The sequence below is a fragment of the Clinocottus analis genome, unplaced genomic scaffold, assembly GCF_023055335.1.
Source record: "Clinocottus analis isolate CAN_PGR_092001 unplaced genomic scaffold, fCliAna1.0.p SCAF_14, whole genome shotgun sequence".
Taxonomy (NCBI): domain Eukaryota; kingdom Metazoa; phylum Chordata; class Actinopteri; order Perciformes; family Cottidae; genus Clinocottus; species Clinocottus analis.
Window position 1 is genome coordinate 12,649,167 of NW_027175865.1, and position 288,358 is coordinate 12,937,524.

Below are 288,358 nucleotides of genomic sequence, written 5' to 3' on the forward strand. Positions count from 1 at the left end.
ACTCCAGACTAAGCTGATATTTCTTTGTAGTTTTACCACTACGAGCAACTCCTTTTATTTTGTCAAACTATTCCGACTTTGTTTTTTGATATAACAGAAAAGACAGATTTGTAAAATGATGAAGAACTCACTTCCTCCGTGCTTGTGCACATACGTTTGCGTATCAGTGCCAAACCACATGTGTGCAGGCTCATTTAAGTATACTTGCGCCTCCCTATCTGAATCTCTCCATCCGCGGCTTGGGAACTTCTTTGCAAAGGTGCGTATATTTTCCTCTCAAGCCAATCAGAGCAGAATGAGCTTCTTAAAGAGACAGGCGCTTAAACAGAGCATTTCAAACAGAGGGTTTGTACACGTTCATTCAAGAAGACATTATGAGAAAAATAATTGGATTTTTGATCAACAAAGCATATAAACATCTTCTAGTAGACACCCAAAATTTAAGAATGAACCTGGAAATGAGACAAATATGCCCCCTTTAAGGTAGGAGATATTTTCATACTGACTATTGAGTAGCATTCAGCTAGCACACATGGAGCTGTTCAGCTAGCACACATGGTGTGCTAGCTGAACAGCTTCTGTCACCCAGCATCTTTACTTCCTCCCGTTGAGTAAATTTGAACGCTTGGAACAAGGCTTCAACTTGAATATTAAGAACAACTCTTTTTGAATTAGCTTTTTTTCCCCATGCATAGTAAAATTCATGAAAAAGTATACATCTCTTTAAGTGGATCATACCACATTCAGTGTGGACTAATCAAAATATAAAACACCTCACTCAGTGGCCTCATCTATAGCTTCCTTATCCACTGATTCAACATTAATTACCTTGATAATTACACAAATGTGCTAATAAATCAATTTGACAGTCCCACATGAAAATCCCGCTTGTTTTAGGTTGAGTGAAAATAAATCAAAAAAGGGCGGAAGAGACAAAATAAGAATAAAATAAATAAAAACAGAGGAAGAGATAAAGGGTTGTTTCTTAGTCTGCTTCCACATTTGTGCGTCTGCTCTTGATGAGCTTTGGTTGTTATTATGCCATCATGCCACAGAGCCCCTGACAGTTCCCTATCAGTTATTGTCCTATTGTCATGAGCTAAGGATAGTGGTAATTGGAGAATCACTGTTGATCCTTATCGTGGAGCTCAGATTTTCTTTTCACGCATTCATTATTCCATATAATGAGAAGGTTTCTCACATTTAAAGACTCACAAGCACATTATCAGCCTTTTCTTTCCTCATATGTATTTCTTTATTAATCTACTGCATTGTTATAAACAAAGAAGGGTTGAGGAGATTACTGCATTTTTTTTTTTTTACCAACACGTTTGCAGCTTCAGCCGGATGATGATTGAAATCACAGAGGTGTAGAATAGAGTTGGATCAGTTGACTAAACTAATTGAATTTGCGTTGATTACAATGTACCCTTATAGTCTCACAGGATCATGACAACTACGCAAATCCCAGTGATGACCGAGCACTTTGATGGTTCTTTCTAATAATTACACTGGGCTAGCCTTCCCATGGTGTGCTGACTGCAGTAAGTATGCCAGCTGCCCCCTGCTGAGAAAATCAACTGACCGAGCAAATATACAGTCCCTCTCATCAGTCAATCCCTTCATCCTTGGTCCAATGTCTTCTGGGACAGCAGAGGGTGGATTTTGCCTGATATTATCCAAGGCCCAGGCCAGCACGCCGGGGGGATTTGCGAGGGTAAACCTCTCGCTTTGATGTCTCCTCGAACATCCCGGCTTGACACAGTAAAACAAGGGATAGCAAGAAATTGAGTGGACCGATCCAAAAGAGATGGCCCTTCTGACCTTGCTATCAACACATTGCAGGGAAAGTAATTAAAAAAAAGGGGGGAAATAGGAAAACAGACTTTACAAAGATATATTTATCATATTTACTCAATTCAGCGTTACGCTCATTGCAAAAACAGGAATGGATGTAGTGCAGGCACACATACATATCCATGACATATGTACTGTCGAGGGATTATCAGTTGTAACAAGGACCAAATAAAGACATTTTTCCCTTTAAACGTCTCATCATGTACATTTGGTGGAAATGTGCATTAGTCTTGTTTAGTGTTGATGTATGTTTTGTGAATCCAGTGTTTTCTATGCGCTTGTACTCTCGGTAGACTTTTATTTCCCTTTGAGGTGAATTAGTTTTGTCGATAGGTTACTGTCTGTCTATTGAATCTTAGTTGCATTATGTTATTGAAATTTTCAGGCTGCCATCAAAAAATCTGGCCGTGGACAGCAGATGAAAATGATCTGACTAACTCTGGCTCTTACAGTTGAACTGTGGATTGATGTGCATTGTCCCTGCAAAATAAATCAATCGAAAATTAGCTTGCTGTAGGTGCGACGGCTCAAATCCTCATTTCTCACGCAGCCTCTCTCTGAGAGGTATTCACGATAGTTCATATACAGTGTGTACTATATTGATATTGGGAACTCGCATCGTCGCAAATGATCCTTGCAGTCTGGTTTTTCAGCACGGCATAATAAGCTCCTCTTATTAAAAAAAAAGAAACAAAGGGAACATGGCTGCCAAACACCTGGGAAACTGGAAGAAGCTGGCATCTCCAGGCATGGCGGCGGAGTGTGTGGCTGTCAGTGTGATGCGTCTGTGATAAAAATGACAAAGCTAATTGTTGCCTCGTATCTCAAGGCTCAATGAAACTCTTGAGACCTGAGAAAAGCTTTTCTCTCCCATTCCTTCTTCCTTAAGAATTTCAGTCATTGATATTAAAAAGGCCTGAGGGAGACATTTGGATGGCACAGAGAGAGAAAAGCAGTAAAACTGATGTTGACGTTATACCAGCTGGTATAATATGTGTGACTCAAAATCAGCACGCTAACACTTGGACTCATGAGAGCAATGACACAGTGCAAACTGATCAGAGAACTCACCGACATTCACGGGGGCAATGATGCACACGCTCATTCTCAGTGAGTCGGAGCAACACGCAACTTAAGAAGCACTTTAATTCCCTAACCCAGAAACAGAAGAGTGAATCCTCACCACAGCGCTCCATTTGATCTTACAAATGACCTTAGATGAGCATAAACCATTATACAGTGCATTTGGGCAGAATCAGATATTAATCTGATGGGGGGAGGGGGGGATAATAGAGAGCAGCTTGGGTTCATAAGAAGGCACCATCTATGATTTATCTGCCTGGAAATGAAATTCATTTTTGATCCGCATCGTCAGTCGGTGATAAAGTAGACCCGCCGTTAAGTTAATACCCCACATTGACTTGGGACACAAACAGTGAGGCCATGAACATTTTTTAAAGTCCAGTCTTGGGGACGGCGCTAACTGGCTGCTGTGAGGGAACACTCTTGCAGGTCAGGGCAACTTGACAAGGTTTGATTAATCGCCATGGGAAACCTGGTGGAGAACAGGAGTGACTAACGATCCGTGTATGGCTGTTGATTCAATCAATCAAGAAAAGGCTCTAACCATGCCAATACTTGGGTGAAACACAGTCTCTCTCTCTCTCTCTCTCTCTTTCTCTCTCTCTCACACTCTCTCTCTCACACACACACACACTCACACACACACACACACACACACACGTAAACTCATCTATTCAAGCCAGCCATTAAAAGAATTGTTTGATTTGAAGTGCTCTATCAGAACCACAGAGACGTACCACCCCAGGTTGCCCGTGTCCTTGAAAGTGGTTAAATGTCCCTGACATGCAAAAACGACCTTTGAAGTTTTGAAAAAAAATTGCTTTTGTTTCATAAGACAAAGCCAACCTCTGAATAAAAGACAAGATTAGGACATTTTTCCCGCAGTCTATTAGTACTTCTAAAAGCCGGAAGGCATTTCCAGCTGCCATTACCAACTTTACTGCAGTGGAAATGAGAACTAAGTGCAGTTCTGGAGGCGTGCTTTTATGTCTGTACTGTCACAATAAACAATACATTAAGTGAAGGAACACAGTAAAGCCCAAACAGTCTTATGGCTATATATTGAGATCAACAATGCATTCTTTAGTGAGTTGACTGCTGAGATTTGGGGCTCTCAAAAATCTATTTTTTTCCCTCCTGCTGTTTTGAAAACTTATTCATTTTCAGAAGCTCAAACATTTGCACCAACACTTCCTGGTCTCTTTACACATTTCCACACAAAAAGCAACAGACAGTTGTGTAGTTTGCTTATACATTACCTTACATTCACCCTTTACTACCGTTTTATCTTTTTTTCTCAAAAAAAACAAAGCTTATGCCTTTGTTTTGTTCCATTTACTGTGTTAACATGGACATTAATAATTTGACAATACCAAGATGAAGGCAATAAGAGATTGCTGTGTAAACACTTGAACCAGATTAGCTCATTACAATTAAAGCTGACAGTGGAGTAATAATCCTATTAAGACTTCCATTACTTATCAATATGTTGAAATATTGTGGCATGTAATGTTGTGTGCGTGCATCACATACAGGGTCAGGTCACAGAGTGAACAGGGTGCACAGCAGTGGTGAAGATATGAGCTATTTCAATATGTGCGAGGCCACCTGCAACTGTAATGTTTGGAATTCATGCTACACCGACAGAGACTTCCTGTTTACATCGTTTATTACTTTTAATTGGATCACAAATGACTTAAGTCTACCCACTACAAATGTTTTTATGGTGCAACTCAATTTGTAAATCATTGCTTTGAAACAAGCACATTGCTTGGAATGTCGAAAGGACTCACCCGTATCTAAACCTCACTTATTGATTTGTAAAAATAAATAACTACTGCAGTCCGATCCTGATGAAACTGTGTCACTGTAAACCATGTCGCCATGTCTGTTTTACGTTACTCCAAGCTTTAGTGCGATTTAATGCTGAGATTCGATTTTACTGTTTGGCTGTTTTTTTTACTTCAAATGCAGCGAGCCGTGGTCCAGATGTAAGTTTGAAGGCCACCAAATTTGTAAGCAGGTAATATTGAAAGCCGAGCAGGAGGAGTGCCATATCTTTAAATGGGGCTTTTTGTGAAGAGATGGCCGCCACTTCGGTCTGGAGGTGTTTGTTGACGCTGAGTTGGACCCAGGAGTGTCGTAAAAGTCACATAAATTCCGACACGAGTGTTTAGACTTGAGTCACATTGCAAACAAGAACCTGTATCTGATTTAACTTACGCGAGAGGCCTTACATCTGCATTGAAACGAACAGACACTATGTAGATGTGGCCGTTCCCACTGTTGTGAAAAACTGAGTCACATATGGAAAAAAACAAACATCATTTGTGTCACTTTTTCTACAGTTTGAATGTTTTTTTTTCTTGTGCCAGAGAACTGTCAAGGGCAGTCAGAGGCATAACTGTGTGACTGTGACACAATATTTCTTATTTTTCTCTTTACGCAACTTCACGCAGATTTGGAGTGATGCAGTCCATATGTGGTTGAAGTGCAAACAGCTTTAATTTAATGGATATAACAAAACGATTGCATTTACAGAGCTCCCCACCCACATTTTCATAGACTTAAAAATAATTGGACAATTGTCATACAACTGGTTTTGATAGCCAGATGTGGCCTGATCCCTCATTATTTCATGACAAATTAGGCGGATGAAAAGGTCTGGAAATGATTCAAAATGTTAAATTTGCATTCGCTAACTATGCCAGGGAACTCACAGCATGAGGACCAAAGAGGTGTCACTGCAAGGGAAGGAGGCTATTAAAAGACTTGCACACTCCACACACCTGTCAGGCAGATGGCAGAAACATTAACATTGACCAAATCAACAGTTTGGTACATCCCCCAAAAAATAAGGGATGTACTGGAAAGCTCTCCAACCCCAAAAGGACCAGAAGACCATGGAAGACGTGTTACAGTAGACGTAGCAGAATCATTTCTTTTCAGCCAAATGCTGCAAAACTGATTGGACGGCGCTTCTCAGTGCAGATAAAAAAAAGGGCAAAAGCATACTGTGAAAACAGCCAAAGAGCTTCTCAATGCAAAGGAACGGAATACTCTTCAATGGCCAAGTCAGTCACATGATCTCAACCCAAGTGAGCATGCTTTTAGTTTACTTCTGATGAAAAACCCACAAACAAGCAGCAACTAAAAGAGGCTGCAGTAAAGGCCTGGCAAAGCATTTAAAGGGAGGAAACTCAGCGTTTAGATGACTTTGAGGGGAAGACTTCAGGCAATCATTGACTGCCAAGGACTTCCCTTCAAGTATTAAAACACATCATTATGTTCACTAGTATGTTAGTTTGTCCAATTACTTCTTAACCTGACTGTAATTCCTTAACAGTTAATGCCACATTAGTCTTATATCCATTGAAATACAGCTGAAAGTCTACACTTCAACCACATCGTGACTGCTTTACTTTAAATCCATTGCGGTCGTGTAAATAGGCAACATTTGGAACATTGTGTCACAGTCCAAATCCTTATGGCCCTGACTGTATATGCTATTGCTTATCAATATTACTCCCAGAGGCTGACCGTGCATCATCAGCTAATTGAATCTGGACTTTAGGCGATAAACACATTCAGTCAATAAATACACAAATGAAAAAGTAGGTTTTATATTTTATTCCAAAACCTTCAAAATAAGTTTCAAGTTCAAGAAAGTAGAATAAGCTTAGACACAATGCAAAGCATCATATACAGACGGATAAAATACATTTTATATATTGCAGACAAGCCATGGTGGGTCTTACATATGTACAGTATGTATGTAAACTTTTATGTACAATCTTTTTTACATATACAAAAAGCCTTGTTTCTATTTTTCTTTGTATATATTTATATATATATATTTATATATATAGAGATTTTTCATATACTCCCCACTAGCATTTGTACTACAATAATGAAAAAGAAAAACATTTACATATATGTCAATCCATTTTTTCTTTTTTATATTACAAATGTATTTTCATAAAAATATATCTCTGTACAAAAAAAGGTTTTTTATTCGTTAACATATTCTCTTTTCTGAGAGACACTTTCCTTCTCTACTTGCACACAGTCTGCTCCAGTCCATGTTTGTCCATTTCTCCGCAGGTAGTAACCCTTTTGGTGTACAGCAAGACATCGACACCAAATTTTTGTCTTTTACTGTTTTGTTGTGGCGTTCAAGGGCCATGTTGATTCCGCTTCAGCGCTATGATTTGGTGAGTTTCAGTCTCAATTCGAGGTTAGTTGGGAGATCTATTGGGCTGGTATGAAATTATGTTTGGGAAAAGAAAAAAAAATGGGACCTTGAAATAACTTTGTAGCCAAAACAGAAACACAGGAATGTAAAGTCTCCGGTAATAAAAAGCAGCTCTCTGTAAATATGTTGCTATATTATACTAAATATAAATAAATTGGACATTCTGTTTTGTTTTTTTATCCCAAAGATGACACATCGCTGCACACAAACAGAGGAGCAGTTGTGGGACTACAGATATCAAACAAAGGATAAATGATACAGTCAGTGCAATGAAATACATTCAGCAGTTTTTCAGTAATAACCCTGATCCTAAATCATGAAACTACTGGTCCACTCTCCATTTATAGAATAAAATTCCTCTAAGCACCAAAAACTTTTCAAAAAACCTCTCCTTACCCTCTCCTCCATGCTCGAGTCCACTCGACACACTGTAATAGGCTGAATAGTGGAGGCAAATTGCATGGAATGGGCCTGAAAAACACAGCAGTATTTTTGGCTTAGTCGTCGCCGTCAATATGCGTTGACAATGGAAGATGGGAGATTACAAATAATAGTTGATGCACACAGCGTGGCTGATGGATTTGCTTGGTTTTCCAATGCATGTACACTGCGACCTGCACTGAAAAGTGAGACTCCTATCTGCAGAAATAAATGGGAAGCTTTTGGTCTATTTCCTGACTGTGAGCGAATTCCGTGAACTCGATGGGAACTCAAAGACCATCGCTGCGGTGTGTTTCATTACAGAGGAGACGGTGAGCAGGAGAGAACTGAGAGCTGCGTCTGGCTGATAACGAAAATGAACCTCGTGCGATCAGAGTTTCTGTCTTAAAATATGCAAAGAGAACCAGGTAGTAGCCGCCCGAGATCAAGAACTATCTCCTCAAACTCTGATAGCGCTGCTCCATCCAGAACTCACTGATCTTCACTTTCACATCACTGTACTGCACTTTCTTTAAGCACTTTCTGGACCAACCCGGATGGGTTAAAAATAGAGTATTTATAAAGATGTACCACCCAAATTCCCACTCTAAAATAAAAAGTAGGATTTTAAAAAAATGTTTTGCTCCCCATTAAAAAGTTTTCCAACTAAAAGAACTAAATGAAGCAACATCAAAAACTGACTGAAACAATTTATCTTCATTTCGTAATTTTGCCCAATTCTAATTTGGTGAACTTTTAATTCATTATCAGCCATACTTTGGTTGAAAAGGTGACTCTCAAGAACACAAACACTCACTCAAACATGAGTTTATAGAATCCAAGACCTTAATCCTTGCATACACAGTACTAACAAGCACATTGCTCTTTTTGGAAAACCGAAAAAGGAAGGAAATGTATGATCTTTTTCTGAGATGACCCTCAAAAGCTCAGTTCAAAGTACACATGTGTGTCATGGTTGTAGAGCTTGAGAGGATAACAACGACAGCAAAAACTGAAAACTTAAATTAGATATATCTGACATACAAAACATTATATTCCCTCCAATCCTAGAAAATAAATGATGATGTTTGGAACTCCTGAACACCAAAATAGAGCCACTCAAGCAGGTTCATCATATCAAGAGGGTGTACCAAGGCACTATAATGAATGTAAAGTGCTTATTGAAGACTGGAGGGGAAAAACATTGAAAAGGACTAGTTGGGCCCTCTAAAATCATTTCTGAATTTCTTAAGACACAAAAAGAAAACACTCACAGCTGTGTGAGCGTATACTTCTGTATGATGTTTATCCAAATCACCAGTGTAAATCCAGTCAAATAGAATCAGTTCATTCTAGTCAGTGGGGGCATCATGTCTTATTGCCCCAGCTAATCACATTTGTTTGTTTAAAACTCAACGCGGCTCAATAAAGTGTTGCGTATAAGTGTGCTAAACGTTGCCAGGGGGAGAATGAACGGAGGGGGAAGACCCCTTCAAAGTGGCCTTAACATAAACTAAATGGAACATAATGAAGCGACTCTGCTGAAATATTTAGTGCAATTTCAAAACAAAAACAAATGCAATGCACAATGCAACAGCCACATACAACGATGAGAACTGAGTCCCATTGCCTTCAAGATAATGACAGTGCAACTGCTCCTTTTCCCATGAAATCTCCAGGGTAATTCAATCGTTTCCTTTTCCATCAATTCTCAACCAGAGCAGGCAAGGGGCAATATTCTATCTATACTGCAGAGATAAGCGAGAGCTTTAAAAGTAATAAAATTGTAAAAGCAATTACTGACCCACAGCCAAACTAATTGAAGGAACAATACAGTGATTGGTTTCGAAAGCCTGGATTTCTGAGGGAAGTGATGTACTCGAGGTGACTTTAAAGACTTCATTTGAAAACCTGTTGGTACAGTATGGAGGTTAAATTTGAATGTTACAGCCACTTTGTTTCATTTATATATAAACCTAATAAAATTCAATGAAAGGCAAATTTCCCTCCCGGTTTCTAACACTCAAAAAAAGAAAGACCACATGGTGGAAAGCCATGGATGTTTTAGACACTATGTAATTGATGGCCTGTCCTGTCAGGGATAATGATAAAAGGAATTCAGGGTTCACAATGACGGGTTTGACAATGACGCATGGCGAAATTAAAGCAAATTGCATGTAATGGCTCAATTTGCTGCGGTGAAATTCGAGCACTATCCACCTTACTCTGCATCCACAGGATACACGGGTATGAGGATAGTTAGTGAGTGGTAAATAGCCGAGAGCAGGGCGTTTGAAATCCTGGAGGTCGCCGTCCTTCGACTCCATCGCTCATACACATATTCTACACACACTCACATTGTAAGGGTCACAAAAGCATTAATGTTTTCAATGTGTCTTATTGGGCATGTCATACACCTGCCAAAAGGTAGAGTCCCGCTGTTGTAGCTATTGACAGTTCCCTCCTGTGTCTCACTTTCAAAACAATATTTGGGGATATCACTCCCCAGTTGCTGCAGATTTGAGGAGTGTTATAGCATTAGAAGCATAGAAACTGTTTTCTTATCATATTTACCATGTCAGACTTAATGCATGTGAGTAATCAGTATGCCAGAAGCTCCCCTGCTGTCACACCTCTGAGGAAGCCGTCTGCAACATTTCCATGATGAGGGAAGACAAAACAGAGCAACGCAACTGTTTTTCCAAAAAGGACTGAGCTGTCAGAAGTTAACTTGGAGGAAAAGACCTGCATGTAATCCAGGAGGAACACATCTCTGACTCATCCATTCTTCAGGCTCAAGCGCCTTCGGTTGTACATTTTGAGGGAGTTCAAAGATGGCCACACTTTGATCTTTGTTTTCCTAAGGCCAAGTTTAGGGAGCTCATACTGCATCTTGATCTCAGAAGAAAATACAGCACTTACCACCTTCAAGTTGCAGAAACACGTGATCCAGGATTAAAACACAAAAAGTGGAGAATTTCCAAAGAAAATGTGCCACGTGTTTCTCTTTCACTTGGTTAGTGCTGTAGTTTTTGTCTGACTTTTGAAAACAATGGGGAAAAAAAATAAGAAATGTGGTCCCGAGGCGTTTATACATCCATGGAAATGTACTGTCGTAGTTGCCATACCCACTTTGACCCGGCCGATGTCTTTTCCTCCTCAAGTGGCTCAGAGCGACAGTGGCAGGAAACTTGTAACAGATGCTAACATGAAGCACATTTCAGAGTTCTGCCTCTTGTTTAACATTTTGTTTTAGATGCATTGGTTAGAGAGGTGTTTTTTTTTTCTTTCCACGCCTTCTTTTCAGTCTCTTCCAGACGTAAACATGGAATAATTTTAGAAAGTCCTGTGTTTGGTGAAATCTTTGGGGCCAAAACCTAGATTGCAGATGCCACCACAAATGTGTGAAGAAACACACACACATACACACACACCCTCTCTCACTGTCGTATTCACATAGACTCTACAACCTCACAAGTGCATTTTTTTCAGCAGCCCTCGCTACCCTTTTACCTGTACCTCTGGATACAGCTGCCTCCGCAAGCAGATTTCATTCCTGCTTTAAAAACAAAAATAATGATAGAATGGTCTTCATAGCTTTGAGATTTTTTAACTCATCCATCGCCAGAGATTTGTGGCCTCTGATCAAAGCTTTGAACAGCCACAGGAACAGGCTGTTCCTGAAAAACAGGGTTCCCAATTACTCATCACAGAAAGCAAGCAGTGTATAAAAAGAGAACCAAAAAACAAACAGATGGAAAACAGAGAGATTTGAATCGAAACTGTCCAGACTGTCTCTCTCTGACTCCTCCGGGCCAACATGTGGCTGTCCGGTGTACAGTTAACTTGCACAGAGATCTTTGTTCGCTACAGGTCAATTTCCTTACTTAAAGTTGACCATAGAATTCCCTTTGGGTTTAGGCGGAGAGCGGTGAGAAAAGTCATCACAGCTTTGCTTCCAGCTTTACTCCTGCAGGCTGTAGTTTCAGGGTGAAGCTCTTCCTCAGGATATGGAAAATGATGAAGAAACCATGTAAAGTTACACAAAGCATGTTGTTGTTGGCCTTTGTTACAGTCCTTGTTGTCTCCACATTGTTTCTCTTTTTTCTCGTCTCCTGCAAGTCAGAGCCTTTGCCGATGTTTCTTGAATGTGTTACAGCAAATAAAATAATCTTTGTCTTGCCCTCTGCTTGAGGAACTATGGATGTCCTCTGTAGGCAGGCAAGATAAGATGTGGTGCACTTCTCCTCCCCTAACTGAATCAAGGAGGAATGAATGGATGAAAGGGGTGTGCGGGAAAAGGACAAGACAAGAGAAGAATGGAGAGGAAAAGAGACAAATTAAAAGAAAATATACACAGAATACACCGAAAAGGAAAAGAATGACAGTTAAAGACATAGCAATAAAGAAATAAACGGAGACAAAGATGAGTGCAATCACAAAGAAGAGAGATAGATAAAAAAAGATTAATATCATATTTTCATCAGAGTTAAAATAAATAATTCTATTGCTTTTCAATAAAGCATAAACAAACCAAATGCAATTAATTAATATGGGTGATACAGATCAAATGCAGCAGAAAATAAAGGTGCACTTTTTCTATTCTCAGGAGATTCTAGAGGGACGTGAAGGGTTTGCAACTGTGTCCTGAGAATCTGTGTTGTTGCTCGTGATCGACTCCAGCGAGCCACAAGGTGATAACGTCCTCTATTTTTAGATGCCGGGTGCTCTACGTCCTTACTTTATCATGAACCCACATGCCGTGGCGGTGTGTTTGATTGTTACCTCTGGAGGAAGCAGTTGCTATACAGCTGTGCACACGGTGCTGACTGTGAACTCTGTCTCATTGGCCAGGATGTCGGTGGGTTGGATGTTGCGGTCGTACATCGGGTTCTCAAACGTAGCTCGTCCATTAGTGTTCTCATGGCCCACGTAACCATTGAAAGGGACTTTGGGTCTTCTCCTGAAATGAAACAAATCAATAGATGAAACAATGAGATAATGGGTGGATACAGCAAGTATAAAGGAGAGATATGTGCAACATCATGGATTAGATGTGTTAGTCGAGTTGGTGACATCTTTAAATATCTCGATTTGCCTGAACAAAACCCCAAAACACAAAATCTGAAATAATATGCTGAAAGAAATCTGCATATAATCACATTTAAGAAGCTGGCGTCATCAATGGCTTGGCATTTGTGTCAAATGAATGACTAATAATGAACGCACTATCAATATTTTGATAATCACGTTTTAGTTAATCGACCAATTGATTAATTAACTAATTATTCCAACACTAATATGGCCATACTGATTTGCATTTAGGGGGAGAATATGTGCAAATTCAGCTGGGTATTGTTCGTAGGTGGGTCACTCACTCACTCACTCACTCACTCACTCACTCACTCAGTCTGTGCAAATATGCATTAGTGGATTAAAATCATCCATATCAAGTTAATATATTCTGAAGGGTGAATGCAAATAAAAATTAAGCATGATTCCTTTCTGACAACAGCCAACTTTGCAGAGGTGAATTAAACCTCGACTTAGGATTCTTTCTTATAAATACCAGGAGAAAAAGTCATGATGTAATATTGCTTGCAGATGAGCAGTATTGTGTAATAGCTCAAAGGAATGAGCCTTACCTGTGTTTGTAGAGGTACAGAGCAAAGCCTGCAATGATCATGGCTATAAAAGGCACTAGGATGGCTGCCGCCACAGAACTGCTGTTGGATGCAAAGTTGTAGCCCGGGTTGACTTTGTTGGGATCCAAGCTCTCTGTAAAAAAAAACAGATAAGACATTAGGCCATTGTTTAAGCATCACTTCAGTAAAATACCACTTAAGCAGTCAATAATATAATTATATCCCATGAATACAAAATTTAAAAGAAACCAAAACAAGACCATTCTTATCTTCTGCCAAGAACTTGTGATAAAAATTTAAGACAAATAAACAGTAACCAGAGTACAATAAACTTAATTAAATTTTAAAGGCTGAGGAGGTCTGCCAGGAAGGATCCACTTCTACGTAAGAAACTGGGCAGATAAGTGACTTTTTATAAAAGTCTATTACTATACTTAATTTTAATTCCCCCTCTGGGACTGTCCAATTTCATTACACTCGCAATGAGTCTTAATTACTGACATCAGACGCCAAAAGCTATTAAGTCATTTTAGGTTCATTCTCCAATTTATGGAGGTGAGTGTGTCTGCAACAGCACCATTGGAGGAGTGACAGCCCACCTGTTTGCCACAGAATGCCAAAAAAAGCTCAAATAAAGGACGAGTGACAAACAAGAAGGAATTCAATTAGTGGGATCTGTGGTGTTGCAAATCAACCCCTGCTGCACACACACCTGCACACACACACACACACATGCAGAAACACACTTGCGCAAACAAACTGCACTCGCAGTGACACCACCACTGAGTTAAAACAAAACAGGAAAACCTCGACAAATTGGGTAGGATTGTTTCCAAGACGTCCAACCCACCCCCACCCGCTTTTCTCATACTCATACACACACACACACACACACACACACACACACACACACACACACACGAATGCCCTGGCACCGGCCCCAGCCCTCTGTATTAATAAAGAGCTGTTTGCTCAATCAGTGTGCTGTGGCGGGGAGAGGGGTGGGTGGGTGGGTGGGGGAGAGGGTTCTGCACCTGCTGTTCAAGCACCTTGCTCATTACAGCAGATTTTCACATCCACTTTTGCTATGTTCACACAACTTTCCCCGTGCATATGCACACTTAATCTGCGTTAGCACCAATTCCAAATTGGTCAATTCCATTTTGGATCTATTTATGTGCACACACTGCTGCTCTTGAGTCTGCTTTGCAGCCAATATGGAAGCCACTCCAATCTTGCTTTTGCTTTTTAAAAGTCTCGTAAAATATGTCAACCTTAAAAGCATGCGCACAAAGAAAAGAGCAAAAGTACCAGTATGAGCGTTATCAGCTTGTCAAATATGGAATATACAATGTAATATAATAGAATGCATACGTGAATAATTTGAATGTACAGGATTTGAGCTCACGTTTACATGTTTTTTAGTTATATCTTGCCCAGACAGAGCAGTTTTTGCCATTTCTTCCATGTATATAATCTCTACCTGAATGCAGTGTGGCCCTCAGGGACGTAGTGAGAGGCTAACGCTGTCAAGGCCACAAGAAAAATGACAGGTTTTAATTACCCAACACTGATGGCTGATGGAGGGTTTCGTACTGGGTGCACACGGGTTCATATTCAAGCTAATGAATATCAGATCACTCTGCAATCTTGTGTGTCCACCCAGGAGTGAGATTAAGCCCAACTTTTGAGATTTCATTTTTTTTAATCAAACTCAAAGCTGATGATGAAGATGGAGATGAAATTATGTTTTAACGTCCACAACTTTTTTACGATCTCGCGCCACAAGACTGCCCTTGTTGCTGATTAGCAGCTATTCTTCATTCAAACAACCACGGTTGTTTATAACTGCATTGCAACAGTGGGTGGCAGCAGTAAACCAATGTTGCTTTATAAGAAGAAGCAAATTCCCTTCCTTGTCAAGTGTCGAAAATACAACATCTTTTTAAAACGCAACAATTATAATGCACATCGCCAAGCAGTACATAGGTAGAACCGTATATATTCTGTATATGTTGTATATATAATGGATGTATCTTTCCCATGTCCCTTACTTCAGGCAGAAGAATAGCGATTGTTTGCAGTAGCAGGTGAATCAAACCATGACGATAAAAATATAATAAAATCCTACACACAACTGCTTGACTGCAGCAGCATTTCAGACTCATGGAGTCAGGGTGTAAGCATTTGCTGTATACAAACTGTAGCGAGGAGGATCATATGGATGGGATTTCGAGGTCACAAACATAAAGCAGAATTTTTGAATAGCCGCAGTCGTGTTGAAAAATGTTTCAATATCTATGACAGCATAGCTAAAGTCGCTAAAGGAACCACAGAATGACACACAGCAAAGGATGGATGAAATGTACTGTATCAAAACGGCAGGATGTGCAAGTGGCTTGATATTGCGAAAGCTACGCGAGCATCAACACACAACCTACAAACTCTTTCTGTAGCTGTGTGTCTGTGTGTATAAGTGTGGTGTGTGCCGCTGGATGTCATTTTGTAACTATTAATCATGTGTTTGAACTGAGTTTGCCTCTTTATGCTGGAGTTCACATTCATGAAAGTACATAAAATATGATTCCGACAGAGCAAATGAAATGCTGTGAAGGCATTTAAAGCTCAGCTTAAGGACACAAGTCATATTTTAGGAGAACACTTTCTGTGATAGAAATCCAGACAGGAGAAAAACACAGACATCCAGTCTTCCCCCGGGAGACAGCTTGGTCACAGTGGTTTCTATAACCAAGTGGACAGCTTACTCACCCAGTCTTTGGAGACCAAATTGGCCAAAGCCTTTTCCTCTGACAAATCCCTGGTACACAAAGGAGTTGGATGAAGAGATGTAAGACACCTAGGGAGAGAGAGGAATAGAAGACAGACACTTTATGTCTCACATCCAGGCTTTACAAAGGAAAGTCTCATCAAAGTGTCAGCAGCTGGTGCGCGCAGAAAATGAAATATCATGTCACAGGAGCTTGAGAGGCGCTCTCCTAGCTGACATTTAATATGACGTTTTCTGCTCAAGAGCACAAACATAAACACACTCAGCCATGTTACTCTGCTAGCTTGTACGCAAACACTCAAATGCTGTGAGGCTTGTGAAACATGAACATAACAAACACACACAATGGCACACTCACATGGACTGACCTGCTTTTTTAAATTATATTTGGAGTGGGTGTGCATTAGAGGTGCCTGCGGTTGGGGGATAATACTGGAGAGAGGAGTGGAGGGGGGTCTGTCGAGTCCTGATTACCAGGCAATGATTTAACTGACATTTTAATTAAAGAGAAAACTCTTGGTGGGCCCTCCATCTCCCCAGAGTGACAAGGTTATATGTGCTCGTGCATATTTCACATAGAAGGCGTGTGTGTGTGTGTGTGTGTGTGTGACTGAGAGTGACGGAACATCTTTGCAGTCACAAAGACAGGTCCTGTATTGAACCTGACCCTGGACTTGCACTTACATGTCCGTCTAGGGCCCAGTTGTCTTTTTTGAACTTGTTGACAAAGATCTCCACAGGGCCTCTGATGTGGTGGATCTGAAGCAGCAACTGAGATTCCTCCTTCTTATATGTACCTGGAAGAAAAACATGTTCACAGTTACTTTGGAGCAACTGCCAAACTGAAAGAGAGTATGTGGTATATTCTACACAAATACAGGAATTCAAAAACTGAATGGCGTCTTTCGATCAAGGCATCTACTTCCCCCATCATGTTAAGTTGACTCCTATCTGCGTCTGGCAGCTCTACTATGTAATCTACGACAGAAAGTCTAACTGCAGTCCCAAATGCAACTTTAACTTTAATAGCAATACAAGCAGTGAAGTTGCGACACACACCAGTGAACATCATGATCAGGTTAATGTATTAGTTTAGTTGAACCTAATTAAAAAAAAAACTGTGATAAATAGTGCATTTCCTATTGTGGCTTCCTCAAGTTTGCTCAGTTCATTAGCACTGTGCTAGTGACACTATCACAGAAAAAACTAATTAAGATTTGCAACAATACGTTCAATCAAGAATACATCTTTAATTTGCTAGAAGATGAAATCATGATGCAAATTCAGCAAAAAAATGTATTATAGATGAATTTTAATTAAATGCATCTAACTACTTAATGAAACAACACGTCACCCTGTGCAACAGCACGGCTAACTGGCTAGCTCTATGGCACAGAGGAAAAACACTGGCAATACTTGTTGGTAGGATCGATTTTTTCCCATTTAGACAACTATAGAGCAGCATGAGAAGTATCCTTTGACTAAATTATTTGTTAAAACGTAACATCTGAAGAATTCAGGCTTTTTTGGCACAATAATAATGCCAGATTAAGAAATGCTCGCAAATTCGCTAGATTTATTTATCCAAGACCAATGTTGAAAAAAAGAATAAATTGTGCAAATATGACAATGATCTATTCATCTGCATCAGCAACATCACTTTTACTGGAAAGTGGGCCAATTTGTAGCTGTAGAAAATTATTTTTACTCCAATGTGATGGAGATGGATAGCTCCCAGGTACAGGGAGTGAAGTGTCCAAGCCGTTACCGATGCAAATCTGAGTCGTAATGATCACAGCTGCACAGTGATTATGCATCAGGGTAAAAAATGTAATGTCTGCTGTTCTGTAACAGCAGCGATGATCTATTCCATGAAGGGACCACACCATTTTTTTCTACTCCTTCCTGGATCTTATCCGACATTGCTGTGTTTGTCTAGTGAAGTCTAGTACGTATGTGTGAGAATGCTTTGAAGGTCTTAACAGTGACTTCTGCTTTTGGTGTACCAACCAGCAAGTTTGAGTTCCACCCCGCTGTGGTCGATGAGTGTCCCGTTAACACGGTTGCTGAAGGGCTCAAAAGCAGTGATGCTGAGCATAGCCGGCTGCTTCTTCCCCAGGTACTCATACGATCCCCTCCAGAGAGAGTTCTTAGCAAAAACACCACCAGGGACTGAACGAGGAAAGAGGTGGATATAGAGGAAACAAAGAACAGTATGTTTTGTCAACAGCAAAGTCTAAGGTGCCTAGATTTATTGGATAGTGTACCAATGTGGAATCACATAACAGGTTGGGAGTTAGCAGTGGTTTGAGTGTATTTGGATACAAGTGCTTTAAAGTAAAACAAAATGTAAAAGGTCAACAATCCAGAAGTCAAATCTAAAACATTTTCAGATTCCAACTGACAAACTAATTGCATATAATGTAAATTGAAACTATTATAATTAAAAGCATCTCGAAATATAACAAGATGTCAAACCTGGTAATTTGGAGGGTGGCTCCTGCACTGTCCCCACTGGGCTCTTACCGCTTGGGCGATTATCAGCTGAAAAACACAACAAAACAGAATTCATGAAAAAAAAAATCCCAGTTCATCCTGTGAACTGGTCTGGTTTATGCCCCAGGAAGTAAAAATGGAAGACAATTTTCTCTTTAAACAGCCCTGAGGTAATTGCAGTCGGAGGATGTCACTATCAGCACTTCCTTTCCACTTCCTCGACTAATAAACCATGTGATGGACAGAGTGCGGCCTGTCTGCGGCGGGACTCGACTCGTGCCTCAAACAGCAGCCCGCTTGCCCCTGTGGGGCTTTTGTGAAGTCAGAGACGCAGTTTCACAGCTTCAAGGGAAGCACTTTAATAATGCCTTACTGCTCACACGGGGCCGTAGGACAACACCCCAGTAGTAAACATACACCCACGCAGGCAAACAGAGTGAAGAGGGCTTACATGCAACTACAAACAAAGACAGGTATACTGACGGTAGTTTATGAGCACAAACATCACCTTGGATAAATGTATGTAGACACAAACAAACAAACACACATGTGCACACACACACACTCCTGCAGCCTTGTGCTTTATAAGGTGCCAGTCTTTGGAGCTTTCCGTCCACCACCTCGCCCACATGTGCTGTTAATATCCTGACTGTGCTAAGGCTAGTTATCTTTCTTTTCCTCAGTCTTAATGGCATGGCCTTACAAAACAAAAAACATCACCCCTTTCACCAATGGTTTGGCATGGAATCCATCAATCGGCGGTCCCCCTCTTGTGCGTCTTTCTCTTTCAGCTATTAGCATCTGTCTACCCTCGATAATTGTGTGTCGATGACACCATTTTTTTTCCTATATGTATTTCGGCCATTGCTAGAGGGTGTCTTAATGGCAGTCTATTTGTCTGCTAGACCTTGTTAACACTGCCTCACCATTTATAAGAGGTACTTCTGTGAACCTAATCAATGGGATGCATTGGCCTAATCAGGTTCTGCACCCTTGTTAATGTTCCAAAGCTTGTGTGTGTCTGTCTCTGTGTATGTAAGTGTGGGTGTGGGTGTGGGATTGACTCCATGTAATTACATGGAGTCCAATTGTGTGATGGATGGGCCGTCCTACCCTGGCATGTGTCTGAGAATAAACAAGTGATAACACAGCTATTCGTCAACGTTAGCTCAATGCCCAATTTCATAACCCACTTCAGTCTCCACTGAGTCCCAAGTCAGCACAGACCCCACCGCTTTTAAAAGAGACTGATAATAGAAACTGCACATTATAAATACGAGGTGAAGTGTTTTAAGTGTTTGATACATCTGTATGGGAAAGTGGGTGGACAAGTGCACACATCTCTAGTCCCATGAGGTTTGGTGAATGTGCTGGCTTGTGCCCATGTGCAAGGTCAGATGATAAATGATGTGTTAGCATTCACTCCATTCTTGTAAGTAGTATTGTGTATGCTATATATAGATAGATATACTATTTATTAGCAGCAAAGGCAAAAGGGTGCAGATGTATGCACGTCTTAGCATATTTATTATTGAGCATTTCTCAGTCTTTCCCTTATGGATGTAATATAACCATGTTTATACCTGCACAGAGAGGTGATTTCCCTGTCCAGCTCCCATCGGACCTGCAGGTCCGATGCTCTGATCCTCCGGCCAAGTAGAAGCCCGGCTGACACGTATAGATCAGTGTGTAGCCAAGGGATGGCAGTTCAATGGCTCGAACATCAGCCTGGGCTGGCAGATCCGGCTGGCTGCAGTGGTGGGCTAGATAAAGAGAGGGAGAGAAGGATTAGAGTGACCAAAGAAGAAGAGCGAGGAAAAGGTTAAAGTTGGGTTGAGGAGATGAACAGGGAGAGGGATCAGAGGAGCAATAGATAAGGAGAGGAGAAAAAGTCTACCCATGTGGGGGTTTGGGGTCAACGAAGAACACAGGGGATATTTAACCGCACCACATTTTTTGTAGTGCATACTTTTGGTCAATGTTAAGATTTCCACTTAACATTACGCATGCTTTTATGTTGAAATGAGCAGACTTTGTACTTACCGATGCACTCAGGTTGAAAACCACTCCAAGTGAGGTTGGGCAGACAAGTGCGAGTAATGGAGCCCTGAAGTAAGTAGCCCTTTCGACAGTTGAAGAACACAGTGCTGCTGATCTATAAGAGGATACACGAGAGCATGTGGAAGTCAGGACTGGACTATGGTATACATCACAGCAAGCAGATCCAGCACACAGAAGAGGTGTTAGTTGTCAAAATCTATTGTTCAAGAGAGTGTTAGACCTAATGATTAGTATTTGTTGTTTTAAAATAACATGAATTTATCAACTTAGTTTCTACTTTATTGAAACTGTGTATAATTATTGTTTAAGCATTAAGTTGTGGAACAACACAGCAGATGGCATCTTCCTTACACATTGTGTGGAGCTGAAATAATTAATCAGTCAGTTTTGAAAGAAGTACAGCACATACATACAAAAAAAAGACAAAACAACAACTGCCAGGCTTTAATGAAAAGTGTTTTTTTTGTTCAATATGAATTAAATGTCCTGCGTGACCACGTATTCACACCTGGTAGCCATGACTGTTGTTCTGGTTTCCAAACAGAGGGGTGCCGGGGTCTCCACAGGTAGTGTGAGTGGGATCTGAAAAACACACACACAGCATTTCTGTGATAACTGCTGTCACGTTAAAGCAGGTCCCATCTGATGTATGCCACCCACAACAAATAGACATATCACCTCAGAGACTCTGTCAGGGAAATTACGTTTTTCACATATCTAAATGAAATACTGACTGTGGGAGTGAAGGCTAAACATTACTGTATCCACACACTTACAGTTCACGGACCCGAGTGAACATACGCAAAGACTCACGTACACAAATCCTTCAAAAATATTTGTAGTTATCTGAACTCACTTTCTATCTGGGCAGCCTATGACATAATTAATTACATGTTGTTTTTATTCTTTCAGAATTGATTGAACCAGAAAAAAGCGTAATTGAGATTAAAAACCTCCTTTACGGGAGGGTCAGGCCTTTTCAGCCCACACATGCTGTTCATCAGTCAAACATCTTTTTTTCTCACAAAAACAAATGCATTATAGGTATCAACAGTTTTTTTGCATTCTGTTGCTTTTAAAAGTAACAGATGGGGTCAATTATTATTTATAATGAAGAACAGAAACATATTGCGTTGAGTTTCCTGCAAAACTGTTAGAGAATGAATGCAGCATGTCATTAACAAGAGGTTTCCATCAGCTTCAAGTAGTCATTGGCAAATCTAGAAGTTAAACAAAAAGCCACAAGAGGCCAATCTTTCCAGTGAAATTATAGCAGCTAAGAGGTGTTTAAAGATATGATGTAAAGCCATGTCAGTGGTCGTGAGGTACTGTAGATGTACAACACAGGTTCTACTTCTAACTGATTACATCTCACTGAATCTTTCCTTAACCTTCCCACATGACAAGCCCCATGGTTTTTCAACAGTAGCTCAACAAAGAGGCTGATAAATGATGCATATATGTGGTGGAGTTAATGATGACTTCTGGCTATAATGAATAGATGTTTAAACTAACTGTTATTGGGTCAAATATTTGGTATGTGATTATGTTACAGCTCTTCAAATACCACAATGGACCTCAGGACTGACACAATACCTTTGACGTTATTTGCAATTTGTTCCTGACCGCTATGTGATTTCCTTGAGTGCTTCTAACTGCAGCCTCCAAATGTGTACCTTGTAACTCAAATGGTATTGCTCTTCCTTGTTTCAGGAAGTTTACAGCTCAAGATATTTTTATGGCAGTCCTGGACAATATTTCTGATGACACAGGGGTCAAGTTTATTAAATTGATTTGCAAGCACTGCTTACATACAGGTGATACATGGTGTCAGTTTCACACGTGTTTGTGCTCATGCATGGTTCACAAGCGCAGTGTTTGCTTGCAAGGAATTTATCTTGTAAATTGTAAATCTGGTTTCATGCTGCAAATTTAGTGTAACAGGGTCCACTGGTGCAGCCTTGACTGCACTGCCAGACCTACAGTTTCTACACATTATCTGTCTAAAACCATGTTCTTTCTGAAATGTTAAGGGCTGGTTTAATTAATTACACTAATAAGAATGGAAGAGCAGAATCAATCTAGCTTTTTCGCTGGGTCAAATGCTTTTTGCATGCACTCTTTTTTTGATTGCAAAAGGCAATCTGGATTACAAGGTAGAACATAATGATGAATAATGCAAGTCAGCCAAATGGAGGCCTCTCTCACATTGAAACTAACGCAATATATAAAAATAAAGATATGTCGTCCAACCACCATACTCATGTTTGAACATCATTGCTTTGATTATTACATCAATATGTTAGACTTTGCCGCAAATGGACAAACAATTATCTTACCTATGCAAGAGGGCTGTGTGCCGCTCCAGGTGCCATCATACTGACAATATCTCCTGGTGGAGCCCACCAGGATAAGCGGAGCGTAGCAGGAGAAGGAGACAGAGGAGAGATAAGTGAATCCTCGGTCCTCCCTCCTTCCCTGGGCCGGCATCCCGGGGTCTCCACAGAACACAGCTGCAAAGATGAAGATGGAGGAAGAACAGAGGGAAACGTGACTTGACCCACTAACCATGTTGGGTTTTAATTCAATATCTTCCAAGGGAGGGGGTGAAATGTTACACAAAGGACGTGCATACATACTTGGGTGATAAAACTGTCAGAAAGACATTCATGACATGTAATGTCATTTGGAATTTCCACGCTGTGCCACTTACGGAAGCACTGGGGTTTCTCTCCACTCCAGTTGCCATTGCCCTGGCACGTCAACACAGTGGGCAGGGACAGCTGGTAACCTTGGTTGCAGGAGTAGCTGATGCTCGAGCCCCACGTGAATTCTGTACCGACAACCTGTCCATTCGGGATGGTAGGTGGTGGACCGCATACGATCGCTACAAGGAGACAATAAGGCATTGCAGGAAGTCGTAGATTCTGCATTTTAGATTACGTTCGAAGTATTAATGTAATGAGTGCTCCGCTAAGAATAATATATGCAAGATTCATTAGCTCCTTCCATAATCACTCTAGACTATGCCATCTAGGAGATTTATCTCACCACATCCTCCACAACTTTACATTCTTACCTTTACAGTGAGGTTTGGTGCCATTCCAGGTTCGGTCCTTGGTGCAGATAAGAGTCGAGGCTCGGTCCGCATCCATGTTGAAACCAGGAGAGCACTGGAAACTGACTGTGTAGTTGTAAATTAAATCATTGCCCAGCCTCACCCCGTTGGCTGGCACTCCAGGGTCACCACAGTTGATTACTGCAGAAACAAGTACAGGATGAAGAAATGAGAAACAAATCGACGATGAAGACGGGCGCAGTAAAGCGCAAGGACCGGGATACGGAGAGAGTTCATTTGAGTTCAAGACAGAGAAAAAAAATCAATAAGGAGTTGATACAGTTCGGTATTTCATCATGTCTGAGCCATGTTATTGCTTTTGATTGTACTTGGTAAAGCAGTAGATCAATAGCACAAAGTTCACCTCACAAACCAAATTGTATAATATTAAAAAAGTGTCTTCACAGATATTTTAATTTATGCACAGGCACTTTTGGATTACATATTTATTCTATATATACATTTAAAAACATGAATTACTCTGCAACAATTCTTTAATCCCCATAACTCAAGAGTATGACTTCATGAGTATTATCTGTACAAACTGTTCTTGAACTTCGATTATCCCTTTTTTAGAACTTTTAGGGTGCAGAGAGACTAAATCCTGTGATGGGTTTCCCTCTCCAGCAGCTCCCTTATGCTCCAAAATGAAACACATTTTTCTTTGATTATACTTTTACATCCTATGGGAAATACAGTGTGATTGAGTAACAACAGTAAGATTTGCACCGTGTGACTGAGCAGCATCATTGCTCAGCTCCGCTGTAAATGTCTGAGATAGGAAACCCAAGGTACGGAAGAACAACTTGCACTAAGTTGCCATGGGACAAAAAGGAAGTATGAACTGGATATGACCAACATTGCAGCAACATTCCCAGTAGGGTGAGGAAAGTGAAGGTATAGTGTCTCCCCTTGAATGAGCAAGCACTTACATTTCCCACCGGGCTGGTAAGAGTGTGTCGCCTGCAGCCATGTTGTCTATCTAAGACTGTGAACCAAGTCACAATACCTACAGGGCTGTGATACAGTTAGATGATTTCTCCTCTTGCATAACAATATACTAAGATTGTCAACAACCACTGCTTTGGTACATGATACTAAAGGTGTAATTTGTATTTTTAATGAATGTGGATTTAAGCTACATTTAGGTAATTACAACTAAAATTGAGAGGAGACTACTTGTAGCCACTCTAGTCAAATAAATCCCTTTAGTATACAGTAAGAAATCAGTAGCAAACATTGAACAAGAAGTGGTCCTCTTCACATAGACTTTCCTCACTAAGGTCGTTCTACCAAACTGCCTCAACATGTACCCATTCACTCCTATGGATTACAGAGTTCTGAAATCCATCATGGGGCTGCTTAGCGTTTATCCACTTCATTCAGGAGAAGCTGGTTCTCTTTTTGACCTCTATTTGCCGGGGTGTCTTGGCTCTGTATAGCAGCTGTGTATCTTTTGTGAGACATGATGATAAAGGGCTGTCAGTCAGGCCTCTGCCATTTGAGAGGGACCGATCCTCGAAAACATTTTTGTTAAAATTGAGCCACACGACTCATTCGTTACAAAAGAAACTGTTGTCGTTACAAAAAGATTGCACATCTTCCATGGTTTCCTGTTTCATAAGCAATTTACCTGCCTGCCTGCTTCCCTACAATATATTGATATGTATTGCATTGGTCTCCTGTTCAGGTACAAGGGTACGTTACATCCTAAACAGATCCGCAGACAGACAACCATTCACGCTCAGGTGGACATAAACACCTACGGGGAATGTACAGTCATCCAAGCTGCATGTATTGAACTCCGACCAAACCCCTATCCAGCCCGGGATTGAACCTGGACCCCTCTTGCTGTGAGGCGACAGTGCAAGCCACTACTCCACGGTGCATGAATATAATTAAAGAATGGACAAAAAGATAAGCACTACAGAGGCTCTTCGTCTGTAAGGGCTGTTAATTACCAGAGCACTCGGGCATGTTGCCGGTCCAGGACCCGTTAACAGTGCAGTGTCGGCTAAGCAGGCCGGTTGAGTAGTAGCCCTCTCTGCAAGCGTAAGTAATAGATCTGGAAAACGTTAGGCCATCGTGGATCAGGATCTGGGAATTACGTGGAGTTCCTGGGTTTCCACAGGAGATCACTGAAGACAAAGAAGAAAAAGAAAGGGTTTAGAGCTGGATAAGGTATTATTCATTTACAGACAAAAGCCGGATCGACCAGAGAAGAAAGTGTAAATTAGTAATGTGTGTGTGTGGAGTGTGGCCTGGTGGAGAAAGGTCTGCGTTGAGAGGAGTATTGGCAACATTGGTTTTCTAATCAATTCCTTTTATTTTTATATTATTTCATGTGTCTGATAAGCATTCTTAGTTTCACTCGGATTTACTCCACACTCTTTTGTATTTTCCCTGTTCCTTCTGCTCTTCATCCTCCCACCCTATCGCCACCCTCATCTAATCCTGAGTCCTACTTCATAAGGAACTCTGCTATGATTGACACGTCCTTTGCTCACAAAGTCCCTTGGTGTCTGTCCGGCCGCCAGCGATGGTTCTGTTCATTACAGTCTCCAGCTTGCCCCGGGCCCTCGGAGCCCCGAGGGCTTTGCCCTCCCGTAATGACCAGATGTGGCCTGGCCCTTGTAGTCTGTGCCAAACCGAGAACAGGTGGGCAACCTCAGCTAGTGGGCGTACCACACACCAGAGAGGGAACGAGACAGAGTGAGGCAAGGGAGAGAGGTGGTGGTGGGTGGTGTGTAGGGGGTGTAAAGAGCACAAGTGAAAAACAGCCTGGCAGACAGGATGAAGCTTCTGGAAAAAAACAAACTGTTTACCAGGATCAGGGACGACAAAGGGCTGTGTGTTCGTCGAGAGAGAGAGAGAGTAAGAAAAATAACAAGTAACAAGAAATACAAAATAACTGCAAATAGAACTTTCCAACCAGAAGGTGGAAACCTGCGAGTTTATCGGTGGTTTTATTCTTTTAGTGTTGCTGGTGGATGAGTAAAACACTTGGACACTATCTGCCACCTGTTCATGCAGTTTTAAAAACAAGCACTGAAATAACAACACACAATATTAATACTTATAGAGTGGATTTTAAACCCAATATGAAAGGACAATGGAAAGAAACATGACATGCAACTAATTAGATGTTATAGCTGCAAGGATATTTTTGAAGCACAAATAAACCAGACATACTATTGAAAGAACTTGATTTGATTTAAAAGCATCTTCCTGTTTTACCCCTGCTACTTGATGCAAGATGTTCGACAGTAGAAAAAGAAGTGCACTCTATATTTTTTTCCTACAGCGTGTAATTTCTTTGTCCAGTCTCAGCAAAAATAATGGATAGTGGAGGGCCTTAAGACACAGATCGATTGGACGCACTCACTACACTTTCAGAGAATCTGCTTTTTCAGGTGTCAGCAGCAGACGGAATGCGATGTTGCCAAAGGACAAAAAATTAAAAGCCTTATAAGGTTTAATCAATAGCGAAAACATGTTTTGTTATTTCGCCCATTCGTTCTCGCTCAATCGGTTTTTGCAAACACACACAAAACATGCAATTGTGCAATGTGCCATTCATTCAATTTGCAAAGGCAGAAGCTAATTACACAAGTAGTGACTACATAATAGCTATACAATCTATAGCTTACAATGTAATGCAATTCAGTGGAGGGGCTTGTTAAAGTCAGCTAGATGTGAAAAAAAGAAAAAATGTGGCGATGATGATAAATACTCATTAGCAAAGTAACCGCATTATCTAAATATTCACAAAGGTCAAATTAAACTTCAATTGAGGAATGTGTCCATATACAATACAGGCATGCAAATGCAGTTAATGTAATCTTCTTGGAAAAGGATGACAAAGGAAAGTATGAAAAAGGGTACACAAAAGAAAAGACAGCTTGAAAGAAATTCAAGTAACTGAAATAGAATGTTGACGTCTTAAACGTCATAATGTCCACAGTGCGTTAGTTAAATTTAACTTCCGTTATCGCACAATCAAAACTCAACAGCTGGCCTATTGTATGTGTTATACATGGTCAGATATTGTGTTCATTTATTACTGCTCAGAAGAAGTCAGTCTAACCATCCGTCCATTAATCTTTCACCAGTTAGCCAGGTCTAGGTTGCGGTGGTAGCAATTTAATCAGCAGCCCACACATGACTTTCCCCAGCAATGTCCTCCAGCTGCTCTTAAGGAATCCCAAGGCGTTCCAAGGCCAGATGGGATATGTAATCCCTGCATAGTCTTCTGCTTCTGCTCTGGGGTCTCCAGTTGGACGTGGACAGAATACTCCCACAGTACATAGGGGAAGACATCCCGATCAGATTTTATGAACGACTTCAACTGGTTGCTTTTTAATGGAAAGAAGCAGCTTTTCTCCTTCAAGCTGTTCCTTGATATACAAGCCTCTCACCCTGACCCTGAAGAGTTGTAGTCTTTTGATCACTACCCAAAGCTCATGAAGCTCGTTTGCCAAAAAGTGAGAGTTGGAACCTGAATTGACTGCTAAATCGAGAGCTTCACCATGACGCTCAGCTTTCTCTTCAACACTTTTTCGTGGGTGACACACCAATCTGCGTATTGATCGTATCTTACCCTCACTTCACCAGACCCTAACATACACTTCTCTGTCTTGGGGGAGAATAAAGTGCATATCATAATCACATTTCAGATAAGCTGTTCACCCTATCCTTAAACGATTGTACTCTTTTGGTCAATACGCACAGGCTTTGAGATACAACACATGAACGTAGTATGCGGACACGGCTCCACCTTGGGTTGCGTGAGGACTGGATTGCCAGGAGCAATAATCTTAGTACCTAATAGTCCCACAGCTTGCAGCACAGGACAACACATGCAAATTAGAGGCAGAACCACCATTACCCTTCCAGTATCTGTGTGAGGGTGATGGGATGAGAAGACAAGGTTGAAATCATTATTCATCCTCGAGAAACTGATATCTGACAATTGGCCAGAGTCTCCTTCCAAGCACGTTGACGTAAAACCTTCTTAGCAGTGCAATCGTGAAGCTGGGATCCATTGCTCCTCTCTAGCAGTCCATGTTTGCCAGAGAAGAATAAATAAAACACACCTTTTAATTACTTATATGCATTACTTACCATGACACTCAGGTTGGGTGCCGAGCCAGGTCCCATTGGTCAGGCAAGTTCTCTCTGGAGAACCCTTCAGCACATAGCCGGGCTCACAGCTGAAGCGGACCACAGAGCCGACTGTAAACTCTTCTCCCAGGCGGATGCCATGCACAGGAATCCCTGGATCTCCACACAGCCCGGTTGCCTCACCTGGAAGGTTAAAAACAACAACAGCAAACGTCTGTGACAAATGTAGTGAGAGAAAAAAAAAAGCTCATATTTTCCACAACTCATGTGGATACACACACACTAGAAATGTACTTGAAATTTGTGATGTAAAAAAAAAAAAAGAGTTATAATATTATTAATAATAATTGGATTAGGACCATAACACAGACCGGAAAATACCATTCCCCGATCTCCCTAAGGAGTGCCTCTCAAATACATTACACTTCATTTAATCCATTTGGTCAAAATGCAGAAAATGTGCAATAAAATGTGATTTTTCATTTCATTGACTCGACATATATTTTGATACTTGCTTCGTAATTCCATGTCCTCCATTTAAAACATTCACAAACCATTTAGTGCTGCTGCAGGCACTCTCTCCTAATTGTACATGGCGCTGGTCAACATTGCTTCAATAGTGCATAGCTAAGAGAGTGCAGCATTTTTATTCAAAAGGTTGTGCTCATTGTCCTTTGAGAGAACACTAGTAATCCCCTGAATTTATATGGATATCATAAATTTTGACATTAAACTGTCAGCATGCTTTTTTTTGCTGTAGGCTTGTGGGTCTGTGTATGAGCTAGTTTGTGTGTTTCTGTCACTGTCTAGGTTTGTGAAGTGTTTGTCACATCTTTGTAAATGTGAGTGTATTCGTGTCCATGTACACTTGTATCGGCGGACAGGTCTGTGGCTTTTCCTCGGGTGTATTAGAGATACCAGGAGCTCTGAGGCAAATTGCCATATGGGGAGAGAGGCTGATGTCTTTATAGTGCTTTATAACCCAGCTGAGGTGCGGGCGCCCCTGTTTCTCAGTGTAATATGAGCAGATTAAAACCATTTTATAGAGGACATCTCTCTGCCCTTGAGGCCTATGGATCCGACAGGCAGTTCCATCTTTGGTCCACCTACTTTGCTCATTGCCTGCTAACAGCTTCCACCCAAATACTTCTAGTGTGTGGGGTGATATTACATCTGAATAAAGCATCACAAGCGAGGAGCTGGAAAGAGGATGAAAGGGGCTCCACCTGCACAGGCACAGTTTTGAAAGCTATCACAAAATTAGGCTATTTTTCAGTTCAATCTTTCCGACAGTCAATCTGGGTGTAGTTTTCCATACCGGAGCAGTGTGGTAGCGAGCCGCTCCACTGGCCGTCCAGCTGGCACATGCGCGTTGTGTTGCCGATGATGGTACGCTGGCCGATGCAGCTGTAGCGGATGACTGAGCCTACTGTCCGACGGTCGCCGGAGATCTGGGCGTAGGGAGGCACGCTGGGGCGGTCGCACAACACCACTGTCCAATCAGAGCAGAGAGATGATAGAAAGAGACAATGAACAAGTGGGACTACTCAGAGGGCAATGCTGAATAAGGGATAAATACAGCACATAATTGGAAAGGTTAGCAAAAACTATACAGTGTAATACATGTTGGCTGTTTGTGTTCGTTAACACTACATTTCCCAGCATCAGACCACATTACGTCAACAACATTTTCCAACCAATTGAGATATGTAGTTCAGTCAGAGTGCTTTATCACACTGAATAGGAATTAAACCTAGCAATTACTTAAAGTAAACATTTGCAAAAATGCGCTCCTGATTTTACAGTAACCTACTAATATCTTTTGGTTTTGAATGGTTAAAGTAAGATAAATTTAGGATTAGAGAAACTGACATGTAATTGATTAAAATATATATTAGTAACAATACAAATAAGACACTAATAAGTGATGCTATTTGGTCACAAAAAACACATTCAACAAAATGTCGTAAACAGGAAAACCGATTTTTGCTTTACGGATATTTGTTTTGATTAACTGAGGAGTGGATACAGTTTTACTGTCCTCGTCTCCAGTAAATCAAAAGAATTTGGAAATCATGCAGCCCCACCAACAAGCAACCACTGAGGTACTCACACAGGCATTTGGGCAGGGAGCGGTCCCAGGTACCGTCTCCCTGACAGGAGATGGAGCTGGTACCCAGCAGGTAGTAGCCCGGGTTACAGCGGTACGACACAGCGGTCTGGAAGCTGTAGCGATGCGGCCCACTGGGAAGTACCTGCCTGATGCTGTTCTCTACATGACCCGGCTCTGTGCAGTTCACAACTGGAGAGAGGGATGCAGAGAAGGGAAGAGAATAACAGAAAATTTAGAGAAGAAAAATGCATCTTCTATAAGCATTTGAGGCTCGAAGAAATTATTTTAAAAGAAATCATTACTTTATGTGAAATGTTAATGGGAAGAACGATGTGGCCATGTCTTGTTTGTGATATTATACCATCTACTTTAATAAGGTTATATAACACTCTCTCACACAGGGAGCATGCCCATTTCATCAGCGGAGTCATTTTGCTTCTACTCTCTCTGTCCATTCCTTTCCTCATCTACTACTTCCACCCATCCCGCATCTATCCATCCACCCCAATCCAAATGAAGTAGGAGGCAGACTCCGGAAATAAACATTTGCTTCATTAGAGCCAGTCTCCTGCTGGTCGCCGTGGTGCGGAGATGGTGATGGATGGGGAGCTTCACAGGAGAAGAGGCACCATGTCAGTTTAGCGCCAGATGGAGAGAGTTAGGGAAAGGGAGAATGAGGGATGAGTGAGTAGCGAAAGGCATCGAGGGGTGGGGGGGTGCTGAACAGAGTTGGAGAGGAAGAGGCCCTGATGGTGCAAAATGTATTAGAATTCATGACAGAATGTCAGGCTACGACTTCTACCAGCACCAATCCATCTTGAGAGCCTCAGAGACGAGACACAAACCAAAACCTTACAATGCCTCAACAAAGTCAGAAGACAGTGAGTATCAGTTGCCTTCTAGTCTATACTGTGAACCACAAATAAGTATGCATTATGATGCCAAAACTCTAATGGCTTCTAAAACACTATCCATGAAGCCATTATGCCCCAGTTTGCCTTGCCAGTCTTGCCCCATGAGTGTGCCGTTGCCACTGCCAAAATGAACCCATTGTATGCTAATGTCCCTAAAAGCTTGCTCATTTTTATGCTCCGAAGTTGGCCAGCACAACTAAATCACCCCCCAAATACCTATTATAATGTATTCCTTCCAGCAGAGTGCTGACCCATGGTACCATCATTTATAACTTACCACATAATAAAGTGTTTTTGAAGCAGTGGAGTTGCTTCAGCACGAGACTTTCCAAGCTTGGAATTCAGCTTTGATTAAATGTGCTCGGGCATCATAGGCTCAAAAGCGATTCAACAGTCATCCAAAGTGACTGACCCCCAGGTACATTTTTGTGTGTGGCCCAGCGGGCATGAAGAGAGGAAGCAAAAGGATGAAAGGTACAGAAGAATAAAAGTAAAAGGGGAGGATGGTCTGAGGTAAATCATCTCTGTTCTCCTCAGAAGTGGAGACCCCAGTCAACCTATCCTCCTCCTGGCCTCCTGCCAAGTCGCGGCCCTGTAAGTGGTGTGTCAGAGTTTGTTTTTGTCTGTCCTGTGACTCTAGCTTTTCATCGCTGAAAGACAAATAAACACACGAGTCATCCAAAGAAAGCAGTGTTGCTGGGACTCAAACTGGTGGTGATTAGAGCTGGGCCAGGCCAGTGGTGCGCTCCTGCTCCCTGCATAATTGATAGACCTACAGACTTGTGTAGTTCAAATTTGGACCGTGGAAATCATTACTTTGTTTGACCGACTCCGACCCCGCCCTTACCTTTTTTTATCCCGCCTTCTGTATCTATGCACTGGAATATCTCCTCAAAAAGAAAAGCCGATGGTTTGGCTTAGCTAGGGAGAGACGGATAAAGTGGATGTCGTCCCAGCATTCGCAGTTTTCCACTCAAAGGAGGAAGTACATGGCAGACAGGAGAGCGCTTCACACCAAATATCTCTGGAATGCTGCAATTAAGGTGATAAATCTGATTGACAAAATACTCCTAAGCTACTTATGTCTCCACATAAACAGTAAGGATAATGTACCATCAAAACATAAACCCACTGCACCCTTACGCACAGAGCCTCACACAAAATGCATCTCAGAGTCAGCATCTGCAGTGAAACAAGGCCAATGCTAAAATGACGTCACAAACACAGCGGACAGATTCAATGCGTACATCTGCTTATGTATGCAGCTGCCAAATGCACCTTTCTCTTTTTTTCAAAAACTGAAGGATTCCTGTGAGACTTGCAACCTCCTCATCCCTTCATGAATGTCTTAAAAACACAGTTCTCTCCTCATTTAAAACAAACTCATAACTCAAACCGTCACTGATTCTGTCACTGCCTTGTCACGTTTAGGGCCCGACCTTGCGAGCGGCCCCTTTCTGTGGCTGTCACAAAGCCCTCAGTTAGTGGGGGCTTAGAGACAGACGAGGGTGCCGAGACACATCGCTTGTCGCAAAAACATTGGCAAATTAAAAGTCCTTGCCTCGCTTCAAAGCAGACCAGGGTACTTCTTATTCTGAGCAAAAGCCAGGATGCGGGTCTCATAAGGCTGCTGTCTTTCAACACAAGCTCAAGGATCCTGTGATCGTTTTTGGTTGCCTGCATGCTTATTAACCAGGTTCTCTTCACTGATAGACAGGTGAGCCTTAGGGTGTAACTAAGGTAGCTCGCGTAAGAGGAAATAATATCAAATGTAAATATTATCCGGAACCTCCACGGACCAAATGGTTGGGACCGCGGTAATTAAATAATCCAGGCTTCTCATGGCTTTTCATTTCAATTTCCCCTAATATGGGTCGTTTAAACTCTTTCTACCTCAGGGTGTCTCCGCGCTTCATCTCCGCTCTCGCAATGATTGGGGTGATCTATGGTCACAGAACATATGACCTTGCACAATACAATAGGTAATGTAATACCTAGCTTCACAGATGGATAAAAACACAAAACCATGCCCCTACAGGCAAGTGTGTGGAAACGAGCACACTTTTTTAAACATTTTTTTAAATGTCCTCACTCATTAGGTATGAAAAAAAGAGCTAATAACAGTGGTTCATTTAGCTCTCAAATTATACACAATGCTATATATGTGTGATGTGTGACACATATCAAAATAATGTGAGGGTTGCTTTGCTCCACCTCTACAGCGCTTATCTAGCTGTGCTGTGATTATCTATTTTAACATTTAACTCGTAGTTGTATTTGAAAAAGATACAAAATCATAAAAAAATCAGGTCCATATATTTAATCTGTGCTGGTTCTTGGCATTCATCGTTCTATTTATGTATTTTAGGTTCTCAAAAAAATCATACATTGACTGATGAGCTTTGGCATCTGTTTGTGACTTACTTTTACACCTGGGGAGGGCGTTGCTCCACTGCCCATTGGCCTGGCAGGTAGACTTTACAGCCCCCTGTATAACATAGCCAGTGTTGCAGACAAAGCGCACAGCATCATTTAAGTTGAACTGGGTTCCTTGGGTCATACCGAAGGTAGGGTTACCAGGATGACCACATGTGATGGCTGTGAGAGTCCAAGGAGAAAGAAAATTATGGTTACACATTTGCAGAGCAGTCTAATGAAATCTAAAGATTTGATATCAAATGAATCACATAATATATAGGACAAAAATAAACGCGTTATACTTAAAAAAAATAATTATAATTAGGTGTCAGCTCAAAAACAAATCAAAATGTATCTTGTTTCGCAATGAGAGTTCTATCTTTTGTGAATTGCACCTTGAGACCCAGCAGAATTGCTATCGGCAGCCCCAATCTATCATTTGTGAATTTGAATAATGGTGGCTTTTTTTAAAAAGTCTTTAACTATAGACGACACCACCGCCTTATTCACAAAGAACTGTTCTCTGCTGGCACTTACGGACACAGACAGGAGTACGTCCTGACCAGCGGTGATCCTGTTCACAGATTCGCACCGACACCCCAATGAGACGAAATCCTGGGTTGCACTGGTACACAACGCTGCCTCGATAGTTATAATTCTCTCCATTGATCTGTCCATTCACGATGGGCTCCGGGGTGCCACAATGGCCAGCTGTGGATGAGTGAAGAAGAACAGAGGAAAGGTCAGACATAAGTGTTTCTCATAATACTGCAAGATTTTATGAAGTTATACTATATTTGTGGGTGCTGAGGAACTCACCGAGACACTGGACCTGTGTTCCACTCCAAAGCCCATTGGACATACACTCTCGTACTCGGGAGCCCACCAATGTATATCCTGTGTTGCAGGAGAAAATGGCAGTGGCTCCATACACAGTCAGTGTTCCAATCTTGTTGCCATTTGGTGGAGTCCCAAGGTCCCCGCAGGAGATGACTGAATAAGAAAACAACATCATGCGTTACAACCCTAGAGGGTCACAATACAATCAACAAGAATACTAATTTGTTTTGTTTGGAAAATCGTTTTGATTGGCTTTCATTCATTTGGTTTTGGTTAGAAGATTAGTGCCAGTTTAGTTATCACAGTGGAATACCGTAGATTTGGATGAAATTACTGTTCATGCTTGGCAAATTGCTTTTGAGGGACACAAGCTAACACAGGAATTTGGGAAAATTAGAGCATGGGATGTGCAGTATACACTTACTGTCGCAGACTGGCCGTGGATCTGGGTAGTTCCAGGTGCTGTTGGCCTGGCAGCGAATGACCCTTTGACCCCTGTAGTAATATCCAGGGTCACATATGATCATCATTATAGCCTCATATTGGTTTTGAGTACCATAGATCTGCCTCCATCTCCCATGCTCCACAGCAGAGTGGCCGATGTCAGGGCAGGTCAGCGCTGGAAGGTTAGAGGAGAAACAAACATCATTAAATTAAACAAACATATGCTTGGCACCGGTTACCTGTCGGGAATATTCGTGAATAACTTGGATGTGTTTGTTCTATTGATAATACTGCAAATAATTAAACTGACAGTAAGAGCAATACTCACGAACACATCTGGGTGGTGCCTCCAAAGGGCTCCACCTCCCAGATTCCTGACAGATCACTGAGGTGGTGACAGGCCCCGCAAGCCGAAATCCGGGATTACACTGGTACGTGGCCCTGGCTCCTAAAGAGAAGTCCTGCGCCCCGATACTGCCATTGACCGGAGACACTGGGATTCCACAAGATGTGACTAGAAAGGGAACGAGGGGTGTGGCGGAAAGGTACAACAAAAATAATGTTGTTGGTAAAAGAAAAGCACAGGTAGCAAAGTGTATTTTAATAACCTTCTCTGTATGCAGAGGGTCTCGATCACAATAGGCTTCCTGTACAAACACACCGCCAGAGCCGGCAATGATGTGCAGTAAACATTAGCTCGGCCTGCCATCTGCACAATAGTAAACAATCAAGTCTAGAGAGAACACATGCAATTCATGTGGAGATTACACCTGCTGCGTACTTGACCAGGCAGTGAATAGCAGCCCTGATGCTCTCTTTTCGCTTCAGCTGATACTATTATTAACGCTGGTTGGAAGCGACTCTGGAAGTAGCGCTTTTAGTTTTGATGCTTTTGTGATGGCATAGAAAAGGAAATCTGAACACAAATGGAGAGTAATCAATAAAGGCAGTTTAACAGCATCTCGTTCCAGTAAAAAACAAAATTGTATGAAGTAGTAAAAATAAAGTAACATATTGTAACTTAAAAAGAACAACGACCATTTGAAATTAAATAAGATACGTCCTCAATGTTCCCATTAGCAGTTACTAGTTTTCATTTTGTTAATTTTTGTGTGTGAGTCTCAGTGAAATGTTGGTAACTGCTTTTCTTCATTCCATCGCTTCAAAAAAATGCAAGCAGATAACTGTGACTATAACCCAGAAGACTGACATATCAAACAATTTAGCTCAGGTAAACCAAATATCATTAATCTGAAGCAAAGTTATCTTCAGAGCAAATCTGAGGAATGGTGAAATGAGCTTCCTTGAAGCATGCCTGAGGCTGAGAGTCTGTTGGTGATGGCACACTGTCAGCTGAAATCACACTTTGATCCTAAGCAAATGGATCCAGTGATGTTTTTGTTTTTTTCTCAATCAACTTAAATCGGAATGACTGAACCCACAAAATACATTTGCAACAAAAATGTGTTCTTTTAACTCAGCACACCAGTTGAAAGGCAATGGGTGTTAAAATCTTCTCTTCTTTGCACCGTTTTCAGATCCACTTCCTCACTTTTGAGAAGTGGAACTAAACGAGCTCAGTCACAATGACAAATATATTGACGAAAAGCAACTCACTTGAAGAAAATTCATTGACATTATCAATGTGAAATTACCCGGCACAGCTATTTATTTGATATCTTTCTAACCTAAATTCAACCTTCTTTTCCTTGCTCGTGACCTGCTGCTGTGACTGGGCCCTCACCTTGGCAAAGTGGCACGGGTGCATTCCACTGGTAGATCCCCTGTGCAGTCCGGGTGCATGTGGCACTGCTCTGACCAATGAGCCGGAAGCCCTGATCACAGCTGAAACGCAGGGTGCTGCCCAGTTTAGTGCCTGTCAGACTGTGCACTGAGCCATTTACCGGGTTGTTGGGAGGGCTACAGTAGGCCACTATGAAAAAAGACAAGAAATAGGTAAAGTTATAAATATGCATACCCGATAAAATTGACAGGCATAAAAATCCAATAATGGTGCAAGATGACGCAATTTTTTATTAAGGAGGAGAAGGATTAATGCCCCTTTTGATAGCACGGAACCCGGGATCTGTTTAGCATCCGTCTTCCATGCCTGATGTCGTAAAAGAGGATATATTAATATAAGCGCTACAATGCAATCTCTTAAAGGCAAATCCTGCAGACTAGAGAGAAGAGAAATTGATTAAAAGGAAACTAATGATCTGCAAAGCGAAACAGGAGTTTGTCAGCGGCACCAGAGGAGGATCATAAAAGTGATGGATACATAATAACAGGAACAAAGTATCTGTTTTTGTTTGTTGACTAAGTTGTTGGCTGCAATAATCATCTTCAGTATCATACTAAATTGTGCCAGCAACAGATCCATGAATTGCATTTTGCGGATCTCGCAATAACATGACATTACCACACACACAAACAGTGCTGAAGAATAATTAAGAACACACATTTAGGACATATTGAATATTGTGATGCAACAGAACATGGCTATGAGATTTGTGCTCATGGTGGGGAGAGATTAGAATGGAAGTGAAGCATGGGCACAAAAGAGCGTATTATCCACTACGCTTGATCACAATGACCACATTACAGCTCTATAAAAATAATGAAAATGGCCCCTCTTTCAAGTCAGCGGGCATTTTCAGCGCTGTGCAATCAGACAGAACTCCCTTACAGCATACAGACTTCGGCTTTGTCAAATGTATTCAGCATTTGGGAGATTTCTTGGGAGATGATACACAGCTGTTAACCTTTAGTATAATAAGCATTGACGTTTGAAACACTTCACCATCATCAAATGATGTGTTATCATTAATGCCCTCACAAAGGTAAGGAACACACTAGAAACACCACGTTAAAGAATGCAATGATATTTAAAACGCCAACTGAGCAAATCCCTTTTCCTTAGCAAGGCCTTCTCCTGTCAGTCACTGTGACTGGCGGCTCCCGAGCCACCCTTGAGTTCAATTCTTCACTTCTATCAGTGTCTAACTCATTTTGCCCCGCTCTCTGTGTTCCTGGCTCCTTCCCTCTCTCTGCCTATTATAGTATACAGCTTGTCTCGCTGCAATCAGCCCCGCAGCTCAGAGGAATAAGATCTACATTGGCAGGTGACTGGATTGGAATAGATAATAGAGAGAAGGAGAAAAAGGGAGTGAGGGGGTTGGTGATACAGAAAAAAGGGAGGGACATATGAGCATAAGGAGATAGCAAGGAAGATAGTGACAGAGTCAGACAGATTGTACGCCGCTTGAATCGATGGAAAATATTAACCAAATGCTGTGATGGAGGAACAGTGAGGGAAGCTATGACAGAGAGAAGTAAAAGAAAACTGAGATGGCGGGCTGCTCAAGGAGATGTCTGCAAGTAGGTGATGGAACACCGGCCCATGGAGAAAAAAGATGGATTGATGAAGGACACAGCTGAATACATGAATCTGCCTGTGCCATCTGTTTCTTCCTCCCGACCAAGGTAGTACAGAAGGCAACTCCATATTGACCGTGGCAACTTGAGGGTTCTCAGCCATCACTTAGTCCGTCTGTCATTTAGTCTGCTAAGGCAAAATCCATCATGGCAAAAAAGAGAAGAAAAAAAGAAGAAGAAAAAAGAGCAGAGAAACGACAGAACATCCGGTTGGGGAGACATAGCTCCACTGAGAGGAGAGAGACGATTAGTCAATCTGGCTGAGTGGTGTTGATACAGAACGGAGGGAGCCTTTTAAATATTTACACAGTCATAATTCCGAGCCAGATATGCAGGTGTCGTATAGCGACGGATCTTTCTTGGGCGCAGGACGGTACAAAAGAATTATAAGCAACACATAACATTTTTAAAAAAAAACAGCGTATACTAATTCCCAGGCCTGTGCCGCAGAGCAAGGAGAGCTGCAGATGCTCGCCGCCTCCGGTAGGTTGTCATGGAGATGGGTCATATTCCTAGCAATTTCAGCTGCAGTTGGCAGCCACGTTGTTAGTCTTGTTGGGATAGAAACTAAATAAAGACACCTTTGATGAGCGCGCACGCACATTAATGTCAATAAGCAACAACGCTCTTCTGATAATCAAGTCTGAATGACCTCTATATAAAAAGTCTCTAACTTGAGGTGTGATGGGTCTCGATTTGAGGTGCGATGGGTCTCGACTCACCTGAGTAGCGTATGCGGAAGCCCTTGTGGCTGGTCGTGTGATCAAAGGACCAGTGCAGATAGACTTTGTTACTGGAGCTGGTGATGCTCAGTGGGTTAGAGTAGTTACCACTGAGGGTAATCAGAAGAGGGCTCTGTCTGGATGGGCCTGGATTGAGAAAGAGAAAAAGAGAAATGGCGATTGTTAGGAGGAATTAGATGTTTTAAAGTCTCATAATTTTGTGAATTATAAGAATAGGAGAGCTAATAATTTTATATAAACCACCACTGGCTTCTGCATCTTCAAAAATAATGCTCAGTGTTCCATCACCGACACACCTGAATCCGAACGGTAATTTGAAGTGCATTTTCTTTGTAAATGTAAATTGGTAAAAATTCTCATTTGGTACTGGTGGATTTTTTGAGAAAGGTAAATTTTAGAAGATATTTAAAAAATGAAAATGTGCCAAGCCTCCACAGTGATAATGTCTGAATATTGAAATGAATATAGTTTTCCCTAATCTTGTCTTTTGAGGTACCGTACATTTTGTTCCAATCAAATCAAAAGTTGCTCAGCCTAATTATGGAAAGAAAAAAAGTATTTCCATAATTGGCATGACAACCCCAAGGTTAGCAACTGTCTGTTCCCATCCACTCGGAAGAAGATAAAAAGCACTAATCAGAAACAATAGCGTGTACGACCGCCATTTTCTCCGTGCAGCCTGGCAGAGTTGCTGTCTGTGCCTCTAATCAGATTAAAATGTAGATGTGAGATGTAGATGTTCTGACACCTTGAAAGGGAGACCGTGCTTTTCTGTTAGTAGATGAAGAGAGTTTAAGTAAGGGGCAGTAAATGAATCTGTCTGGATCATTTTAGCCTTTAATTGTGGATATTAGTGGAAATGAGTTTTTGGCCAAGGACATGGGGGTTGGAGGGACTTTTGAATCAATAGTCTACTGAACAGTAAATGTATTGGGCATCACCCAGACCAGGAATGTAACGTGATGCTCTTCTTTTAGATGAATACAAGCTCCAAATATACATAATGCTTAATCACTAAATGACATGTTACTGTACCACCATGTATGTGTTGGTGTACAAATGTTCACTTCAAAACAAAAGACTCACCATCAAATATCTCAAGCTCATCAAACTGACGCATGGTCTGGAAGTGTTCAATCGTGAAGGTGATATTGTAGCCAGGTTCTACTTTGACCACCCAGGAGCAGGACTCAAAATGGGGGAAACCATTTCCTGGTGACTGGCTCATGATGACGCCTGTGGAGGCTGTCAGTACCTCGTTCATGGGACAAGTCACTGTTGAGAGAAAGAAAAGGCAGAAAAAAAGATAATTAATTTGAATAACATGAATACTGTGTGTTTTTTTCTTCATAAATGCAACTAACTAATCAGGGTTACTCATTCTTTATAGTGAATTTAATTGATCTTGAAGCACATATTGAATTGGTTCGACCCATGTTGTTGTTGTTGGAGGGAAACTTGATGTGACTAAAAAGCACAGCTAAGCTAATTGTCATCCTAGTTCTGAAGCTTTCGCAGTAAACAAAGCTGTCCATGCTAAGTCAGTCCAAGAAAAGGCTTATATATTATGTAATATTACTGACTTGCCACGAGCATATTTCCTCCTCTTTGCTCATTGTCAGTATGTGACAGATGTGATGCTAACATAACGCTTAATGCTCACATCTGCCTGGAAGTCCTATTGCTGTGGGATGTCTGGGCAGACCTCATCCATCCACTCTTCTAATTCCCCCCTGCCATTGGTATTGTTGTGGGACATCTCAATGACATCCTTTGACATTTCCAAGTGGTTTCAGTCATTATCAGACGTTACATGATGCTCCTGTCTGTTGCATTTTTTGCTGTGATGCTGTAATCTGCCAGAGCTGTCCGCATACACAGTGTAATCTAAAAAAAAACGAACTGTGACATGACAGGAAGCCAATGCTGGAACGATGTCACAATGCAACGCGCCATAGTTCTTTTCCTTCCTATTGTTGTTGCGGCCCATCTAATGGGGCTGGGTGCGAAAGAAGAGGACTGTGAAATAACTATTTACACAACATGTAACTGGCTAAATAAGACACCATTAACCCACATGAAGTCATTATTCTTCCTTCAGAAATAACTTTTTTTTATTGTATATCACTGCTTTCTATATTGCCTACTACTAAGGGCCTACTTTGGCGTACATAATGAAAAAACTGATTTACACTGAAAGCGGTGCTGGAACTCAACCCGGCAGCTTGATAGAGTTCTACAATTAACAAAAGACCATTTAATTATTTTTTTTTTTCAAACCATACATTTTTCTTGTTAAACAGCAGCCAGAGGCTTTACTTACATTCATAGCAGAAATAACAAACACATAAAAATATGCTTTAAATGTGATTAAAAAACACTTTAAAGTGCACATGATCAGGTGTTTTTGAGTGACATATTGTGTGTGTCTCTGTGAGTGCGTGTGTGTGTGTATTTGTCTGTGTGTTTATCAACCTTGTGCAGCAGAAAATCTAGCCGTGGGTGTCAATGCCTCAGTTGTTTGCCACAATTTGAATACTTCAGCCTGTTCTGCCTCAGGGTAAGACAGCACTTGGCACTTGCATGTCCTTCATTACAGTGGTGAAATAATGAATGCACCGAATCACATTTCAGCAGCGCCTCCTTTGTGGGACAGTGTGTAAACTTGTTTTTGTGTACATGTGTCAATGCACTGCTGTGTGTGTGTGTTGTGTGTGTGTATGTGTTTTATTGGCTTCTTCAACCTCCTCTCTGAGTGTTCATAAGGGAAGAGATTATTAAATTTGTAGGAAAAACATCATGGCAGACAGCCTGGTTTAAACAGCATTTGCAAATAATCCTTAGCATTTTTTTTTTTTTCTTGGCGTGTCAACCAGGTGGGATTCATTGCCTCAGGAAATTTCAGATAATGTCAGGTAAGCCGTCACTCTCAGACAAAGCATGTTAAAATGAAGCAGGTTCTCGTCAAATATTTGACAACTTTGTTTGCCTTTCATTGTATTGTTATTTCCAAACCATACCACATGTCTTCTACAAGTAGGACGAAACAAAATATCTGCAAATGCTTATTTAAGGTCAAGAAATTGTAAGAAAGATGGGGAATGTCATGCAACAAAGGTCTCCAACTGGGATTAAATCCCTCCACCAACCAAGGCGCCCCAAGAAACCGTAGTTGTTGCTCAGTAAGATACAGGGATTATATATAAATTAAGATAAAGTAGTTGCTAATTCTAAAAAGACATTCTCCAAGTCTGTAAAACCATTTACAACATCAAGCACTTCAGTGAATGCGAGTCCAAAATCCTTGAACCCATCATTGATTGTTAAACTGATTGTGCCGGGAAGTTGCAAATAAAATCCAAGAGTGAAGTTCATGAAACAATCAATTCTCTAAGGATCAGATGTGTGTTGTCCTTGACCTTTCAGAAAGCTCCACCGTGTCTTCGGGGCTGATGGAGAGAGACAGGCAGGGGCTCTTATCTATAGCTGTCACTTATTAAAACTAATCTACTTTGAAATGAAGCACTACTCTGTTTGGCTGTAAACAAAAGGGTATTAGGGGACAAATCTGACAGCTGGAAAAAAAAGGCAGCAACACAAAAGGTGAGATCAACATCGATAGGGCTCAAAATGAAATTTCACTTTAATGAGACAAGGAATGGAATAAGCTGGTAGCAGGAACAGCACTTTGTGAGACACCCCTTCTGTCTGTGTATAATGAATTGTCTACAGAATGCAACAGCCTCCCAGTGAAAAACGCTACGGAAGGCTTCCTTCCGTGCAGGCAAGCACAGATGTGCATCTGCATCCATACATGAACATTTGTGCACTCCAGTATGAAAGTACGGACGTGCGTGAATCTGCGATGCATCAAGCTTGAAGTGCTGCGGTGCTGTCGAGATGCCTTGACTCATGTTGGTATTTAATTAGCATAAGCTCAAGAGCAATAACAAGCTGATTGAAGGGGCCGAGCCACAACATAAGCATTAGCGTGGATCAGGGCCCAACAACTCTGTGAAGTCAGGGATGACAATGAAGATGAGAAAAGAGGAGCAGCTGTAATCCATTCTGTCGGACTAAAAGAAGGGGGCTAGGGCGAAAAAAAATAATCTCGGGAAAACAAAAAGGAGTTAGACAGAGAGGCGAGGGATGCGAAGGGAACGAGTGGGATGAAGAAAGCGAGCGAGTTGGGAAACTAATGTGATGGGTGATTATACAGGTTTTAACCAGAAATCTGTCTGGGGGATAAACACAGGGATTTGGGATCATCAGAGCTCTTTGTGTTTCAATAATTAATTCAAGCAACACTGATGCGGTTGCTCTCTGTGTGTGGCGCCGGGACTCCCCGTGGTCGCAGAGAGCAGATGTAGTTAAGGGCTGAGGGTCCAACACGACCCAGTTTAATCAAATAGTCCACAAATCAACTCGTGGCTCCAATGGCAAGCGATGCCATCCAAGAAAGGCTAAACCCATTTGCCATCTTGACTGGCAATAATTCTCCGGTTTAAAAAAATGGAAAAAACAAGTGTGTGGCGACGTTTATCTGTTGGCCTGTTTGTCAGTGTTGGGAGAAAGAAAGAAGACAGATCTTGGTATTGATAGATACCAGTGGGTAAACCAACGCGTGTGAATACCTTGCACCGTGTTCGGTTTTGAACAGGCCTGAGAAAAAGATTATAACTTGTTTTTTTTAAAGGGAATAAAGGGTATATGTGTTACATAAGAACAGAAGTCTGACGCTAGTGAGTCAGGGGAAAAAAGTGTCGAGTGAGGGAGGAGGGAGTGCAGACAGAGGGAATGCAGAGGATGAGAGAGAGGAAACTGGCGCTGAGGGGCGAGCAACACTGCAGAACCGCCTGTAGGCTCCAGTGCTGCGCTCTGGTTTCACAATGACAACATCCACTGAACCCAGACACATGCCAGTGAGTATGTTTGTACAGTATATGTACGAGTGTGTGGTGTGTGCAGTCTGCGATGTGAAAGTGTATGTGTGTGTGTGTGTGTGGGGGGGGGGGCGCGGGGAGGGCTGGGCTTGTCAGAGCTAGAAGTGGTGATTTGATAGGTGCAGCTGCAGCCGCCATGTCCCCTGCATTTCAATGAGATGTGCACTTCGTCTCTTTGCTGCCCTCCAACTAAGTCTCTCCTCACTTTTTAACGCCTGTCCTACTCTCACTTACTGGCCACCCCCCTGCTCATTTAGCAGTCTCTCCTCCATCTTTGCAGACAGATGTACTTTTTTTTCTTCAGAATTCAGCTTATTCAGAGTAATCTCAACTGCTCTCTTCCTACTCTGCCCTCTTCCTTCCCCATCTAATCTTCTCCACTTCCTTCACACTGGCATCAGTCTGTTGTCTTACTTTGCTCCCTGCTCTCAACTTCGTCTCACTCAGCTCTGGACTCCTTCAGCTCCTGCTATCTGTGGCTCTCCTCTCCATCAACCAGGTCTGTCAATGCAGGCAACGTGACAGCTTGCAGGCAGACTGAGCATAGTGGAACTGTTGGTCCCCCACTATAAGTGGAGAGACACTTATATACTTAAGGTGAAAAATGAACGGGCCACACAAAACATGAACATAAGCACATAATGCACTTGCAGATGTCTGCAAGTGCATTAAAAGGTTAGCTAATAAAATGCAGAACTTCAGAGGAAAGAGAAAAAAAAGGACTCACAAAGGATTTTCCTGACTTGCTTTTTTCCTCACTTGCATTTTGATACTTTTAGTCTCCTTTATATCCGGGGTATAATTGTTCCCCGTCTTTAAAATTAGCCCACACATATCTCCTTTTCCCCTTTCATTGCCCTTGTTCTTCCACCAACTCGTCTTCCTTTTTCATCTCATGCTGAGAGCATTTGCATATTTTTCCTATTTAGCGCTCCAAATTAATTGCATTTATCAAATTCCACCTACTCTCCAATGTCTACCACATAACACACAGAGTGAGTCACAAAACACGAAAATGACAAAGCAAGACGGAGGAGAACTTATTTTGTTTGTTCTTAAAGAACGCAATTATTGTATGATATGTGGCTGAGGAAAAAAAAAACAGAGGGACCCCTCTATGCACCCAGTCTCTTGCCTGGAGGAAAAGTATTGCACACAGCATACAGTGCTATGATGATGCAGTGTGCTGGGAACACTGCACTCATTGATTCCTCTGGGAGGACAATATCTCAGCATGTAGAGACACCACAACAGCCACCCTCAGCCTCTTGGGAGCCACGTATCGTCCACAGAGATGAAACGTGCTACCATACTGAAATGCAGCTGTTGCTCCATGACTACAGGCAGAAAGAGTACCCATAGATGCAAGGAGTAAAGCAACACTTAAACTAGTCCATGAGTCTACGACTAGAGCGGAATGATCATGGCTAACACTGCTGAAGGTAAACTCACAGAGGATCCCTTTGGCAGTGCAACACAATGACTTGTCATTTAATCAATATAAAGTGTAGTTATATGTAGTAGGGGAACATAGAATACATGTGCATCATTTAACAGCTGCACCTATTGTTTCTACACTGGTGCATTGCACTGCTGGTGTGATTAGAGATCTTGCTTATATGAGTGAAGTGTCCTCTATGTTAGCTGCTGTTTGATCAGCAGCTGTTTGATCAGCTAAAACACAGATTTTGGAGATAATGCATACATCAAGACATACTGTATTGCAGCAGCATCTGGACAAACTACCTTTTAAGCCTGTTGAGCTGAAGAATGCAAAAACATAAGTAATCCACAGCAGTCAATCACGTATAAAATCGACCTATAACTAAACACAGAGGCATGTGTGAAGCCTTTCACAGTATTTGTATGTTTCATAGTATTCTGAGGAGATGATATGAACAGATAAAGCAGGAGGAGAAAAACACACAAAATGCAGCAAAGAGGGAAAGTGTTATCAAGATGTGAAAAGGGAGAACTTATAGGTCCTTTGACCTGCAGGATAAATATAGCCAGGAAAAGTGAAATATAAGTGCTGGCCTCTCCCACCACTAAGGTGCTCTCGAGAAAGGCTTTTAAAGGTGTAGTGGTCATGGGTGTATGAAGAGAAAGGCAGTGAGATCCAGGTAAATCTGGAGTGGGTTATTTGTTTGGAGGTTGAGTTCAAATTTCAACAATCAGCGTCCAGAATCAAGTTGAGTTGCTCGGTGGCTAACAGTGTGAGTGTGAATAGGGCCATGCTGAAAAAGAGAGCATACCTCTCGTTGGGTAAGTTTTCAAGCAGAAGGTATTCGCTCACCATCACATGAGGGTGGAGGCCCCTCGAACTCCAAGTGTGTCCCCAACCGACAGGTTAAGATGCTGTTCCCACTTAACTGGTAGCCTGGAAGACACCGGTAGCGCACGATATCACCTGAACAGAGAGAGATGAGGGAGGGAGAGGTACAATTAATGAGGGATCAGAGATGGCGGCAAGAATCTATATGAATAATCCAAGCCAAAATGTCTTCATACACCAACCAGGGCTCCTTAGTCAGGATACAGAAGTAATCATGATCCATTGTGTGTCTCAGTAAAAGCAAAAGTTAACAGTGGAAAAAAGTACCATAATAAATCCTCACGGGATTCTATAGATGAAACACTATGTCAGTGTTGCTGCCTTTGTGTCTCGGAATAATAATGCAGCAAGGAGGTATGCAAATAAACAGATAACGAGAATTAATCTTCATTGTCTTCTACAGGGGAGCGAGAATGAGAGCACCTTCCTCAAATCCCTCTGGCGTTCTGATTATTTTGTCATAATCATTAATTTATAATGCTGCCACAAAATCCCCTGGGTTTTCCGGTATGGGTTGAGTCTGCATTCAGTGCAATTGCCTTATGGGATATGTAGTCAGTATCAGAGTCAGTAAACCTGGGACAGTGTTAACCGTCAAAGCCAAAATGTGAACTGACAGTGGGATTAAATATGTAAAAGTCAGAATGGGATCGACATCCAAGACAAAAAAAAAGTCAGGAGTGCCTGGATAGCAGTGATTGCGGGTTGCCACAAGTGGATGAATATGCCTTTTAGTGGCAGCATTTCCACCTACCGATTTTGAACTCTTTGCTTGCCATCAGGATCTCTGCATTAGGAATGATGGGTGGAGGCAGGCAGAACTGCAGTCTGTACGCTGTAGTGAGAGTATCAACGACATGATAGGAGTCAAACACAGCAATGTCTCGTAGAAATAATGATCAGGGAAAGGAAAGCAATTTACATACCTTGATAGCTGATACGGAATAATCCTCCCTTCTCTGTGTTGCTACGGAAACGTATCAGCACTTGATTGGATGTGCTACTGGGCGGGTCATTTGGCTCTCCATCAGTGAATACTCCCAGTTTCCTGACTGTCTCTTGTGGACCATCCCTAAAAGAAAAAAAAAAGGAAAAAGGTCACAGGTCAACTCAAACTTCAACTGTAACAATTCGCTTGAGTAAAATGATGAGAATTAACGATGAGAATATTTTGTCAGCAGCCTCTGCTCAAGAGCTCACTCGGTCTCTAACCACGAAGTACCTGGAGGCTCTGTGACACATATCTGTGAGAAAATCAAACAAAGACGCATGCCAGATTATTGTCAAGCAGTTTCCAGCAGCAGCAGCGTATAACCAAGCTGCTCTCACTTCATCATACCCAAGGCAATTACTCTGGGCTGCTCAGGGTGATTATGTTGAAATAAGGTAAAAATTACAGATGAGCGTGAAATGACAGGTCTGGATTGCGCTCTTCCTGCTAACTGCCATCCGATGGGAGTGTCTCTGGAAGCTGCGGCCCGGCCTTGGCAGTCCCCTGGCGTGGGCATGGCCGATTAAGCCAGCTCCCAGATTCCTGCCACAACCATTCAGCTTAAAAACCATCTGTCTTTGGCTGTCAGACTGGGCATGGGAGATTACAAGCAGCTCTGGAAACGGCTGGCTAGGGACCGCCGCCTGACAGCCCTCTGGCCAAGCCGCCATTACGGGGCCCATTTCCTTGGCTCAGTAGTTCAGTGGATAGATACACAGCGGTGGTAACTGGAAACTGGGGAACATGATAGTCCCCATCTTGGCTCTGCATGAGCTTGTTGGGAGAGATCACCGCAGTGGGGGCCGTTTACAGAAGATCAACAACACGCTAAAAAGTGGACATTTTGGCTCACTTTTACCATGTGTACCTGCTGACAAAAACTCCCCATGCACTACAAAAATTCTACCAGCAGCCCAATCCATTACTATCGATGTCTTCCCACGCCATGTGGACTTCTCATGTGGTTGTCAAGTTGCCAGGTTGACTGGCAGTCAGATCTCCGGTCTCGCTGAGAGCTGGGACCTTTGGAGCTTGTCTCAGGGAGAAGAGATCAACTGGGACTGGCAACCATCATCTATGCAAAATCCTGTCTTTGGTCGCACATATGGCAGGCCCAGCCGTGCATTATGGAGATGATGAGAGGAAGCTTTACCCCCTTGATACTCAGTGAGGCAAAGAAACGCACACCTACTACATACCTATCTTAACACAAACATTAACACATGCAAAATGAAACACAAAACAAAACCTACTCCCTCTCTCTTTTCTCACACGTAGGTGAGAACGATATTTTACCTACTGCTTCGATTTGTCCTCCATGGCAGCTTGCATTCTTTACATGTTACTGTTTGGTATTTATCAAATATTAAATACTAAAAAAACAGATATTTCCTTATATTTAGATTGTGAATGAAAAGCAGAAATCCATAAGTATTTGTCCAGATCAGAGGTGTTTGGTTTTTCCATTGCAGGTTTGGTTCACTTTATAGTTCCTACTGTTTTTGAAAACTGGTAAAACATACGCCCAAACATAATGGACCATTATCTGACATTTTAAGTTACATTATGTATACAGTATGACATAGAATGTACTGGAAGCAGTCATTTCTTACCAGACAGTGATGAAATCATGTGGCCCATGAACCTGAAGCAGGGTGAAGTTGATTTTAATGCCGAAGCCATGAGCCACAGTGATCAGCCAGGAGCAGTCAGCTGAGCTCGGGTACTCCTCTGGGTAACCCGGAGAGAAGATGGTCCCATTGTCTGATGTGATGTTCCAACCGCAAGGCACTGAGGAAAGGAAGGGGAAGGGAGAAAGGGAGGAAGAGTATATATATCAATGGGCCAAGAATACAACAGGACACATTCATAATTTAGCCGCAATGGGTTGAAAAAGGGTTTTTTCATCCCCAGCTCCTTTTGCTTTGCTTCTCAGTGTCTCTCCCCCCCTCTCCTTTACTTTTCCTCTAGTGCCCAGGCGCTTGTCTGAGCTAAAGATTAGCCGGTAAAGCCTGTTAGCAAGTGGGGACTTGGATGGAGTGTTTTGCTCAGATAAGGCCTCAACCCTTTCCCACTGGGGTGAACAGAGAGAGTGTGGAGACGAGGCGAAGGGTTAGTGTGGACTGGGCTTTTGAGGTTGTGTGTGTATACAGTTAGTGTAAGAGAAGTGGATATGTGTGTGTAAACGTATGAGTGACAGGAAAGGTTAAAGCAGCATGTCTATGTCAGAGCTGACAACACCATAGAACCCCCCACGTTCACACATCCCTGACATCTTCAGGTAAAAAAAAAAAAAAAAACACCCTCCAGAGCCTGACAAATACAGGAACACCCACTCACACGCATACAAAATACCCTGCACCCAGCATCCAATCTGCATGCATATAAATTGTAACTATATTTCAAACATTCCTCAGGAACTCAGGAGGCTCTAACCAACTTAACGATTACGAAGCTTAACATTCTCGCTGGTGCCCTAAGAGAAACCCCATGTTCACTGTGGCAAAGCATGAAAAATCAGGAAGGAGTGGTAATCGCAGAAGTGCAGGCATCTTAAGCAACCCAGACGAGTATTTAACTTAACGGCACACCCGTCAATGGCTGTGGGCATGTGATCTCTTTCCCAATGCAGCGATTGCATGTTGTATCCTTCTGTTTCTCTCTCAGGTTATGTGTGTGTTCATGTTATATGGCCGTATGCTTTAGCCCTGTGGTTGCCCCTGTGTTGCTGCTTCACCTGCTAAATAAGCTATCAATGAGACTGATTGAATATTAAACCTGGACACAATGGAGTTGCACATATGGCTGACGCCATCAACAGGCAAGCTTCCTAAACTTTAGGTGGAAAGGCCTGGGGCGTGACTGATGCAAACAACATAAAAAGGCAAAATACGGGCCTGCGAATATCATATGTCTAGGGCTTTTATTGTGAAAGATGAAAACAGAAGGAGTGGATCTGTTCTGAGCTGCCTACTGCTGAGTGGAGTAATAAAGTTTGCGGTCTTGGATCGGACTACAGAACCTCCACGTAATAAACAGAGGCGCAACTCAACCTGCTCCGCATATGTGATGCCTTCATTCCCTAAACAAAAGCAACACCTCTTTTTTGTCGTGTAATATCATTCTGTGGGAAAGTAAGACTAAAGTATGACTAGAACAGCAGTTAAAAAACATATAGAAGCTTTAAACGAGTGTCTGTTTCCTTTGAGTGGAAACCAATCTGTGCAAATAGTGCAGTGAGTGTGAGAGTAAAGAACAGGCTGTTCTGGATCAAATAAAGATGTAACGACATGGTCTGCTGTCATGTAATAATGGCTATGTATATGTGAGCTGGGAGGAGGAAAGCTAAACAAGATCTTTACATGTTCTTTTCAATCAAAGGTAGAGATGCATGTTTTTATAAGTGTGTGCGTGCAAACCAATAACTGCAAAAAAACAAATACTGCAAGACAGTATTGAGAATGATTTGGTCAATTTGCTGACCAACTTGACTATCTTCCTGTAAATGGTTAAACTCTTTCCCAACCTACCAAACTGTTCAGACTATCGCATGAACACACACACACACACACACACACACACACACACACACACACACACACACACACACACACACAGGGGTTTGAGAGTTAACAATGTTTGTGGTCACCAGAGGCGGCGCTTTAACACTAAATATCTTGTGTCTAGTGATCATGCATGTCAGTATTCATATCAAGAAAGTCACATGTGACCTTGGATGACTTTTAATGACATGAGGAATCCTGCATACCTTTCTTATTAAGATGACGGAGAAGAACTTGGCAGGAAGACAGGACACATTTGCTGAATTAGACAAAAGGGAGGGGCCTATTGGATTAGATTACTACTCCTTAGTTCATTGGCTAGTTGTGATTGTTGGGGTAGTGCATAAAAAGCCCAAATGCTGCATTCAAATACTGATTTGGACGTTGAATGATTAAAGATTAGAGTCCGGCTAGTTAGAGCCACATTGTGTGTGCACGTGCTTCTGCACGGCGTTGTACTAATCACAAACAAATGGACAAACATAAACATGTCAAATGTTAATTAAATAATCACACAACGGTATGTATGTGCGCCTCGTCCTCCGCATCCTTTTCCACCACTCACACACACTTAAAATGTCCTCGGTCAACAATCTTTAAGCTTTCAACACCATTTGAATATTGAAAATGCTCCAGAAAAAAAAAATTGCCACGCAATGTACACGTTCGCCTGTTCCCTCTTCACTTTCATTCTGCATCTCTGTATCTCACTTGCATTTATCTCCCCGCTTGCCCATTCAAAGTTTCAGTGTCATGGCCATCACCTTCCGGTGTAATTTTCGCCTGCCTTATTGAATAATCGACAGCTGGAGCGTGAGAATGTGGGTCAAGGACGAGGCAAAAGAAAGAGCACCCATTACTTTTCTTTTCAATTCGGGCCCTCTTTTATTCATCCTTTGTTTGCCTCCATTCATCTTCACGGCACAGTATTGATTTTCATTGAAGAATAATTTGCTTCATTATTGGGGGATGATAATTCAGTTTAATTGCATTATTCATAATAGATAATCATTATCTCCATAGCCCTCTTCCCACTAATGATGCTCAATAGCTCACTACGTTCTAAACATGAAGTCAAGTTACTACTTTGCTTCTGCCGGCATTAGTGTAGTCAGACACTTGTTTGGAAGATGATATTGTTTTCCGGACGGGTTAATGTGTTAATATAATGTCATGTTTGGATATTGATAGGACAAATCTCCAGTCACCTACCTTCGCAGCGAGGGAAAGGGTGGTCCCAATTGCGTGTAGTGCCGTGCTCACATGTGAGGATGGAATGTCCCATTAGCTGATACCCAGGCAGACACTCAAAGGAAATGGACTGGCCCACATTGAAGCCAGCACCCACCACCACTCCGAAACGGAAAGGCTCCGGATCAGGGCACTCCTGTAGCTCGTAAGCTGGGGGAGAGAAATTCAACTACATCAGTCTATTTAAGTCAGAATAATCCTTTTTGAAATGGCTAGATACTTTTATTCAGACTCATTGTAAACATTAACATAGCATTAAGAGAAAAAACTGCAAAAAATACTGTTATAACAAAAGATTAAATAGCGTGCCCCGTATGCTCATTTTCTGCGACTGCCTGAAGCTTGCAATCAATTCACACCTTTACGGATATGCCTCAGTACGTTCTGCTTTCTGATCCTGTTCTGTTGCTCCTGTTGCTCAACCTCCCACTCACTTTTCTCTTCCTACTCATCCTTCTGAGACAGGAGTTTTCAGAGGGAAAGAAAATGCCAGGAGCAGGTTTGACTTGTGCTAGAGGAGTCTGATGCAGTCATCAGAAGTAGTGCGGGAAAATAATTCCTACTTTTTTTCTTCTTCTTCCTCTTGGAAAGAAAAAGCAAAGCAGGCAATGAGCCTTGAAGAACCAGGATATAAATATGACTAAATAAATTGATTTCTATGGATCACAGCTTCCCTTTGTAGGAGATAACTCATGCAAATGCTGGAAAAGGGGGGGTATTTGCAAATATAATGCTTGATTTATATGCTAATGCACACATAATTATGTAAATGCACAATGCTACCTTCCGATCGCTGGTTCGTTTGTTGAATCAAAAAACACCAACTTTGTGTTCCTGTTGCATTTGCAGACCGCGGCAATATATTCCTTGTTGCCTTACAGATACGCAGCGAAGCCTTTTATTGGTACATGCCGAGGAAACCTTTAAGTGATCAACAGTTGTGTGTAGAGACATTTATAGATCTGGGGAATTTACGGGCTCTACTGGAGGCTGATTAGTCTGACAATCGGTTCTCGGGCCGATCCAGTAATGTTATCACTTTTCATGCATACTACTCACACTGAAGTGCTATGTTACAAAACATAATTCATCTCGGACTTTCTAGTGTCGGGACATAGCTCTGATCATTATAGTTAAAGTCTCTGCAGCCCTGCCATTTCAGCGACAGCAAAGATGGTTTGAAGCGACGAAAAAGCTCCAGTGACACTGAAGTAATTACTAGTTTTAAAAAGCTGTGGAGAAGAGTGTAACTCATAATACTGGTACTGGCTCAGCTCTGCAAAAAATTAGCCTCGGTGATTATGATCATTTTTATAAATATATATTAGTCGAGACTATTTTTGTCTGAGACAATCCTGGGGCTGATACTAATTTCACGCTTCAATCTTCTACATCTGGAAGTACACTTTCTTCAACAATATTCTTGGTCTCTTACCCTGGTACTCGAATCTGAACCCCGGTTTGTTCTGTGAATGGTCACTATGGAAGTATATTGTGGTCTCATGGGAGGTGGTGAGGAGGGAGGAGGAAATATCCTGGCCGCTGAATCGACCAATCACTGCACTCGTGTCAAGGGGACCGTTGCGTATCTCGAGAAAATCATGGTTGGCCTCGGTGGAGAAGTTGAGGAACTGAAGGTTGGCTCCTGGGGGCAAAAATTAAGAAGCAATATTGAGAAAGAGGTGATCGGAAATGGAAAGAGCAACGCCATCGCGCTCCTGAAATACCACAAAGGCAGCAGAGGCTCTAGAATAGTTCACACACGTGAACCAACAACTACAAACGTTGGCATCCCACTCTCAAGCGCGACTGTGGAAAGGTTTTAGGAGCCTCTCCCGATGCTCACCATAACCAACGGGCAGGTAGATTCTCCAGGTACAGTCACTGTTGCTCGGGTAGTTGCCAGGGAAACCAGGGCTGAGAATCATGCCCTCCATCTCTTCTCTGATTCCTCCACATTGAGCTGTGGAGGGCAGACGAAGCGCTTTGTTAGTCCCACAAACACAGGTCAATACGCTTATTTGTTTGTGATACTTGAACAACTATAACTATAAAAAATGTGTTTACTTTATAAGAGAAAAAAAATGATTCTATTTCAATCAGTTAAATTAGAGCAGATGTGAAAGATGTAGTCAGTTGAAACTCAAATATGAACGCCCGTAAAGCTGATGTTAAAATTAAAGAAGAAAGAAAATATATTTTCGGAGTGTTTATAGTGCTTCAAATGAATTAGATTAGTTTTTAATGCAGGTCAATGTGCTCCAATCCTTTCTGAATGTTTAAATAATCCGACGAAAACAATGTTCAAGATTTAATTGAATTAAAAAAGGACCAACATTGTACAATTCATTAAATAGTTTAAATATATTAAGGGACTCTGGAGCTCTTTTCTTTCGACGGGAGATATTGAGGTGCCATGTTTCTGTACTGTATATTTTTGCTGCGCATCATCCTTCTCCTTTCATCTTAAAACGACTGATGGATAAATGTTTTTGTGAAGTGAGGACAAAAAAAAACGTACCGAAATAATGAGTAAAAGCAATGATTGGATCAAGAGCTTGATCCAATCATGAAAAGAGACATCCTGCCCGTAAAAGATGAAAAGAGACATCCTGACACTAAAATTAAAAAAAAAAAAGATGAAAGAATGCCGAAAGTAATTGTAAAAGAATTTGCAGACTAACGGGAAAAAGAAAACAGAGGTACTGCAAGGAAAGAAAAAACACAAACACTGCGTGTGAGGTTAAGAAATACACGGGACAAACAGCCAACATAAGTCAAAGGAGGGTGAAACCGCACGCAGGGAACCAGGATGCTATAACATGGTGGTATCCTGGAGCAGCACCAAAAGCCTGAGGTAATCACGAAACTGCTGATGCCTGTGAACACGATGGATCTTCTCTTGACTACAACCGATCTCAGTCTGAGATGGAACTAATTAGGCAATAGTAGGTTGTTGCAGTAAGTGGAACCTGTTAGTCATGGCACTCTCACAGGGAGGAAGACTTGAGGCGGAGAATAGAGAAGGAGCCTAATGCAGTTTCATTCAGTGTGTGCATCCCAGCATGCAATGCCCAAATATCAAACTAATTTTAAAAGTGCAAAAGGTCCCGTTACCTTAAACAAAAAACCCAAAGAAGAGAAATATAATCGCATCTCACATATTCCTCATTTTTCGATGGGTTAAAGGTCTATTTTATGCCTGCTATGTAAACTGCAAAATAATGTATCACCTATATGTGGTGATATGTTTTTTTTCCTCCGAACTCAGCTGTCATTCAAGGGCAACTACGGACACATGAAGCCATTACATGTTACAACAGGTTAACTTGGTGTGCTTTGCAAGGAAACATATCTTCAAGGAAAGAAATAATAATGTAGAACGATGTAGGGACAAGAAAGAAAGCAAAATAAAAGGAAAAGAGGATATTTTCACCTATGCAGAGGGGAGGTGGGTAGTTCCATCGTCTGACGGTTCCCGGCATACAGGTGATATGCGAGTTCCCCTGCAAGGAGCGGGAAAAGAACAACAAAAAAAAACATTAATTAAAATGTTCCCCTCTGTCACTCAACTGTTGCTCCAGTTATTTGAACCTGTTGCCGGTCTCTCCATGACTTCCTGTGGCGATGTAATGACTAAATCTACCTGAAGTGACAGAGAATAATAGAGGGGGAGCATCGCTGGCATATTAAGATGATCACTTACTGTTACAATGCCAAAATTAGCATTACAAAACATGTTCAGAAAGCTCTGCATCTGAGTTTCAAAGCTAACGTGTCCTAAAGATGGGGAAAAAAAAAAAATTTGATTACAACAACAATTGATGTTGTAAGAACATAATGGGCTGACTCAGCTGACCTTTACTGAAAATGTGTTGTCGTCAGAGAAAGCCTGGCACACACGGTAATGAGTCACGTGAGTCTGCATGAGTTTCAAATGCACACCAAGACAACAAGCTGGTGAAGTGTTTTGAACTGTTATAACATACATGTTTCTGCATGTCTCACTGTTTAAAGATTCATCCCGCAGTGGCTGATAAAGCCTTTAAATATATGTTTAAGCTTGAGAGATCTTAAATTTCTCTTTGGCTTATGTACCTTAGCCTGCGGCCTGAATTTAGGTCGGATGTAACAGGAATGAAACATCGACTTTCAAGTAGATACGCAGAGGAAACAACGAGGCACATCTGCATACAATAAAATGAATGATGCCTGTGTTTTGTCAGTATGACTAATTCAACCTGTACAATAAAATGTGATTCTGCAGTGGATGTTGGCCAGAATCTATTCAACATCTGGGTTATATTACCTCTTCTTGATAATGCTTGTACTGCAACTACTGGGAGCAAATCAATATTCTGTCTATTTACACGACTACAAGGGAGTAGCATGTCTTAAAACTCCTGTGAATAACAGCAATTATTATTTGATTATGTAGAAAAAAGAATAATTGGAATAATTCCTGCTAACGGGATTTTATTCAAATCAAATTATAATTCTGCTGCAATCAGACGAAACAAAACTCTTTGTCACAGTAATTGGACAAGACCTGGTGGTGTTGTGTGGTGTAAGAGGCTACATCTTAGAGGCAGCAGATGGTTGAAACCTGTCCTGAGACATATCCTGCCTCTTGCTATGTGTGGTTGAGCAACTTAAGGTGAAAACTATCATACATCATAACATCCAGGGTGGAGAGAATAAATAATAAACTTCCCTTAATCATGACATTAACAAGTTTTGCTATAACACCGAACACATTTGCTTCATTTGGTTCCAATATATGATTTAAAATATGTTAAAATGTATTATATCTAATTAAAATTATCAGAGCATACAGTTCAGTAGGTGCTGAAAATATAACTGGCTAAATGATCCACTTCATCCATTCCACCTCAGTATCTCTCTTTTTGTAATCACTGATTGAGGAAATACCTGAAGAGGTCCAACAAGGATAAGCATTTATGGGTCATACACGACACAACCATATTGGAAACAAGGAGACATTACCTGTAAAGTATATCCGGGTTCACACTGGAAAGACACCACGTTATTCATCTGAAGACGCTCCCCAACCTTGATGCTGTTCATAGGAACAACAGGCTCTGCACAACTGGTCAAAGACACCGCTGAGAAATAGATTTAAAAAAAAAAGACGAGAACAGAAAGAAAGTAAGGGAAATGTAGTAACTATACAAAAATATGAAGGACAGAATTCAAAATTACTATGGAGATGTGACTAATAACAAAATGTTGAAGGAGAACGTCTCACACCAGGGAGAAAGACACCCAGCAAGTCAAAAGATGTTCTCCTATTTGATGAAAACATTTTGGTTGAATACCAATCCACTCACTCCTCCCTTTGTGAGACTGCAATGAGTGCCACTGCACTAAAACAACTGGTAATGTCTTTTGCCTTGTTCACAGGCCATCCCTACCATAATAACACAAGACTACTTTAGAAGCAAAAGATGTCAGGCGGCAGCTTGCAGTGCAACGTTTCTCACTTGCTCGCTGCTCACTTTACAACAAAGCAGACTCTGTATAGAGGACTCGCTCCCTTTGTAGATATGAACGGTTCAGTCTAAGTTATGAAAAACACAACAATTCTTAGTTCCAGGTGATTACACACTCATAAAAACAAAGTTAGGTAACTTATTTTCAATTTTTTGCAAATGTATCCCCGAAATGCTACACATTAGTCCTTTAATACTTGTCCTAAAGGCATTGCTACTTTACATCAAGTGGCATGAAGTGTTTGTTTTTCACTTACTTTTGTATTCCAGCCGGAATCCTGCTGCAGACACACTGATATCAGAGAAGAAGTGGAGGAAGAGCTGGTTGGAGGTGCTGTTGAGAAGAGCTGGCACCGTGGTGCCTTGGGGAGAAGATTAATGGTGTAGTTTAGCAATGCTATCTCCTGCATAGGCCGACTATAACAAACTGTAAGCTACAGGCAAATGTATATATATATATATATATATATATATATATATATATATATATGTGTGTGTGTGTGTGTGTGTGTGTAGGGTGCGTGTTTGTGTGAACATGACACAAAAATGCATGCATGGATGATTGTGTAACGGTTTATTAGGATATTTACAAAAGCAGATAATAGTGTGAACTACTAATGACACAGAACAGAACAATTTGTATATTTTGAGAAGGTATGTAAAAAAAACAAAAAAAAAAACAGGAACACACATGTTTTACAGATACTGTAGGACCTAAACCCAAATAACACAAATGTGGGGGCCTGGCGTCTCGCTTTCATCTCGTTCCTTCAGGGTGCATCTAACATTTACTTTTGGTCAGCGTCCAAGCACATACAGTACTAAAGGAGAATTCCCTGTTGTGCTATCTTCTCTTTGAGGGGAGTAAGACAGATTCTGTAAACAAAGGATCCTTTCAATCCCACACAGAAAAGGACACGCTTTGTAGAAGTGTACTACGGTTTTCCAGGGGAAGCTCAACCAGTTTGGGTTTTCACTCCGTATTTAATTAAGCTATGTTACAATGCCAACTGTGCCACACAAGGCTCCCGTTTTAAGTAGCGTACGTGTTAACAGACACAATATGTGTTGTTAGAGGTTGTATTCTGCTCCGAGAAAACTAATGAGGTGATCACGTTGCTTGGACGATGATTTTGGCAGGTATAGATGAGTGCTTACAGAACATAATAAAGAATGTGCAAGAAAGCAAATGCACACATGTGAGCAAATATACAGCAATACCTGAGAAGCTGCCAAGCATGGTGTCAGTGTTGTCCCCTCCGTCAAACACTTCCAGCGAGTCCCAGTTCTGCTCTGTGACAAAGCTGATTACCTGGATCTGAGACAGGGAAGAAGAAGGAAAGTATTGGATCTAGGGAGCAGAGCAGCAACAGTAAGCTCAAGGGTGTGTGTGCGTAGGGACATCAATAATAAGGTTGAAGGGTTGAAGATTGATTAGGAGTGGAACACACCATTAACCAAAGGTGTATCTGAAAAAGATAACACTGTGAAGAAGTGAAAAACATGGCCATTTGGCTTGTAACTACTTTCCCCTTTCGAGTAGCACTTGTCTCAGCCCTGACATATGAACCTAATGTCAAGTTAATTAAAGGCTATCATCAGCATGACAAAGATATTTCTATGTACAAAACATTATCCCAAAGGTCACCGATCTTCTCCTCTGAACTCATTCCGTGTTTCAAAAGATAGTTTAGACTTTAGAGTACCATTAAAGGCACGTTTAACTTAATACAGTTTCTTGTTTCTTTATATACTGTTGGAGGTTCATACAAGGCGACAATTAAATGAATAAAGTTATGAGGACTTTACAAAAAGAAAGTTCAGATTTCTCGATAGAAAGGAAGAATATACATTATGCAATACAGTCTAGTTTATATAGTATGCCTGCTTTTATACATTTCAAACTGATCATTTTGGAAAGCTGCAGTGAAGCGGTGGGAATTGGATTTGAATTTAAGAAAACTGTATGACAGCTGCAGAGAACGCTGGATGCTATTTTTCAAAGAAAGGCAGACTGAGACATCTAAATATATGCTTCTGTATCCTCTAACAAAAGATACCACAAACTTTAGGAATAACATTCAGGATTCTCACAAAGATTGCCGAAAACATGGATGATACAACTTATTTTGCTGTTAAATAGTAACCAAAGGAAGTGGGAGGCTCACCCCATACAATTGCCTAACAAATGAAAGTAAACAAATCTTTTGTCACTTATCCATTTACAAATGTGTAGAAGGGGCTAAACTGCCATCTACTATATATTGGCTATGTCTTAAGCTAAAATCCATCAATTTTGTCCAACACCCTCTGTCCTTCCATGCTTTTACTCTCCAAGCCTCCCTTTCTGTTGCCTCTCACTCTATTACTCAGCGCTCTGCTCTGCCTCTGATGGTTATAGATCAGAGACAAGCCAATTAAAGGGGCGGTTGGGGCTCTGGTGCATCCCGGGAGACAAGGCAGATCATAGATTGATCTTTCATTAGGAGGGCCACAACAAATGTGCCGGCAAGGCACCTCGCTCCTTTAAGTTCTCTTCTGGATCGTGATCCTCCAATCTAATGTGTCTCTGCTAACTGGGAGAAGGGAAGCAACAGAGGGAAAGACAATGACGGTGTGAAAGAGACGAGGTGGATGAGGAGGATTTAGCTGTAGGGAGTATAGACACCGAGCAGAAAACCCTGTAACACGCTCACCACAGTGAGCGTGTCCGATTTTTTGGAAGTGCAGGCAGCGACCCTTTTGCAACAAGTTTGAGTGCGTCTCTGGGTGGTGCAAAGAACACAAACACTCATACGTCATCACCGAGCGACATCGATGCCACTCTGGTATATACACGTTCCGGTGTCATGCTGTTGTCCTTGAAAGTGTGTGGGCAGCCAGCTCTCTGTTCTTATCTTTGGTCTATTTCACCACCTAGCTAGTGAGATGTTAGTGTGTAGGGCAGCATGCTAAGTGTGCCTGTGGGCCATCTCGTGTATTTGACCTGCAAGGACAGCCAGCTGAGCTGGAGGAGCTAATAGCCGAGGGACTGCACTGAGGTCATTAGCCATGGAGGCTGAAGCGTAAGCCTAAAAACTTTCCTTCCGGCAGATCCACAGGGACCTTGCACAGGTTTCTGGGAAAGTTCCATCACACGTGCATCAATGAATACAAATATGCAAACTGAATTAACTCCCAAGAAAGAAAAGTAAAGTAATTGAACAGGCAATTATACACAAATTCATTTTCTAATTTTCAAACGGCGCAATCTTAAGTTTCTGGTATAGTGATCTGCCAAATTAAATTTTGAGTCTATAGACTCATGCAGCAGCCCTCCTGTACCATGATAATTGTAAATGCTACAACTTGATGGACTGTGGGTAGCTCTATTAATTAGCCCTTGGCAAGCCGTGTTGTCATGAACATGCATTCCTTCAAGCCTGGCCAAAGACTGCTTTAAAATAAAAGGTTAGTTTATACGCTGCAGATTATCCTATAATACTCATGTATGGATACCATCTGATAAGTAGGGAGATTGAAAAGCATAACTCAGAATGTATCTATTATATTGCATGCCTGTACATCAATCGTTATATCATGTTATGAAGTTGCGTTATGATTATAACGCTTTTTTAATGAGGTCGGCGTGAATATAAGTTCCATTCGTGGCATAATGTCGTATAGATTCCAAAACTGAATTCCTCTTGCACAGTTTTTGACTTGGCTATTATCCAGTCTTTCAATATTTATGTTTGACAAATGGTGCGTTAATTCCTTGGGTTCCATGTGGTTTGGAAATACGTGATTGTATTTGGGATGAGTTAGAAGGGATGGAATGTATTTAAACTCTGTGGCCAACACAGCAGAATCTGCCTCTGATTTACTCAAGATTTAACACATTGATCCGATTATTACAATTCTGTCACACGGGACAGCGTTGATGCCAGGGAGAAACTCTGTCACGCAAACCTGGATTCCTGATCCTTCAGGAACAGTGATCTTCCAGACACAGTTGAGGCTGTTGAGGTAAGGCTCGGGGAAGCCAGGAGACAAGATGGTACCAGTTCGGTGGGTCAGGTTGCCACCACACGGGACTGCAGGGGAAAAGGATGAAAAAGGAATGAGCGGGATGAAAACATAGATCCCAGTGTAACAAACGTGTACCAGTGTCCCAAAAATGGTTGCAAACTAGATGTAAAAAGATGCAGCAAGAGTAGGAACATCAGTCCCCCGAGGGTTAATGCACAGAAGCATACATTTGCACACAAAGCGTTATAAAATGTTAATGTCGCATAATCTTCCTCATCTCTTTTCCTCAAACATTGATGTGACGATCATGGAAAACAGGATGACGATCAAACAACAAGTCAGACAAACGATAAGCAAAAATAATGCCAAAATAGTTCATCACAGTTCTCACATTTTCAGCTAGTTTACGGAAAAAATGGATTCTAGGACCCATTAAAATGTAATCATTAACCACAACTAGAGAGGAGACTTAACCACCTGGACATGCAAGCACACACACAGACATACTGACGCATTATACTCGACTCGTTCAGCACATTTACACATCTGGTCACAGCATAGGAACATCTGCTACAGCTGTATGCACTGTAGTGTGTGAGTGAGAGTCTTTCTTTGTATATACCATACATATGGATATCTCCATATGTGCGTGTGTGTGTGTGTGTGTGTGTGTGTGTGTGTGTGTGTGTGTGTGTGTGTGTGAATGTGTGCATGTGTGACCCACAGCACACAGCTGCCACCTGTGTACTGCATGGTTGAATCTTGGTGTATTGCTACAGGCCATGGCTGGCAGCCTGCATCTGTAACAAGAGTTTAACGCTCAATGACAAGTCATCAAGTGGGAGGGACACAGTAGGAGGAATGGAAATGAACAGAGTTATTACAATAATTAAAGACAGAAACAAATGAATGAGGGAAGGAACGCAAGACAAACAACACACACACAGAGACTGAGAGGCGAGAGCTTGTGTGTGTCTTTGAGAACGCATGCTTACCTATACAGCTGGGTATGGAGCTGTTCCATTGTGCCAGGGCGTTGGGAACTGTCAAACATTCAATGGCACTGGGCCCCTCCAGCATGTAACCTGGACTGCACTCAAAGCGGATTACAGCACCAACGGCAAAGTTGTTACCCATACGGCGGCCATTCCGGGGCTCGGGGACTGAGCTGCACTGGGTGGCACTGGTCCGCGGCACGGCTATGGAGCAACAGAGTGAGAACACAGCTGATGACAGGCGTCGTGAAGTCGCTAGGTGTGACACATCCAAGAAATAAAATAAGCATCTGTGTTGCTGATTGTAGTCAGTCCACAATAGATTTAACCATGTGTTTTTCCAAAGACTTTTTTTTTCTGCATGCAACTTTAAGAGTCCAACACTTGATCGAGCAATTCATTTAAAAAGGATGACTTTAAAAGGTGCAATGGGTGTCACTGGCTGAATGATCAGACTGTGTCCCAAATAAATAATATGAAATATCGTGGTTGCATCTACTTACTTTGAATAAAATACCACAAAAAAAATAAAAATATTCATTAAACTTTCTCGAGAGCTGCCATTGCCTTTGGAAATGTAATTTCTGGTAAAGTGTATTATTTAAGGAAAATAACAGTTCAAGAGAGAAATGTCCCTCTTAGGGGAAGAGAGGAACATGAGAGTTTAAACAGATATTCAATACAATTTGACTGTGTTTATGCGCCAGAGCGCACACACACACACGCACACACACACACATGCACACACACGCATACGCACACACACACACACGCACACACACACACACGCACACACACATATCACAGTTGAAATGGTGGATGGAGGGGAATCCTTTCGACTCTGTTAGAGTAGATGGAATCCAAAAGAAGCAAGATAGTACAGTTCATGTGTGTGTGTGTGTGTGTGTGTGTGTGTGTGTGTGTGTGTGTGTGTGTGTGTGTGTGTGTGTGTGTGTGTGTGCACGCATGTGTACACACTTACCTTGGTAGACCAGGTGGAATCCTTTAGAGCTGGATTGGCCTTTGGAGGTGAAGCGGATCAGGATTTGGTTGGAGGTTGCTAATGGCAACGACTCGCCTATGATGAGGAGTATGCAAATGCACGGTCATTATTAAGGTCATCCTTATATTTTATAAACATTATGCTCATCTTCTATGCCTAATGGGTGGCAACCACTTCACTCTGACTTCATGTGACTGAATGGGAGTCCTTGTCCTTGGCACTGGTAGCATTTTATCACATGTACGCCTGAGCCTCCGACCGCAGTTATGGGAGTTTAGAAGGTAGTTTTCATCAAAATGTGAGCCCTGAAGAGTATGTAAGCTCACTGTTGTCTTCTTGTTTTTCCCAGCTCAGAAATATAATTCACGGTTAATTTCTCTGTCTTGTCCCAGCTGGACTATTGTGACTCACTGTTCACACATCCAATTAACAAATCATTACTGGAGAATGTGCAGCTGGTATAAAATGGTGCAGCAAGGGTTGTGCAGAAGCACCAGCTGCAGAGATCACACCTCCCTTGATGTAACTTCATTGGCTGTACATCAATACGGGATCGAATTCTCGGTTGGGTGAATCACCTGCATGGCCCTGCACAATCAAGCGCCTGCTGACATCCAGGAAGTCTAACAGCATACTGTGCAGACAGGAGGACTCCAAGGTCACCTGACAAGGGCTCAGTGGCTGTCAATCCGTCAAAATGCAAGAGCAAGGTCAGGGTTTTGGTTGTTGTAGCAGGTTTTGTAACAGTACATTTGGTCAGTTGGGTTTTGTTTTCAATGGCATATGAAAACAGAACGAGACAGACTTTTTTCATTTGTTTTCCTGATTAAAATCAGTTTTTTAACTGAAATATAATGTGTTGCGCGGTTTGCTCTACCAGATACAATATTGTGGACAATTTACTGATACATGTCAGGGTTCAAGACTTCATGTGGCTGTTTATATGTTTACAATGGAATATTTCCACATTCATATAAATCATTCAACCTGTACACGTGCCAGAAACGGCAAATCTCTGACTATAAATCTGATCCTCCTACGTCGGCACTCAAATTACAATATTATGACCACCTGCTATACTCATCAGCCCTATAGTGTAATTAAACACCCCCATGATGTCTCTACTGTGGTGGAAAAGTGTTTGTTGACTGACGTCAAACATGACACAAAGTGTGAGCATCTCTGTCACTGCCTCCGTCTTTTTTCTCTCAGTGTGCTGCTGACTGGCTCTCTGCAGTGGATCTCATTACTCTGTGTCTGCTTGCTGTCACACCGTAGTGGAAGTCAGACGCGCTTAACCCCAGAGGCAACATCTGTGTGTCTGTGTCAGTGAGTCTGTGTATGCATGTTTAGCTCCTGCTTTAGCGTGCATGAATATTTTTGTGCCTTTAAGTGCCGTGTGCTCCAATGGCACAGTTTTTCTTAGCGTGCTCTTCATCATGATTGTTCAAGTGTCACTGTAGGATCCTCAAAGCATGCTGGGTAGTTTATTAGAAGTCCTTGCTGTGCGCTTTCATGGTGACAGTGTTTCATAATGTGCTGGGCAGGTATTCATCCAGACCGGTCAAACATGTGTCAGCATATGACTTGTGAATGCTCGGCCCACTTCTCAGCTCCAAAGCACTCTGCCCTAAAAAAGATTATGTATGCCTATGAAATGTCAATCATGGCTTTGGCTGGAAGGCAGTAGCCAAAATCCAGCAGCAGTTGTTGGGATGCACTGGTTGGGATGCAGCAGTCATGGAAAACAGATGTCACAGATTAACGCTCCAGCTGCTAACCCACAACTCAAACAGGTTTAAAGTGGATTACAGGAGGACACTTTTATGAATAAGAACATCAAAAGTGCAAAAGTGGTCAAAGTTAAATGTCGTAATATAACTCACTAGTCACACTTAAAATGATGGCCAAGAGAGTAGAAGTACTTTTGAAAAAAAAAAATACAAAAATTAGCATTTAGATAAATAAAAATGATTTATTGATTTAGTCCTTTTGTCATTTCTGCCGACACGCCGTCTCCTTTTCTTTTCTCATTCCCACCTTTTCTTATTTTCTTGTTCAATTCACCATTTCCTCATTGTGCTCTGTCTGTCACCACTGCCTCCGAAAATTCATAATCAATGCCTTTACGATTCAAAATCAGGGATTTGCCTCACCACGCGAGCTAGTAATGAAACTGTACTGTTGGACTACTGAGACTAAAATAATGTAATATGCTATTCAGGGTCAGGATAATCACAGGAAATGTCTTTTATGTTTTGACAACTGTGATTTACAATGCGTGACAATAATATCCTGTCAGGCACTAAAATTACCATTACCGGCAGTCTGCTTATTGCACATAACAACAGCTTGTATATTAAACCGTATGGGTGAATTTCTTGCTTTATAAGCTTGCGTATGTGCACGTTAATCCATTTGTGAGCTTCAATGCATCTGTATGGTGGATGCAGGTACACACTTCTGCCTAATTCGTGCTAGTTATGCCTGCATGCACTGCAGTTCTTCAGCTGCACCGCCTGTGTGAGCTTAACTCTTTTTCCCTTGCCAAAGTGTGTCAGCCCTGCTCTGCCACGCCTGGTTACAGAGCTCTGTGAACCTGCCGCCAGGAGTCCTCATTTAATATAGCGACCTGTTTATTGAGCTGTGAACTGGATTTTCTGAGGGTACTCTGGACACAAACCAAAGTAACCATGTTGCTTTTGTCAAGCCACGGGGCTAGGGCAGGCAGAGATGGAGCGCTGCCCGAAACTCACGCACTTTTACACTCCACCCCTCTTGAAAGGTTGAAGCTTCCCTATTCAAGCTGTTCCTGTTGGAGCCCAATATGGTTGTGGCATTTATTTTACACAATTTCATAACACTGCTACAACAGAAATCCTTCATTCTCCTTCACCTCACCGTTATACCTTTTGCTAACTGCTTTATTTAAATATTGTTAATAGGGGTTGCATCCTTACCATATATAGTCATACAGGCACTTGTTGAAACCTAGATTGTAGTTTTAAGAAAACGACGTGGTTGCCTTAATACTTTGATTTAGGTCATAGTTTTGTTAAGGTTTGAAATTCCATCGCCAGTGTTGAGGTCACAATATTGTTTTTGAATGGAGAGAAGTTAACAGATGTTTCTATATAATTGCTGTTTATAGAAAACACAGTTTGCTCATTAAAAGTGAAGTTTCAGCTGTGACTAATCATGAAAAATGTTTGTTAAATTAAATTGTATGCTTTTTAAATAAAAAATAATAATATTTTGGTGATGGTATTATTGAAGTTATGATTTGTAACGTTACAGCTAAATCTGTTGCATGCAAGCTAAAAAGTTAAGCCACTATTTTGAACTTATTACCGATGCTTTATGGTTGTAATTTCAAGTATGATAGTCGCGGTTATGCTAATGCATTTTTAAGAAGGAGTCTTCGTTTCAAGTCTTAACGCTAAACATTTAATTTCCCCCTATCTCATTTCCCTTGCTTAAAACCGGTTCACAGGTGTTCCTGTGTGTGTGCGTGTGTGTGTGTGTGTGTGTGTGCGCGACCGCTCTTGTTTGGCCACACACTTACCTGCGCACATATCCTGAGAGTTAACATGTGTTTGTTTATGTTATCCCTGTGACTCTGAAGTTGTTGTTGTTACTGTTAAATCTTTTTTTACAGCTCACTGGAGCCCACCTGCAGCCACGGCAGCTCTGCCTGTGTCAGCAATTTGTCCCCGAGTTTAACTGGATCCTTATGAAAGGGATATGGCCTAGACAATATTATATTTAGTCCCCTGTCATGTAAAAAATAATGGCCAGGGGATCAAACAGTCCAATCTCATTTGCTGATTTGGTAAATACTGGTGCTGAATATAAAACAAAACTTTAACAATTGTGTGGGATTCATGTCTGGCCAACCAACATTTGAAAGTAAATAGCTTCTATTAACCACCCCCCTTAAGTTTAATATCGGATGAATATCCCCCAAAGTAGCTACGCAGAGTATTTTTGTTGAAGTACCTGTGTGCGCTCCAGAAAGGGAGCTGAGCACACGGGAGTGCTGCGTCGGCCCATCAAAAACCTCCACGATGTCATTCAGTGCCGTCTGGAAGAAGGCAAATTGACTGAAGACCACTAGAAAAGAGAGATAGGGACAGAAAATTGACATCGGAGCAAATTGAAATGAGCTAAAACGTGTTCTTCATCACAAGCTCACTAGAAACTCTAAAACCCATTTGAAATAACACAGAGAAAACAGGAACATGTATTCTGTCGTATCCTCATTCAAAAGGATATTATCAACAGCAATTTCAAACCAAATGTCTTCCTTAACGCGAGATGGATAATGCTGTCAGTTATGACAACACAGCCAAAAAATGAAATTACACGACTCAATCAACAGTCGTGTCTGGGCTTGATTGCTTGTCAGTGGATGAAAGGCTTTGGCAATGACAGCCAAACTGCAGTACAATGTGCGGCTAAAGCTCCACGATGGTGCTTTCATCCTTTCTACCGCGATTACGTTCACGTCTAATCTTTGTCTAGTTTGCTTATATATAGCACGTTGAAGAGAAGGATAAAGAGGATGCGGAAGAGGGCAGAGGGGACAGAGTACTTGTGCTCTCTATTAGGTTTGATAGCAGCTACTCTTGAACATGACTCAGCGTCTGTTTCCTCCTACTCGGCTTCAATGGTTTCCTTTATCCGTACATCCTCTTTATCTCCAATGATAATAGATGGCAGTGGTTTCAGTGACAGCCACCCTATCCTTTGCATTGGGGAAAATAGCCTATCATTAGGGCAGGTGCATCAGCCTAATGAGAAGCGGCAAGAATGGAGGCGAGAATAATTGTGGCTCTGCACGACAAAGTACGCTGCCTTGGGCCTCCCTGTCATTTTCCAGGAAAATGCAATTGTGGACTCTCATAATTTAACTTTCCTCGCACGCTTTGAATCCATTGAGTGAAATATGTTGCCGACAGGGTCAAAGAAGAACGGGTGCCCAGCCATTTTGGAGCAGTGCCAAACCTCTGAGCGGGCGTCATGACCTCGACATTGAAAAGACCGGGGTTAAGTACCCAAACCACATGCCGGCCTCTGCTGTTTGGTGCAATTTAACAATGATAAGACTTGAGCTTCCCTTGAGATGGACACAATGCTGATAACTTCAGGAGAGAGAAAAGGAAGCAGGAGATAAAAAAAAAGTGAAGGACAGACAGAAAGTCAAAGCCGCGAGACTTCGTGGGCAACTAAGTGAAACATGTTTGCTTCTGTATTTGCATGTTTAAGCTGTGTCATACTTCTGCATTGTTTTGCTTTCGGAATAATTTGCTGCTCCCACAGTATCAGATTACATATTGGAAGCAAGCTGTGACCTTTAAGATGGAAATGCCAAAACGTAGTGAAACTCCGGGAACTCTGGATCTTCCAGACACCAATTATTTGTTGGTGTGGGTATGTGTGTGTGCGCGCGTGTGTGTGTGTGTGTATGTGTGAGACAGACATATTGTATGCCTGGTGTGTAAGATAGTGATTAAATTGCTCTACCAAAGTAATGTGAAAATATGTGTATGGAAATAAGACAAAATTGATATTGGAACTATCAATCACTGTGTGATTCTACTGTGTGTAGGAAAATGTGGGGAAAAAATAAATTGCATTCAGTAGAAACCTCACACTGAAGCACTTTAATTGCAATATAAGAAGACAATGTGTGTGGGAGCTTTTACAAGTTCTTCACAAACGTGCTGCCTCCCACACCTCTGCCACTAAGAATATTTAGGTATGAGGACAAAAAAAAAAGCAAAAAGTTTTCCCCTTAACTTTGCAAAGTGAAATAAAGTGGAAGTCAGTCAGGCACCTGAGCATAGTTTGAGTCTGATATGGACATTTCGTGCATTACAGTGTAACTGCACCATAAATGAACACACATAATTATCCCCCGTGCACACACTCATAGACACACGCAAAAATGCACGACAGTATTTTGAAATACAGACGTGCAGTGCTCCTTCTCGGCTTACCGTACTCGTTGGGCACCACCACGGTGTACATACAGCTTCGTGAACTGCTGTAGTTGCCAGGGAAACGAGGAGACAAGACCACTCCTTCTGAGCCCGCGTACTGTCCGCCGCACGGAGCTGGAGGAAGACACAGAGATGTGACGTAAAGAGACAGGGCAGACAGAGAAGGACGGTCTAAAGCCAATAGTGCGAGATTCCATTCCTCCGCTACCTCCTGCTCTCCCATCCCCTCTGTTCTATTACTCCTAAATTACTTTTCTTGTCTGATTGGGTTTTGGGTGGAAGATGTCCCTGGTGTTTGCCAGAGTGAAATTGCAATGTTTTCCAAGTGTCCCTCTGGGTTAGCCCAGGTGAGATCAGGCCCGAATCTCCTCTCCTGCTCATAGCCCCTAAAAATGCTCTGTGTGTGGGCTAATCTTTGTGCGAGTGCACATTGCACATGTGTCATTGTGCTTTTTATCTGGAAATAAGCGTGTGGTGTGTACATGTATCCACCTTGACATGCAACCGAGGCGTCACACTGCGAGAGCCAGATACGCTGGTGCCGGGGATCTTTTACCAGCTTTCCGGGTGGGAGGGTGTGGGGGGGGGGGGGGGTGATATGCACACAGCATTTGTCACTCGCGTCGTGGCAATGTCAGAGAACAGCCAGGATGACGCAGGTTTTGCCGCGTGTGCGAGAGGCAGATATGCAAAATACGGCGCTCTCTTCAAACTGGCGATTAAATTACAGCTAAACCCTCACATCTATTAACGTTAGCAAAACCCACACAGCTCTACACATATACCTGTAGGACATAGCTCTGTGCAAAATCCACATGATCATGCGCGCATGTTTACATGTGATGAATCTATAAGTGGCTTGTGTTCCTAACAGCTGTCTCCAGATGTCGGTGTTTACCAATGCAGATGGGTTTGGGTTTGTTCCAGCTCGGCTTGCCATCTCCCCCCATGATGCACGTGAGGGTTGGGTCTCCCTCTAGTGTGTAGCCGCTGTCGCAGCGGTAGGTGACAGTAGAGCCCAGCTTGAGGTCGGCGCCCACGCGAGTCCCATTGCGCACCAGACCCGGCTCAAAGCAAGACTCCCTGGGGTTCTCTGTGGAGAGAGGTAACACGGTGGAAAATCAGTGACAGAAAGGAAAGTGTATTTGATAAAATATTTTTTTTTTTTTGCATCAAGCTGCAGCGGTGATACGAGAATAGAAATTGTTTTCTGCCTAAGGTTCCTGATATTTTCACATTCCTCACTTCCTTCCTTTCTTTTGTCGCTTTCTGTGCTCATTCCCATTTTCCTGCAAGCCTGTGCTTTCCTCTTTCAGTAAATAGATCTCACTGACTGCCACTTTTCTCTCTAGCCCTTGACGGTGCCCTTTCATCTGTGGCTGCTGGAGGTATGTATGGCTGGGGAGACAGACAGGCAGCTGATTGAGAGTGGCACGCTCTGGCCCAAGGTCTGCTGACTGCACACAACCGCCTCTCACACAACGCTTCGCTGTGCAGTCAACTAGAGAAGACAATGCACATACGCAAGCTTTCTCTTGCGAACACACACACACACACACACACTCAGCCTCGACACACTCACACACTGTATCTAACCGTATATCAATCACCACTCCTGAGGTCGTAAGAAAGATGTCTCGCTCAATCTACCATCACATTGTTCTTAGGTTGAAAATGTGCATGTGAGAGGAGGCCTGTCAATTTGCCACACATCACAACCTTACAGCTAAAATAGACGTAGAAGAAAATGCCCAAAGCAATTCAGTTCAATCTTAAACACAGTTCACTCTTGTCTCACAGCAAACCTCAATATTTAATGACTTAACACGCATATACAAAAGGAAAGGGGAGTCAAATGTTTTCTTTTATCAGGACAATTTCAACGCTACAATTCTGTGCCTCAATATCTGCCAACTGAAATAAAACTTTAAGTAGGAAACACTGTTCGTATTTGTGAAGGCCAAAAGGGACACCAACAGAGAAGGCTATTTTCTTCTTTCTTATGCCAATAGTATTTACAAAAGTTATTTCATTATCTATCTCAGAATTAATTATATGTGTCAATGACAACTAATTTAAATAGTTGAATCTGATTGGACAAGTCTTGAGTAACTAGCTCATCAAATGCTTTGTATTTTGTTTGCTCATTGACCTCCCTCTGTTTAAGCTTTATTCATCTATATCAATGACTATTCTGAAGCTGTTCTTTCAGAGTAATGGTCCGTGCTGTTTGTTATGTTTCTGTGTGTGTGTGTGTGTGTGTGTGTGTGTGTGTTTGTGTGAGTAGAGGCCTAATGCTGTCCAAAGTACTGAAACAGAGTGACATATTCGGTCTCAACTTGATTGCTTTTCGTGGTTGTGAACAGAACTTCTGGCCCTAATTTAATTTTTTACCTTTTATAGCAATCCACAGTCAGAGGGGAAACATCAGGGAAGCAAAGGGAGAGTCAAGAGAGAGAGAGAGAGAGAGAGAGAGAGAGAGAGAGAGAGAGAGAGAGAGAGAGAGAGAGAGAGAGACGTATGCTGTTTCTATGTGCTTCCCTTCGCTGATTTCAGGGAATACGTCTGGAATTCCAAATCAATTGAGCGCTCACGTTGTAATGTAAAGCTCTGATTATTACATGCATATTTAACTGATGGTCTCTTATGTCAAAGCAAATTTGGAGGTTTATTCACGCAAAATTACACATCTTAAAATTCCTAACGACAGTGGTACTAATAGTTACATGTTATACCAAGATAGGCGATACATCATGATTTGTTGGGTGACACCAGACACTTCAACGTAAGATGTATGTGGACCTCATATGGCACGAATGATCCTTTGTTTCATCACCATATTTTCCTGCCACTCATATCAGCCTCTTTAAATCAGATCATTGAGAGGGCTATTATTCGGGGTCACTGATAGAACTAGTGATGTGTTAGTTATGTGTATCTTCCCTTCGACTTATTTTCTATTTGTCTTTTTTGTCCATCTTTACTGATGATGACCAACATGTGGTAGATGATTTTTATATTGTTTTTTTTTCTTGTTCCACCATCTGCCAGTATAGTGGGGTTTAATTTGCAACCTCCTCCTGTTGTAAGCCATCAAACTAATTTCCTTTGTGCTATAAAACAAGCATATTGCATGCAAAATCAATCTTCTCTGTACAGTAATTACAACAAAGTCTTTGACGAAGTAAAGTTCCTATGATTTATTGATGATAAAATGTACAAATAGCACCTTGGCTAAATGCCTAGTTTCTAAGATGAAAGCTGGGGACCTGCTGACCAGACAGGAGGCTGGCCTTCATGGCTGAACCTGATGCTGGGGCCAGGCATGTGGTCTGTCGGCGGTCTGTCTCCGAGGGCACCTGTTCGAGAAAGGTTGAGCCCTTTCATAGTCTGATGTAGACCTGAAGCTTCCCTTGCCGCTTACTCCATTAAACCAGCACACCTGGCAAGAGGCAGCGGAGGCGTGATGGATGTAGCAGGCGTTAGGTGTGGTGAGAAGGCCGGTCACCGCAATGAAAATGCCCGATTTAACAAGCTTTACCCCGAGACATTTGTAGGTGTGAGAGGAAATGTGCAAGTGGCATCATCTGTTTTGGAAAATACTCAAAGGGGTTTCGGTGATGTGATGTGAAGTGAAAATGAGCCCAGGAGTTTGTGAAAAGATTGGATAAGACAGATGCGAGTGTCAGTGTACTTGTATGTGTGTATCTCTCCATGTCCGTGTCTATGCGTGATACCCAAATGTGGCTCAGGCACGGCAGATTTCTTTCTCTAGAGAGCCTAATCGGACATGGCCGGAAACACGGAAACAGAAAGATATAACGATTGCTTGGTAAAGAGGCTGACAGCACCTCAGGCAGATTTTGTAATGTGATTTTCAGTGGCGGCCTCACTAAATACTGGCTGGGCCAACTCGTCAACCTGCTTGCTTCCTCACCAACCAGATCCAAACCCACAGCCAAACATGCTCTGTGCCATGTTGTTTGTCTGAAACTGAGGAGGTAATTTATGTATTATTTGGTTATGGTTCATTAGTGTGGAGAATTGGAAGTGGGGAGAGGGAGTTTTTCTGAGCCACACACTGAGTCCATCTGCCCCAACAGATTGGCCGTACAATATCACACACTCTATCACACACTGCAGAAAATATTGCTGGGAGTGAGTTAAGGAGTAGACCCTGGAACACTGTCTTAACAAAACACTGTGCTTCTCTCCATGTATGTGCACTTCTCGAATGAATCACGGCACTGCATGAACAGGTAGCGGTCCGAAATGAGTCAAATTGCTTATATAGATCAAATCCCACCACAACACGAGCCAAGAGACGAAGGGCTCAGGGTCGATCTGGAATTGGTTAAACGCCTGATACCCTAAACAGCTCTAATTGAGGCTGGGAGATTTAGGGAGATTTAACACTGTTCACTCAAGCAAAACCCTTAACGAAGATGCCCAGTCTAATTTAGATCTTCTTGAGCATCCGTATATTTGTAAAGGCTTTGACATGAAGGCACTGAAGCGATATCCTGTGAGGTTGAAACGCGAGAGCAGAAAACACAGATGTATTGAGTTATCCTTAAACCAACTGGCAGTCCGTCAAGTATGCACGCAATCATTCTCCAACATAAAACAGTACAGAGTACCCTGTGTAAAGCCAAAGAATTTGGGTCCGCCAAACAACATGCTAAGCATTGACACAAGACAACAAAATGTTGCTTGCTTCAATGCATGAGGAGTGTTTTGTGCGGCTGATCGAAAAGTGCAGAGTAAGACAAAGAATTAGAACAATTTAAAGCATACATGCTGCTGGCTTTTCATTTTCATAATGTGTTACTCAGCTACTTGAGGAGGTACGGATCAATAAGAAGCAGACTATAGCCCAAATGGGAGGGCGGTGATCAGGACGCTGCAGCATATCCCATTCTTTAGCTGAAGCAATTTTAACACCACTAATCTCACCTGCTTTGGAATAGACACAAGAGAAAGTATAAAAAAAAAGGAACAATATGCAAGGTCGATAAGCAGCAGAGGGTAAATCCATTTTCACTCTGCCAAGGGGAGAATTTTCGAACATGAATTGTTTGGGGATAAAGCTTCACATGCTCTTTAAAAATTCACTGTTTTGTCCAGAATCTTAAGACGCTGGAAATAAAAAACTGAGGATAAAAAACTCCAAAACAAAGATACACAAAATGTGAGTTTACACTTGTTTAATAGTTTTGTCCAATTAGCCTAATACTTAAGTCTTTCAACCTCCTTTAACCAAAAAGGTGCCCACCTGTGTATTGAAGAACAAATCCATTGCTGCTGAGGGAAGCATCGCTGCGGAAAGCCAAGAAGAGTGTGTTGGCGCTGCTCTCAATGCGATCTGGAACATCTGTGCCATAAAAACTACCCAGCAAGGGGCTGAGGGAGTCCGGTCCATCGTAGATATGCAAGAAGTCATAGCTGGGCTCCAAGCTGAACCTGGTTAAAGAAGTGTAAATAAAACCTATATAAATATACATTGCATGAGCTAGTAAGGTAAAAAAAAAAAATACACTGCACTGGCATCAATTTAAATAAGACATTTCAAGTCAATTCAAGTAATAGGATAGAATACCACTGAACATACATCCACACACATCATGTTTAGTATTGTGAATTGTTCTGAAAAATATGGAAGACATGCTGTAATCAGAGTGCTACTGAAGCTTACTGGTTGAAGCTAAGAGCGATGACGTAGTCCAATGTCACGGAAACTGTCCAGTCACACTCCCTTCCATGCGGGTAAGGTTCAGGATAGTCAGGAGACAGAATCAGCCCACTCGGACCGGTCAGGTTCCCCCCACACGGTGCTACGCAATGAGAGAAATGTAGAGGTTAATGCAGCACGAGATATAACTCACCAACTAAAATAAATATAACACCAACTTTCAGCGAGTGTATATTCATCCACAGTCTGTCATCACAGTAAAATTATCAAAAGGTATATTAGGAATTTGTTATTGTTATTTTGTTCAAACTCGTAGGTAGCACCAACTCTTGCAATAAGCTCATTGTTCAGGCAACTGAATGCACTGCTACTTTAAAAAAAAGAAAACTTTAACAGCATCAAAAACAGAAGAATTAGTGGTAAAAAAAACTACACAAACAAAAGATGACATAAAGTTTCCAACAGTTTTAATTTACACCAACTTTCAAAGTAACAAATACTTTGGTGAACGTCATGGTTTCCTGTTGCATGAGGCAGACGGCTTCCCCGTAAGAAGTAGTAGCCACAAAGGCTTAATTGAGACGTAACGATTGCCTATTGACACAGTTTACCATAATCTCACCTCTGACCCCTCAGCAATGAAATGATCAAACTAATTAAGCTATGTGTTAGTTAAACATGGCAGCTAATTACAAGGTCTGAATCGCTATTGTTCATTCACATTGTTTTGTAGAGCACCAAGTGTGATCATGTATTAAAAATAAAGAGTGGCGGTCTGACTGAGAGGTCCGTGTTGCTATTGAGGGACGGGATAATCAGATCTCTCTGTCTGCTGCGGTGACATTGACTTCTAGAAACGGCGAGGGAACACAGCTATCGGGTTTGCCACTTAAGATTCACTTTAGGAGTCTGTTAAGTAATCATGTTTGGAATCTGTATTGTCTACCTGTTTCAGACCAGCAAGAGAGGTGATGCGATAGACTCAACAAGGAATGAGACATTTTTGCTGATGCCAGAGAGCAAGGAGTTACAGCAGTCAATCTACTAGTTCTGAAGGTGTAGTCCATGCAGCAGGATGAACAGACGCTGCTTCTTTACCAGTGCACGTAGGCGGGTCTGGCTGCCAGAAGAAGCGACCGTTGATTTCCGTGCAGGTGATCCGGTTGGCCCCCTGCAGAATGTAGCCAGGATCACACTGGAACACCACATGGTCTCCGGGCTCCCTGCTGTCGCCGCCGCGGGTCCCATTAGTAGGCAGGCCTGGGTCATTGCAGGAGGTTGCAGTGGAGACTGAAGGAGCAAGAGGAGATGTAATCACGAACATGAAAATGAACCTCAGTCACATGATAAAAAAGGAGCTAATTATTTTCTTACAACCCAGCCATTCAACCAATGTTCATCCCACATTCATTGTACCACCCTCCCTCTTTTCTACTCACTAGAGAACTGCAGAGCAAAGCCCTGCTTGCTCGTGAAGAAGTCTGTGGTGAATTGCAGGCTGACAGTGTTAAAGGTGCTGTGGGCGTCGAGAGGCACCATCGAGCCACTGAGCTCCCTCAGCAGGACCCCTCCTTCCTGGGGCCCATCCCAGATCCGAAGCACATCGTGGACCTCCTCCGTGTGGTAAACAAGGAAATGCAGACTGTAAAAGACAAAAACAAGATACTTTAGAGGCCGTGCCATTTAATATTTGAAACTCCCTCTGATGTATTAAGGCTTTAAACTCCAAACATCCCTTTATAGTTCAGAGCCAGACCAAAAGCTGTTTATTTTTTTCCAGAGAAATATTTAAGTATGTACGCTTTGACAATCGCCAGCTTATGTTTATATTTTATTTTTGTTTAAACAGACCCAAATTAGCAGCGTTTTAATGGACGGTAATTGAAACAGAAGTCCATTTCTTGCAGTTTCCATTAACAGCTTTATTCAAGAGAAAAATCACCATTCATTGGGCAACAATCAAGATTCTGTCTATTATTTGTATTATAAAGAGTCATGTCATTATAAAAAAAAAGCAGAAAGGTAATTTCACGTAAACAAGGATGAATCAGAGCCACGGAGGAGCACATACATGGATTTCATCTAGGTACTGAGAATGTATTTAACCAATGCACACATGGTATTAATGTCATTAAAGGAGAAACATATTAATAATGTAAAGGCAACAGGCAGGTAAAGGTCAAGAATAAAGGAGGGAAACAAATAGCATTTAAAAGTGAATCACAGACGTCAGATCCAGAGAATTCAATAGATGTTCTTCAATGTCAGTCAAGCAGAAACGTCTGCCACGGCATTTAATAGTTTGAGTCTAGACATGAGAAAGATGATGCTGTCAAAATATCTTCCCTTCACTTAGGCACAGACAGCTGTCAGCCAGCTGGTGGTCCACGGGATGTGAAATGCACAGTAGTTGTGTACTTGTGTTTGTGTGCACCAGCCTCAATGCAGTGGATTTTTAATGATATATTGCTTGGAGCCTTGCATGTGTAGGGGTTTTGGACAGGCTCAGCAAGACTATAAAGGTTGAAAATGATATTTTAGAAACCAACGAGAGATTGGTAATAATGTTGATATGGGCCACTCAATATAAATAACTTATTTAAAAGACCAACAGTATTCTGAACAGCAAATTATAAGTCTCAAATGCTTGGAAGAAATCTTATAAATGTTTCTCAGCTCATTCAATTCATACTTTGTTTTTTTTCGCCTGTGAAACACATTGCTGTCTTACATACCTTTAAAATGAGAGAAAACAGTGTAATGTCCTGAGATGAAGGTGTACTCAAAATAAAGGAAAACAATGCGTTGAACTGAACTTGACTCACTTGATTTACACACAAAGCGTTTATCAAAACAACACAGTTTTTTCTTTTCTTTTCTAGATTCATGACAGGAAAAGAAAACATCTTCTCTTAATGTTGCTTCAAATGTTTTGCTTTGACGAGGTGTGACACACTGTATGCATGTTACTGAGATACTTCAATGTGCTGGGTGAACATGAGCTCCAACTAACATCCTGGTACTTGAAACGTTTTAATGTATGATATTTGTGACGTCAAAATGTATTTGAACGATTCAACGTATCATAAGAAATCTATTATGAAAATGATTTCATTATGAAAACTCAATGAAAAACATGTTGCCCAAAAGCAAATCATGACTCTCCGTTATGTTCCAATAATTTCTGTTTTAATATAAAGCAAACACTTAACAAAATGCTTACACAGCACTTAAGTTTTTCTTTTCGTAAAGAGAGCAGTCTGCAGAGCTATGTTTATTCTATTACTTTGTCCACACGCTTGATCTTATCTGATTATAAATATATCCTTTCCAGTAGTCATTTTCTCAAAAATATGATTTCAAGTTTAACATATTGAATGGTCACCTCTGTCCCAGTAAAGCAACAGGAAACCATGGTGCTGTTTGAGCTGTTAGTATCATCATCCCTTTACATACACAGAGCCTTGAGCTACAGATTATGCAGAGGAGAAACAGCAACCCACTGATATGTCAGGTTCAGCAACAAGTTTCCACCGTTTCTGCATAATTGGTGTCAGACTCCGATCTCCATACTGTCTGATGTGCGAACAGCAGCCAGAGGCTACTCAACAATGTGCTGTGTGTGTGGATACTGTACATAACCCACTTGACAAGTCCTGTTGTAATGCCTGTGAAAAAAAAGTGCACATAAAACAAACAGATGCAGGCAGGTGCACCAGTATCTATTCACGCAAATTTACACTGACGGGTATATTTGAAGGGTATGGTGCATTACACAGTCTTACATAAGTATCCCCGCCTGGTAAACTAATGCAGTGAGAGAGACATGCATGTATACACTCTACACATTAACCTCATTATCTCTAAAGCGGCGCATCACATGTTTCAAACTTTCATCCTCAAAGAAATGGCATGAATGCTAATCCTACTCTTTGTACCCCTTCTTCCCCTGCTTACAGTTCTCTGGCTAATATTCACTGACGCATAAGTAATACTCTGTGAGATATGCTAATCATTCAGAGCTGTGAATGAAACATTGCAAATAAATATATAAATACGTGTATGCTGCAGAGGAGCTAGAAGAGAGAGTAAGCTGAAGCTGTTTACTTCTCCTCAAGCTCTGGGCTTCACAGAAAACAGATGTTGATTTGGTACCAAAATGAAATTACAAGGCACACATCTCTGTTTTTCTCTTGTGGCACCGAGAATGAAACCCCTAAGTGTTTAGTCTATTAAGAGTTAGACAAGACACTCATTTATTTTACTTAGGGTGGCAGCAGCTTAAAGATCAGAGACATGGGCATCAACAACTCAGTGGTTTTGAATTAAACATTTTTAAAAGATATATTGACCCTGAAATGCACCAAATTTGGGCACAATTTCTCACAAAACTTGAATACCTGTACTGATATCTGAAGCATTATATGACAAACATTAATAAGTTGAAGTGCTAGTTAGAGAGTTGGAAATCTCCCACTACCATCCTGGCTAGTCCTCCTACTTCTAGCGACCAAAGCTTACGCTTAAAAGGCATCCATCACTGTTACATAAGCGTCTCAGGCTATTAGATGCTTGCTATGCAAAACACTTTTATGAAACCCTGAGGTACTACCATCCTTTTACCTATGCTCCACCTCCTGTCCCTCGACAGGAGATGCTGGAGTTTTCAGCATGATTAAAACAAAAGAGCATGTTTTCTAATAAATGTACAGGTATGTGCCTTCCTGCATAGACTAATAATGTGAATACAATACATGTGCACAAGATGTGTGCACATGTATGCTTATGAAGACAGACTTGAGAACGAGTAACAGATGTTTTCTGGGTGATTTGCATGAGCAGTGTCGGAATCCAGTGGTGGTCACGTGTTGGAGTCATGCTGGTGTGCTGACTGCTCTCTTGTGCTAATGCAACCTTCAGGACTGTCAGCCACCGAGTGGCATCATGTTCTACTTCCAGATTTATGTGTTAAAAGGAAGATGGAAAGGTGGGTGGGGAAGGAAGACGTACGTCGAAAGAAAGCAGAAGGTGAGGGAGGGAACAAAAACCGACCAACGTTAATCATTGCCTGGCTGCTGGAAGAAGAGGATGATGGCAGGAGGATAAGAGGTTGATGGAGAGCAGAGGAAGCTCTGAAGGATGGAGGGATTTCTGCTGAGCGGTCGGATGGAAAGGATGGACGTCGGCTGCATGTTAGGATAATTGGTTCCTTTTATACAAGATCTAAATAGCCTATCTCTCCTTGTCACTATCTGAGAGTGAAGGCTGGGGGGCGGGATAAGGAGATAGTGAAAAAGAGAAGATGGAGAGAGGATAAGAGTGATGCAGGACGGTCGCAAGAAAACAACTTCCTTTGTGGCCATTTTTCTTGCTTTGTGATGCAGACCCTGCCGCCACAGCCGGAGAGTCTGTGCACAGGTTTACACTTGTTCAATGCAAACAAAACGCTTCACAGCTAGCCATCCAAAGTTGTTTACTGCAGAAGAACTAGGAAGAGAAGTGTTAGTTTTCAGTGGGGAAGGTCCATCTCAAGACAAGTCCTCCACTTTCCACACATGCTTGGGAGGTGAGGTGGAGTGTTGGGTGTGGGCAGGCTACATTAGGGAGGAATATAAAACTACAGGTTGAGAGAAGCGGAATTACTGTCTCACCAAGGAACAGGAAATGTGTGTGCGGGTAATGTTTTGTGGAATCAAAGAAAGCCATGTTTTGAAGTTTACGGCTAAGGGCTCTCCTTTACACTTGTCCCCTTCTTAACGAGATAAAGTAGCTCAATCAAGTGTCAGAGGAATTGCCGTGAGGAGATGAGATAGGAAAGAGAGGGATGGCAAAGATTTCTCAGGCCTCTTTTGATTCTACCTAAACCATTTTGTATTCATATGAGAGAAACAGAGAGAGAAATAGAGTGCTCAGACGCTCACATACGAATACAAAGTAGTCTAGCTGCAATCACGAGTCCTGTAGGGCCTTCAGAGTATGTGTATGTGTGCGCGAAGATAATAAATAAGTCAGTATGTAGAGTGTGTGAGTGTGTGTGTGTGTGTGTGTGTGTGTGTGTGTGTGTGTAGTACAGTCTGAAGGAATGAGGAAGGGAGATTTAGAGCAAACAAACATACACTTTTTAGCAACTAATTCAGATTGTATGTATAAAGGCAATGTCACACTAAGAGCAAACCTCATCAATATGTGTGTACATGTGGCCTCTGTGGGAGTGTCCCTGTGGGATCATCTCTCAAGGAGACACACCACAAACTTTATAAGTCACCAAGCACATCATGTAGTTCAACCAACACGTTTTTTTTTTTTTGTTGACCCCCTGAACCAAGCTTACCCAGTTCATGTACCAAAGGACACATGATGAAATAGCATGTGAGAAGAGTTATTCTGAAGATAAAAGAACAGTTACAATCATTTTTAGCCAGGAAAGGGGGACATTTGAATCAGTCAGATAAAAGTAGAGGTTGAAGAGAATATACATGTACACACACACACACCCTTCTTCTGTATCACTTAATACTATCCTTAACCATCGCCTTTCTCTAACCTGACCCAAATTTAAAATGACCAAAACACAACTCAATATTATTTAAATCCCCACTGAAAAGGTACAGCAAGCCAGAAAAACTATACACTGTGTAAAAAATAATCCCTAACTCTCTCACACACTCACACACACACACACACACACACACACGCACGCACGCACGCACACGCGCACACATACACACACACACACACACACACACACACACACGCACACAGGAAGAACATTATGGAACTCTGTTTAGGGCTGTGCAAACTCAATGAAATATATGTGCATATTCATTTGAGACCGAGGGCACTATTTCTGTGATAGAGCATGACGAATGAAGGGGGGGGGACGGGGTATATGCTTCTCCTTAAAGGGAAAATCCAACCTAAAAAAATTATTAAAATACAGTATGTATCTTAAGCGTTATTCCGGAGCTCGTATTTCATCGTAGTTGAACAAGTCTTCCCTTAAGCTGAAAGGTGCAGACATTCCTGATGATCTGATTAAAAGACAAATCCTGAAACTGTGCCTTAGACAGTCTACGATGGAACAACTACTACAACACTATGGCAACACCACTGATGATATACTTGGGATTTGTGGATATTTTGCAACTCAGTTCTTAAAAGACTCCAAAAGTCAAAATTGATATCTACAACCATTAACAGCACTTTGGACAAAGCCTAATTACACTGGCCTCCCTGCTCTTCATATACTGTGTTAGTCCTGTTGACAAAAGAGTCATTCGCTATCATAATCCACAAACTACGCCATGTTTTACAGGAGTGGAGCTCTCGAATGATAAGGATTTTTTCTTAATAAATGCTGGATACCAATTTTAGGATGAATGCGTATGGCTTCATTGTTCAGTGTAGCATGCGGCCGAGATCCCTCCTTTGATCTCTGTGGCAGTAACCATTGAATGATCCATCGTTGAAATGGCTCATTGCCTCCCTTATCAACTCTATTTATTTTATATTATTATTATGTCTTTATGTCTGTATTCCAATCCCTCCCAGCACATATTCTCTCTTCCATTAATAACTCTTGACAAACCATTCCTTGGGTACATTCCAGTACATCACCGGCCTCTCATAAACTCGGTATACGGTCTGATTAGTGTGCTACCTGCAGCTACACTATTTGACATACCGCGAATCCCTGTGCTAATGCATTGCAAATTTTCCTCAATAATGAATTGCATGGGTAGGATCAAAGCCGTGTATATGGAGCATACCTTGCAAAGGAATGCCAATGACCCAGAGGTAGCGAAGGCACTAATGAACCTAAACTAGCAATCACGAGGGACATAGTAGTGTCAGATGTGCAATCTATGGGGCAGCATGCACAGACAAATAGATCCACGAAGACAAACAGTTGACACAATATTCTGAAAATGGCATCGCACAGTGAACAAACAATAATACAGTGCCGCCTGAAAGGATCGAGAGATGTTTTTCATAGTTTTTCATTTTCTCTAGAACATTGGATTTGAAAAAAAAAAAAAAAACAGCGACCAAGTGGATCTACTGGAAGGATTCAAGAAAGTTGAATAATGGTGATTATCGAGGAAAAGTTAATACAACTCATGAGAAGAAAAGGATTTTGCATCTATTGTGTTCTCTGCCTATCCATCAATGCATCCATCTACATACATACACTGTTGTTCAAATGTTTGGAATCATCTTCCAGAAAAACTTGTTACAATAAGATGGCTGAGAGGACTTACTTTATTGAATGCTCGTTCATGCTTTTAGGTTGTAGAAAGTCCTATATGTAATATAATATATATAATGTTTTATAAAGTGTTTGTTAAATGAAGTGATGTATTGCAAATGGAGAACAAAAGGCTGAAAGATGGTTCAACACACTGACAATTGAAAGGGTCTCTTAGCAACAGTTGAATAAGAATAGAAGGAATCACCATTCATCAGTAAAATACTTTTGAAGCTTAGCATCAAAACGTGGGCAGATTTAAAAAGGAATACATTTCTGTTTCAGTGTGAAGTGCACAATAATACCTCGAAAGAGATGGAATATTAATAGGTGAGCTATTCTTAACATTTGGAAATTCAATTGAAATAGAAGGTTAGTATATGGCTAGCATTATTCAAACTGTATGGGCAATGAGTAGACTACAAAGAGGCCCAAAGAAAGACAGGAAGCAAAATATTCAGAGTGGCAGCACGCCCAGAAGGCCGACCCAGGCTTCTCTCTGACCAGCAACAATTTTCCAGCTCATTCTGGGGGATCCCGAGGCGTTCCAAGGCCAGCTGGGAGATGTAATATATAATACATTGGAAGATGTCATAAGGGGGCAAGAATGTGTATATTTTGAAGGGCAACGATACCAGGAAGGGCATGGATTGTTGGATCTTAGTGGGAAGAGGTGACGTTTTTATTGCAATAAAAAAAAAAAAGATCCTAGGAGGTTAATGGCAGATATTGCAATAAAAACTGTATAAATTACATCTTCATTTACTCATAACCAGTAACATACAGACTGATATTTACACATATGAACAAGTCTTTTATTATAACCCAAAATATTCAAATAGCTTCATGGTTGCAGAGATATACCTTTTTGAGTTTGGGTATGCAATTTTAGCACAAAGGCCGAAAAATAGGTTGTTTTTGAAAAGATTAAACACAATGCCATCTTATTAAATAATGTTCTGTTTGCATCAGTAAGATCAGCCAAATACGGTTGATGTAACGTCTCTGTTGTTTTCCTCTGAAAAGCCACAGGAATGACACCTGTGCTGTTTGGCCCTGCTGCCACGACAACCCTGACCCCCCCATGGGGTGCGTGCCAATGACAGGGCTTCAAGATGTATGGACAAATTATGCAGAAAATATTAATACAATAAACATAACAAGAAAAAAACCATGGTGCTGGAGAATAACCTACGTTTAAATGGTCTAAAAAAAGTTTTGCCGAAAAAAAACCTTGAGTCAAAACCATTCACCTTGCAGGATTTGTTCTTAATTCAATTTGATCAAATTCAGGAAAGCGAAGCATATAACACATAAAAGCCAAACGCTTGACTTTCTTGAGGCTCTGAGGTGGCATTTCCCCTCACCCACTAGTAACTCAACTATTGGCCAATAGCAGCTCCTTGAAGATTGATTACACAGCAGTCTGTGAAAGTGATGAATACCACTGCAAAAAGGGGGGCTAAATTGGAAGTATATTGAAAGGTGGTAGATTGAAAGAAAGCCTGGAAAGAACAATGTAATCAGAGAACTAGAAGGCACGAACAGACCTAATAGTGCTTCCAGGGGCGGCCTCAATGGTCCAGATGCAGTGCAGGTTGTGTTCATATGGAGCTGGATAGCCAGGAGACAGGATGCGACCAGAAGGCTCATCTTTGATGGTGCCGCCACACTCCGCTGGAAAGACGGAGAGAAAGAGAAGGAGATTAAGAAGGTGAGCAATGACGAGGAATAAAATAAAAGGAAGTGCAAAAGCTCATCAATGTTCTGGCAGTCCAATTATTACAAGGTTACAGCAAGGTTAACATACTTACATAGCAGAAACAGGATTATCCCACTTCCAATAAGTACAACACATTCGTTTCCTCTCATCATTATTAATTATTGACATAGCAGTCATATGCTCAAATGTGATGTGCTTCATCATCTTGCCTGCAATTTGAACGATAGGGGGGAGAGTAGCCAACCTAATATACTCTACGTGTATCTCCTTGGCTCAGCGAAAGCCAATGACCTCATCCTGTTGCCTTTAGAAGGTGATGGACTTGTTGCCTGAACAACACAACATTCACATAGTTGCCATTAGGGAAGTATCACTGATATCAGCATCTGCTGAGCAACATTCGAGGCTATCGACCAAGAGTGTAATGACTCATTTGTTCATCAGAGGAATGTCATTGAGCACGCTTATAGGGGCGTTCGTAGAAGTAGTAGACATAGTAGGAGTACACACTATCATGTTTCGAGTATAGTAGTACGGTTCAATAAGTCCCCCTGTGGTACACAACATACACCAAACATAAGCTCAGTCTCTCACTATATTGATGACAACAACAACAACAACAGAAACACACATCTTGAAAACTAGAAAGCAGAATCAGAGGCCAAAACAATTTGTTAAGAACAATGGCGCTTTTTTTTTCAGCTTTAAGCAATAAATTGCCATCAGATTTACTCTGACTAAAAAAGCAATGTTCAGACCTCCTTCATTTAGCACCTCCTCATTTATTTCAAAAGGTAAATGAACAAAAATCAATACCAGATTTGGAGTTATTGTTAAGATTTGAGGCAATTTAAACTGACATGGAGAGGATAAAATGTTGTTTTTTTTCCCCTTCCATTGACAGGAAGCTCCTTCAGACAGGATAAAATGGAGACCGAGGAATCATACTGATGATGATGGTGATGGTGATTGTTGTGAAATCCATCTGAGACAAAAAAAGACCCAGTACTGAAATACAGCAGATTTGGCAGACCTTTACAACCAGAGACACAATAGTAGGAAGTAAGTAACCAACTAAGAACCCAACTAAATTATGATCACATTATAACAGCAAACACACAAAGAAACTGCAGTTCCTCCATCCACATACTGTTACCTTCCATTTGACAAACATGCCTTTCCCAATGTTTGCAAATACATCCTTCCTTTGTTTCTCTCCTTGTCTCCCTCCTTCGTTCTCTCCATCTCCCTCATGCATTAAACATTTAAACAGCAATAATCACTCGAGCTGGCCTCTGATCATTTTTGCTGTCAAAGCATAAACACACAAAACAATACACACTACTTGAAATAGAGTTTGTGCTTGGTTGCAAAAAATATATATTTGAAAGATTTGATTGTCATTTTTGCTTTCACTATCTTGGAAAGAGAGGAAAAATGCAAAAATAATGACATATTAATCTTTAAACAATTGCTGAGGTTTTAGTCTCTTCAGAGCTTTTTCCCTCTGTTATACTTTTCTTGTTGAAATAAACTTGCTGTTTCATGGAGAGAAAAAAGAAGAGGGTGATCTATCACAGTACGACAAATCCATCTCTTTCTTCTCGCCTTATGACCTAAGAAACTACTGCTCAGTGCTGCCATGGCAGTGCAACTCCCTCAGCTACTCTACCCTTTCAATCTATGTCTCCACATACACCTTTCTAAAATCAACTCAGGTTCTGCCTCTTTTTGTAGTTTCAATTTCCCTCTCCACAAGACATATTGTGTCAGTGAAAGGTGTGTTGTTTAATATATAGAAATAATACATCGAGATGAAAACCAAATCAAACCGACACAGGAACAAATACTTGACTTAAGCGACACATGTCAGTTAGACATCATTAACATGTAGACGTGTGGTGTGCTATAACCAATACGGTACATTTACTTGGATATGCATTGTAATATGAAGTGTCAATAACATGTAATCCTGTTTTAACTGTGTCCAACACAGAGCTACTCAGGTATTCGGGACTGCAACGTTCCTCTTCTGTGACTTTCAGGATATGAACTCTCTCCACTGTTTTCAACTCAATTTCATTTTCCTCGCTCTGTCCTTCTCATCGGTGTTCGGTTTGTCCCCACAGCTAGAAAATAATCCCACCATTCCAAACAGAAGCGGTCCCTCATCTGCTCCCAAATTCACTCTGGCTGTTAGGCTATCATCTGCAGTGAAAAGGGCATGGGGAGGACGAACCTGCACAGAGTATGCTGAATGTTGTTTATACCAAGTCATAAAATTACCTGTCAGTTTGGGTTGAAATGGGAGCGGAGCACTATTATTCTAATCATCTTGGCGGATGTCAAAGAAGAACCAATCTGCCTGTTTTCCTTACCGAGCTTCTGGCTGGTTTCTGAGAGACTCAGTCAAAGTGTCACCCGGGAGAAGATCCACATGGTTTAGTTTTTTTTTACCAAGTCACCATGAGTCAGTATGCGTGTGAATGTATGTCACTTTAATAGTTTCAAGTAGAACGCATAGCATGTTGGCGTCAGGAGTCAACAACAGACAGGTTAACTGCAGGTGAACTCGACAAAACGATCAAATTGCTCGTTCTCCGACAACAAGGGGTTAAATGCCTATGTGCTGTGGATATGGGGAGAATCCTATTTTGGGAAAACATAAATAATATGAAATGGGTGTTTGCAATCATGATGCAATAGGAATATAAGGAGCTGAATAGAGCACAGTAAGGCGCTGGAAAAGCAACCAAATGGAAGTCCCGAAATAGCGGAGCTAAAACAGACCACGCAGGTTTCCTCAACCTGCTCCGTCATATTCACATTGTTATTAGGATGAAGAACTAGGTCAGACATTAAATTGGTTCGTATTAGCAAACAGTACCGCAGCACCTGATGAATCCTAATATAATGGAATACAACACAACGCAGTTTCACTCAACTTTTCATACATTACAGTTTCATTTGATCAGTCATCTTCAGCGGTAACTTGGAAAGCTGCAACTATAAACTTCTGCATCCTGATACAAAATTCAATACTATTATGTCAAATCAACAGTCGATCTTTAAGCCATTCAAGGAGCATCTGACTCACCCACACAGAGCGGGAGGGGGGTATCCCATGCCCTCCTTTCGCCCCTCAGGCAGGTCAGCACCTCAGGGCCTCTCAGGGTGTAGCCCGGGTCACAGTTATACGACACGGTGCTTCCTGCAAAATGACCCTTGTCCTCCCGCTTGTAGCCAAACTGGGGAACACCTGGATCCTCACATTTCACCAGCTCGAAGCCTTGGAGAGAAAGAGAGAGAGAAAGAAAAGAGGAAGAAAGGTGAGATGAAGGACGGTACAAAGAGTACAACGGTATGAAGAAGAAAGCAGTACTGTGGCAGAGGCAATGAAGGTTGGAAAATGAAATACAGGCAACCAAACTAAACTTCAATGTAAATAATGAATGCAAAGGAAGGTGGGTGTTTTGTGTGTTACTCACTAATGAAGTGCAGTTCAAAGCCTTTACTGGTGTTATCCGCATTGCTGATAAACTCCAGCCACATGGAGCTGGAGGTGGAGTTCAAGGTGGTCTCGAGCAGCTCGCTGCCAGTAAACACCCCCAGCAGACGAGCCTTATTACTGTTGCCATCAAAGACCTGGAAGGGAAGGAGGGAGAGTGGGAGGAAGCACCTGAATTAAGACGAGCGCGTCTGCACACACAGCGATGCTAACAAGGCCGGCGGATCCCTCCGACACCCCCTCCCCTCTCACTTTGAGCACGTCGTCGTCCTCAAGTCGGAAGTCTCGTGCCCGTAGCTGGATGCCTTTGCCAGGCTGCGTCTGGATGGAGTAGATGCATTCGTGGTGGTTGCCGTAGTAACCGGGGTAGTTGGGCGAGAGCAGCACCCCTTGCATGCCGGTCACGGATGAGCCGCATTCAGCTAGAGAAAAAGAGAGGGAGCGGAGAGACCGAGAGAGAGAGAGAGAGAGAGAGAGAGAGACAGGAGGAGGCGAGGAGGGGAGACGGTGGTGGTGTTGGAGAGAGCAGAGGACATGTCAATCGCTATGTGCTTGAAACTCACAGTGTATTCATTCATGCTGTCATGCAGAGGGAGATGGGAGAGGTGAAGGGAGAGGGATACGCTCAGTGACAATACCTGAATGTTGAGTGGCACATCATCATAATCACAATGCAATTTGAATAATGCTATTATAATAATTTCAGCTCTATTTGAAAATTGCTTTTTGTTTGAGTCACTTCAGAAAGAGAGTGGAGTAAAAATATAGCTGGCAGAATTTATATGACAATACATTTATCCAAAATATGATCTTGTGCGGTGAGGTAAGATAAGGTGACAAATAAGGCGGTCAGAAGTGTTAAAAATAAGCAAATGTTTTATCACTGTCCACCATTTGTTCACCGAGAGAAAATACGAAAGCCAGAGCAAAAGAGAGAGTCTGGTAAATGTTAACGCGCTGAAATTGCTTGACCTACTTACTTAACACTTGCCGAAACTCTCACACCAAACATTTAAAAACAGAGAATCCGACATAATTTGCGTGGGTAAAGAAAATAAATGTGACTTCTCCAAATTGTAATTATTTGTTCCCAAAAGAGTGTCTCGATCTTAACGATGACAAATGAATTACTTTATTCAGAGACAACAACAAAAAATGTGCAAGTGGGAGTGTAAATACTCCCAGAGAATAATTACAGCTGTTCACATTTGGTATTCCATATGCAGGTTGTGTTTGAGAGTAAAAAAAAAAGAGCAATGCTAAGGACAATCATAAATAGATTAATCATTGCCATGGGCTGTGCTTTACCTATCATTAGGCCGATTAGGATACAATTTGTTTTCCTCATAAAACTCTAATGCAGCTCCTAAGGTTTGCAGCCTCATATAATCAACATACTGACCTACATCTGTCCAGCTTTACTCATGTTTCCCAGGCATTAGCAATGAGCAAAATCAATAATTAACATATTTCAGCTCGTTAATGTCATCCTCATTAGAGCTGCTGCTCTATATAATTTGGACAACGTCAAAAAGGCTGTTTCTGGGAAGCTATCCAATGAAGAGACATAACATGGCTGGACGGAGAGAGATAATGAGGAGAATTGAAAGGGAAATGCCAACGTGACAGACAGTTTTTTAAGTGGATGGGTGGGTTTATGTGAAAGGCCGTGTGAGGTGACATGGGATTGTGAGGAGGGTGCAGGGGGAGTGACAAAAGCCAAAAAATAAAGCATGTGACCACCTACCAACACACCTTGGCAGAGGGGAGCTCCACACCCGCCTCCTACCCCCTAAGCAAATCACCCTCGCCGGACCCTCCAGCCGATAACCCGGGAAGCAGGAGAAGATGAGGGCGTCACCCACCCCGTACTGCAGGCCCTTTCTGGTACTGTATGGTGGGATTCCAGGATCCTCACATGGCTCCAAGTCATACTCTGGAAGAAATAAAAGAAAAGGTGTAAAGGTACTGTCTCCACAGACGTAGAAGTACATAGAAATATCAGGTAAACTGTGATATGTCTGTTTTGTTCTGTTCTCGAGAACAACATCATAGTTACTTCCAATATCCTGTGACTTTTGAATGTGTGAAAGTGTACATTTAACTGGTTAAGGCTGCTGTCTCGCTTTCAACGTTTGAGAACTTTTCCCAGCTGGGGAAACAGGAGGGTGAACTATGCTTAAATTAATCAACGTGTCATTTATCAAATTAATAAAGCATCACGTGCCAATGAGAAGGGGGGGGGGGGTCAACATTTAGGCCTCCTTTCAGACATAGATTTAGATCCATCCTGTAAAGATTAATATTTAGGTGGTATTTGATCTACTGGACTTTGTGATGATCTTTAGACTGAGTCTTGTGTTCATATCCAGGCATGCTCTGAGAGCAAAAGGAGGTGAAATTATGCTCTCAGTGGGTAGAGGCTCATCTGTGCTCTCTCCTAATTGATTAATTTAAAATGAATCAATTCTCTTGATGTTAACCATTTCATAATTCACTCTCGGGTGGCTGTAATTACATATTTCTAGGACGCATACTTAGAAAAGTATCTGCTCCTTGTTTATGGTGGGCTCCTCCAAAATAAGCATCCCTTTTTGTGTCAAAACAAACGATTGTATTTAAACGTTTACAGCAAGTCACTGTCCCATACTCAGAAGCCTGAGATGTCCTATCTTAAAAATAAACTTGAATGTCTCTTGGAAGAGTTCATATTGCTCATATAGGTATTTTTTATGTTGAAATTTAAACAAGGAACTTCATTCCCTCTTTTCGTCTATCAGCATTTTGAACACCTAAATCCATTCTTACCGGAGAAAGTGATGTTGAATCCCTCGTAGGAAACAGAGAAGTCGGAGAGAAAGCGGATCTGGGCGGTGTAGTTCCCAAATAGGCCGGCGCTGAGAGGCGAAGGCAGTGTGGAGCCCGTCAGTCTCCACAGGGGCTGAGAAAAGCTGCCGTTCTCTGTCACCAACAAATGGTCGTGAGGACTCTCCAGGTGGAAGGTGTGGAAGGTGAATTGAACACCTGAATAAGAGAAGGAGAAAAAGATCAACTGGTAAAATGCACTTTCAATATTATATTTTCATGCATGACCTTTACATAAGAAAATGATGGACTTCGTATTGCCGATGTCATATAAACTCCTGCAAGTGTAAAACAAACGTATAACACAAAATACATCTTATTTTCACTCAAAACATGCTGAAGTCAACAAAATATCCTCAGTTCCATAATGCATAGAGCACCAATTCCCTGTCGCCTCTCTCTCTCTCTCTCACTTTGAATGCATTACACCCAGACATAGCGAGCATCCACAAATAAGGCTGTGTCAATTTGATGTGAGAGCTCTACCAAAGGTGACATGACTGGAGCGCCGTCCCTTAGCACTGTAGCCCAAGGCCAGCCTCTCAGCACGTCTTACAGAGACAGCATGTTCGGCAAAATACAAAGGCCACTCAGTAGGGGGAAATGACATTGTAAGGGAAATTGAATTTGACTGCTGCATGTGTTGACACAGAATTTCCCTGCTAACCTTTGCCATGGGAGGTCTCGATTATCCATGTGCAGTTCAGGTTGTGAGGGTAGAAGTCTGGGAAGCCAGGTGACAGGATGGTGCCAAAGTTGCCCTGGATATAACCTCCACACAATGCTGACGACACAGGCCGAATGGGTACAGCGGGCGATGGATGACGGAGAGAAATAAGAGGAGAGGCAAAATCAGAGGGCAAAACAAAGTGGATGAAGACAGAAATAAAATGTCCCCAAAAAATAGCAAGACTTGTCTGTGCATTAACAATGTGGTAAAATACATTTTACAAGAGGTGCCCTTCAAGGCGGCATAAAAGGAGAGAGTGGTATCATCAATATCATTACAAAGTTGGCGAAAATCAATACTGTCCTCAAAAATAAAAGCATTTACAGATGAGGAAAAAGGGAAACATCAAAGCGGAAGCTCAAGGCCCTACATATAAAACATTTATGATGAAATGAGCCCCAAACTTTTAAAGCCTAAAACAAGAGTTGCTGAAAGAAATGCTATCTCAAATGGATTTTATAATAACTTAGACATTTATGTGAATTTAAATGTGATGCAATATGAAGCAAAGTGCTCAAAAAGATTCATACTGTTTCATCTGGAACACCATACAACAATGAATGTGGCTTTAATCCTATCCATGAATAGGATGAAGTCTGGCAGGAGTCTATTCATTTCTAGGTCAATATTATGGGACGTACCATCACAGCTAGGCAGGGGGCGACTCCACTGAAAATTGGGTTCACACTCTAAAGGCTCTGTGTCACTAAGTGTGTAACCCGCTTCACAGGTAAATGTCACCAATGCGCCCACATAGAAGTCATTTCCGTGTCGCTGCCCGTTGACAGGGATACCAGGGTCCACGCAGTGATCCGACTGCAACTGCAAGGCTAGAGAGGAACAGGATCAACAATTACAACGAATTAATGACACAGAAACACAGATAATGAAAATCCACCTGTTTGCAGTGTAATTAGTCTTGACCCCTGTTTTCAATAGGTCAAGTTGAGGTCAGAAATGTAAAAAGGCAGTTTGTTCTCCGAAAGCAATGGTGATAAATAATTAACTTCAACATCCTTTTTGAACAGGAAAAAACAAATGACAAGTTTCAGCGGTCTCTCCCGCTCCACCTTGCACGGGTTTCTGCAACATTCGTAGTGAATTATTGAAGCTTTGCAGCGATTCATCACAGAAAAAGTGCAAAAGGTTACCAGTGTCAGCCACACAGGTAGAAATGAGACTTCTTTAAGGGTTGGATTTACAGCTTGAGTGAGGACCGCTGTGTGTCGGCGCTCACAGGTGGTGACAGTTTATACGGAATTTTGAGCATGGCATTGTGGGCCAAGACAGACATATATTTGCAAGGACTACCCTACCCCATTCACTTTCTAATTATAGGTGTCATAATAAGAACAATTTCATGGTGAAATTGAGAGCCTGCAGAGATTGTATTTATGACCAAGCCTGTGTAGCTTCTGCTAGTACGGTGAGCAATTAGGGTCTGTGAAGCATCGGCAACTGAGTCTATCCTTTACAGTACATCTATTCTGGATCTTCGGGTGTAGGTTTGACTCTGTGTTATTGAGATCACAAACTCTAAGCCCTTACTTTCGTAACGTATGCGGAAGCCGATGTCCGAGTGGCTCTTGTCAGTCGAGAAGAGGAGATACAGGAAGCTGGTGGTGCTAATGAGGAACTGAGGGACCTGGGTACCCTGGTAACTACCAATTAAAGGTGAGGAGGGAAAACGTCCATCGCGCACCTCAAGGATGTCATAGTTGACCTCGGTGCGAAACCTGAGAACAGATAATTGAAGAAAGGTTTTTATGCCTGACATAAAAAGGAAAAGAACATGTATCGTGATGCAAACACATAACGTTAAGTTCCCACTTGGGATGATATTCTACCGATACTAGTACTTATATCAATACTCCTTATTGGTTAAGTTTTTTTATCGAACCAATCATTTCCAAATGATTGCTTTTGAATACATCATTGTTTGAATATATTTACATACAACTGAATGTTTTTTTCTAGAGCGGCAACAATGATGTGTACAACAGCAAAGTAACAATAAAACATAGCTCATGGGGATGAGTCGTCGTCCTGAAACCACAGGGGAACCGGTTCCAACCCCAGTATCCCCATAGTTTGCATGTCAAAGTGTCCTTGAGCAAGACACTGAACCCCCAGTTGCTCCCCGGGCGCCTCACGACAGCACACTGCTCCTTAATTACTTAGGATGGGTTAAATGCAGAGAATAATTTCCCCTAAGGGAATTAATATAGGATCATTTATTATATTTCCATTCTTAAAATCTCACTGGAAATAAATCAAACATGTTCAAAAATGATTGCAGAGGAGCAGGAAGGAGGACCACTGACATCACTCAGTATCAGTCATTCATTCTGTCTTTTATCCTCCCCCTGCTGCTGATGTCACTGCTTGCAGGTACCGCTGGCAGAGGGAGGGGCACTGCTTTGTCTCAGCCAGCAGACCTGCTGCACTACATACAGACAGGCGCTTACAGTAATGAGCGTACGTGTGGTTGTTATCATCACTTCACTGTCTCTACTGCAGCCTTCCTGAATCGTTCGGTATGTGTGTGTGTGTGTGTGTGTGTGTGTGTGTGTGAAAGCGTGTGTGTGTGGGTGTGTACATGGAGGTGGTCAGCCTCGTCACAGAGAGCAGAGGAGGTGTCTGCTGCAGTGTGATAATAATTATACTATAATATTAAAAAGCACGGATACGTTATTTAATAATGTTAGCACTGATGCCCGTTAAATATCGGGCATTTGTCTAAGAATATGTCTATTAATGAATTAATTACAATTTGACAAGTCTGACAATTTCTTTGGTAAATGAGCGTGCTAAATGCAAGTCTGGACCAGCGATCAGACCTAGTGAGCAAATGTCCTGGGTACACAGACCCGACGAGCCCTGGATGGCCCCAAATTCCTTTTTTTTTCTTCACAAATTAGTTTGGTAATATGCACCACTTAAACTAAACATTAACTGAATAATAAAGGTCTTGAGGCTGTCTCACACAAATTGACATTGGCAATGCTAAATACATTAGCATTTTACCAAATTACTGCAAACAGGAGGCCAATAGGGGCATATAGGAAATGTTTGGCCTGGGCCCCCAAGCGGGTTAATCTTTTTTTGGGGTAAATAGGAAAAACTCAATTTGCAATGAATAAGGAAATCTAATAATCAACTGAAAACCAGTGTGATAATTCTAAATACACAACGACAAAAAGGAAGGTTTACCTTTTCAAAGTTTGCCACAGTTGTATTTAAAATATTTTGACAATAGTATTAATTTCTTTATGTCAATTATTTGCTTTTAACCAACATTCAAAAACTAGGAGGGTTAAATCTCCTAGTTTCAGAAAATCCATTGGCATTCGGCACGTTTTTGTGAGTGCATCAATGTAGAATGTATAGGTGCGTGTGTGTGTGTAGGTGTGTGTGTGTGTGTGTGTGTGTGTGTGTGTGTGTGTGTGTGTGTGTGCATGCATGTTGTGTGTTTCTGCCTTTCCTGCCAGAGCCACTTCATCTTCAAAGCCATGAATAAATTGCTTGGTTTCAGCACCATGTCATCTAAATGAAGCAGTTTGTAATATTTTATTGATGCTACATGAAAATTAAAGAGCAACAAACATTTATGTTCTATTCAATTTGCATGGTGTGCTATCGGGGCAGGGACGAGGATGAGATGGGCTCGCAATGATGAGCCTTAGTGGAACGCTAATGTAGCATTCGATCGTATGACTGTTGGTCCCTCTGTCTCCCACTGAAACATCAGGACATATTCACTTCCCTCCCATCTCTTTGGATCCCCTTGACAGACCATATCCACTGAAATATGCATTGCATATGCATGTATACATTTACAAAACTTGCAGGTCAAACTTGCAGGTCTCATGTCTCGTTATTTGTATGTGTATTTGCGCATGTACATATGTGGATCTTCAGGGAGCCGGGTTATGTTATCCTACTGTGGGTGTATGTTAATGTGCACTACTGACAGAAAGGTAAGAGGAAGAGATGGGGAAAAAAAAAATGACAGGAAGCAGCAAGATGGTTGCTGAAATTGTGAGAACGTAAAATAAAATAAAAAATTCTAAGCTCGTTCTAAGAAAAAAAAAACTGTGATGCAGCAGGAGTTATTTGGTGACTTACTTGTCAAAGATGATCTTGATCGGGTATCCTGGAGGAGCCTCAATGATCCATTCACAGTTAAGGGCCTCCTTATAGAGTTCTGGCCAGCCAGGGGAGAGGATGATCCCACTGGGAGCCTTCAGATCTCCTCCACATGGTGCTTATGGAGAGACAGAAAATATGGAGGGAGAGACGGAACAGATCGAGATTGAATTATGCATGTCTTTCCCATCTGATGTATGACAACATCCATAGTTGATCTCATGCATCAGCCGGGGCTCATCCCATTTCTTTTAGTGCCAGGGTCTATCTTATGTAAATTGGTGACAGCTCACTCCAAGGTTAAGCATTTCTCGGAGGAACACACCTCTTCGTTGCACGCGTGTCTGCATGTGCGCATGTGTGGACAAGGGCATGCATTATATATTATGTGTATGCGTATGTTCCCACCCCCATCCTTTTGTCTTTAAATCTGTTATCAAACCAAAAGTGCTGCTGACGTCCCTATCAAACAGAGAAAGGAGAACATCTTGAAAGAACATCTTGAATCGCCGGCACAAAAGACACTTGAGCACATCGACCTCTCTCCCGTACTCATCACCTCTGTTACTCCTCTCTTTGCCGTACATCTCTGTAACTGCCTATCCTTAACCAGAACACACAGGCACAGCGGAGGGCTTAGTTACAGTGCAAGCTCCTCGCTCCCTTTGAAGTGGAATGATTTAATCAGCCAACTCAGCATACTGAAGGACATCTATAAAACGCATTACGCTACAAACGCGGGGGTATGATAGATGGCCTCAGAGGAATACAACGCTGCTGTGGCACACAGGGGGAAGTGACATGTTTTTATAATGGTTTCTGCTTTGTGTATCTTGAATAGTGAGCCTGATTGGGCCCCTCAGAGCCTGAACCGTGTCTGTGCTAAATGTGCTACGCTGCTGGTGTCCAAGAGCCTTAGCTAGTTAACACATATAGCTTCATCTTATTTTTCGCCAGCTCTATAGGCCTGTCTGATTTGCTGGAAATAGTTTATTGATATTGAGTCAGAGAGAGGTAAAAGGATGGTTCTGCAAACTGCATGAAAGCACATGATGTCGGCAGCAACAGATACAAAGCTACCGTAGTATCACCAGCAATCACCACCCATTAGTCAAATCTTAATGATCGCTGCCATAAGAATGTATTAGCATAGACACTGTTGATGATAATAATCAATTATATCTGCAACAAATGTAAAATATATGTAATTAATGCATTCCATAAGAAGCAGCAAATCCATTTAAATTGATTTATTGTCCACCCTTTTATCAACGATAATCCATTCGATATTTGGGTGTGCAGAGTAAATGATCTCGTTACAATCCGGAGATGCATTCAGGCTAAATTACGAGCTAAAGTAAACATAAAAGAGCATATTCCAATTTCACGGTTTCGAAAAGTTATAACACAGCGGGCAATGAGCTAATGAGATGCTCGACCATGGAACAAATGCTTTCAAATCAAAAGCACATCTTCCTTTGAAGGACTTTGCATCCTTTTGCATATGTACACTGCTAGTAGCTGGGTTTTTCTGTGCCACACAGCTAACTAAGCCAGATCAAACACAACGTTAGATATTGGATACAAAATACAGCATGGAATAAATCCCATCTCTCATCTTATTAATATTTACAACTACTATTAAAAACTGTGTCAGTAATTCTGAGGGACGACATGTTTCATGCACCCATGTGTGTCCCCAGTAATAGGCTTCATCTCATGCCACTTAATGATAAAAAAATATAATAATTGCCGGAGTGTGTATTCAATTGTTGCGGTGAAGTAACAAGCATCCAAAACCTGTTGTTAAGATGGCTGTCGTGAAGGGGGACCACTTGATGACTCACCCTCACAGCGAGGCACTGCATTGTCCCACACCACGTTGCCATCCTTGAGAATGCAAGAGATGGTTTGCGAGCCGTGGGTCTTAACAAAGCCCTCCTCGCACAGGAATGAGATCGAGCTGCCCAGCTGGAGGCTCTCACCGAAGCGTTTACCATTAACTGGCACACCGGGGTCCGGGCATTCGTTGTGGCGAAATGCTATAGGAAATACAGAGAGGAGACGGGGTTAATGTGAGGGGGAGAGGACACACGTGTGAGGTGATCGTGTTCATATGCTGTTCTTGTTGAAAACACGAGTAAGAGAGCAGCTCACCTGTAGCTCTGCAGGTATTAATTCTTGTCACTCATTTCATTTTCCCCGCAAATATGCTGATGTCCATAGAGATTCAAAAATAATTACCTTAGTTTCTGGACAAAACTTTTTTCCCCCTACTGTCAGCATTTAGCAATGCCAGCATTTAACGAGAGGAAATTTGTTTCACTTAGTGAGTCACATTGATCCAATATGCTGCAGTGATTACAGAGCGAGGGAAACAACACCGTATGCAGATCATCAGGCCAGATGACACTGTTGAATAATACGTGGCGTAAACACAACTGGGAAAAATTGTTTTTGTACGTCCTCAAGATGTTATCTATCAGCGAAACTTCAAGCAGGAAGCAGTTAGAAAGGTCTTGGAGGAACGCAGTCACACAAAAAGAGGCATAACCCTGGAACAAGGCGCGTAAACAAATACATCACCTGCACCACTATCTTTTTCACCTACTCTCTCGCTCTCACTCTTGTACCGGCACACAGTTGGGTGACATGTGTAGGTGGTGATGAATCCCTCTTCTGTGTCCATTGGTCCCAAACAGAGTTCCAGACACACCTCATCCATCATGATCATCTTATTTATTAAAGAGCCAAAAATCCCCTCAATACAGTTTGGCATGTGCTTAATTACCATGAATGATGGAAGTTGTCCGCTCGACACCCCCCCTCCCCCTCCCTCCCTCCAAAAAAACAAACAAAAAAAAACCAGTCCTGCAGTAAGATGACATTGTTCCCGGGAACAAACCGTCATCTTCAATTAACTGGTTTCAACATTCATTTACCATGCTGCATTGGTAATTTATATATTCATCTAACGTGCTAATTAATGCATCAGTTGCCATGTGTGGTCCACATTGCGGCTTTACGGAGGCACCTGGGTTGGCTTGATGGCATGTCTGCAAATGAACAAGAGCAAGGTACCAAAAGCACTCTGGGTAGGCTGACGTGTGTTACTCTAGCTAGAGCAATATTTCAGGAACTAGAAACAGAATGCAGGATGAGGTGCATTGTAATTTTATATACCAGCTAACACAGTTCAATGGATCAAATGATCACACAAATAAAACATTCAGTTTGTTGATTACTGAGTTGAAGAGTTTTTCTCAATATTCTAGCGTCAAAAAAGCGTATCAGCTACATAAAAGGAATTAAGACTATACACTGTTAGGCCTTACAGCTATAATAATGCACCTCCAAACATTAGTGAGATGATCTTTAATGGGACACTTCGCATGGACGTCCCTGGATATAGTGTTAATTTTTTTTAAAGGCTTACAATGACTATGATGCTCAACAAACAAACACTGTTTTGGATGTGGAAGGAGAGATGGCTGTTTATGATTGGTATAAACCTAACCAACTGACATGCACACTCGTGATGAACAATTAGAGTAGAGCCATGTGTGAAGCAGTTAACCAGAAGTCAAGGATATATCTGTGTGCACAGTTACGTTCAGGTACATTACCATTTCTAATAGAAACAGACAGCATTAGATGAGATGAAGACAAAGTCCATTTCATGTTCTACTGCCTATTATATGATGATTTAAGGGCTACATGCTTTAGTAAAATATCCTTCATTGTAGATGACTCCTTTTGGTTGGATGATTACATTAAAACGTGAGCTGCATTTCAAGGAACATTTTTTGTGGCACATTTTATGTTAAGCGTAGTACAAGTAATGTTAAATGTGAGAAGTTATGTTCTTGTCTTCTACCGCAGTCGCAATATTTGAGTTTTCTTATACTGTAAGTCCATGTGGACTGGATACTTGTAATTTGCCTTGTACAATAAACAAGGTGAGAGGTACAGAGAAGACCATACAAAAGCATCAAACTGTTAAAGTAAAAATAACACTTTAATTCCTACATTAAAATGAGTCACTGCTATTAAATGTATTCCCCAACGGCACCTCAAATATTACTATTAATCTGTGTGGCTTCATAGGGTTGGAGTTAGACACCATGGAAGGGGAGATGCTATTTGGGATGTGCAAAAATGCAAAGACCAGGCTCATTACAAAAGGATGCATATGCAAAGAATGCAATGCCACTGCCAAACCCTCATGGTACACTATATCCAAGAAATGGGTTTACCAGCGTGTAGCCAACGATTACTGCGTCAGAGTACAAAACCCATCTGGAATTTCCTCACAAGTCAGCAAGTACCCAGAATAGAATATAATGAGCACTGCCGCAATGTAGCTGTCAGGTAAGGATCCTGCGTCTTTGTTTGGGTTTTATTTAGATGTCAAGTCTCTATTTAAACAATAAAGACAGGGTTTTTTTTCTTGTAATTTCTCTATAGGACTATGTGTGTGCGAATAATGTGTTGCTGATGGCTAAAAGGGTTTATGCAGTCTGAGGGAGACATACATATGGCAGATGATTCATGCATGTTCACACACATACTGTACGGTAGATATGTGCAAACAATCTACAATACACAAAGTCCATTTAATGCAGGAGTTTGTGATACGCTTCAAACACTTTATTTCTATATTTGACTTTAACACTCAATACTTACTGGTAAACGTGATGTTGAAGCCTCTGTTTGTGTAGGTGTGGTCGGTTAGAAACTCCAGCCGGGCCACATGGGCACTAGTTGTTATAGGAGGAGGTAGGGCATCACCGGAAAAGGTCCCTAGGATAGGAGACTCAGCCTGAAAAAACAACACAATATGTTGTTGTTAATATATAAGATTAACAATATCATAAGCAAAAAAAAAGAAAAGAAGTCAGAGAGGAAACCGCTGCTACGGGAGGGAGACAGAAAGACTAGCAAGTCCAATGATGCCGGATGACAGGTTTAGCTATTACACATATTTATTCAGACTGCTTCTCCGACACTGGCATGCACAGCGACTGATAGGCAGGGCAATAGTTGACGCAAAAAGAGCTATTCAAAGCAACTGAGAACAACAACTTCTAAGTCATCACTACCTTTCCACCATCTTTGATCGAGAGGAAGTCAAACTGTTTCTCCATGCTGATGTCGTTGAAGGCCAGATTGATGCGGCTTTCAGGATTGGTGATGATCAACCACACACAGTGCATATTGTTACCGTACTCCTGAGGGTAGTTGGGAGATAGCAGCACCCCGGACGGAGTGGTAAAATTGAAGAAACAGGAAACTATAGAAGAGAAACAGAGATACACACTGTGAGAAATGGCGAACAATTGAAATAAAACAAAGCAACTGAGTATTGTTTAGGAGGCTGAACAACATATGGGATGATTCTATTTACTTTTGCTGACTACAAGACAATATGAGTTGATACATTTTATTGAAGGGAATGAGTGTGAGTGTGATGAAACCAGTCCATGACATTAGTTTATATGAGGTTGTTTGTGGCTTTTAGTGGCAAACTTGAACTATTTGTTATTATATGATAAGAGGAAGCCACTACAAAGGACATATCATTTAAGTAAGCTTTGTGAAATGAAATGGGGATAGAGGAAGCCTAAGCTGAACGAAATCTGACAGGAACCTAAAAAACAATGCTTTCAAGCAATGTCTAGCTTTAAGGAATGTGTTGGCATTGAAAAATAAATATGGTCTCATCTGCCTCCCTGACTACTGTCAACGCTGTCCCCTGAAACCAGTATCTCCAGTGAAAGTGCTTAGAAGGCAACAGCACAATAGCTGGATGTTACTGGGCAGATGTCGCCTCCCTTGAAAAGCCAGCTCACAAGTTCTGCTCTGTTTATGATGGTCTGTCAAGGCTGAACAAGTATATGCCCGGGAATGAAAAGGACAGCACCGACGATGCTCTCCTTCACGGAGATATCTACATATGATGGGATGAACAGACCGCTGCTCGGCTGGCATTGGCACCTGCCCCCACTTCTGTAACAAAGCAAAGGTTCTAGAAACAATTTCTCAACTATCCGTCGCTTTCTACATTGATTTCAGGTAAAATTTGGCCCATGAAAAGGCAGTTTGGTCGAGCTTTCAGGTGTTGGGATCTATTGATTGTCTGAAAGATGTTTCACTTCAGAGTACATTTTGAAAACTTACATAGGTTGTGATTTAAAGAACCAAACCCTTAAATTTCAACAACCTTATACATCTATCAAAATTTGCAGCAAAGGTTACCTTTTTGTATTCATTATTAAATTAATCAGGAGCAGGAGCAATGCTAATAACTAGTCGTATCATCCTCCGTCTATGTGACTTCTGCCTTCTAAATTTTCCACTGATACGGTCAATGGCTTTTTCTCAAAACTTCACTCTGTTCTGTATCTATGTGTGATTTCTTTATGACTTCCTTCTTCCATTTCCTCATATGCATTATTAACGGATGGGATGTAATTATTCCTAATGCACATGTAAATAAAAAAGTAGGCTACGAGCAATGCATTATTTGCTTGGATGATGAATACAAGCAACATCATTCTGTCTACATAGCTAAAATAGTTTGTAAATGTTTACTAAATAAACAATGTTTAGCAGTATTATTGGCCAACCAATGTTGTGCCAGCAAGTCATTGAGCTCAATGATGCTTACCTAGATACTGCCACTTTTGGTCCACCCTATTATCTTATCGATAATACAAACAGTGACCATTATCTGCATGGTCAGCTTTCTTTTCCTTTTGCCCCCGCCCTGTAACTCCCTCACTCTCTGTGTTTGTCCAGCGTGGAGTTAATTAGATAATAAGCACTCTTACGGTTTCCAAATCCACAGTTTTTGCTGGGCAAACTGTTAATCTGATCATTTATTATGCAGCCCTCTCTGCACTCTTCTGCACAAACATACATATTCATGCCCCTCACCATTAGTGCTGCACTTCTGCACATGTCTGTACATGGTGCATGTAGAATCTGCATAACATAAGGTATCCATGAACTTACAAACACAGCTGGGTTTTTTAGCCGACCACTGGTTGTTCTTCTGACAGGTGATGTTCTTCTTGCCCACCAGCTCAAAGGCCGGCAGACACTCAAAGTAGAGTCGGTCCCCGTGACGGAAACCGGCCCCTTCCCGTTTGCCATAAGCTGGGATTCCGGGATCTCCACAACTGCCTTGGTCAATTTCTGTTTGGATAAAAATGAATACAATAAGTATGCAAATCAGAAAATCATAAGACATAATTCATTCCAGTAGAAACATATTTTGCGGTTATAAAAATAAAGACCTGTTCCTGTTTGAATCATGTTTGAGATGCATTTAAAGGATACAATTTAATTAACTTGAGGGAGAGAGCAAAGAGACAGCTCAACTCAAAGAGTTATTACTGACTGTAGCCTCCAGCTGATATTGACAAGATACTTCTACATATCAAAAAGTGATATGAAGATGCAAAGCCTCGCACTAAATCAAAACAGATGGAGCTGTTTCTCATTAATTCCTGTTGCAGGAAAATGTGGGTTCAGCTTATCACTGATGATTTTGTCTGACCCTGTATTTTGACAGGGCAAAAGTCCTTAGATGGACAATTTAAAAATACTTCTCCAAAACCAATTCATTCATTTACTTTTACATTTACATATTTTTTTTTTCCTTTTCTTTTGCTGACTCTGGAAGCCTGGCTGAATAGTGCAGTCCTGTAGTCTGCAGTCCAGGGGGGAAAAAAAGACTTCCCTTATCGTTCCCTTACAATGCTATTCTGCAGCCAATTCTCAACTGTTGGATGTTGGAACTTTCCACCAGCACACCTTTTTCCCACAGGGACGACGATGAAAATACATTTACAATTTATGGAAAACAATAAGGTGAACATGACATGCAGAATAGGATGCACTCTCCATTATTACCAGCTCTTATTATAGGAACATTGTGCCAAATTCTACCATTTGTTTGATACTTTTAATATGTTTATTTATACACAATCTGCAGAGCATTCTATTGACTATAATAATGTAATTATAATGGCTCAGCTAACGCACGCCAAGGAGGTTTTTTTTGGTCAGACACACTAGACCGAGAGCAAGATGAGGGAAAAAAATACTTGAGAGAATAATGGAGAGAAAAATGTTCAGGTCGTCTGCTTGTTTTAATCAGATATGAGATTTGCATGAAGTAGGGAATCTTGGAGAACTAGCTGTTAAAGGTACATGCCCTGAACAGTAACCTTGGTTGGTTCATGCATCTCCAGCTGAAGACTCTCCGGGGTCATTGCTTCATTAGTTCCTGGTTTTATTGCAATTTTGCATCACAGACAGTCCTGTCTGCCACTTTAAATGAATATATTAACAATGACTGAATCAGTGAAGAGATCATTTTTGGGCTGACGAGGCAGACTCGCGTTTACAATTCATGGCATCAAAATCAATGTGATTTCCCTATTGTCCCTTAACAGGAATTAGATTTCAGGACAATTTAATTTTTCACCGAGTAGTCTGTACTTCTCTTTATTGTCTAAAAATGTGCATTGCTTACGTAACATACCTCTTTCACATCGGTCTCCCTGTCTCCACCTGCAAATGTATCTTTCCCCTTGCTGTGTGATAAACGTTCTAACTTGCGTTGGAAGCTGACGTGAGCACTTTAAGGTACATGCACAAACACACACACCCACACACACACACACACACACACACACCTCCATGAACACCCTTCTTCCTTAAAACCACACACGCCAATTTCATTATCGCGAGGAGTATGCATTCCTCTTTCTTTCACTCTCTCTTCATTCTACTTTTCAGAGCTTGCAAATTGCAGATGGGAATGCTGAGGCATCCTATCGAGGCGTCCGGATGTGGGGAACACGGAAAGCGAATACGCTCATCCATCCAGGAAATGATGGCAGAGTCTAATACGATTTTAAATCGCACTAGGGGCAGTGCTGGGTATAAATCCATACTCGGCCCTAATGATGATCATCATTTAGAGCACATATTTAGAGCTCACTGCGGTTTGGATGTATGGCTGTCCTGAGGCAGCCTCGTTCACAAGACAACTCATCGATCTTACGTGGAAGTCACCTTTAAAACAGGGGATGCTGAAAGACAGTTTTGTGTTGGGCCTGAGAGAACATTTTAATATTTAAAGTGAATGTAAGGGATCCGAAAGAAACTACATCTGGAAGAACATGCCATATATGGGACAAAGAAAAATGCATACTGTACATGCACAGCACATACAGTACATGTGCAAACAGTACCTGTGCAAATGCATTCTGGCACACAAACAATCACTTGTTTCGCTGTAACAGACACACTGAAGAAATCAAACTCCCTGCGGTGCTTTTTCTCAAGTGAGGCCTCTCTGCCTCGTGGGTCCTTACAATTAGGACTTGGAAAATGGAGGCAATAAATAAGAGCCCTTTGAAGTGAGCGTGTACATTGGCTTGTGCATGTGTTTCACGGACTGTCTGATGGTATACATGAGTTTGTGAATATATGTGTGTGTCTCTGTGTGTGTTGGGTATAAGAGCAGGCAGGAGTGAATGCAACCGCATTTGATTCTCATAAATAAGCGAAGAGATATAATGGCATATTTGCTGTTCCTGTCTGTTTGACATTCTGGAGTACTCCAAGCATCGTAATGGGACTCAGACAGGCATTACTTTCAACAAAGTCACTGCAGTCTCCTGAGGCCTAAAACGACAAGAGGACTTTCAAAATAAAGTGTATTGGTAAAACACAATATCGCATACAATATCTCAATGTGGCTTTACGGACCAATGTTTCCAATACCAAATCAAGGTATAGGAAGTGGCCTATGTGCAATATTTAGACAATGTCGACATATATTAACTGCATTAAATACGCAGTTAAGAAAAAGTACTTGCATATCTTCGGTAGGTATTAGCCCTATTTAAGCACTGACAAAAACATTTTGCCTCCAGAAATGTTACAAGTGTCACATTTGCAACTTTGAACCATTAAAAGCTGTCTGATCAGGCTCTGAAAATCATACTGTTTAGAACTTAAAATGTCTGTTGAAAGATTGAGGCCACTGCAGAGTGTGTGCAATCCACACTCAAATTGAAGAGTAAGGTGGGAGTGTGTGTACTGGAATGACTGTGTTTGCAATTACACTTGATGATCAGGCTTAAAATACAAGTAATTGAGAATGCAAATTAGATTTTGGGTGCTCCAATCTGGGAGGTGAAGTGGTTCAAAGTGTTTCTTCCCCTTCATTAAGTAGAACTCATTGTTTTAATTACACTTTGGTTTAGCATGCTGCTCCACTTTCTCTGTTATTTTTTTACTGATAATAAATAAGCATCTGTGGCCAAGGGAGAAGACTCGCTGTGCTTCCGAGAGGCAAATGGCAGCTTTTTCTCGAAGAAGAGCTCTGGCAAACTCCTCAAATTTACATAGATGCCAACAGACAGAAAGCGCACAAACACACCCATCGAGAGCGACAAACTCACACTGGTAGTTCTTTTTGTCTCTCTTGCCTTCACACATGCGTCCAAGCACATACACATTTTACGTCCCTATTATTTAATGACGCTATTAAAGGGTCGCTACAAAAGTCTTAGATAAGAGCATCTACGACCCCCTATGTTCCTCAAACTAAACTCATGATGCTCCACACAAGGACAATAATACAGGCAAACTATTTCAGTTTCCCAAGTTGTCAGCTTTGATCAATTAGTCGCAAGGCACACGGGGAACTGACCATCCAAAAAAAGACACGTCATTCTAGCCGAGACTCTCACAGAAAAACACACTTTTCTAAAATGCTGTCCGCAAGCTGGCACATCCCACAGACTGACAGTCACAAGTCTTGAATCGTCCTTACCTTCGTAGGACACCTTGAATCCCAGGGAGCCGCTGGTGTCGTCTGTTTTAAAGTTTAGCCACATCAGGTGACTTGTGCTAACCACGAGGTCTGGAGTGCTGGTTCCCGACAGCCTATAAAAAAGAAAGAGACAAGAAGACAGGTTCTTCTAAGAGTGTTGAGAACATTGTGTGCGTTGTGCAAGCTATAGTGCAACTGTAAAGTGTCTGTTGTGAAACCTGGATAAATTATTATAAGCAGTGTTTGCACTTACTGCAGCATTTGGTGTGACTTTAATAGCTAAAGGGCCTGTTTCTACTGCATCATTAAAAAAACTTCCACACGAGCAGAAAAAAACAACACCTGAAGTTATATATTAAACTATCTGACTTTTCTCATCAAAGAAAAGTGCTCTAAAATGGTTGCAGGCAATTCTAGACTCGGAAACCTTTCTTTTTACCCTAACCCTTTAATTCAAAACAGTTGGGGACAAGGAAGTGGAAAATGAAGACAAGATCAGTCAATGCCACAGAAGTAATTTAATCCCGTTTGAATAGTAATTCCCCCAACTCTAATTAGGAAGTGTATAGCTGTGGAGTAAGTGATTAGTGGATCTAATTTTAGTGATGGCATACAAAGGATGGTGGGAGTAGGGAAGGGGTGTCTGGATATGTTGGGTCTGCATTGTGTCCTCAACCGGCAGCCTTTTGGTAATTTGTGGTGAGTTTCTATGAATTTGTCTCTGAATAAGTGAGAGGAAAGATGCAATATGAAGTATATCCAAAGATTGTGGGGATTCAACCCTGCATTCCCCTGAGTTGAGTAACTCATTTTTCAGATGATGTATCGCCTGACTAATATAAGTACATAACTTATATTTTGTATAAATATATAATTACAGGTATGTACAATGTTATAGAGCGTCCAACTTAACATATTTGGTCAGTGTGTTGCAATTGACCTGCAAACCAACCACTGTCGACAACACTCCCCTTGTTTGAGAGCTGTTTGGTTCTCTATCTGCTCATGTAAATGATGTTCTTCCCACTCAAGGACATCCTTCCCCCAATGGGAAAAGCTTTGAGGTTGACTTGCCAAAGTGTTATCTTCCATTATCAAACTGTCAAAGCACAGTGTCTTTCAAGTGAAAGTGGATTTGATTGTCTGTGTCTCATTCCCTATTAACCACCATGCTTCTCATCTTGAAATTACACACAAAAAACACTTGCCCGCACCACTGATTTCCAACTATGGTAAAGACTAAATTAAACGGTGCAGATAGCTGCAGTATGTTCTCGAGTATTTACTCCAAAATGTTTCTGGTTTGTTTGTGTGCAAGAGTGCAATCTCAGTGGCAAAACTGCCCACTCTGCTTTCATATCATGGAGAGGGAGTCCAGAGGGCAGAGGGAGTCCTTAATTGAAAAGATTAGGTTGTTGTCTGTGTTTCTGTGCTGTGCAAGTAAATGCACAAGCATATTAAAGTAAGGAAAAGCTACCCTGAACAACAAACCCCTCCTCCACAAATCTCTCCCTCATTTATCTCCCACCTCCTTCCAGTTCCCGTCTCACATAAAAATTGATCTATAAAATCTTTATTAAGGTGGTAAATTTCAGCACAATTAATAACAACACCCTGTGAATTGTTATGGAGCATCTGCTAGCACAAACTCCATCAGGGGAATCAATATGCAGTTTGCAACGCTGAACCACATGGTTGTGATCTTGTTTTTAACATTGAAAAGAGTGATGATTGACAAGGTGGTACAGCATCTATTTTTCATGCACTACTGCATCAGGTGGTGATGAAATAAAAGAGAAACAGAACAACAGAGAGCAAAGGGCTGGAGGGCAAAGGGAAAAGGGAGGGATGCTGCCCGCTGCAGGGGAAGTGGATGAGGAGAAAAGGCAAGCGTGCCAACAGGAAGGTAGGAAGAGGAAAGAAAAAAGCACCGAATATGAATATGTGAGTGGCAAAACACATGAAAAAACCTGAAGGAGATATGTTGCAACGTAAAAGCCAGAAGAAGTTAGAGAACAAAGGGAAGATTAAAGGGAAGAACATAGAGGTTGAAAGAGTCACTCACACGTGGAAGATGGTCTTCTGGTCTCCCACCACCTGGCCGTCCCCCACCGTCAGGGTGTCATAGCCTCGCTCCAGGTCAAAATCCTCAAATGTCAGCTTGATCACCTAGACGACAGCACACATTGCCAAGACAACTGTAAACGGCAGATGCTTGAAAGCTCTTGACATCAGGTGCAGAGGAGAGACCCCTTCACATCTGCGACGGGCCATTCCTCTGCCCATCCATCCGTCTCTTTTGAGTGTTTGTCTGGCACAATTCCAGTGACACACATGTTATCAATATGCTCATTTTCCCTTAAATACTCACACACTTGTACTTCATTTTACGGTTTCCAATTACAACTCTTTCAGTTTGATGCGGCCACAGAGTTTGGTTGACGCTCGTGAGTGTATTTCGCTACATTAGACTTCCTATCTAGTAATTACTAAACCTCACCCACTAATCAAATATCTGATTGCCTGCCAGACGGTCTGCATGACCCCTACTAGCTGGCTCATCAAATCAGCAGGTTGCAGATGCCTCTGTGGCCTATCAGGCCAGACTCACAATGACTTTAAGCGCATGAGGAGATGTGTCAGGGAATTTAAGGTTATCCACAAGGTGAATATATAATCATAAAGGTGACACACAAGTTTTATAAGATTTATGAAGAGGATGTTAACAGTGAGGAAAAGGCAGACCTATTCACTTCATTTCTATGCTGCAGGTGGGCGCGTGGGAGAGAAGGTGGAACAAGGTAAGAGAATCAATAAGCATGCCCGAGCTGAAGGAAGCAAAGGGGCAACTCTAATAAAGACAGACAGACAAATACGGTTTGATCGTGATAATGCAAAATGTTGATACATAAGGATAAAACAGCAGGGTGATGTGGGATACTAAAATATAAATAAATATAAAGTAAATCACAAACTGTTTTTTATCTCCGGTTATAAATTGGCTGCCAATGATTTCCGCCAAATTCTTAATGTTTTCAGAGGGCTGAGAGAGCCAGGCCTAATGAAAAAGCTTATATAAATGCAAATTGCATTCTGTCCTATGTTAAACCCAGTGTCTAATGAAAATTGCTAAGATGGAGAGAAGAGATGGATGGTGTATAGGCAAAATAGGTCAGATCACTAGATAGAGTTTCACATCACAAACTCATCTCCCATCGGCAACAGGTGACGCAGGAAGTGAGGGTGGAATGAAAAAGAGTAGGAAAAAAAAGCACCGCAACCACATATATATATATATATATATATATATATATATATATATATATATATATATATATATATATATATATATATATATATATATATATATAATATTGTTTGTCATGTCTGACATTTTGGTTGTTTCAGTAAAGAGACCCCAGTGTCCCTGACAGTGACAGATAAACACTTAAATGATTGCCTACAAAAAAGCAGCTTCAGGACATACCGAAGAAGCGACACTCGACAAGAACCCACATTAGTCATGATGGCACGAGGCTGCATTTAGGTCTTGAAGAGCACAGTCACGTCCTACCCACATCCCTTTGCAGTCTCCTGCCTGACCTAACGTCTCCTCTGGCTGGGCCTATGCGGACGGGCAGGAATGTAAGCCATCTCTAAACAGAAAGAACTGCCTCGCTCCATCATCATCTGCACCAGACAACACGGCGAGAGAGAGCCAAAAGTACCGTTGCCTGTTTCAGCAAGCTGCCTGCCAGCGTGGTATACGCAGAGGTGTCTATAAGCGTGTGTGTTTGTACCAACGCAAACGTAGGCTGGGGTTGGGAACTTGCAGATGGTATCTGACGACCCCACCTGCCTTGACTCTCACCTCACATGGCTTCTACTTAACTCGGCAAAGTGCAATAAGAGAACATATTTGTAAAGCTATTTTGTTGGAGTTCAGAGAAGGATATTTGGCAAGAGAGCAGCTGGGTGGCCTTGAACACAACTCCAAAGTCAATAGTCTGAACAGAATGGCGTTGACACTTTCATGATACCCTCCAAGCACGCGCTCAAATCCATTCCATTCCATTTTTACTCTTTTCTCCTCTTCCTCGCCACAGGTAAGTCTAACCACTCTCTTGATCTTCTGTTGGATCATTTACACTATTCTCCCGCACCTCTTTAATTTCCTGTGTCCCACATTTGTCTATGGGAGAGCTTCAGTCACATGGTGTGCTCAACATTTCCCAAAATGTCCTGTAGCAATTATCAAAAGTATAAAGGGAGTCATGTGTGTCAAAGAAGAGCTTCCTTTGGAGTTCTCTGTTGCACCAGTCACCTGCTTTTCAGTTTGCTGGCAGCTAAACACGCCACTTAAAACACTGCTGGAAACAGGCAATTACAGTTGCAAAGCTAAATTAGAGCACTGCGCTGTTGCTTAACCTTACTAGATCCCACATTCAATGACTTTTACCTTAGATGTGTCTGAGGCTGTGATGAGCCAGGTGCAGTTGGCATTGTTGTCATACTGGACCGGGTAGTTTGGAGATGTGATGACACCACTGGGTCCTCTCATCTGTCCTCCACACATTGGTGCTGCAAAGGAAGACACAGAAAGTGGCAAGTGTTTAGTCTTTGACAGTTTATACGCACACACATTCTCATTTATAAACTATGAAAGACGTAGCATCCGTCAAACCAAAGTCATTATGCTGTTTGACTACTAGTCATACCTCAACGACCTCAGCCTCTACCTGTTAAGGTTTCCTATTACTTTTACGTCATTTGACTTTGTGCCTTGTGTAGTCGTTGTTGTGGGGTGTTGTTTTAGATTTTCTGGAGCAAAAAAAAATAGTTCAAGCCTCCCAACTCAATCTTGACAAAATTACATGGACAACCTATTAAAGAGAAGCCTAATGAGCAGAAATGCCAAATGTGTTCAGTTCAAAATGCGTTTGGTTACCTTGAGGTTTCTTCAGTGTTCCTATTTAAACTGTAAACAAGCGTCCGCTTTGAGAGTTAAAGCTGTTTGGCTTGGCAATGATAATTGTCCTTTTTTTCTTGTTAAACCAGCATCAACTCCTATGCATCCTTTAAACACTTGACTTGCCAATTTAGTATGGCACCATGGATAATGAAAGACTAATGAAAGACCCAAACAAACCCATACATCCCAAAGGATATAGCCTACACTGGGGAATACGTATCAGGGAAGAATAACACAAAGAATGTGACATCCGACTGTGTCTATTATTCTCTGCTATAGTTAAATGTCATTAATATATTCAGTATGTGGGTCCTGCCCAAGTACAGCATAGGAGACTGTATCCTACTGTATCATAGAAAATAAATACCTGAATCAAAACACAAATTGAGTATTGCACGTAATATTCTCATTAAAAAGAGTTGCGCAGTTAGCAAAGCTTTAAAGGACGGTGTGACTTTTTGTTTGGGGGCCCGAGGGTGTCTACATGGCAGAACTGTTAAACACCCCTTTAATTTAAAGCAGAATTTCTAATGAGTACTTTAAGGAAAGTCAGTGTGTACGTGTGTACATATGTGGGGATAACCTGAAAGTGTTTGAAAAGAGCCTGAACCAACTACCCCAATTTAATGAGTTATGTCTGAGATAGGTCCTACGGGTGTTCAATACCCACTCAGTGGCTCCACCCCTCTCCTACCAAATCACCCCTATTAAAATGTAAAGAGAACTTTGGCGAAGTTAAAGGGAAAATAAAGTAATTAATGTGAGCTGTGCTGACAGTTAGGGTGACCTTAACAAAATAAAGCAGCAGAGGCATTCCACTGAAACTATCATATCCCCTCCTATCTTTTCTAGTTTTCATCATCGTGCCTGATACACCCACACCCTGTTTGATCAGTGACAGACATGAAAGTGTATCAGGAACATGAATGCAAAGAGAACCGTGGATTTCATGTCAGGTAAATGAATTTGTAGCCCTAAGTTTTTTATTTTTTTCTGCAGTAATGATAGGGATGTAGAATTTAATGATGACTAATTCTAATTTAGGATACAGATATTACGTTATTCCTGGATGATGTTTAATCTCCATTGAAGTAGAACAAAGGCGCGGTATCAAAAGTTAAATGAGGATGATGGAATGAGATATTCTTAAAGGGCACTTTCACTGACGTTATTCTCTCAAGCTTTACATAACAAAGAACCTATTAAATGTGATACTGAGGCCTGCATTCAAAAAGGCATGATTACTTCTCTGTTTTCTTTCCCGGTTCAAAGAAGAAGATGACACAAATGTGGGACAAGGCCTTCATTACAGAAATGCAGATGGCATACAGTATCTTAGATAGACAAATATCTATCAGCCCTCACCCATATAACCCTTCTGAGAGCATACAGCCCACTCCTTAGTGCTCTAAAACAACGTTGGTACGAAGCTGAATTAGTCCAAGAAGAAAGACACAAATAGAGGTACCTGTGGAAAGCTGGACTCTTAAGAACGTATGATTAAAAGGTACGTATGAATAACAACGACGGCATAAAGCTGACGTTAAATTGGATGCTGCAGGTGATTACATGAGACATGTCAATCAGAGAATAGGGTGTTCAAAGGCACTAATGGGCAAACTGGTACAATAACGACTAATGCTGGAGATCCTGAACTACAAAATCCTGCTATGGTTGGCTAGTAGCTGACTTTGCTGTTTAAATTAGGAATGAGTGAGATTACATTACATTTAAGATAAAAGGATTAGAAGCTTGAGATGCAAGACTGGAGTTGGAGTTGAGAGACGACGTGAACAACTGTGTTTATACCGTAGCCAGTTTACGAGCAAATTTTTAAACCAATGAAAAGCAAAATCATTGCTAGACGACAGCAAGTGGGTTCTGAGATCACACCATTTTGTGTGTGTATATATATATATATATATATATATATATATATATATAAATAATGATGGAGCATTACCTGCTGTCATATAATTTAAAACAATGGCGTTGGTGCTGAACAGGTGCTGTAAAGCGCATTTTTACAACATGTTCACTGAAACAGCTGCTCGCTGCGGCCAGATCTGTGAAGCAGAGGGCTCCCTTCATGTTCACATTGTTTCCACATTGTCACTTTAAACAATGCAATATAACATAGCGATTTGGAGGCTTTTTCTTGTTGTCCTTTCCCAAATGTCTCCTCAACTGTTTATTTAACAAGACATTGCTTGTGATGGTGGACCACGCAGAATTTAATCTACAAAGGCCCTTTTGTTGTTTTTTGCTAACCTGAGCTGAGTCATGACAAACATGCAGCTTTGCACTGATCAAAGATATTGCATTTTATTATTTTGCTCTGCCCGAGTGCTTTTGGATTAATATTCACAATTAGAACTCTGTGAAATTGAGACCCGAGATGAATGCCTTAAAACATGTTGATATGCATTTTGTCATCTTCTAAAATAAATCATTTAAGTAAAGGCCAGTATGCTGAACATGTCTTATTCATTGGACATTTCGGGTACTATTGGGTTTTTTACATAGACCCTATAAGAGAACACTACCACTAGGTTAAATATGAATAAGACATGCTCCAATGAATACACTTTACAAGTCAGATACCCATCAATTCAACCAATTATTCTACACAAAAAAAAGTAAAAAATCAAATCAACTCCGATTAATTCAGTTCACTGAGGCTAAAAACTGAAATTGAGGTGCACATGAGCATCAGGAACACCAATCTGACCACTTGGCCTGTCACAAAATGGTCAGAAGTGAGGAAGATATAACTGATGGGCAGCGTTATGCCAGCAGTGCTCAACAGCAGGAAGCAAAAGGATGCCGGCCAGAGGTCAAAGTCAGGGCAATACAATGACAAATACTAAATGAACTGAGCATCTGCACGTAGACAGCACAGTCACAAGCAAACATCAGTTTGAAAATAGAAATGTCAGTCACATTTAGACGACCACCATTACGCTTGTTCATAGATGGATAAGCAACACGTCCATCCTTACCTCTGCATATGGGCCGATCGTCACTCCAGCCAACATAGCTGTCCGTCACTCGGAGACAACTGATGCTCTTTGAGCCCTGCAGTTCATAACCCTCGTCGCAGGAGAAATGCACAGTGGCTCCTCGCCTGTAGTCAGATTGCATAGAAACACATCAGCACACAATTCTGTCAAAATGACCTTTTAGCAGTGCACATGAGCTGGGAGTACAACGAAAGAAAAAGATGTTTACTGCTGACAAAGAGAATAAATATTTTCTAAAACTCCCCGGGTGTGATTTCCAAAAGTGCTGCTTAGTGGGAGGCATATGTTACCCATTTATCTGTGTTACAGTTGACCACTGATAGAGACAATAGCTCTCACGGGAATGCAACTCCATAATCTCACCAGTAATATGTCCATGCCACAGAGGAAGCCTATTAGTGTGCAGTGGCTCAATTGGAAGGGTATTTGTTTTAGTGTTCACATTTCACACTTCAGAATTGTTGCAGTGGCTTTATGGGGCATGCCATTGGGTAATGTGATTTGTGCTCAAGCACATTTTAAGATCCAGTCCCTGATTGTTGTAGCACCCAGTAGTTTCCTCCCAGCTCACCGTTGATTCAATCTCAACTATGAACAGTTAAGATCACCAATACTGTACTGGGAGATCATTTGGGAATTAATTTGCAACTGTATTTAAAACCGCACAATGTCAAAACTGTGGCATTTCTGACACATTGATTAATGAGCGTCGTCCCATTAATATAACGGTTAACTTTCCTTCTCTACTTTGCAGAGAAATTGGAAGTGGAACTAATTAAACCCTGATATGAAACACAAGACACATTAACATTAAATGTTGAACAAAACTGGAACAATAAAATGTCACAGAGCACGCCAATACCCAATTAAGCATCAGACATTAAATTATAAAACTCAGAACCTTGTGTTAAAGCTACTTATTTGAAGTAGCATTGCAAGACAAAAGTCGCAGAGATTTTTTTTCAGAATTTTTCAGAAACCATAAAAGCTTATGCTCCGAAGCCCCAGCCAGTATTGCTAATATTATTATTAAATGACTTAATAGGGTAATAATTTGTCTCAAAGCATGGCAATTTATAGAAACCTGATAACCAGATTTTCTAACCAAATGTATTGTCTATCAGTCACATAGTGTCAATCAGCCGGTTCTTGTTCAGCTATTGCCACCTAATTAACTTCACCACTCTTACCTGAAGTCTGTGCCTTTTCTTTTCCCTCGATCAGGGATCCCCGGGTCTGGACACATGTTGTGTCCCTGTGCGACACCCATCTGAGACACTAATGGGAGAATGGGAAAATGAGATTAAAGATTGTCTAACAAAAGAAAGTCTTTAAAAAATAGTTTACTCTAAAAAAAAAACAGAAAAAAAAAAACATGTTGATGCATTACGGAAGATTTCCACTCATATGACCATGCCTATGTGTTTTCACTGGCTGGTTGCACTACAATTACCTGGCCATTGTGAACATGATAAATGGGGGGCAGTCCTTTAACCACAACCCAATTTTAGAGAGGAAATATTGGACTTTTATGTGACATCACGTGTTGCCTGGGTTGTTCATGTTTGGCTAGGTGTCTTTGCAAAATGTCTTTACAAGCATGGTTACCATACGAGGAGAAACAATCTGAGAACGAATATTGAGGCTTATTGTCATGCATGTATTTGTTGTTTTCTTTCTGCCCTCTGCTGGCCAATAGTCCTTTTATCATTACAGAAGAAATGTAAAGAAAATATTGATATTTGATATTAATTAAATTGATATTTACCTTGCACTAGATTTGCGCACATCAGTTAATTCGGCATAAACCTTTACCGTTTTTGGTGGTGCTCTGTTTATTCATGTCACGGGGTGGAAAAACGTAGAAGGATAAGAGCCAGAAGGGGTCAAATACACTTGGCCAACCCGGAAAGCCCAACTGACTGACTGGGAGGGGTCAAAGGTTTGCAGGGGCAAACCAACGTGACACCTGCTTATTGGCCAGGATCCCAGTTTGAGGCGAGACAGCAATGAATGTTAAACAGCTGCTGTCAGCAGAGGTGATTCAATTGAATGTATTTATACAGACTTTTCTAGACTTGTGTAGCCTAAAAGAACTTTACAGATGCAGTGGGGGGAAAATATCAAAGTACTCGAAAATACATTTTCCATAATGTGTTTAAGTTTTGATTGAGGCCAACGGGCAGTGGAATTATGTAAAATAAAATTAAGTAGGGGAGACAAAGAACTTTAAAGTGGAAGCAGGTGAAGTGAAAATAAATAGCATAAAAGCAATGCAAATTAAAGGAAAGAACAAAAAAGTTAACTTTTTGAGAGACGTACAGAACAAAAGCATAAAGTTGGAGGTAGAAGTGAATAAATGTAATTCTAAACGGCCTTGCGGCAGGATTATCATCAAGGCATCTCTGTTTTCTGTTCTGCAGCTTTTTTTGTTCTGCAATGTTCTTAAATCCTTTGACATCCCTCTGTGTCACTTTAGTCAGGTGACTTATCGCTGTTAAGTTGTTAATGTTAGAGATGTTCAAATAAAGCTGAACGACAGAACAAGAGAAAGGAAGACACTACCGTGATGCTACCAGGTAATTATCCGTCCACATTTATGTGTTGAAGTTTTCTTTAAACTTGGATTTGGTCGAGTGATTTTTCTCCTGAGTTTACTTCGGGGACATTGCACTAAGTGAAACTATTCCTGTCACAAAGTTGACTCTTAAGGTTTGCAACTTACACACTGATATCTTGTGATGGTTGTCTTTGCTCGGCAACATCTTCACACCTCGAGACTTAAGTTCAGTCATCTTCTTCACTATGGACGACAACAAAGCAGAGAGACATATAAGACAGCAGCAAGTGCAATAATGACGCCCACACATTTCGGCAGAGCCTAAAGATTTGCAGCCGATAAAGTATACAATACAAAAGTTTCCATAAACCATTGCCTACACCCACCCCGACATGTTTACAGCAGTTTTAACAAAGTAAATGAACAACAATACTTTTCAAAGAAGAAAATAACTGAACTTTTATCAACAATAAAACTAAACTTTTCCACCATACAATGATCTATATCAAAGCATGCTATATGTAATGTTAGTCCATAAATATTATACATGTAATGTACATTTACGAAGAGAGCTTAGCAATGTATGATATCTTTGGATAAAAAGGTTCAAGGAATACCATTACACTATGAGGATGAGAGGACAAAACCACGTCATACAATTTAAGTTTTATAGAATAAATATAAGTAAATGATTGCATTTTATGATAATTGTGGAGAAAACAAAACAAAACAAAGCCATCAGAGCAAAGTAGGAGAATCATCTCAATGCATACTTACTCACATATTTTAAAAACAGCATCAGCATTGTCTCTGCAACCATTTCCACTCATCCTATTAAATTACTTTGACGCTTCCTGACAATGGCATGAATGTGTTTTATTTCTTCCCCAGTTTTAGCTGCATTCTGTTTCAAAGCCAATCCGACTTGTGTGTCAAAACGTCTGTTCATTATGCGTCTGGACTACAAATCACAATACAGAATTGTTTTCAGATTTGTTAGAAGAAGAGAAATGAATGTTTCAAAGCTATCAAGGGCAGGATTTGATTCGATGTGGATGAGTCCTGTGCCACATAAAATGAAAGAACAGAAGAATAAAATAAGAAGAAAAAAAACAGAGCGAGAAGTCTTTACATTATTCTAACTGCTGCTGTGGAACTGTAATGATGGAAAAGGCTGGTAGGAGATGGAAGAATGTTTAATCTAATTAAAGTATTAGCCTTCAATTTCTCTCTGATCTTCTAAACATGTTTATCTAAAATTGAACCTGTAAACCAGATGAACCCACTCTTGCTCTCCCTGTCTCTCTCAGTTCTCTCTCTTCTTATTCTCGTCTCATCATCTCTGAGATTTCCAGCAGATAGCTGGAGGTGAGGTCCTTAGAGATCACCTTTTTTGTGGATGAACTAATCATTTTTCTCTGCTCATTCCTTCTCAAAGTTGATCCTTCAACCTAGAATGGATGCACAGGAGAGACAATATTTTGTCTGTGTGTGTCTGTGTGTGCGTATGTGTGTGTGTGTGTGTGTGTGTGTGTGTGTGTGTGTGTGTGTGTGTGTGGCGCAATAACAATAAGTCTTCAAGTCCTGAAAGAAACTATTAGTTTTATGCCGAAATAATTTCACATGCTGCACGTTTTATTTAAAAGGATACAAATCTTAAATTGAGGCAGCTCATATTTCAGGAAATGTAAGCTTATTTGCACATTTAATTATCTCTGTCTACCATCTTATTTTCTGAATTGGAACATATAACATGTGGATGTCTTTCCTGCTCATTTTGTATTAACAGTGGTGCGAAATAAAAGACATTGAGGTCTCATCTGGTAACCCGTCATTTCCGTAAAAGCGACAATGGGCTCAGAAAATTTCATGGCCCTTTAAGATAATGAGATATGTTTAGGAAACTTCATAAGTTTATTATAATAGCTCATAATGGGATGGTTAGCCATATGGGAAGAACAAATATGTTTCATTTCAGGGATGTTTTTGACAAGACCTTTGTTATTCCTTGCAAACAAATGAAAAATGAAATTCAGATTTTGGCACGAGGGAAAAGTTCAGTTGGTCAGCATTAAGAGTCATCCTTAAGGGACCAAGAATATCTGAATCAACTATCATGAAAATCCATCTTTTTTGCTGATCCCTGTGTAAAAAGTGAAACCTGGCACACATTAATAATGATGGTTCTTTTGTAATATCAAAACCTCTCTTTATCTCACCTTGGTACTGAGCGCTGAAACCTCTCAGCTTGTGGTTGCCATCAGAGGTGAAGTGAAGCCGAAGCCAATTCTTGCTGCTAATGATGGGTGAGGGAAGGTTGGGGCCAGTGAACCTGTAGACACAGAAATGGACAGAAGAGTGCCTTTGATTATTAACATTTTACCACGTGACTGTTTTAATAAGCACATGTGACGGAAGCAGATCGCAAACTGCAGTATTTAGCATATCTCGTACATTCGTAGATGCTAAGGTTAAAAGCTATATACCAGTGTCAGCTGTAGCATCAGGCTAAGCACTCATGGAGACAATGTGTCCCTAATGACAAGTTAACTTCATATAATATAGCTTTAATAAATCATGAGCTTGATTTGGTTGGTGATTATAGAATGACATTATTAATGTATTAGACTGAAGATAATTGCTGCTCTGCCAAAAGCACGCCGTCTCTGTTCAGCTGGCCAGCATGGTCGAGTCTAGACAATGTCACTTATTGTTGGTGCAATCCCAACAGAACTATGACTTTGTGCCACGGCTGACCATTTGAGGGCCACTTTTGCATGTGATTAGCTTTGGTATCAGCAGATTAACTGGTTATCGGCTTTTCCTGCTCCAAATTATCGTTATTATATTAGCCTACACAAATCCTGGTTGAGCGTTATCTTTTGAAAGACCCGAGTCTGTTTTGGGATAATCTCAATGTCACTTTTTTGATTGAATTATGTAATTGTTATTTTGTTTGGTATATCCCGCTGTATGACCAACTGTAACTCTTACAAAAGTATTTTCAGTCTCATCTTTTCATCAATCAACTTCCGTTGAGGACTCACGCTTGCGTATGCTTATGTTTTGTGCCATATTGTTTATGTAGTATTATGTAATCCATCACATTTCCAATAAAGTCAAGTCCAATGGCAGACTCTACATTATTGAGGCTGGCAGAACCTGATATAGTCTCTCCGGTAATTGTCTTGTTTGTTGATGGTAATTATACTAATGTTTCAAAATGAACGTGGCCTTGACTAAGATATGTTAAAATGTTACACCTTAAAGATCTATTAAGGGGAAGGTCTGGTACTAAAGCGAAACGATAATGTTAATGACTCTTAACCAAACCGTGGCCCAATAAAAAAATGGGAGCGGAAAGATCACCATTGGCATTTGCAGGGAAAGGACAGTCCTTTTACTGCTTGGAAAAAAGCAACAGTGAGTTATACTTCACACACACTTATAGTGTTTCCTGATCTGTATGCTAATGAGGCATGTTGCTTACCAGGCACTTCTTCAGTTGATAAAGCCAAAATCATTTGGGGACACAATCTTCTATCTTGAGACACACTTTCATGAACACACTCATTCATATACAGACAGTACACGCACCCATATGCTCGGGCACACATTACCACAAGTGCGTACAAAAATTCCAATTGCTCATCTGTAAATTACATTTCCCTAACTGTGTCCACCTCACCCCCCCCCCACCTACATATCTTCTCCACTCTTGAGAGAAGATTTGTACTGAGATACACCTCCAACCAGCTCTCATTAAAACCACTGGGAGAGGGGGACTGACAGCTAAACAGAAAGGAAAGTGAAAATGTGATCAAATAATGCAATCAATCAGAGAAATAGACTGGAAAGAGGCATATTTTGCAAGCTAATAATTTTTCTTCTTTGGATGCAAAAATATTGTTTCCCTACTGATGCGGCAGATACAAAAGAATAAAACAGCTATGAGCACACTGCTGCAACAAATAAAGACAAGGATCCACTATGAGGAGACATCTTAGTCCAGTGAGAGTGTTTGGTTGAGATATGTGACTGACTACTGTGTAGAGCTCTCCGAGGATCATTTAAAAACATGTGGGTGTCTAGATGTCGACAGAATTAGCCTTGATTTTGATGAAAACAGCACAACTAGTTTATGGGGTATACTCTTGCTGCAGTAGCGCCTCAGATTCAATAGCTCGACCTATTAGTTAAGCTAAACACAAGTTTACTTGAAGGAATAGACACAGAAAGAGTGGAGACAATTTTTTTTAAAGAGTTTTGGGAAATAGGCCGGACCAATTCCACCGGAGTACTGAGACAATGATTGAGTGGGAAAGAGAGATGGCATATCAAAATGTCAGTGATTTGGCTTTTTCAGCCACACTGCACGCAGACAGCAGGAAGATGGGACAGAGAGCAGAAAAGAGAGCATGCCACTGATTCAAATGGTGAGTTTCTCATGTCTCCCATGGCTGCTTTCAGGATGTAGAAGGTGTCAACAACTCAACCAGTTGAATTAAGCTTCACGAATCAAAAAGTTATGTTCAAGTCACAAAAGGTTAAGGTTGGCATCAGGAGCCCAGTTTAAGTTGACCCTGTCCGGATCAGCCAGGAAGGAGCTCCTTTTGATACTTAGTGTCTTGAGGAAAAGTAAAGCGATATTAGTGAAAAGTGTGGGTGTTTAGAGCGTATGCAAGGTATGCATGTGTAAGTGTTGATCACACATGTGTGTAATGTGGGTTGTATGCATATGCCACAGCCTCTGGGACATAGCTAACCTCTCATATTACCCTCTATTGGCTACACACAAACCACTTTTGCTACAACTAACAAGTAAATAACAGCTCTCTGTCTATGCACCAAGTGCCTTTAACATTCTACACAATGCATTCAAAGCAAAAACAATGACATGATTGGTACATGTCAACTAATATGCTTTACATGTTGAATTATGGATTCAATGAAACACTAGGTGGTCCATTTCCTTCACTGAACATTCATCATCAACTCCCCCTGACTCAAAGCTTCACCCTCCATCTAAATCCGACTGGATGGGAAAACAGGGCAAACCACGACAACCATATAATCATTATCCCACAACAACTCAATTACACACGCTCAGTCTTTATTGGCACTGTGTGCTCTTTGTTCTATACAGTATATGGGCATAATTATGTCAATGTGCTGAATTATTATATATTCCTTCATTTCAGGGCAGCCAGAGAGCTGCATGGCCTAATGAAAATCAGGCGGGAATGTGACGCCATGTTGTAAAACACTAGCCATGATTTACAACGGCAAGTGTGAGACTCATACAGAGAATCAGCATGCCTCAGGAGATGTTTCATCAGCTCAAGATGAAGTATGGAGGGATGGTGGAGAGAGGGCGGGGGGGTCATGTAGTGTCTGGCACATGTGCATTTGGAGTGGTGCGACGAGAATGGAGAGCGCCAGAATCCTCTTTGGCTGCAAGTACATAGCTGAGACAGCTCAAAATCATGGGCACTATATCTCAGAACAATGAATTACACTTTGATCCACATGTTCATAAAACCGCCTCAAATGACCAGAGCTAAGATTTGAATCAAACAAATCCCTGTTGAAGTTACTCTTGTCACTCAAAATGTCCCTTTGAAATAAAGGGCAATATGAGCTGGGATCAACTTTCATTTACACACAACTGGCAAGTTAAAGAGTGACTTAAGGATCTGATGAAATGCGGCAATGGCAGAAGATATGGAACTGATCTGTATGCCATTAAGGATTAGAGGATTAATACATGTAGGATGAGGGACAAACACATATAACTTGGACCAAGTGTCACCTCTGCCTTTCCCTGCTCACTCCTTCTTTTGCTGAAAACATTAAAGTTTAAGGTTGAACTTGACCATGAGGGAGCAACAGAAAAAGTCCTGAGCTGGCTGATGGAGGTCTCCTGAAGGGTATTGCGGCCATTTCTATAGTTCCTTTTTCACCTCACCCTATCACGCTCCCTCTCTCTGGCTGACCATATTAGATTTTATGCGGAATTGTCTTGAGAGTGCAGCGCTGAATCAGTTTCTATTTCCAGGCCCCAAAGCTCTCAGTCTGAGTCAGACTTTTGATGATTGTCCAAGAAATGTATTTTGGGCAAGGCAAGGTGAAAGAGGCAGCCAGTGGTGTTCTTGACTGAGGAGACTGAGCTGTGACCAACACAGCGACTCACAGCTTTCTGGAAAACAGCTTGGTTCTGATGGAGCTCTTTCGCCTCCATTGCATGTTATCAACATTTATACAAGACCTGAAATGGTTTCATGGTTACGCAACTTAATTGGCAACATCCAATTTTAAATGATCTGAAGTCAGATTTGCAAATCCTTGTCACTTTTTTGATTGAGGGTCTTAGGAATACACAAGACCGGCCAGAATACATTTCCACAACACTGGCATCGAGATCCGTTTCATACTGATGAGATGTGACTCATTAAATTGTTAATGCCTTTCAGGATTCTGAACAAAGGTCGTCGTCATAACGCAATTCAGCAACCCTTCCCGGTGGAATGGGTCTTTTCTTCTGCTCTATATGCATCGTTTAATGTCATCTGTTTTCTGTTCAAGGGGCGAAGGTGTCAAATTACCCAATGCATAATCAGTGATGGGCGGAGTGTAGGTGTCAAAGGTGACCAGCTCAACGTTAGGATCAAATGCTTGAAATCACCGCTCAGCGAGTTAATTCATTGTGATATAGCATCAGATGACCACATATGCGGCCACATGTGTGGGTGGTAGCATGCATGCGGTGGGTAACTTCTGGACGAAGAACGTCCCCATTAATTGCAGCTACTTATGTAGATCAATCAGAGCTCTGCTCAGTATGCAGGTCCTGGTTGCCTACAGCAGACCGGGGGTCACAGTGACTTTAAAGCCAAAACTTTCAGCATTTTAATGAGGCCATGTGAATTATAGCACTGGCCAGTTTTTCCAGATGTGCATGCAAGCTCGGAAACCACCACTACCAAACACATATGCAAATAGCAATACATTACATTCTCACTTTGACTGTCAGTGATACTCCCTAACACACACACACACACACACACACACACACACACACACACACACACACACACACACACACACACACACACACACACACACACACACACACACACACACACTCTCTCTCTCTCTCTCTCTCACTCCCCCCAGCCCTCTTCTCGGGTAAAACTAATCAGTGGGGAAGACCCTTAAGTCCAGGCAGTATTACAGTATGTGTGACCTTCATATGTGACCAAGACCAGACAAACACAAGGGGTTTGAATGAACCACCAGAGCCCCCCTGCTCCGAGCAACAGACAACACTCAACACCGGTCATTCATTTCTTTAACCAGAAACCACCCAGGCAGTAAAAACCATCAACCTTAAACTATAAGTTGAAGCCAACGTACTAAGAGAGGCCTTCAGGACAGTTATGTCTGGTGCGCAACAACATGGCCTGGTAGAGGTGGTTGATACCTTCACTGGCCGAGCCAGTGAAACTGCAGACCCATCAGAGTCATCATGCTTACTTTCCCCTTGGACTCCCTGGTCCAACAGAGCTAAAATGTCTGTTCCTCATCCTCTCTCAGCCCTCATGTATTATTCATAGGAGACCTCTGGCCCCATCAGAAAGCCTTGTTAAATCTTCTGAGGGATTCTTTTCTTCCTCTTCCCACAAATCATTTTCTGCCCTCACAGAACACATAATACAGACACTGATTGAAAGACATTTCCTTTGAGCAAGAACAACAAACCGGCTTTTTTTTCTTCTTTCTTTCTTTAAATTTCTTCAAGTCTATCTTAAAGTTTCCTACAAATGCACTTCGGTAAGTTATTTAAAAAAAAAATAGTGTCAATAAAGTATATCTATCCATCCATCCATCTTCAGCTGCTTATCCAGGGTCGGGTCGCAGTGTTGGCTTCTAACTCGCTCAGAACATTTTCCAGCTCATTCTGGGGGATCCTGAGGCGTTCCCGGGCCAGCCGGGAGATATAATCCCTCCAGAGTGTCCCGGGTCTTCCCCCAGGCCTCTTCCCAGTTGGACGTGCCTGAAAAAACTCTAATGGGAGGCGTCCAGGAGGCATCCGGATTAGATGCCCGGACCACCTCAGCTGACTCCTTTTGATACGAAGGAGTAGCGGCTCAACTCCAAGCTCCAACTTGATGTCCGAGCTCCTTAACCTATCTCTAGGGCTGAGCCCGGCCACCCTACAGAGGAAACTCATGTCGGCCGCTTGTATCCGTAACCTCGTTCTTTCGGTCACGAAAGTTTATCGCCACTGGTGAGAGTTTGAACTTAGACTGACCGGTAAATGGAGAGTCTACAGACCGGTACAGCACCTGTTTCACTACTGCAGCCGCACCGATCCGCCTGTTGATCTCCAGCTCTACCTTACCCTTACTAGTGAACAGGACCCTGAGACACTTGAACTCCTTATTAAGTATATGATAAAACCTATTTCAAGCTTAACTCTACGGGTATGACTGCTATTGGACTTCCTCTGATCGTATACACATGTCACAAGTCAGAAAAAAATATAAAGAGAATTTCTATGTTGTATGTTTTCCTTTACCAAAGAGTAATATAGAGTAGCCACACAGACATAAATATGTCAGGGACATCAGCATAATTTAGGTAATGGTCATGATATGTCACATTAACTGAGGGCTGTGTTGAGAAAGACTGTCAGGTTAATATAGGTTTAAATTAAGTCAGTCACAGTTCTGAAAATAAAATTTAGTTAAATTGGATTGCAATAAAAAAAAACTAAAGTTCAAATTCACCAAAGTAAAGCTCTTAGAAGTGACTGGAATAAACGTAAGACCAAACACAGGTGTGGAGTTGGCTTCAAAGGCTGAATACTAATTAATAGGGGATAGATTGGGGAATTAACCAAAAATAAACCACAGTAAAAAACAACAATCGGAGCAAAATGTTAACTTATTTTTTTCTCAAAACATTATCACTTTTGTAATTCATTTTAGAGATTATTAATATTTTAGGAACATAACAGTTCATTTGCCTAGTGTGTAGGAACAAATTGATTTTTGCGAAGTCATGCAAAACTGGAGATATGAGTACAAGCATGCCCTTCGGTTCAGTGAGGAGCCCAGTTGATAGTATTATGGGGAAAGTGACTTTCTGAAGTATTCTGAAAACAACCAAAAAGGCACACAGACAAGCCGATGACACGGGGCAGAAACATAAACTAAAGCAGCTCAATTCATGGAAGTAAAGAATTTAGTGCCACTCGTTCAGCAATTGATTCCAGTGTCAGCGTGATGAATTACTCTTCTTAAAAAAGTCAAGGTAGATCTAGGCAAAGTCACAGAGAGCAAAGCAATAGGACTAAACTGCTATCGAATGGACTGTGGAACAATGCTGATGAGGAAACCATACAGAGCCTAATGGCTTATATTATTGAATGTTTGCCTTTAACAAAATGACCCACACAGGCACAAAGGACTTGTTTGACTAAGATGAAGCTACTGACGAATACAGACAATGTCCAACCAGTGGCTGTGCTCGCCATTTTGCCCCTTTTGTTGGATTTCTCTCAAACGCAGCTTACAGTACAAGACACTTTGCTATCATCACCGAGCAAGGTTGCGGGACACACACACACACACACACACACAGCCTAAAACCCAAACACACAGACATACACGGCATCAATCACATCATAGAACTGAAAAAGAATATGTGTGCACCACTTCTCGATGGTGTGTAATCACCTGCGGGCGATATTGAATCTGTGTTTAAGGGGAGAGAAACTAATGAGTTTCCAAGGTCACTCTTAAAAGCGGCAGTGATAATTGAGTCTTCCCTGTGGATCTATCAAACACAACAATAAACAAATGCTTATAATATCCTACGGCCGTCTGCAAGGGCATCTTCCTTATCTATGACTGGAGGTTTGAGAAGAAATACAATTATTATTAAACAAATCCCTAAGGTTAAAACGTACAGTGACTGCATTTAGTAGGTATTACCCTAAACTAGTATGTCCCACTACCATCAAAGCTCTCTGAATGATTGTGACACCAGCGCTTCCAATGTTTAACCAGTTAGATTTCTCTCCCATATGGATTGTCGTGCTCTACAACTGTTCAGAAGCAAATGGCTTTTGTTAAACATCAATAATAAGACAAGAGCCAATATCTTCAATACAAGCACTGCAACCTGAGGTTTTTGGTGATATTGCTTTGACGCTTCATCCAAAGAAACCAAAAGCAACAAAATATTTTGACAATTAATACATTTTCTGTAAAAACTAGCTAGCCTGGCTCTGTCGAAAATGTAACCAGCACCTCCAAAGTGTATAAATTAACACAATGGCATCTATTTTGACTAAACCTCAAAGAGACAAAATGTAAAAATGACAAAGTGTATCGCTGGAAGCTTCTGCTGAACTAACCTCCAGTGAAACAGCAATTTGTTTTTATACTTAGTTTTTTTATGCCAGATATGCAAAAAAAGATTTAACATGTTAATTAGTCAGTTTCAGAAGTGATTGAAGGATGAATTTGTTACTTCTAACTGGAGCCAAGCTAACTGCTTTCCAGTTTCCATTCTTGCTGGAGCTTAAAATTTATGGAGCAGACATGAGTGCTATTGACTTTCTCATCTGATTCTTGGCAAGGAAGCAAATTAGTGTATTACCCAAACTCCACCTTCAGAGCAAATGTGGACATCTTAACTTGTTACCACTCCTGTTCAATTAGCCACAAACTCCTATACAAGCCACACACATAGCTTGACATGCTGACATGCATGGTTTTGGTCTCTTTTTTATGAATTATATGAAAATATATATCCTACGGCCAGAATTACTGTTGGTGCTACTGGCGCTAACAAATGATATTTTGAACACACTGAATTTCAGGGTTTTTATTTTAACCTGAATATTTTCCTCAAAACAAAAGCCTGCAGTTGACAATAGATGGGAGTTATTTACAGAAAAAGCCTCGTCCAAGTTAAAATTTTATAAAAATTAAAGATATTTTTTTCGAAAGAATCTATCAGGACATTTCCAAAAATATACTCAATAACTATTGTCACATCCCTAGTAGAAGGAAGTGGGGCTCTCACAAAGGTTACCACTTAAAGGCATCCCATATCAACTAAACAAACTATATAAACAGAAACAAAATATTGTGTTTTTTATTGTACAAAAACTAGTTATGTGTTTGATGGTGGTCTCACAAAGTTGTTGTACATGATGTTGTAAATATATCCTGGAGTTGCCAGAAGTATGTTGCATGAGCAACCACTTAAAGATAGCCGCTGTGTACATGGCATTGTTGTGTTGTTTAGGGATGTTCGCTATTAGAAATATATATTTGCAATCAAAGCAATTGAAATGATCAAAGCCTGCAACAATTTTCATTTGTTGAAATATTATTAAGAACTGGAGATTCAATATCAGTCAGGTTAAGGTGGACATCTATGCTTTGCTGGAGCAGTTATCTCTCTCCCTCCATGTTCATGTCTCTCTCTACCCCTCTGTGGATTGTATGTATGAGCTGTTAGTTTTTTAGGCCGAGTCTGAGATGACGCAGTATGTGAGCAGACAGGTGAAACCACGCTAATGATATTGAACCTGGCAACACTGTCAAATCCCCCAAACACATCCGGCACATTGTATTCCCTTGATACCAGAGCATCCTGAAATAACTCAATTGTTATGCTTCGTGAGAAGCATCTATGGGTTTTTTGCATGCATTTTGGTTTTAATTATTTGTGAAATGTGTATGATTGCAGGGTTTCTGACAGAAAAAGCGGATGTTTCAGATCTTTTGGCTAAGGCCCAATGCAGACTAGTGACATACTGATGGCAACACAAAGGTATGGGCCTATAGTTCCTGTGATAACAGTGACTGCAAGTTGATACTGTTAGCTTGTGATAGTTGCAAGAAAAAAAATACTTCCGACCTGCTGTTTTTCTATAGTGCTTTCATATTTTAACAAGCCTTTCAAACCAACAAGCCTTTTCACAAACCATTATATCCATGTTTCCAACCGAGCCACCCCACTGTTACTGTAGTTTTAAAAAAACTCTTCCAAAAACATCCTTAAGGCTTAAGCCTAGCAGAGGCTTCAAGGCATTTTCTTTTTTTCAAGATGTAAGGGAGTTTTTACTTTGAAAAAAACAATGTAAAATATAACCGAAAGTCTTTTACATTTACTTACTGCAAATGGCTACTGTCGGTTTGAAGAAATGCAAAACATATAGTATATCATTTTTAAAATTATGTTTGAGGTTCATAAGGTCATTAAACACATGCATGATTTAACAGGAGCCCATTACAGCAACTTACTGGCATTCATAAAACTAAATGGCTTATAAACTTCTGTTGCTGTACAATCTGCCCCTATGTGCACTTTTTATAATGGAGGCACTGAATAGTGCAAAGTCAGAATTTTCCCTTTTAAACAATAAGCCTCAAGGCTCCCACATATTAAAGGGTACCGTGCAGTACATAAAGGTCAACATAAAGTATAAAGCAAACTAATTAAATACGAGTGGGAAAAATATACAAAGTGATAACGACCATTAAAATCCAAATCCAAAGCAATTGAAGCATTTATTTTGAAAAGGCTACATGTGAGGACTCCAACAGGTTATTATGTAATTTGACCTCTTTTCTTCATCACCTGAACATCTGCTTGAATCAGCAGAGAACGAGTGTGAGAAAATAGAGTAGCAGAGGATTAATGACAAGCAGAGCCTTTTACCACAAGCAAATGCAATGTCTATACTTGCATAGCATTTTTTTAATTAATAGGCTACCATCCACACACCTCACATAATAAACCACAATGTACAACTACTATTTTAGCGCTTAAATCAACTGAAATGGTCTTCTTATGAACCAGTGTTGCTACTAGTCTCTTTATGATTCCTTACTCAAATTTGTTATCTTTTCAGTCGGACCCTAATAAGGCTGCCTGAACAGCAATAAATAACACTAAACTCTTTGTTGAGCCAGCGCTAAGTTCTCATCATGGACAAAATACCATAGATGTCTATTCATGGTGAGTGCACCTGCTTCAGGATCCAAAAGCTCCCCTTGATCCAAGGAGTGTAGTGTAGAGCAACTGAGGTTGCGATGATGCAGTTCAGGTGCTCATCCTTCATACCCACATTAGGGTTATTATTACCGAAACATAACACAAGTTCAACACCAAGCAACTAAATGAGCACACAGCACAAATTAAATAAATCCATATAACAATATAAGTTGTACTCTTAACCAAAACTCACTGAACTAAAAACCCAAAAAGACAACACAATAACTTAATTGTGTACAGTCATAACCTTAAAACATGTCTTACCTTTGATGTTTTTGTATTAAAGGTTGTGTGGCTATACTCCAACGTGAGACGATTCATCTCCTCTGTGTTCATTTGAGGCAAATTTACTCTGCTTTCTGAGGATACCATGTATATTCTTGTCCGCTCCTTCTAGCCCATGAGGAAACTATCGGCAGATTTTAAACTGGAGAGGAGTTGATTTGATTTTGGGTCTATCGTCCTTCTCAGCCTCTTTTCCAGTGTGTGTTGTGCTGCTTCAGTATCACTGTTGTGCCTACAGTGACCAAATCTTCCAAATAGATCACCCTTGAATGTTCCTGTTTGTGCTTGCAACTGCGTATGCAGATAGTTCTATTAAAAAAAAGAAGAAAAAAAGTGGCTTTCAGTTTTAGCCAACACAGCAGACACAGTAGTTACACACACTGGCTGCATACACATGAACCCTTTTCCCTGTAAGAAATAACCACTCAACTAACTCCTTTGCAAATCCTTGTTTTGGACTGGGTCCCACTAAGGACATGAGCCAATAGACAGAATACAGTTAGGTGTCAATGCCAAGATCTGTGAAGTAAAAGCCATCTACATTAGGATAATTACTTAACACAATCATGGCAGGAAGATAAATAACACATTGCTCAAGCAGCAAAGCTACAATGCCTCTCACATCTCCACTTGTGTATTACTCTGGCCTTGAGGCACAATTCAAGTGATTCTCTTTCAGATGGACAATCTATTTATGATAACAGTGTGATGCTAAAAGCCACTACAGGTGAAATTGTTTCTCCATGATTTTCTAATTGGTATCGCCTTCTCCCCCTTGTGTGAGAATGAAAAGTGATTTTCCCATTCAGACTGTGAAGCCACATGTCTCCTGCATTTAGTAATGAGCCACTCGGACAAGCTGGACATGGGATAAACCCCAGATGGACATCTGGTGTCCCAGTTGGTCCCCTCTCATCTCGTACAGACTCCTCTGTCCCTCGTGGCATTACTCACTCAACATCTGTCCATGTAACAGTGCATGCATCTTTCTCTATGGCGCTACGAAGAAGAGAACTTCAGTTTGTTTGAAAAGACTTCTCTGACCACGTACCATCTCACTGAGGATGTGAGAACATATACAAGCTCTTCGATTTCATTATTGGGGAATGGCAATAGTGAGAGAAAGATGGCTTCATAGTGGAAGGCAGAACAGGCAAGAGTTAAGTAACTAACACAGAATATATGGAAACAGTCACACAGGCAACAAGAGAGAGAAAGAAACTTAACCACAACCAGTATTTCCAGTTCTGCATTTTCCCTCCTGTTGAGTACAGAGCTCTGTGTCCTTGTTTTCTTTTAATTAGTTTGAGGGTCGCTGACAATGCCATTTTATTGTGAATCCATTGAACAATTCTACCTAATGCATGGCCTGAAAAGTATGGGATGCAAAAACGATAAAGAAGGCCTTTATTCCACCGCTATGTTCACTGGCTTCCACAGTTCATGTTTTAGAGATTAGCAATTGTTCTCTCTCTTTTGCCATCGCTCCCTGTAATCCCTCCCACTGTCTAATTCTGCTGCTGCTTGCCTACTTTTGGGACAATATACAATCCAAGTGGATGCAGCATTCAGTATTATCTGCTCCGTCTTATTCTTCCTCAAACACAATAACCAGAAGAAAGGAAAGACAAGGATGAGAAACAAAATGGCAGTGAACGGTGTACCGCCTGTTGTATCCTACAGTGAGGGGCTGAACATTATTGAAGGTAAAAAAGTATGCACACCTTCAGACAGTTCAGCGAAAGATTGCTTAAATTTGATCAGAGAAGTGGCCTAAGAGAAAATGCTCATCCTGAAACCAGATGGCTGGCTCTGCAGAGAGTGAGATGGTGAATTGAAACAACTTTAATGGGCTAGCAGGTGACTGAGATGGGAGCTTTGATGACAGCCTCTTTGAGCAGCTGATGGGTACTTCTGAAAACTTGTAGTACTAAGTAACTTGATTCATACCTGAATGAAGACAGGTGTTCTCCCATATAAGGTCTATAGACAAGCATAAACACCTATGGATGCAAAAAGAGGTATATGTGGAGTCCCAAAATCCAGCTGTTTAATGAATGACAAAAAAAAGAATGCGTTACGGTGGATTAATTAGTATTTAATTAATAGTTATACACAATGAATATGGAAGCTTAGTTCGGAAACACTGGAGAAAGTTAAAAAAAAGTTGCCAAGTCAGCAACACTGAAAGCCCCTCCCATCGGGCCTTGCTCCAAAACCACACCCCCAAAATGATCTGAATGAACATGAAGTGCTAAGCTAGCAGCTTGTGGAAGCCTCCGTTGACACACGATGAGTGCATGGGCAGAGCATTCAAGTATTGATTCAGTTGGGATGTACAGAGAATTTCAGCAAATATAACAACATTATAAATACCCACTCTCACTTCTATCATCTCAAATTGGGCTTGTAGGTGTTTTTTTGGTTTCAATCTGCTCAAAGCAATCTGTGATCCTCCTTCCGCATGTCACACTAAACTACAAAACACCAGGTATAATTAAGCCTTTAAGTTATCTGGGCAAAGTGGAAGTGGGCCAAGTTCTCTTCCATTATACAGCAGAGAGCGGAGAGATATTCGCTGGAGCTGATAGAGCCTGATCTCCTCTTCCATTAGCCTTTATTGGTCTTCCAGTGTAAAACTCTTTCAGGGAGATAACATGCGCTCATATAGTCTTTTATGGTTACACACTTTATTCAGCTTTAGAGGTATTACTCATAGTATTTCATGAGTTCATACTTTATTTTCTTTTAACGCTCTGCCCAATGTTAACAGAAGGAGATTGCAGGTAAATATTAAAGTCATCACTCAGGTAAAGTGGTGAAGAGCAAGTATGGAAAACACCTTGAGGCAGAAGAGAAGAGTTATCTTTTATACATCGGCCGTGACCGATTTGTTGTAAAACCACCATCCAATTAAAAGATGTCTCTCCTTCTGCTTCCTCCTGAGTCAGCGCTGACCTTTCACCCTAGCCATGATATATCCTCTGCCTCTGCTCGCTCGGTGTGTGTTTCGACACATAGCAAGCATCCATTAACTAACTAAGTTTAACAAAGTGGAATACACGGAAATGTAACTGTCATACATTATAAACTGTATGCGTAGTCATACCCAAAGGCCATTACTCTATGTAACGCGAAATTTCAGGACTGAGTTGCAGGTAGCTCTATCGCGTATTTTGTGCTGTTCTTGACTGGTTACACGGCTTTGTGTGAGTTCGCAGGAATTGCCTGCAAAGAATCAAGATGCAAAGCGTTGACTTTGGGTCACTTTGCCCCTCAGCAATATTTTCTGGGACATGCCATTTGCTTGTTTACACTATCTATATTCACCCCTCTCATGACAACAGACAAAATTGCCTTGGGCATAATTGACTTCGACTGCAGTTCAGCTTGGGACGATTCCCAGCCTTGCAGTGATTTAAAGGAAAAAATGGTGCAATGTCAGCGTTTGATTTGTCACTCCTTTTTGAAAGATGAATTACCCACTCAGAGATGAACACAAAACACTTAACCACACATTAGGCATGAGGTAGCATTTTGAAAAGGTAAAATGACACTGTTTACGCAAGGTGAACAAAATAAAAAATAAATTTAAAATGTACATAATGCAAGAGAGAAAACCCTGACTGCATCATCTGGACTTGTTCCAGACTTTTTAAGGCAAATACATCACATGTTTGGTGGTTTGCATGCTGATGATGATGAATATGATGATGGTAATGATCACTACAATGCCTTTGTGTATTCATGCATGTGTGTGTGTATGTGTCTACATAAGTGTATTGCATGCATCTTCTTTTAGCCCATCTCAGAGGAAAACATAATGCTCTTTCTCTGTCACTGACAAATTCACACCCTACCGGAGGATGTATATACAAGCCTGGGTCCATGGAGGACATTGCAGTATGTGGGCAGACTCATCATCCCCATTTTCATTCCCTCAGTGTGTGGATTAATGAAGCATTAATAGCCCATGTCATTAGGGTGGGTGGCCACTGACTAGTCCGCAAAACCCTTGGGAATCCTTCATAATAATATACTGTTGGACAATATAAAGACATAAAGCAGAGCGTGAAGTCAGGATGCTGACACATTTAAGTGTTTTTCTGTCCTGTCCCAAAGGACTTGTCAATTCAACGGAAACATCTGTCAATCCAAGTGGACGTTTTTAAAGACTGATTCGAGCATTGCCTTTTCAACCTTGAATTCTATCTCTGTCCAAAGGTTGCAAGCTACTGATACAATGAGACCTTTAAAGGTGCAAACATGCCTTTTACATTTCACAACAATTACTGGAGAATCGTTAAGAGTGGAAATACATAAATCACCCCATCGACGTGAACAGTAGCACACATACAGTCATTCTTTGACCGAATCCTTGGCCAGGAAAGCACACAAACACACTGTGGAAGATCTAACTATGTTAAATGACTAGTATTAATCACCTTTCTTGGTCTCCGTGGTGATTATGAACGCATTAATCAGCAGCGTGTCTGCCAGATGGAAGTGAGCATGCCAGGCCGAGCAAGGCATGTCGGCGAAAGAGTGAAGTGAGGTGCAATATAGTGGAGAGAAACACTTGGGGGAATGGAGCTGGGTTTTTCTTTTCTGTGTCAAAACAAAGTGCATGCCACTCGAAGTGGAAATAAGAAGAGAAAATGACGAGTTGGAAGAGCAGCTGTTCATCATTATTCTGAGTAACCCACGCCAACTGTCTGTGGCTCTCAGCAACACTTGTGTTTGGAAGCTTACGCATCAAGATGTTGCTTCCTGGAAAGTATCTAACAATTATGTTTAAGCCTAACCCCTTCTCAGGCAAGATGAGAGTTTTCTTGGTGAATACGTTTCAATACACATCTATTTTTTCTCAATCAAAGCACTTGTCAACAACGGTTGCAATGACACATTCAGCTCACCATCTGGTACAATGCACAACACGGGTCTCAGTTATGATACTCATTTATTCTTGGTTAGGTGTAAAGCAGTCTTTCCAGTATCACCATTCTTGGTTTTTATAGGTAGTACTCACATAATATATTTACCGTAGGCAGCCACAAACCATATGTTATACAGCAAATGGTAGCGCCCACTGCTGCTGTTCATGCCGGCTTGTGCTGCAATGCTATTCATTGCTTTTTCAAAGTTGCATGACAAGAACAGACCTCAGTGGTGAAAGTCAAACCTCCCCGTCAGACCTCTTATCCAGTTCATCCTTCACTCTCACACATCTATTGAAGCCAAAGAAAACATTGCATATATGTACAAACCCATTGCCACGCACACATTGCGCTGTGTGTATAGACACGGACAATGTATTCGGAGATGCACACATTTACATACACGCGCAGGTACAGCTGTAGTAGTTTGAACTGGTGTCATGGTGACAGCTGTCTGCCCGTCACACTACGTCACTCAACTCTGATTCCGATCACGCCGTTTTAATTTTGGCAGCCAGCTTTTAAGACATCAAAGCACTCATCTGCTCAACAAACACACTTTATTTGCCCCCATCAAAATAGCGCCAAGTGCATATTAATTGATATTCATTTCAACTTAAAAATTCAAAATGGTAAGGAACATTAATGAGAATGACAGTAGCATCAGTTAATTGGGACAGGAGTAGCCTAATGGCAGCACAGTGGCGGCTGTCGCTAATTTCTCTCTCATTAATATTGTCGCCTCAAGCAAAAAGCACTTAAAAGGAATCAAATAGGTTGTGTGGGTGGATGTGTGGGTGGAGTGGCTTTGACTGGAACGGATTCAGTGTATAATTCCGCAAATAAAAAAATACTGAATCCACTTCTTTTGAATAAAAGGCTAAAAAGAAATGTTTAGCCTTGATGACTGTGATAACTATTCTACAATATGCTAGCTACCAGCGAATACTGTTTCATGCAGAGAAAACCTGCTGAACTGTAAGTCAACTATTGTAACTGCTGTATATCAGTAGTATTTATAACACATTAATATGTGCAAAGGAATCAGCATATTTCTACACAGTTACTGTTGACAGCCGAAAGAATTGCAAAGAGTAAAATCAGGTCAAGAACAAGTATTGCTATTCTTCCCTTCAACCTTTTTATCTTCTGACTTTATAAGGAGGAACTTTTTTTAACAGCCATAAAAAGGGTTTGTGTGGAGGCATAGTTACACAGCACTAAAAAATTAAGCATTGCTCAGTAATGATGCAAAGACGTAGCACTGCAGAAAACCTTATTTGTAAAAAAAAAAAAAAAAAAAAAAAAAATGCATTGTAAAATTATAGAAGCAGCCATGAAAACACTGCACCCCCATGGTACAGCCTACTTAAACTCCCCTATGTCAAGACTACATTATGGGGAAACATATATATCTTTCATGTATTTGATACCTCTAGGCCATCAGGGCATCAAAGACTGAGTGTGCCTCAGCCTTACCATGGTGAATGTGATTACAGTAGCTGTGACAGAGACCTTGTGTAAGCTGTCAATCAGCATCAGTTTTTCCCTGACAGACAGAGAGCCTGCGGTAACACAGTCACACAGGGTGAAGTACTGTATGTTCCTATCCGGAGTAAGAGGGCCGTGGTAGAGCCGTGCCTGACTCTGCTATCCTGTGGTGAAACAGGTCAAAGTCCCCAGGGGATAGTCAACAAAAACCAGGGTGGTAACAACGTGCCTCTAATTCCCACAAGTCTTCGTAGGGATACATGGCAGTTACCGTGGTCCAATGGATAAAGGGTCACAAAAACGTCCCTTGATGGTGAAAGTGCAAAACACATCAATTATTGATATGTATATTATTGTGATGATAGTCTCTTCAACCGAGTTGGACAAGCAGTATTTTAGAGTCTTCTTTCTTTCTACTTTCTTTGAAGACACAGAATCCGGAGTCACTTGCTCATCATTCAACTATATTGTTGACGATAAAGCTCTTAAGTTGTTGTTTTTTTTTACATTTTTGGATGTTTAGACAAACACAATGTCAATGCCAGCCAGTTTGTTTGAGCAATGCTAATGAAAAGCAAAACAAGCACTGAGTATTTACACTGTCTAACAATAACCTCTAAATGATATGACATTCAACAAGTGTTACCCAACGCACACAGATAACCACCACTGACAGGTTCTCGTGAGTCATTCCTATTCCATGAGCACCTTTAAATTGTAAAAGACGTATGCCAACTCAAATCTCAAATTAAATTCCAGAGAGCACAGAGGAGAGCGCCGGGCTATCGACACTCGACGGTCTGCTTCACGCCGCAGCTGATGAAATTATCATCACCGGTTGAAGAAACAAAATAGGATTAAGTATTTGCTAAACAGAGCATAGGTAGTTTTCTCAATTGCAGCTACTCCGGTTGTCATGTGTTAAGTCGCTGCGTTGAACACAACTGTGTGTTTTTTTGTTATTTTTCAAAGGGACATATAGAATATATATATCGACAAACTGAAAACAGACGTTCAATGCGTGTATCACACCGTGGTGGACATACGCTCCAGTCACCACACCCGGCACATCTTCAATTGTATATGGATTGTGTAAATTAGCAAAGCTAGTGACAACTCTTGCAGTTTATCTCATTACACTCCACACTATCATACCACTGATTGTCGGGACCATTTTGGCAAGTCGGGAAGGAATAAGTCCAATGAATTAGGAGGACAGGCGTGTTCAGAGACCACCTCCCCCACAAGGAAGTGTCAGAAGCATTCCTCTCAATGCCATGATAAATATATCATAATCAGCAGGCTCACTTATGTGAAGAAACATGTTTGATATGCTTTTGAATTGACCCATTATGTTTGAATCGGTGTGTACGGGGCTGGATATGTAACTGATTCATGTGCAAACATTTCCAAGTCGTTTTGTGTTTCAGATATTTATTGTGGTTCCTATAGATTTTTTTTTTGTTTAGAAATGAGACCCCTGAAGTGAAAACAAATTATGATACAATACATAAAATGCATAATTGTACAAGTTAAGTTCTGTCTTTCTTCCTCCACCCTTTCTTTGCTCATAAATAAAGCTCAGTAACAACAAACAATCCCCATGGACTCAATTAGATACAGTTAAATAAATGGTGTGACTTTAATGCCCTGCCCATGAGCACCCAAATATCTTCCAAACTAAAAATATATTTCTTGTGCGTGGGTATGTGCAGGAGTGCATGCATGTGTGTGTGCATGTGTGTCTGTGTGTGGGTGTGTGTGTGAGTGACTCTATGTTCACACTTCCTCTGTCTTGGGATCTGCCATGGAGCTCCCTGAGCAGCAGTGTGTGCTTGATAATTAGAGAACACATGCCTGGTTGGCTCAGGGAGGGCTGCCTCAGGGAAGGGTGAACGCTGTGACTGACTATCATTTACAAGCCCGTATCCAGTGACAACTCAAAGAAGAAGAAGAAATCGGTATCGTCTTCCCAGTTTATTTAACCTCTGCGATAGCTGCAGGTTAAAGGTAATAGCCAGAAAGCACACAGGATGGAGTCGTGAGGACCAAGAGCAGCACTTCCAACCTGTGGACACGCATTCATTAACGAGCAACAACTGGTTGGTTGGTTGATTTGGGTAATCATGCAATTTGGTCTGTGTCTGTGTTTATGTTGTGTGTATTCAAACAACATGCCACTGTCTCTTGGCCGCCTCTACAGATGAATTTATATCATGTGATGCTTTAGCTGCTCTGGACATAACCTCAATTACCGCCTCTGTGAACTTTCTGGCTTTCCATATAGCAGACAAATAATGGAAGCTACTTCCCATTCAAGAGGTTTACCTTTCCTTAAGATGGTAGAATATGCACACAGTTAATATTGTTCAACAACATTGTTCAATGTTAATAATTGATACGTCTCTGCTCTTAATCCTCTACACAATGGTTAGAGGGCTCATTGGGAGACTCGGCGAAGGTAAGATGGTAAAACAACCTAACCTATTGTCAAATTCTCAATTGCTGAGGAATAAAATGAGGAAAATCCATTTGATCTGGAAGCCATAGTAGACAGGATAATAAAGCAGGCAATGCTCGCGAGACAATCACTATTGAACCATCGTCTGGTCTGAATACCCTGTGACTTATAATTCACTTCAACCTTGCTTCTTCAACAGTCTACTCCCCCCCTCCGTCCCCCCGCTCTGTTCCTGTGGTCCGTCATCCTCCACATCTCTTACTCAGCCGTGTTCCATGTCCTCCTCTCACCCCTTCCATGTCGATGCCAGAGTTTGCTGTCCTGTCTCTCTGCTCCTCTGCAGTTTCCCTCTATCATTGTACCTTTGATGTCAGGACCACAGCTAAAGCCTTAGCTAATCTGCTGTGGGGCTTCCTGAGCCCGAACCAGGCCAAGAGTTGGAACCAAGAACATGGCACGGGGGCAAAAGGAAGACAGAATGAATAGAATAGAGGGAAAACACTCTCTCATTTATTTTAGACATATTGTATTAATAGTTCAATTCCAATCCCGTTGAGATAAATACTATTTTAAAAATACCTAAATAAAAGGTACAGTTGTATAATTATGTATATGGTGCATTTTAGATGCCAAAGAATGCTCAGAAATCCAGAGAGAACCATATGGCAGTATGTAAAGTGTAAGCCACAATCTACACTGTTTTTAGAAGTATTAATGAGGGGATGAAGAGAAGAGAATGGCTTATAGTAGTCCAATTAAGGATCCTGGAGGACGAGTCTGGTATCAGGGGAACATTGTTATGAAGGACGGAGACAAGATGAAAAACTGCCATGAGAATGCTATATGCTGTAATGAACTGGGAAATAAGAGAACTGAAGGAAGAAAGTCCAAAGAAAGACTGTGTCAGCACAGAAAGGGAAGGGTGCTATGGAGGAACTAAATGTATTAGCTTTGGTGTAGCCTTTAGCCAGCCCTCCCATCCCCTCCCCATGGCATCCGCACCAAGAGAAGAAAAGGCAGAATAATCCCTCAGCAACACTATTCATCTGTCTTGCTCTGATGGTACTATTTATAGCCCATTAAAGGGGTGAAAACGCCTTTTTTTTTTCACCTCTGACACAAAACATTAAAAAGCCTTCAAAGATAAAGCTCCACTAACAGGATCAAGTATGTAAGCAGCAGCAACTCAAACAAGAAAGGACAGAAAAAGAGAAAGATGGAAGGCATCTCTCTGAGTCAAAGTTTATCCAGAAACGTATTCTTTAAATAAAATGCAATATTTTCTGCTTTATTGGTGAAGGTCCGCTTAATTATAGTTTTTATTTTAATTTACATCGTAAAGATTATTCATAACTATATACAAGAAACAACGTTTAAATGAGCAACTGACCCAGTCATTTCACCAAAGCATGTTTTTAATCACAAAAAACTGCCAATAACATTTCAAAAAGATGTCCTTGTCCACAACACATTGAGCATCTGTTGAAGCTAACAGGGCAATTCCATCAACCGAGGTTTGCTTCGTAAACACAAAGGGTGCTGTGTGGATGCCGTACTAAAGATAAGATACAAAACGGCAACATTTAACTTGAGAACAGCAGCACAGAATCAAAACAAAAATCTGAGAATATATAATATCATATGGGATAAACCAGAAAGAGTAATGTGTTGAGAACCAAACCGGTACAACATCTGAACTCCAAGGCAAATATATAATACATGCCACCAACCTGCACACATACTACCCGAGAGATCCTGCAGTATTCAGCACATTACAATGATTTGTCATGCCAGAACAGTATGTACAAGAGACGGGGGAAACCACTCTACAGGGCACAGTATAGACCCAGGCCTGCAATGATGGCCTCTCTAGCTGTCCCTACCATACTAACTGATCTTTATATTGAGCTACTTTATTGCCTCCAAAACCGGCCTTGTGTCAAAAGATCGGCTTCCTCACTGATCTCTATCCTCCATGCAAAGAGCACACTAATTAGCCATGCTAAAACAAATCGCACAGTTTTTTCTTGGTTCACGGACCACGGCGCATCCCGTAATCCTCCGTTATCACACAGTTGGGAAGGATAGTGAAGCTAATAACACTGTGATATTAGCAACACTGATCTGCCAGTGATAGAGCCAGGCGGCGCGAGCTAATTCCGCCTGCATGAGCCCCAGACCAGACAAATCCCTTTTTTAATTATTTTGTTCTTCTTGCCTGTCCCTCTTGACAATGTTCTCTCATCGAACAATGTAATTAAAAAAAGCACGGAAAGTGGCAAGCAGTGTTGGCAAAGACATGACGAGGTTCACATGTTGCTAGAGGATAAGCCTGAAAACCTGTTCGATAGGGTACATTACCTGCATGTCTGGTGTGTTGTTGTGCCCCAAAACTAATTTCACAATGTAAATGTCAATACCGTGCAACTTCATTGGACCAACTGCAGATTAACCATATCATTTTAGAATAATAAAGTATGTGTTAAAAGTGAATTAGTTGCAAATGCAAAGTGCTGTCATCCGAGGCGTAGAGAGATTTGTCAAGATAAAACTTGTTTTTGCCGGTCTCTCTGTCTTTGCTTGTGTCTCATTCTCTCTGTGGGGAAAGCGAGATTAAGAGAGATTGCAGTGCTGTGGGATCAATAAAATGCTAACACCCCTCTGGCACTCTCCAAAAATCTCGACCAAGCAAAAGCCCACTTACAGAGGGGGTCTAATGGATCATATAACCACTGTATCACTTTAGCTTTGACTTAACCTCTGATGAAGCAATAGCCTTGTCTGCCATGAATATTAGTATTCAAAAAGTAAAATATGACTCAACTTCTAGCCACAAAATAACCTACCTTCAATTTAATACATTATTACTTCGTATGGTTTGTGGCATTTTTTCATGAAATTAAAATGGTGTTAAGAATTAAAGCGGAATATGACAGGTGAGTTATACAGTATTTTTACACACACAACTATATAATGTCTGTACAAAAACGTCATAATGTCCTAATGTATTAGCTTGTGTTATTATTAAATTATTACAGAGTTTCAAGTAATTTGAGAACACTCATTATTATCCCGTCTGCTCAGGAGGAAAACATATAAACAAATATTCCAGGACTTTGAGGGCTTCAAACAATAACATACACACTTAAACAGTATGATTTATTTCCCCAGATTTATTTTCCAGAAGAAAGTTTAAAATCAAGACACTGACTGTCCCTCTCGTTGTTTAACAGTGCAGTTAAGGCTTTTTACGGTGAAGGCCTCCATAGCCTGTCATCCATTGCCGCTCCACGTTTATTGATGCAGTTGAGAGAAGTTTTTATGGAGGCACGCTGCTGTGCGGCCTGTAATTGCCGGTCAAAGCACGCTCACCAGAGTTCATAAAGGTTCCTCTGTAAATATATTCAGGTTGGCCTGGTGTCACCTCACATAAAAACAGACAGCCTTTGTCTGATGAATGGGAAAAGAAGAGGTATATCACTGCCACACTGCCTGCCCACACACACACACACACACACACACACACAGACACACACACAGACACACACACACACACACACACACACACACACACACACACACACACACACACACACACACACACACACACACACACACACACACACACACAGGCGTAGTAGCACCAGGTGAGGACTGAGTGGACACACTAACATGCACACATGAGCAACCTGTCCCAAAGAAGATTAAGATATATTACACTCTCAATCAGAGAGCCACGTCCTTGCTTTATTTCACCTTGCAGGTTCCCGCTTCTATTTTGATCTCTCTTCGCGGCTTGCATTAACGAGCCACAAATGTGAGTTTCCCAACCCTAAAATACAGAAATATTGTATGAATGAACCTGCGTTTTTAAAAAGAGTAGAGAAAGACCCCCACTGTGTGAGTAATGTGTCATCAAAGATGAGAATGACTTAGTCAGTCTGCGCGTTGCTTCACACGTAGATGTTCCTCTGGGTCTGGAATGAGTCAGCCATTAAAACTAACGAAACATGGCTCAAACCTACCTGTATTGATGGCTGTATGCAACTGCATATACACATACACCATCATTATTTTTCTACCGGTTCCCGATGCAGTTTTAGTTGTCGCAGGGATTTACAGCAGAAACAAGTGTCATTGTCTAAAAAGAGCAGATCCCGCCACTAATATTAACGATACAATGGTGCTTGATTCAACAAAAGCAAGCTGATTTGCACAGGAAAGAAGAGGAATTATCTAACGCCCTTGGCTGATGTTGTCACATTGAATTACTTGTCAAGTGGGCTAGTTATTCACAGCATGCTTTACGTATTTGGTGTTTGTGTGTGTGTGTGTGTGTGTGTGTGTGTGTGTGTGTGTGTGTGTGTGTGTGTGTGTGTGTGTGTGTGTGTGTGTGTGGGCCCTTTGCTCCTATGTTTGCAAGTTGTTCTAGGAAAAAAAGGAAGGTTAGAGACAGAGAATAGGGATGTGCAGTGGTTGAGCAGTGAGCCGGATCAGACACTGACATCTCCGTCCACTCGGGATGCTGAGGAACAAAATGTTCTGCTGTTACTGCAGCAAACAAAGACCTACCTTTGAAATCACCCTGTTTAGAATTTACCTATATATTTTGTTTATATTACTACTTTTTGCTATGTCATGATGGAAATTTCTGAACAAAGATTTAAAAAAATCCATTGTTGTCTGGTTTGGAAATCTGTCCCAATGTCTTTGTCTGAGTGTGAAATAAAGCTAACAAAGTTAATAAGCAGATTCTAAGGAAGGCCCATTTTAGGGAGCTAACACTCCCTAAAACATATACAGAATGTAGCCCTCTGGTCAGTTGATGGAGTTAAAGACTGAACATTGGACTACTTCAAGAGGATTTTGTTTTTGCAGCGCAGCGGAACGTTGTTAAGTGCATGTGTGTGCGTCATTACACAGACAGATGCAATACAATGAGTTGGCATTAAAGGGATGCGTGAACTTGTCCTCACTACCCTGCTTTTACAATCTAATTGGCGTACTCAGTGTCCTCTGCAGCAGACCACTGAGTGCACTGTGCATTTGGCCGATTGATTTCATACTGTATGTTGCTTCCCTTACAAGCCTCTCTTCTCAGCCCTCCCTCGTCCTCCATCTTGGCTAATTACTGTGATTGATTCATTGACTGGTGTGACGTCTCTCACAGTCCTGTGAAACTTAGCGTGTCACACCAATCACACTCTCAAAGATTGAGGGTGGCCAAGGTTAAAGGTATACCAATCTGGCAGAAAACAGCGATGTTGACCAATCAAGGCACTCAAAAACCTAATTTCCATACAGTCAGAATCTTTTGATCGCACCATAACAAAAAGCAACTGAAGCATGGCATCCTTCTTTAGATTAGTGGCCCTTGAACCAGAAAGTGAGTTAAGGGATGAAAGCGAGCTCGAGGATGAATCATTTGTGGTAGCTGCTGAACAAACAGAAGTGTAAGACTATTGTTTTCACAGAAGCGACACAAGATGAAAGACGGGGAACAATAGATTAATTGTAGTTTTGACTAAGCTGATCTTTGTACTCTGAAGATCACGGTTGGTGTTAATTAATCGAATAGTATACGCAGGCAGATATACGACACTGTTAAGCAAAGAGGATGCTGTAATCTCCTGCAGCGCAGTGTTTCGATAAGATAATCTTCCAATAATATATTTTCTAATTGTCATGGAGTAAATGTATTACAGTACTACTGAGATATGAACATTCAGTATTAAAGTTCTACATCTAAAGGCATCCCCAACAACAACAACAAAAAAAAAAATGCCTCTAATCCATTTGCAGGCCCGGGGCGCCAATGTGCATTACTTCAAATATGTCTCTGTGTACAAATCATAAGCCATTAGTGCATCTGTGGGATTGTAAAAAGCGGCAGATTGGATCCCAATGGTGCAGTGCTTAGTAAACATAACTAAAGAGACACCCAGTCAGGGCACAGTGATCTGGGCCATTACGTCTAACCTCTGCGTGTTCTCTGGTCTCGCTGGGGATGGGGTGAGGTAACACATGGCTAAACATGCTTACACAAACACATTGCTTTCCAGGCGGCCTGCCTCATGGGAGCTGGTTTATAGGTTTGACTAAATATTGCCCGGTAAATTGCGGCATCTGCTAAACATAACACAGATGATCAATGACAATAGCACGTAATAATGAATAGTAGATTGCATTTGCTTCCTCATCTGCTGTGGTGTGTTTATTTTTTCAACACAGTCGAACTGAGAACACACGAGCAAGCTTTAAAGTGTGCTTAAGTACATGGGAATGCTTTGGCCCATGTCCACTAACCTTGCTTTCCGCTACCCCTAATCCCCTCCACAGGTCTTAGCCTGAGCAATTTGACGGAGGGAGCAACAAAGTGGCGAGTGCTGGGGTGAGCCAATCTGCAGCAAGGCACCAGGTGTTGGAGATAATGTTCCGCAGGAGCATTTATTGGCGTGTGGCGCAAAGTTAATCATAACTGCAGTTTTGATCGATGGTAAGTTGCAGATTGAGTCTTCAACCAAGTGCTGCTGTTAATAAATCCTGACTCAGACAAAAGGGGCTGTAGCGAGGAGACTGGCAAAGACAGCTATTGATCTTTTGGTCAAGCACAGGCCGATAAGCCAAACTATGGTTTTAGATGTATAAAGCTGACACAGCAGAACAAAAAGAGTGAAAATGGGGCAAAAGACATTCAAGCAGACGGCAGAGGTGACCTTTTGAAATGTTTTTGAAAGCTATTAATTGGGCTCATTGAAATTGAAATTGGAAGACCTGGTTTTACAGATAAGCAAGTCGTGAGTCCTTTCTAGAACTCATAATATTCAGAATAATTATTGATTATTTCATCAGACTCTTATTTTACACACAACAAAATACATACGGTATAATCCAGTGTTAATTTTGGCATCTGAATTGCTTATTCTCTTAGTTTTGCCAGCTATTTTTAAGTCTTAATGTATATTTGTTTCTGCTCAGTGACATCTTCCTCCATCTACTGATGGGCAAGCGATTGGTATACATCCCCAATGAACCTACATGTCATTACATTTTATTTAGCTGACACTTTTATTCAAAGTGACTTACAATAAGTGCATTCAACCGTGAGTAGAAACTCAGAACAACAAGAATCGGGAAAGTACAATTCTTCAATAAAGTCAAACTATAAAGTGCTTTCAGTAAGTGCCATTTATGTGCTACTAAAGTGCTACTCCTGGGCTACTTTGCTTATTAAAGGTTTAGTCAAAAAAGATGTGTTTTTGGTTTGCGATAGAAGATGTCGACTCTTTCTGCTGTCAATGAGGAGCTGCAAGCCGATTGGCAGAATGTATGAACTCTTGTGATGGCAGACATTATGATGAGTATGTCGTTTTAGCTTGTAGTAATACTGCCTTCGACCTTGGCAGCACGACTGTAAAATGCTCTAAATAATCTGTAAAAAAACCCAAAAACTAAGAAGAGTGATGAAGAGTAAGGTCTATGACAAATGTGTATGTTTTAGACCATCGTCGCCTTATCATCCAGATGCTGGACCCACGACATTCACCTGTAGTATATTTAATGTTAACAATTTCTGCATGCCATCACATTTCATAAATTATTTTTTTGTTTGAGTAATAAAGAGAAGACACGGCCATGGGTCCAGCTTGACAACTTCCACAAAAGACTGGAAGAAGGAGTTGCAAATCGATTACTGCTGTAATTGGTATCTTGATGTTTTGTTTAGTGTATGACTTTCTTGAGTAATTGTTTTATGATATCACTGAACAAATATTCTCTTCCATCATCTACTCTGATTAGATTTCAAACCGTACATGCCCTTTCCAGCCATTTTCAAACATAAATTGCAGAGTGTAATCAATTTGTGAAGCTATGTTGATATTAGCACAGCACTGATGCATTTCATCAAAGTACAGTTATACTATTTAGTTTACAGCAGTGAAGTGTGTGCAGGTGCTCTTTATGGGTTTGATTAATTATGAGTTAGATGCTGAGTCATGCCGAATGCCCCCTGACGATAACATCGCCGATCTGCGATCTTGAGGGACCACGGCTGGACAGTCGGGAAAAAAAAAAAACACCTGTTTATTCCTACCTACAACTTTGCAAAAGTGGTATTGTATTAACACTATGTCAAACTCTAACAGTAAAAATACTAACAACATAAATAACAAGAATAATGCAATCTTCACAATTAATCTCTAAGCTAAGAACCGTAGCAAGATCTGCTGCAGGTCTGAGTCATCTGCAGGGTGGAGAATAGGGAGAGGTAAAGCGGTAGATGAGTCGAGAGAGTTTGAAGAGATAGATGTAGAGATACATTTGTAGGTCAGAAAGAAAACAGACAGAGACCCAGCAAGATAAGACGATGTGATAGATGCAGTTGGTATATATATAATAAGCCCCTCACAACACGATCTGGGGTCTCTTCTTTTGTTGTCTTTGATGTGACGATCCTTGACGTGCGTCAGGGCTTTATTACCATCCCTCACATCAGCGGTGAGACATTTCCATCTCAACCAATGTTTATCTTCGCATGAACTTTCTTCATTGTAAAGTTTAGAGAAGTATTGCTGTGGGCTTTCAGATATATATGCATATCATTCCCATTGCAACAAGCATACAAAGTTAGGGGAATACATGAGTCAACAGTAACCGGTGTTTGCGAATGCACAAATCAAAAGCAAATCTTCTGACATGCACGTCACGAATACACTGGGCTGCGTCTCAAACTCTGGAATGTGGAAAACTTTACTCAAAGCAAAGAACACTGTTCATTATCCTTAGTTTGCTGTTGTTTTAGCTCATTTGTATGTGGGTTTTATGAAGCGATCACCACTTCCAATAAACAGCGATACGATTGATGATCGTAGACTATTGACTTTCATTTGACAATAAGATCAAACTATCCACTCCGATTCTTTATGACACCCACACAGCAGGAGAGAGAGGGAAAGAGAGGGAGAGAGAGACTGACTGAGACAGATAAAAAAAAAAAAAAAACACAGCGAGAGGGAGAGAAACACCACACTCAGACCATCCTGTACGTGACCAGACTAGTGATGTCGTAATGAATTACTGGTAAAGCTCCATAGCAAAACTCTTCCTTTACTCCACCAGTCCGTGTTGTGAGAAACAGGCCACAGCATAAAAGATGGGGGGTGGAGGGGGGAGAGAGAGAGAATGTATTCAACAGTCACACAGACAATATATGTCCACTCAACCAGCACACAGCATCCATTTAAAAACACATCTATGCAAAGTGCCCCGGCATACGCTGCCAATACTCTGCACTCCCTTGCAGAAAATAAGTGCCATAGTGACACAACGCTCAATACATGATGTTTTCAAGCAGGGGATGTTTGCGATCACAGGTGGGAAGCCACGTCTTCTTGTGCTGGCAGGCAAACAATGGTCAGAGGATAGTTTTCACAATCAATCGCATCCACAATCACTCTCACTGTGAATTTAATATTAAAAGTACAATTCTTAAAAAGTGCCATACGTCTGGCAATAAAGAGATTGGGAACATGGACAGCAGTTGAGATGAGGAGCATGCACGCACGCACACACGCACACACACACACACACACACACACACACACACACACACACACACACACACACACACACACTTTCATGGTTGTATGCATACATATACCATTGCACAACAATCAGGCAGTGGATCATCTAAGGTGTATTATAACATAATATGTGCTGCAATAAATCTAAACTAGAACCTCAGGAGTCCTAACATGAAAAACGTAACGCTCTCTTTGAAAACACAAAACAAAAAGGTGAGGCATTCATCTTCACAAAAATAAAACATACTCATATTGCTTTAACTCCCATCGGAAACTGGAGAAAACTGCCCTTGGGCTTTTAAAAAAAAGCTGTTCTGAAGAAGATTCACTCGCTCTCAGGTGAGTCAACCTAACAGCCAATCAATATATATCCAGTGTTCTCGACTCTCCTGCAACAACTCTTTATCTCTTTCCGACTCACTCACAAAAACAGACGTGCTCCCTCCAAGGGTTGGGACAAGCTGACACATATCAGCACTGCAGGGATAATCCATATGCTTGCTGAATGTCAGTGTCTCAAGTCCATAAGGTATAAGGTTAAAAGGGAATGGACAAAGGATAGGATGCGACCTACAGGGATCAAAACCCTGTTGGGCTCTCAGATCTCTTAACAGGGAGGAAAAAAAAGTTGCATTCACGCAGGATGCTTTGTGTTGCCAGCAAAGGCAAAAAAAAAGAAACGAAATCCCTCAAGGGAAATAGAGTTTGCAAAAGTTATCAGAACGGAAAACAAAGACATAAGTTTTGTTTGGGAGCTCTTTCTGTAAAATGCTGCAATCATTGAACTGTGATGCGGCTATTTTCTTTAACAGGATGGCTCTTTTTTTTGGTTTAGAGCCTCGGGAGTAATGGCAATACACTGAATGGTTCCAACTCCAGTTTCAGGCAAGTTATACTCTCTATTTACAGTATCCTAGGTGTTGTAAAAGTTGCTTTCAACATCTCAAGGGAGCACTACTGGTGGATCAAAATGCGTTATGCCTCTTTGCAAAACAATTGAGCGCCGAAGACAATTACAAGTCAAATAGATGTGAGTTCCACTTAGTAGCAAGCGGGCGAATGAGCATCTGGCAATTGGCGAGCGTCAGGCGTTATTTACATTGCCTCAAAGTGGATGGTGATGAGGAAGAAAATCAATGTGGATGCAAACAGCGTAATGGCGGAGTAATGTGTTCCCCTGGGCAAGCAACAACGAAGAAGTCCTGTCAGGGGTGATGCAGCGGAGAAGCGGTATTCAGTTGCCGTTTTTACCAGCCCTCCCTGCTGCCACATTCAATCCACATGCACATCTCAACTCCTGAAGTCAGTCTTCAAGGCTGTGTTTCTCCAGCTGCCTTTTTAGAATGCTAAATCTGCAAGGCCGCCAATCAAAGCAGAGGATGGTAAACAAGAATGTAAGGGGACAAGATCCCATTCACACATGCACGGGGTGACGTTCTGGATGGTGATGGATGTTGTTTATTCTGGGTTGTTCTTTTCCTCTCAAAATACACACAGACCAGAACACGCACACGCACACGCACACACACACACACACACACACACACACACACACAGCACAACAACAAGAGAGCAGGGAGCATGACAACTTGACCCCTTTTCTTTGAGCTGTTGTGGATCGATCAGGCAAGCATGGTTTTGACCCTGATCCCTGGCCTCTCTTCATCCATTGGACCACTCAACCTGTCCGTCAGGTATCAATCAATACTGCTCTTAGCGCGGCACACAGTTTGATTTAAGCAGCCAGTGGGACCTCAACACTATATATACATAAAGGGTTTCACATAGAAAAAGAGAAAGAATCCAGGTTTTAGTTACTTGTCTTTGTGCCAAAGTAATGCTTATTTATTTGTACCATCATCCTAATGAGACAATACTTTAATCCCAGAATGTATTTTAGACTCCAGTTCACAGATAAGAGCAAACCTGAAAAATAAAGAAAAGAAAACCCAACGTTAAACTTAGACTAAGTAAGCCCCTTCACAAACCAGTGTGATCAGACCAGTCCAATTATATGGAAAGAAAGAGAGAGAGAGAGAGAGAGAGAGAGAGAGAGAGAGAGGGAGAGAGAGAGAGAGAAAAAGAGATAGAGAGAGAAGAGAGAGAGAGAGAGAGAGAGAGAGAGAGAGAGAGAGAGAGAGAGAGAGAGAGAGAGAGCGAGAGAGCGAGCACTGACGGCTCACAAAGCCATTAACTGAGAAGATGTGTGTTTTAGGTCAGTGCCATCTGAGCACTCCACCTGATCGCTCTAATTGGCCACCAGCTGGAGGTTGTTCATCCTCCACCCATCTATCACTTCCACGTCCATCCCCCCCGCTAAAGTTTCGTCCCTCTCCTCCACTTCTCGCCTGTGGTGTCTGCTGATTCTTACTTGCTGACCCTGTCACCTCTTTGTCTGTCCTTACTCCGCCCTGCTAACTCTGAAATTACAGATACCGAACCACGAAGAGACCTCAGAGATTAGGTTAAAGTGTTGAAAAAAATACTTCTTTTTTAGGATTTGGAGGAAAACCAGCAACAGTTTTGAATTGAACACTTTGTGTGTAAGACCTTGCGCATGTCTGCACCGTGTCCTCTGTCCCCCATGCTGCCTTTTTCTTGCAATGTGCATGATCAACTGTAACGCTTGCCCTTCTCCCTCTTCGCTTTCTTCCCACGGTTCTCCCTTGCTCCTTAAGACATTGCAGTCATGCTGCAGGTGCACCACCACAGGTGCCCCTGACTACAATTGCCACAAAGATGACAGACACAGTAGAGATTCGGGGCGCTCGATACGACAGCCGGGAGCAAATCAAAGTCTGGGACAAGAAGCTGATGACATCGTAAAATGTGCAAAACAAGCAGAGTCGGTCGGGCTGCAGTCTGTTGGGATTCTGGGAAACGATCAACTCTCAGTTGGCCAAGCAGGAATTTCAAAGAGACTTTTAATTTAGGCTACAAGGCACAATTCTCAGTTTTAAGACCACTCAGAGTCAATCAAGTTCTTCACAGAAAGTGTTTTTGCTTAACGACTGAGTGAATGAGTGAAACAGACGCACGTTTCCAGGGGCCATCTTACTCTAAGATGACTTCTCGCAACCCTTTTCCTCTATCAACAGTCCTTTATCTTTCTCTGTGTGCGTGTTTAAAGTGTTCAATAGCTCAACCGAAGCTACTCCTTGTCCCTTTCTGCCAACTTCCTGTAGCAGTTACTTCAAAGTCTCCCGTATCTTTTCTTGTTTATCCAAACCGCCCGTCTCCTACATGTTACTGAAACTAAACCTCACATTTCATCGAAGACAAATAAAGTGCAGTGGCCTTGCCTGGTTTATAATAGCTGCATCCATCAACCTGCATGTAACCATTGTATATTTTTCATGCTAAGATTCAAGCCTTCGCACAAGTTCTTATAAGTGTCAGCTCAAATATATGGAAGTCTTGCTGTAATTGTGAATACATATGTGCACATATGCCCATATGGGCCCAACTGTGTGTGAGTGTGTGTGTGTGTGTGTGTGTGTGTGTGTGTGTGTGTGGTGGTGGGGAGACAACACTATACGGCTGGCGGTGGTAATCGAGCTCACTAATTACTTCCTGAGCTGAGAGAGTTGTCAGAGAGAGGAGGAGCTGCCACAGATGGTGAGAGACCCACACTGACACCAGGATATCCTACCTCTTCATCATTAGAGCTGAGCATGTGTGTTTGTGTGAGAGTTATTGAGAGAAGGAGTCAGGGTGTGTGACCAAGATTGAGTGTTCAAATTACACTTTAAAACCACAGACCACATGAGACACCCTGAGGGGTAAAGAGCTAGATCAAATAAATACTATTTCCTTTGTTATATTGTTTTTACTTCATGATGATAGTAGTACTTTATAATGTATTACTATATTACAATGTTTTAATCAATGCCTGCTCCTCTGCTATTCCCCAGAAACATCTCAGACAGCTCTACATCTAGATACAATCACTTTAATCTGGCTTAGTTCCAATGAACTCAGTCAACATCCATCCACTTCCAACCATACTTCAACCAGCCCATCTCCTTATTCTGCAAAAGTGCCTATCGGCAGGTGGCCTCGCCTTCCCTTCCGCTCCCAACCTGAGCTCGCTCTCCAGACAAAAAGTGCAAGAGACCGACAACTCACCACTGTGAAGAGCCGTCAGTGCCGCTGACCTCGAGCAGGTCATAGTCGTCCTCCAGCTGAAAGTCAGAGAACACCAGGGCAATGGTGTCTCCTGGTTCGGCCAGCACAGTCCAGGTGCAGTCGGCGTTGTTGTTGTACTCAGCTGGGTAATTGGGGGTGGTGATCACCCCACTCTGACCCCGCAGTGTCCCGCCACACCCATCATCTGCTGCAGGGAGCACAGAAGAGAGAAAGTGTTGTAAAGCTATATACAATGGGGGGAAACGTTAAGAAATATAATCACAGACTGGTGGCGCAGAGATAACTGAAGACCTGAAGAGAAATACGACCAGTAGGAGAGGCAAGGTAATAAAAGGCTAATAATCACAACGTGCAGCTTAACTGCAGCTAAAGGTCAGGTTTGGCCCATACGCAGTCATATTAAATTCTAACTGGCTATTGTAAGCTTACACATAATCAGTACCATCGTGGCCAGACTATTAAATGCCATGGATTATTTAATTAGAACTTAATGTTACGACAGGCCATACTCAAACACTGACCCACAATGCAACAAGTAACAAGCTCACTCTGAAACACAAGAGTGAAAACTCACTCAACTGGCACATTATGTTATGAAAAACACATCATATCATTTTATATAATTTCCAAACAGAAATACATTGGCTGTACATGGAAGATACATGCATTTCATAAATGTATACAATGTCAAAATAATAATTGAATTGGACTGATAAAGATAAAGCACAATTATTAACAAGCTAATCAACCACTTTGAGAGGATAGCAAGATGTCAGATTATGCTGATGACTGATGGTACTGATGAGGGAGACGTAATGATCCAGTAAGAGAAGTCTTCCAAACGATGTCACAGTGGCTCATTTAATTAAGTGGTTGAAGTTTTACCAAGCTTGTTTTCTCCTTTATAAATATGTATTATTTATAAATAATGTTATGGCCACAAATTATCTTTTCGCAACAAGACAAAGTGCTATTTTTTTAAATTCAGGGGCATGAACATGTGCAATGACTTAAAGCACATTTTCCCTTTGTCTGCAATTTTTGCCATAGGCCAGAGAGACACCAGTCACAGGATCTCAAAATGCCCTCGAGTGTTTACCATCAGTACAGAGCAGGATAGAGTGCGTGATGCAACCTAATGCAACGGCGTGATTAAAGTCAGATGTATGTGAATCAACACAACTCTTCCATCCTCAACACTGCTTCAAGGAGACCATTAAATAACAAAGCATGCCTTTAATTGCCAGGATAATGTGATATCTGCATTCATTTTCCTGCGTGGAATTTGTGGAAAAACAGACTTTCAAATATTGTGTTTATACGTCACTACAGTTTGCACCGGTGAAAAAAAAGAAGAAACTTCCAAACTATTACTGTTCCTAAAATTATGTGTCTACATTATGTGTGCCTCTGTGCCGGGAGGGGCGCGGGAGTCATTGGTGGGCGGCCCGCTAGCTGTGTGTGAGGCGTTTCAGGTGTTGGAGGAGCTCAGAGGCGCCAGGCCCTGTCTATCATCCATCCTACCTGTCACCACGGCAACCCCCCTAAGGGAGGGCAAGCGAGTGTACGGACGAGCGGAAACTTGTGAGGTGTGAACTTGAATAGGAGGGAAAGCACGGCAGAAGGGCGAGAAGAAGGGGAGGAAGAGGATGACAGGTGACAAGCGAGGATGGGCGAGACAAAAGTGCAGAGGGAGGGTGGACAATGAGGAAAGAGAGATGACGAGAGGGGTGACAGGTGATTGTTGCAGTGGGAGTGACAGGAAGTAGAAGACGAGAGGATGAGGAAGTGCATTGATATTCCACACAAGACAGCTTCTTCACACTTGAAGGGGCGTCTCTGACGCTCCCCTTCACCTCGACTCTCTCCATTTTTTTGGCCTGGCAAAGTGCTCTGTGACAATTGAAAACTAAATGGCTCGACCATGGACCGTGTGAAACCCCCTAAAAAATTGGTTAAGCAGTAAATATTTTCAGACTGTTCCTTCGGATGTCATTGTTTTCCAAAAAGTGTAAGGAGTTGGCTCAATTCCTCATGTGAGTGTCATGTTAACCAATATAATGAGGAAGCAAAAGCAATGCATGCTGGCTATCAAAATCCATGTTGATATGCACCAAACAATCACAGCAAAAGCATGAAAACTATATCTGGGATTTTTAAATGAAAACTAAATGTGACAAAATACCACAAACAAATCGGAGTGCCTTTGTAATAGGTATTACACATTTGCACAAATGAAAGATCAATAGACAGATATAGTCTATGTGTGTGTGTGTGCGTGCGTGTGCGTGTGTGTTACTGTAGTTATATGCAGTGGCTTTTAGAACGTGTCGGTAGTAAGGCTTGTTCTGGAAAGATATGCTTCGAGGTTAAGAAAGTGTCAGGAGCTGAATAAAAGAGTGATGTTTAATCACGTCTAAGTATCCTCATGACAAGTTATGCAGTTTTTAAGATCATAGCTAAGAGAACAAATTGATGAGTATAAGACAGGATACGTAAAACATTATCTGTGCCATCAATGTCTGGCTATCATTCGATGGCTCGACAGCGCTGGCACGTTTGCCCTCTCCTGAGTTCAGAACGGTGAACGGGCCAAGATGCCCCCCCCCCCCCCCCCCTCGCCCCCGCTGCTCCCAAAGTACAGCGTCAGTTCTGCTTTTACAATTATGGAAAGGCTCTATAATTAGGGTGACATTAACTATACACTTATGCATTATGAAGGAGCACCCGGGTGTGCACCTAGACTTTTGTGTGGGACTGGGACACCACAATTAATCACAGGGAAAATGACTTGTTTCTAAAACGTGTTGGCATGTAATTTCTGCCCAACAGGTGACATAATCACACCCGTTAGTGCTTGAGCGTTTTCCTCCTTTTTCAGGAAGGAGCCTGGGTGGACATGGGGGAGGAGAATAAAAGAGCTTACTTTAGATCTGCATAGAAAATTGCTAATTAATTATGGACAAAAAAAGAGGGAGAGTATCTTCACAATTTCACATAAAATGTAAGAAATTACAGAAAATACTGATTGCAAAATGTGCGCATCATTCCACATTTGGATGTGAAGTGCGGGCATGTGTCTGCGTGTGATTGGGTAGGTGGGGACTGTGCTGGCGCGTGGTGTCCTGCCATGTGGGCTCCGATGTGGGCTTCCTGACTCCCAGCCTGGTTGCAGATGGCACTGTGTCTCAGCGCTCCGCTCACCAGGCACACTGACACAAACCCTTGGCCACATGGACACAGCAAATGGACACACACATGCAAACTGTCATATGAATGACATGCGTGTGCATTTTATATGTGAGAATGTTTTTTGTTTTTTTTTAAAAAAATTTTGCAAAGCAAAAATCCTGAGAGATTATGCACCTGATGTAACAGCATCACATTTGCCTACAGTGAACCATTTTCTAGAGCAGTGTCACGCTAGGTCAGACAACACACACTGGCAGGTGTCGCTGCCCCAGGGGCCCTCGCTAACTGTGAGGAGAGGACAACTGGCACAAGCACCAGACTGGGAGCTAACACATGAGGTCCTGTCATGGTGAATAAGATATCAGTATAACCACAAAATAATGTCGTCAAGTTATGTGAAGCCATGTGTAAATACATGCGAGTGAGGGTGGGCTGGAGGATGGGTTTCATCAATTGGTTCATAAAAACACGACGTATAAAAAGGTTGATTACTCCACGTTTTAAAAACAAGCAATAGTGTCATGTATTTAAGAGAGTTAATGGCTAAAGCATGTTGTTTAATGTTTCATTTTTAAATGATGGAAGCAACACCTTCGTGGATGTTCATTAGTACATCGTTCCGTTGTTAGTTGGCATTACCCTTTAAACCAGCTTTACAGTTATAACCTCCCTATATTTTACCTTTCTTATTTATTATTTTCAAATGACTTTAGTAATTATTTAAATATGAATCAAACACCATTTAATTTCCTGTGGCATATCGCTGAGTTTAAATTAGATGTGATGAAGACATTTAACATTGTGGTATTCCAGATTGAGCCTGAAGACCGGTTCTGATTGACAGGTTTCCACCGTTCCTTCTTCATACCTCTGCAGTAGGGAAGAGGGAAATCCCAGGCAGCAGTACCCGCTGAAGTGGCAAGACAGGACAGGGTGGTGTGACCCTCCAACACATAGCCCGGGCTGCAGCTGTAGCGGATTTTGTCCCCAATGTTGAACGTGGACCCCTGCTGGTGGCCGTTGAGCAGCTGTCCAGGATTACCACAAGTGTAGCTGGGCAGAGCTGGAGAGAGAGAGAGCGAGAGGAGAGAGAGCGAGAGGAGAGAGGAGAGAATAGACAGTTAATGAGGCAGTCTGTGGCTCTGCGTCATGTTCGAACCAGCAAGAGCCAGAAAATCAGGGGGAACGTACAGAAATAGTATGGTGATGACAATCAATGGCCCACACATATAGACTCACACAAAGCAGACGAGGCTATGGGAACCAGCACAGATTGTTAAGCTCTCAAGCTATGTAACACAACACTATTTGTTTAAAACACTGTATCGCCACTGAATTGAAAATGAATTTCTCCCTGAAGTGCTTCAAAACACTAAAGCAGTCACTCAATCCCTCGTGGATGACATGTTGACCATCTCGGCTTGTCCAATCATGTACCTGCATGCAAATAGGCTAAAGAGCCCAGTATTGGCAGAACATTGTCTAATTGTGTGTTATTATGTCAATAAAGTTTAAAGGAAATTCAGTTTATTTGCTCCTGAACCCTTCTGCTTCAGTCTAGCAGTTAAAAATGTGCGTTTGTAGCTTTTGTTCTCCTCGTGACATACAGTAGAACGCCTAAGCTCAGAGTACATCTGCTAAAAATACTATATTGGTGTGTAGTTAAATGGGTTTGTTCTTGCTGCGTCATACAATGAATCCTCAGAGTAATAATACAACTGCCATGTTTAAAAACCCATTGCTACACACTCACTCTGTCATTCAGTGTACAGCCCCAGTCCTAGTCACACACTCCCACACAGTGAGGAGGCAGGCCAGAACATGTGCTGGACTTTGGATGAAACTCAGTGTCTCCACAGGGGCTGGACTGAACCCCAGAGAGGACATAATGGCTCCTATACAGCAACACAGCTTCCTGGCACCTCGACATCACACTCAATGCACACTTGCTTTTCTGTGGTGTTCCAGCTTTATAATGTACAAGAAAATAGTATAATATTTCAAAGGCTTTCAGTTTTTTTTCCGGCTGCACCGTGTTTGGTCCAATTTTAATCGGAACAAATACAGCCCTTTGAGTTTGGGAAATGTTTTTCGATTGTTTTAAGAAAAGCAAAACTAAATGACATATTAAGATGCGCAACGTCGCCTTCACAACAGTCCTTTTTGTATCTTTTGCTTTTCATGTGTCCCACAAATAAAAGGCTTTAAAGCAGAGTTAATTTCAGGTTTAAAAACACAGTTTTGTTTTGTTTACTTTATCTTTTCCCCTTTCTAGCACAGTAAGTTAAGACTTCCTTACAGCAAGGTCTAACAAGGACGGATCAATCATTTAATCCAGCAGTGCAGAGGGCTTCAGCTGTGGAATTAACTGTCTGGTAAATAAATAGAATGCAAACAGTTTGTGTCCAGTCCGCCATCAGACAACAAACATGACCTCTAAGTGCTTGATTTTGTGTTTGTGTGTGTTTGTGTGTCCCCGTAACAAAGGTTGCTTTAGCTGTGAAGCTGTGTGTTATGAGACAGTGCGAGCCTTTACTGACGCAATCGCACAGCCTAGATATTAATTCTGACTGTTTGGTTTCATATTTGGAAGTATATATTTATAGATGGCGTGTTGAGAGGTTTGCAGATGACAGATATAAAGTACAAAAAAAAGGCATTATTGACTGAGAGAATATAAATTGATGTGCATATCAAATGTCAGGGAAAAAAACTTGCATCATACAGTATTTATATAAAATAATATTGCTGGTAAATAAAAGTGTTTAAATTAATGTGCGAAGATGGATTCTGTAGGTAATGGACTTTCATTAATTCTTGACTGTACTGTACATACACTTTTAATTAGAAATGTGCCATATACTAGAACCTTGAAAACTATACAAGCACAAGGTAACTTTAGTTCGCAAATACTGTTTCAGCCTTGTTGGCAAAACCTACTGGCCGAATCCTTCTCGTCACGCACATTCTCTACTTTTTCTGAAGAAGCTCTTCAAGGGTAAAATCAGCAGTCACTCACATAGGGCAGGACGACATGCATCCCAATCAGTGATTTCACAGCAGCTGTTTTCCATCATCTATTGAAGTTAGAACACCTGCTCAGACATCAAGGAATCGTCACATAATGACTCAACGCCGATATATCTGGTGCAGTACGTGGTTAATACTGAGGTACTGTCCCTTTACACTGATGCCAGACTGACTTGTCACTTTTAGGCTCCACTGTGCCGTAGCCCATAGTTTGACCAGCCAAGGCCATCTTATTACAGCTTCCCCTCCATCACTACCACATTAGCATATACACAAGGACGCTGTATGATTAGCATACAGTGTGAGTGACTGGGACGCAGCATGGCAACAGGGGCCCCTGCATGGTGCCCTGCTGGTAACAGCATCGCCCCCTGCAGTTATGACCATGTAAGGCCGGATTACCGGAGCTCTCGTGTCACAAAAGTTTGAGCCTGAGCAACCTCTAACAGATTGAAGAAGAGGAGGATGGAGTGAGACACAGGAATAGATCACTTTGTCACAGCAGAGGTTTTGACTTGTCCCCAGGGCCTTGATATGTACATGCTGTATTATCAGCATGGATTACCGGCACGCCTAAATGGAATGGAGCCATCGTTAATTATATTAGTTACACCTGGGCTTTCCCTGCTAAGATAAGTCCTGATATCCGCCGCGGGAACACCTTATTTTTGGGGAAGAAACAGAAAAGGACTGGGGGAAACATATGTGCATGTGTGTGTGTGTGTGTGTGTGTGTGTGTGTGTGTGTGTGTGTGTTTCTCTATTTCAGGTTATTAGTTTGGCCAGTGAATTAAGTCTAAAAGTGCCATTACAGGGGCAATCGCCAGAAAAGTGCTATGTCCGGAGTACTGGGGCGGCAAATACTTTTTTAACATGCCTTGAGAGTCCATACTTTCTTTATTACTACAATGGGAATTTAACTGTCACTAATAAACACTTTGACAGTTTTTGATAAAGTGCATCAAGGCAGCGATACTCGGGCACAATAGACCTGAAAATATATTTGTTTTCTTTCCCAGCTTTGTGGTATGGTTTTGATGCAGTCAAAAATACAATACGACTACAAAAGGTAATGTCTCTCTTTACGTACGATAAAGCAGGAGAACCTGCTGAGAGCTAAGCATCGTTATGACCACAAATCAGGAATCCAAGGCAGGTGTGTATGAAAAAAGGAATAATACTCTTTTTTTTGCACTGTGTGGTTTAAAGTCATTCATCAAACTATATTCTATTTGTTCCTGCAGGCTAAATCATAAACAGATAGAGCATAAAAACTGAGATTGAGAGGAAGAAAGACAAAAAAAGACACACACACACACACACATACACACACACGCACACCAAGGAGGATAAAAGAAATAATGAGAAAACAATTTTAAATATTTGTGAGATGACTTCACATTATTCTCCATTAATTTCCTCCCCTGCACACACTTTCATACATCAGAATTATTTCACAAATTATTCTGCAAGCATCACAGCCTTTATGGGAAAACTCATTGTTTTAGAACAGAGAGGTGGATTTTCTTCCAGGGGGGTCTAGCTTCTGTCGTCATCACGTGTACCACTATATCCCATCCCCCTCCAGTCAAACCCGCAACATTAGCCCTTGGGTGTTTGTCATGGCAGGTCCATAAGTCACGAGGATGGGAGACCATGACATGGCCCGTCCCTGGGGACCCGAATGCTTTAAACACTTCCACTGCTGAAATGGCAAAGGATGTTCCTCGTCCATCAATGCATTACTCTCACTGGCCAACAGGAGAAGCGTATGAACACGCTCAAGTGTGAACAAGCCATGTGTGCGCACACACACGTACATACTGGGAGCAAGGAGCCATGCCATCCATCACACCATCCATCCATGACATCATCTGCTCACACTCCTGTATTCCTTCCAATCTCGATTCACACTCTCTCAATCCTGGTGGCGAGGACAAAGGACAATGGAGAAGGAGAAAGTATGGAGATCCTCTCCTGTGGGCTGACCGTTGACCCTATTAAGTCTCCTTATGCATGTTCCTCAATTTGTCACCCTCTCTTTAGGAAAAGGGGATAGTAGTAGTAGTATACCCTTGCATATTGTAAAAGCCATTTGTCAAAAAAGTGTTCTTTAAAAAAAGCTTATGCTGCAAAATAAAGAGATTATTAATTTCTTAGCAGTTTGCACCGAAATGTTTTATCTAAGGAAGTCTTGCCGTCTTGAATAGACGGATAAATACAGTTGCTGCAAATGGTAGACGATGAGATGGTAGAAGGATAGAAAATTGGATTTCTCCTCAATGTTAGAGAGCAGATTTATTATTATTTATTGTGTCTCTTAAGTCATAAGACTAGTTGAAGGAGGAACCAAGACTCTGAAGTAAATCAGAAGTAATACACTGAGGTTAGGGAAAGGTCCAAGAAAAAAGGAGGATTAAAGACAGAGAGAAAGTAGTGAGCTGCACAGGAAAATGTGTAAATGACAGTTGGAGAGCCGAACCTATTTTAATACAGTTGATCCACCGTCCCTGTCTGGAATGTATTGGACAGCTGCAGAAGATGCAGCTTCGGGAGGAAAAGCATCATCAATAGGAAGATGGTACACTCTGCAGCATTTCACTCAAACTTAGTTCCCAAAATAAGAAAGCAGGAGACAAAAAGAAGACATGACCATACATTGGCCCACGTGTTGGGGCGAGAAACATAACCCAGTTTCGCTGCAGACTGAATGTTTGCCTTCAACTCACACACTGTATTTATGTTCCTACTGTACATCACTGTCTCCCATCCGTCGTTCTGCTTTCTTTTACTGGGTCTCTTTCTTTTCTCACGTCTTCCAGCTCTGCATTTAGAAGTGACATTGCAAGATCGATCCCAACACACAGGTGCATTAGCTCAATAAGCAGTTTCTGCTTTGTCAAGCAGCAATTCAATCAATGCCTCCTGTTCCTTAACACATGGGATGAACAAAGGCTGGCAACTCCCATCACTTCTGGTTAGAGAAGCTAAGAAATGCAGGAATCAGCTCTCCTTTAGATTCAAGAAATAGATAGCATCCTATGGGTAATAACGTGCATGTGCAATGTGTGTGGGTGTGTTATCTGCATTTTAAGGGAAAGAAAAGGTTTCTCCTCAAAAGCAAAAGTTTTGAATAGCAATGTTGAGACCTGAATCGATCACATCCACGTTTGTTAGCAAGCAGTGTGCTTCTTTCATGCTTTATGTTGTTACATTGCTGCACATCTTGGTTCATCACAGCCACCGATGGATCAGTGAATTAACGTGACACCATTGGACAAAAAGAGTACGTCATCACCCATATGCACATACATGCTATTGCAAGAGACACGCAAAATTCGGACTACTGCTTCATAGCGGTTATGCGGTCCATAAGGCCACAGCTTACCTTTTAAATGCTGGAAGAACAAAGCTCATGGTGTTAACAAAGCCGTCCTTTCTGGGATCATATTGAGGGATAGCTGATTGAAACTGAAGTATTTTAAATAGATGGGGATTTCATCTTATATAATAAAGAATTCAATCAAATTCCCAACACCTCATTGTTGCCAAAGTGTTTCTGTCTCTATTTAATCTCCAAGTAAGCTGTATTGCATGTTTTTTTTTTGAGACAATAAAAGTGAGAGCTTATCAAAATGACCGTGTTGTCATCATTTTAGCACCACCTTCCTGTGATGCTCATTTTCTAAACAAATATTCTAAGGAAGTGAAAACAAACACTTTGTCCAACCATTTCAGATTTAGATACGCAGGGGGAGCCCCTCATCAAAGTTGCTGAGTGTAAACACATTTGAGTGTCTTTCTATGTCTGTAAAAGTGAACGTGTACCTCAGAGTACTGCGTATCGCTGAATAAACGGTGCAGGGTTTGAGACGCAGCTTTGAAAATCCCTGTCTGATTTTGAACTGAGCTGTACATAAAGCTTCTCTAACTTGCCAACAAGAGGACATCTCGAGTGAAAAAGAGGGTTTGAACCTCGGTACACACACAATCAGACACAACACACACACACACACACACATGCATGCATACAAAAACAGACTGGAATGAACTCGAGATATCCTCATTTCCCACGCACGCAACAGCAGGTGCAGTAAAAGGGCCAGTTGCTGTGTGGGAGGCGCTGAGGTGTGAAAGAGCTCATACAGAATTTATGACTACCGACAATGTCTGCAAAACGGAATAATGTGCCATTCAGTAGCCATTCACTATATATGAGACTAAACTAAGAGGGATCAGGGAGCATGGGAAAGGAAGCCAGAAGACAGATGAGAGACAGGGCCGGGGCTGCTGGGAAGAGAGATCAACACATCTGTGTACAGCCTTGATTCAGGCTGGCTTGAAACATCTAAATCCCTGTGGCTTTTCGGGCTTATCTCTCCACTGACATTACTCTTTCAAACATGAATCACAGAAATCCTGTGGCCACACCTGCAAGCTCAAGTACACAGGTGCACCCATCCACGTTTATCCAAAATCAAGAAGATTATACGTGAACACAAACTGCACTGTGTTGCTTAATAGCCGGAAGTTTATCGCAGGGTCAGCGGATGGCTTGAAATACTCCTGCAGTGTGTCGTCTTGAAGGTACACAGATGCACACATGGATACCACACAGATACAACAGGAAGGAGTCCACACGTTATCAGAGACAAATTCATTTTAGAACAAAGGCAATTTAAATGTATTAAAGTCATGGGATCATCTTTTTTATAGAAGAGAAAAATCTGATTCATTTTTGGACCTAGTTTCTTATGTTTTATAGAACCCATTAGAGTCATACAAACATGAACATGTTCTGATTATTATTTAGCATTCGTCCTCTGGGAAAGGGAATACCCAAACCAAAATAAAGGGCAATCCGACCAGAACTTTTCAGCACATTGTTCTACACCGAAGCACAACCAACACCTGCATCCTTGGGTTCAGCTGTTGGGGAAATAAACTAAACGCCTTTAACCCTGCTATCTTGTTTTCCTGCATTTTGTCTTGCTTTGCCCCTTCCCTCAGCCAATCCTCTCTTCCTCGCTCTGCAGGTTGCCTTGGAAACAGTAAAGGCTCACCAGTGAGGACTTTGTGGAAGGGGACGTGTCGATGCGTAAACATGCAGGTTTGTGGGGAATATGTGAAAACAAGCGCACCGCTTCTCTGAGAATGAAGTCAACCTGTGAATCCTCCAACATACGTAGACCAGTTGACCGTGTTACTCATGACTATCCTGGTGGTCTTCCACCCGCTGTTAGCAAGTTTCATTTGTTCGTCACATATAAGAAGACTAAGTGACCTTCTGACAACCATAATGAAGAATTCTTGACCTTTTCAGGTCAAATGCCAATTCAGACTGAAATCCCATTAAATGTGTCTCACTTGTCAATTCAGTTTACTTATCTGACTGGTGCAGAGAATATAAAGCGCCAGTGGCTTGATGAAGCAAAGGTGTACTGGGATGATTAATCAATATCTTTATTTAACCTTGGCTTTTCCACTTAATATCTACGGTTCACTTACTGTGTTGCTGTCGCTCTCTTCTCTGTCATGTCCTTTAGTGTGAGCATTGGCAAGAAAATTCAGAATATCACCACAAGCTGAGATGACGGACTCTCTGAGTCTTTTAATTTCCTCTCGTCAAGTAAACATGCTCTTGTTTTCTTCAGTAAAACAAACGGAATGTTGGACACGAGATGTAATGTTAGAAGTTGACTACAATTGCCAGACGTAGAAGAACATGCAGACTCCCTCGTGTGGCTCAAAGGTGCACTGCATCTATAAATGTTCAAATTTAAATCAAAGAAAGTTTGCTAACAGATTTTTTGTATCGACCCAAATGAAGCCTCCTGCCTGATGCTGGTGTGTTCTTTATTTCTACTCCTTACTCTTTCGCTAACATGTCTATGACATGTAGCTACTGTGTGAGTTGGTTTACGTTTCCTTTTCTACGTTTTTACACTGGCAGCCTGCCAGCGGCTGTCAATCAAACAGCAACTCTGTCCCGCCCCTCCGGCAGGCTGAGACTAAAAGGAGTATTTTCTGATATTTCTCAAAAGACTGGGAGGACTAAATGTGATTTCAGTTGGACTTTAACTGACCTCCATAAAAGATTGTGTACTTGCTTTTATTGGCTGTGCCTGGCTGAGTGCTCCGTTCCAAAGATCTGGTAAAGAAAAGCACCTCTTCACTGCATCCATAAGCTGTTGATTCATGACCAATATAAATGTATGAATCACGCAGTTAATGTAAAGAATGTGAGCCATTCTGATAAAAAAGCTTCATGGACAAGAGTTCAGAGGGATTATTATATTCCTGCAGAGCGGGGTAGCGTGTGCACAAGTGAAGTTTCTTAATTCCATGCAGTTCTGTTTTTGGCTCAACTCTTAACTCACAGCACTGCCTTTCGTCTGCACGCTCCACTTCACCAGTTAAATCATCCTGTCATCCTTACTTCTTATGCTCGCAATGTTTTAGACCAAATGTCTGATCTGCTTGTATGACAGCTGGCAATGCATCACGGTTTATTTTTAATAAAGAAGAAGCTTCGGTTGCCTTTAGTACCGTATGAGAAAATAACGAAACATAAACTAAATCAACTAAAATTCTGCAGCTGTGAAAAGACCTCCAAAACAATTTGTTGATAATGCCATAGTTTCGGAGAAGATTCCCCATTTTGAACGGACTGCTCTACCGGCAATACTTAATGCTTTGACTGGTTCCATTCAGAGTTTCTGTCCCATTAGCAGCCAGAAACTGTAGTTATACAGGATGAATCAGGCAACCACTACACATGCCGTGTTCCAGTACATGCCTAGTGGTCTGTTGCGTGACATATTTCTTCACTTCTGACACACTATTATTATCACAATCTATTCGAACAAGCAATCCTCTCCTCTGTTTAACATCATATATTCGTTCCCCTGAAGATTTGTAACCTTTTTTTATGTTATTGTACATTTCAGGCATGCTCTACAAGTTGCGTCGCATGCAATCATTTTATCTTAATACTCTGGAGGGCTTTTCTTCCTCTACCTCCTCCAGCCCCAAAAGAGTAAGGGTGACTTCATGTGAAAAGAGACGCTTTCTGGTATTACTGCTTCCTTGATTCCTTTAAATCCCACCCTACATTCCCCAAGCTAGGCTCCTCTTTTGATTTCAGACCTTCTGTGTGGGTATAGTTCCCAGGAGATTAACCATCATACAGTCAATGGTTGCGCTGTCCTTTATGTTTCCTTTCAACATAAAGATCACAAAGAAATAGAGGTGGGTGATGGATCAGATATGCACTGTATGGATTACGGCATGTTCCGGATAGGATGTAGAAAATGATTATGCCGAACATCAAATACACATTTCTCTCAATTTCTTCGACTTACTGCATATATTGTTCAAAGACCGGTCAACAATTCTACCCACTGTACAAAACTGAAGTCAAAATAACCTTGTGCGAGGCGAGCAGAGTGCAGCAGCATGTCGAGCTGTCGCATGTCAAGATAGACCCAAGGCTTCAGCCCTTGTCCTTGTCCACAGAGACTGTGCTGAACATCTGCGCCATGGGTGCTGATAAAACATAAAAAACACACTTTCACGGACAAATATGTGTGGGCAGACTAGCTATACACAAAGAAAGCACAGATGAACTCATATTTCCACACACATGCAGTTAGTGAGTGACTTCATTCTCTGCTCATGATGCCATTGCTCCCCTTTATCTTCATATAGTAAACATCTGTTTACTCATTTTTTTTAATGCTCCGAATGACGCGATGACAATACACCACCTCAGCGTGTCAGAGTGAAACCTCTTATTTAAAAGACCAATTACACAAATGATAGCAGGCCACCTCAGAGTGTCATTTTGACAATATCGGTACAATCTGATGTGACATTTCAAAATAAATGCCCTGTAAAATGTAATACAGCAGCTGTTTTCCCTCTAAATTCAGATTACTTCACTGGAATGATCACCCTGAACATATGCATTAAAAGGTAATTCAATCAGTTATGTTATTTCAGAGGAAATATACATTATTGAGGTAGATGGTATACTACGCCTTTGCTTTAACGACACAAATATGTGTTTGTTGTAACCAAACCAAAACCACCAACTCTAATCAAAATGAACCGTGTTGAAAATGTACACAATTCTGTAAAGAAAGCTCAGCGCTCAATGCTGCAGATAAATCCAGCGGCGTTTGGAGGTAATCCAAGTGAAGCACATAAACATGTGATTTGTCACTCAAAACACATGCAGGCGGTACACAATTGTACATGCAGAGTATAAAGGAAACACCCCCACTCTTATCTTTCACAAAAGATGCCAATTTTACTCTCCACCCACTCTGACAAAGATCGCTCGTCCAAAAATATCCACCAGCTCCTCCCTTTGACAGAACACATCAGCAGTCTTTTGCCTCATTACGCTGAATTTCAACTGTGAATTAAGGCCTCAAATAGAGCACGTAGCGATGCCAAATGGTGGGTAAGAGACAAACACAAAACAAACAGGTGTGCCTTCACGTTGCGGTTCAGTGACGGCGAGTTTGCACCGCGAGCTTGAGCGAGAGCTTGTCAGGCACACATGGATGCAGGCCGGGAGAGAGGGACAAACATCAACACAAGGATAAACACAAATCAGCTAAAAGCCCAGTTTCTGTGTAACTTGTGGAGATATGTGTCTCCTTCCAAGCAGTCTGAGCAGGAAGGTTTATTTCTCCATGACACCTCCCAGTTGTCTCCCCTCTCCCTAGTAAATCAACCTTAAGTGGCCCGGGCTGTTACTCCGCCGTCGGTGTCAAAACAGTGCAGTACAGCAAACATTGGTTCTCTATAAGTGAAGAAGAAGGAGAACAAACAAAGTTGACCCATGTGATTGTGTTGAGGGACTAATAGTATGCAGTGCTTGTTCTGTTTGTTTGGTCAATGTTTCCCAGCTTGTGTTTAGAGACACCCCGATCAATCAGCTGCCTATCAGCAATGGCCGGTGGCCAGCAGGTCAGTTTCCTATGTCCAATGTTTTTCTTTGCTGGTCACATTTGCCACTCGAAGTTTTTACGTGGCACAAACAGTAATGTCGGTGGAAGAACAACCTTCAAAACATTTGGAACAACTAACTTAGCTAGACACTCGTCGTAATTATTAGCATGGATGCTACCCTGTATAATCAAAGACAACAGATCATCTGCCAACAGCATGAGGTCTGCTTCCAAGCAAAGTCCTGCGAACAGCTCAACACTATTAAAACACACAAGACTAGTGTTCAGCAAGAATATATATATATATATATATATATATATATATATATATATATATATATATATATATATATATATATATATATATATATATATATATATATAAGATTCAGCACTGCAGTTTATCACCGTATAGACTGATTTATTCACAATCCGATACAAAACACTCAGCAATCCTATACCCGGTGACCATGAATTCAATCATATATGTATATTAACAGCATTGGTAATTAAATTACATTTGCACACTGACAGATTCAAAAATGTCATGAATAAATATCAACACAGCTTTGACTACAGTCAGGACTTACCAGAGCCCTTAAACATGACCTTTATCTTTTGGGGAGCTACCAAGTGAATACTCCACGGCCAATAAGGTCTGAAAGGGATGAGTGGTGACTGATGAATGGCTGCACATTAGAGCAGCCTCGTGACGGAGAAATTATTAAAGAAAGCAGCTAAGAGGGAGTTGTTTGGTTGATATCAATTAAAGCAATGGAGAATAATGCAATGGGTACTGTTCATAACTGTTACTGGGCATTTCATCATGGATGATAGCATGCATGCAAGGCAATCTTAATGATGTATTAGAGTACACTACTCCATCATAAATGTAGGTTTATGAAACTTGTCTACACTTGATGCATTAGTAAATACACTTTAGGCTGTTAAAAGCTTAATACCAATCAGACTAATAGGTATTTCAATATCTGACACAAAAGATAGGACGGCCATTACACTCTTTCTTGATAACTTTTAACTACAACAGCTGAACATTTTCTGGATCAATAAAACGTTAAACCAAGTTACCTGCAAGAAAGGAGAGTAAATAAGACAATAGATCCCATACTGTAACAAACAATGGATGAGAACGTCTGATACGATATCGCCTGGAATTAGTTGCGCGTCTCGATAGTCACAGCATACCCGCAGGCCCCCTCTGCTTCCCACCCGCTGAGTGTCTCTGTCACACCGAGCTAACGCGGAACCCCCACCATGCGATCAATACAGATAGCTCCTTTAATAGTGTTATACTCTCTCTTCCTTCCAGTCTCTCCCCTTCTGTGATGAGTGACTGAACATGACATTAAAACATGACAATTCCATCAGAACTCCCCTTCCTTACACCCTCAAGGGCTCCTTTCCCCGTCAGTCTGACCTTCAATTACAAATGCATAAGTGGACACTAATTCGCTCCAAGTTTTATCAACCATATTGCTCACACCTCGCACATACTCCTCCATCGACTCTTGGCAGTGAAGAAGACAAAGCACGTAAGTCACAGAGCTTTCCATCAGGCACTACAAAGCATCCTACTTTGTGCGGCTTGCATGTTGTGAAAAAAAGCTCCATGTACAAAAGGAGATTCATCACCTCGGTCTCAAGTGGGGATACACATTTGCATATACTGTACAAACGCACTCATACGCATATTTAGAAGCAAGTTTCTTCCTCATCCCAGCTCAGAAACAATGACACCCTAATCCAAGGACAATACAGGCACTAATCCACACAAAACAGGGATTGTATGAAGAGACAAACGTGGGAGAGAGGGAGAGAAAGAGTCAGCTCGCTCACAAGCAAAAGAGGCTAATCCTGATGAGAGATAGAGGCCGGGAGAGAGGGATAAAAAGTACTGTTAGGGAGGGCAAGACAGATGGAGCAAAACAAAAGTAGGAGAATGGAAGTATGGGAAAAGGACAGAAGTAGAAGTAAGGTTCAGAGATGAATGGTTAACAAGAAGAGACAAGTACATTTAATTGTGTACTTTGTTTAACTCAGAGTAATGCTGATAAAGTCAACCAGTACTAATGGCCTTTTCAAAAACCAACGGCTGCTGGCTAAAACCGTGAAACCTGTGGATTACTGATTCCCATCTTTGGATGAAAAGAGGCTGTGTTACCTGCATGCCAGATTAATGACAGCACACATGGCCTTTTAAGTCACCATATGACCAGTGACGAGCAAAGTAAAATTTGGCTTATTATTTTTAAATGAACAATCCGACAGAGTACTACTATACATCACTCCAGCTTTTTTTCACAGAGAACAATAAAGCAAAAGGAGAACACCAACAGATTTAATAATGGTCAGACTAACATTTAAACTAGTTAAAGACCAGTCACGGCTCACCTTATTGTGAGTAAAGTTAGTGTGCACGTCGTACAAAGAACTGAAGAATATAATTCATCCCAATACCCCTGACCAAAAAGGGGTCACGGCTGTAAAAGGAAAAACACTCACCCGCTCGCTGCTAAGGGTTAACCAAGGATGGAATTAATCAGGCTAAATCAAAGTCTACGATCCAGAGGACTGAACAGATGACATTTACAAGAGGCCAACCAAGGCACTTAATTACACGCTTTCATAAAGTGGCAGAATTAGTGTGCAAGACGGGTGCACATAAACAGTGGAGGAATATCAACATTAGCCACCTTTTGAAGAAGTCAAACAGAAAAAAAGGTAAAGGGGAGGAAGTGTTTTGGGTGACATTTCATGCGGTCAGAACCCAATAACGAAGTGTGAGTGTCAGAGGAGCAGTGAGAGCAGTTTGGGTTCCTAGTGCTTTTTGGGAAGATGAGCTCACTGACTAAAAAATGCATGGCTTTGGAGAGGATGAGCGCTGTGCATGAGTAACAGTGCAGCAAATGTGCCATGTGGCGTTCCTTGAGTTCCTGTCGTACTGTGTAGGAAAATTCCCTCATCGCTAAATCCATTAGCTCACAGCTGTGAGTCTGTCTTTCCCTCACACTTCAAAATCATTATCTCTATTCCTATTTTTCCTCATCTCCTATTCCATACGCTTTCGCTTTCCATCTCCAGCTCACTTCTTTCCGTGGCTGACCCTTCTCCACCAGCTGATGTCTCTTTTCCTGTCTCTCCCCCTCGTCTCCCTTACAATCTCCCACTCTCTTTGTTAGGATGCAGTGAGGGTAGGCCCTGCCAGTGTGTAGTCTGTCAGTGTGGAAACAGGAGGGAGCACAGAGAGCCTTTCACAGAAGCCAAAATAAAGACAGGCATGAGAGAAGCACCTCAATGTCCACTCTTCCTGACTGCAAAACAGACAACTTTGTATGTGTGGGTATTTTAGAAATGCACACACACACACACACACACACACACACACACACACACACACACACACACACACACACACCACTGTCAAAACATCCCGCCCACTGTCGTAGTGTTCTCCTCACTATGTCTGTCACTTTGTGCCATTGTCACACTGCTCACGCCTCAGGTGCTTCCCCACAGTGGGACAGGCTCCCTTTGCTGCGATCCACCAACATGTGTTCAGCCTGTTACAATGTCACACACACACACACACACACACACTCACACACATGTGCAATCTAAGACAGGCAAGACACACAGACACATGCAATGCACTCAGGCACTTAGTAAATCACCCCCATACCATAGGGTCACATTTCCAGGGAACCTGCATGTTTGTTTGTTTTTCTCACAATGGCTCAAAGTCATCATTAAAATTGAGCTAATTTCTAATCATGGATTGATTTTAGGACCGTATTTTTTGGCCACCAGATAAACAGCAAATATGCAACGCTTCAGGGAAGAGGAGTTACTGCACCTACGTAGATGCTACTTGGGCGAGCTGCCTCAGTAAATTCATCATCACCATCATGCTTTTTTAATAATTTAAAATCCTGGAAAACACATTAAGGGATTTTGATGTTCAATCCTGCCGAGGTATGAATACAACAAGCGGAGACACAAATAGCATTGAAGAAGAAAAAAATAATTCCAGTGATTTTAAGGCCGGGTGATATACCGCATCTGAAGGTTTGCAACTGGAACTGACCGCATGTCCATAAATAACGTCCCTGCGGTCCAATACATGGAGAAAATCGGCTTCAACGTTACTTAGAAATAATGAAGAGCAAGATATATTTCTAAAAATAAAGCCCAATTTCAATCTCAGCTTGGCTAAAAGGGTGTCATTTTCTTTTCTTTTTTTTTTTTTGACTAATTTAATTAATTACTTTTGCACACAGATCATTTCTAGCGACAAATACATGGGTGGGAGAGGGACGCACCATCTGTCAACCAGAAAAATTGTGATCCGTACAAAATATAAAGAGGACTGGACCCATCTGACAAGAGACAAAAAAAAGAAGAAAAAACGCTTCCAAAATTTTAAAATCTAACATCGAGCCAAAGAACCAACAATGGAGTAGTTGAATAATTGGGTCCGGCCTAATTTATTTACATTAGTTATTTATTTAAATTGTATTATTGAGAGCAGCGTTGTTATAGAGCCTAATTTTTCTTGTATCAACTTGTCTCTTCTATAAAAGGCGAGTATAATTCATTAGAGGCTGCTTAAAACATAAACTATATTCAGTTTTGTATTACTGGATGCATAGGTTCTCAAGAGAAGTGGTCCATAAAGGAACGTTTACATCCCCTGCTGTTTCAAGAACATCTCAAAGAGGGAGGGGAGAGAGGGTATACCAAAAATAACATTGTATGATTTACATATGCCTCTATTTTTGATGAGTTAATTGTTACTTTCATACATAGTGTCATCCCTAGTGAGAAACACATACGTATAGTCGCCCACACAGACCGCTATATAGTGGTGTTCCAGATGGACAAATGCAAACGCTTCTTCAGCTGCTGGAAGGCACTGCAAATAAACTCACACAAAGCCACGGGTTCACAGGGAAGGTTGACCTTTATGTACATGCTCCACTGCACAGCGGATGCCTCATGCTATGTTTGAGTGTGCACTCCTGTGTCCACTTGTATGAATGTGTGCGCTCGAATATATTCGGTGCAGATGTGTCTGTGTGCAACTATGGTGCGGGAGTGTTGTTCTCCGCTCCTTTTCTGGAGAGCAAAACAACAACTTGTCCTGACCGCGGACCAGACCCCGTCTCGCTGCTCATTCACCCAGAAAACAAATAGAGGGCGAGATGGAATGATGGTAAATGCCCCAAAAAAGAGTGTGTCTTGCTGTGCTTTTCAAGGCAGATGTGCCTTGTGTCAAAGAAAATATGAGAATAATCACAAAGAGTGGGATTTAGCATACATTAGTAATAAAATGTGAAAGGAAATAGACTGCTGGATTTACAAAACTACATCATGACACACTCAATTTTAAGTTAAGAACAATAAACTGCATAAATACATGTGAATATATTCTTCAGAGTATTCTGAAGAATATATTCTGTCAGACTGCAAATTATTCACAAATCAAAAACATTTGACTGTATCTATGGAGCTAGTTTACAATATATGTTTTATATAGTCATCTCAAATTATTGGGGGAAAAATGTATTTCACCGATTTAGCGGTGAAGATGAAACAAGGCGTAAGAAAAATAATGCACTAAGAGTCAGTTGCACAAAATCCATCGACATGTCACGAGTGTTGTCTTGAATGTTTCTGGTGCATTGGAATATTGACAATTAGCGGGTGTTTATGTAAAAGTGTGTGTGAGCAGTCTTCATTAGGCCGACGGAGAACTACCGCACGACAATCAGCCAATAATTAAGTGTCAGAAGCATTTAACAGTCAGACACGCTGGTGACCGATTGCCATGCCAGACTCTAACATCAGCCACAATCAACCAGAGAGGAAGCTCTGCTTACCCGGACGTGCCCACATTTTCCAAGAAAACGTGTATACATTCAATAAAATGCAAGCCCAGCCATAATAGCTGGGCTTCCATTTAACATTAATGAAGTTCAAGCTTTTGATCCCCACTCTAATAAGAAGCACTTCTTGCAGTCCCTGCACTAACAGAGTCTCTGCCTGTCTCTGTGGTATTCCCCATGGAGTGAAGCTGCACCACATACACAAATACATCCAAATAAGGAAACCATTTGTTGCTTGGAACAGTTGCAGATTTTTGTAGCAACTATATTGCACCTGCATTCTTGAGGAAATGTGATTGAAAGGGTGTAATTAACAGTCCCACCAGAAACACCAGGGTTTTGCGGCTAATCAACAACGACAAAAAGACTGCATTTGTCATTAACTGTCCAAGCAATTACAACAACTGCAGTAACACAAGTTCAAAAGTGTTACTGAAGCTGATGTTTTATAGAGAACCATAATAGCCCGGTCATGATCAGCTGAAGACCGATAAAGGCTCTACTGGTGAGACCGGTATAGTCATTCATACAGCTTTGCTTGGTATAATTTAAGCAAAATACAGAATGAACATTTGCCGGACCTTGTTGGTCACTAACGACACACAAATGGACAGACAAAAACTGTTTTGTTTTATTTGCAGAAAGGCTCGGTGAGGTTTTCACCCATATGATTTTGTGGAAAACACAGCAGTGAGTCACTACTTGTGGGAGAGCAGACATCAGCAAAACAAAAAAAAAAAAAGATCTCGATATGCCTGCAAACACAAAACTGAACTGTGGCCAAGTCTGGAGGCATCGAGGCTCCATGGCCCTCATCGCCCACAGTAGGTTTCTGTTTAAGGCTCAATCAAACACCTATTGACAAAACAAACAGAACATTTGGGAGAGTTGATGAGCATTACTCATTTATGTTCTGCCAATCAATATTACCTGACAAAAAACACTTAATCACTGTCATAGACGCGTTAAATAGCAGACAATTTGACGGCATCATATTAAAAAAAAATCATGTTGCAAGAGACTGATTTCTTCACTAAGTAGCCTGTTTGTCAGCCCTTCTTCAGAAAGGCCTGGGACTGTAAGATACTCACACAACGGAGAGTTAACGAGGAAGTACGTAAGTGAGCCTTCACGCCAGCAGGAGCAGTGCTGAGCACTGATTTAAACACTCACACGCCTCTTATCTGAAATAAAAATCCCCACATGGTTGTGGACATTGTTTGAGCATAATTTAGAGCATTAGCAAGACGGGACTTCCAAAATGTCCCCTGTTGTCTAAGACGTCCCCTGATGGTGGGTGTATCACAGTGCCAAAGTCCAACGTTAGATACAAAGGTAACAGCGCTATCTCTTTCAAACACACACACACACACACACACACGTTTGCCATATAAAATGCATTCATAAACGGCCCAGCTCAGAGAGAAGTCAAGGTATTTAGACCGGAAAAGAATGTCAGCAGACAGCGATGTTCGAGCTGAAAATGATATCAAAGCTTGTCGGAGATAGCTTTTAAACATATTTATTCTATTATACATGATATTCCACAGCATCCATTCAACAATATGTGCATCGTAACAAACTCCACGCCAAATGTGGCTGCCAGCAGTTTAGTACCACGTTGACATTTAAACTGTGACCTTCCACGGTCCCTGACCTTCTGCCAGAGCACACTCACATACCGTAAAGCATGTTAAGAGCATATATTCAGCATGAATAATGTACTGAACTAGGGAAAGCTACTACTTTTGATTTATTTATGTTTAAAAAAATAGTCGCAGGTCTGCATACAGAAATCCCTGCACTTAACGGTGATAAAGATATGTTTAAGATTACATGTGATAATCTAAAGTTTCAAATGTCATGTCAATTTAGACACAATCATTCTCCATTTAAGCCACTGAACTCATCAGCAAGATTTCATGAGATATTTAAGGCAAACTGAAGCTAAAGCTTGTGTTAAAATGTTAGCAACAACATTGCGTTGTATATTTATTTATTTTTACAGTTAAGACTGTTAACAACTGATGAAATTAAAACATGCTTTACAATTGTTTGTAAAACTGTAATGTTAGTATTCAAAAGTAAGTACTTGCACTTAGTCTAAAACAAATTGGTGCATCCCTGATTATATCTTATTTCCCACTGTGGCTCTTGTAATCTAAGTATTGCATAACGCTGTGTAATTACGTAAATGTGAACTTCCCTGTATATTTAATAAAAAGAAAGTCCAACATTCTATTTTAGCAATAAGCTGCAGTTGTGTGCTAAACCTCTAGAAGCGTCAACCTCATCATAAACTAATGCTTATTGATAAAGCAAGAGCTCCATAACAGCTAGAGAGAAAAACAATGGGACAATGGAGCAATGCATCCATTCCATGCATAGTGTACATGGGATGCCTTATTGTTTAAAGCAAACAGTGACACACAAGTGTGTGCAAAATTTTAAAAAAAGAAGAAAAAAACAATAGCAGCTGAACTGAACCTTTTTTAAAAAAAAATTGGTCCATTCATTTGTTTACATATGTTGCAGGCATGTTCTTCATGTTAGTTTGTTGTTATTTGTTTTCTTCTTGTGCAAAGATTGCGTGTTTATGTTGGAGACCATTAATACAAAATAAAAAAAGTGGACCGTTGTTTGTAGCCAAACAATAATCTCTTCTAATCAAAGCCAATTTTACCAAAGTGAGCAGCAAACAACATCCAGGGAAAGTATTCCATAGGAGCTCAGCAGGTTATAAAACCCCCGCAAACCCTCCCTGTAAATTACAGCTGCGAACACAAACAGAGACATTATGTACCCCTACGTAAAATGTGTATTAGTCCCTGTCGAGGAAAAATAGAACATTATGGTTGTAGGATTTGATCCACGTCTATACTCGTCTTTCGCCTCTGTCATCACACTTTCATTTGGCCAACTCCCCGACTTAAGGGGACGAGCCTCATTTTTCAATTAGGCACTAGACTCACTCATGCTTCACTGCTTTCTCATCACCCTCATCTACTCTGCCCCCACCTTCCTCTCATATGCTAATAGGAGAGAGGGAGAGAGAGAGAGAGAGAGAGAGAGAGAGAGAGAGAGAGAGAGAGAGAGAGAGAGAGAGAGAGAGAGAGAGGGGGGTAGTTGAGGGGGAAAAGATAGAGACGCTATTGTAGATCAGCTCTGATGGATGCAGAAGGAGAAGGCTGTGTTGCTGGAAGGACTCCCTCTGCTCCTCCTTTTCTCACTTTCGGGAAGAAAAAAAACGTGATTGCTTATTATGGCTAATTGTTACCGCAAACCCTTCATATGGCCATCGATTGACAGATTAACAATTTATTTAGATTGTTTGAAAGCCCCTTTCTTCCTTATGCAATACTACCAAATGTATTCAGAATTCAGCGCAGACTCAGAGGCAGATTTTATGATGGAGATAAGAAAACACGCAAAACTGTTTTGAAAAGAAAATGCTAAAAATGCTAAATTACTTTGTGAACTATTATGTGCATGCCATTTTTTCCTATTTTAGACACCTACAGGGACTTAATGCTGAGGAGGCAGGCTTTTTCAGTCGAGCGGCAGGGTTTGGCTGTGTGATTTTTTCTTTTTTTTTTTGGCTGACCCAGTTGGTAGGCACATAGAATATGCAACGAAGACACAGACGAAAGAAAAAAAACATCACGGTGCTTTCACGTTGAAGAGCGAGAGAACGAACGATAGCATTAGGGAAGAGGAAACAGCATATGGGATCCATGGATGTTGAGATTCGCACTAGAGCAGACTTAAAGGAAGAAAACAGGGAAAGATGGAGCACAATGAACGCAGTAAGACACGAAGAGATAAGACTTCTCTTTTATTCCCAGTAGATATTTTCAGAGGCTTTGCAAATGTTTCTAATTCCCTTTGCCTCCATTAGCCTCCTTCTCCATAGCTACAGATTAAGGATGAATGTAGAGTTTGCAGATAGATGAAGAAGAGAAAGAATAGAATAAGACGGGATCAAGGAGTCTGGTGGTTGCCATGGTGACGAGAGGGGAGAGATTCCAGAGTGGTCTCAGCCATTACGCAGCGTGATGGGGAGACGGACTGTGCAGCACTTAGGCTTATTGCAGTGTGGGCTGAGCAGATATCTAATATAGACGAGACGGGGCTCGCACCAAAATGGTGGCTATGGTAAGCAGAGTCCGAAGAAAAAGAGGCTGTAGAACACTGAGGTTTTACTGCCAAAAGCTGCGCTGAGAAAAGCCAGTCAGGCTAAGAAACTTATCCCATTTGAGAAAATGGAAGGACAACCAGCGAGTAAAAGCTTCACACATATATCCAGTGGCGTCGACACAGAGACAGACGAAGGCACACGAAACACTCCCGCTACAGCGAAGTACAACCACTCTGATAATAACCAAGAACAACAGTTGACATCATTGGCTAGAGATTGGGTCATATGTAATGAGCAAACACAACGACAGCTAAAGAAAAGGACAGTAGCGATAGCGTTAAACGTCAGCATAAGACAAAAAGAGCAAGATCCAAAATGAGAAACAATCTTTTGTTATAACCGTTGCGTACGAGAGACTTACTCCACTTCGCGAGCAACAGTTGTGATCTATAAAGACACATGACAGTGTCATGAGAATGTGCGCACCTGTGTGTAAACGTTGAATACAGGGTTAGCGACAGTTATTGAGGTGGTGAATTAATATTCAGTTGGATAATGATGCTTCTCACGCATTTAATTTCACTTTAAAATGAATAATTCACCCACTAAATGACTATTGTAATGTCAATTACTCACCATGTGAAACCTTGAATTATTGAAGAAAACGTTTTTCTTGCAGGCCTCCCATGTTTGATTGGAGAATTGGAAATAAACCAGAGTAAGTCCTTGATGAATTCAAATGAAATTAATTCCTAATTGGGGTCCAGGTGTCACACCAGCAAAGCAGCAAATGTCAACGACTGGATAAATGAGACTAAGATTATACTGTACAAGTATTATATACAAGATATGTGCTCGTGCGAGTGAAACGATACCATTCCAAAAGCTCCTTTCAATTGTAAAAGCTATGCATGCACGTGTGTGTGTGTGTGTGTGTGTGTGTGTGTGTCGGTGTGTCGGTGTGCCCGTGTGTGTGCTTGTGGGTGGTGTGTGTTTTTTTTAAAATATATTCAGGTATGTGTCAGAATTGTTTTTCTTTTGCTTATTTCTGCTTATTTCCGTCACACTTTCACTGGAACTATGACCACTGGAGACATGACACAGCTGCACCATATCTGTGACACAACCTATCTGCATTCTGGGAAATGCCCGCGTACACACCGCTGGCCTTCTTCACGTTAAAGTATATTATTCACAAGTATACTTCCCATGAAGTAGACATAACACGCTCCATTTTTCATAACTGTTTTGTGTCGGGAGAAAGGAACAAAACCTGACAGCGGAGATTATTTGCCCGCAAATAGCATTACAAATATATAAATATCAACAAAGAGGCCTACAAGTGAAGTCACTTGACAGGCTGGTGAAGGTTTAACTCGGCCCGTTCAGGTCTGAACGTAGCGACTATAGACTGGATGAGCTACGAGCATGCAGTACTCTGGGTGCTTTCTGTGAGACGATAACACTAGATCATGTCAAATGGCATCTGCATATGTTCTTTTGCAGGGATGTCATGATTGACATCACGATTATAGTCAGAATGAATACATCAAAGTTTCACGGTTTTACGATAATTGATCAGCGTATGTCTAACAGGCAAAGAGCTAAAGAAACTAAAATATGGATTATCATCATCAACGAATTCCCTTATACTTTGTTCAAGTCATCAAGTAGTAGTGGGTTATTTGCGTTAAAACACGATTCAAATGATTGGTAATGTGAATAGTAAAAGTTAATACAGGACAACGTCACTTTCAACTTAAGCACAATTTAAAATTGTGTCTCCCCCCCTGCACCCGCACTCCCTCCCCTCCTAAATAACTTCTTAAAATGATACACAGTGGAATCTCTGCTTATGTATAGTCTTTGGTTGAGGCTTGCTCTAAAACTTGTCCCCTGCCGACCACTATGCACTATTTCTAACTGTGAACTAATCAAATCAAAGCAGAACAGTGGCTCTCTGCCAGTGGTTTCTGGTCAAACTGACTTCAAACAAAGCAGCACAAAGCAGTGTGTCAGCTTCTGCAACATCTCCCGAGTGTTTCTCAACTTCCTGGGTAGTTTAATAACACAAATGCTATTTGAAACATCCTATTATTATTGAGGCTGCAAAAATAAAACAATAATATATATTCTGGAAACAAGGCAGTGTTTAAATTTGAACTTTAAATTTAAAGATATCTCCTCCCTAAATATTTCCCACATTATAGAAAAAGGCTTAAGGAGTGTATTTGTTTTCCTTTGGCCAGCATGAAATAAACACACAATGCATTGTTTTGTTGGTTTACCTCAGCTGTTCTTAGAATTCACTTAATATTAAGCATTGCGTTGATTGTAATCGTTAACCAGACACAATGTGTCCAAACAATAGCCACATGGTCAAGATTCATTAACTCTGGTGTCTGTACCAGAAAGCCTTAGTGGGATTTCAGTGACACAGAAGTCGCACACAAAAAGCATGCGTGGCATGAGGCGATCACCAAAGAGGTTCAAAGGAAAAGCAGAATTAAATATTTTAAAAAAGTATAAAGGGAAGTAGAAAAGGGAGGCAGTTTCAACTCATCTGAAGAATACATAATGTGGTGCATGTGTGCATACTCGGTACAATGTATTACATGTCAGCTGTGAGTGGTCTTCCACCCATTCAGTTACATTGAGTCATTTCTCGTGTACCTCTCACTCTCCAATTAGCATTCATTCTAACCTACAGGGCAGCACCACATGTCCGCACCACGGGGGTCTCTCTCTGTTCCCATGTGACATGGACCATTGCACTTGAACTCACGTGTGTCATGTGAAGTGGGTGACAGGGAATTATGGCTTTGCACTCGTTTCCCCTGGTGCTCAATGGGCATAATATCCCTGAAACAGTCTCTATGACACCAAAGTCGCTGCAAGAGTAAAGATTTCCATGATTTTACATTGTTCACTTTGCTTTATGCTTGATTTATGTGTGTGTCTTCACAGTGTATGCATGGAGCACAAAGAAAGAAAGTTGTATCACAAAGTAGAAAACGTTTTTAAACCACCAGCACGATCATTTACAGTGTTTTTATTAATATAGTTACCTGCTTTTTTTAAAAGTTTTTGCAAACACATTTGAAGCGAGAGACAGTTACATCATCCAAGGTCAGAAGCTAGACAAGTCTGACAGTTTTGTTTCCACCAGTGAGAAAGGAAGGCACGATGCCCCACTTGCCTCCCGGTGGAGTTAACAAACAGTCTCTTTGCTCTTTTGTCTGTGGTTTTATCTAGGCACGCAATGTGGTCTGGGCCTCCCGAGTCACTTGATGTGGCTTCATCAAGCCACATCCCCACATTCGAGCCATATCCCCACATTCACGATATCTCAAAAAGACTGACAAACTCCTGTCAGGTAATTAGCCTAATTAGTCACTCCCTTGTATCTCCTTCCCCTCCCTAAGCTCGTCTTTCCTCCTGCGTGGGTTTGATGAGTGCCATCATTAATATCATCACGCCATGGGTCATAAAACACTCCATGTCACCGTGATAAAGGTCCCAGTCCTAGCATGGGAAGGGGGGGGGGGGATGACGATAACCTAGCTGGATATAATGGCTTTCAATTAGATCGTCTGAATTTAGTTCAGTGCACACTAGCTACTTTTCAACTGCAACATGAGTCACGGTAAACACCGTATTATCTTGTCCTCACGTTGTTTTCTGCCAATATGTGGCTGAAAATGTATTGGCGTACATGACTTACACAAGTGCAATGAAGAAATCAATTGAGGAGAATTTGACAGTTTCAGAGGAGAGAAGTGGCATGTTTGACAAGTCATTTGAGATTGACCTTAAATTCATCACATCCAGATTTAAGCCGTTGGGAAAAATGTCACCACATGATCATCTGGCTCAAAAATAAACAACATGGAAGTGGTGTTACCTTCATAGACAGCTTGAAATCCCTGCCCGCTGACGGCATAGTCGGACAGTAGCCACAGTGTGAGCCTGGAGCCTGTACTCACAATGGGTGAAGGCAGCTGGAATCCCGTTAACCTGAGTACAAATGGACAGAAGGACAATAACAGTCAGACAAAAAGAAAAAAGATCCAATCAACAGCACAGTTGGTGGCAAGGTCAGGTATGAAGCCCACTTCCATCAAGCCAGCTGTTCCCTTCAGCATTCAAGGATAACTTTTTGTATAACGAGGCTCTGAATCATCCACAAATTATTAAAATGCCAAGTCCTCAACGATCCAGAAAAGCTTAACAGATTTTTCTCCATCAGCAACAGACAGAGTAACTGCAATCATGTATCCACAGTAAATTAGAAACACAGCAGCCACGGTGGGAATAAACAAACAGTTGAACAGATAACAAACATAAAATTGTCAGACAGAGTAAACAACCATATCTAAAATATATACTATATCCAACTAGTACCTTTGAGATATGGACTTCACAGAGAATATTTGTTTTTTATTAATACCTCACCATCCCACCATGTATCAGTCTCAAGGTACTGAATTCCCTTTACTTAATAGAAGTTAAATCAATAAAGATAAAGAAATGCATCAATTGTTAATCATCTGGACATGTATTTATCCAACATTTAAGAGCATACTGATAGGAGAAACATATATAAACATTCATGCAAGTCAGGACATAAGAAATTGGTAATTGTTGATTTAAAATAACAAAATGTTTCAGATTTTGTAAGTTCACTGCTGTTAAAAAATTGCTTTATTGTAAATGTGAAGGTAACACATAAGAAAAAAAAGCATTGTATGAAATGTAGTGGTTCTCTTGGATTATTACTTAAGCACAGGTGAAGAGGACACATGCTAATGTAATCCATACCACAGTATCACCACATATTGCTTATGCATGCATGATCTTTGATGTTGTGGCCAAGTGGCCCAGGTGCACATGGCACACTGTCGATATATGACAGCAGACCAAAGGCAGCACTAAAACCGTGCCAAGGCCTATGCGCATCTAATAGGATTTCTTATAAAGTAAACACAAAAATACAACCAAACAGTACAAGATTGTTTGCTAAATTTAATACAATAGAATTTGTGTAATTGTGAGACAATAAACTAAGATAATTAACTTGGCTTAGGGTTTGAAATGTGTGAAAAACACAATGTTATAATAAACTAGGAGGTGCTGATGTGAGGTGGTACTATTCATTGTCCTAATAAAACCTGCAACTTCATTTTGACCTATTCGGAGGGGCTGGGCTTAAGACTTAAGTTGGATTTTGTGTCATGATGTCCTTAAATGGAACTAAGAAAACAGACAAAAAACATAATCTACACATAGGATGTTACAGTGATTAGTTTTATGTTTTAGCCGTCTCAAAGTATACGCGATAATTCAATGTCACGTTGAACTGTCCCAACAAAAAAACACACACACACCTACCCATCCCTCTTTTTATGTCTCTTACTATTGTGTATGAGGCGTCTCAAACACATCTTCTGACTGGCTTTGCGCATGGAAAAAAAATGCATGCTGATTCGACACAGAAAAGCAAGTGTTAGCTAAAGTCAAAGCCCTAATTCAACCTAAATGTAGCATGACGCTTACCTTCAAATGGCAGTGCACTGGTAAATGATCTTACTTGCTGGCATTATATATATATATATATATATATATATATATATATATATATATATATATATATATATATATATATATATATATATATATATATATATATACCATACAGGCATGAACATAATGCGGCAACTACAACATCTGGGACTAATATCCAATGTATTATGGAAGGAGTAATAAACCTTTGAGTAATGTGCCTTGTCTTATTAGTGCCCGCTTTCAGCAGCAGCTTCACCAGTTTCAGCTAATTAAAACCATTTAACATGTTTGCAACTTAAATACTGGCATATACACATGCATGTTAAAAACAGGTGACCAATTATCACGCGTTGCCAGTCACCACCGCTTGAATAATCTATGCATTGACACAAATGTGTGTCCACACTACAGTCTACTGATTTACTGATTTTAATAAAGGATAATGTTGTCACCTGACCTTTATCTAATCCTTGAAATTTCCCTTCCCGAGTGCCACTTTAATTTTCGTTTTATGTTCCCACAGGCACTCTCTCACAGCATGTGTATCCCACTTTTTACAATCTATTACATCCCTCACTTTTATCTCTCAGTGTTAAGAGAGGCCTCAGTGTTTCACTTAATCCTTAAGTACCACAGTGGAGGTGGGGGAAAAATTGCAAAACATCAGTACAGGAAAGATGAATTGAACCAAAAAAGGAAGCGGACTTCAATATATGCATGATTTCACTCCTCTCTGTGAGATTGTCACGGTGGGATATCCGCTAAACTATGGGACACATGTTCATGCAAATAGCCCCTTCGCTGACCACAAATTGAGTTGGAAGGCAGCCATCTTGGTTCAGCAGCGCACTGCAGGGAAGGGGGGATTGATAGAGGGTATGATGGAGGGGCTGAAAGTGCGGGGAGGAGGAGGGGGGGGGGGGTCCACAAACTGGGAGGGATTCTTGCCGCATCCAAATCATGATACGGGTCCAAATGATTTTTCCAGGCTAAGAGAACACAAAATGGATACTGTCAGAAGACACACAGAAACTGGCTTCACATGCGAAGGGAGATTAAATATTGCAATGCGATATGGGCTGTGGCAATCTGTGCTGCCGGTATTGTGAAAAAGCCAGCTGGGGGATTGCCTGTTATCAAGGAAAAGATGCGGGATATGATTGCGACAGAGCGACATACAAAAGAATGGATTTGCAGCAGGTGTCTCGAGTGGTAAATTGATGGAGGGAGGATGAAAGAGAGTGATGGACAGAAGAGAATATAAAGAGAGAGATGTATAAGTTAAGGAGAGTAGCATGTTATGGGAGATCATCGGCTCCCATTGCTTCTGGATGGAAAGATGAGTAATCCCAGAAATGATGGCCCCTGAGAAGAAGAATAGGTGTTGGTGTGCATGGCTGCATCCACAATGAGCAGTATGTGTGTGTTTGCATAAGCATGGGGAGAGCATAGGTCTATTAAGAGGGCTTTCCACCTGACTGGCCTCAGCATCATCTCAATGAAGAACCTCTGCTTCCAATTATCCGACCGCAACCCGTGGGACCGAGAGAAGGAGAGGCAGACAGAGAGGGACACAGAGCAGATGTGCAGGAAAAAGACGACGATATCGCAAAAGGAGTTGCGGTGATGTCGTGAGGAGATGGCGGTGCTGAAGAGAAAGTTGAGGGAGGGCAGAATGTTTGAAAAGTAGGGCGGTGTCTCTCACACATCAGTATGTGTGAACCAACCACGAGCCCGAGTTGACTGAGGATGAGTCACGGTGAGCAACCCCTTCATCAGCCTCTATAGGGTTTCACTCTCACAGACTCATGCGGTTTTATTCATCTGAACATTTCCGTGTGTGTTTGTGATCTCCCCTCAAATATATGCATGTTTACAGCTGTAAACAGACAGAGACTAAATCAGGTCATTTCGTCCTTTAATCTTATTCAGTGAATATGTGTGTGCGCGTGTGTGTCTGTGTGTGTGTGAGATTGAGAGTGTGGATGTTCTCAGGGTTGGAAGGTAAGTACAGTGCTGATGCAGCTGATTTTCCCCCAGAATGAGGGAAGAGGGGGGAGGAAAGGGAGGGGGGGGTGAAAAATAGATACAGCAGCAAGATTTTGATGGCTGAGTAGAAGGGAAACATTAGCCAATAAATGATGGGTGGTGAGAGAGAAACAAGGGAGGAAGGGAGTTGAAGTGTAAAGTAGAGAACGGTGAGAATGTGTGTATTTCATGTGTTTTTGTGCGAGTATTCTTTCTATGCAGGACCCTGTGCAGCTATAACTTGTCAGTGGTCAAGGCCACGGGCTGATGCGCCGTTGTGCTCTGTAAGCTCTAACTCTCCACTGACTGCCTATCATACTTACAGAAATGCTGAGAACTATAGTGCCCAGCCATTGCAACACACACAACGTGTTCCAGTTGCAGCTCTTCAGTGTTTTTTGGCAAAATTATTATTCAATTGCTAAATTTGGCTTTTTTTTCTTCTTGTATCTAAACTGTTGCTGCTTTGTGTGTGTGTGTCTGTGTGTGTGTGTGTGTGTGTGTGTGTGTGTGTGTGTGTGTGTGTGTATATGACTCATCGTTGGTTCTACTTACAGTGAAAAAAAGCTGATTGTGTTGCCTAGTGGAGGTTAAAATGGCACTCCATTCCCACACACATGATTTGATTCCACCAGCTAATAGGGAGATTTTCGCAAGCAATTAGACTGTGTATCCATCAGCCGTCTTATCGTTTCTTTTTTTGGTAAGCTGTAATGTACCGCGTCACTTTGCCCAAGGGAGTGATCTGGCCTTGATGGAGTTTTATGGTTTGCATTTCAGTTTAAATGTGTGTAATCCGAAAGCCTGCAGACGTGTTACCAGTGGTCTTAGTGGCCTTGCAGGACAAGAAGACATTGCAATCTCAAATACGCTTACTGTATAACTGCAAATGGGAACTTCATAATGTGGCACTTTTTTCTCTCACTTTTTTTCAAAATATTTCTGCGAGTTTTGTCTGTTCCACATTGTCCAGAAAGCATGCAGCTGCACAACAAAAGAGAACCAGAGGCAGCAGCAATTTGCAAATCTCATACTGTACAAAGCTTCCCGCAGATCCCACAACTCAACAATATTTCAAACACGGCTGACATCTTTTTGAATAGAACAGGGCTAATTATTTATGTCTGCCTTCAGAAGAAAGACAGTCGGTAGCGTGCGGTTGCTTGTTAATATTCATATGTGTGTGACATCACACGGTATTTGCGCATCGCGGCTGAACAGCATGGGTGGGAGAGTCGCTCAGATGTCACTGATGCTGAATGCTGATGGTGGGATAATCAACCGCAGTCAGCGCCAACTGAGACACAAACCGCAGTGAAGTCATTAACAAACCAACGTCTCGGGAGAGGGACGGTGATGGAGAGAGAGGCAGTTATAAGGGAAAGTGGCAGAGTGGAAGGGAAAGGTGAGAGAGGGAGTGGGAGGAGAACATATTAGTAGTAAATTGAGCGGATTTGAACGGGTGAAAGTAAGAACAGCTAAATAGAAAAGATGGGGAGGGGGGGTTGCATTCTATCAACGTCAAAACAGTGACATAATGCCTTACTCATCAGCTGTGTTCAGTCTGGGGCCATAAACAGACACGGATGGGAATACAGGACTGATTAGCTGTCTTTTGCTGAGCAGAACAGTTCAAGTCATCACCGGCTAAATAAAGGGACGTGTGAATGGGAATGAGTGGAGGGGTTTTACACTACCAATGGCTTTACCAGAGATAAGCGCTTCATAAATGGTATCTGTTTCAGACAATGTAATCCTACCTGAGGGTCGGAATACGTATGAAGTCATGGTTTACACACGCACATGCCCAACTTTACACTCCCCTCCCCCTCCAAAGTAAATGCCAGTTAGTGAGTGATGTGATTGGTTTATCTTCAGGCTATCTACACTCCATTAACAGTGTGTTACATTGCCCTGATGCTATCTGCATCAACAGCATAGATACCTGCGAGGCAAAACAGAGGGCTTAGCAATCCCTGCGGGTTACTTTACACAGTGAATATTATACTGATAATACAAGAGCGTAAATTCATGCATAATGCTTGGATCACTATTTAAATACTTCAATCTTTGACATGGCTTGTTTTAATGACAACTATGATTCTATGTATTATATAAGAACAATTGTTTCAAAATCGCATGCAATATATAACCCGTCGAAGAACAACGTGACAGCTCTGAGTGTAGGGGACAAGGAAGTACAAAAAATGTTGCAGTCTGTGTTCATTTGTTCCCCGGTTGTAGAGACATAAGTCAATTACACTTGCAGCAAACAAATCAAGGCTGACAAATTAAACAAGGTGACGTTCACAAGTCCACTGTGTTTCCTTCTGCTCTGCTGAAATCGCTCTGCAATAATCCTCGGGCAGAAAACAATTAGGGATAGAACAAAAGTAACTCAATGTTGTGCCACTCTCGGCCCTAGGAAAGTGACTCAGCTAAATGGTAGCCATAAGATAAACCGTTGTTTACTCGCCGCACCGTTAGGCAGGTTTGTCTGTGTGTGTGTGTGTGTGTGTGTGTGTGTGTGTGTGTGTGTGTGTGAGAGAGAGAGCGAGTAGATAGAGTAATTAAGACATTAGGATGTTGTCATTGATGAAGGAGAGAAGATGGACAGATGTTACAGAGCCAATAGTGAGAGACCATCGTGAAAGACATCCTTCAAGAATGAGTACAAGTGTTCTACTGTTTATATTAGCATTAATCATACAGTATGAAAATTATCTTTAAATATGCATCAAGATAAAAAGGTTGTTTGGTTTTAGTTGTAGCGTTCTGCACAGATAAATAATTATCATTCCTATTGTTAGCTGTAGTAGTAATTACATTTGTTATGTGGACTCATCTATGCAAAAATACTGCGAGCAACAATCGTGCTAAGATCCGGTTATGCTTAAATAAACAGCTTGTTTAACAGAAGTCACAGAGAAGAACGTTGATGTGCCAGTCTTAGACTTTTTGATAAGTAGCAGACAGAGTTAGTGTGGTCTTGCGAGGCGTGCAGCATGATGGAGACGTGAGAGATAAGAGAAACAAACAAAACACTAATGTACAGTGAAAGTAATGGCTGAGTGAAACGCTGTCTTCCCAGAATCTACGATAAAAAAAAAGATTATATCATCAAATGCATCTGTTTGCCCATTAGTAAATTATCCAAGCTCTCTTTTATCAGCTGAGGCTTTACTCTGTAAACTGCATCTTCCTCTCGGACTCATCCTCTCCGCCTGCTGCATTCTCTGTGACTGTATGCAGCCAAAAGTATGTGGACACCCATGTCCAGCAATGTGGAAAGATGACGTTGACAATCCAGCAAATTACCAGATCAAACTGAGTGACGGAAAAAAATCTGAGATGTGGGCAGCAATTAAAAAGCAGAGGACCATGGTTAGTAGCAATAAGGGGAACTACACTACACTACAGGGCAACATCTACGCCATTGATGTTCCTTCCCAAGATGTTGCATAAAGCTTTAAGTCTATATTCAAAATTCCATCATTCACACCGACATCTCCCTCCCTCTCTCTCTGTCTCTCTTCTTCAGTTTCTCCCTGGCGCCGCAGAGGGATGCCACTAATAAACTCCAAAACAAGGTTGGGCAGAATATCTGATCAGCCAGCAGGGACACAGTGACCGATGGAGCGCCCAACCAATGCCATTCACTTTCTACCCGTCGCTCTTCTTTCATTCCTGTGGCAATGACGATCAAAGAGCAGCCGAGTTAAGGAGACAGCGAGGGAAAGAAGAGAGGAGGAGAGTGGGGGGGATGGCAACGGTGTGTGTGTGTGTGTACATGTGTGTAGATACTAAAGTACAGCGCTGGTACTGAGCTAGAATTAGCTGCAGGCTCTCAGAAACACTTCCATTCGTCTCGTTTCTGCATACGGTCGGTCGAGGATCTCTCTTTTAGTCCATCTGCCTGTTGATCTCAACTGTATTGCCCATCTCTTAATTGTGGCTTTTTGTTCTATTTCAGTCCACAACAACTGTCCTGAAAGCCATCTACATTTCATTTGCATTCATCATGATGGAATACATGACAATAGGTTTCCAGCAGAATAACTTTCATCTTTCCAACAACTATAAATAAGCACAAGTGCAACTGGTCACATGCAACAAGTGTCTAATTACATGCCAGACAGATCCTTTTGACACAGTACGGCTAGTGTGCGCGTATGAGCATGTGTGTGTGTGTGTATTTGCAAGATATGGCCGCTTTATCCATTATCACATTTCACAAGGTGTTTGGATAACTAATTTGACTGCTATGCTCCGTGTCTCCCATGGATGAACAAGGGAAAACAAAGGGAAAGGGTGAAATCAAAGCAGAAAAACGTGACTGAAGCAACACTGAGGAAAAAAACTGCAAAATCAACACAAGCTACTAAAATATGCCAGGGATTTGCTTAAGCCGGGAAACAAATGGTGCACAAGGAGACCGTCTGTGCTTCACAGTCCCATAGATTACAGCTCACCGAAATGTATTTCTGTTTTTGGTCTTTGTGGTTAAAGGGGTCAAACATAGGGTGACTAGACGTCCTCTTTTTCCCGGACATGTCCTCTTTTCAAGACCTAAAAAATGCGTCCGGCAGGGATTCCAAAAACGTCCGAGATTTTGCCTCGTTGGATATTTGTGTTTCTCTGGGTCTTTCACAAACTAGTTTTTACGCCCTTACAAGTTTTGGAAACGGTATCTTACGTTTCGCCTTCTTGCGCGAGCTCTGACGGTAGAGAGAACTGTCATTGGTCGACCGGTCTCAGGGTTGCCAAATGCACGATAATAATCCTCCAAATACAACCATTTTGAGCCTTTGGTACGATACTTCTCCATTTCCAATCTGGCAACACTCAGCACCATGCCACCTCCACTAGTTGCAATGTTTACAACAGCACCGCTGTTGTATTGCTTGTTTCCCTGCAGTGAGAGTTTTTGACAATTGGGCCAACACAATTCCAAAAGCCATTTCACATTTTAGCAAGTACGTCTTGAATTTTTTTACATATCTTTTTTTTTATACCTTCATTTTATTAAGGTCAATTTCAACAACTCAATTTGGCCAACATTTAGATTTTTGTCAAAAATAGAACGTAAAGTGAAGTGCCTTTTGGATGAATGTATGGTTATAAGCCAATTAGAAGAATTAAAAAAAGAAGGCTGTGCGATCTGTGTGTGTCTTTGTAGAGTTATTCAATGTATTATTCCGCCCTGTTTGGCTATTGCTATCTCTCAGTAAAGACAAACAGGAAGTGGGCTGCAGGTCCCCAAGTCTTCCCTTAAATATGACTGAAATTGGCTAGTACGTTCATGAGTTGTTTTATGCTTTTCTCTTGGCGTCACGGCTTGCAGGTCTGCTACATTTGGATGTTGTCTCAGGGAAGCAAACCCCATTTGAACGACTCACAACGGTGCACTACATGTTGCAAAAAAACATGGAAAGCAACAAGGATGTTGACCATTATTAGACCACAAGATATTTTAGTCAATTTTCAAAGGAAACCATGAATAACATCATACATGAAAACAAAATTGCAGAGCATGCCATATTTGGAAAAAAGTACTATAAAATATGTTGTATGCTGCGGAGAATGAGTATGAGAGAACTCTCGAGATGTTTATGTATTTATGGATAGTGGTTGAGAGCATGCTGATATGTGTTCATCACTACTTGTGTATGAATGAGGGAAGGATTTATATTTGGACAACATACACCATGTTAGCTCCATAATACCAAAATAATGAAAAGATTTTTGAATTGCATCCACCTCCACTGAGATGAAATGCGCTGGTACTGAGCTTGAACTAACTACTGTGCATTTTATTCAGAGGCACAACAGACAGTTTTCATTTAAGAATTATTGAGATTGATTAATCCAAAAGGACTTAATTCAGATTTTCTATCTTTATTCATGAGGCTCTTTACATAAAATATCCTAACTGTCAAAACAGTGTGCATGGGTATGATGATTTAAGCTGTGCAAGGCAACACAATTAAAATAATAACTATGTTTTTTTCTTCTATTTTTTTAGGCTAAAATATTAGCAGAGAGCACTACATTTGGTATCATATCATATGTCTATTTTTAGTGACTATGTTTTCATCCCTGAAGGTTTAAACAGCCCAGCAGGCCCGCCAAACATTTGGCACATTGTTTTGACTCAAGTGTGTCGCCAAGCCCAGAAGGGCTAAAAAAAAAAAAGAGTCTTTTTTTTTTTGATGGGGTGCACTGCTGCATATTCAATCTCTTATCTGGGCAGGAAAACATTTCATTTCATGCCGCTGCTGAAGTGTATCCTGTTAAGAACATTGATAGGCCCGGGGATGGAGGAATGTCAATAAGCAATACACACAAGGAGCGATACACAGGATGTGGCATATAAATTCACAGCCATCTAGTTGATTATTTCTCTAATCTGGGGTTACAGAGCCAAATAATTCTGCCTCACAGGTGAGTTGATGCCGTAAATCTCCACATCGTTTCACTTTTTCCCAGCATGAGATGATGAAAAACAAACTATCACTCTTCCTCCTGTTTTTAGCAGACTGTCGTTAAAGCTGGCGTTGATAAGTGGCAGTCCCTCCATTAACAACCCAGACTCAAAGGGACCATAAATCCTACAGTGGGTGTGTGTGTGTGTCTGTCTGTGTGTGTTTGTGTGTATATGAATGTGTCTGCTTGCACATGTTTGTGTGTATCTATACATGTATGTGTGTGTGTGTGTGTGTGTGTGTGTGTGTGTGTGTGCTGAAGCTGTTGAATAAGATGCCCAAACATGAGCAGCGCTAACAAGTTAAACTATGCAGCCGTGGAGCCATGCATTCTGTCACACAAACACTCCTCCTTTACATTTAGATATGTACTCTTTGCATGGATGTTGCACAGCATGTGTAAGCATGTGCAGTTCAGGGTGAACAGACAAAGAGTAAACGGGCTCACGCCAACACACACTGAACGCATGTTCGCCACAGGGTTCACATACTGGAGTCGATTCGCCAAGTATGTGTTGTGGAGAGATTGATGGCCGATGCCGTCACTGGCGAAGAATCACTGCCGTGACAAGTGTTCAGGCAGGAAGCGCCGTTGTACGTCACCCGCTCTCACCCTGACCCGCGGCAGACTTTGGCTCTTTACAAGCCTGACTCATTAACTAACACTGTAAAGCTCTCAAATGCAGGACGATACATGCACACCAAATGCTGAAGGAGGTTGGAGACTGAATTTATATGAGCTTTGATCCATCCAATCAGTGCTATATAATAATCTATAGAAGGTGGCTGCCATGCACTCAAATTAGATGTGATAAAATAAGTACAACCTCCCAGCTCATCTCACCCATCATGTTGAAATCTTAAAAGATGCTCGACAAAACAAAACAAAAAAATGCATCATATAAAAATTTGTATATCAGCAAATCCTGACATTTCAGAAGCTGTATCCAGACATCTGACATATTCACTTGAATATCTTAAACGACACTTTTTTTTCAACTAACTTTATGACAATTGACAAATTGACTACTAATCGAAGGCCCTGTTTGCTGCGTATATGTGTTTGTTGCTTTAAGGTTCAACTGGCCAGAGAACCTTCCGACATCTGGGCGTATCCCTTCACAGTCTGCTTTCAAGGTCTTTTTTTTAGTGGAAAGGCTATTTCCGCAGCTCAAATCAACACTTTGAACTACTAGCAGAAGCAATATGAAAGCACGTAAATAAATAGTTTCTGCCTCCCATGCATGTATACTGTACAACCTCTTGTGCTCCTGAGTGCTTGCCAAAAAGCAAACACCTTTCTGAAACCTTGTGTGTCTGTATAAAATACAGTTTTCCAGCCCACTGACTTTTAATCCGTGCTTAAAAGTGTGTGTTTATCCGTGTATTTGTGAGTGCGCATGGTGTTCATTTTATCTGTATTCCAATAAACCTTGATTTTGTTGACACTAATTCAGCTCGCTGGGATGGGCTGCACCACTCGTCTAGATCCCCTTTTGTAAGCGCAGCTGAACACACATACACACACACACACACACACACACACACACACACACACACACACACACACACACACACACACACACACACACACACACACACACACACACACACACAGCCTCTCTCTTCCTCCTCCACACACATACTCATATTGTGACACTCTCATCGCTGACAGCTGACTGTAGTGTTAATGCCACTCCCGGCACCATGCACTAGTGCTCCTTATTTAGGTCCTATCGAGCCCGTGGGCTGAAAATCTGTCCCTTTCACGCCTCCTCCTCCCTCTCTCACTCACTTCCCCGCCCCTGCCAGACTGCCAAGCCTTAAGTCGCTCCATTCCATCACTCCATCACAGAGGAAGGCATGTGAAGAAAGATGCCTTCACATATTCCAACAGCTTTTCCCTCTGCTAAAATGTACTCAGCGTTTCCCAATTGGCAGTTACAAGGTGAAATGTGACACCAAATTGAAAAAGAAAAAAAAAAAGATTGCTTTTTACAAGTAAGAAATGTGACTCTTGCAGGGAGTGAAAGTGAGAGAGCTGGTAGAGGTTCAGTGTCTCTCTTTAGGTCAAGTTGGCTGTTGAAGTCATGGGAAGTCTGTTTGACTACTGTGTTACAGTACCACAGGCCCTGTTTACACCAGGCGTACTGGTGGGACGAAGCTAACTTTACTACGACCGGATAATCATTTTACGACATAATTTCATCAAAAACATCAACAATTCCGAAAGCCAAAAGAATACAATTTGATGTTGAACGGTTGTGTACGTCGTGCGTTGCAATCCGACCACTTTGTAAATGATCCATTCAAATGATAGTCAAGGATGCTCCTTCATTACATTCATAAGCTGTGCTGTTGTAGAATTATTCCCCCTGGACAAACATGAAACAATAACAATGGCATTTGTGGAAAAGATAATGAAAGTGAGGGTTCTTCATTTCATTGCATTGAACGGGATGAGAACATGTTGATGCTGAACACACTTGTTGAGCAGCGTTGGAAATGTGTACTATGCATATAGTTTATACATACTATATCATTGTATTCACCATTTTTTAAATCCATATTTACTCAAATGCATGCTGTCATAATGGACAGATGAAAACCCTCTTGATGAATGCAAAAATAAAAAGGAAAAAAAAAACACATACAAATCAAAATGTGTGCATAAAAGGGGTTTAAAGGAATAGAAAATAGTCTGTTTTACTGAAAGTTAGACTTTCAGTTTTTAGCCTAATGACTGGGAACAGGGGGAAAGAGCGAGTTCACTAGCAACACTTCTCAAACTCAAATTAACAGCACACAAAGAGAAATGCAAAAGCTAAAATGAACTAAAAGCATGATACAAAACAATGTGCTGCTGCACAAGAGCCAGGCTCAGTGTGCACCTTCGTTTTTTGGGGGTTTTGCTGCAATCCAACTTCATATACTGTGTGAAGTCACTGATAGCCTCCGATAAACTGAGGGAGCAACATGGCGCCATTAACCACTTCATCGCTGCATCATTGCTGGAAATGCTACGTTTCATTACAGCAATCAAATACCGGCAGCAGCTTGAGCTGGCAATAATATCACTGCATATACATTTCCTGTTTCTCCATTTCAAACAATTGAAACTTCTGTCAAAATGCTCTCCCTGCTTCCCAGGTGTCAGTTGGGGGTGCAGTTTAATGAAGTGCTGCAGCAACAGACTGACTCAGATAAGCATTTCCTGAGGAGTGACTGTGACTCATAAAGCAACTGCGGCAGGAGCACTAATAAACACACAATTGCACACACACACACACACACACACACACACACACACACATATATATATACTGTAGAGTGAAAGCACACACGCATATGTAGCTGAACTGATTTGTAAGCCAGCATTCTCCTGATTACTACAATTTGCTGTGACAGCAAGGAATAAATGAATAAATAAATAAGAAAAATCTAAAGAAAAGTGATTGCTTTGAAAAAGAAGTCAAAGGTGATCATTTGAATATGAACAGAGGCAAAATATTCAATTTCGATGACTGCTTGAGATTAAACGAAATACTTCAAGCTCTACTACCTATAGCGTGGTATTCATGAAAGGCTGATCAAATTCAGCAAAAATAGGATACAGGAAACTAAATGTAGAACAGGCAGAAGAGATAAGAAGTGAGGAGGAAAGGCGGAGAGGTTGAGAGAAATTGGGGAAAGAGGAGCAAGAGAGATGGAAAGAAAATTACTTTTGACACAAGCGGCTGATGAGAGCAAAGGGAGGTTAGAGTAGCATCTCAAAAATGTGCTAAAAATGTGTATGGGGTGTCGATGAAGGGGGGGGGTGAATGTAAATATACATCCATGTCCTGACAGCCTGCTGTGGGTTGGCAAGTAAGAGCTGCTTCCAGACGATTCACAGCATCTCTAAACTCACTCATTGACAATGCAAATAAATGCCTCTGTTGAGAAGAGAGGAACTCTGGCGATCCGAATCTAAAAGAGATTTAAGTTCCTTGTACACCCCCAAACGCCCCTTTTCTTAAAATTCATTTTCTTTCCCCTCACTTATTTTCAAAGCGCTTAGACAGAGAGAGTGGAGCCCCCCCCCTCCCCCTCCCGCCCCCACACCTCTGTCCCGCTGGAGCATCAATATACAACAGAGCCCAGAGGTCCAAACAGGAGAAAGGCTGAGGAGAGCAGCGCAACACAAATCCATAATGGATTTTCCTTTCTCTTTCATTCGCTTTCTGCAGGGAGATGCAGTGGAGGCACCGCTGGCACGGAATGAGAGAGCGAGAGCGAGAGAGAGAGAGAGAGAGAGAGAGAGAGAGAGACCCCGTTGGAGACTCAGGGCAGTATCAATAACAAAATCCTTTACGAATATTCCACTCATCGGGCTCTAAAGGGCTCGCCTAACACATCATTTACACTGTTTGCAAAGCCAAGTTTAGACCAGAAAGTGACAGGAATTAAAAGACCGCTTTGGTGTGTAGCTCTAACTGATCGGATGCAGAATTTGCCGCTAATTAAGTGAGCCTGTAAGCGAGAGACTGCCAAGAGGTATGTGAGATATAAGGCTTCAAGCAATAATAAATAAATAAATGCATCAGTGAAAAGCAGCTGCGCGGCTCTATCTTATATGTGCAGCTATTACAAACAGAACTCTGTCTCTTTTAGATAGACATTCAGCCTGACACTATTTATTTGAAAAATGTTGAGACTTAGTGAGCATGAATCGCTGCAAACCAGAGAGCGCATTTCAGGACGCGGTGTGAGCACAGTGCAGCCCTCTCTGAGGCGGGTGAATTAAGTGTTGAGAACGAGGCTGTTGATTCAGAAATTGTTTGTTTGAGCCTTCACACCCAAGTGAGCTTCATTTCATTTTGCTTGTAGCTCTAAAGCACAGTGAATAACTGGAGGTGCCGTCAGTGTCAGAGGTGTCAACCTTGTAATAGTCACCAACGGATTCAACCGCCTCTGAGGGCATCGCCGATAAGAGTTTTGATTACAGCACTGCCTCTTTTTCAGTCGACAGTCCATTTATTTTATCAACGCCTTAAAGTCCAAATAACTCTATAAAGGACATTTTCAGTTTAATACGACTTGGGTCTTAATTAAATGGTTTTGGCAATCTGTTTTATTGGTGACAAGAACTACATATGGTAGTCAATGAGATTTAGGAAAACAGTAACCGAACTTTAATGAAATCTGTTGGTAGGGAGGTTGTGAGCAAGATTTCAGTCAGAGTCGAGCTTTTCAATTTATTTCATAATAAATTTAAAGAACCTAAAATCTCACTAATAAGCATATATTGTGTGTATGCTCCGCTTCTGTAAGTTTGGGTGGAGGTTGAATCACAAAATGTTTTCATTCTCTCTTTACCCCAACGGTTTTGCTATTGTTGGGTTTGCTTGAAACCTGCCTGAAGGTCTAAATGCTCATATTTCTTGGCCTAGTCTGTCTTTTTCTGGCAAGATCACAGTGCTCCCAGATCTCATCCCTTCACCCCTGTGGTCTGCCTCAGCCTGTAGGACACACGCACCATGTCAAACTTTCACAGACTGCTGGTGCTGCAAAAAGTCTGAATCTAAATATGTAGACGAAACGTGTTTCCAAAAGTTCAAAAGACTACTCTTCTCTTCTTTTTCATCTCTGTGATTATTATCAAAAAGAATGGCCTCTGAGTTTAAATAATCCAGTAGCAGAGCATGCAACTGAAACCTTAAAAAATATACTGCTTCCCAAGCTTCAAAGCAGACTGGCAGGCCAACAATGTAATAAATACTTCATGGTCTTTATTGCAAGTGAGGTGGGGGGCTAACATATTGAATACAGTGGCATTACTAGCTATAGGAATAATTTCCACAAGATGAAAATGGAACCAATCTTATAATAATCCTGAATGATCCTTGGAATTTCTCATAGCCTTACCTTTGTCACTTTCTTTTTCTTTTATCCTTCTAGCAAATTACACATATCCTTCAAATTGTTGACGACACATTTGAAGAAGTTAGTTTGGTGAGCACATGCATGCGAATAAAAAGACTCTACCTTGTCCGCAGGTTCCCTGGGCTGGGTGGTCCGTCATATACAGACAAGAGGTCAAAGTCCTCCTCGAGGGCGAACCCTTGAAACACCAGCTGTATCCGGTTGTGCTCCGCCGCCACGATCACCCATGTACAGTTGGCATAGTTAGGATAACCGTACGGGTAGCCGGGGCTTTCTATCGTCCCGTTGGGACTGTGTAGTGTGTAACTGCAGTTCTGAGCTGCGAAGAGAAAAAGAAACAGGCAGTTATTAAAAGGGTGTAAGGTGTGTTAGAACTCGTAGCAGAGTGTAGGAAGTATTTATAGAGTATTAAACCAAATAAAAGACACGCCTCTGCAACAAAGAATAGGAATTATACAAATCCACAATCATACTTAAATGCACACCCACAGTCAAACAGCACCAATTGCTGCAACATCCATTATCACCTAGAGCGTGCAGCCTGAGCCATTATGATTGCCAGTGCTAAATGGCTCACCCTCTCCCAGCGTTACCAACCTCTACCACCTCCATCATCACACACTTGTTCACTCACTGGCCCTTTCCCCACATTAGCAATAGGTCCAAATATATAACATAGTTATAGAGATGGGAGGATGAGAGGACAGGAGAGGAAGCACACGCGAGTACTAAATGAATTCAACTCATCACTTAAACAGCCTTCAGTCTTAAATTATAATTGTGTATAATGCCAGGCATCAAACTGAGCTCGGGGTGGATGTGTGGAGTGTGATCTATTAGTTGTAATTAATCCCTAAATGGAGTGACGTGTGATTGCAGTTATATTTGGTGTAGCTGGTTGTCAGTGTTGATGCACTAATTGCTGTCTGCATGTGAATGTATAGCTGTCACCCTGCAGATCATAACACACTCAATTAATGTGTACCTCCTGAATGTTAAAGTTGACTGCAATAATTCAGCCGTCAGTGGCCGACTGAGTGAATAACATGTGAATACATTGGACAATCACCTAATAAGTAACCTTATGTGTAACTTTGAATCTAAGACAGCAATAATTCAGCCTGTTCTGAATTGTATTTCCCTATGCAGAAGAAAACTCAGGATCTCACAAAATACCTCTATATAACCTCATATAGAGGGACAGAAATACAAAAACATGCTATGTATACAAATGCTGTGTATTTTCCCCCTTGTTTGCTTCAGCCACGAACCTGAATGATAATGTAGCCTGATTAAAATGTAATTAGGAGAGTATAATTGGAGGACATCTGTTATCTGCATAACCCACATTATTCAACACTGCAAACACGTGCAGTGGATATGATTTCTGGTTTGTAAAATTGCATCCATACTCTTAACGGTGTAAATGTCTGGAATAAATAAATTCAACGAAATTAGCTGTGCTGCCTGACGACATTAAGACAGGCCAAAAAAAACAAGAATCTTGAGTAAACAAACTGCAGCTTTGAAACATGTGAATTCCTCCGGGGGGATGTGTATCCTTATTCCATGCTTGTGAAACATGTGCTACTTTAAAAGCGCTCTCTGATGGGAAGCAAGAAATCTGTCCAAATGTTCATTCTGAAACGTGCCTGAAACCAGCAGGGATTAACAGGTAATAAGGCACCATGTATCAACACAAGGCCAAAGAAAAAAATGGTCAATTTTCCATGCTTTCAGTCTTACGAGGAACCAATATAAATATATATATATTTTTTTTTTTAGGTGAGGACAGAGGGAAAAAAAGAGAAGAAGTTGCCAAAAATTACATATGGACAGGGATAATCCCTGGTTAGCCGAGCGAGGACATGTTGCATTTGTTTTCACAGCACTAATCAAGCCCGGTGTTTATGATTTCAGGGGCAACATGCCACTCCGGGGGGTGTTTATGAATTCTGAAATGCCGCTGGAAAAACACTTTCTGACACAAACAAATGCACCCAAACAAACAAAACCAATATTGACTTATTTTTCTTCCCAGGCAGCAAAGAAAAACAGTATTACAATATGTTTCTTGGGTTGGGGAAAAAGGGGTGACGGTGTCAGAAGGTAAGGATCCAGACTGTGTGAGTGGCTTCAGTAGGAGTGGAATGATAATAGCATCTCCTTGCCACTGTTGACTCCCTGGAGCCTGTCTCCCACCCCAAAAAACAGGCAGGGGGACCCTTTCAGCTGTCTATTTCCAGCACTTCATAAGCACTTGATCTCTTCCAAAATATGCTAATGTTTGTGCACTTGAACCTTGGCCACTTGAATACACTTTAGCAAGCTGTATAATGTTGCACTGTGAGTTCAGCTCTCTGTTTGCCATGCAGAGCTGCGAGTGTTGCAATGAAATCTTTGGCAAATAAATGTGGGAAGACATGAAGAAAATAATGAATGCAGTGATGTTCGGAGAAACTAAATATGACCTATATACTGTATAGAATGCTGAAAGAAATCTGAGCAACATAGTGTGCGTTCATATGTATTTTTTTCCCCTTGTCTTCTCTGTCTTTTAACCAGTAACAAGAAAGAAGGAAAAAAGATCAAAGCAAAAGCTATCTCTATCTGATTTTTCATTAACGCCTTTAAATAGGCCCAGCAAGTGAGAATGCACCTTCCCAATTACCTTCAGGTCAATACTAATATCGAGGTAAAACCCTCACATCCACCTCTCCCACCTGATTTTCATATCAACAGCCTGGTCAATAATCTCCTCATCATTCCCTTCATTACCAGGCCTCTATCAGACAAATGCCAATCAATGGCGCATACAGCGGCTAATGTCAGAGCTTGATAGGGGTCAGAGTGGAACATGAACCTCATGTGCATATGCAATGAGCTCGAATGTGCGGGCTGAGATTAATTATAAAAACAATACCAGAGGGATCAAGCGGCTACATTGTTATGAGGTTTCCGGACGGACTGGAAAAAAACAATTCTGTGATCCTTCAGGTTTCAAGGACAAAACATTCATGTTTGATATCAACATGTTTATAGTGCCTTAGCCCCCTAGAGAATTAGCAGCTTAAATAAAAATTGTCACCAAAGGAGTATGTATGTCTTTGCAGCTGAATAAAAGCGCTTCCTATCATCATAGTGCATGTGTTAATTGGGGACGGACAACACTTTATACATGCTGATATATGGCATGTGATAAACTAGGCAGGAAAGCAGGCTCTTTGTTTTATGGGCACAATTAAGCAAAGAAATCATCACAGGGAATAAGTATACCGCGTCACCCAGAGCTCGGCCGAACGGTGTTTTCAAGTGTGAGCATCTGTGCCAAGTGACCAACTCTTAAATCGATAATGACGCACACAATCTGGGACAAAAGACTGAGATAATGCTTTTACAGAGCCTGCTGTTTTTGCTGCAGCCAAAAAAGATTTCATTCCTGCTGCAAAATAGATGGTCAGAATTGAGTTGGGCACAAAGCAAACACATCAAAGTTCACTTGAGAATGCACGTTTGTGGGCGTTAAGAACCGATTTACAACATCATCAAGTTTGATTGTTGTATCAGTCAGTAATAACGGGGATGTTTCGCCAGATGTTTGAGCTGCACTGTGTGGTCTTAGAAGGGCCGTTGAGGTAAATCTGAGGTACTCTAAGTGTTCTCAATGTGTTGAGAACTAAGCACCTTTGGTTGGGTCGATTCTTTACTTTGGTCTCGGTTGAGTTATTTAAGCATCGCCCAAGGAACATTATGAAATTAACTGATGAAAGCTGTTGGGAAGTGGTGACCCCTTGTGTAGCCCCTCAGTGTAAATCTATAGGGAAGAGCCCATCCTGCAGTTGATCCCACTGACACACCATAAAGACCACATAAAGAGACTGCTGGCTGTGCTGTTTTAGCCCAGTAGACCCACGGTAAATTAGAAGGTCATATTGGTCAGGTGAGCCATTATGAATATGGGGGTAATAGAAAAAATGCACGTTCAGCAATTAGGAAAATTGCCAACTGGTTTTAGTGGATAGTGTATTTTATCCCTCAGCATGTTTATGGGAACTGTTTGCACTGGCTTGTATTGGAATGTTAACTATGCTTGATATCTGTGGATGTTCAACAGATATGTTGTCCGCTGCTCAGACCGCTCCGCCACTGGCAGCCTCAGCTTGGCACTAACAAAGTGAACGCGGCCAAATGGGTGTACAGGGAGAGGTATGACCTTGCCGGGGCAGAACTCCAGGTTCCTCATGCATATGTGTGTGTGTGTGTGTGTGTGTGTGTGTGTGTGTGTGTGTGTGGGGAGTGGGGGGGGGCAGCTATTGTTTGCTTTGCCAGGACAGTTGTTTAGTAGCGGGCATACAGAGCTGCGGCAGTGCACTGTGACACTTTGATGAATCGATGGTCACTGTGCTGTACTCTGGCAGGACAGCAACCCCTCAGAGTGGAGGAAGAAGACAGAGAGAGACCAACGGAGGGCGATAGAATGAGGGCTACGGGGGCAGACAGACACAAAGCAGACGGACTGGCTGACTGAATCTATGGACATGAGAGAAAATAGATCTGGAAGATGTGACGCGAAGAATAATAGAGGCAACGGTGAGGTGAGGGACAAAAAACAAAACAGACAAAGAGTGGGAGGAATGAAAGTGTGCTAAAAAGATTATGTCAAAGAGGACCAAGAGAAAGACCAACAACTAATGGGATAGTGTTTTTTTTAACCTATTCTCTGCATCTTGTTGCCCTTCTGTGCTGAGGTCACAGACAGTGTGACTTTCACAGCAATGTAGGGCTTAATCTGCGATGTTAGCAGAAGTAGAGGTCTATTTTAAGAGATGCTTAATCAGTGCATTTGTATGAGTGTATTTTGTTAATGTGAGTGTGGAGTGAGACACACACACCATGTCCGTGCATGGAGGTATCAGTTGCCTGCACATGTATAAGTGCCATCCCTATACGGTGTGTGTGTGTGTATAGTGTCACATATCGGCATGTAAGTCTTCTGCTGAGATGCGGTTACAGCAACAGCAACTCTCAAGGGGAGGAAATCTCATCTCGGTGAACATGATCCCGACATCGTATTCACATAAAACCATCAAGACACAAACAATAGTTCCAATTCAAAACTGCAAATCTATTTTCTGGACTGCAATCTTTTCTGTCACCCCCCAGCTTCTGTCTGATCTCTTCTTTTTAGTTCATGTTTGGCTTTGGACAAAAGACAAAGAAGTAGGGAGCATCCTGTTCTTGCAGTCAATAATAGAAATGCTCTGCGTATCATGTTGCACACAATAAACAATACTGAAGAGACTATTGAATTTTTCGAAAGGCCCTCCAGAAGTACTTATTTCTTAGCATGGAACTGGGTTTCTGACATTGTTAATACATGTAAGGATGAATCTTGGAAAAACTGAGGCAATATATTGAAATGATAAATCAGTGCAACAGGAAATTACTTTGCAATTGTCCCAACATACAGTATATCTTCGGAAACCTTGGTCACAAGAACCACACACTCATGCATTAAATTGGATCATAAACTACCTCTTCCAAGTCTCTCCTATCATATAGCTAACAAACAGAGTTCAGCTATTTCTTTATTCTCCAGAGAAACCATGAAGCCGCCATACATGTGGTCCATCAGGGCCAATATATACAAAATGAGCATCCCACCAGAGCAAACAGTGAATAATTTCAAACCAAATAAGGCTGCCCCTTTGGGTTTATCGAGTAACAAAGCTATCACGTATTACATATAACCTACCCCATGAGTAAACTTCAAACAAATGTTTTCTGTGTGTGTATGTGTGTGTACCAGTAACTGCCTCCCTGGTGGAAAGATAAACCCTTCCGCCCCATAGATCCTCTCAGCACCACTATTTGTCTCTTGACGTGTCAGCGCATATGCGCGCCTTGACCGCATCATATCCGAATTAACCTCTAGATGGCCGCCATTAAAATGGAAATGGATGAGCTCTGCGATCACGCTCGCATCCATACATTAGGCTAATGCCTGGGCTAGGACGACACCGTCTGCCATTACAGACAAGCCAAATGCAGTGGAAGGCACTTGCGATAGGCTTGCTCCCACTTAGCCCACTGGGCTGAACGGTAAAAGCCGTTTCCTGCAAAAGGCCACAAAAATGGAGGTTGCATTTTCATAATGGTGCACGATCGAAGCTTGGAATTGCCCCACGCAGCATGAATATGTGGAATAAAATATTGATCTCTGTAAACACATACAAAGAGGACACTTAGGCAAACGCATACATCAAATCATTTGCCACATCCTAGTGTCAAGGGTCTTTTGACTCCTATGGCAACACATAGTTAAACACATGCCCGCACACACAAAAAAGCATTGTCTCAGCGACATCGCTGGAGGGAGACGTGTTGGATTCGGAAATAAACAACACCCACGCGCAAACATGTAGCCAAAGGTTAAAGAATCAAAGAAAGTGGCTGCATGGTAACACATTCTGCGCATGCAGAAATGCTTTCTCGCATGAGTGCATGCACACATTCCTCCTGTTGTCAGGGCCGGCTAAAGAGGCACAATGGAGCATGTGTTCTCTCAGACAGGGAGGAAGAGAAGGAGGGGGAGCCAGGCAGTTCCTTCCAGCTGGGTCATATTTAACCAGCAGTATCATCATGCCAGCCAAAAATGACCTGCAACACATCCACCCACCCAAAAAAAAAAAAGCCACCCACACACTTGCACACAATTTCAGCCCATCTCTACAACTACGCAAGCATTTCCCTACTGTAACACTGCTTTCAGATTGTGTGATCTTTATAATGCTATTTTTCCTCATTACCTCCTCTTGGTATCAATATACATGTAAATAGCCCGTGGTATGTTTGGCATACCTGACAATGACACAGCTCCTCAAAAACCCACGCAAAAAGACCTAAGGCTGATCAATACAAAATAGCCCATTCAGAGTCCAAGCGCGTTACATTAGATGTCCTTCCTTTTCAGACAGAACCCTCACTTTGCATGGAGTTTATTCATCACCGATACAAATGGGTCTCCCACACGAAACACAGGTAGGCTCGATGCCGGGAGAAATTGTGCTTGCCAGTGTGTGCGCATGCATTTGTATTTGTGATAGCTTTAGCACTTGAATGCAAGCCTGCTTCCCAGTACTCAGACATGGTCCTTCCTCACTCTCGCCTGGTTTCCCCTCACCAGGAAACACTCTCCCAATGAGCCACATGCTCGTGTGGTCGGAAGCTACCAAGAGATGTGTCTGGAGTTTTACAATACATTTGTTTCTATATTGAATTTTTTGCAGATAAAACACATTGAGTATGGGTGGCTAATCCATATTTTGTGTTTATGTTTTAGGCTGGTTGACTTTAAGCTTTCCTTATGTAATTTATTTTTGTAGCTCACTTGTAAAAGGTAATTTATATATATATATATATATATATATATATATATATATATATATATATATATATATATATGCACACACACACACACACACACACAGGTATGCATATACAGTACATCTAAATGAGCACAAATACGCTCATGCACACATACGTGCCTCGAATGATTACAGTTTTCTCTTCCATTCTGCCAAGTACTTATGAGGAGAAGCACAATTGGGTGTGACACTAATGTGTGAAACACTGAAGGTCAATTATCACCTCATTTCCATTCTGCTCACATCTGACAGCCGGGCCATTTGATCGACGTTTGACTGAACTTGTGATGAAGTGCCAACCTTAGTTACATCCTGCAGTGTATTTGCACACACTGCACCAGAAATGAGTTAAACGTACACTTTCTGGACTCAAAACAATCAATAGCATAAACGTGAGGTGGCCTAATGTAATTATGAGCGCAGTAAATGTACGACAAGCATGCTGATGTGCGTTAGTGAGTGGGTAATCATGAACATTTTATCCTCTCTGAGCAGTGTATATTAAACCCCCGAGCGGAAGCACTGATCCAAAAGGTCAGGTCATGACCGTCCCAGCAGGACTATTCCATCCATCACCGAGAGATGGATGAGCAGCAGCTGATCAATGAGCCTAAACTCAACCTACTGTATTACCCTTTAACCTTTGGACTCAAATCCTAACAGCCCCCCCAGGTATGCTTGAGTGTCAGCTGTTGACCACAAACAACATATGTTGGCACTGTGTTGGATGAGCGACTTTGTCTACAAATTTAAAATGAAACCATTTTTTCTTATCGACTTCAAGGACAAGGTTGGATCAAGCAATGTGCAATTGATATGTGGCTCTTTCTTCCTTTATATCATCAATATATATATATAGATTTAAGACAAAACGTTATTGTTGGGTTTGCCATCTTATAATATGTCTATCTATGAGACTGTATTACTTGAAAGCTTGACAGATGATTTAGTCTGGTCCATTACTGTGGAGAAGACATCAAGAGGCACTTTCCACTCATTTCCACTCATCAGGATTTTGTAGTTTTCCCTGGCAGTAAAATACGTTCCATGAGCCAGCACACAAATACTTTAACGTTCAGTTAAACTGGTTTAGACACCAGACACTTTGAGGGTGATTAACTCTCGCAGACACACTTTAGCTTGCTAGCCTCGGCGTGTTATGGCCGTTTTCATCCTGTTTCCACTCTTTGGGCCAAGCTAAGCTAACCGGCGGCTAACTGTAGCCTGATATTTACTGCACAGATAAAGAGTGGTATCAATCATGTCAGATATCTTCCTTCAAGAATGCAACAACCCGTAATTCATAAAATATCTCAAAATAAAACTGTTTGAAAAGCAACAGCAACATAATAACCTCTAAACACTTAAAGTAAAGAGTGTATCAGATTTTCTGTACATGTAAACATCTTGCATAAACGTACAAACTATAATGCTTAAAATTCTTCAAGAGAATTGGACCTCACAAGTGTAGGAATGCATGACAAACGCACACACTCACTGCCGCTCCCCACATGATGACTCTGCCTCTTTCCCAGAAAAAAAGACCACTGACAGATTGCCTATACGTTGAATAGAGCGAGGAGCGGTACAGGAAAGGAAAAAGACAAGGACAAGGACAAGATACCTCCTGCCAAGGATTTAATCTTCAATCTCTGGGATCACTGATATCTGATAAGAACAGTGTAAATCAGGAAGCAAAAGAACCCCCTGCCGGAGCTTTTGTGTCTATACATGACAGACAGGGAGTCTACATCCGTCTCTCACTTTGTGAGGATTTACAGTAGCAAATTCCTTCGTCTTATAATAACGGGACGAGGATCTGAATCAAGATCGAGACCTTTGTCTTGGAGCTTTTCTCTCGCACATGGCTCAAGGAGATGTCAGCCCTGGATTTCTTTTCTCTATTCATCGATGTGATTCATTTGCACTTGTAATTATGTAGGGAAGATTGAACATATTTTGACGCGTCTTTCCTTGTAGCAGTTGCACCCTTGTTACAGAAGCAGCGCATATTCATATCTTGGAGCTGCCCAATAAAACCAAGTTATTCTTCTGTTTTCTACTGGGGATTGTGCGTAGGAAAATTCAAACCAAGAATAATTCCTTACATATCCTTAAGCAAGGTACTTTGCCAGTACTCCCTCATCCTCTATCCAGTGTTTTTAATAGAGCGGAGCTCCTAAAAAGCTAACGGAAGAACATAGACAAGCTCACAGAGGTATCTTGTGGGTGTAAAGCTTAGGCACTGTCAGTATAGAGCCAAATTAGAATCCCCTTGATAAGTCAAGCAGCAGAAATATACATTTATTAAATTAACGCGGCACAAAGGGACATGCTGAAAGTGTAAGAAGGAAAACAAGTATTTCTCATTTGTTTTCCACGATATATTTATTGTCTTGTGTCACATTTTAACAATTGACTTTGTCAAATGTGGCTTTGTCATGTATATGCATCAGATTGATTATGTATTATATAGTGAATGAAAGTTAACAATGGTTTTACTGCAACACCATACAACTTAATATACAAAATAGATTAAATTATGCAGAAAATGAATTAGATGGTCCTCATCATCTCATTAGGTGTCACTTTAATCAAGAAGTGTTGCATGTGCATCTGGTTATACGTTCATACGGTCAAACAGTTAACAATGTGTGGCTGTGTGCGTGTGCACGGCCGCATGGATGCATAGACTTTTATCTTTTTGGTCTATGGGAAAGTCTGCATAAATTAGTGACTGTGTGTGTGTGTGTGTGTGTGTGTGTGTGTGTGTGTGTGTGTGTGTGTGTGCGTGTGAGAGAGAGAGTCACAGTGTGGCTATGACCAGTGTGACGAAGCACAGTGACAGAGCTCTGGCCATCTGGAGACAGATGACAGTTTGAATCATCAGAGAAGAGGATGGAGGAAGAAAAGGGAGGTGGCAGGATGAATGGGAGGGAAGGGGGAGAAGGTACAGGGGGAAGACAGAGAGAGGAGCAGGATGACGGATCAGCAGGTGGGTGAAACACACTGGGACGAACGCATGGACACGCACCCACATTACGTCTCTCAGTGGCCCGTTGAGCTAGCTAATGACCTGCTTGTCAACACTTTGGCCTAATCATCCTAGAGTGAAACAGGGTGGCAACTCACAGACTCGTCCAAATACACACACGCGTTGCCCAAGAGCTTACTTGCACGCTGTTAGTTGTTGTAATACGAGTCAGCTTGATGCTTGATAAGAAAATTAGCCATTCCAAATAGAAAAATCACCCAGTGCTCAAAAGGCACTGAAAAATAGGGTTTGGATTTTCTGTCAGCTTGTGGAAGCTTATCGCCCCTCTACTCCAACACTCGTCTTCCCTCTCTGCCTCTCATTTCCCCTCACAGTTGATTCCGTCTTGCTGCTTTGCCGGTTTCCCTCCCTGTGCAACCACTTTATGATCTCCATCATTATCTTGACCACCACTCTCCATCTCACTCCAAAGTCCCCTCTCCTTAGCTCAAGCAGGCACTGAGTGAGTGGCAGAGTGGCAATACACAGCTACTTTGCATTCCAGACATTTCCTCTGTTTTGAGTAAGTAGAGAATATCATCCGTTTCTCAGCTCCCATTCCATCCTTTATTGCTCAACAGTGAATGGAGAGAGCAGATGGGAGATGGGACGCAACGGAGCGTGCAGGTATAGCGGATGATTCAGAATTGAGAGTAGTAGGCAGACAGGTGGGAAAGAAGTGTGTGTGTATATATATATATATATATATATATATATATATATATATATATATATATATATATATATATATTTACACACACACAACATAAGACATGTACTTTGCTAAATGTGTAGGATTTAAAGGGAGAGATGTGATCAAATGTCTTCAGAAGACCCCTACACCATCTCTATTTTAGCTTCCACATATCTTAGCCAGCATCAACTAAACATGCAACACAATGTCTCTAATGGTTTACAATGCGGTGTAGGTGCTCTACATTAATCCTAATCTGAGCAAAACTGAGGAATGTTGCTATAATAAACTACATAGTAGAGGGCCAAGAGGTTACCGGTACCTTGGTGAGCATTGACTGCTGGACATTAGCAGCAAGACAAAAAGTGAGATTCGTAAAAGCCCAGGATTTATAGATTATTTTCATTACCAATCAATCTGACAATTTTCTCTATAAATCATGGGCGATAAAATCTGAATTTCAATGAGGACAGTTGACATCTTGAGCTTGTTTAGTTTAACCAATAGTCCAATAATATAGTTAATCTTCTATACCTTCTCTACTTGAACTAGGTTGAATTGGGCATGGTTTACCTTTTAATGACTTAATAAAAAATAGTCGCATATTAAATTCCTTTCTAATTATTTTAGCAAAGACTTAATGTCTGAATATGACTGCTCTTTGTCTAAAATGTACTTTCACAAAGCCTAAAACGTAGTTACTTCATTTAAGACCAGTTAACAGCAGAAAACATGCAATGTTATATTGTCAAATAGGGGTCTGTAGCCTGTGTCTACTGGAAGTTTCGAAGGCATGAAAACATTGGAGAAATCCCAATATGAAGAGCCAGCTTGCCCTCCACTGAGGAGCAGCTGCTGCTGAGGCTTCTGGCTGGTGGAGCTGTCCCTGGTGCTGAAGAGAACTTCAGCTGAGCGAAGAATTCAGGTGCGCCTGTCGCTGTCCAAGGTACTGAAAGTGTCGCGCTACACGGTGAGTTTTTGGTCTCCCATTTGTTACTGAAAGCCCTCGCCAAATTAGCCCATTAATAATTGTATTTCGATTTACCAAAATTGTACTTAAAGTCTATCAAAACGAATAGAGTCTACTCTCATCTCTCATTGTAGTCTGACGCGAAGTGGAGATATTGGACACTTCATCACTAAAAGTGTTTCCAAATAGGTGTTCCCAATTAAAATTATATCAGTTAGTTTTATGAGCCTAAAGGTCTTTATAATGAAAAAGTGCAAATGTGAGTTTGTCATTTTTTGATTTGTGCAACTTCAAAACCAAGTTAATTCCAGTTTGTTTTTTTCTCACTGTGTTATTGCCTAGAAACTAATGCACGCCCGCCCACATGCGCCTGTGCGCTCCTTTGCCCCAAAACATCTGCGCATGCACATACGCACGCACACGCCTTCGCCCCGTCTCTTTCTGCAGGGGCACCATGACTGTGCGAATATAAACAAATGTCATGAAGGGAAAAAGATGAAAAGGAAAGGGGCATCAGGCCCTCCAGACCTCATAACATTACTGCAAGTTGCATCATGAGCACAACGCGGTGCCTTTCTATAAAAGAGAGAGAGAGAGGGGGAGCGTGATCTCGCGCGTAAATGGACATGATGAGCGACAGTCTCATGCGCTGAGGAATGATCTAATACCGGTCGTGTTGGCGTGGAGAGACGAAACGTGCACCAGATAGGCAGGCCACGTCATCGTCAACCTGCCTCCTCTATCCTCCTCTCATCTCTCAACCCTCGCATTCTCTTCCCTGTACGATTAAATGAATTGAGGTTGATTACCGTCCGTTGAGCGACGAGTCCGCCGGGACAGCTAGTTTTGATCGCATGGAGAGCGCGCGCTTCCATATATCCCTTAAACACCTTTCGCATGTCTTGTTGTGTGGCTCTTTGTGAATGATACATGTGTTGGAAGGGAAACTGACAATTGTTTAAAGCGAGACTGGACGAAGTACTAAAGTCACGTCATACATCTGAGTCACGGTGATGGAACACAGCCTGGAAATGAATCGCCTTTTTTCCTGCTGCATCGCAGGGCACACGCATCTATTGGTCATGCATTGGCGAGTCTTGCTTTGGTTTGATAAAGTCTGCAGGTAGGAAAACGCCGCGAAGCCCGGGTCTTCTCTTCCCTCTCAGCATAGCGTGAGGCTCTGGTGCCGCTCAATGGGAGGACGGGGCAACTGCTGGTGGCTGCGGAAGCACCGAGGGACGCGCCACACCACCACAACGCCGGCGTGCGGCATTTAAACGTATTTATGGACACAGTTTAAAGCAAACGTTGTAACAAGAGGGCAAGATATATAGTGCAGCTATTCTTGTTCTTTTTAAATATGTGCAATAAGTTAAGAGTCGCTTTACTGGCTCCAAGAGTAGACTCGAACGGCAAGAGAGTGGGCAATAAAAAAAAGCTCCCCGGACGCAAATAAAACAAGAAGCCTCCAACGAATAGAGCCGCAATGAGATTTACTCCACATGAAAGTCGGGAGAGATTTGTCAGTATCATTGGCACTGAGCTGCGTGTGATAAACCTACATCTTGCAGAAACCATCTGGGTGCACGGTTGATGACACAAGTGTGATCAAAAGTGGGTGACACGTGGGAGAGAGAGAGTTGGTGGGAGACATAAGGGATGACGTTTCTGCTAAATAGTAATGATCAAGCTCAAACGCACTTATACAGCATGAGACGACACGGCCTACTGTGCTTTGGTTGTGCTGAAAATGTGCCCAGTTTTCACTCACTCTTGGATTATGTGCTGTCCAACCAAAAGGTATGAGTGGGCGAACACCCATGACTCACTGTCAGATTCATATTGTGGCCGTGGCAGTATTCTTGCCTTTTTGCTAAAAATAGTGCCCGTTCTGTGGTGTGGAGCCAAGACAGTGATAAAACGGTTGGCTCTCTTTGCCAAAGAACATGTTCGGGATGGCAAACGTTCATGTGGCTCTTCCCCGAAAAGCAATGGGCTCTAAATAAAGCCACAGGCTTTTTTCTTCTTCGTGTTGGTCACGGATGCCCACGGAAAAGAAAAAGACAAAGGTAACAAATCAGTAAGCGAGTCTCTCCTTTCACGAACCCATTATGTTGAAGACGTGGAAGTAAATTAATAGTAATGATAAGCTGCTGAATGTCAGGCTCCAGTTGCGAGATTTCCATTTGCAATTATAAGCGTGGACAGGGACCCTCGAGTCTGTTAATCACACACACACACACACACACACACACACACACACACACACACACACACACAGAAGAAGGGGAGACACTTGTACACAACATGGTATTAATAGATGTATAGGCCACTTGGGCAAATGCAGGGTCTGATGGGGTCTGAGGTGCAACTGACATGTCAGTCAGAAAAAGATCTCTCTCTCTCTCTCTCTCTCTCTCTCTCTCTCTCTCTCTCTCTCTCTCTCTCTCTCTCTCTCTCTCTCTCTCTCTCTCTCTCTCTCTCTCACACACACACACACACACACACTCACTCTCTCTCTCTCACACACACACACACTTGGACTCCTCTGAACAGTATAATGATCAGCCTCCTTACTGCTTGATCACCTAACAAAGCGTGAGGTTTCTACTGCACCTGTAAGACCTCCTGTAGGATTCACACAATATGTTTAATTTAATCATCTCCACAGCTCATTAAATCCACCCTCATTTCCTCAGAAAACACCTAACACAGTCCTGCAATGAAACGCAGCAACAGAGTGAGGGAAAGGGGGGACGGAGGGAGGGGGGGGGGGGATCTCAGTGGCAATTCCAGAGGAACCGCCGTCACCAAAATAGCCACCTATCCTCTATTAATAACTTTGGGTGACATCGCAGCCAGGTTGATTCTAAATGCACCTTTAGGTTGAGTGCGTGTGTTGCTGATGCTGATTTGCATTCAGAAGGGGATCGTGGAGGGTGGGCGGTGGAGTGGGAAAAGCCTGCTGCATTTTGCATGTCTCCAGCGTTGCAAATGGGGACTTACCCTTTGCTGTGGCGGCCAGTAGCCCCATGTATAAGAACAGCACCCGGCTCCAATGGTGCACCTGCACTCCCGCCTTCATTAGAGAAAAAATCCGTATTCCTTCCCCTTTCCTGCATGCGCATTCCGGTCTCCTCACAAGTCCCGTTGCTCCGTCCCGATTTGAAGCTGCGGTCATGGCAGGGCTTTTTTTTTTTCCTCTGGTCCGGCAGGCACGATACTTCTCAGATGGTCAAAAAAGGGAGATTCACTCTGTGTCGGCGCTGAGAAAAATCCCAATGCATGGAGGAGGCTCGGATCTCGCAGCTGGACTGAACCATGTCATGCGGGGACCGAGGGGTTCAGAGTCTCTGTCTGAGAGGATATATTTCACACCTAACGGGAGCGAAATGAGGGAAGGCAAACCGAGTGGTGAGACGTGATTCAAGTGGTCACTGATCTACCCAGCACGCGTAAAAAAAAAAAGAAGAAAAAAAGAAATCACGAAAATCCCCTCGTCGGCTCCACATATGGAATTGATATTACCAGACACACGTCAACAAATCTGGAGATCCCTTCTTCAGGTCGTCCCGCAGCACTTATTTGTCCTTCTCTTTATTTGATCTCCTTTCAACAACAACATTTGCGGTGCCGGTAATCCACGGTTAAACTCGTCATTGGACCGAGATTCAAATGAGCCAACGCGGAAAGATTGAGAGCCACACAGGTTATCCAAATCCAGGACACACACACACACACACACACACACACACAAAAAAAAACCCGCCTCGTTCGAGAAGTTCTTCACCACCGTAGTCAATAGATCGGACTGTATGGAGAGAAAGAAGCAGTATGTATTCCCAGTATCGCAGCGCTTGGACACAGCGTCGTCTCGAGTCTGTGCGACGCCAAGAATCAGACTGCAGACCTGCTCCCTCTCCGTGCGCGCGCGTCTCTCTCTCTCTCTCTCTCTCTCTCTCTCTCTCTCTCTCTCTCTCTCTCTACCTCTCCCTCCCGCACTCACTCTCTCTCTCTTACATTTGAGATTAGAATAAAGTCAAGTTAAGAGACCAATTGCCGACTTTTTAAGCGAAACGAATGTGTACTCGCCTCGATAATTATAAACGATATTATTACTATCAATATGTTTCATAAAATAGAACGCAATTCAATCCACTGCTTTGTTATGGTAAAATACTCTAGGGGTCCAACGAGGCCATTGTCTCCATCCATTAAGACCAATCATGGGACTGCCCGACAGTTTAACTTAGATGTCCACTTCCTGCTCACGAGACGTGAAATTGATGCTTAACAGGCTGGAACCTTCGACCGTAAATTTGAATGTCATTTCCGCTTCTGCATATGACCGGTATAATTAGTTGTCTGCGATGCAACGCGCGTGGAAACAGTTCGCGCGTTGGCCTTCGATCTACATTTAAAATGGGATTATAAATAGTCTTCCTGCAACATTACATTTATGTATTTATTTATTTTACTTTGCCAACCCTGCTCTCTGCACCTGCCGGTCAGGTTGTTCAGTGTCTAATGTGAGGGATTGGTACATTATAGGAAAGGGATCTGCGCATGAAGTATAATTCATTCATGTCAGTTTAGAGGTATCGCCTCATTCCATTGGTTTACTCCTCATGCTCTGTCTGTGTTGTCAACGTGAATGAACACCAAACCTTCAGTTTGTTACAGTTTCTCAACTTTAAAAAATGTTTTAATTTAGTCAAGGAAGTCGTGAGCCGGAAACAGACAGCCCCCCTTCAAAATAAATCAATTGAGCGATCAATTTTACGAGTTGAAATAAATACATAATCAAATAGCATGACAAATGAAGATATAAATGTTATACAATCTGTCTCTGCTGTCCACTAAGTTATCCATTCTACTGTTTGTGTGTGTTGTGTCTCTGTATAACCTACACCGAATAAATTGCAGGTTATTTACCAAGGAATAAGCAATAGCAATGATTAGTGTTAATAATATATGACAAAAGAGTCTGAAATTAAGTTTGTTATATATGTTATTATTATTGGTATTACTGAAATATAGACCCGTGCCTGTTGGAGATTGTCATATTGAGGTTGGCAGCGTCAGGTCGGCTTGAACATGATTTGTATTTGCGGTGGAAAGTAATGATGATGAAGCATTTTATGCACCACAGCCAATCCTTCAAAAAATAGTTTAACTTAATCATTAACTGGGTGTAGAATACTTAAAAGTGAATACACTTGAAGGATTTTCACATCATATAGTGGCGTCATTGTCATAACAGAGCCAGCAATAAAGTCAAAGTTTAAAGTGAAGCAACTCCCTTCACAGTCAGACGCTTCATAAGTCTCCCCACCATAGCCTGGAGCACTCACCCAAATAGTTTGAGAATGCTTCATTTGAATTAATAAATAGATAATACAATGAGTCATTACATTCAGTCTATTCACGTTAAATTGTGGGAAAGTGGCATAACTATAAAAGTCATGAATTGTATCAATTGTGTTTGTTTGCTTGTTTGTTTAATGTTGTATTATGAACTGGATGCTGGAGCAAACATGTAGGGAAACGAGCAACCTTTACTTTGAAGGCTATATCTGTCTCTGTTTCCGGATCTTGACTTCCTCGACTCATTTTTTAAATGTTTTAAGTTGTGTCAAGTCACAAACGTGACAGTTTCAGTGCGCGCAATGGCTTCCAGCAGCCTCGACTATCAAAGAACGAACTCGCACGTGGCAGAATACGTGTGTAGACCAATGAACTGACGCAATACCCCTCAACTGACATCCGGAATATCGTTGATTTATCGTTCTCGAATTCCGACTGGCTGCTATGACAACCTCGTATGTCTTGTCAAAAGAAACAGCTGGTTGGAAAAAAATAAACTAAACAATTGAGACGCCGTAAAAAGAGTAAACAACACGGAGGAAATGATGCCGGCGGGGAAACCCCGCGTGTCAGCAACTCCGAAACACTTGGCGTCTGCGCTGGCACCGTTTCCGCGCTCCACCTGGATCCACCCGCTCGTTCCGCATGACAACTTTGATCGTGTCTGCAAAAACATCTGGAGAAGAGCAAGTGAGGCCGACGAGGCGCTCGACAGAGGACAGAGGTCACCCGAGAGACAGAGCAATAAAGACCGCGGGGCACCAGACGACAGGCCGAGTCTCCGGTAAGCCTCGGCACGCACGCACACAGTCCGGGAACCGCAACAGCCGTCCACTGAAGTAACGTGTTCACCTGTAATCCACTCGCATGTATGCCAACGGCTTATTTGGGAGTGGATTTAGCTAACATTTTAATAAAATGCCACCTCGAAACCCTTTTTTTTAGCTAATGTATTGGTGTTAAACTAAACTCGCACTTCTTACCTTTCGAGGTAAACATCGTTTTAATTGTTTTGTCGTTACTAGAGTTGGTAAAGTGGCACTAACGACACTGACGTCGCTCTTTGGCTTGGTCCGGACGAGAACCTGTATCCTCGTTGTAAACACTGGCCGCTGCTGGTTTTTAGGGTAGAGTACTTTGTTCCAGGGTTTACCAAAAGTATCTGTCATGATCAATGCTGTCAACACACCCGGGACCTTAGTTCTGTCCTTCACAGTAAGACATCACGCTTCAACTCCTCCGAACTATGCAATAAAAGCTCCTTTATTTCCATCTGAGTGTACATGCTGGATGTTTTGTTGAACTCTTCTCATGTCAATCTCTTGCAAAAACACAGCTGATGCATGGAATTTAACAAAGGTCCACACCGATCCAGGCTGTAATATTTAGTTCTTAATGTTGCCATCACCTCACTTGAATTTACAAATTATTATGAAGTTATGAAATATGATCTTAGAAGTGATATGATTGTTATATGATTGTGGATAGTCAAATTCATTGTCAAGGTGCTGCTTTCTGGGAAATACCCTTTATTAAGAGTTAGTAAGTAGTATAACATGTGTTTATTGATTACTTACTGTAGATCAGAAAGATATATTTACACAATATAAAAATGTGAGCATATCCTCAATTTTTGACTCAGAGGCTGTTTTGTTGTCAGTGTCGTTTTAAAAGTATCACATTATTTGCCTATAGAGCGATGGAAAATGGTCAAAGTTCTAACCCTGATCTCAACATTGCAGCGTAGAGCTGCTGTGCGATCATGGATCCACTGCATAATAATAATGTTCACCATCTGCTCACCGGCCGTCTGGGGCTCCCATGACGTCTCCGTTATCATAAGCGTCCCCGGTCCCACCGGACCGCGTGTTCCGCATCGCGGCTCGCCGGTCGACAGGATGGTGACTAAAGAGTAGCCTCATTAAAGTGTCATGGTTTGAAGCGAGTGCCGCGCCACACACAAACGCACACACACACACACACACACAGGATAAAGCCACAGCCACAATGACTGCTGCTCTTTGAGCAAGACACTGTGTTCAAACCAAACGTCCGGTCAAGTGTGGCAATAAAATTAGGTGACTTACACAATATCAACTGGTTAACCCATTGGCTTTTTATTGGTTCATACTGTAAGGCCTACCAGATAAAAGAGGTGTAGTATTAGTTCTTAAAGCTGGATGAGGAAAAAGCAGGAAAATCAAACTGAAGCCATTGAGCATGTTCATAGAACAAGTGACCTTTACTTTATACTGTTTGATGAACCTGGTTATAAAACTCCTAAAAAATAAATTGGAGATGTGAAATTACTTGACACCGCTCTCATTTCTGCTCCTTTATGAAAAGACAGCATGAGCAAGTTAACCTTGTCGCATTGTGATGGTCTGTTACGCAGTAAAGATGTGTTAACCTCGCCACACTCTCACGCATGTCTCTCTGTTTAGGGCCGAGGAGCAGCAGGAAGAGGCGGATGATTTGGGTCCGAGCACACGATATGAGGAGGCCAAGCGGCAATACCACACTGCCTTCACCCTTCCTTGCCCTTATCTCTCAGGCCACAGACATCCCCATGTTGCCAAGCCGGCACAGGAACTGACCCCTGTGATGGAGGAAGAGATGAAACGAAATGAGGAGGCAAAAGGGGAAACTATTTTGGTGAGCATGATGACTTCATGGGCAAAAGCTTAGCCTGTAGAGTTTAAACAAAAAATATCAGAACTGAAGTATTTAAAAAAAACAGACAACATGTTATCAATATTCTTGTTATCAACAATTCAGTCACGTCAGGAGGAAGATGGCGGAGATAAACAAAGCAGTGTGGCAAACTCTGTGAAGAAGATTTGGCTCCCCCAATCCAGCAGCATAGTAGACAATCAACCTGCGGCGACAAATCCCGTCTGCTCCGCCGCCGAGGACCACACCCTGCGCCCGGGGGATGAGGAAGATCCTCAGATGGCTCCTTGCAAAAGTGAGGATGTGAAGAATACAAGTAGCAGTTCTGACAGCAATTCTAGCAATGATGACACTGATTCTCTGACTCTACCTGGGGTGAGAAACTGTGGCACTGATGACAGCGATGGTTACTCCGAGAGTGAAAACAGTGACTGTGATGAAGAGGGAAATGCGACTCTACACTCACTTGATGAATTAACGTATGACAGAAAGCAGAGTTCCCCATCTTCTTGGACGGAGACGGACATCCCACCACTACCTACCATACAGGCTGGCATTCTACCACTTCCCACTGGGCCTCCAGCCTCGGGGAAGATGCATTGCCAGTGGGAGATGCCCCTTTCATTCTGTCCACGTGACATCCCCACTGCCACTTTGGCAAATGGTGCGGCCGCCCATGTGCAGGCTCCTGTCCAAAGGTTCCTGTGGAAAGCAAAAGCACCTCAGGCAAACTCTCGAAACAACACACCAGCAGGAGCAGCGGCAGCCCCAGCACAGCAGGAGGCTTATGACCTACTGGCTGACTTCCCGGCTCTGCAGCCCTCAAAGAAACCTCTAGCATTGGGTGTATTCCGTGATAGGAATCCCAAAACCAGAGGTGCGAAGGGGAAAGGAGGGCATACTCGCTCACAAAACCAATGCCAAGAGAGCACGGCTTCCCATCAGAGGAGGATGGAAAATGTGCCCCACAAGGTCTCCTCCATCTGTGCAGGAGATCACAAATATGTGCTGGACCTTCAAAGACTTGGCCAAGGCATCTCTCCTACCATCAGCTGTGGGGAACCGAAGGCCGAAAACCAGCTGCCTCCTCGAGGTAATAAATCTGCTATGTGTTTCCTCCGAGCTGAGCTCTTCATATGCCTCTTCTGCTTCTCCCTGTTAGTATAAATAACCCGGTTATCGTTAGTATCATTTTCTGCCATTCTTAACACCCTCTGGAGGAACAAATGCCTACAAACATCCCTGTCTGAGACAATTATTGATATTAACGACACTGTCCTACTCTGCTAATTAAAGGCAGGGGAGAGGAAGCAGCACCTGTCCCAGGCACAAACGCTGCCTCTCAGAAGTTGCTGAGTGCAAATGTTTGCAAAAGTCCAGCTCACATAGTTTGACCCTTTTCTCTCACCCGCTTTTCAAAGTAACGTAATGAACCTCTTGTTTCTGCCACGTAGCGGGCAGCTTAGCTTCCCTACTTGTTTTACTTTTCGGAACTCGAGACCTACTTCATGAAACAAAGTCGTGACGATGTCAAAAAAAGAAAACGGGCAAATCTGAACAGCCGTATAAATCAGGGGGCAGCACACAGTGTCGCTTGTTATCCTGGGCCAGTCTGCCCACCCACCCGCATCACCCACACACACACAGTCACACACATAGCGTCTCTGTGTGTAGGTGTTGACACGCTTTCTTACTCCGCGTCGGCATTGCAGGGAAGCACTTCCTCATTCGAATGACTCGGTGGAAAATGTTTTCATAATGAGGGGATTATTGTGCAGTGGCAAAGTGAATTACACGGTGAGCCCTCCATACTGGCTGTTGGTGCAGAAAAGAACATTGGACACAGATATGAATTAAGTCAACAGTAACTCAAGGACACCGTTAATTTTTTATGAGGAGTGTTGCTTGTACAGTACATACAGTAATACAGTACACCCTGCATACTTCACAGGAGGCTCATTCCTTTACTATTGTAACTATTCATGATTTACATTTTTCTTTCAAATTCTGGCATATTTAATGATTGGATAATATATATATAATGAAATGAGTTATATTTAGCTTCATTTGAATTCCCTTCTGCTTCTTATTAACAGGTGCACGGCTGCACCTGAAGCCAGCTCTGCTCTGCTCAATAAGTGTGCATATGTGACACATACTGCCGGCACTGCTCCAGCAGTTTGCAGTGTGATAACACAGCCCTGTTGATTTAATGGCACTTTGTTGATCCCTGGAGGGGGCGCTGCTGAAAATTCCCCTGCAGAGTAAAATAACACTGTTCTATTAAGCCTACCATCTGCGTCAGACTTATCATGACACAGGCCAGACAAGACAATGTGCAAGTAAAATGGGTATACTGGTAAGGCTTTTCCCTTTGCTATGCATATTGCAGTTGCAGCTACAGATGGCGTGGATGCTAATGGAAGGTCCTGGGCTAGCGCTGCCAAGACAGGCATGAAACAAGCAGCTGCCCCTCAGGAGAAAGCCAGACCTTATGCCCTTCAGCAGATAGTTACCATTAACCAAGCCAAAGGTAAGTGTATACCCTGGCATCTTTTGGCAAAATGTGTGTGTGTGTGCGTAGTATTAAGTTTCACGGTGGGCACATGAATTTATCATGATCATCACTGGATGAGCACATTTATTTTGCAACAGCAACGGAGCTGATGGCTACAACATGCCATCTTGGCCTTCATGCACTGTGCTTCAAAGGTTCCTGTCTGTAGCATTTTTAAACATCAATACATCACTGTCAAATTAATCGTGATATTACATTTTGCAATGCAAATGAGGCTGCAGTTGGGATGATTGGTGGTGTCCATCTCACACCAGTGGTATTGTTACTGTTGGTGACATCAATTAATCTGGGCCTTTTATCAAGCGCAACACCGAACACTGACAGATCTCTGGCACACTTTGGTCTGATATCAGTATGAATGATAAAGATAAAAGGGACATTTTAACAAGACAGATGAGTAATCTAGTCAGTTATAAAGCATAGATCCAACAAAAAAATGTATATTGTCACATCCTATTTTCCATAAATCCTCCTCTTTTGCATAATAGGTTACAAATCTGACATGGCTTTGCTGAGCAGTACACATGTTCTTGTTTGCGACTGGAGCATTTTGAAACTTTGCTTTCAACTTCCCTCTTATCAAATTTGACTTGACAGCTCAGACATTATTCATTACTGTTAATTGTATGTGTTTGGTCAACCTATCATGTTTCCAATTTTGCCTGATCAAATTAGCAAATCCGACCTGAGCATCATCTAATTTAAATCAGTTTCCTCTCAGCAGAAGTTACTTCATGATACTGTATGTTTATACTAATAGTCTAAACTGGGAGGGTACCATGCAAGTTATTAACGAGCTGTTGGGAGTCTACACTTAAGCAACCACTGTGGAAACTCAAGTCAGTGTCTTTCATCCTTTCACAGCCAGGTATTCTGCCGCTCCAAATTTCCCAAAAGTGATTCCCTGCTATTGGGCAGCCACTCCTATGTGGCAAAGGCCCCAACCTTGCTACCAAAACCTGTTTATTCAACCTGGTTACCCTCCAACACATCAGGTGAATATTTTATTGAGTTAAATTGATCAACAAAAACACACTTTAATCTGTAAATCGCTGTGTGCAGCACCACTTTGCTACTTTTAAAGTCTACAACTGACTTGTATTGGCTACATCTATCTGAATTCCCAAAGCTTAATGATTATATGCAACTTTAACAGAACTCAGAATTTGGAAGAAACAGAATTAAGGGGGAGGCTTGCATTGAAGTGGATATAACGTTGCCGTGACCACCACCATCACAGAACTGCTCTTCCCGTATTATTGCTCTGTTGCACACCATTCACAGCTGATCTCAAACTCACTCTATTACCTTTGAAACCAAGCTTTCAGTCCAACCAAGCTATTGTTGCTACCCTGCTCGTCCTTGCCATTTTTATCGCAACTGAACCAACACCACAGTAAAAGACTTATCACAACTCACATCTTGTTGCTGTTCCGGCGAGCACAAACAGCATGTTCACTAAGAACATGTCTCGTCTTTTCCAAAGAATGCTGTTTTTTTGTTCTTAAGTGAAGAGTGCTGGCATATATTGTGGTGTCCAGGATACAAGAGCAATAAGTTCATCCAGGCAAAGTGGTACTTACACATGTTTCCAGTGGCGTGTCAGAGAGGTTAGAGAACCTCCTTGGCCGATCACGTCGAGCAGTCAGAACAGTGATGTAACTACTTGCTGGCGGGTTTTCAGTCAAGCCTCAAAGACCAGTTAAATTCATGGCATTTACTTTCTGATATTACAAGTATACCGCTGGATCCATCGACGGTAAAACAACTCTGCACACCTAAGAACTGTATAAGCAATCCACAATGTTATCAGGCCTATGTTATTGCAATGAATGTTATGCATTTGCATCATTCTACAATGGTGAATTGAACACAGCATAAAGTCTATCCAACTTGTTGCTGGGAGACATACAATGGGAAAAGTCTACATCTAAATTACTGCCACTTACACTGCCAATCTGTTCATAATGTTCATGTATTTTGTTTAATGTCCCTACTGTATCTGTGCTGTGCAGAAAATCTGGTTTCACAATATTACATCTGTAAACACACAGCAACATGTTTATTGGAGCTTTCAAGACCTTTGTGTCAGTGCTCCGCCTCAAACAACCGCATTCCTGCCATTCTTTAAATTAATTTAGGTTTTTGTTGTGATTTAGTGGACGCTTTTACATTGTCAGGTAAGCAGAACATGTTCTTCCCTCCATGTAAAAACTGATTATGTTTACGTCTCCATCTTCTCTGTCTCGATCTCTCGTCGCTCTGCCCTTTTCGTCTATGACCTATTTAAATTTGCTTTGCACACCGTGTGGTGGTGACAGTGACAGCCAGGCATACTGCACTCTGAGGTTTGCCCCTTTGGCCTCAGCACTTCCCATCCAGCAGGATAATTACTGAAGCTGCAATGCACATTCTCCCTGGGTTGAAGTGGCAATACTCTTGGTATCCGCAGAGAAATGAGATGCAAGAAGGGATGCCTGGGTGAGAGAGAGAGAGAGAGAGAGAGAGAGAGAGAGAAAAAGAGAGAGAGAGAGAGAGAGAGAGAGAGAGAGAGAGAGAGAGAGAGAGAGAGAGAGAGAGAGAGAGAGAGAGGTGATATTGTAAAATGTGGGATGTGATGGAGAGAGACATTATAAAAGTTAAATTTTTGGCAGCTAAACAGCTGATGCAGGGATGCAAGTAATGTTTATAGAGAGAGTGAAAAAAGTTATGAAACTCTCACTCTCTCTCTCTCTCTCTCTCTCTCTCTCTCTCTCTCTCTCTCTCTCTCTCTCTCTCTCTCTCTCTCTCTCTCTCTCTCTCTCTAGCTCTGGTTGACATGCACCTCCCGGTCTTGCTCTGGCGCTGACCATAAACTAAATATCCTGCTGTTAAAGTTTTACAGGAAAGAGAGGAAAGGTTAGGGGGGAAAAAAGCAGAAACGGTAAATCTAACGGCCTTTTTTATCAACTGCAGGAGTTTGAATGGGAATGGGCTGTGAGCGGGTGATCGGATCCATTTGGGGTTCTCTCTTTAAAAACACCAAGGTCTCTCAGGTAGATCTGAGGTCCCACATGGGCCCTCAATTAGAATTCTGAGGGTTTTATTCGTAAAGGCTTTCGCTCGGCCCCTGTAACCATTGTTTATCATTGATTTAAACCTTTGCTGCCTCAGTAATCAAATCCAGGATATTAGATACTGCGTCTAAGAGAGAGCAATTAAGTGAAGCTCCTTTTATTGTGTCAGGGAGTTGGCATACCTAGACTGGCAGTTCAGTGCCACAGCATCCGCACACGCACCAAAAAAAAAGAGCAACAAATTGACAATTAAAAATGTTCCCCTCTTGGCAGACGGTAGAAAGAAGTGAGTGGCCAAATGGTTCGGTTTAGCAGCCTGATCGATGGTCTGTTGCAAATATAGGTTTGTCAGAAACACGGCGACTGGAGGGGTGTGAGAGGAGGAGGAGGGTTCGGTGTGAACAAGGCTTGTGCATTTGAGCCTGTGTGCCCTTCAGCTCGTGTGAGTGGCAGAGACACAGGCCAAAGTTTTCCCTCTTGCATTCCTCTCTCCTCTTCCAGCTAATAAGCCTGTCTCCGAGCTGTTGCTAGGCTACACAGGTCTGTTGTTACCCTCCGGCAGGTGGCCTTTTCCTTCCTCACGTCTCTGTGTCCGCGTTCATAAACTCAAGTGTGCATTAACGTCGGTGTGTCGGCCAGGAAAAGGTACGCAGGGACGGGAAGGCAAAGTGTGAAGGAAACCAGATCATCATGCTTGGGTTAAGTGTGCATTCGTATGTGTTCATATTTGACGTGTCCATGCGGGAGATGCGTTTGCGCGTGTGTTAGCATCTAGGATGTCCATCTCATCAATCACGCGTGGATTCTGCTCACATGAACTCATTCGGCTCAGGCAATCTTCAAAGTAAGGAGGCAGAAAAAGCTCGTAACTAGGCAACAAAACAATGTTCAATGTGTCTAAAGGAAAAAATACTTAAAAGCCCTTCAGAAATATGGGACAGTTGTCCCTCCTGCGGCTGTTTCATGGGGGTGGAGAGACAGCGAGCGCAGGAGCGGCCTTATTTTGAGGTGGGCACGAGAGACACGGACTGCTTTATAGCTCAAATCAATGTTTGTACATAATCAGGAAATCTGAGACACCTGAGACCTCTCGGAGTTTCATATGAAGTAACGATTTAAACATAACAAAAGGAGAACAATATAACACAGAGAGCAAACTAGGAACCAGTGCAACAGTTAAGCTTTAATCTTACTGCAACAAAGCACAACATGACCACAATATATTTGTGGTGACTTGTTGAGCATTATTAAAGAGTCAAAGATAACTTCCAAGGTGTTGAGGTTTTTGGCTTTCAGAGCTCACTCTCAAGTCCCCCTTCCCCACCCACGCTCTGGCATTTTCAAATGCTCAAAGATGGAGGCTGGTGCTGTGAGCAAGCGCCTGGCATCACAAGGCCGAAATGCAAAGGGGCATTATTGATATTACTGTATTAGTATTACTGCATCAAGACAGATTGCCTCTTCACTGCAATTGTCAATGGGATCTCTGCTCTAATTAGCTAATGTGCTCACCTGCGGTGGAAATATAACTTTATCAATAATATAATTTACAGCCCATCAAAAAAATATAATGAACCTTGATTAATGGTAATTATTAAATAATAAACCTGATTAAACTCGAGCATTGTTTTGATTATAATGGGGTCTTAATACAGATATGTAAAAGCAGTAAACTATTCAGTACTGTGTGCTGTGCTTAAAGTTTATAAAATGTGTGTTAACACAGTAAAACACTGCTGCTGTTTTGGCAAAACATGGCAAATGTTGCATTAAGCTGGATAATGACTTATGAAATAACTTATCAAAGCCCTGTTCGTACTAATTACAAAAACATTTTCAAGTTGTTCTTCATTCAGTAAAATCCACTATGAATTTTACATTTTACATACAAGGTTTTCGAATTTAGACGGTAATATCAATTTATATGATATTTGTCTTCTGCTCACATAATTACACCAGATCGTTCCCGTACAGACATGAGGATGGTCCATTTATGTGATTGGTCATATGTTTTCTTTTTTTCAAGTAGCATGTAGGTTGCATTTAATGGGGCCACTCCTGAATAAAACATCATTTTTATGATATGTATATTTTATCATTGATAGACAGACAGACTTGTGGCTTCTGCATGATCATTTACATTTTATTACATGTATTTATTTTGATCGTTTCACATTCTCATAGCGTGTGGCGAGTCTGCTATGGGTGATCACGACGTTATGGCTAATTTATGTCGATTTCGAACGACTTGGATTTTCACTCGCGCTAGCTCACGCTCACTAAGTTTGTTTGCGATTGTTTGGGCAGACACATTCACACCAGTGGCCTGCTGGAGGTCATTCTGTCGGGCACGGGCAGTGCTCAACCTGTTCCACCTTGCACAAAGCAGCAGATATCGGTCCTGCTGATGAGTTGAAGATATTCTACGGGCCCTGTCCAGCTCTCCGAGAGTAGCTGCCTGTCTCCTGGAATCTCCTCCATGGTCTGGAGATTGTGTTGTGTTGTGATTGAGACGCATCAAATCTCCTTGCAACGGCCCACGTGGATGTGCCTTCCTAGAGGAGTAGTGATAATGACCCTAGCTAAAGCCAACACCAGTGGAAAACCAGTCAAAGTCCTGTTTTAGGGGTCCTAGTCCTGTTTTGGGGGTTGTCTCATCGTTGCCCCTGTAGTGCACCTGCACTACAGGTAAGACTGTTTATCTGTGAAGAAATACCTCACCCCTTCTCCCTATTGACACTTTCTTGGCTTTCAAACTCGCTAAACATTGATTCCTTCTTTCTCATGCTCAGGATATTATTATCTGTCTTTTTTTCTCCGCCTTTTTCTCTCTCTCTCTCTTTGCACTCTCTCACTCTCCAGTCACTTGTTTATATTATTCTAATCACTTGTTTAATCTCCTCTCTTCCTCCAGCATTTTGGAGTCCAGGCTAACGCTGTCAACTGTCATCAAGTAGTCGGATTTCCCAGTTTCCCCTTCCAACAGGTGAGGCCGCTAACAGTCCAATTTTTTTTCTTCTTCCTGTCCCTGAAGTTCGGAGCCAGTTTTAATTTGCATCGCTGAATTGACGTCCAATTGTAATTTATGTGAGAGTCTGTGTATGCACGCTGCAGCTGTGACTCAGTCCTCCATTGATTCTTACTTTATTTCATGAAACTGTCAGCTTGTATTACATATACAAGTGCTGCCATCGTGCAATAAATCTTCCTCAGTAGAGATTAAACAATCCTCCGCGAGAATGATGCTAAATATAAGTCACATTAGATTGGAATGCGCTGCACACGCGAGCGTGTGCGCGTGTCAGTGCACGTACATTTGTGTTTTCCGCGTGTATGTATGGGCGCGTGTGCATTTGAGCGTAAAAACCTGCCTCACGCTACGTAATTGAATATGGTGAAAAAAGGGTTTTATTTGTCCCGGTGTCACTCCTGATGGATGCCCCTCATAAGACAAGCACAATCAGGGATCATTCCTCATCTTTCCTCCCACTCCTTACACTTCCTCTCCATCATATTCTATTCCCTTAGCCCAACCCTTAGACCCCCCCACCACCACCACGCTTTTCTTTCCCTTTGGCACTGGTAGCTAGTGGTGTCACAGTGAATTTCATGCTGCCACATGTTGTGTGTGTTCTGTCCTAGATGAGGGGGAGGCAGGCTGTCTTTAAGTATAAGTCCTATGACCATCACAAGGCAATGCAAAATGACATAACTTTAGAACAGACGGCTTTTTGGTTTGCGCCACCATTATATATGTATACATAATTCCAGTTCTCAAGACTATGCATTTTGCATGGGTGGGATCAGTGAAGAGGCTGTTTAAGGCCACCTCATTGCTGTAATATATTTCAGTGGTGAGGTAACAGCTGATGGATGTAAGCTGTTTTTGGCTGCGGCCACACAAGCTCTCAGAGTTGAACCATGTCTCCCGCCATTACACATTCACACATTGTTAGACGAACAGAGAACGGAGGTCATTCATTCAAACGGAGGGTGAATGACGGGCAGTAACAGACTCGTGCCCCTTACATTGGATTTTTCCTAAGGGTGATCATAATAGTCATCCGTTGGTCACAGAGGTTTGTAGAGTAAATGTTATCCGCACCACCCAAATCAAATGTAACACTTTGAGTATCACAATGTGTTTTGTGACAGGGTCACTGTAACGCTTCATCGACACGGGCCTTGTATGGAAGCAGAACGTCAGCGGCACAGCCGTGGCTTCATATCTTTAAAAGCGTCAATACAGCGTGTGTTCAGCAGTGTTAGAGTGTGCACACCATTAATATAGTTAGACGTGTCAGCGCAAAGAAAATAGACAAATTATGAAAGGATGCTTTTTGGTTGCAGTTCCGCACCCGTGTTACATGGCCGCTATGAACAGCTGTATTGATGCAAAACACATCTGATGCCCACAGCCTGTAGAATAAACGACGAATAAACAACATCTCTGTCAATTTGCTCAAATGCTGCCCGTCTTTCAGATTCAACACTATAGTTAACCTGTTGCATTAGAACAAAAATAACTTGTCAAAATATCGTAAACATTTCCGAGTCGAATCTTAGTTCCAAATATGAGTCAATCTCTGAGTTTGTTCAATAGTGATGCAGTCCATTGACCTCATGGTGAGCCATTGAATGTATGAAGTTGTTTATATTTATTTATTTGGGCGGAGCAACCCTTGCATTGTAGCTGTGTGCTTATAGTTCTTTTCACAACACAGGCAAAGAAAAAGCACCATATGCACGATGTTGAATGATATCCATACCAAGAGGCATCACCATGCCCCCCGCTGAGCACGTCACCCATCTCTAAACGGTGTTAAATCTCTAGATGGAACACTTCTTGCTCTCTCGTTAGCTGTGCCAGAGAAGGTGACGACTGCATCCTGTGTGATCACAGCCATGCTGACTTTGCCACTGATACTGTTCTGATTGACAGGTTATCAGCTATCAATAGGGACAAAGACGGCGCTAATTAGTTTGTCTTTATTGATGCGTCTCTGTTATTCGAAATCAAGCCAATTCATCAAAGCGGGATGAGCCTCACAGTTGCTGTTATTATGAGAACAAATGTTGAGTGCGTATCTTTGAATCAGCTTATTTTTTCCGCTGAGCACAGCATGCATGCGAGTGCATCTGCATGCAGCCTCCTCCCTCAAAGCCGCTGCATGCTGATTGTTCTCTAAATGAAGACTTTATCCGAAAAATATCCCTTCGCTGTGGTCATTTATATGCATAATTTGTAATTACTGTAAGTTAAAAGCTGATCCACAGTAGGTCGGGTCCTTATCCGCTCTCAGAGTGCACTTGTGTCTGCTTGTTCCTGCTTGTGATGTATCTTACATCTGATAGGTGGGTATACAAATTAGAGAGGTCTTAAGCGGGCCTCATTCACATTGTGTGGTGAACAGCAGTTGCCGAAGGGGCCCATTTATCAGTTTGCTTCAAATTGATAATATAATGGCTGCTCAAAGGACACATCCACTTCACACTCTCCTTCCCTTTCCTCTTCTCCCCTTTAGCAAGGCAGAGGGTGTGCCATGATGTGCTGGGATGAGTAGAGATTTGACTGAGTCGATAAAACCCATGTGTTAATATTTAACAAAGCTTTTTAAACTTACATGGCACAACTGCCAAGCTGAACCAAACGAGAGGAAGAGGAACAACGGAGAAGTAAATGAGAGGGAAAAACGGCGAACAGGAAAGACTGTTGGAGTCCTGAAACTTAGGAATAGATGGTTGGGTTTTTGGCTCCTAAAATACTCCTCTAAACTTGGAATAATGATGCTGTACTAAATAAAGCGTAAGTCACATGCAGCAACACTCGTGTTCCCAATATGGATCATATGGTGGCATCATCATAGTAGAGAGGGTGACAGTTTTCCACCTCACGTCTCGACATGCTAAATGAGTAAACATGCACCCTGTGGTGCATGGAGGTGTACGGAGCATCGCGAAACTCGGCTTATAGCACACAGTTATGTGGAACGCCTCCACCCACCTCCTCGCTTGGAAGACAGAGGGGAGGAGATGAAGGCACAGGAAGAGAGCGATGAGGTAGATGAGGGAAAACAGGGTAGGAGAGGAGGAAGGGAACGGAGTGGGGAGCTTAATAGATTATTCCAAAACATTCGCTGTGTTTATCTGATGATCTGATTAAAGCAAAGTGTTAATGCAGTCTGCATGTTAAAAAGCTGGGTTCAAGCACCCGTGTATTCAATCTATTCATTTGCTTCATTATTTTTTTTTTTTTTTGGTATCCGTCTTTCATTGCTAATCACATGAGACCTCATGTCCAGTAGAACAGCCTTAATGCCACGACATGCAGTTCCATGAAAATATGTGTAGTCTGTTATTTTGTGAACATGTTTTTGAGCTAAGTAATGTCATTCTCTCATCTTCCAGATTCATGACTAGGGTACATTAATGAATAACTGGATTTGAACTGTATCCTCTTTGTAGATAACATTGGGGGAAAATATTACAAATAGTTGATTTAAATAATTAAAGTTGGTTCTATTGTGCTACACACACCTTAGCTAGGATGACTTTCCGGTGCCAGGTGGGATTGTTGGCAGTGAAGGTAACGTTAAGGAAAACAGACAGAAAAACAAAATTAGCAAAGCAATTTCCACTGCAAAGCTTCTGCTCGCCAAATTCAGCCATGTCGGTTGTTGATGCTCAAGCCAACTCGATTCTTTTTTTTCAATAAAAACATACAGAAAGGCCTCCATGTGCTCTCATAAAGCGAGTAGAGGTGAATCACCTCAGCTAAAAGAATGCAAAAGTCGGTTTCTAAATGGATTACTCCATAAGGATAAAGGAGAAGGAACTGGGTCTGGAGGCAAATGTCCAATTGATTGTGTTTTTATAGAAGGTTAGTTTTGTTGCAGCATTATTTGCCGAAGCAGGATGTTTCATGAAAAAGGAACCTTGCAAATCAATTCTCTTTTCTATCATCAAGTGGAGCTCTGTTCAGTTGCATCAAAGGCAGTGTACGGAAAATGTCTTTGAAATGAAATAGTTCAACCTTTTTCAATCCGTCTTAAATTCCACGATGCTTTTCATCAACAATCGCTTTGTGGCACTGTATCTTTCTGCCTCCTTTTGTGCACCTCCAGTGAGCTTTTAGGATTGAGGCAGGCGACAGCAGGCTTGATAACTGGAATTCCACACCGAGCGGTGGGGGTGACTATCGGTGTCCTTCTGTCGCAACCCGCTCTGTGTCAGACACGAGGCAGGTGAGAGGTGAGCGCTGCAGCATTTTATGGTTCAGCAGTGCCATTTCGGGGGGACACAAGAGGGAGAACGAAAATGAAAAGAGGGACACGCTACAGCCATTAGAGCCTTTCTTCTCAGTCTCACCGTCTTCGTGCTCTTTTCTGCCTCAGTGCTACCTTTTCTCCGGGCTACTCGTCTCAACTGACCTCCCTTTTCATCTCCCTCACACCGTTCCCACACCCTTGTGCTCGTGTCCTTTTTGTTCTCAGCAGCATGTGAGTGCATGTTTGAGTCTCTGCATTGGTCCATTTGTCCATTGTGTATCCTTAGCCCCAGATGAAACGCAGCGTGCAAGTTAATAATGGTTCGAACTAGTTCGCTCATAACAACGTCATATACTAAACTCACGAAACCCGTCGGATTCGAGTTTGTTTGTCACTACGTGAGTGTGTGTGTGTGTGTGTGTGTTAATGGATCTTAATCGTCGTAAATTGACAGGTGCAGGCCGGCTATTTACCATCAACATACCACCGCACTCCAATTCTTTTTCTAAGGAAATATGCCCAGGCGTTTGCCCAGGCGTGTATCGTGGAGAAAGCAGTTAAGCTATCGTAAGTAAGAACCATGCTCCCGAAAGGAAAATCATTTCACAACATTTGATATGCCATTTTATGCCACTAGAAATGAAGTGGGGGAAGCTGATCATGACAAACAAAGTTAATAAAAAACAATTAAAACTAAAAGTGTTTCATATACACTTGGTCTGAGGCACTTCTGAAAAGTTTAATGAATGGTGGGTGGATGCTATCTACAGAAGCTATCATATTCCACAGTTTTCTCAACACAAATGTCTGGAATTGTTCCTCAACTTGATTTCTATTGTGTTTTGGAGTTTGTACCCACTCCCTGAATTGAAAGTACCTCTGGTTGGGAATTGTTGGTTCAGATTAACAGAGGATACACATATAGAAAGTTGATTTAAGATTTTTTTTTTTCCCTGACTCCTCAACTTGTGGATAGAGTTGTGTTTTGGCAATGGAGCTCGTGAGAACATTTCGTGTGTGAGGAAGTCAGAACAAGAAAGAGTTTTTTCTTCTTCTTTTCTGTTGACCATCAAAGTGACAGCATAAAAGACATATCACTGCCAGGCCAATATTTCCCTGTCATCCAAACAGCATCCAAATGTTATCCTCGCCTTGATATTCTTTATTTGAATTTCATCGTTTGGACGTGAGTGAAGACACAAAGGCGCACGCAGCCCTGCACAGTGATGTGAGCACACAGAGTGACGTGGACGTGCTCACACAGATATACATATTTATGAGATATCTCCACCTGTCTCTCTCTGTCACAGACACGGAAATGCACATGCCAAAATACTCACAACACCAGCAATCCCATCATAAAGCGCGCACGTAGCTAATCACTCCTACAGACTTGTGCGCCCAAGCGCACGCTGCACCTCCACTACGGTGCAGATGAGTGAGGACAATCATTCACTAACAGCATTAGGGACTGCTCCCAGATTTCTTCCCTTTGCCCTCTAGTGTCTTAAATATTTAGACTGTTTGACATCAAATGCATTCATGAATGTCAATGAGGCAGATAGCAGTCCCTTAATCGCACACGCACATACACACACACACACGCGTATACACACAGACAGAAAAGACAGAGTGTGAAGAAGCAGCGGGATCCAGTCAGAAGCAACTCATCTGACAAACCAAAGACGGGAGCCGGGCCCTTTGTAGTTTATGGCTTGGTTACTGTAAAGTCAAGCTTCATTTTTGGACGGCTCGATTCAAGATAGGTCGAAGATTGCTTGTGGACTCAGCGCAGGCCGTGAGTGATCTTCTGATTGTTACATCAGAAAAAAATTGTCTCTCTAGTCTGACACACAGAGGGGGTTTGAAGCATCGTTTTTATGGTGGTGTCTTATTCTCCTTGAAAGTGAAACCAGTAATAAGCCAGCCTGAACGGAGCCCTCTGAAGCGTCTGTCTATCAAGAATCTCATCTAAGATGAAGCTACATATTCAGTTCCTTTATAGCCCCTCGCAATTTAACATCCGCCTCCATTTATTGTGTAGTAGCCATGAATTAAAGCTCTAAAACAGTTACTGGCCTTCGTCTTCATCTGCCGAGGCTTTTGCTTATGCCAGGGCTCACAAATTTTTATCGGGAGTGCACATTTATGCACTCAATATCTTTTATGCATCCAAGGAACTCTTGTGGTCAATAAATGTGTCGGTCATTTGCAGTGAAATATTTTTAATCTGTTAAATACTTTGGGGAGAGCACACACTCGACAAGTCACGAATACAATGATGTGTTGCTTTTTTTGTTGTTGCCTTTTTTTCTCTACCCGGTTCTGACGTTACTACCAGATTGCGTATGTGGCCTTTGTATCGGAAACCTCTTATTCCGTCTCAAGCATGTTTGTATAGGGAGTCTACCCGGCTTCATCTACGGACTGACAGAGCATGTAATCAAACGTGTGGAAAATAGCATCTGCAACAGTCCACATTTTATTAAGTCAAAGAGGAGATTCCACCTTGTCAGACCTCGCGACTTGAATCTCGAGGAACAGCACACAGTCAGTTCTTTCATCTGGGTCTGTGGGAGATGCTGAGTTTAAACCAGGCAGTGAGGAGTCACCCTTGTAAAACATTGAGTAGTGCACTTTAGGAAACCGGTCCCTTTAAAGAGACGTTCCCAGGATAGACATGCTACATCAAATCACACTCCTCCCTGCACACTGCCTCGATAAAATTGTTTGTTTGAGTCGAGAGCATGTCATTGTTTGTGCTACGCAGAGCTTAGCGCTGCGGCGGGTATACAGCTCGACGGCAAACACCAGAGCCTTTGCCGATCAAAACCCTCCTGCTTTGATGCAATTACTTTATTCCTGTCCGAAAGATTTCTGTGCAAATATCAACACACTTAAAGCAGTACTGATTCCACGCCAGCGCCATGTGTGTATTTGTTTTTGTGTCAGATTGTCTTAGAAATGTGTGTAGTGTGTCAAGATATGTTTGCCATAATGTCACTACATCTACTTTGTATATTTGAATTGTGCTTGGTGAAATGGGAACCATGTGACAGGGAGAATACAAAAAATAAAATTATATATATATACACACATATACACACACAATGTCATCTACTTCCTAACAAACTAAAAAAATAATTACATTAAGCAGCACTAATAGGTGTGAACAAAGTCTCTCCAACCTCTGAACTCATTCAGCAGAACTGAAATGGTAGTGTAAACCCTACTCAGCTGTTAAATGACCCTGTAGCATGTTATGTTCTAATTTAAGAGGGAAAATCAGGTCAAAACAAATCACGAGGCGTGAGTGACACGTCGGCCTTGTGGACTGGACCATGCAGGGCCCAGTTTACCAACATCAATTGATTTTAAAGGTTACGAGTGTTTTCCGCGAGCTCTTTTATTTTCACAAGTTTTTACCGAGGAGGTAGCACCTCAAAGCGGGAGCACACGCACACTGACAATCCTCGTGAGTTACATGTCACTAATCTGTACTTGACCTACAGCGTGCATGCAGCGAATGACACCATAAATAATAAGAAAATAGAAGATATGTGAAATAAAAACATAATTCATTCAACAATCATTTCAGACAGAAGATATGCATATTTTAGGCGAAGGCATCCTATGAATATTTTACCTAGGCTTATTTCTGAGAGCATCTGAAGTTATGCTTTTGGGAAACACTCCTAATACAAAAGTAGGTTTGTGACAGTAATCTCAGCCTGAACATGCTTTTGGGAAAAGTAGACCGGGTCAGAGTCACATTACATCAAAAAAGGCAAGAGCGACTCTGTATTTGTGTGTTTAGTCTCCTGTGTCCACCATGTAAACTGTAATGATCCTTGAAGTTCTGTCAAAAAGGACATGAGAAGGGGACCACTTTACTTTTTACTTCATATTTGTGTGTAAAAATGATCACATTTAATTTCATGTGCACTCAATTCCCTTTCTTTCTGTTTTTCAGGCCAGGGGTCAAAGATTTAAACACTGCCACATGTGACGACAGCCCGGTGTGATCGTGGGTGTGCAAGACACTGCCGAACAATAAAAAGTATCTAAACTGTGTTATTTTTCCTTGTAAGCAACCTAATAAATATGTGTGTCATGCAAGTGTAGTTAACGTTTATGTGTAATCTACTGCTCTTGTGGGACTGAACCAGTGAGATTCATCAAGTGAAGCAGAGGCAAAGGACACAGCCGACACCAGTCAGTGCTTTCGTTCATTAGTGAGCATATGCATGCTGTGCACACACAAGTGAAGCCCTAAATGCAAAATGCAAACTGTATGCACTTTGCAAATGAATTGAGTGATGAGTAGTAATAACAAAATCTCATTGTACTGTGGTGATAGTGAAATGGCGATTATTCAACAGTGCAGTCCTTTTCGCCAGCGGACCTTCTCATACATAATGCATTCAAATCATTGCATTTTTCCTCCATTCTGGGCTACAATGCATATTTCATCAAGTCAGTGAAATATTAAGCACTCTTACAATTTGATATTCTCTTCTAAAGGGGATTTCAGTTTATATATTTTCTTCACATCACTCGCGTCTCCTCCTAGACCAAACTTCCGGGGGACGTCTTTATTTGGCATGTTTGTTTATTGGAGAGATGTTTGATTGGGTAATGCTGGAGTAATGATCAATGAGCCCGCCAATCAATTCGAGAGATTATCATGGCTCAGAGGCCATTGATCTGTAAGTGGGCTCGGCGCTGAATGGCAGGTTGGGCTCGAGCCAACTGATTTGATTGAAATTAGAGAGGCTCAAACTGTGCGGCTTCTCTGCCTCCTTTGCAATCAAATTCCAAATGTCAACTGTTATTCAGGTGGAGAGATTGATGAGAATTTGGTGGAGGAGGAGAGAGGGGTGTGTTCGAGCATTAAATCAAGAATATAAAAGCAACAGTCTGCTTCGTATTCAAACTTATTGTAGAATGAATGCATGACAATTGTTCTCAAATCTCACAATGTTACTGCACTGTAATTCTAAGGTGCAGACACGTCATGAAATGATCTTAAACTCATGAAAAATGACCACTTTTCTTCCCGATGTCAAATCCGTGCTTTGCTAAATATGAAAAGGTGTCAGAGTATAAAAGTTTCAGAAGATGTGGTGCAAATCTGATCTTTGCGTTAAACATTTTTGTCATTTAAAAATCACCCTCTGGCAGCGGTGCAAGTGATGTAACTTTTAGAACCAAGCAGCTGAGAGAACAGATTTCAGGGAAACTTGAAGGAGGATTCAGTGTCGAATAGCACCTAATTACACTGTTATTGATAATTATACAAAATGTAATAGCAAATAAGAGTTAGATGAGAAAACTGACACCACTGTCATGTTTATATGCTAAATTATGCTTCAACCAGGAGACTGTTAGCTTAGCCAAAAGAGCAACAGCAGGAGGAAACAGAAAAAAATCCACCAAGCAGCATCACTAACACTGCCTAATTAACACTTTATAAATCGTTTAACAGAGGTATAGTCTAGCTGTGTCCCTTTAGTTATGGTCCTGGCAATAGCTGTACATTTATTGGGCAATTAACACGTACAGTGGTCCCTCGTTTATCGCGGGGGATACATTCCAAAAATAACCTGTGATAGACGAAATCTAGGATCTCAGGATTTACTGATGACCCCTTTCCCACAGAGGGTTATGTGCGTCTGGTGAGTGAAATGTTGGTTGTGTTACAGTTTATTTCTTCAGCCAATCAAGCCCTAAACAGCATTTACAGTCATATTTAATCATGAACAAGCTAGTTGTTGCTGCTCGACTGGGGGTGCTGGTCCCGAGCCTCTCCCTGCCAGGTAGCGCAGCAGCTGTGCCTGGATGTCTTGTGTGTGCAGGGTTTCAGTGCCGCAGTTTTGTTGGATTGTTTTGTTATAACTAAATGTGACTGTTTGTTGATTTGGACAACATGCTTTGTTGTTGACCCGACAGGGTTGGGCTGGTCAAGTCGGTCAGCCACGATGCACAAGATCGCGAGGTACATTGCTCAACGGAGTGTCCGCTGCAATCAGCTGTTAAACTAAACAGCTGCATAGGTAACAAATCCATGGCCCGTCACTGAGACTAATACATGTGTGAGCATTTTAGTCCTTGTGGCAGCCAACAATATACTAAGAACTACTTGAACACATTTGCATTCACTCATACCACTGTTTATGATGGTCCATGGCAAGGTTTTGTGAAAGCCTTATAAACAAACCATTGAATGTGTTGGGTATTTCATTTATGCTGTTGAAAAGGTCCTTTCAACACCAATAACAAACGAAGAAAATACTTGACAACTGACTTATCTCAAACAGAATGGATGTTGTGACAAATAGCTGCAAATAATTTTATTATGCTGCCTTAATATCAGGCAGGTAAAAGATTTAAAATCATGGTATTCGAGTCTCCTGTATTGCCCTTGGGCAATTATGCAAACCATTTAAGTTTTTATCATGCATCATTCATGATATGCCTTTAATTGATCAAGAAGTATCAATTTTACTTTTTATGGAGAAAAAAAAAATGGCAAGGTATTTAATGTTATCTCTACCAGGTGTAAGCCCAGTGAGAGTTTTGTGTTCGATTGTGTGTGCGTCTGTAAGCGAAGGTGCACCTCTGTTGTTTTTTGTCCATGACTAATGTTGCATTCTGCTGCAGCAAACTGCATGCACGGTATTGTTTTGGGTGGCCGCCAGTTTTGCCTGCACGTTTGAGGATCTCTGAGGGTTGCAGTGACCCACACTTTCTCAGAACATGTTTTATACTGCCGTTGACTGCCTGTTTACTTCACTCACCACTCTTAACCGGACCCCGGCTGGTAAGGGCCACTAGTGATAACACAGCCGAGTGCATCTCTGACCCCAAGCTGCTACGATGCGTCCAGTCACAGCGGGGCGTGAACAGTTAGCACACTGTTATTGTTTTGGACATGTGTACGGCTAACAGCAAACCGAACTACCAGTGCACACACTGCTGGCCGCCTCTCGTCCTCTGATCTGAGGTCTTTTAATAAACATGTTTTGTAATACACTTTATCAGAGAATATGCACTGTATGACAACAGGGATCAGCGAACAAGTATTTTCATTTTGTGTGTGTGTTGATCTGTTTGTAATAGTAGTGAAGAAAGTGACAGTAACGTAAAGCAAACAGACAATGTAAGGTAAAAAATGGGGAGAAATATAACTAATAGGAAAAAAGGAAAAAATAAGGAAAAATAATGAATGAATCAAAACAAGCCTAGATGTCGCCCAGATTTTACTAAACACAATTCGACAGCCCTATAAGCTGCATTAAATGTCGGCCTGTGATGTCACCTGAGATATAATATCTGATCGTCAAACAAACACAGCCATTGACGTCTCTTTGTGGGAGACAATGTAGTGCAATTAAATCTGTTTTTTTTTTCTCCATAACTTTTGTCAAACATGCATCTTTACCACCGACCATAAAAAAAAGTTTATGTAAGCTGGTTGAAATCTGCTGTTTTTAAGAAAAGAGTCACCTGATATGTGAGTTACAAGAACCCATTGGTAACCAGTAGAACAAATGTCTGACACATTTTGTTTGACCTCATTGTGTCAATTAAGCTGGAGACTAATCTCCATAATAAAATCTGTACTTTCGGCGCAAGCGCCTGACAAATTGTCTTCTGTCTTGGCAATATCCATTTCATTAAAATGACACTCGTATTGGAATACAAACAAGGCTGCAGTTGTCTCACAACTCGGGTTGCCAGTGTGGCAGGTGTTCAAATTGATAATATTGGCCCAGCTGCAGCTGATCTGAGTAACAACAGAAAAGAGTGTGACTGAAGCAGTTTGACAGACTGTGCTCACGTCTGAACCGTTCCTTTCGTAGTGATGGGCATTAGAAAAGAGTCAAGACCGCTGACAAATTTGTATTATTATTTTCTTTTGTGAAATAAATATTGTAAGACTTCTATTACAGGGCTCTAAACTAAAAAAACACCTTCCATGCAGCCTTGTAAATAACCCTAAGAGACTCTCCTTAAAGCTGTTAAATGCAATATTCAGACCATATCTCTGATTGAGAGATTATCTTCTGGCAAATAATCTTTTAGTGTCTCATTTTTTCCTGCTGACTTGCAGTGGTGGAAAAAAATAGCGTTTGCGTAACTAAAATTGCAAGAACTGTCAAAGTAGTCATGATGCAGAGAGGCCAGTATCACATACATTCATGTTTGTATCATTTAAAATTGTTGAAGCATAAAATTAAATTTTCAGTGGATTATGTGTATTTTATGTCAAATCTCAATCTGAAAAGTTAGTAATTATAGCTCATACCATACCCTATCATATCGATTGTATTTATTTTCGACGAAACTATGATTTCTGTGTAAAAGGGCACAAGCAAGCAAAATGCTAAAGAGCACTGTTATCTGGCAGTGAGCTCAGATATAAGTAACATAGATCTGAAAGAGCTATAATAATCTATAAACGTGTCCATTGTTTGACTAAACGCTGAGTGCTTTTTTAAGAGCAACTCCAACGGTGGCAATTTCTCACTGCTTGTTCCATTGGGCAATTGCTTTTTTGTACATTTATTTGTAACCTGCAATTAAGTTTGCGAACAATTGTAACTCGTTGATCAATTTTAAGATAGTTTTCTAATAAGGAATAAGGTACCTTCACGTCTTAATAGTTTTTTTTATTTAAGCCCCAAGCAAGGCTCTCTGCAGAAATGAGTTTGTTGAATGAAATGCACTCGCTACCTGAACCATTTTTATTTTTTTGTATCTCTGTAATATCACAAGTCAACAAGTGCATGAATAATGGCAGTTCTCTCTCTTAAGAATGTAATGTGCAGCGGTATTCATGGTAAGTAAGCATAATGTAGAAGGTCTAACTTTTCCTTTTTTCTAAATACATATTGCAAAATAATCACTTCAATTTCGTATTAATGTATGTTAAATGGCAAACATGGATTAATAATCTTCCTTTTTTTTTTAAAGTTGTTACAACAAATGCCATTGTTCAGTGGTGTGGTTGAGTAGTAACAAATTGACTCATATGGAGACACTGAGCTGAAGACGTTGCTGATGAGAAGCTGGAAGCTAACAGGAATGATTCAGAGCCTCGAATGCATGTCAACCATCAACAGTTTGTTTAAAGACATATTTATTTGTCATCTTATACTTTGTCGCGCAGCCGTTTACCGGCGGGGGATGTTAGAAACATCCTTGAGTCTTTTTTAAAAAGAAAGTAGCTAATAGTTGTGTAGCTTTTCTACAGCCCACGTTGTCCTCAAAGCCCCGTGACCACTTGACCTCTTTGAATTACACTAGCAAGCAGGAAACATTTTCTCCAGCTGCATGAATTGCTTTGAACATTAACACTGGAACTAATTATTTATCATGGTCAAAAAATGTATAAAAACTACTTTCAAGAAGTCTATGGGAGTACAAACTCCCAATAGAGCAAGGACACCATTTATGATTTTGAATATCCAGGTACAGGCAGTACTATGTACATGACCCGAATCAGCAAACAATATATGAATATGCGTCGGTGAAATGGCGGTAACAACCCAAGTAACCAAACAGACACAGAAAAACAAACAAAAACGTTAAGACATTATGTTATGTTGAAAAATAGAATGACACAGGAAAAAATATATTTTAATATTAATAAAAATAAAATATTTCTTCAGCCAATCAAGCCCTAACCAGAGCAAAGCTTTTGTGGTTGAACACAAAAGTGTAATACACAGCCCTGAGCCATGAGTATCATATTTATGACAGAATATATGAAATTCTGTTTATGAACTTACAATTATATTTCATTGAATGTTTAATAAATATTTTTTTAAGGATTTTTGAACGGATGCTAATTATATATATATATATATATATATATATATATATATATATATATATATATATATGTATATATATGTATATATATATATATATATATATATATATATATATATATATATATATATATATTATAAATCTCACGTACACCCTTTCAAGAAGCACTGCTGTAGACTGTAGATTCTCTAATGAGGGCTGTGCTTTAAAAAGCTTGGCATTTCCAGCAGCAGCTCCGCTCCGTGCACATCAACTTCCAGGTGGTTTTCACAGTCTTCCCTGCATGAGAAACGGATGCAACCAACAAGTTGAAAGAAAAGTCAGCATTACAGTGACTTTGCTGGCCATTTCCATCTTTCCTCAGTGTCATATGTGCATTTGTTATGGCCCCCATGAGACTTGGAGACTTGAGATATATATATATATATATATATATATATATATATATATATATATATATATATATATATATATATATATATATATATATATATATATATATATATATATATATATATATCAGCCATCAGCGTCCTTCCTCGGAAACAAGCGAGGGGAAGGAAGGACGGTGGGCGGGAGTTGTACGGGGAGAGAGGAGGAGGAGAGTAAAGAACATGGGAGCATAAAAAGCATTCAATTAAGACATGAACTGCAGGGTTCATTAAGCATGAGCAAGCCGATGAAAATGACCATCCATCAAGAGAGAGTGCTGTGGCAGCGCTGAGGAGCTCGTGCAGGCATGCGCCCATAGAACATACTCAATTACCATGGAGAAAAAGGATCATACTTTTCTGTTGAAGAATGGAAACTAATGGCACACATTATCCCACTGGTCTGGAGTGAGTCCAATATTGATTCTACTTTAAACATTTGTGGCTTTTTCCCACTTGAACTCAAGTTATGCCCTAAAAAGGGGTTTTTTTGAAGAGGGAACAGGATTTTCACTCCTAAAACACACTTTTTATTAAAAACATTAAAGTAGTCTTGAGTTTAGCATTTGTAAATGCTTTGCTTCTGTGCAGGTGAGCACAATATTCAGTGAGATGGCGCTTTAATGCCTAAATATCACATTTTCAAAAAGGATAATACAACTGTCTGTTAGAGCAGGTATATGCATCTCCATCACCTCTATGTCTGTGCTGCATGCAAATATGTAGGCCTATGTATACATATATTATAAGGTACATTTCCAAAGACGTTATATCCCGTCAGATTAAAAATGACAGAACAGCAGTTGTAGTTCTGAAAGTGTACTATTAAAACAAAAATATATTGTGTGTGATTGTGACTGGTGTCAGCACTCGCGTTCCACCCACTTCCTCAGCACCCAAGGGCGCACACGCATACAGACATCTGAAAGACTGCGACGCTGTGACGAGCTGCCAGCCCATTTCTATTCATGTGTTGTAGTTGTTTTGCTTTTTAACTAACAATAGTATTAGGATGCAAGGGTGTACGCAGGTATGTTTGGCAGAGATACAAATGACAGAAGACTGAGAGCCGTAAAGGTGGAATGCATGTTCTCCGCTCACCATTATATGTATTGCACTGCTTTGAAAGGGCTGCAGGCTCTTTCTATCGAGTAAGCAATCAAAACAGCTGCTTGCAGGTGGCCTTGCCCTCCAACAACTCAAAGCGCTCACTCTTTTCTGAATGTACTAGGTGTTCTTAATCCGACAGCACACTCCAGATTCTCTCTTTTGAAATGTATCTTAAAAAAAGGACACTACCTTTCAAAGTTTGTCGTTTTGGATTGGGAAGGTGTGCTTTGGCTCTTTTTGTGTTTTTGTATATTCTTTGAGCGCGAGGGTACATTTAGAAACCTATAAAGCCCAAGGAGACTCAAATAGGGATGCTGGTTACAGTGTTTGTTCTGTACCAAAATGTATCCATATGTATGTGTGCCTCCTAAAGCACTTAGCATGTGTGCATGCACAATTATGTGAGTGTGTCCTTGTGGGTACGAGGCATAGTGATGTGTGCTGAAAGAAAAATGCCTGTTTTGATAAACTCATCCACTGAGTGCTCTGCAAATAACTAAAGTTAATTTTTTTTTGTCAAAGGAGCCTTTATTTTCTCTTACTTCCTGCAGTCTAAATCAGAGCTCATGTGGCTTTCAACAAGTCTACAAACATGCACTCCTGCTTAGTAAAATCCCACTTAATGGGCAGTGTATTGCAGGGAAAAAACACTGCGGCTAAACAGAACCTGTTTCAGGGGAGACGAAAAATATTTGCTTTTGGATGATAATGATGTTTTTATAGTATAGAGGTCAAAGCTGTATCGGGCAGTACTTGTTAGTAACATAACCTAAATGCTGGTTTGGGTCTTTTTTTCCCATGGGATTTATTGATAGTAAAAATATAACAAAGTTATTAAAAAACACAAATTAACGCTTGCAAGAACAAAAAACACTCCTGTGTCTCCCATCACCTACACTGGAAGTGCATTTGGAAGGAATTTCTAAATGGCCATTATGAAAATGTAAGCTACTGAGCATCTGTTTTCAGACAGACTTGGAAAAACGGATTCAATGTATCATCCTACAATATAGTCTATTCACTAAATTACTCAACTCAGGTAATTAGGTAATTCAAAACAATGAGAATATTATTAAATATATAGATTACTGGAACTAAAGATTCAAATTGTGCGCTTCAAAGGTTAGATAATTGATATGGCCCCAAATTAAAATATAAACAGCAAATCAGGTCTACCCAGTGTTTTGCACGAAGTCTGTGGTATTTGCATTTTAATTAGCTGGCAGAGCTAATGATAAAAGAGGGTAATTTAACAGCTAAATAAGAACGGAAACTCATGCAAAGCAATTAGTATTCTCTAAATGTCAGGCTTTTGTATCTGGGTACATAATGCACAACATGTTTTAGTCACTCTGAGGTCTCACAGCGGGATTGTTATACAATATTGGCACACCTTGGGTGCCTGTGCTCTACCACAGCTACCCTCAATTGTAGGGATATATATATCACTTCAAGCTAAAACCAACAATCCCAAATGTCTCTGTTTCTACAGACTAAATAAAAGAGGAGCTTTCTTTTCTTTTCTACCCCGCAAGTTCTAATGCACATTCACCTTAAACTAAATAGAAAAACAGATGTCAGAAATAATAGCGAGTGTTTGCCTTAAATGCTTTGATTTACAAAAAAGAAGAGCTGCCCAAATTTTGCAATTATACATTATCTAGTCGCAAAAACATCATTATTAATGGAGGAGTAAACAAGCTCAGTTGTATGAAGGCGCTTCTTGTAATTACGCAGGATTCAATCTGTGAGGCGTTGATGTGAAATTACGCCTGATGGCACATGCTAAAGGGAAAGGAATAAATTATTCAAAAGGTAACTGTCATAATTTTAAATAGTAGTTTAGATCATTGGCTTCAAACTTTCATTTGATCAAACTTGGGAGTTCTTGACAGTAAAGGACTTGTAGATAAATTGGAAGTTATAGATGCAAGTTGGCTCAGAGAGAGAGAGAGAAAAAGGAATACGAGTGCCTCAAAGGGCCATAAAACATATCACAGGTGGTTGCAGTTCATTTGACAATTAAATATTGAGAGGAAATCTACAATGTGTGACCTGCTAATGGTGTTTGGGGTCTATTATTAGCTCATTTATTGCAATTCTAGCAGTGGAGGGGAGGTAAACAAGATCAGAGTGTCATGAGTTTAAATAACACTCCCAGTCATCCCAAAGGTAATTACACGGAGGTCAATAAGCGGAGGATGACCCCAAAAAATAAATGGGCGTCAGCAATCAATATGTCACGCTTCACACACAGACACAGACACACACCCACGTACACACACTTGTGCGCGTCATCCCTGCCAGGGAACGAGTGGCTAATCTGTACACTCCTCCGCTCTGCTCAAACAGAACACGAGGCCCAAATTACATTTTAATGGCCTCTCTCTCTTATTAGCATCACGGCGGCTTCGAGTGTGCGAGAAAACAATGAAGCTTTCAACCTTTCTCATGCCCGCGTCATTTTGCCTGACGTGATCAAGGCTTCCTGTCGACACACCCACCGCCGCTCACTCATAACACCGGATTTACACATCACATGGAAAAACCTTCTAAATCAAGTGGCTTGATCACAGTACGTTCCAGAAAGCTAATTCAATACATGATTCGCAAATACATTTTCATATCATGGCCTAATCCAATTTCTGCTACTTTCTACATCTACTACTTCTGGATTTTTGAATGCAAATAGTGTACGTTTTACTTGTATTGATGATAACTAAATATTTGACAGCTTTCGTTTCACTAAAGAATAGATTATTCATAAAGAATAGATCATTTGTACAAAATATAAATCAACTAATCATGAATATTGATGTAGTATTATGGAGTAAGCTCTGCATATATGTAAAACTAACCCCACCTTTTCTCGCTTACATCAATGTTGAAATAATAATTCAATAATATAATATGTATTATTTCACCCAATCTGCATAATTCATGTTTTTACTTTTGCTTATTTGAAACCTGTTGAGCACTCGGGTCCCCCAATTAGTGGACCCTTTTATATCAGGTCACAAGGTACAAATCATTTTTTTATTATTATTTTATTTTTTCCCAAAAAGTTTTTGGCAGCGCTCCTCTGCATGCATGTCATATCCTACACGTACTTATTTTAGGTAAGATGTTCACAAACTCACCAAAACCATCACGTTTCAGATTCTACAGGCAATAGCTTGACCAAAAGTGCTCTGGGAGTAAGTTTGCCTTCTAGGCTTTGGCTCACTCTCAAGTTATGATACCAGACAGCCCTTCACGCCTGACCGCGTCTCCTACTCTGTGACTCTGTTATTGTGTAGGTTACTAGAGGTGAAATCTGAGACGAGCCAAAAATGCTTCGCAGTTAGATACATTTCTTAAAGCCGTTTTCAGCCTCCTATCCTTCTGTTTTTAAATCATTCACAATCATCACCGCTAAGGAATAATACACTCTGTGACATTTAGAGTGCTTTCCAAACTTAAATTTGCTCGCCACACGTCCCCATGGTGTTAATTTACATACAAATGGCAGGGACATGTCCAATATTTTGGGAGGCAGAATTGTCCCAACCAATATTTGAGCAAACTTTTTCCATTATAGCTTTGGAGTGATTAGATCATTCTGGTGTGTCCTCCCAGAGGCTATAGGTCTCCAAAATGATTTAACATGATTGGTTGAAATGGAGCGGAAATGGAGGAGACTATCTGAGGGCTTAAGTCTTGTGCAAATATTGTACTTCCCTGACACTGACGATGGAGCGCTGATCAGTGTACTTTAGACATTTTTACTTGTAAAAAGTTTAGACTGCAACGTGGCCTCGCTCATAGACCCATTTGCACTGTTTGAGACTGTCTCTCTTCTCCAGCATGCTTCCCGCTAAAAAACTTGGGGAAGCAACATTGTGCTGCATTTCATCGTAAGTGGTGAAGTTACATTTGTGTGGACGATAAGCAACAGAATGGTGAGACGTATGTCTGATCAGATGAAGAACGGCGCACAGCCGCTTCCTGAATCTTTGCGTCACGCAGAGCGAGTCCCAAATGTGGTAATGTGTTCGTCAGACGGTAGGCTGATTTATTCTGAAAAAAACAAGACTTCATTCTCATAATATTTGTGTTCCCTGCGAAAACTAAAAGGTACGAGTCCTTAGTCACGAGAGTCGTTAGTGTCGTCAGTTTACATCAGCCGCTCATCACGTGACGCCTTTGTCACTGGGTAGTGGCGTGAGTCAAGGTAAAGTTAACATAAACAAAGCTCTTTTCCTGGTTTTATTGCCAAAAACTAACATTCAAGAAGCACCATGTGTTTATATTCAATGCCGGTATGTGACGAGTTGGGCGTGAGTTGCGTTAGCTATTACAGTTGAGGGGGTTTATAAATTAATTAAAATGCATAAACGTATCTTTGAGGTGAATAGGTGCCACATGCACTATTAATGAGGTTACTTCCCCAAACAAAGGGGGAGGGAGGTCTTCACCATGTGTGTTGACTCTGCAGGGAACACAAAGTGAAAGTTGATCTACAGGGAAAATACATTTGAAAGTCAAACAGAATGCCTGTCATCTGGTTTATGGCATATGTTGTTTCCACCATACATTGATGTGTATAAGTCAGAAAACTGTGCATAAATATTCATCAAAATACAGGAAATGAAGTGTTTAATGCGTGTAATTGCATGGCGAAGGACCCCACTGTGCTTCATATTAACTCAGTGAGAGTGTATCTGTTAAACCTGATCTGAGATGTAATTGCATATGCTGTTCTCCATGAATGCACTATCTATTAAACCTTTGGATTCAAGACAACAGTATGAGGCAGTATGAAGACAAACCACACGCCAAGATAATGAATGAGCAACGAGTGTAAATGATCAATGATCCAGCCCATCAGTTGTGCTTAATTGGACCCAGTGAACCTATGAAATTGATTTGTTGAACCTCTCACCTTTGACCTTTGTGTGAGCTGCAGCCCAAATCCATTATGATTCCAATTGCCTCTATATAATGCTTTCCTGCTCCCATAAAAGAAACAAAAAAAACATTCATGAAATGAAACATAAAAAAGATAATACCTCCTCAGTGCTTGCTCATGGGTCTCACCTTTCTTTAACTTTTTCTTGCATGGGCGACTGTGGATCAGAAAGTTAAGCCCTCAATCAGATGATTGGTTCGATCACTCGCTCCTCTAGTTCATGTTAATGTGTCCTTGGGTAAGACACTTAACCCCAAATTGCTCTCGACGCCAGAAGGCTGTGCCATTGGTGGGTGAATGGGTGTGAATGCTTTGTTAGTCCTGAGGGTGCCATTAGTGTATGAATGGCTGTGACTTGGTGAATGACATGTAGTGTGAAAGTGGCTTGAGTGCTCGGAAGGCGCTGTACAAGTATAAGTCCATTTACCATACCGTCTTCAACACCGAATATTTCCTGTTTTGTGCATCAAAATTATACCATACCATCCCTTTGACTGCCAGTGGCATGTGTAGCTTTACACTGACAAGAAGGACTCAGAATCAGAGCAAGAACGCACAATAAGAAAGACGAAAGAGAAGCGAAAGAAAGCAAGGACCAACACAAAGAAGTTGACAATTTAAAACATTACAAATCCATCCATTCCTTTCAGTCGGGGCTCATATGCCGTTCCCACAGTACCACCATATCTGGTGTCAAGGATAGATAGTAATGTGTATTATGAAAGGAGGAACATTTGCACCCACTTTTGTCACCCACAATCAGCAGAGAGAAGAGGTCCCTAATCAGAGAGCTGCTTGACAGCAGAGAAGCCTTTCTTCTAATGATTCAAACTGCTTCTGATGCTAAGACGGGCAAATAAGCGAGACATCTCAGTGGAGAACTTTACCTCTCTGAGCCGGAGGGAATGCTACGGACTGCAAATGTTTTCAAGTTTCACTTTTTACATTTTGGATACAGAGTTTGGTCACAGGAAAAGTTAAATGGCTGGCAGCTGCGAGAACTGCAATTCCTTTGTTACACTTAATGTTCAATGGGATTAATAGCAAGACTATTTTAAGCTATGTTGGCATTGTGATCGTCCCGCAAAATAATTGCTGGAAACTGGAAATGGTGCATGACAGCTGCCTCGCTGACGTGCTGCGGTCCTCACAACGCTGCTGCTGCTGAGATGCTGTTGCCAGCCCTTCTTTCTACATTTAGTGAACCTTTCACAATGGCCAGAACATTTAATTGAATTTATTTATAGATTTTAATGATATTTGAGTTAACTAAAAAAAGGCTTATATTTATGTGCTCATTAATCAAGAATATTAAAATACTTAGAAGCCAGCACTCTTTTATTTAATGAAGCGATGCATGTCCCTGTATTTAAAACAACACAGCATTATTTTAGAAGAAAAGCTTTGAGTTAACAAATAAAGAGATTGGGTCAACATAAAGACACTAGGGGGCTTTTGTGTCGATATAGAGGGGAAAGATCATGCTAACTGTCTAAGGTTGCTGTGAACTGCGCACAGCACACGGGCCACAGACGCGTGGAAGCAGGCTGTCATGTAAACACGTGTGAATGGCCCCTCTCTGAAGCTCAGTAATGAAGTTTGTCCAGTCGGGAATCCTGGGAAACATGGCGGCTGGCTTTGTGACGTGTACTGTATGCAGATAAACAGCTTATACTACGGTAACAAAAACACACTAATTCTCATTTTCAGGTGATAACATCTAAGAAAACATACCTATTAATATTCCATTCCTGCCAAGAGATTCCTTTAAATGCTACACACTTGTTTCTTTCGAGCTTGCAGCTGTATTAACATCTCGGCATAGATCAGCAGAGCAACATCAACTACAATACCCAATAAATATCAGTGGCAAAATGGAAAATCTGCCATTGTTAAAGTCAGCCAACATATCGGAATGATTTCAGGGAAAACGACAGGACACCAACTGATATGAGAACAGATTCGGTAAAAACACTCACTCTAAGTTTAATTTGTCTCCTTTGGATTCTCTGTTCTGTTTGTTATTTATAGTAATAAAGCAGACGCACAGGGAACAACGATTTGCTAATCAGTGTCAACTGAAACTGTCACCACAGCTTCACAGCTGTCAGATACACTACTTTGCCTGAAGACATTAGAAGAGTTTGTTGTAATGCTTTAATCAGGAAAGGTTGATGGCAGAAACTGTCACATGAACATCTTCTCAGATATTAGAGGAACAGATGGGAAACGTTCCATCGTTTAGATAATTTCTACATTTTATGGCCATCCATCCCAAAGTAGAGGCTGCTAAAAATCTACTTCGAAGAGAAGTGCTTTTGAAATGTTCGACATCCAATTGTGAGGAGTGAGTTAAAGCAAGCACATTCCCTGAATAATTATAATTATTTCTAAAATATGGAGAGGTCATTGATCATTAGAACTAATAAGAACATTTGGGTTGGTACTGTGTGCTGCTGTGGATAGCATTCAGTGAGACATCGTATTTGCTGTGTGAGCTGTTGCGAGTTTGACTTAAAATCCAGCGACTGATGGAGATCATCAGTTGCTTCACCACCATAATCAATCCAAAATGGAAAGTTTGTTACATCCAATGATGATCCGTCTTAATTAATTAAAAAACAAACGTCAATTGTCACCATTAGGCAGCATAAGGTATCACATGATGCAGCACAATTCTTTCAATTAGTGAAACAATCCCATGCTTTTATAACTGGAACAATCTGCCGATCATGGCGAGGGTGTTGATCCTGCTTTCATTGCACCGATTACACATAAAATATCCGAAGGAAGCCTTTTGACCGCGACACACTCCTCTTCCCTCCTCTTCCTCCTCCTCCCTCCTCCTGCCCCCCAGTCCACCCCGCTAATCGATGAGAGACGGCTCTGTAGTTGCTCAACCTTCCTGGCTCTCCCTCTTGAGAGCGTGGAGCGGGTGACACATCATATTAATAAATAAATAAGCAGGGGGAGTGGAGCACTCATCACGGTGCCAATGATGGGACAATTATCTCATAACAAACAACGTTGTGCCATCACCTGCCACAATCGAAGGAATCAATAGGACTCGGAGAGGAAGTGGAAAGGGGGCAGGGTGTCAGGGGCGAATGGAGGAATACATCTGTGAGACAGAACGAAAATGGAAAAGCAAAGGAGATATTAACGTAGAGCAAAGGTGATATAACAGACCCTTTACTGACCATATTGCACCGTACAAATAGGCAAAAAAACAAGTTAATTCATGTTTTTTTTAAATATCTTTACGACTTTCTAAGTTTATTCTCTCCTCTGCTGCTGTCTATGTTCATGGCTGGCAACTTGACAGGCCTCAGTCTCCAATGTTTGTAAAATGTAACCCTCTTCAGACTTTAAACTTTGAGGAAATAGTGAATGAAATTGGCAGCTGAAAATAGATGAATACAGCGGTTTCACGAAATGTTTTTGATCCACTTCAAAGCACAACAGGTTGAGTTTTAAATAAATAGCCGTCGCTATAAAGCCAGGAAACAATCTGCCTTATTTTGAAACAAATTTTCAGACAGCACTTTTTGACTTGAAATTACTCATCTGACCTACACCCACACTGCAGCAAAACTTCATGGTATCTGTTTTGTCTGGTTGTTAGAAATATGACCATTATCTTCACACGGCGAGTGGAACTCCCGGATAACGCCTACTGTGGTTGCCACGCAACACAACAGTAAAGCCCGGGCACACAGACGTAGCTGTGCGCTACAGTACGCGGGGTATAGACAGAACGATTTACAAAGAGCAGAGGCGTGACAGGGAGAACTGGATCAGAGAGGAGACAGAAGGGAGCTTGAAAGAACGAGGTACAAAAGATAAAGACAGACTCCGGTGGCGACCGAGAGTCAGACTAACTAACAAAGTAGGAAACATCTTTTTAGCCCCGTGTGAGCTGTAATCTTCTCGGTCGGTGCTCAGTGCATGTGGTCACAGGGGGACATTTAATCCAGTTTTGATGAAGGTGAAGGGGATGGTGTTTTCAGGTTTCTGTTGCGTATAAATGGCTTCAAGTTGGAATCATTTCCCTGTGACGAACCCATTTATGAATTAGGGTCAGCGGGTAATTTTATTTCTTTTATTCTTCCAGGGAACTTGGCTGTGGTGAAAGGGAAATGGCACAATGGTTATATTGTTCCCTTTCACTGTTGCCTCTGAGATACTTTCATGAACTCGTAATATTCATCTTGTGTCCAGCAAGCTGTTAGGACGCATTTGTTAGTCATTAAGTGTTAAACACACCAGAGTTTCGTACAGTTGGCCGTCTATTTAAGTATGTGTCAATTTTTTGCCAAGATTATCATTAGTTTCTTTGTGATATTGAAGAAGATGATAACTGATGCTAACAAATGTCTTTGTCTCTTAATTTGACACTCACACAGATTACTTCCGTCAATAATTTAGTCAACACCATATGTTATGTGTTTCTGATCTCACAAACTGCTAGCTGTGACATAAAACAAGTTCTAAACACCGGGGGGTAAAAAACTGATGACCTCATCGTTGTCATTGTGCATTCATACTTCATTTGATATTGATGAAAGCTTCAATTAAGACCGCAGACTTGAGCACTTGAGATGTCTTCTCAAAGTCAGGCTGATGAGCCGTGAGGACTTGTCATTGTAATGAGGAAGCCTCATTATGAACCAAATCACCCGGTTCTCTAAGGAATCCAGCATGAAGAGCACTCCTTAGATAATTAATCCAGTACAGTGTTGTATAAATGCTGCTATCAGTGCACACACATTACTGTACAAGGCGCCTCTATAGCTCACTACCTCGGTGAAGGGTCAAGAATATGTCGAAGGAGACCAGCGCAGCTTCCATTACTTAAAAATGTCAAATCAATTGATTCAAAGGAACAAAGATGCATGAATGAACAGACTGAAGAAAGTGTTCTTGTAGAAGATGACACCCTTGACAAAAACAGGGACACGAAACATCATTCACTGTTTAAAAACAACATGTGTACTCCAACGAACAATGGGAAATATTGTCAAGCAGGAAAGCTGTCACTTTCCAAACACCATTTTAAGTTCTCCCATGCGACGCCAATTCAGGGTATCATTCCAGTTGTCTTGTTTTGTTTACTCCTCCATGCTTGCCAGTTCAAATGACAAACAAGAGATACGCAGGGAGAGGAACGCTAGAAATAAAGAAAAAATATCTGCTCTGAGAAGGCTGTCATCCAGAGTGCTGACTTGAAAGTAAAGCAGGACAAAGGGTATTGTTACATGCTACGATATAAAAGATACATTAACTCAGAATGTTAATGTTTAATGCGTTAGAGCGACGGCTACTCTGACTCCACTTTGGATTCAATTATGAACAGAACAGAGTTGTTGACAGCTAAGCTTCCCGTCAGAGGAACATGGAGGGAAGAACAGACAGACGTAGAAAGAAAGGATTCTGAAGACATAGCTTGCAAGCCATTTAAACTGATGCAAAATGTGTGTGTGTGTGTGTGTGTGCGTGCGTGTGCGTGTGTGTGTTAATGGAGGCACACCAGAGCGTGTTTAGATGGGGTTGATGACTGTGCTTGATGTGGTGGCATCGCCACACCTGCACTGCCATCTGTGCCCCTGCACCCCCTGTGCCCACTGTGACTCCTGGCACACAACAAGTGGCGCACAGAAAACCTGATGAACATTTCTCACTCGCCTGCCCTCTGCAAGAAAGAGACAAAGACTTTCTTTTTTAAAAAGTAGAATCAAATATAGCTTGATTTAAATGCAATTTTAGCATTTGTGTTATTTCCTGATACTTAACTGAACAACATGTCTTCTCATCTAACTCTCAACAAGAGAAAAAAATCCACTATTAAAAATTGCAAACTATATTTTTGTCATAAAACACGTATTAAGATCAACACACACACACACACACACACACACACACACACACACACACACACCTTCCACACTGTATAGTCTTGTCCACTCAAACAGATACACAGGAGAAATGCATATGAACATAACAAAGTGAATCAGGAGAGGGGAGAACAAAATAAAAACTATAAAGGGAAAGAAAGAGAAAAGTGTAAGGAAGGTAAGCCAAGGTACAAAATGACAAAGGAAGGAATGAATAAAGCACAAATAATAATAATAATAATAAGTTATTGTACTAATTATTCAGGGATAATTTCTCTGAAAGTGGTAAAAAAAAAAAATCCTCCAGCCTGAAGAAAATAGGACGTAATGCATTAAACAAACACACAATAGTCCTACAACACAGACACAAATACACACTTACACGATGACAACGCAAGCATCTCGAACAGAGCCACCTTTGTCGTCTAATTCTGTCGCTACGAGCTGCACCGTTTCAGCGGCGCTGGGTGGTGTCCTCCCCTGCATGCCTCGAGGAACATGGAGGGATACGGCTGGAGCATTTAGTGCACTGCCCACATCTACAATAGCAAAGGGAGCCACCGGAGAAGGCTGCCACCCCCCGAGGGGCACTATGCACCTCCTAAGTGGACCACTCTGCGTTGTCACAACGTTTCCCACAAAGCGTTGTGGGACGGGGCTGTGTGCTCCTTTCATCACCAGCAAACCTAAATGTGCTCTGTCAGGCTCGCTAATGCACGCTGGTGGCTCTGCTAGTTGTACTGAGTGTCTGCACACGTTCATGTATGTGTGTGTGTGGGTATACATTCTCTACCGAGCGTCCACCCTCTAATGGGAGGATGGAAATGTCTTTAAACATTCACCTTGATGCAGTAAGAGACTATCGTTAGCACCCGTCCCGCCTCCTGCCCCCCTTGGTTTGTTTGCAGTGCGGTTCACAGTGTGGTCAGAGCCGGTCAAGGGCAGAGTTGGACACTGACTCAGCAGGTCAGCGGCTCTAATTGCTGCCGGTCATCGGTTAAATGTTCCCCCAGTTGGCCTCTCTCGCCAAGAGGGGACATTATAATGATGAGGGTGAGAGAGGGAGGAGACGATGGAATCAGGGATGAAAACATTTTAAAATGAGATGAAGCAGCAATGAGGTTAAAGTGAAGTGGAAGAAAACAAGTCAGGGGGAGGAGGTTAATCACAAGGCTTTTCAAGACACAGTATCAGAGTGGAAACAAGGGAAATGATGAGTTGATGATGACGATGGTCTACTAAACAGAGGGCCACCAGATCACATGTCACACCGGCCTTTTGAAGGGCACTACATCCTATATTTTGAGTAGTTTAATATTGTATAGAACCGCAGCAACAAAGGGACGACTGTGACTGAGCGGTTATCGCGCGTGTCTTACAATCAGAGGATGGGTGGTTCGAGCTCCGGGTCGGCTAGTCCACGTCAACGTGTCCTTGAGCAAAACACTTAAACCTGAATTGCTCCCTGTTGCCGTGTCTACGGTGTATGGAAAAAATTCAAGGCACGTTGGATAAAAGCATCAGTTGAATGAATTGTCATGTAACAGACTGCAAAGACATGTAGCCCACACACATTTATGCCCCGGGAGGAAACAGGAGGCGTTACCTGCACTGAATGTTGTGGTTTAACTACTCTGCCTTTGTGGTTTGCTCGGGGGTTGTGTTAGACAGATGATGGCGGGAGCTATTGTCTGAATTACCGGGACCAGCATGTTTTGTTTGAGACATGATCGTTGCAAATACATCTACGTGAAGTGAACTCTAATCCAGTCTCTCTCGTGTTCGGTGGGGAATCGATGCTGAGTCGTCGTCTGAGAGACCCGAGGAGTCTTCACAAGCAGTCAGTTTGAAGATAGATTCAAGTTTATTCAGTATCAGGTTTTAGATATTAGTCATCCTCAATAATGTACACATTCCACAACAGACTCCCAGGTCTCAGAGGTTTCCTGAGGTAAACAGAAATCTTGTATGATTGATGAGTACATTCTCCAGCAGGCTTTGCATTGAAACACATTTTTTTTTATTTTCTAATCTGTAGCCTCATTACAATATGAATGCATGAAAGAAGCCTGTGTGGGTCTTTGCTGGGATGTCAGCGGAGGCAAGCAGAAGTGTGTGAAGAGAGGGGGCAAGAGAGGAGAGAAGTTACTTCCAACCCAGGTTTAGTACGGGATAATGATGTCGCTTTGATGTTGTGTACCTGTGCCCTAGATTGTCCATATAAAATCCCTTAACAAAACATACAGTCTCCGCATTATGTGTTGCATACTATTTAACTATGCTGAAAACATGTGCATTTTGTCTTTGGACTTCAAGTGTGTTATCTATTTGAATAAAAACCCTCCTCCGTTGCACAGAGAGAGACATGCGCGCACACACACACACTAACACTATACCTCCCTCACCCTCTCTCTGATATCCATCTCAGCAGGCTCTCTCCTGGTAGGTGGTTAAACCTTAATCCCCCCCGGTGTCTGGGTCTGATCGCCCTCACTGCGCTTTGTACCCCTGACCTCTTGGCGTAGACTTGCATTCTTCACATGAATGTACACACATGCCCAGACACACACACACACACACACCCTCTTTTAAAATGTCTTTTTTCAGACAAACGTATTGCTCACCTCTCCTTCCTATCACCCAAATCCTCTCATTTCCCTCTCCCCAGCCTATTACAGTATCTGTACCGCCCCCGTCTTCTAGTTTCTGTACCCTGGTTTGAGCTTAACATCACAGATGAAACTACAACTTAAGACCTTGAAAATGTATTAGAGTGTCTTAGTTCTATAAAGATCTCATTCCTCCAGACTCAGTGATTATTTGAGCTGCATGCCAACACTTGGACTAATATAGACAGAGTTTGTCGCACAATCTTATCTGCTTAATTAGCATTGCAGCCCATTGAGCGGTTTATCTGCTTTATTAGATACAATGGGATTTAACAATCAATTTCCTGTTGTCATTTTCTCAATGTGGACAGTCCGTTGCATCAAGACTGTGACGGATTTTATTTCTTTATTGTGTCATTTTTTTATCAGTTTTTTTTAATTTTTTTATCTTTGTTAGATTGTAAATCACACATGGGATGCAATCCGAGCCAGTGTACCACTATAACTGTAAAAGCCATTTAACAGCCAAAGTCTGAGCCTTGTAGCTTTTGTGGAACATTTTTCAAGACTAAACCATCATATTTTTTCGGCAGGCCAAATTCAAGGAATTTATAAAAGAGCTGTGGGATTTTGACATTTTCAATTTGATGTCCTCCTTTCCTTTCGCTATCTGCGCTATCCATTCTGCAAGGGCATCAATGCACCACTGTAAATGATTGTGATTGAAGAAAATCAAACACGTGGAGCATTTTTTCCCTCAAACAGAATGGTGCTTCTGTGTGAAGGAGACCTTTCTCTAGAAACAGCTCTGAAAGCTATGCACTCGCCAACCAAACCTGCGACCCCCCCCCCCCCACACCTCATCCTGCAGCTCTCTACTAATGACCGTAGGGAAAAAGCAACAGGAGGAGAAACAAATCCAAGACATCCAAACCCACATCAGTACCAGTGCACATCTAAATATAGAACAGCCAATCTTTGTTTATATTGAGTTAAACTTTCACAAAGAGGACATCTGTCGCTTTCAGTAATTGCTTCTGCATGCATAAAACAGCGACACCCAGGGTTGTATTTTCTGTCTGAATGCCGGCTTACAAACATGTCATATGTTTTATTCACGCATAATTATCTAGAGTCCGTGTGAGTCAATGTCCGCCTTTGTTTCTACATGATCATGTAGTTTATGGGTAGACATGAGCAGCAAGTCTGGTCACAGTTAAAACAAAACTGCATTGCCGATCACATTTTAATAGGAGACCGATGTTTGTGTCCCGTGTAAAACCAGTTTGCTTTAAAAAGGCAATTTAACAATTCTTTTGGGGTTGAAACGTAACAAGATACGTTTGTTTTGTTTTTTTAAAATTGGTTTTGTCTCAATTTAAAACATTACCAATATGTTTAAAACTCTCAAAACAGGATTGAAAACGCAGTTTTGTTAAATGGGAATGTAATTGTTGTGTGACAGGGTTGGTACAGCACGTGAGTGGACTGTATGTTTAGAGAGAGAGAGAGAGACAGAGAGAGAGACTGAGAGAGAGAGAGAGAGAGAGAGCCCTGTAATGTCATTCAAAATGAAAGTTCACAAGCTGCAGATGATTTATGCCGCTTTATGAAAGAATGCATATATATTTAAAGAAAATATGATGCAAAGGCGTACATTTAAAATGCCAATTTCACAAACCGTGTCCAAGACCTGCCTTATGGATATACATAAATACCCTGAATAACAATGTCCTCCACACTTCAGCACCCATAGATAGTGTTTTAAATCCCCTTTCATCACATAGAGAAATGCCTAATATATGGTATTAAACAGCTATGGCTCTTCAGCTTTACATTAAAACACTGTAGATAAGACCTGCATGCACAATCACATGCAAACGTGGATGCACCAGAAGATGAAGACCAGTTGGTGTAAAACAATAACAGGCAGATGAAGACTCGCACTGTACTGCCACACGGCTCGTGTTAGTCTATAACTAAGCCGCAGGGAGCCAGCCACACACACACGCACACACACGCACACACACGCACACACACGCACACACGGTAATTTTATCAGACAAAAGAACCAAGCTGTGCGCCGACTACCATCTAAATGCACACACACTAGCGGTTTTGACACAATACCTTTGCGATCGCACCGTGTTTGTGTTTGCTTTAGCTCTGTCACTTCAATCAAGGCCTCTTTGTCTGTCTCTCGCCACTTTGACTTTTTAAATAAAGCAGATAAACCTTGGCTTAGAGAAAGAAAGACTCTTTATTGTCATTTCAATGTCCTGCTATTGTGTATTCTTCCAAAGAAAATATAAAACCACACATATGCAAGCACATAAACTCAACCACACTAAAACGGCTTTGCAGATACTTGGCTACTGACAAACTGCTTACACACCTCTCTGGGTGCCAATGCCTTGAGTCAAATCATCCAACACTTTTCACACAGGGAGCACTTAACCAACTCTCTCCCTGCGGGGGGCTACATTGAAGGTGTCCTTTTTGCTAACAACACCATCATGGACATCGACACACATACGCACACACATTCCTGAACACTCACACGCAGACACACCAGTGGAGTAATTACAGACATTTTAATCACTGAACTCTACTCCTGTGGGGCACAGCAGACATCGCAGGGTGTGGGTAGAAAAGAGGCCCTTGACTGATTTCAACCTTGGTTTAATGATCGTTGTTTGAGCCTGAATGCTTTGCTGCAGCCACTATGGCATATACCACTTCATTTAAGGGATCCGTAGAAGATACTGGGAGACGTAAAATAAGATAAACGCGGAAGATGTTAGAGTTAATTAAATACAGAACAAATATTACATTTGATTTGTGTAATCGGTAAAAAAAAAATTTGTATTGTTCACATCATAAACATAAAGGATTTGCCAGTGAAATAGCTTAACCCGGCTAAAACCAAACTTCCAGCTTTAACTCCTTTGATAGCATTGCACAAACACAAATCAAGAGACAGTATAGCAGGATGAATAAAATCACTTTGTTCAACAATATCAAAAGTGACTCACAGTATACCACTTTGCCCTCACATTACATACAGCTCTAACTTTTCCTCACTCCCTTATCTAAGGTGGTGTGCTGAAAGTATGAAAAACAACAGGACTGGCTTGCTGGGATCATATCACCTGTGTTGTGTTCCACATTGGTGGAGGAAGAGGAGGAGAAGTACACAATGCCAGGGAGTGCGTTTTAGATTTGCCGGGGCGAGCTCCCCAAGAGGACGAGGCCTCTCCTTGACCCCCCCCGCCCTCCCTCCGTGCCTTGCAGTTCAGTAGATTAGCTGGAGCACAACAGAGGCCAGCGCTATCGCTGGCTTGCAGCCTCCTCAGCCCCACTGGCCACACAAGATATCGCTCACCCACCCACATATACACACACACACACACACACACAGCTACACAAACGCACGGACACACACATTTGTTCACTACTTGCGCCGGCCACGCACGAGCCCCCCACCCTCAAACACACAATATACTTGGCCCTTATTCCTGTCCCTGTGCCTGAAGGTTCATTAGTGACACTGAGGCCACTTCAATAGGAGCAGCACTTTCCGAGCACCCCGTACACACATTAACTCAGAAATGCTTCGCTGATTCTATGTATAGAAGTGCACACATCTTTATGTTCATACTGAATGTATATGTCTTTGCAATAACATGTGTCCAGAGATAAAAGGCTATTTGTCTCTCTGACCTTCCATCAAAGAGTCCATGTGACTGCCGTCATGCAGTTCGGCTCTGAACTCACTTAAACCAGCAGGACTTTATACTGTAAAAACTGATGTCAGGATCAACAATTCACTATCTAATTACTTCAAGGTCAATTACAGCAGCACTCCTTTGAAGTTTCGCAATGGAACATCAAAGGTGTTTTTCTTTTTTCTGCTCAGAATTTCAAAGCGCCAAGATGCAGTGGAGTAGTGTAAAAAAAAAAAAAAAAAGGGACGGATGTGAAAATGAGGGTAGACCATCCGGATACACAATTCCAATGCAGGGATAGGGAAAGAGCAACATGACAGAGAACAAGAAACATTTGTCATATTTATTTCATAAGCTATTGCATGGGACTTGTCGTATATGATGCATGAGGTGAATGTCATGTTCGCACACCGGTCTCTGATATAATCCTCTTGGGAGCAAGTTGATGTGAGGCAAATACAAAGGCAACAGTTAAGAAATGGACAAAAATTGAGGCTGAAGTTACAGTTGAAGGATCATTAAATAATCCTGCTGTGATCAAATGTAACATGCGTTCTGTAATTGCCATTTGGTTTTGGTCTTTTGACTTATATCGTAATGATATCTAGAAGTTGACTTTCAAATGTTAAAAAAAAAACGGAAAAAAATGTTAAATGATTTTGAATAAAACCTCATTACTGTACCGTATAAATTACTATAATTTGGAATAAGAAATATTAACCGTAAAACTATTAGAGGATGGGATTTGTTCAAGTATTTGACTTTGGACATTTCTTCTATTAAGATTGTAATGTAATTCTATTAAATGATTCTTTTAAGTGGCCACGCTGAGGCTGTTCCTGCAGTTTTTAAATACAGTGATGGTTTGTGTATCACCTTCTGCTGGGCTTCATTATAATACAATACACTTCAGGAAGCCTTCACTGGGCTGCGACTGGCAAATTAAACAAATCACACAGCATCTGAAAACAGAGGTCACTATCCAAGCTGAATTTCAATGTGCAATATTCATGTGTGATGAGGGAATGAAAGTAATTGCACATCCCTGACATCTGTTTGCGTGTGACATTTCACATCTTGTTTCACATCTGCCAAGCTTCATGAAAAATGCTCACTAATGTGAGCAAAATTACTTGTGGTGTCTAACAGTGTTACGTTCAAAAATGAACAGGGGGATTGGACTTTTCCAAAGAGGCACTCATTGCATTGCAAAGAATATACCCAACTTACACGCCAACGGTAATTGGGTGGTCTTATGGATGTGAAACAATTGATTCACTGTGTTGTACCGTAAGTCTGCGATAGGAGAAACCAGATGTTTATTCACATTACAGAATTAGGATTGAGACTTTAAAGATGGAGGGTAAAGATTACCCCATCCACAGTGAGGAACCTAAACAACAGTAAGTGTGGCTGCATCATTACACATCTATCGATCCAAACCAAATTAAGTGTGAAATTTCTCTGTCAGTGTTTGTGTGAAGTCAAAAACTGATCAAAAATGGTTATGTTTGTGCAGCCCACCTGTTGCCACCTGTCTTGCTGGCTGGTTTAAATTCTGAAATCATATAACTACTTCAAGCATTTAATTAAAAAGAAATCCCCCACAACAAAAAGTCCAACTGTATATTGTGCAGTGCTTCACAACAGACAACAGTATAATAATGAAATATGCCTGAGGCACCACACAACTGAATACGCTGTTTTACTTACAATGACATGCGCCCATTTCTGAAAACAATACTTAAATTTAATGGATGACGGTGTCAGCAACCCAGGTAAACAACTCGTCTGCAGCACTTCAGTAAAACATTCATTCATCCTTTGACTGGAGCCGTCAACAGTGTTCTGCTCAATCACCTTTAAACCACTTAGCAGTGTTTTGTTACAAAGTTGTTGATTGTGTAGCATAGGCGGCCTCGTACAGTACATATGTAATAAACGGTTTAGGGGACCCCTAGTATCTTCAGAAGATGTATGACAGAGGAACATATGGTGCCCACCACATTAGTGGTGTTCATCGTAGAAACAGTGAACGTCCTTTGTGCCTCGGCTGTGTCCACTTTGTAACTTCCCAACGTGTAGAAACCACTAATGGCATCGTTATTTACCACCTTATTGTGCAGATGCCCGGCCCAGTCTCATTCCTAGCTTTGTCACGCCCTTCAGCGCCTGTACGAGGAGCATTGGGCCTTTAAGTTTCTAGAATGTCAAGCCATCCACGTCATCATTAACCGCTGAGAGAAAATACTCCAGGAGTTTGATGACGTAGTAAAAACAGACTGGAAACACCTACACCTGGCAGGAGGGATTGGAGGGAGATGTCTTTCAGACAAAAGACAGTCGTTTGTGACCCGTCTTAAACCAACAATGTCTTACAACCAGCTGTTTATGTCCCATGCATGGTTTTTTTATTTTTCTATGTAGTAATTTGATCCCAAACCGTTATGTTTTCTTGAAAAAGCTAACTGATGCCGAGGGGTCCTGGCAAAGCGTCAGTATGTAGTGATGAGTTTAGATGAGACTGTTTTGAGATGCCGGATTCCAGTCAGAGTCACTACGTGTGTGTGTGTGTGTGTGTGTGTGTATGTGTGTGTATGTGCACTGCCTATGTGGTAGAAAAACTAGTGAGGTAGTTCGTATGATGAATCCATCTCCCTGCACCTCCCAGCATTAGCATTGCTAATGTGAGTAAGTGGTTTAGGAGTGGTGCCATGAGGAATACCAAGTCAATCTGGCCACCAGTGAAAGTGTAGGGGTTGTCTGTATACTTCACGCTCACCCACATGCACACGCTATCCTGAATGTCAATGAAGAACTGCCAACAACGCCGCTGCTCCTTCATCTGGGGTCACACATGGAGATAGAGAGGAAACTAAATGCAGGCTGCGTGTGCGTTCGACACAGTCGGTGTGTCTGTGTTGAGTCTGTCAATGTGTGTGTACGGTGTTTGTTTGTGTCTGCATCTAAGTCTGTGTGTGTGTGTGTGTGTGTGTGTGTGTGTGTGTGTATGTGTGTGTGTGTGTGCGTGGTAACAATGTGTCCCAGTGCTGTTACTGGAATGTGGCTGTTAAGTAGATCTGGAGGGTTGTTGCTTCCTTCATCGTCTCGAACTTGAGCAATAACCCTTCACGTATCCTCACAACACGTTCCCTCTGCTCTTGCCATCATACCTGATGACGTCATCCCAGAAAGCACAGATCGTCGCCTCCCTTTTCTGACAGCCCACAGGTTTTTCAGTATCCATCACCCCCGACTACCCCACACACACACACACACACACACACACACACACACACACACACACACACACACAACAAAGCACCTTCCTACAATGCCATAGGGCAAGATGAATGAGCATGTGTCTCAACACTCCATAGGGTGGCTGACAATCCCATGAGCCACCACAAAAAGCAACTTCTGGCCTGCAATGGCCTGATACTTCTAAAGTGATGTATGGGATCTAAATACTGTGTGTTCTGCATATCAGCCAGAAACACTGTAGATTTCATGCTGGGTGACTTTCATAACCCAAATTTTGGAAAAAAAAAAAAAAAAAAAAAGTTTCCCATTCTAAATAAGGCGACTTTTGAGAAAGTAAGGATTTCATTCTGCGATGCAATAAGTTAAGCACTTCGATAGATAAAAAAGGTAAACACTCCAAAAAAAAATGTGTGTACGCAGAATACCCACAGGGGATCAAATTCCTTACTCTTAAGTAGGTCTGTTCTACACACGCAATCTGTTAAAGTTGCAGAGCAGGCATGATTAACATCCTTCCAAAACAAAATGGAGTTACATCCTATTTCCAGCTACGTGATTATGGTAATATTGAGGATAAAACACGTAAAAGCAGTGGCGCCTTGTTCAGGTCATCTTTGTAGCAGTAGCAAGAGCTATCCATGTTGTAATCACTTAGCTTCACACTGTCCACGAGTTACTGAGTGATGTGGAGAAAGAGGAAGGCAGAGAGAAAATGTACAAACGTGAGGGACAGTGCATATAGAGACCGTCTGAGACTAAACTTATTTTGTTAGCTGACAGATATTGTTAAAAGATGGGGCTCTGTCTAACTGAAACGATCACTTCTGATAATTCAAACCCAGCTGATGCGAGGGATGCTAAGCTAACATGCATACGGCGCACTTGCACTTTATTTCAAGCAGTTTGTCTCTCTCACTGTCTGAATCGCTCTTCTTCAGTAAAAGGTATCTCTTACACAACATTTATCCTCAGCAACACCATCTACACATTTACATGTCTGCTGCCACATACATTGACCTTCACTCACCATGCAGAGTGTAAGTACTAGTGATTGGTAGATACAGCGATGTGACTGTCAGGGGGAGTCAGGGAGGTTGCCAGTCTGCATGCATTATTTAACAGAGGGGCAGATAGGCGGACACCAGGTCAGGACCTGGTGTGGGAAGACCTGAAGCTATGCGAGTCTCGGCTCAGAGCCAGAAGTCGCCCTCCTCTGGCCGGAATTATTTGGAATAATAATTTGCTCTTATGTAAAGAAATGATATGTTTTTCACAGGGTGTACAATAATAAGTTTTCCTTGCAGACTGTTGCAGATGGTACTCTTACTCTTCAGAAGCCGTATTCAGCCTGAATGTAAAGTTACATTAGGGTAAATCTATAGGACGTCTGTGTATATGTTTTGTTGTTGTATTGGTCTTTATGCTACTGGTTTGAACTGCTAGCTTAGCAAGGCTTAGCAGACCAAGAATAGCATCCCTGTCTCCCACAAAGTGTGTTACAAACAACAAATTAGCAAATATACAATGTCATTTTGAATTTTTATGAAAACATATGATTGTAAGATGGTGCAATGTGTTAGTATTGAACATATGGTAATGCATATAATTAGATTTTCTACAATATAGTTGTATATAGCAATAAAATAAAATACCGGCTCGTATGGGAAGCAAAGCAGTAAGCAAAGCATGAAGTAAAGCAAATCTGGGTTTTCTGTCTGTATTTCTACTACTTTTACTCTTCGACCGAATTGAAACTTGAGTTAAAATTGTGTTTTGTGTCTTACTCTTTTTACTTAATTCCATCTAAACCTGGTAATAAACTGTATTTCTCGTGTCCATATTGAGTTCTGAATCGTCTGAAAAGGCCTCCAAGGCGAAATGACACACAGGTTTGAAGCCGGGCACTCCCGAAGAGGCGGTGTGTAATGTGTTGGGGCCCTCTAAACGCCACCGTTTAGGGAGAAAGGGCCCGCAAAAGGGACTTTGAAGTACTTCTACAGTTGCACACAGAGAGGGATGAGGAGACACTGAAGCAGAGAGTGGTGGCGGTGATCTCTCTGGTCTCAGCGGTGACTGGAGAAGCGCTGTGAGCTCGCTGGAGGTTAAGCCCTTAATATATGACATTATTGTGTTATCCGTGCTTATACAGTCCGTGCGCATGTAATATCCTGTTTGCTTTGACCCTCTCCATAGAAGAGATGATGGCAGCTGATAAACAAGAGAAGCAGGGGGCTAAAATCACACTCACGTAAACTGATTAATTAGATCCATTAGTCATCATAATGAATATGCTGTGGGACTCTGCAGCATCTGCACTTGTTGAAATTACCAAATGTGCTTTGGATGGAATAAATGAGGTTTGGATATTGCCTCCACATGAAGCGGCCCATGTCTCAAGTGAGTAAATGAGCAATATTCTGAAATGAGTTCTTGAGGTATCCTGCCCAAATATTACCCAAATGGGAGGGAAAGAAAAATCTGTGCGCTTATGAATGACATATCCATGAGACAATAGAGAAGGAAGATCAGACCGCAGAGCAAGGCAGTTGCTCATGTGTTTGGGATGGACTGCAAATATTGTAGAAAAGGAATCTATAGGAAATAGATGAAGGATAAGAAAGAGAGAGCGTAGAATCACAAATGAGGAGGAAAGGGAAGAGCAGAGGTGCACAGTGGCAGGAGGGTAAGAGGGGAGGAGTTCAGAGGAAGTGTGTGAGAGAGGAAAAGTGATGGGTGGGAAACAAAAAGAGACAGAAGAGACAAAGGGTGGGTCCAAGCAATGCTTGGAGGGCCTCCGGGGTTGTTAGTTTTAATTGGGCCTCAGGCTACGGGACACGCCGCGACAACATCAAAGGTCAGATATACATCAAGCACTGCTGGGAAATGTCGACCCACGTGGGGAAGGGCCGCAGGGTAGAGAGAGGAAGAGATACAGAGAAATGCCATTGCAGATACATTTAAGAGAAAGAAGGAGCTTTTCTAGCCTTAATATATTTGACAGAGGGAGAGATAGGTAACATGTTTGAATTTGAAGAATAATGCTGACGACAAATCCCATGAAAACACCAAACTAACAATGCATGTATTTACAAGTACCTCCGGTGTAACAAGACCCTGATACAGCTCATTCCTCTGTGCCATCGACTTCCACTCCAAAAACCAGAGTGAACCCTTGTAGTTCTAATGAAATAGCAGAAGTGCTCAGTTTTCTCTCACCTGACGGGGCGTGGTGATGTCTTGTTGATTGATAGCAGCTGGCGGGCTGTTAAAGGGCCGCTGTTGTGTAGAATACTATTTCGCCATAATCTGTGTTTTCCCCGACCTGAACCTGACTTTGACATAATACTGGAATTAGACCTTAAGGAATAATATAAAATCAGAAAACTAACTTTAAATTTGATTTGACTATATCAAAATAAGGCATCCATCCTTAGTATTCTATCAAATTAACGTAAAACAAGAAGGTATGAAACCAAATTTAAGCAAAATAATGGTTGCAATGTTTTACAAATGGCCACTAAAAAAAGAAAAAAATGTGTATTTTCCCCCCCTACAAACACATTTCTGGTGTCTCTAAACTATTTCACTCTTTGAATGAACGCCTTCCAGGAGGAGTCTGAAAGTGTTCGGTTATAATCCCTTTAGTTAAACAATTGTCGCATCCGCCACTGCTCCATGACAGCTGGCTTTTCATTCCCTTAAGAATTATAACAGGAATTATATTTAATATATAAATACTTCTAGAAAAGTGCTATACCACACAATATATGATCACATACTACGTGCCACTAAAAGCATACATTACCAGTGTAAAAAAGCCAGCTGAGATTATTGACATACCTTATAATTTTCTAAATCTACTGACACCGGGAGCACATTGTGCTTAAAACTGTTAAAATGGCATGTATTACTGACAGCCACTTAATTTCCTAAGAGAACAAAATAAACTGGAATGGTGATTAACTCTGTTATAGTCGTAATGATGGAAGCAGTGACAGGTTAGTTGCTCTTAGGGAGATCGTGAAATTGTGTTAATTGACAATGGCCTCTTCAATTACTCTCATGTCAAAATTATGAGATGTGAGAGCGTGTGTGGATGCGTGCGTGTGTGTGTCCACAAGGCTGACGATTTCATACTTTTACAGACAGGATAACATCAGAATTAACCCAAACTGACACTTTCTGATAGACTTTGTGTCAGCCTCATCCTCTGCTTCATTACGCCCACTGACATGCACACAGGAATGCACAAACACACACACAAACACTCCCTGCTGCTGTCTACTATGCAACTTCATAGGATTGGCAAAGTGAGCACAGCAGGAAGAGGCGCAAGGGTTTTGAGGAATAGAGAGACGAGGCTGACTTTGTCTTTTATTCATGGCGATGGAATCAATCATTGCTCCCAGATGGCTCTATAATTTATGATTAGTGGGGATACGGATTGCGTATTTGAAAAAAGTACATGTTCTACACAATCCTGTGGTGCATTTGTGACAATGACATATAGTTGGTGGTGCAACATGACATTGATGGGCTCTGGTGTAAATCAGTAACTGCAAATGTACCACAGCCGCAATTTCCACAAAGAAGTAGAGGCCAATGTATTGAAAGAAAAGAGTCTAAATACTAACTATATCTAAACTAAAACATTTTAGAAATGTTTAAAGGTAAATTGTAAAACATCAAATGTGATAAGAAAAAAAAGTGATAATATCCTATCCACATGCACCAATCATCTTTTGTAAAATTACTTCATGTGCTTATTACTTTTGCACTCACAAATCACCATACACAAGTGGGTTTGGAGTTTTTGAGTTTTCACTTCCTCTGATCCTCAAATGTGTGTTTGGGTATGATTGGAAAAAAGTTCAGTTTTTCGGGGCATTCAACTAATCATGGCTTACTTACAACTAATCAGCCCCTACTTGAACAGAAAATATAAGTGCTGCTTGATGCCGTTCACTCACCGTGGGGATTGTTGTTGGATGAAGTTGCAAAAGTCCAACTGTTACTGCATTGACCTTCATCAGCCACACATGGAGGGGGAAAACAGAGATGGTGGATTTTTGTAGTAGAATGATTGAGGTATGTAATTATGCTCTTGATTGCCTCCAATTAGCATAAGAGGAACCACATAAGATAATAAATATGTTCTTGCTAAATGAAGACATTGGTAGCCGGTGGAGTTGTTTTGCAACACCAATTTTGTAATTTGCCAGACAAAGACTGCTTCTCGAGTTATAATTGTTGAGTAGTGACAGATTCTAGGAGTAAAGAAAGAATAGGAAAGAGTAACTCTGACCGCAGATGGACGTCTTTTTTTGATCGTAAAACTAACTGACCAAAGTAGGACCTGGCCTCTTGGTTTTACCAACAAATCCAGATAAGTTAGATGTCAAAGTTTAGCTAACAGAGTAGCATCACCATACTAACTGCTCATCGAGGTTCATGGTTATCAACACTTTTGAGATGCGTCCCCCAAGAATAATCAGGTTGGTGTTGATAACCTCTCTCACAATCAACTCAATCTATTCTGACCAACGTATTTTACTAGGCAATGTAACGGGAAAAATATTTTTGGAGTCCAAACTATGATCTTTTACTTCTTTTCCCCACAAGCAGGTGACCCCCTGAAGTTAACTCCTCACCCCCTTAGGACTCCTGACCCCCAGGTTGAGAATCGCCGACCCATCTGTCTGTGGGTGCACCATGAGGTTATGTTATGGAGATAGAGTGGTCATTCCGGTGAGTAGTGAATACAGACTGCAGCAAATGAGAAAACTGAAGTTAGCTATACAGAAAACATAGGTGGCTAAGCAGACTGAGCGCCAGCATTTTCAGCTCGCTATCTCACGGACGCAAACGATCTGTGTAAAACTAAATGTGATCAACTCAAATTCCTTAATTAGTTTTTCTAGCGAGAATACCAACTCTAAAAATAACACATTTTGTGTGTCACTTCAGCAGTGTACCGTATATGGAATCCAACTACAGGTCCAGACAGCGAGCCAGTGCTCCTGTATGTCCGACAGTGACTCATGGCACTCTGTGAATCGAAATTACTCGAGTGAAGTAAAAAAACTCAGATAACGGCTTTGTATGCTCTCTGTGGAAAATGATGACTGAGCTTCAAAGATGTTGCACACATAAATACAATAAGTGGATTATGACAGAAAGCCTTTTTTGTACATTTAACTTTTTGTTATCAGCTACATACTGCTCAGTAAAGAATATACACCATTTTCTTAAGTAATGTAGACTGTGGCAAAGTTGAACATCCCTAAGGTAAGAAGGAGCAAAGTGTCTCCCCCTGAGTGACTGACCTAAATTTTGTCTCGACACATCGGAGCACTGTGGTGACACATGGAGCACCAAGGGGAAAAGAAACAACCCGTTCAAGCAGGGTTTCTCATTTTATTTTCTCTGCGTCTATGGAAGAGCTACTGCAGTAACAATTGTGTTATTTAACTTTAAAATCCTGACATTCAGTATGAGCAAAAATGTTCGCCGACCACAGTTAAGCTGCCCATGTCCACACCCCTCCCATTATAATGTAATGACTCATGAGCACTGCAGTTCACGCGCTGATTATGCACATAAAATATGGCACATATTGTGACGATTTGAGAATCTATGTGACAAATGAGCTAACAGAATAAGAGACCGTGGTAACTCCTGAGTAGCCTGTGCATCACCCCTTGAGAGCACCCTGTGGAACACGCGTGTGCACTATAAATGTGGGCAGATAACGTATGCATGTGCCCGAGGTTACCTACTTTACAATGAAATTCCTTAATGAGATGCTTGATGCAGGTCATTATTATCCATTATTATCCATTAGCCACAGCGTAAACAAACAGGAGGAAGACTGACGACAAGAGGTAAAGTCAATAGTGTCGATGCTGACACAGCTGGTGCAGTATTTGTCCAGCTTTTATTCATCGTGTGTAAATGATGAACAGCGATGTTCCGCTATCACACAGAGCAGTCTAGCACTTCTCAGGGTGTTACTTTTCTAGTTACAAGGCAGCGTTTGTGGCTTTTTCCTTCTTTTCTCCGTGGGGCCAAGAAATCCCACAGACAAGATTGTAGAAGGTGTTCACCATGGGGGCATGACACCTTCCTTCTTAAAGTGTGAGCAAGTGTGTTACGATCTGTTCCACCTGATCTCACTTGAGGTCAAGATTGAAGTAATGTGTTGTTAACATCTTGAACAATCAACATAGAAATGTTACTACCAAGTGGGACTTCTGTCGGAACATATAATATGACCAGATTATATGACAGCATTGAAACATGACCTCACTCCATCGGTCTGAGTAAAAGCAGCTGGAGCTTGCATGGCAAGCAATACATTCAAGTTAAAGAAGTGAGCTCGGGAAGTAAATGTGTTTGATTGCATAAATATGAGCATTTGTGAGACGTCAAAGCACCATAGTCTGTTTTTTAGTGAAATGTGTGCATTTATGGGTGCCATAGATGATTGTGTACAAGCAAAATAACCCAGTCCGTTATAACATTTTTAAATAATTGAGCTTTTGATGGAGTGCAGACCACCACCATCGACTGATTGATCCCCCTATATCGTTTTCAGAGTTTGACTTCTTCAAAAGAATTGGAAACACACTAAAAATAATTGGATTTAACTGTTTACAATAGAGTATATACTGTGAATGTGAGAGAAGCGACACATCCTAGGAGATTACTGCATTTGTGTATTACATTGTTGAGAGCCAGACATAAACACTAAAAGTGAACCAGACTCATTAGCGCATGATAGATAATTACTGTGCTAATTAATAGTAGAAGCATTGTCGGTAGTGACTAATACAATTACAATGCAGAAATCAGATAATATTTTGCCTGATGACCTCAATCCCCGTACGTCATAGAAGCAAAATGAGGACATCAAACAAGAGATATGGGTGTATTAAAAAGATGAATTCATCATATCCTTTTTTTAACCGAGTGTGACACTGATGTTTTGACATCAGCAGCCGTTATGACGCAGCTCTGTTAGTCTGCAGGTCTTCTCGTCTCTCAGCGGCTCCGTCCCGACACCCTGCTGGGTGTCAGCAGCCACATCGCAGCTGGAGACTCTCGTCAATGTTTTGAGCACCAGCTGGTTTGTGACACGCTCTGCTTTCCAGAGGCACCTGTTGGTTCATTTGGGGACACAATAACCAACGCAGGAGAGTACAGAGTGCACTACACACAGAGGTGTCATGAGGCTGCTGAGGAAACAAACAAAGATTAGCTGCGCACTAAGCCAGGCTGCAGTGATCATCGGGAGAAAAGGAAGAGACAATGTTCTTTTGAATCCAAGCAACACGACCGTTACTCAGGACGGACACACATGTTATTATGTTGGGTCAACGCAACTAATAAATCCAGACTAATTACATATATTTAAAAAGCCATGACTGTCACTCCTGCCAGGGATGATTTCATGATGTCATCTAATAAATGTATTTGTCTGTCAACAACACTATCTCTGTTCATTAAGCCCTATATTTTCAATATGGCAGAGATTGACTGTGTACAGTAGCTGGAAAGCCGTATCTGTTTCGTATGCGTACATAAATAAGCCTTGAACTTGGCACAGGTAGAAAAGTGTTGCAAGTAGATCTCTGGTTGACTTCCTACTGATTTTACTCTCCCTGGATAACAACTTGAGCTTGTCTGACAATCTGGTTTATTGATTGACTGATGAATAAACACATTGCTACAAGCAAAGCGCACGGCAACATTCATTATTCATCAATATCATTTTTTTGCAAATTACATTCTCTTCTTTTTTATTTTTACTGCAAAACCTGTAATATTATATTTACGGAAGTGTGCAAATATTTGGATTCATTATCATTTTACTTTATAGAACAATTGATTTTTTCATAAACCAGATCATTAAAATGTAAATGTGGACTCAAAAGAAGATCAGTAAAGCATACCAACAGTTGTTTTGTTTTGCTAAATGTTGTAATTAAAATATTGACTGTTGCTACTTACACGGATCATTCTTTGATTTGTGAAAAAAAAAATCCTTTTTCTTTGGTTAATGTTGAGGACTCATTACTTTTACATGTTTTCTATTTGTGAGTTGTTACTTGTTACCGACTAGTAATGTGACTAGTCCACAGTTGAGCTGAAAGAAAGCAGAAAGAACATACATACATGTCCTGCACTTAATTAAAAGTGTTACGCTCTTGGCTTTTTTAAAAGGGTTGCTCTGTGCTCCACTACATTTGGAAGGAAACAATGGCTGTAGGTATTTTGTTGAAAACAGATGTTTTATGCATACATGATAGGTTCATGAAATACAGTGGACTGTTTAAAATTTAAACGACCCAAAAGCGTGCAGAAAAGTTTGAACAACCAACATTAAAATGCATTTTTGAAAGTTATAACATCATTAATCTAACACTAAAGCTCTAATTCTTCTGAATTAGCATGTTTTTGTTTTTTGTATTTCACCACTATATCCACAATAAAAAAATGAAAGGCAAGACTATAATGTGGGAGTTATTTTAATATAATATTTGAATTTCTTTTCTGGCAGTGGCCTTGTGGTTAAAGAGTGTTAATATTATCATGTGGAGGTGGAGAAACACTGTGCTCCCACATATCTAAAGGCGACGTTAACACATTCAGATCTTATTATTGTCCCCAAGTCACCATGACCAAGAGAGCAGGGAGAAAAACCAAACACCTGACAAAAGTGGAAGAAACAAAAAAGTAAGTTTGAGAAGACAATTAGGTTAAAGAAAAAAGAGAAGCTCCATGAGAGGAAGCTGTCTCTTTTGCTTGCAATACAATTTGACAACTAGAGACACCTGGGTCACTCAAACATTTATTTGAAACTCTTTTCATTTTTGAAAATAAAAGTATTTTTCTCTCAAAGTAGGTAACAGCTAGAGAAATTCCCTTCTTTTTTTTCTAAACTTCTTTTGACTAAAAGTGATAACGTTTGTGTGGGGAATTTCAAAAAGGCTTTCTTATAAACTCCTTAGACATCTTTATATATTAGAAAACCTTGAACCAGAAGACCTTTGCATTGGCCTGATAGACCGTAGGCATACATATTCTGATAAAAACAAAGTATACGACACAGGCTCTCACACTTGCAAACTCACTTCACACTACCTTTTTTCCTGCCGCCGCTCTGGGAACATATGGCCTGTATGCTGTGAGCAGGCAAACTGAGACGGTCAATACTCTTAAACGCCCTTTCTTCCTCACAGTTCGGCTTTGGTAAAGATTTAGAGGGATTCCAGAGAGGGTGCTGAGAGATCTAACTGTCCTCTGGGTTTGTTGGAAAAATGGTCTTTTCTAGGGACTGGCACCGGTTTGTTTTGGTTCACACTCCCCTTCCTCGATCTCTCCTTTCTTCTGCTTTCTTCTGCTTTCTTCATGCGTTATGTTTACTTCTCTCCTCCTTGCTGTGACTGACTTACTCTCTTTTTGCAAATGAGTCTTAATGATCTCACGTTGATCTTTTCATTAGTTGGAGTTTTCACTCGGAGTTGCTTTGTGTTGTGTTGAGCCGTCACTTTTACTCACGCAAACGGCATCTTTTCACATCGTCCTTCCACACTGTGACAATGTAAAAGGGGTTATCAGCTAAATCTGTAGTTCCCCTCGACGTTTTCTACAAAAGCTCTGAATGCCATTGCCGTTCTTGCTTCGTACTAAAAAGCTAGAATTAGCAACAAGCGGGTAAAACAATATTTTAGCAATTAAAGAACCAGAAGCACAACTCCAAATGAATGTCAATGTTGCTCAGTATATGCTGGATTTATGAATAAGCAATAGTTTGCAAACAAGTTTGCCACATCAATTTTAAAGTTGATGAATATGATATTCCATTCAGTGGTACTTCAAAGCAGATCAAGTGTCTTCAAGTACAAAATCGAAATAAAAAGTGTGTATTAGTGTTTCTTTTGCGTGAATACAGAGTGGGTGAACTTTTAAGATAGTTATACATTACATAAATGACAGGGTGACTCATAAGTGTTAAGCTGAGCTCTCAGCAAAGACTGTAACCCTGCAGCGGGAGCAGCTCATCCTGCTTATCATGTGTAGACAGCCTTACCTGTCATCTTTTCAACTGCATGACGGCTCTCCTGTTCTTCAGCTTTCGGCATGGTACCCTGCTTTCCTCCCTTTTCCTGTTGTTTCTTCCGCCTCTCCACGGTTCTGATCCTCTTCTCCATTTCATCCATCACTCTTCATTGTCCACATGTCTGTGGAAGGTCAATTGATCTGGTTTGGGACTGTGGGAAATGTTTCAACTGATTGTTCATGACACGCACGCACACGATGCACGCGCACACGCACACACACACACACACACACACACACACACACACGGACAATGGGCCCTTCACTTTATCAAGGGCGGAAGATAAACAACTCGGGATAGGGTGAGAGACAAGGTGGGGATGTTAAATGTGCTGCTCTTAATGTCTTCACACATCGCCCGTTAACTGATGCTGAATAAGGGCATCTGTCCTTCTCACAAAAAGATGCTGGGGTGGTGTGTGCGTGTGTGTGTGCGTGCGTGTGTGTGTGTAAGATAGATAGTTGGTGTGTGTGCTTTACAAGTGAACATATGACCTTTGAAGACTTGCTGTGTTTGCATTCTTTTTCTTTGCAACACAATCAAGCAATAAATCAAGAGGTCAATTACATAATTTATTGCAAAAAGAGCATGTTCAACAATAAAGAAAAAAACAACAACAACGAATCAAATGCAACAAGATAAGACATGCCGTATTGTAATGTTCTGAACTACAACCATTATATTTCCTATTATTTGCATATAATTAATGAAGAAAAAAACAACACTAGTTGACCAAACCTAGAGAAAACCAACTCATTGGTATCAGATAGTTCTCTCTTCACCCAAGATTAAACAAAGATGACTTAAGAGTGGAAAACATGTTAATTGAAAGAGCACCACCAAAAGTACTGAAGCGGTCGCACACCCATCTACTAAACTTGCGGTAGCAGCAATAACTATAGTTATGTCGGCATTATTGATATGTGAATTCAGCGTGATTGATTACAGTTTAGTCTTTGACCTTGTCACTCCCCGCTGCACAGATTCAAGCCTGCAAATGAGAGGCCTAAGGGACTTAGGCTTTGACAAGAATCAAAGCCTAAAGGTAGAAATAGGAAGGGAGGGGGTTTTGAAAGTGATCAGGAGCAATGGCGAAAATGGAGAGTGAAGCACTTGGCAGCAGGAAAAACATGAGCAGGGCATTGACATTTTGAACAGAACATGCTTTTGCAAAGGGTGTCATGACTCATGTGTGTGTGTGTGTGTGTGTGTGTGCGTGTTGCAGTGATTAAAATGTGTCAAGTGTGAGTGTAACTTCAGCGTTCTGCCCTTACTAGCTCATACGTTCTGCAATATTAATACAAACAAATGTTTAGTGGTGCCTGCAGTATTATGGGTAACAATAATAGTGTTGACGTACTAGCAACAGCTGCAGTCGTACATTCAGTACTGTTGGCCCACTTTTGCCCGATTGCTGTGCCGATGCATTGCGACCGCAGTATCACACTGACCTGGACTATTGGGGTCCTGCTTGGAAATTGGGGTCCACTGTGAAAGTTGTTTGGTGAGAAATAATGAAAATAAACAGTCAAACAATTTTTTCAGAACCCAAAATAAAATCTTTAAATCCTTTGTTATGTTTGATTATACAACACCAACATAGGCAGCAAATCCTCACATTTGAGAAGCTAGATCCAGAGAAATTGAGGCTTTTGTGATTGACAATTGACTAAAACATTATTATTTTTCTAAATCTGTTGACGATTGCATTTCTGTCGTTTTACTAATTAATTAATCAACTCATCACGGGTCTTGTGTATCTTGTCATCGGATAAGTAGTTTTGAGTTTCACTCTTTTGTTCCTGTTTGAGGTACATATCTATTACATGGAAGTACAGTGTATCCTGACTGCTTTCCTTTAGCCAATACCGAGCTGGCACTTTCACTGCTTCACATTACCAGCTGAACCATAGGAAAGCTCCAAGTGTGAGGCACCTGTTAGGAAATACAATGCATTTGTTTCCAGCACAACCAGGGTAGCAGAGCTTTGTCTGCCGTGCTGTGGTTTGATAACAACTGGCCTACTTCATTGATTGTGCTCTGACGGGAATTCCCATTGTTCTCTGTATGACATTGTCTGTTTAGCTCTGAGGCAGACAGAAGAGAGATGAGCAAGAAGGAGGCTAAAGTGGAAACAAGTGACAGAGGGGGTCAGAGACGGGAAAGAGGAAAAGATATCGGAGGTGGAAGGGTTAGGGATGGACAAGGACAGAACGGGAGCTGAGTGCTGGTGTGTCTACCTCCTCTGCTGTACATTTACAAAGTGTCTCGCTACAAGGTGACCTCCGTCTCACATTTAGAGACAGACAGGGAATGGATATAGATGGATGGTTTCATGGCCTCTGCTGTACACTTGCCTGCAGGTCAGGCCAAGTTTTGTCCTGGTGCTACAGATAGATTGAAGGGGGGGGACAGGAACAATGCCCTGCTTCGTGGGGAAATGGGGTCAAGTAAAAGAGAAGAAAATCAAATCCACTCTCCATCATTGGCTCCCCAAGTGATACTTTGCTACCTTAAGTGCACTCATATATTCATCTGAACTGCATTACAACCATATATAGACTAATCTGCTGGCTGATTTGTGTGTTTCACCCTGTAGTTTTACAGTACAACTGACTGCTTCACTGACTGTGCAGGCTTTGGGAGACAATATACCAGTAATGTACCATTTAGTTTGACCTCAAATGTGAAGATGTAAAAGTTTAGCAACATTAATAACTAGACAGCTCATCATCATAAATCAAGACATTTGCAAGCCATTATTTTCAGAACTGCACTTAGATAAATGATTTAATTGAATAAAGTTTATATGTGTAATTATATATAATTAGTATGTACAGAAACATTGGTTTTAACTTTCGGTTAAAACCAAAAGTGTAACCAATAAGAAACTACCTTGAACCTGCTTTTAGTCACTCTCTGTTTGCAAAAATATGTCTGATTGTACAGAAGTCTATGAGACAATGACCTACCTCTCACTTGTTTTATCACAGTAAACATTGTAAACATGAGTTTATGGTCTCAATCGCCAGTTACAAGTAAACTTCTATCTAGCATGATGTTCATTTGGTAAATTATGGTCTGATTTAAAATAAAATAGACAATACATTATCTTCAGCCATATTTTGATACTCCTTTTGAATCGAATGACTCACTATTGTAAAAGGTTTGTTATACCAGTAGACTGAGGAGAACATCGCCCTCACAATTTGCAGATCCATGCAGTTTTCAGTCACTTTCAGGTCATTGGTTCATTTGTTATTCTAAGTAGTTTGTTTTGTCATCTTGTACTTTCTGCTACCAAATTGTAAAACAAAAAACACAAGATCTGCATTGCTCAGGAGTTGCCATGGCCAAATATTCCCTTGAGAGCTGACATTTCTCACATTCTGCATTTCTCTCTCTCTCTGTGTCTCTCTCTCTTTATCTTTCTGGCTTGTCCCCGTATCACTCCTCTGCTTGCTCCAAACCAACAATGAGTGTTCAAAGCTTCATCATGCAGAAAGTCTCCCCTACTGTCTACCCCTCCATCCTTCGACAGTCTGCAGATAACAATCCATAGGTTCAGCACACTCCAGATTCCAATTCCCCATCCTTTTCCACAGTATTATTTATTTGTATGCTTCCACATTTCTTGCTACCTTTTTTCTTAGTTTGTCAATTGCATCCATTTTCTCACAATTCCAAGAAGAAATAGCTCCAGCAGGCATGATAACAGGTAGATAGCTAGACAGACACATCTAGACAGCAAGATAACTACAGCTGATAACGCAACGGATAACTAGTTTACTTGACAATTAACAAAAGAAAGCGAGGAATAAAAAAAAAAGAAGATGGGTAAAGATAGCAGGGGATGAGTGTAATACAGCTGTGTTGTGTGTGCTCTCACTATCCGTCAGCTTATGGTTTACACAAGCTTTTCTAATGCATCAGTGCCCTCAGCCTGTCATAGCTTAGCAACGTTCCTGCCCTTAAATATATGAAAATCTGCTCCGTTCGAGCGTGCAAATCAGCATTTTTGGAACACGCACAGGCAGACATGCAAACACACACAACAACATTTCATCCGAGATGCACATTTGAGCGCTCACCAGCATTACACAGACCCTATGCCATCCAAGTACACACACACACACACACACACACACACACACACACACACACACACACACACACACACACACACACACACACACCACTTTCACTCTCTCTCTCTGAAAGTCACATTGCGATGGCTTGAAATGCCTTTTATGCAGATTGAGTACAAGCCCTCAGCTGATCAGAATCTAGCCTTGAATTTGATATGCAACTGAAAGGAGCAATGTCATTCCAGCTGGGCAGGAGCGCCTGTCAGCCCACACAGCTGCCGATGCAGCCAGTGCTATAGGCAAATCAATTGACTTTTCAGTTTTGGAGTGTTACTTACTCCACGTGTGTGTGTGTGTGTGTGTGTGTGTGTGTGTGTGTGTGTGTGTGTGTGTGTGTGTGTGTGTGTGTGTGTGTGTGTGTGTGTGTATTTCTGCATTTATATTATATCTTTGACTTAGTGAATGACCTCATTTTGACTGAAAGATGAAGAAAATCCTTCAAACGTAAAACATTTTACCGGTTCTGACTCCTTATTTGGCAGGTGGAAGTTAGCTTGTGAGTTATACTGAGGGATGAAGGATTTGAAGATTTAATACATTTAACGCTTCACTGCAGTCTATGTGACTGGGTACCGCCTGACATACCAACACACATGCACCAAACATTACAGGTATTCTCTATTTCTATTAAATTTGCTCCCACTCTGACCTCTAACTTTTGTACCCTGGCAGTAAATGTTGGACGCATGTGTGACCGAGCACAGCACCCTCACACACATGCTTCCGACAGAGTGATGACAAGGCCGACACAGCAATATGCGGCTCACTTGTGTGTAAGACCCTCTTTGATATTCTGAGCATGACTGCTGGCTGAGGTTAGCAAGCGGATCACATCTATTACCTTGCTAATTCTACAGCTTGGCCTTTGCATAATAAGATGCATTTTCTCTGAGAGAGTGAGAAGGAGCGAGGGGAAAGGGAAGAGAGAGAGCGAGAGAGAGCGAGAGAGAGATAGATAAGGAGAGAAAAGAGACAGGGTAAGTAATCAAAATATGTTGGCAATGACTTAATGAGTGAACCTCGCTATTGTAATGTTGATCTCAGATGGTAATTGGGTTAACGAAAGGGTTTTCCACTGCTTTCGCTCTTGCCCGATGACAAATGTAATGTTTCCACTCATTCACACCATCCTGCACTGATACATTAACCCCTGCTGCATGTGGCGAGCATGATTACAGCCAACGACAACGTTTCTTGTTCATAATCGTGTTAATTGTGGTTGACTTTTTCACCATTTAATCTCTCTAGGTTTCTAGTTTTTGAAAATAATCCTTTGGTGAGTGGTGATCCGAGTTGTCTGAACCCATTTAAAATGGGGGCAGAAAATTGCATGTGATTAATAAAATGTCCTCAACATCTGCCAAGGTACAACTAAAAACAAGACAGTTTATTTGAAGCCTGACACCCATAATTGCTAAAGTCACCATTGCTACATGAGACTTCATGAATCACATTATTTTTGGCAGGCAATTACACAAATGTGTTTTTGGACATCTCCAAAAGGCAACATGTTTGCATAGAGATGTATGTCTGGCGTTTTGCCGTTTTAAGTTATGTAGCGCTACTTACATCATCCAACTCATGGATTATGGAGGCACTTGTTCTGATCATGGCGCCAGGAAGGTAAAGCCCAAATGTCTTTTCCCCAGCCAAATATTTGAGCTCTTCCTGGGGGTACATGGTACTCAGGTCCGCTAAAAGACGTTGTCCCTCCAGCATTAAAGTGTACCTCTGGATCTCCGTGGTTGTGGCGAGTCCGAGAGATTTTCAAAAGGAAGCTAGGAGGCATTTCTACAAGTGTGCAAACTACCCCAACTGAATTCTCTCAACGTAAAGGATGACTAGCTCCATGCAGAGATTCTCCTAAATCGCCTCCTCCCAATTAAACTTTATCTAATCTGCATCAAATTCATTCTTCGGACCATCAATGAGGGTTGGAAGGACAATGGTGTTGCTGTATCGCTTAACTCTTTCTATACAACGGGACCAACAACCCTAACAATCAAAGGGCACTGTTGCCCAGATCCATGCAACACATTGGTGACTTGTCAAGCATGAGCCCAACAATATCCAAACCCTTTAGCTGGGCAATGTTACTTTGGTATCTTTCAAATCACTAATACATTAAACATGAGTACCTCATGTATTTCCTACTGACAGTGACACTCCTTGGCGGGCACACTGGTAGGTGGGCTGTAATTTGAGAAGCTTCACTATTGAACCTTCTTTCTTCTTAATACATGTATTATGTTACTGTTGCTTGGGGGCATGCAGTCTAAAATATGCACACATAGCGCCAAAGGGCTCTATATCCTCATTAACATTCTGTGGTGTCCTTCGGGCAGAGTGTTTACTTTAGAAAAAGTTCCGCTTCAGATTACTGCCGATTACGGTCTAATTATCACCACAGATGCTACATCCCATTTTTCCATGTAGCTAACAGAGTAGTCCCTGCTGAGGCCAACTCCATGTGTCATTACATAATCAAAGCTTTAAGAAGAAAAGAAGTATGAAAGAACACTTTTTTTTAATTAAATATTGACTTCCTCTAAACAGCATGATCAAAAACTAAACGGAAAGGCAGAAACGGTATATTAAAAGCAGGGGAAAAGATGACTTTAATAAAGAAGGAGTGGAAAAATGGCTGCACAAAAGAAACATCCAAGAAGAAGAAGGTGAATAAGGTCCAAATGTCCTGACGTACGTTTAATGGGGTGCTTTCATTTGTATCACAGATATGCTACAAAGCAGGCCTTGTATGAGGAGTGCAGTCTGGACTACCTGCCTGAAAGGAATTTCGAGACAGACGAGAAGCCTCGACACCCACCGGACCACCTTGGTTTGTAAGCACGATATTATGCATGACAAAACAGTGGAGAAAGAAATAACTTTAGCAGAAAATGAAAATTTCATAGCCCAGTGAATCCATAGCTCTTCCATTTCGAGTGCCCACCCTCAAAACATAGTCATGCTTTCAGAGAGAAAAAGGTTTGGTAAAAAAATGTGCTTACCCTTTTTCTCTTTGCCTTTACTATGTCCTCTTCCTCTCGTTCTGCCCCCACCCCCTCTCCAAATATGATCCTCGACAAACTCATGCAAATAAAATGGAACACTTCCCCTATTATTATCTACAAAGGTTTTTGACTTCACTGTCCAATCATGCATCTCCCAAGCACTCAAAATGTCCTATAAAACACTTTAAAAATGGATGCTTATTTGTTCTGTATCTAAATAGCTCTGTGAGAGCAATTTTGAAGCCATTTCATGCTCCACACAAGAATGCTCAGGGTTCAGTGCACGTCACTGGTGTCTGTCTTCTTTTAAATCAACAATTAGTTGTTTAAAGTCATGGTTTGACATCAGACTGGAAAGCAGAGACCATAACAAATAAATAACAGTCTGTTATTCAAGTCTGGGTGAGTTAACAGCAGGACAATCACAGAGAAAAGGGACAAAGAGAATGGGAAACAAAGACAAGGAAACTGCATGACATTTTTAAAAGACAGAAATAAGAAAAAGAAAAGGAGAAGAACAATTTTACTTTCAAATGTGTGATTGCTTAGCTGGCGTTGTGATCATTTACACGGCCCTTTTGTTCAGTATATTATTTTTTAATCTGTCAAATCAGAAATAAACATATTTGTAGTTTTAAAATCTTAACAGCTGGTTGTAGATCTCTGCAATTCTCAGTAAATATCATTCATTATCCATATTAAGGGTGTCACTTAGTAGATGATTATGTACAGTATGTTTTAGTCTCACGATGTGCATCAGCACATGTAGTCAAAGGTCTGAATGCAGCCAAATGGACGGCTTAGCACTCTACAAGGTCTGAATTGCGTTTTGCTCGCTTTTGTAGGGGACAATGTAGGCTGAGTGAGCGTAAAAAGACTAAGAAAAGACGACAAAAGCAACACATCAAATATGTCAACCAATGCAAACAGGCTACTGCTAAATCCCATCAAGACCTTGCAAATGAAGAATATATATATATATATATATATATATATATATATATATATATATATATATATATATATATATATATATATATATATATATATATATATATAAATCACACAAGCCGTTGCTTTGAATTCCTGCATTCATATTTGTTTAGCTTCTGTATATTTAATCATCCCTTTCCACAGTGGAATCTGGTTTGCTACACTGAAGTAATGCATTTGTCCTTGACTTATCATATGTGACTCATTCCAAGCAATCATTGGCTCCTATTGATCACATTGATCGGACGCTGAACTCACTTAAATTCTCTGACCTGTTAAGAGTTTTAGTCTGAGCTTCTTGTCTGGCTCTAGAACTGCTTCCCTGCGAGACACGCTGCCAACAATCTACAGCCATGAACACATCTGTCCATAAGAAGCCCCAGGACACCCGCCGTGGAACTATACGGACTGTCATCCTTTTTGTTTCTGTTCTTCAGTTTGAAAGGGAAAAAGCTAAAAAAAGCAGATAAAAAGGAAGACTCTGAGAGAGAACTACTGATTACACAAGAGATAATACAAGACGACAAGACATGGCAAGGGAAGAGAAGAGAAGAAGAACAGAAACTGAGAGAATGAGACAAATCAATTCAGATCTCCTTCAAGTCTCTTTAAAGAGAGCTAAATTTCTACAGAAAGGCAAGCAAGGGGCATCTGGGAGACAGATACAGTGATCCACTCAGCCTGAAAATGACCAGGCCTGACAGAACCAGCGAAACAAAATAGCAAAGAGTCAATACGGGGCCAAATGCATGTGAGACTGACATTTAGGCTTGAGAGAAACCGACTAGAGATGGACAGAATGAGAGCTCTCTTCTCTCAACAACCTTCTTTCGCTGCATTTTTTTCTTCGTGTTCCCCAAGTCAGTGGTCCCCAACCACCAGGCCGAGGTCAAGTGATACGTTACCCCAAAAATGAAACACTCCGCCGGTGTTCTGAATTAAAATTAAGACCAAAATATCCTCAGATTGACACAAAAGCTCTGAAAACCCTGCTTCCATTTTCAACAGCTTGTCTTTGTGAAGCGCGGTTTTCTGCAGCGGCGGCAACCAAAAGAGTTGAAGGGACATAAAGAACACATGTCGGGTGTCATTGTGTCCCATCACCCTGAGATGCGACCTGCAGAGAAACACGCTCAGGGCTCGCACTATTTCGGCATAATTTTGAGTTAAATTTTATGCACTTTATTTTTGTTTTATGGCAGTCATATTATTTTATGACATTATATTTGTTACCCACATCGTGAAGGCCGGTGTGTGAAAATATTCTGGTCCATGGCGCAAAAAAGGTTAGCGACCACTGCTCTGAGTTATAACATTCTTCATTATTTATATGAACAATTACACAAAGTATGTTAAAGATACTTGCTAGATTTTTTAATGAATAGAAAACATTTACACGGAATAGAAGGTGGGTGAGCTGACTGATGGGAGAGCAAGCACTGCCTGCAAGCTTGAGAATTTGTAACACACTTTGCGGCACTGATTTATCCCTTAGTAGTTTTAATTATATATTATAAGCTAACTAGAGCTGGTGTTAGGAAGTTGAACAGGTCCTAATTCCCACTTCAATGTGTGATTTATATTTCTGTTAAAACCATCAAACAATTGTATTTATTCATGTTAACTCGCTCTCCTTTTGCGGATTGTTCACACTGATGAACATTCCCAGTTCAGACTGACGTGCGTGAAGCAACGCAGTCTACTCATTCAAATGAGTAAGCGCAGGATCACTCAGCACAGTTACACTGAGCTCACCGGGCGCTGCATTGGACAGTCAAATTTGTGCACGCACACATTCTTGGCAGATTCCTGAGTAACGTGGACGCCATACAGATTACCTCGTGATCGTCGCAGTAAAATATAAAATGCTGACATGGTAATTTTCCAGAGCAGTGAAATCCTGTTGTGCAGTGTTTTGGCATCAGATAAACCTTCAAACCCATGAGTCTATTACTCAAACTGGATTTTTTTGGAGTGCCCTCTGTGAGAAGCATGTAGTGGACTATGCAGCAATAACAGTTTGGCAAGTTTCTACACTTGCCACCCGCCATCCATGAAAGAACAAACTTTCTTTACAGCCACCCTTCAGGTCCACATGGGGTGAGAGTTTGGATATTCCCAAGATTATTCCTTTCAGATTCTTCAAATTTCCTGTCGTTCTAAATTAAGCACATTTTGATTAGTTGTTTTGGTGGAACATAATTTAAAAAACAGGGACCTTGGTATGCCTGAGGGTTTGCTATGTGACACCCGTCTGTGAAACTGTTGAACGGGTAGAAAGAGTTTTGGAAATGTGGATTGATGGAGGGAAGCAGGGCATTTCTACAAAGGCAACCAACCACTGTATCATTACAACATGAAAGCGAGAGCCTTGTTAAAGGTTGCCTTCTGCCACATGCCCCAGTGGTCCTTATGCTCCTTTAATCTCCCATGCTGGGCAAGTAAATTCCCCTTTAATTAGAATGCAAATACCACTAATAAGGTTAATATACCAAGACGTGTTTTCCTTTGAGCAAGGCATAGAATGGGAAGGGAATTAAATGATCCCAAGAAAATGAGCGCACGGTTTACAATCGTCACATACAAGACAGAAATGTGTGTGTGTGTGTGTGTGTGTGTGTGTGTGTGTGTTCTCTTTATAGTCCATCTTTACTAGCGTGTTCTTTTTGGAGTTCAAAGTGAGAGTAACAGAGATGGAAAGCAAGAAAGCTTAATAGGAGCGCGTGAGCGATTCAATGAGGGGAAAACATAAAGAGAATATAAAGCCAACAGGAAGCGAAAGGAGAAATTTGAGCATCACTCATGATTAGAGGCAATAAAACCAACAGTAGTCCATCAGCAGTAAAATATAGCCCACAGGAAGGTTATGCTCATTCCCCACTGTGTCTGTATACACACATGTGTGTGTCTGTCGCAGGTGAGTGCATTCTGCCACACCTTCTAATACTGTTGAATGTTTGTCTCTCCTGAAAAGAAAGCCTCATCAGGCTGCTGAAGTGTGATGGGATGTCATATTAGGATGTTTGGGTGCAGATGGAGGAGGCCTAGAAGAGGGTGTGAAGAGTGCTGATGGGAGGAGAGAAAGTTTCAAGTGATGTTTTAACGCCCATTACGGCCCGTTTGATGAAGGAAATATGGATAGCGCGAGTATCAGCAGAATGACACCTGTGAAATTAGAGTGCTGACAGGGTAAACACTGAGTCAGGGCTCATGTAAGGTTCATGGAGTAACAATTGCAAACAAATCGCTAACGCACAGTGCATTGGTTCGTGCAACAAGGTTAACGTCTCGTGCATGAAACTTTCAGGAGGCATCAATGTTTAAAATATGAGTTTTACGCCAAGCAATTTCTCCTAAATAAATGCAAAGCTTTGTCAGCCAAATGTTGCACCAATCAAAGCTAATGTTGTCAACTTGCCAGATTGTTTCCCCCCCTAACCCTCTTGTCTGCTTGACACTTTTCCCAGATTGATGTGTGTGTTGCAGGGTAATATCTTTTAATCGTGGGACGGATATATAACCCGGCCAATCCTTTTTTTTATTTGATATCCTTGTCATGATTGATAGATATCATCAAAATTAAAGGCTCAACTTTGAGGTCAGGAAGAGTGATTTGCTGTCAGCGCTTCTTTAATAGTGAGAGGAGAGCCGACGAGTCGTTTCTCTTTGGGGACAGTGAGAGAAAGAAGAAGAGGAGGAGAAGACGGAGAGGGGGAGGGGTGAGAGAGGATGAGAAAGGTGGAGGAGACCATCTTATGAGGTTATTAGGTTTTAATCAATATGGTATATGGCCAGAAGATGATTGGAAAACAAACCTAATCAGGGAAGCAATATGTCTCTCATTCATCTCCCAGGCTGTCTCTACGGTGAATCTGCCTTGCTCCTATTGCCACCTTTTCCCCCTTCAATACACATCACAGTAAATGTTGGGTTCCTGTACATAACAACCACTTATAAGAAACAGACAAACAAAACAAACAAGCCTCTAAGATATCTGAGAAGCTTTCGGTTGATGTAAACGTGCTTGTGTTTTTTTTTTTTTTATCTCTATAAAAATGTAGTACATCCAGAAGCACTTCTTCTTGTTTGAGTCATTCAGGGCCAGATTCACGAAGGCCTCCTCTGCATTAATGTTTTGAGCACAACACATCCGTGTGAAAGTTTGAAAAAAGGTGCAAAAAGTCACAAATTGTGGTGTCGTTTGAGCATGTGTGGTTCTCAAACTTGTTTTGCCACGCCTCACTTTGGAGGAAGGAAAATGTTTG

General features: G+C 41.5%; 2 protein-coding genes across 5 annotated transcripts; one reads left to right on the forward strand and one right to left on the reverse strand.

The window, feature by feature from the left end:
- Window positions 1-6,604: 6,604 nt before the first annotated feature.
- On the reverse strand, window positions 6,605-215,793 carry csmd2 (CUB and Sushi multiple domains 2). The gene is made up of 72 exons (XM_068576332.1): window positions 215,051-215,793; window positions 200,022-200,238; window positions 183,821-183,933; window positions 158,749-158,943; window positions 154,668-154,875; window positions 120,918-121,030; window positions 118,864-118,941; window positions 117,329-117,416; window positions 116,118-116,242; window positions 112,603-112,724; window positions 110,209-110,312; window positions 108,144-108,256; window positions 104,300-104,482; window positions 102,385-102,575; window positions 101,969-102,104; window positions 99,130-99,324; window positions 97,262-97,400; window positions 94,682-94,869; window positions 93,775-93,963; window positions 93,071-93,187; window positions 92,347-92,562; window positions 91,286-91,474; window positions 89,791-89,960; window positions 89,519-89,675; window positions 89,128-89,319; window positions 85,858-85,984; window positions 77,499-77,701; window positions 77,158-77,349; window positions 76,063-76,201; window positions 75,643-75,830; window positions 71,266-71,460; window positions 70,365-70,481; window positions 68,362-68,475; window positions 64,342-64,437; window positions 63,360-63,563; window positions 62,305-62,429; window positions 59,575-59,671; window positions 58,611-58,715; window positions 57,848-57,966; window positions 56,277-56,346; window positions 54,687-54,803; window positions 54,276-54,485; window positions 52,802-52,990; window positions 49,640-49,817; window positions 47,962-48,107; window positions 47,790-47,870; window positions 46,997-47,110; window positions 40,844-41,032; window positions 39,737-39,883; window positions 37,321-37,509; window positions 35,905-36,090; window positions 35,557-35,751; window positions 35,112-35,285; window positions 34,830-35,003; window positions 34,299-34,472; window positions 30,961-31,149; window positions 30,166-30,339; window positions 28,848-29,030; window positions 25,685-25,861; window positions 23,685-23,864; window positions 23,319-23,492; window positions 22,945-23,118; window positions 21,114-21,187; window positions 20,588-20,699; window positions 20,128-20,307; window positions 18,527-18,592; window positions 18,059-18,220; window positions 16,733-16,845; window positions 16,030-16,117; window positions 13,261-13,393; window positions 12,401-12,578; window positions 6,605-11,871 (listed from the first exon to the last, which is right to left on the reverse strand). The coding sequence occupies exons 1-71, from the start codon at window positions 215,223-215,225 to the stop codon at window positions 12,419-12,421; spliced, it is 10,806 nt and encodes a 3,601-aa protein (XP_068432433.1). The 5' UTR covers window positions 215,226-215,793; the 3' UTR covers window positions 6,605-11,871; window positions 12,401-12,418.
- A 2,042-nt stretch (window positions 215,794-217,835) lies between these two features.
- On the forward strand, window positions 217,836-237,110 carry LOC137784924 (uncharacterized). Of its 4 annotated transcripts, XM_068575914.1 has the most exons (8): window positions 217,836-218,195; window positions 219,856-220,066; window positions 220,190-221,177; window positions 222,477-222,617; window positions 223,527-223,657; window positions 228,633-228,704; window positions 233,441-233,553; window positions 236,960-237,110. In XM_068575914.1, exons 1-8 carry the CDS (start codon window positions 217,954-217,956, stop codon window positions 237,009-237,011), a joined length of 1,950 nt encoding a protein of 649 aa, XP_068432015.1. In that variant the 5' UTR covers window positions 217,836-217,953; the 3' UTR covers window positions 237,012-237,110. The 4 variants fall into 4 exon arrangements, 2 of the variants coding, with proteins under 2 accessions (XP_068432015.1, XP_068432016.1); XM_068575915.1 differs by lacking the exon at window positions 233,441-233,553 and having other exon boundaries at window positions 217,837-218,195; XR_011077442.1 differs by lacking the exons at window positions 223,527-223,657; window positions 233,441-233,553 and having other exon boundaries at window positions 217,838-218,195.
- The last annotated feature ends 51,248 nt before the right edge of the window (window positions 237,111-288,358 follow it).

Coding starts and splice junctions, on each gene's coding strand:
- csmd2 (XM_068576332.1), bottom strand. CDS start 215,225: ATGACCGCAGCTTCAAATCGGGACGGAGCAACGGGACTTGTGAGGAGA. Junction 117,417..118,863: donor CCATCACAAGATATCAGTGT/GTAAGTTGCAAA, acceptor TTCTCCCATTAG/TGTCTCAGATGGGTGTCGCA. Junction 48,108..49,639: donor CATGATTTCATCACTGTCTG/GTAAGAAATGAC, acceptor TTTTTCTTTTAG/GGATGGTCCACAAGAGACAG.
- LOC137784924 (XM_068575914.1), top strand. CDS start 217,954: ATGATGCCGGCGGGGAAACCCCGCGTGTCAGCAACTCCGAAACACTTG. Junction 218,196..219,855: donor GACGACAGGCCGAGTCTCCG/GTAAGCCTCGGC, acceptor CTCTCTGTTTAG/GGCCGAGGAGCAGCAGGAAG. Junction 223,658..228,632: donor GTTACCCTCCAACACATCAG/GTGAATATTTTA, acceptor CTCTTCCTCCAG/CATTTTGGAGTCCAGGCTAA.